The sequence below is a fragment of the Diadema antillarum genome, unplaced genomic scaffold (genome assembly GCF_040938485.1).
Source record: "Diadema antillarum isolate AM-2024a unplaced genomic scaffold, OU_Dant_1.0 seq00001117_RagTag, whole genome shotgun sequence".
In the NCBI taxonomy this organism is placed as follows: domain Eukaryota; kingdom Metazoa; phylum Echinodermata; class Echinoidea; order Diadematoida; family Diadematidae; genus Diadema; species Diadema antillarum.
In genome coordinates, this window is record NW_027271931.1 from 281165 (window position 1) to 569522 (window position 288358).

General features: G+C 39.8%; 1 protein-coding gene across 1 annotated transcript; it reads right to left on the reverse strand.

Moving 5' to 3' along the window:
• Nucleotides 1-1036: 1036 nt before the first annotated feature.
• Nucleotides 1037-243565, reverse strand: LOC139743862 (uncharacterized). The gene is made up of 38 exons (XM_071654325.1): nt 242950-243565; nt 207677-207814; nt 205264-205373; nt 67587-67691; nt 37918-38040; nt 36358-36480; nt 29446-29571; nt 27442-27564; nt 26203-26325; nt 25220-25360; nt 24233-24355; nt 23468-23593; nt 22742-22846; nt 21620-21751; nt 20579-20707; nt 19680-19808; nt 18694-18828; nt 17591-17725; nt 17149-17274; nt 16487-16615; nt 15863-15991; nt 15182-15310; nt 13496-13624; nt 12732-12860; nt 12075-12203; nt 11236-11361; nt 10687-10815; nt 9166-9294; nt 8431-8559; nt 7681-7809; nt 6696-6824; nt 5932-6060; nt 5125-5253; nt 4445-4573; nt 3833-3961; nt 2658-2786; nt 1699-1827; nt 1037-1176 (listed from the first exon to the last, which is right to left on the reverse strand). Exons 1-38 carry the CDS (start codon nt 243123-243125, stop codon nt 1109-1111), a joined length of 4815 nt encoding a protein of 1604 aa, XP_071510426.1. The 5' UTR covers nt 243126-243565; the 3' UTR covers nt 1037-1108.
• Between the last annotated feature and the right edge of the window lie 44793 nt (nt 243566-288358).

The window sequence follows — 288358 nt, forward strand, 5'->3', positions numbered from 1 at the left end:
ATAAACAAGTCAATTTATTTACCGGTAATTGTCAAAATCTTTCTAGGACATCACTATTTAATACAACACAATGAATGCTATATGGAGCATATTCTTTAACTACTTTGTACACGGTTGGTTGACATCTATCTATCAATTTAAAAAAAAAGACTTTATCTTTACTAATATGGAGCAACTCTCTTAGATATTGAGAGTATATCTATTTTCCTGTCTCATCTCATTTTTTTTTTTTGTATTGTTGCAGCCATCACTTAAACATATATACTTGCAGTAGAACGGAATCATTTACATGAACAATAAATAATGCTGTAAAAATCTGAATTCGACACCACATTCCCACACGTCCCCCATCCACTCTGTACAAAGACCGAGGCGCTCTCTCGGCTCTCTCCGATTTTCAAATGATCGTCGGGTGAATCCATCTCAACACTTTTTTTTTCTCATACGAGACGCAGTCCTGTCGCCGCGACAACAGGGAACATCTGTCCCAACCCTTCACCAGCCGAGTCAACTTCCACGCTTACTGCACGCTGCACCTGCCTCGCTGCCAATCAGACCCTCCTTGTGTTGCGGACACAGTCCAGTCCTCCCTCCTCATTTCCACTTTAACACCACCACAGGTAAAAGAAGTCAGACTGATGTAGATCGAGAACACTCACAAAGTGTTGATTGCTTCCACGGGGTGCCTCTCACGCCCTACAATTAGCCATTTCTCCTTCCGGTATTTTGCTGCTTGAGGTATTGCTATGTACATGACACTGAATACCCGACGGTGGACATAATATCACAACAATCACTGAAAAAAAAAGAGACCTGCTAGCATTCTTTGAAACGATATGTCGAAGCGTGGAAACACATTTCTGAAAGCAACACAAGCATACTCTTCTCTTTGCTGATTGCCCCAAAGTCACAAGACATCATGGATCACTTTCTCGATAGGGGTATGCAGTTATCAACAGACGCGAGTCGGCATCACTCCAAATGTGGTCAATATTCAGAAGAAAAAAAATAACGGGGACGAGAACGCCATGAATCTTTTTTGTTTATGAGTTTCTCTCTCTCTCTTAGTTGGAGAAAAAAAAAGACGAGATGAAAGTTGGGCCTGTCGTTAGAAGCCGTTTGGTCCCATATCTCCCCTAAGAGGTGCCGCTGGAGTCGGGAAAGCATACTGACCTCCTGATAGGTGAAAGACAGACAGACAGACAGACAGACAGAGACAAACAAAGAGGGAGAGAGAATTAAAATTGACATTGGAATCTCATAACAAAATATTTCCTGTGAATCAAAGTTTGAACATAATCATATCTTTAACAGAAGATACTTCAACTAAAATCATGTTTATTATCACATTATTGATGCACTGGCTAAATAATAATCAGGAATGACTACAAAAAAAAAATAACATTACGACATTTTATTACCAAATGCTAACATCTCTAATTTAATCACAACAGCCAACATAGTCAGTGTAACCTCAACAACAAGATAACTTTACAGAATTAAGTTACAACAGACACCCGATAAGATTTGGCTATTAACATTCACTCTGAAGCCCTTCCTCTGTCAAGTCACACTCTTCCCTTTCTGGATTAATAGTCAGGTCGTGCAGTTTCAAAAGAAACAGACCCCTCCTTTCAAAGTCATCGATGCCTACAGGTATTCCGCTGCAAAAATACTGTCCGAATGGCTTGTACTCACCATGTTCACACTGGGCACCGATAAAGCTGTTTATACATCTGCACGTTCCCGTCCGGACGTCGCACGTGGCGCCGTTCGAGCAGTCGCAGTTGAAGGCACAGTTGGGGCCGAATTTACCTGGTGCACACTCTGCGGGTGACAGAAAACCCAAAGAGGTAACAAAACGGTCAAGGGTGGCCGCAGCTGAGGGACTGTCCTTGTTACCCTCAAGTTCATCACTCGGTCACATATTTTAATTGGCTGACCATTTTTTTTTCATCATGACCCCCATGACCCCCTAAATAATTTATCTCCTTGAAAACCGTTTTCTTTTATAAACAAAGAAAGATGAGTGCTGACTGTCCACATAACAACATCAAGGGACATGAAACGACAACAAAGTTATTCTGCAAGAGAATTTGTCATGGAGAGAACAGAATGAGCATACTGGACTGGTGAATATTGGATAGCAGCCTGCACAAGTCATTTCATTCTATCAGAGCTTAACAATGTCAACACAAGGCTCGCTTACATAGATGTAGCTCTTGCATATTGCAAAGACGGTATATTTCGGTGTTTTCATTTTCATGTACAGTCAAACCTGCCTTAGCGGCCACCTGTCTATAGCGACCACCTGTCTATAGCGGTCACTGAAAAATTCCCCCGAGAGAAAAGCCCTGTTACAGACCCTGTGTATAGCGGCCACCTGTCTAACACGGCCAGCGGCCACAAATTTTGTTTCCCGCGGTAGATTTTAACCTGTCTATAGTGGCCAAAAACCTGATGGAGCCGTAGCCGAGCCGATAATTCAGCGTGTTTTTCTTTTGCCTTAAAAGTCCTTATAGGCCTACACAAAATATCAATCTCCAGATATGTATGGCATATACGGTGCCCATACAGTGGTAAGTTTTTTGGTTGGGACAGTGACATATTCCATGAACCACTCATCCTCCCTCTGAACGTTACACCTGGATACATACCCTGTGTGCATGTTTCTCCCGTGAGTCCAGGGGGACAGTCGCATGTGCCCGTCACAGCGTTGCACTGGGTGCGATTGGCACAGGTGCAGAATTCCAGACAATTGGGCCCATAGAACCCTGGCGTGCATGCTGCAAGGGGAAAACAAAAACAAAAACAAAAACGAATGACACATGCTCTTTGACAGTGACATGGCATATATGCAGACGAAAAGAACAACAGCAAAATATGACAACAAGTTCTTTGACAGCTGCATAGCATGTATCTCAATCAGCAAACTTCACAACATGCCTCAAGGCAATATCCGAAGCTCCTTACCTACTGATCACCTTAGCAAAAATATTGCACAACCATACTGCCGATGATTCAGCATATTTAATACCATGCACATTTTGCTCTGAAGCGCATTACTTCTCTACAGGGCGTACAATACAAAAAAAGTTACACTTTTTAAAAAACTGTCTAAATTACATTTCAAAATATTTGGAAGAATTTTTCATATTTATGGATTCCCAATAGTCTCATCTATCAAGTGCAATCAACAAAACAAATCTTTGTTGACGCTTGGCTTAACACTGACGCTCCTTGTCCAGAGTGTGAAAAATGGCTTGTGCCAAATTGAAAGAAGATGGAAAATTCAGCCAGCAGTCCAAATAAGTGCTCCCATTCAAATAAATTGCTCTTTTGCTTAAAGTTTTGATTATGTTATGATAGTCTGAGATTTTTTTGTCAGCTTTATCGTAACTTTAATGATTTCATTTCTAGATCAATTAATGAGAACTAGAGTGTGTAATTATTTCAAGATCTTTAAAGCACAGTTATCACAATATACGGAAACATCAATACCATATGCCAGTTATTCATTAATGTGGTAGTGGTACCAAATTCATCAACATTCAAATCATTCATCCCATTAATCAATCATTGATTGGCCAATTAATCATTCAATTAATCAATCAATCAATCAATCAATCAACCCATCAATACATCAACCGATATATCAGTTAGTCAGTCTGTTACTACTGCTAATTCTACCTTTATCTACTGCTAGATACTTCTACTACTGTATTACTACTATTACTCTGACTATATACTTCTACTACTACTGCTGTTTCTAACTACTAATACTGCTGGATGAGGACCAATGGCCAGACCCTGTCTGGAGCGATCTACTCACTTTGTTTGCACTCGGGTCCTGTCCTTCCCGCCGGACATCGGCACTGACCAGTGACCGGGTCACAGGTGGCGTCCTTGTGGCAGTCACAGGTCCTGGCGCAGTAGGCCCCGTACGTCCCCTGAGGGCAGGCTGCATATTGAAAAAAAAAAATATCCAGTGACGATTAGTAAATTAATCCCAATTAATTGATGAGCAGAACAAGTCATCAGATGCATGGAATTGAGACGGGTTAAGCCTCTCTAACAATTAGTGGCGATGTTTATTATCCTGAAACAGTCACGATGTTCATACAATCCCTACACTAAGCAATTACTGTACACACTATATATTTAGCCAGTTTAATTTTTCACGAATTTGGACTTCCCAGCAATTTTGCGGGTGATTAAATTTGAGTTCAGTAATGGACGGAGCAATGTACAGGAGCAAGTCGTATTCATGTTGGCATCACAGCTAATATTTTACGCATGATATCAAATTCACGAATAGCACCTGGGCCGACTCACCAAATTTGCAAAAATTAAAATCCTGCAAAATATATAGCATATACAATATTAAGCATTGCCAATTGTGTTGTTTGTTGGCTTGTGCTTGTTCTATGGGCTAAGAACTCACTCAGTTGACAGTTTTGTCCGTAGAAGCCGGCCTGGCATGAACAGCATCCGGTCTGCCTGTCGCATTCTGCTGCGTTCTCGCAGGTGCACTCCTGGTCGCAGTCCATGCCGTATGTTCCTGCCGGGCACTCTGGGGTTTTAAGAGAGGGTGGAGGGGTTTTAGAATAATGTATGTGTCTGCAGTCTCAGTTGCACACATTCCAGCCAGCCACTGTTTGCAACATTAGATTTATTTGTAGAGTTTGACCAAAGAAGAGTAGTTTCTGTTTGCTTAATGCCTGCACTTGTTGAGAGTTGGACAGACTTGAATCCATTGTCGTGGGGTGTGAGCTCGGTCCCGACATCACATTGTAGATTTTGTTTTTGTCTGATCATATGTCTGTGTTCATTCAGTTTTATACACTACAACCATTATTGAAACTAAGGACTTAACAAATCGGACTTCAATCACAAATACACAGCATCCATGAAAACAGCAGAATTTTATCACATTATACATTATATAACACAGTCTCAGTCAGGAGTCGTATTAGTTTCCAACAAAGAACTTCTTCAACTTTCATATGAACAAAAAGCTAAAGATCTAAGAGGACAGAAAAACAAACTTGTTTATCAAATTAAGTTTTGCAGGGCTGGACCGAGCCAATGGGTCAGTCTAGGCTAGTTTAGTCTTCTCCTCACCTTCATCACAGAACTCGCCGGTGTATCCCAGACCACACCTGCAGCGTCCAGTCACAACGTCCAGCACGCCGCCATAGCGACAGTCCTTCACCATGGAGCAGTCAGGGCCATAGGTTCCAGATGAGCACTCTGTGTGTGTGTATGTGTGTGTGTGTGTGTGTGTGTGTGTGAGAGAGAGAGAGAGAGAAGGGAGGGAGAAAGATACAATACGCTCCATGAAAATGACTGCTTTCATATCAGACAATGTTGTCCTCAAGAAACTTTTATACAATGACAGACACCAAATGAACTTGTCCATCAAAATCATTACCTGTTTCATGAGTCAATGATGACAATATTAAAAAAAAACCACCTCTTCTACTTCGCTTCTGGTGAAGCGATACAATTGAGTTATACAAAAGAAAGAAAGAAAAGAAATTACGAAACTCATTTCCATAAAGAATGTACAAACTATAACTCTCCCTTAAAAAAGATATATAAAAAGCATTAATGATGAATTGATACAATTCTCAAAAAGCTGACATAAAGTATATCAGTTCTTTTTCTTTTTCTTCAAGAAAGACTTAAATTCATTAAACCTTTGTGTGTGGAATCCTTTTAAAGCTACCACTGTACTGCCTGCCATCCAACATAGTTTGGAAGGAAGGCAGCGGAGAAAGAATTACAAGTCTGGTCTAATTAGAGGGGTTAATTATTAACCCATTGAAGACTAGTCCTGAGTATACTCGGGCAGGTATCTATGGGGAATGCATGTTTTAGCAAAATCAGCCCGTCCTTTGTAACGGGTTAAATGGACGTCAGACTCACTGGTCTGGCAGAAGGCCCCTGTGTATCCCGCCGGGCAGTCACATGACCCTGAGGTATGGTGGCAGACTCCGCCGTTCTGGCACTCACACTTGTGTTGGCAATCCTGGCCGTAGGTTCCCTCGGGGCAGGCTGCGAGACAGGCAAACCAAGGAGACATAATGTGAACATCAAACCTACTCCTTCAGAATCTTTGAATATTCATCGATGAATATCAATTCATATTCCCTCATGAATATTCATGAAATCATAATTTTTCTCGGGATCGCATTCTCCATGTAGTCGAAGTTTATCCTACTGTATATCAATTTAGTGTGATATTTCAATGGTAGAAATTTGTTGGAGAGTTTAAGATTCTGATAGAGTAATAAGATTTATGCATGAAAATCATTGTATCTTATTCAGTTCATGAAAAAAGTATTATCTTTCGTCTTCAATCTCTCTAACAAATTTCAGGAATGGCATTTGTCATGAAGTATTTTATTTTTGTGTGTGGTGTTCTCACAAGGCATTTCAAAGTGAGCAGTATGAGTATTGCAGACAATTAAAGTTTTCCCATGATTATATAAACTCTCATTAAACTGTTCCTGTTGAAAAACTGTGTTACATGACTCATTGCTTAGGTAAACTAGAAAGCTTTAAAAGCTAGACCTTTAAAACTCATGTAATGTGCCATAACTTCTACATGTTTTCGTTCCATTTCAATGACCACGCATTTCTCTACACATAAAATCACATCAACAAGATGCGGCGTGCAGCTTTAATACCTCGTTCACACAGAGCCCCGATGAAGCCGGGCTGGCAGAGACACGTTCCGTCGTCGGCGTGGCAGGAGCCGCCATTGAGACAGTTACAGTGGTATTGGCAGTTGGGTCCATAGCGTGATCGTTTGCAGTCTGCAAGATGAGGGAAAAGACAACATTATGAAATATGTGTTTGTCTGATGAAACATATCATTTATTGAGATACATTCATGAATATCTTAACTGAAAACAATAGAATAAATCTCTACATTTAGAACTCGTCAACTATTAAAAAAAAAAAAAACATACAAGAAACTTGATATTTCCAGTAAAACCTTTCAATCCACCCACACAACTTGCGAGATATCTAGAAGTCATTTAACCCATTGAGGACGGTTTGATTTTGCTACAACACGCATTTCCCATAGACCCTTGCCCGAGTATACTCGGGACTCGTCCTCAACAGGTTGATATGTATATGTCTGTAATGGGCTACAGTAGGGTTAATAGGAGCAGACCCCAATTATCAGACAAGTATTGGGCATGTAATCCACATCTGTGCTGTAAAAACTTTACAGGAACACTAGGTGATTACCAGGTATAATTTTAATTATTCATAGCTAAATATACCCCCATACAAACTATGTGTGGGTGGGAGTATAATCATATAGAGAAGTATATCTACCTCTGGTGTTTAGTATTAAAGAAGAAGAAAGTTGATCAAAAGTTAATATTTGTCAGTCTGTACCTGTACAGATCCTAAATATATACAAACGTTTCTCTCAAAGAAGTACACAATTATCATTCCTCCTAAGCAATGACATATTTTTCCTCCCTATAGGAAGACAAGAAAAACCGAGGATGTGCTTCCTAGATCCTAACACAGTAGATAAAAACTGAAATCCATACCAAATCTGTATAGCATCTCTACTTTACAAAAGCAATTAATTGTTATATATGCAGACTTTATGTAATTGTCAATGTTGTCACTCAAAAAAGAAATCCTCACCCTTCTCGCAGTTGTGCCCACGGTAGCCCGGTTTGCACTGACACTCTCCGGTCACCGCGTTGCAGATCGTGTTGCGGCCGCAGGAACAGGCCTCTGCGCAGTCTTGACCCCACGTGCCTGGTGGACAAGCTGTGGGAGAGATGGTGGGGGGGGGGGTGGTCAAATGTCAATTATCAACATGCATTGGCCCTCAAATACAATTGCACTTTAAAATCATAGGTTGGGGATCAACCATTACAAAAAAAAGTTAACATATTGTACAAATACATTCATATATCTACAACTGAAATACATAAGACCAGAAATGACACATAGACCAATTAAAAGAATAAAGAAAAATAATTTTGTGCATACATTGACATTTTACTTGGAGACTGAAATCTTACTAGTGCATCACAAGACACCCTCTAGAAGTGAAAACAGCCTATTCCTATTAACAGAAGGGAACACACCACAGGAGTGAATATAACAGACATTTCACTTTGTTTACCAGAACACTGAAATAACGATTCTCCACAAGAATCTGAAAATAAGATAATCATAAGCTCAATATCCCACCCTGCAGGCGATGGTGAAAAGAATAAACGGAACCACGGGAATTTTAGCAGCTCCAATAGAGAAAGTATAGGCTAGGTAAATATGGCTTAAAATTTTCCGAAATAGCCTTGTTTGGACACAGGGCTGGGCAAACTTTTTTAGCTGCTCCCCCACTCTACAGGGAGCATCAACGGGACCGGCAGTCATACTCACGAGAGTTACACTCGTATCCAGCGAAACCCGGTGGGCAGCGGCAGGCTCCAGTGATGTGGTCACAAGGGTTGTCTGGTCCACACTGGCAGCTGAGCGCACAGTCTTGGCCGTAGGTTCCCGGGAGACAAGCTGTACAAACAGAAATTCAAAACCAAAATAAAAAGATGCACATGTTTGTTGTTTGGACATTCGGGACAATTTGTCTCGAATGTCTCTTTATGTATCTCTCGTCTAAAAAGACCACAATCCTCAATCACAGCTAATGCATCAATAGCACAAGTACGTTTCAATGAAGGGTATATGCATCCATAGGAGTTTGGCAAGTTTAAAGCCATATTTACCATTTGCAGATGAAAATAAAACCCAGCTTTGGTGCTTCAAAATAGTTCTAAAATGTGAGTTTTAGGGACAGAAACAACTAATGTACAAATGCTTATCAATACAATCAGTGTTAAGTACTGTTAAACACACAAAATGTGAAGATTAGTTTTATCAAAATCGTTTCTAGAATAAACTAGCTGTCTGCAGTAATGGTTTATTGAGAAAATCAGTGATACAACAACGTGTACCTTCTTATATTTGTGACTTCATTGTACAATTCTTATATGGTAGCATGTTTTGCGATACAACTGAACTATACATACGCATCAAATGTGATAACTCTAATATTTTTTTAATCACTGCATGCTCCCAATGGTAAAGGCGATCATTTCAGGACTTTCTTCGAGTACTCACGTCTAGCACAGTTGCGTCCCTTCCAACCAGCGGTACAGGAACAGACACCGGTCTGGGCATCACACTGCCCTCCATTCTGGCACTGACACCTCTCCTCACAGTTCACTCCATGGTAGCCTTGTGGACAGGCTTTTCAGAGAAAACAAAGGTAATTAACAAACAGACATACAGATTAGAATGCATCATGCAGGAATCACTCCTAAAGGTGTACTGATAATGCCAGAAAAGTGAGAGGATAATACAATTGAAGAGTTTGTTCGCAAAAACCGATAAGTCCGTATTTGCCAAACGGAGATATTTGCGATTAAAGGTCTGGAAAAATAAAGAGAATAATAAAAAGATTTGTGCTTGTTTTGGCCATAACTTCAAAAATATACCTTTATATGTAGTGACCAAAATATCATTTAAAAGGTATTATTTTTTACTTTATGATAGAGACCGTAACTGAAAATCTTCAAAAATGGACCTATCGGTTTTTGCAAACAAACACTTCAATTATACATCACTCCATCGCCTATAGAAGAGGAAGAGAGAACTAGTCAGAATTTCCTAAAAATGTGTGTGTACAGAACCCATCAACTTCCTGCAGGTAAGACTTTAAAAGTTTGATGGTTTCTTTTCTCACAATAACTCTCGAAAAAAAAAAACACTATCATACACAGCATCATTTTTATTCTTGTGTGTGACAATGTATGTCTTCATCATGACTTTCAAGTTTTATGTAAAAGACAAATAATTTATGTTTATTCTAACAGAGGAACAGAGGCACCTGCTTAAGCCCTATTTATCCTGTTAACAACCTTTAAAAAAAAAAAGAGAGAGAGAGAACTTGGTGTAATTACATCAAATTCATTCACTGGTGACTACATGCTTTGAAAAATATTTATACGACCAAAAAAAAAATCCATATATATTGTTTTAGCATCTTAAAATTAATGAATTGCTTTTGACAGGACAACTGGTACTTTTGTAGGCTTAAAGGGACTGTACAGTACTGGTTGAGGTGGGGATTTATGTTTTGAACATTCCTAAGTGAGATAATGAGAAACCTCTTATGAAATATGAAAGAGCATGTAATTTTAAGAAGGATTCAACGTTTATTTGATGAAAATTGGTTTTCAAGCGGCTGAGATATCCAAAAAAGTGATAACAATAAAAGGCGGCAGGCCACGCCTTTTATTAGGATCTCTTTGTTTCACCTTGTTTTTGGATAGCTCAGCCATTTCAAAACCGATTTTCGTCAAATAAACTTTTGATACCCCTTAGAATTGCATGCTCTTCGGCATCTCATAGAGTGGTTTCTGAATATCTCACAAAACCTTAAAAGCTATATCCTCACCTCAACCAGAACTGTACACACCCTTTAACCCATTCCTGACTGGTCCCACATAAACCCATACCAGCATCAATGTAAACTGAACATTACACCAAAATCAGATGGTCTTAAAAGGGTTAATAGACAAAAGAGGAGAGGACTGACATCATATACAGCCAGTCATACCACGAGGAGGGGATACCTACTCTGTTCACACTGGTCGCCATGCCAACCGGGTTCGCAGATGCAGGTACCGTTGGTCTTGTCGCACGTCCCTCTGTTCAGGCAATTGCATCTCTGCGTGCATCCATCGCCGTAGTAACCATCGGCACAGGCTGTGGATAGAAGCAAACAAAGACACTTTTGGTATATTTTGATGCATTCGTACATTACGGGGACTCTTTTTTCTTGTTCTGTTTCGTTTTGGAGGATGGAAAGAAGTTTCAGAGCATGGTTGCTGCTACTGTGAAGTTAAACAATACACAGAACCAAAGCATGATGTCATAGCCAGTCATCGCCATGGAAACTGGTTCTTACAACCTCACCTGGCCAGAGTGTTTATGCTACGTGTGCACTTGGTTCCAACCCAAGCTAAAACAAAAGACTAAGACATTATTACTTTGGTACTTTGGTAATTTGCTTGCACTCTTTTTTTTTTTTTGGTTTGATTTTGCTTTGTCATTCATCTCACAGTGCAATGAGACACACATTAATTGATTGGGATGGTGCAAGGTGGGAAGTTGTCGGGGACTTACGTTGTTGGCAGGCTCGCCCCACCCATCCGGGCTGACAGGCACACATTCCCGTCACGTGATCACACTCGCCGTTCTGGCAGATGCAGCGCTGCTGGCAGTTGATGCCAAAGCGACCAGTAGGACAACCTGATGAGCAAAAGAGAAGACAAGAGTATTTTTATGTAATTTCAAAATAATCATGGAATGACCAAAAAAAAAAAAAAAATTAAACTCCCAAGGAATTAATCGTAAAATATTTTCATAACTATTGTCAATGGAAAATTAAATACAGAATACATGCTCTGAAGGTTTGTACGGTGAGAGGGATCCAGCTCCTTTTACTGTAAAAGACCTATTTATTCTCGTTTAAGAATGATTATTCTCATTTTTCAGATGGCAATCAAGAAAGAAAGAACTCTATACTGAAGTGATGTACTACATACCAGTGGAGCTTGACATGTGTGAAGTAATGGGAAAGAGAAGCTAATATTGAAGTGATCAGAATGGAAAGAGAGACAGTGTAATGATCAGAAGATATATAGCCAGCTAGCTAGACATATAGATAGATGAAGAGATAGCTAGCTACATGGCAGATAGAGAGACAGACAGATGGATGAACAGATGGATGAACAGATAGATAGATAGATAGAGAGACAGACAGACAGATATATGACAGACAAGTACACAGACAGATAGACATATAGACAAACAGACAAGCAGGTAGACAAACAGATGGACAGACAGATAAACAGATAGGCAGACACAGACAGCAAACAGACAGACATATTTACAGACAGACAGGTATTAGTCATGACAAAGACAAATCTGTAATACTCCTGGCAGTACAAATCCACACTCACGTTGGTGGCAGCGAATTCCGATCCAGCCGCTGGGGCAGATGCAGCGTCCACTGACGTGGTCGCAGTCAGCGTTGTTGGCACAGTCACACACTCCCAGGCAGTCTTCTCCATAGTAACCATCTGGGCATTCTGTTCATGGAACAAATCAAAAATCATATCTTTATTTCCTTAATCTCTTCTCTCTACAGAATCGTGCAACTTTCGATAAGGCGTGCCTTGCAGATGAGCAAACAGAAATGTACAATTGCATTTACAAGCTGACTGTTATTATCTCATCAAATCTCATTTTTCTATGCAACAAGAAAATTTGTATCAGTACCTAAAATAATGTAATGCATAATTACATCAAGTTTGGATAATATGACAAAGACCAATAATTATTCTTAATTCAAAAGATGCGGAATTAATAAACCTTAGTATCAAGAATCCAAATAGACTAATATCCTAAATCTTTGGTAGCAGTATTCAACGATCTAAAACAAGACCCCAAAACATTATTTCACAAAAGTTCAAAGTTAATATGTGATAATTCAGTGAGATATATGTTGTAGAAAATTGTTATTGAATAAATGCTCTCTGTAAAAAGTTTCCAGGTTATAACAACACTGGACCCTGATCAATCTAATATCCATCGGCTAGTCTCATTCCTAGGCTTACCATTCCTGCAGCCCTCTCCAGTGTAGCCGGCCGGGCAGTTGCAGTTGCCATTGGTGGGGTTGCAGTGCGCCCCGTTGCCACAGTTACAGCGATGCTGGCAGTCCAATCCGTAGTAGCCATCGGGACAGGCTGTGTGGAAAGGTCAATACATATGAGTAACTCGGACATTATCCTTGTAAGCGGATTCTCTGATCTCTATATTTCTTGGTTTGTAGAAATGCTGAAATTTTTAACGTCGTACCATTGCATATTTCATGTCCTTCTATCGAGGGGTTTCAAATTTTGTCACTCGAGAAGTGGATCAACTTGGCTTATTTTTGGACAAGTTCATAGCTGCCAACATGTTTGTGCACAATTTCCTAATCGTTCTTATGAAAATTACTAATGGTGGGTTGTTTTGCATAGAAGCACATAGTATATATATAAGATATAAGAAATCACTGATACTTCAGAATTTTATGAGGCCAGAACAGTAGTCATATGCTGAAATCACTAATGATTACTAAATTTTACTAATAGTTGGCAGGTATGATATTTTGGAACCACCTTTTTTACACCTGAGAAACTGCACACAAGAGAAAACTTGCCTCTTGCGTAACATTATTAAAATAAAAAGAAGATAAACAGAAGGGACAAGAACGATAGATTACGTTCATATGACATCAAAGCCTGGACTCGCACAGCTCTCGCTGCCATAAGCTTGCAACCTGTGCTCAATGCCGACGCCTTTTACGTCTTAGAACCCAAACGTTAGTTGTACTCACGTTTGTCGCAGAAGCGTCCCCTCCAGCCGGGGCTGCAGGTGCAAGCTCCCCTGATGTGGTCGCAGGTGGCGTTGTTCAGACACGCACACAGGTTCTCGCAGTTTACGCCGAAGAAGCCCGTCTCACATTCTGCCAGAATAAAGTTTCCATAGCAGCATTTTTAAATGTCAAGCATGAGTGGACATTGGTATGGAAATTACAATGAGATCACATAGTGACTCCTAAATTTGTATTCAAAACTGCAAATCATGAAGAAACTAGATATATCGCTATGGCGACTGATATGCCTCTGCCATAATGCATGGTTCTCCTAATAGGTCTATAGTACAATGTCTTGACAATGTGTGATGACAGTTTCAAACAATTGGCAAAATATTAAAATGACAGGTTTGACACAAATGTGCTGAATGTTCACTTTCCTAGAACTAGGTTCAATTGGATGAATGATTAAAATGTCAGAGTGCAGGTGTTTGGGGAACTGATGATTTTTACTTGACTTTTGACCCTTTTATAAGTTTATGCATTGAGTAATTTTTCAAGGTATTGAGAAAAAGTATAATTTCAGTATCAAATGGGAAAATAGCATTATCTAAACCTGGCCTTTGACCTTTGACCTCACAGTTCCAAAGAGAATCACTGTTAGGTTGAACATGCATAAATATGTAAGTTTCATGATGATACCTTGAGTTACTTTTGAGATATGGAGGAAAAAGTGCAATTCTGCACTTTCACTTGACCTTTGACCTTTTGACCTTTGACCTTTTGGCAAGAAACTTCCCACAGAATATATATTGGGTAATACATGTATACATCAAGTAAAAAAAAAAAAAAACCTTCATTCATTGCATAAATATAAGGAAAGTAGTGATATTTTGAGGAGTTGAAGTTGACCTTTGACCCCCTGACCTTTGACCCATGACCCCCAACTTCCCTAGATAATCACTGCCCATCGGTACAAGCATATATACTAAGTTCCATGAAGATACCTTGAACCATTTGCGAGATATGGAGAAAAACATGAAATTTCAATTTTTTTTTTCACAAAATAACCTGTGACCTTTGACCTTTGACCCTGTGACCCTAAAATCCACACAAAGTATTATCCCCCAAGGATATACCCTCATACCAAGTTTGATGTAAAACTACCACACGGTTCTTGAGATATCGACAAAACCAAAACGGGACGGACGGACGGACGACCCGAAAACATAATGCCTCCGGCCACTTCGTTGCGGAGGCATAAAAAATGTTATCAGAAATATGGACAGAAATTACAATGAGACCATAAAGTGACTCCTAAATTTGCATTCAAAACTGCAAATCATGAAGAATTTTTTTTTTGTCAGAAATATGCAAAAAGTTTTTTGTTTTTTCAAATGAACACAGAAAACTTCCCCCTATTACACAATATATGCATGATACGTGTACAGTCATCAGCAGGCGTGTTTTTTAACATTTTCACAAGAAGCTAACAAATATGAGAAATAGAGCATTTCAAAATTCTCTTTAGACTCTTTTGCTTTGAAGATATGTTTACTCAAGGAAAAAACATAACAAAACTCTTCCCTTGGAAAAGCAAATTGTCCATATTACTTTGTTTCAATTATGAATATAAATTAAAGACACTGACATATATATTACGACTCTTGAATTATATCTAACTCTGTGCAAGCAAGATCACCATACCTTGGTCGCATTCTTCTCCCCTCCATCCTGGGGTGCAGATGCACTCGCCGGTCTCGGGATCGCATCCGGCGCTGTTCTCACAGGTGCATCGGAAGGCGCATCCTCTGCCGTAGAACCCAACGGGACATTCTGGAGTGAAAGGGGGGGGGGAGGGAGGGGGGTGTTAGATCAAGCAGCTTAACACGTAGCAATTTATGTACGAGATATGAACACAGAATTGCTGAATACTTCTATACCTCAGTATAATAGGAAATCAAGCGTCACATCAAAATCAAAACATGACCCTTAGAAAGTAGATGACAAGGCCTCAGAGATATGATACACATGGAAGAGGTGATGACATTCAAAGGCATCAGGTCACTGTACTATGGATTGTCTCTTTTTCGTTGTTTTGTCATCTCTCATTTTGTTTCTACCACAGTTGTTTTCTCTGTTATTTTTTGTTTGTGTCCTTTAACATAACACAAATCAACAAAGGAAAACCTTGAGGTGGAAATCCTTATTTCTCTTTTGTTTCAGTACCTATAAAAACTTTAGACTGTTCATATTCTCTTCTTAAAAAACTTTTACATGCAGGCTAATTCTGGTAATAGTGTATGCAGGCTGTCTGGCTCGTTCAACCTAAAAGGGCAGCAAAAAGCCAATGAAACATGGTTAAAGCATCAAGGAGTACTATCTGACCATCAGAACAGAACTGTCCCCTCCATCCCGGTGTGCAGGTACAGTCTCCATTGGTCGGGTCGCACTCTGCTCCATTCTGACACTGGCAGTCGTGGCGACACATCAGACCGTAGCGACCGATGGGGCAAGCTGGAGGATAATCAATTGAAATCAGACAACATATTACAATAAGGTTAGCAAAAAGCTGAAGGTAGAGACTTCCAAAATAATGTGCACTGGAAAACAAAAAGACAAGATCTGCGAGATCACATTTAATTCAAAGAAAAAGGGTCATACTTCAAACATACAGTACAGCTTACAGATTAACTACAGGTTGGAAGCAATGAAAAGCGACAATTAAATACTTAGACACACACTTACCAAGTGAGAAGATTGATAAACACAAAACAAATGGAAGATACACCAATTGCAAAATTGGCAATTTTCATCCATCTTCCATACATAACTAACTTTTCAACAAGTGTTCAAAAAAAAAAACAAACTTCAGTACAAGGTTGAATATTTTTTCCTTTGAACTATGAATGTTAATGGCAGAAATGTAGATATTAGACAGTCATTGTGCAACGGAAGAGATTGAAATAAGATTCTGAAGGTGAAAAAAAAAATTGCTGCATATCTACTGACCATCACGACAGTTCTCGCCAAAGTATCCCAGGGGGCAGAGACACTCTCCGGTAGCCTTGTCGCACACCTTGTCCTCCGTACATGTGCAGTTATTCTGGCAGGAGATTCCCCACGAGCCATTGGGACAGTCTACGATGGAACGATAATGGGAAATAAAATAATGGTAAGACATGCTTTTTGCATGATTCCCCATGGGTCTGCAACACACTGCATTGCCCAGTCAACGCAAGTAATAGACGCCATACATTGTAGTGTCTTCCTTTCCACTTCGTTTTTAAGGATCCAACGACAAAAGTTACAGATTTTATTTCACATTCATTCTTTAAAAACAAAAACAAAACAAAACAAAACACACACACAAACACTGCTTCTTGTGGAACAAATGCACAATCAAATCATGTACCACTAAACATCATTTTAGCTTTAAAAATATGATTTTCATTCCTATCAGATCAGGTCTCACAATTGTTACAACAAAATCTTCTCCTAATTTCTTGATTCTTGAATGTTTCAATGACATGTGATGGTAAAAATTTCTTCCCAATTTTCATTTATCACAGCTACAACTTTTTAAAACTTGTGCAATTCTCAAGTTTACAAACAAAATTCCTGAAAATGATACTGATGTTCTCTAGGTCATAATGCAAATATTATGTTCTCACCATCAAGGCAGCTAAGGCCGGTCTTGCCCGCTTCACAGAAACACGCTCCTGTGATGCTGTTACAGTCGTTTCCTCCGCAGCGGCAAGAGAACTTGCAGTTGACTCCATATTTCCCATATTCACAAGCTACAAGATACAGCAAGATCAAGAGATGATCGGTCAGCATATTTGTAATGTTGTCTACGTCATATCCGCACATATATCACTTTTGTATCAGTTCATCAAAACTGTTTCAATAAAAAAACAAACACACAAACGAAACACCAAAACATGAATAGGTTGACATTGTCACCATCAGTAACAATATCATCACTGTTATCATCATCACTGTCATCATCATCATCGTCATCATCACCATCATCACCACAATATTTATCATCTCATCAATAATTACGATATTTACGATCATGACGCATTTAAGAAACTTTCTTAATTGACTTACGTCTCTCGCATGCCTCCCCTGTGTATCCCGCTGGACACTCCCTGCTGCATTCTCCCGTCACCTTGTTACACTGCGAGGCGTCCAGGCACTGGCACACCCTTCGGCACTGCTCCCCAAACATTCCCAGGCGGCACTCTGGGTCATTTTTTAACAAAAAACACATCATGGCACAATGTGACAAACTGCACGTTGCTAACAAAACTGACATGTTTGTTGGCAGAAGAACTTTGTCAATCAGTGCTGTTCTTCTGAATCTTAACCCGTTGAGGACGGACTGATTTTGCTACAACACGCATTTCCCATAGACACCTGCCCGAGTATACTCGGGACTCGTCCTCAACGGGTTAAATTCAAAAGAAAAAGGACAGTTTCTATTGAAGTATTCCTCTTTTAACAACTATCTTTATCTAAGTTATACAGTACCTAAAAGAGCTGTGCAGCAAACATAACAGCCATTTCCCAATTTTGTTTCATTTTTATTTCTACAATTGTTTTTGTCTTCAGACATTTTTGGGTTGGGGAGGAGGGTAAGGAGCAAAACGCCAATAAAACAGTTTTGAAAATTACAGCTGAATACCTTCTGATATATATGAAAGCTTAAAGAAAAAGGCATTGCACTAACACACTTTAGTTTGAAACCTGATCACCAAAGGATCATGAGACTGCATTAAACAGGCCAACGATGGAAAAACCAGGGTATGGATGCTGATACGATACCATTTTTTATTTTTCATTTTCCATTTCACTTTTTTTTTGAGAGAGAGAAGGCAAAGATGAGTCAAGAAAGTGCAGAGCTAGTCTCATTTCCAAATAAACTTTGTCAGAATTGCTTTGCCGTCTGTAGAGCATGACAAAAAATATTTCACACGCAAGTGTTGATTGCTTCTTTACACGACACACGTTTAAAAATTTGTCTTCATATGTATACATCCTCTAGCAGCACACTTGTTTTCAACACATCAGAAAGAGATATTGTAGAGAGAAAGGGGGGGGGGGAGAGAAGAAGTGGATATATGCAGTTTCTGCGGGAGATCAAGAGTTTTATCACGGCAAAGAAAGGAAAAGAAAGGATGAGTTCATTGTCAGTGGCTTGCTGCCCTCACCATCCTGACACCGGTCTCCCTCGTAGCCCGGTCGGCACCGACAGGTTCCCGTCACGGGGTCGCAGCCCTCCGAGTTGGTCGGATGACAGTCGCACTGCTCGCTGCACATGCTGCCGTAGTAGTATTCGGGACATTCTGTGGAAATGGAGATGGAGAGCTTGCTATCATTCACGACATCACACTACAACGTTTAACCTCTGAAGTCAAGATCAGAGACTATACACACTTGACAGTGAGGACACTGTATATGAACCCACACTCTCGATCTCACACACCCTGGGAACTGGTGATCCACCATGCAAACAAAATATTCAATCATATAAATGCTAGATGCGCCTGAAAAATTAATGCAGACAAAAGTCACCGATAATCCCATACTATTCAACAAATTTAAAGTATGAAAGCCAACGTGACCATGAAGTACATCAACTATATTAAAAAAATTTATAGGCAACACATCCAGTTTACAAAATGCACTATAGGTGGAACACACCAGCTTAGTCCTAGATTGTCAATTGAAGCTGGAACAAAGCAGCTACAAAATGTAAGTCCCGATTGTTAATTGAAGATTGAAGATTACAAAATCCAAGATTCAAGATCATTACAAACCTATAACTTTAAATATCAAGTTGCATTGGCCAGGTTAATTTGCAATTATTTTGTATTAAGTTACAATGGATGAGCTAGCTCTTAGTCATCACTGGTACGGCTTAAACCCAGGGACTGAACATTGACATGTACACCTTTTCTCTTTGTGATTATTGCTGCTGTTCCAACCTGCAATATTGTAGGTACTGTACATGTACACCAACCAGTGGCCCTTTGCTCTTCATAACTATCAACCTGTTGAGGATGGGCTGATTTTGCTACAACACGCATTTCCCATCAACACTTGCCGGAGTATGCTCAGGACTCGTCCTCAACGGGTCAATGCGGCTTCAACCTATCTTTACTGAACATCAGCCAGTGGATCTCTCTCTACTCACTCAGGTTGCACTGGAAGCCAAAGTACCCTGGGCGGCAGAGGCAGGTCCCCCAGCGCTTGTCGCAGGTGATGCCTGTCGGACAGTTGCACTCCTTGCTGCAGTCACGGCCCCAGGACCCAGGGGGGCAGCCTGAGGTGACGGGAGGGGGGAAAGGTGAGTCCCAGTTAGGTTTAATTGGCAGAAGGGGTATCAGTTGGAAGGGTGGTTGAGGAGGGTGGAGGGTGGGTTGCAATGTCGAAATAGAGCATCATTTAATTAACAATGCTATCCTTGAAACAAACATAACGGTCCTTCAACACTTAAGCAAATTTTTAATAACTTCCTTGTTACAAACATGAGAAAAAAATCTCAATCATCAACAGTCACAATATACTCATATATTGATAAAGGAAAGATTGAATGTACTCCGAATGTCACTTTTCATACTTGCAGTATAACAGAAAGTGTTTCCCTTTCTTCTCCTTGTTGCCTGCTTATCACATTGATTGATAAAGCGGTTGGTATCCTAGCAACCACGTGTTACGAGAAATAAAACAATTTTCTATGGTGATTTGTGTTAAAATCAGCACAAAGAGATTAACTCGATTGCACCTCTTTACAAGTGGGTCTGACATGATCGAGTTCAAAGAAAACAACAAAAATATACATGTATATATAAAGAATGCTTTATCTTGACAGCTAGTGATGCCTACAGTAGACTAATATGATTTGATAAGATTGTGGGTCGACTTTGAACTGTACAGTATGTGAGTAACACTGTATTCACACACACACATCATTTGCACGATACTGATCAACAGCACAGCTAACTGTCATCGCGATTTCTTAGAAGCACTTCAAAAGGTGATGAATAGAAGCCGAAACAAGCAAACGCGGCGTGGCTTGCGGTTGACACTCACCATCTCTGCAGTACGTCCCCTTGATGCCAGGCAAACAGGTGCAGTCGCCGGTCACCGGGTCGCAGGTACCCCCGTTCTCGCAGAGGCACGGCTGTTCACAGTTCTCTCCGAATTTGTTCGAAGGACAAGCTGCAATATGTGAACAAGACAAACAGCCACACCATGCACGCACAGGTGAAACAGTTATGAAGATGAAAGAAAAATCTGCTAAAAGTTTGCAATTAAATATCAAAACTTGAAAATATGAAATTTGCTCTTGAAACTATATGTGTATTCTCTAAACAGGAAGGGGTGGAATACACACTTCTAGACTAACATATATGCTTTTGTCACAATTTCAGTCTTTGGCAGGTCTCTTCATATCAAAGGTATTGTTTACCATTGGGAGCAGTGATTTTAAAAATGTTTGAGATATCACATTTGATGTATGTGTGCAGGTCAGTTGTATCATAAAACACCCTACCATGTAAAAATTTTGCAAGAAAGAATAAATTATTAGGAGATATCACTATTTTTTTTCTCTAAATCATAACTGTAGATGGTTTTATAGTCTAGACACATTTTTATCATAAATATTGTTCACATTTCTCATATTTAGCAATACTTAACATTAATTATACCGATTCAAATTTTCATATTGGTTGTTTTTATCCCCAATTAACATTTTAAAACTACTTTGAAGCACTTAAGCTGCGATTTTGTTTCATCTGCAAATGGTAGATAATGCCTATAATGTGGTCATTCCCCTAGCTATCAGACTGTTGGAAGGCTATGCCATCATTTAAAATGAAGACTAAGACTTTTCTCTCAATGCGTTGAAAACAACACAATGATCATGTTAGGAAAATTTAGCTGGGCAGTGTTTGGGCAAAAACATTCATTCTACCTACATTTGTAGCTCTTTCCGATTAAAATCTCCCTCATGGGGAGAACAACAAACAACTAGGGCATAGAATAGGGGAGGGGAATATTCAGTAGAGAGGACAGGAGGGAGGGGGAGGGAGGAGGGGGAGAGTGTATCGCGGGGTGAGTTATACTCACTTTCGTTGCATATCGTCCCGTGCCATCCAGCCAGACAACTGCAGCCGCTGAGCTCTGCGTTGCACTCGGCGTCGTTCATGCAGTCTGAGCAGGAGAACCGGCATTCGGGTCCGAAGTAAGGGGCCGGACAGACTGAGAGGCGAAACAGAGCAGCGCAGAACATTCAGACCCAAAACCAGTTATGCACGAGGCAAGACTAGTAGTGTCCACTGTGGTTTTGTGTTGTTGTTTTTTTTTTCATTGTTCTTAATACACTGGTCTGCAACATGTGAATGCACAGGAGCTGAAGCATGCATAGCAGTTAATGTACCATGTGCATGTGGACATTTGAAACCTATGGTAAAATATCTTTTACAGCTTCTTTAGATGAAAATACGAAATCTGTTTTTATTCTTTTTTTTTCTGTGTGTTTATGTTTTCCTAACTTTGGGTAATTTTCTGTTCAGACCTAAGAAAATATATTTTGCAATTTACTCTAACACCAATTTCTTTGGCTAATTTCAGTATTGTTTTGAACAATTTCATTTCCAGCAGTGCAGGGTTATAACAACTGCCAAGCGAAAACAAGAGATCATCAGTGAAAAAGTTCTGACATTTTTCAGGCAACCATAGTGAGATATGTGTCACCATTTATTTTCCTCTTCCAGGTTATATCATCAACATAATCAACATCATCGTCATCATCATCGCCATCATCATCATCATCGTCGTTATCATCGTCATCATCATCATCACCATCGCCATCACCATCGTCAACATCATCCTTATCATCGTGGATCATGGATCATCATTGCTATCATCATCATCACTATCATCATCATCGCTATCATCATCATCATCATCATCGATCATCGATCATCATCATCATCATCATCGATCATCGATCATCATCATCATCGATCATCGATCATCATCATCACTGTCATCAAGGACATTAATATCTCATCACCATCATCATTGGCAGTAAGATCATATCCCAGTCATGACCACTAATCATCAAACAAACATTTTTTTTTTAATAAAACATGTCACTGTTGTCTTTAACCAGCTTCATCATCTTGTTGTCATGGTAACCACATCATTCCCACTTGGTAACTTTGCAGTGAGCAATCCCATACTCACACGACTCTGGTTGTCTTCCCTCCAGTCCACCGAATCTGAGTTGGTTGTTGATGTACGGTGGCTGGAAGGGCTGATCTGGGGTCGGCGTCGGCCTGTATTGCAGCTCTGCATTGAGGAGGCAAAAAAAAAAAAAGGTATTTGAGATGGTGACAAGGAAAACAAGAAAAACGACACAGCTTTTATACACGGCTTTTATACTACAAGATTGGACTTCATGTTGTACCTAAATGTAAGTAAAGAAGTGGTGCTTTTCTGTGGATGAGCGATATTACACAACCATGCCTTTTGTCCCTTGCAGCTATTTCTATGTGATACTCAAAGGACTCTTATGTACAGAAAGAGACAAAATCCTCTCTTTTTAAAATCTCACTTCTAGACACCTTCATAGGTTATTTGTTTCTATGTCTGATGACAGATTATCATATAGGCTATACTCCTACCACCTGTTCTGTATCCCATGAGATTTTCAACCAAGTGTCAACATTTACATCTCAAATGGACTGTGTAGAGATACAACCATCCTATTATTATGACATTAATAACAGTGCTGGAAAAAAAAAACTCTTCTCAGCTAAAACCCACCTGGTTACCACTCCCTCTATTCGCAAAAATTGCATGGCATCGATATTGTGCACAAACTACATGTATAGTTTAACCAACGACAAAGACAGAATTAAAGATGTGAACCGCTTCGGAGATGCGGCTCGTGCTGTCACAAACACTTACGGCGCAGGCACCTGAATCCATCGTTGTCGAGGACGAATCCCGGCCGACAGCTACAGAGGTACGACCCCTCCGTGTTGGTGCACTCGTGCTCGCATTGGTTGTTGCTCTGGGCGCATTCATCAGCATCTACACAAGACGGAGAGAGAGAAACCATTCTGGTCAGCATACAATATACCAACACCGACTTGTGAGCATCCACACACACTGACATGTCTGCATTTGTACATACTCTATCCACAGACATTCAAATCTATTGATTGAATGATAAATAATACAGTGCAATAGAATTATATTAACGAGTATGGTTATAATGAAATTCTCCTTACAGTGAAGTAAAAATTCAGGTCCCCAAGTTACAGTTGTTTATACATTTTTTATACAATTATTGTTCGGCTTACACAAAATTTTGATATAACAACAGAAAAATTGTCGGTCTTGAGGACTTCATTACAATGGGAGTGCCTTGTAATTAAGAGAGAATGGGACTTTATGGACATGCCCACCTTTCTCTTTATATATAATCTTCCTAAAACTGTCCTTACGAACAATGCCAATGTTTGTTTTTAGTACTTCACCATCATCTTAAATTTGGGGGAAATTTATCAGACTCATTGCAACGAAAGCCTGATCGAATTATAATAAGATACTGATCGTTTTCATTTCTGAATTTTCACTGGAATCTTTTTTTTAAGAGTTTCCAAACATACAACCAATTGGAAAACAAAGTATGGTAATAGGTCGAGACGGACGGAGAACACTTCTTACCGATACAGGAACATCCATCATCGCTGAGGAAGAACCCAGAGCGACATCGGCACTGGTAGCTACCCTCGGTGTTGTCACAGAAATGGGAACAGCAGCTCTGGCCGACATCACACTCATTCTTGTCTGAAAGAGGCAGCAATTATGTGACTCACTTTTACACGATTCAGATTAAAGGGATCGTATAATTTTGGTTGAGACCTAATTTCAGGTTTCTAACATTTTTCGGTGAGATAATGAGAAACCTCTTATGAAATATGAAAGGGGATGTTATTCCATGAGGAATTCAACGTTTATTTCATGAAATTTCGTTTTAAAATGGCTGAGATATTCAAAACAGAGCGATTCTAATAAAGTGTGGGACCCACCTTTTATTACAATCGCTTTGATTTACTTTGTTTTTGGATGTTTCAGTCATTCCAAACCCGATTTTCATCAAATAAACTTTGAATTCCTCTTAAAATGGTATGCTCTGTACTATTTCAAAAGTGTTTTCTTGGTATCTTGCAAAAAAGTTAAAAGCCCAATTCACATCTCCACCAATACTATACCATCCCTTTAAAAAAATAATAATTTTATTGCATTTAAAATTGGTTCCATAACATTTGCTCCTGCAATAATTGCTCCCATGAAACACATTTGAACTGCATGTTGTAGTTCACTCGAGCCGGACATAAACTCTACCAACCAACGAGAACCCTAACCCTGATCCTAATCCTCACATCGAACTAAACCTGAAACTCTATCACAACCCTAACCCTTACCTTAAGTCCCTGGGGAAAATAAGACCACAGCAATTGTCGCAGGAGCAAAATGTCATGTCACCTTTAGAAATACTAGAGCAGAGTAAGAATTTAACGAAGACAATATCAAAGATAGCTTTAATTATTACATTTCTACAGTGAATAAAAATTAAATACACCTATAAACAAGTCTGACAGTTGATATTTTAGAAATTGTTATGGGGGGGGGGGGAGGGGGGGTCCGTACCTTGGCAGTTGAGGCCATCCGCCTGCAGCTCAAACCCAACAGGGCACTGGCAGACCGGGTGGGAGCCGAAGATCGTGCAGTTGTACTGGCACTGCAGGTTCTCGCACGGGTCGATGGGCGTCAGCACGAGTGTGGCTCTCACTGGAGCATGGAGTATGCGTGGTCGGAGGATGGAAGCATAAACACAGCCGAAAAAAAAAAATGAAAATGTTGAACTTGAGATACCAGGGATCTCTTCAGCATCACACAATCAATACACACACTTTCATGCCGTTTTACATACAACTGTGATTAAAGATGTACAGGACATTTTATGTGCTCTGGGTAAGCGGTTCATGATATTTTGAAACAGGTATGCAAAAAAAAATAATCATTACCATCCTACACTCATTCACCTATGCTACAGGAAAGACAGTGCCAATATTAACACACAGTCTTCTTGCAGACAATACTATGTAAGGCATATATTTGCATGGTTTTTATTTTTGTGAGTTTTGAGATGGGTGCTAATCGCAAATTCAACAACGTTGAATAGAAATACCAACTCTGATCCCGACCACGATTCAATGCATGCATACATTTCTCCATTCATTACTGTACTTCCCGATGGTGAATTTAAACCACTCACAGCAAACATGATTTTACCAAACTTTCCAACTCTACAAGCAGCCAAAGAGAGGCATGAAAAATTCAAATAGCAGATATCATATGTCAGCATATAATTCACATTTTGATGCACGAGTAAAGCGTACTTTTTTTCACACAAACTTTCAAAACAGCTAACATCTAAATGCTAGCAGGCTGCAGTCTTTAAGAAATGGTATGATGCTGAAAATTGATAGAGAATCTTAGCAGAAGCAGAGAAGTGAGCTCTTCTTTTTTTCCCTTTTTCTTTTTCCCCCTTTGGTATGAGAGGTGGGGGTGCACCTTTTATGCGAGCCTTTAAAGGTGTAGAATATATGCACACAGTACACAGTACTCACGTCGGCAGGACCTGCCGTCGGTTTCCAGCTCATAGCCCCGGTTGCAGCTGCACCTGTAGGACCCTTCCGTGTTCACGCAGTTGTGATCGCACATGTACGCCATTTGTGAGCACTCATCAATGTCTGCAAAGGGGGAACACCAGGCAACAAGGTTATAGAACAGATATATCCCTAGTCCCTTCAGAACTGAACAGAGCTTGCAGCTGGTCGTCATAAAAAAGTTAATTAAAGTGTTGATTCTGGATTTGAAGATTTGGACAAAACTTTTCTGTTGCTACGTATCACAACTTATAACCAACTTATGAAGAAATTGAAAAGACTTGTAAAAGGAAGGCTCCTACCCTTCCATAATCTGTATTTTATCAAAACACCTTGTGGGTAAGAATGCATGAATTTCATGAGGCGAGGTGGAGGGAAACTCTTCCATTATTGGATTAAAGTTTTTCTCCTATTTATCTACTGACTTGTGGCAAGCTAGTCTCGAACTTAACAATCAACACAACATCGAGTCCTAATACAAAAGACCCCTTCCCTCACCTCTTTCAGCCCAATACCACCAAATAAACTAGCAGGCACCCGTCTTCCTGGATGCACAAAATATGTATCACAAACTTTTCAAACTCTAAAACTGGGGCCAGTATTCAAGGTAGAGATACCTCTATATCAACAATGCATGACAATATTTGTTCAGTATTTCATCATCACAATATGACAATGTCCTCAGTTTGAAAACATAAACGAAACACTTCAATGAAAAAAAAAAATTAACAAGCAAACCCAATAATGAAAGATTGTATTTGTTACTTCAAAGAGAAGCATAACATAAATGAGTACTGTAAACATCAATATTTTCACGTGATTAATTTTTCGTGCCGTATAGGTTAAAAAAATATTGGCAGGTTTTTGAAATCGCGTTGCACAATTGTCAATCCATTAAAAATTTGCAGAGAAAATTGTGAAGATATTTATGCGGGTTTTAGAATTCGCGCTAGCCAGAAGTGGCACAAAATTTGCAAAAATGAATGTACCGCAAAAATTTCTACATTTATAGTAGCACTGCCTGACTGTTGGCAAGCTCTGTTTGGTACAATTGTTAGATATTTCAGTAGTGCAAAACCAAGTAAATGTGGTATAGATTCAATGAAATAATATCCATAATGAATCAGAGGAATGCTGAAGTACGAAGAGATGGGGTAAAAAGGAGAGGATTTAGGGCAGAGTGGCGCCCCGCGTACGAACCTCGACAGCTCCGCAGGTCGTTGTTGAGCGTGTAGCCGGCGTTGCAGCTGCAGCGGGCGGTGTCCCCCATGTTAAGGCAGGTGTGCTGGCATCCTCCATTGTTGGTGGCGCAGGGATTGGCAGCTGTTGCCACGGAAACCATAGGCAAATAGTGAGTGCCCCCCTTCAACATCTCAACATATCAAACTCTAAAGGGCAATCCACTTCTTGTTTGATACAAAAAGTTCATGAAACCGAGGACAATATTCCTCAATTTCTGAAAGTGGATGAAGTTTTTAAACCTGACCATTATTCTCCCATCTGTCAAAGTTTGGGTGAAATGTTTGAAAGTTTAAAAGAAAATTTGCCTGTAAAAGATTACTAATGCAAAAGGAAAGGTAGTTTTGGGGATTTCTTTATGATTGTAATGTTTACTGTTCAGATTAAAGCCTGCTAGGGAGTATGAAGTGACAAATGCTATTCATCCAAAACATCTCCTATTTTTTGTATGTACCAAGAGGAATTTTTGATGATGGATGTTATACAAACTCAAGGATCTGCCACATAGCAACCAAAATTATATTTTGAATCTCCATCATACACACAGCTTTCATCAGCTTTAACATTTGAATGTCTACTACCAAGGATTGCATCAGGAAGATAATGATCCCCAGTCATTATACTGAAGTTTGCAGAGGGATGGGTCAAGCTGGGGGAAAGGTGGGGGGGGGGGGGTTCAAACAGCATGCTGTGTGGGTGAAGGGGGGGGGGTAATTAAATGTTACGGGGTATAGTTTAATTCATGAAACATTCTGGTAAAGGAAATGGAAGGGCATCTTGTGGGAAGGTTTCGAGGAGATATCAGTCTTTGTTGCATTTCTTGGACCGAGCCATATCATGTTCTTCTCTGGGCGTGTTCCAGGATATCTGGGTGATCTTAACCCACTGAGAATCAGCTAATTTTCCTAACACACACTTTCCATAGACACCTGTCCAAGTATAATGCACATGACCAGTATTCAGTGAGTTAAAATAGCAGGGATCATTTGTTGTTGTTGACAAGGCAGGAGAGTGAACATGTTTTGGCTAGATCTGACTCACTACGAAATCTCATGCATGTGTATGAAAGCGATTCTAACGACAGTGACATCGAAAATAAGAAGCAGGTGTATTTCTCATTTAAACAAATCATGGAGTGGAATCATGCACTAAGAAGACTAACTAAAAATTTATAGAGATACAATGTATAATAAGAAATATGGAAAAGGTCACAGCAAAATGAGGAAGTATATATCAAGCTATGAAAATGGACACTCTGTTTCTTATATTTCATATGGCATATCTACTGAGCTGGCAATGATTACATTGCTGCTGGGAGAGATTTTCCATCACTACAACTTGCAAGTTTGACCACTCCAACACATACCTTGGCTGACAAGGTGTTGCTTTTTGCAAAATCTGAATCCCCACGTCCTTGATTATCATCGTCACAAAAAATAAATAAATAAATAAATCACATGCAGGGCAAACTTTGATATAAATAATTCAAACGCAGGGCAAGCTTTTTTTTTTTTTAACGCAAAAATTAATTGAGCATTAATCATGCATCATATTTGCATTTAGTAATAAAGCCTCCACATCAATTACAGTACTTTCACAACAGATTCTGCAGACAAAACATTTCTTACTTCACTTTTGCAAGCAGCTTGATGACATTTTGGATGAGGAAAGCATCTGTGATTTGTTTTTTTTTTGTTTTTTTAATTTTTCGTTTACACACCACCATGCAACGTGGACTGACTTTGCTCAATGCTTTGGCACCTTTGACCACAAATTTCACGATGAGGTCTTAAAGCAATTGCCTGATATTCATTTAAAAGCATGCATTAGTATTTATCACTTATCTGTTTAGATGCACTTCGATTTCATAGTAACTTGTATTTCTTTTCTGACGCTGATGGGATGCAATTCTGTTTTGATACACTAGTAGGGTCGAAGCGGGGATGCGTTCCGCCGGAGACTTACGTATACACGAGCGTCCGTCTGGAGAGAGTCTAAAGCCAGCGTGGCACTGGCAGGAGTAATGGCCGTAAGGATGCGAGAGGCACTGGTGTTGGCAACCGCCGTTGTTGATCGCACAGCCATCTTGAGCTGTTTGTTTGTTCGTTCGTTCGTTGAGGTAAACCCCCCGAAAAAAATGGAATTGTTCCAGTAATGTGATGTGTATTGGGGGTTGTGGTGGTTAGAGAGATATTTTTTAACATTTTAGAAGTGAGCATTTTATATAAAAGATTATTTCATGGGGAAAAACGCAGAAATGATAATATAATTCAGGTTTGTTTGAGAGGTGTGTTTTAGATAATGACATTTGATAATCCATAATCATTTTTTTGGGGGGGAAGATTTGGTTTGATCATATTGTATTTTTCATTACAATTTGATGGTATTTGGGGATTTAGTAGGGGAAGAGATGGGGAGACAGAGAACGAGAAAACACAGGAATTTCACACATGAGAGAATGGTGACATTTTGAGGACAAAAAGAAAAGTGTTAGCTACGAAATGATCGTGGATGAGCGATAAATTTACCTCGTATGCACCACTAAGTCTAATCAAACAAGCACTCGCTACAAGATCTACTTTTCAAGATGATGAGGGGAAAAAAAGTGATATTCGTGTGTATACTGCGGGACAGTGAATAAATGCCTTGTGTACCAGTAGAGAATTTCTACAGAACTACTACTGCAATAGACTAGACAGAGCTGTACATTCCCCAAGCAAATGAAGAAAATATGCCACATCAAATGCTACATGAATGACGGTACTTTTCAAAAACAGAGAGTTGTATAATACTTGTATTACAGCAGCAGTAAATGGAGAGAAATAAGAACAATCACAAGCTCCCGCATCACATAATTTCTTACATTCTCTTTGCACAGGTACGCAACATACAAACAATGTATAAACATGGAAGCAAGAATGCAACAGTAGAATAAACATCAAACAAAGACTATACTGTAAGTTATTTCTGTAAATGCTGTCTGGCCAAGGAAAGCAGAACTATTCTGGGATTCTATGTCAAACAGTCAGGAATTGACAGGTGTATTTGACTGTTTAGGTTGCACAATCCTTTAACAATTAGACCATGGTGAGCTCATCTTGTTTTCTTTTTTCTGTCAGTAGCCACATGTAAATGCTGATAGGCTCCTGTCAAATTTGTCTAGTCTAATTAATCACACACATAATTGCTGTATGGACTCCAGCTAACTATCAAACTACATACAAGACATCACTACGAAAGAGGGGAAGATTCAGATTGCAAAATGCTTAGTGCCATGAAAGCTTGCCATCACCTCTAACATTAGTGTTGCCATAAACTAATGACAATCTCCTTTCCTCTCTGTTTTTTTTTCTCTCTCTCTGACCCTACTACTATAAAAAACAGAAATATTTGTGCCATGAAATTCTCACAATTTGGAGCCAACAGCCTTTCCCACGGCATGAAATTTTCGTAGAATTGTCAATGGGGATTCAATGCATATATTTTGCAGACAAGATTTCTTGCATGCATTCTAATTTTGCGAATCTTGGCTCTCACGCAATTTGGGAAATAAAATTGCACACAAACATTCCTCATTTTACAACACCTCCCACACCCCTTTTTTCTCCACTTCTTCCCCTTTTCTGTCTCCCCCCTCTTTTTCCCTCTCTTCCATCTCTGATCTCCCCCCATCACTTTCCACCTTCCCTTCTCTACTTTCTCCTCTTCCATGTTTCCCCCTTTTTCTCTTTCCATCCATCCATCCATCCATCCATCCACCCATCCATCCATCCATCCATCCATCCATCCATCCATCCGTCCATCCATCACCTTCCCCTTTCCCTCTTCTTCCCCTCCCTCCACTTTCCCTCCCTTCTTTCCGTTATCACTTCCTCTCCCTTCCCTTTCCACTCTTATCACCCCTGGCCCCTTAACCCTCCCCCCCCCCCCCCATCCTCCTCCTCCTCCCTCCCTCTTCATGTTGGAGACAATTGATGTGTCATCCCAGACAGGCACTTCAAGGTGCTCTTTGTATCACTGACTTCAATCAATCAATCAATCAATGTGAGAACATGTGGGTAACTGACATAGACGGGGACATTGTAACACCCATTTCCACCCACTGACAGATTGCATTTAGCACATGTCACTTCTATAGAGAGCGACAACACGGAATGAGGGCGTATTGATTCTCACACTTACATTCAATGTCCAATTGATTACTTGTCATGCACTTAACGAGAATCTAAACATTCTTTCACTGTTTAGTATCTACTGTGTACTAGATTCTGCTGCAGTTTATATGGAGCTAGAGCTCATAATCTCTACACATGTGACATTTACCTGATCTCTAGTGATACATACTGTACCTTTTCATTTTTTCTGAACTCATTTTGTTTTTTGGCTTGTTTGTTTGTTTGTTTGTTTGTTTGTTTGTTTGTTTGTTTGTTTGTTTGTTTGTTTGGTTGGTTGTTTGGTTGTTTAGTTGATTGGTTCACTGGTTGGTTGTAGAGGTTTTTTATAATGGCTATTTAAAATAATCCATACACTTTTATCAACAAAAAAAGAAAGAAATGTTATCAGTGAAAGAAAGCAAACTACTTATAAAACTGTAACGGATTACAAAAAAAAAGTAAAGCAAAATCTTCTAATATATTTGGAGCCATGTTCTCCAAACCTAAAATAGGGAATGCATTCGTTCAGAGAGCACCATCATTCTATAAAGATATAACATGCACCTGTTTGCTCTACACAATATGCCAAGATATGTTAGCCCTTTTCTCTCTCTGGTGTCTTCATAGTAGGCACACAAGTGAGATCTAAGGGGTAAATAATATTCAAACTGCCGGTTTTGCTTTAAACTGACACCCATGCACCTGCTATCACTCCTTACTGTATTCTAAAACAAATCAGAAACATATGCTCCACCCCAATATGCTCCAACCAAGATATATGCATATTTCTACCTAGTCTTTCCCTCGTTAGAACCATTCTAGTTTCTCATTGTTTCTTTGCTTTGTTTGTTTCTTCGTTGCTGTTATTGTTACTGTTGTTGTTGTTGCTGTTGTTGTTTTTGTTGTTGTTGTTGTTGTTAAGGGGAATGAACAGGATATGTCGGGTTGTGACTGTCTAGTTCAAATGTCTTTGAAAGTCTTTACAATCCACTATTAAAGAAAACTTCATGTACTTGACAGCCATTTTCCCATATCAAGCTTGCCAAGTTGTCTTTTTTTTTTAAACCAGTACTGCGACAGCCTTGCCTTTAAAAAAAAAAATCTCTCCAAGCTTTCAAAAATACCTCTTGTCCTACCATCCTTACAAATTCCAATTTCATGGTTTATGCCAATTAATCACTTTCATTATCAATGTGTGATTAGAAAAATATCTGTTGTTGGATCAAACTGATTTAGTCTCAATCTTTTCCTTTGTCCTCTTCAAGAAAACTTTTGTTTAGCTTTGGCCACTGACTGTGCAAGCAAGTAAATACTAATTTCCAAATTGATATGGTTGATTATATACAATAAATTTTAATGCCAATTTGCAAATTAATATGGTTGATTATGCAATAAATGTTGAGCTTTAATATATATTAGCTGTCCCCACTCCCAAGACCGAGAAAGCCTTCCGAAACTGGACAGAACTGCACATTTCCTTACGCTGTATACATAAGGATGCATCTACCAGTCACTTGTTTTCGTGGTAGGTCTTTTGTGAACATCTTTTTATTTTATTCATTTTTGTGATTTACAAAGAGCAAAGTAAAGTACCACCAATGAAACCTTTTCTTTGAATTTCATTTATGAACTTGCGAGGTTATTTCCATGTAAAGATTACTTCAAATATTTACTCAAGAACGTCTTTGTTAAATATGATATCATAAAAGGGACGGAAAAACTAAGCAGCATTCATGCGTGGTTTCTTGAAACTTGATAAAGGTATTAACACTTATTGAGTCTTATTGTTAATTCTCAACCCCTGGTGGTTTTCACATGCTTATCTGTGGCAAGGTGTTATTGTCTATGGGTACATGTACATCTACCTCCATACATCAGTCTGCACATCTGTAACTATTCATCTATCAAGATCTTATTTCTAGATTCTTATTTCCTTGTTTTCCAGGTAAGTCTTTAGGGAACATCTTTCTATTTTAATTCATTTTTTGTGATTCATTCATAGCAAAGTACAGTACCACCACGGAAACCTGTTCTTTGAATTTTATTTATCAACTCTCGAGGTCATTTCCATGTTAAGATTACTTCAAATATTTGCTCAAGAATGTCTTTGTTAAATATGAAACTATAAAAGGGACGGGAAAACTATGCAGCATTCATGCGTGGTTTCTTGAAACTTGATATTGATTGATTGATACTGAATTGACATTAGGACTTCTTATTGTTAATTTTACCCCTGGTAGATTCCTTCTGTCATATGCTTATCTGTATGGTAAGAAGTTATTGTCTATGGCTACATCTATCTCTATACATCGGTCTACACATAGCTATTCATCTATCTACAGGGGCGGATCCAGGAATTCCGTAAAGAGGAGGCGCGTTTACAAAATTAAAGGGGGGGCGCACGCACCCCTCCCCCCATGTTTTTTTAAAATTTCTTTTGTTTCAACAAAAAAATAAAAGGGGGGCGTGCGCCGGTTGCGGTCCTCCCTGGATCCGCCCCTGTATCTAGATCCTGTTTCAGATACAAATGTACATACCTTCCTTCCGAAAGTCGTATCTGTCTATCTGTCTATCCATCCATCCAGCTAGCAACCGCCTCTATTCCTCAATCTGTCATCTGTCTATACTATCACTCTACCTATTTCTTTTTATATTTGCTCATTAATCTATCCATCCATTCATCTCACTATAGTATATTCTGTAATCTCACTTTCCATTCCTCAAGCGTTTTCTGGATGTAGGCCTACTTGTAGAGATCAGCTTATTTGTTTTCAAGCTGTCCGATGAACGTAATGGCACAACCAGCATTTTCCCTCTCAGTAGTGCGCTTGTAGCCCAATTCATACCTGTCATATTTCTGATCGCAACAGCTGACACGTAATCAAAATAACCAAAATATGTAATCCCTCTTATAGATTTTTTTTTTTTCAACAGAATCAGCACTTTCTCTACAAGGGGTATCAGAGGGCAAAGTTCCTACAACTGTAAAGCCAAAACTCAGTTGAGCATAGAAGTACCCACAGAGGCACAACAACGAGGCAGTTTCTCAGGAAAGCACTAAAGGCAGGCACATGTTGCAGTAAATGAAGGATCTACTTAGTATGTGTTTTGAAGTGGGGAGTATGTGCAAAAGTTTACAGGGAGTTTTATACTTATTCTATATAAAGTATTCAAATCAATCCAGTACCGGATGGTTAGCACCCTGGATGAATACTCTTTGGGCACATAATGTCTGAATGGTATTTCTTTATACATATTTATATTTATATACCGAAAAAGTTTTTTATGAATCTCTACAGGCGTGTACTGGCCTGATTTATCATTATGTTTATGACAAAACTGAGAGGAGAATATCCATCACAGTAGAGAAGAAAGTTCACAGGACATTGACACAAAATGGTTTCTAGCACTGGGCCAATTGGTGAATTAACACCCCAGCACAGGTGCACCGAAACCACCGCGGTCAAAATATGAATATGAGCTCTATTTTGATTGTTTATTTGTTTTTCCAAATAAAACCTGTACAGATGTCAAAATAAAGCCACGGTCTTTTTTTTCTCTCTCTAAAAAAAAATGAACATCTACTAATAGTTTATCGTGATACTGGGGAAAATAAAATGTAAGAGTCTCTCTTGGGATTATTCTACTTTTTTTTTTCAAGAATTCTTTTGGCAAACACACAATTCTTCATTCATCTATCTGGGTTACACAAGTACATCATGCCTAACCTCAATTATTTTTTCCCCCTCTCTGTCCAATGCAGAAAGACGGAAATTGAGGCCACCCCACCTCCTTCCCCTCTCCAATCAAAGATATAATTAAAATAACGGCCTAAACGCCAAACCAAATGATGGCAAATCTTTCTTGAAATTTCCCGACATAAGTTAAGTATGTGCTTTCAGTCGGTGGATATGAAATTGTATCGAGAAATATGATGAAAATGTCACATTACTCATTACTTAAAGTTCTATGACAGCTGTTAGTTTGGCTAATGTCTAATCATATGACCTTTCACAGCCTCTCCTTTTATAACTGAATTATTCTGTCTGCCAGAAGAATAAACTGTGTTCATAAACAAGAAATAATTTTTCAAACGATATTACTCTTGGCTAAATCAATGCTCGTAGCTATAATACAGGAACATAATTCATATGATTAGAAATGGGAAAGCTTTTTTTTTTTCTTCTTTTTGAGGGGGACTACTTTTTGATGAACTTTTTTGGTGCACTAATATGCTATCTAATGGCACAAGTTTTGGCTCTAGGCACTTCCTACTGTACAAGCTTTCACAATGAAAACTGCACTATATAATATGCCTTTTACCCACAGGTAGCATTGGCTTGGTCATATTGATGTTTTTTCTTCTAGGAATAGGTACACACACACTTAAGCAGGTTGCTAGCTGCTCTTGCATTGGGTGCACTATTTCAATATATCAATACAGAAAGAAAAGCTACACGTTTCCACATATTCACTCTCATTCTCATCTAGATGTCTTGCATGAAACAACACTTTTAATGCTAACATAATGACGGAGCACACACACATTTTTGTTAATTCCCTTTCCCACTATGACCATCTAGTTTTCACTACTACCAAGGATAGAAGGCAATTAGAAGAAAAACAGATTTTGCACGGAAAGTTGGCTTTTTTTTTTGGGTTTCTCCTTTTTTTTTCCCCAAAAAAGAAAGTGGTTGAGAGGAAAAGGAAAGGGGTGTCTTACGACTGCAGGTCTTTCCGTCAGGGTTCAGCCGCTCGCCGTAGGGGCACTCGCACTGGAAGCTCCCGTGGGTGTTCCTGCAGGTGTGCTGACAGCCAGCGTTACCCTGGAGACACTCATCAATATCTGGTGGGGGATGATGAAGGAGGGAAAACTCATCATCACTTGTGAATTTCATTGAAGATGGGATGAAACCAGAGGAAAGTTGAAAAGATGAATATGAATAATACAAATATTTCAAGACAAATGTTCAAGCATACAGGAGGAGGAGACCGTTGTCAATAAGCAAATTGCTTAACTTGGACAACAGCCTCTATACTAAAATGTCTCTATACCAACGGCCTCTATACCAATATCACCAAAATGCATATATACAATGATTATATTTGATTACTATAGCAATATGCACATTTCACACAAAACTGGTCTGTCAGTCTGTCTGTTTCTATCCATCTATCTATCTAATCACAGGAATTTGTGGAGAAAAAAAAAGTATCCAAGAATCTACCTTAGCTTGCCCAAGTGTCTAAAGATCCATCTTAACAATGTTCTGAGAAATGCTAATACTATGCCACATGCTAACAAAGAATGTAATTCAGACTTCAATCATATAGGCCTCATAACCACAAAAAGTTTCATTACAAAAAAAAAGTTAAATATCTTTTATGGGAATTGGGTACAATCACATGACATAGTGATATGTGTGTATAAGTGTGTGAGAAAGACAAAGCAGAAAGGAAAGGAATATAGATTGGGAGAAAATAAAATACCTACAGAAGGAGGGGAGGCAGGGATAGAAAAAGAGAAAGTGTCACTTGGGAGAAAGAATGATCAAAAGAACAGGAAAGAGCAGGAAAGAGCAAGAAAGAGCAAGAAAGAACAAGAAAGAGCAAGAAAGAGCAGGAAAGAGTAGAAAAGAGCAGAAAAGAGCAGGAAAGAGCAAAAAAGAGCAGGAATGAGCATGAAACAGCAGGGAAGAGCAGGGAAGAGCAGGAAAGAACAGGAAAGAGCAGGAAAGAGCAGGAAAGAGCAGGAAAGAGCAAGAAAGAACAGGAAAGAACAGGAAAGAACAGGAAAGAGCAGAAAAGAGCAGGAAAGAGCAGGAAAGGGCAAGAAAGAACAGGAAAGAACAGGAAAGAGCAGAAAAGAGCAGAAAAGAGCACGAAAGAGCATGAAAGGGCAGGGAAGAGCAGGGAAGAGCAGGGAAGAACAGGAAAGAGCAGGAAAGAGCAGGAAAGAGCAAGAAAGAACAGGAAAGAACAGGAAAGAACAGGAAAGAACAGGAAAGAGCAGAAAAGAGCATGAAAGAGCACGAAAGAGCACGAAAGAGCAGGAAAGAACAGGAAAGAGCAGGAAAGAGCACGAAAGAACAGGAAAGAACAGGAAAGAACAGGAAAGAACAGGAAAGAGCAGAAAAGAGCAGAAAAGAGCACGAAAGAGCACGAAAGAGCAGGAAAGAACAGGAAAGAGCAGGAAAGAGCAAGAAAGAGCAGGAAAGAGCAGGAAATCACAGGAAAGAGCAGGAAAGAGCAGGAAAGAGCAAACGAAACTGGGGGGACTGACCTCTGCAGCTGACTCCGTCCATGCCGAGCTCAAAGCCTTCGTCGCACTTGCAATAGTAGCTCCCAATCGTGTTGCAGCATCTTCCCATGCAGCCTCCATTGCTGAACAGGCACTCATTGGTATCTGAAGTAAAATGAATGCAGAAGAAAAGCAATATCTGTTAAAGGTGTATCCCAAGGAGCTTTAAAAATATCTTTTAGTGCCCCTTTGAAAGTTATACTTGTTCATACAAGAGAAAGAAGTATGAGAGCAAAGGAGAAAGATGGGGAGGGGAAGGGAGCACACTTTATTTGCTATGAATCTTGAGTGAATGTTGCTTACTTTACTTGTATATAACTTATCAACCTCCTTCAGGATCACCTGTCATACTTCGACTGCCAAAATATTGTTCCTAAAATTCCATCCAGCATGTCGTGCATTGTCGCAACTGTATCCTTCCTTGTCAGGTCTGATACTTTGCATTCAATTTGTGCCTGTTTTCCAGCGCCTTGGCTATTTTCTCGCGGGAGCGACAATATTATTGCCGAAATGTTCGACCTGTTTTTGTTTCAGACAAGTCGGCTTTGCCCGCCTGCCTCCTTGCTGATTGAAGTCTAACTTAAGCCGGGACTCAGAATGAAGCGGGAGAAAAAGAGGGTATAAAGTTTGTGAAGAAACTTTTAAAAGCTACAATCAAAATATCATATCCCTTCTTCCCAAAACTCCCTAATGCTAGCCTATAGCCTAATACTAAGGGGGATATTTTCATTCTCATGTTGCAGTTTTCTTGTTCAGCCACAAAACCAACACCGAGACAAGAGCCGCACCATACACACCACACCGGCTGCCGCCCCCGGAGGTGAAGATTTTTGACGCTCTATTTTGGACGGGGCCAGTCATTTGCGGGGGCTCCGTTGAGTTTGGAAGCGGAGATTTTGGAGATGTTTTGTCAAGATTTTGGGACCACAATGCTGTCATCAAAGCGACAGGAAGTAGGGTACTAGGGCTTTATTCGGCAGCCTAGACTTTTTCTTGAGCTCCGCTCAGGAGAGACAAGCCTACCGCCTTTGCCACCGGAAAGAAGGAAAGAGACAGTTGCATGGAGAGAGCTTGCACAGAAAAAGGCCAACATTTCCTGAACTTTGTTCAATCATCAATCTTACCTGCCACCTGAGTTCAAGGAAGAAATAAGCCAAGTATATGTATCCATTCATTCATTTCAGTTCAGTTCAGTTCAGTTCCAACAACAAAAGTATGAAGTACAATAACATTAGCATTATACGAAATCGATGAAGCTCATTCTTTATATTACAGAAAACATACATACATGTATACATAACACATTTAGATATTTCATTCATATACACAGTCATATGCACTCTTTCTCTTACACAAATATACACATACTATTAAAAACAGCCACATAGACAAAACCTCAAAATTTGTCTTAACTGGTTGATTCCATAAATTTCCACATCCATTAAATCCTATGGCATAGAATTGTCAAGTGCATATCACACACATATTTGTCTGATAAGAGTATAAATTTATGTTTGATAACAAAGAAAATTTTCCACATAACAGTATTTGGGAATTCTTTCAATGTAACTCGTTACATTGAAAAAAAAGAGATGCATATAATTCTCAGTGATATAATCCAATTTTGGCCTTTACAGGATTATCTTGCCTAAGTTGATAGGTCTTCTCTTATTGCCTGACTGACAGAAAATTACCACAAACTATTTCAAATGGTCTCCCACGAGTACACACAAACAACATTTCTTTTTTTGCCTTTGATGATGATTTCATCATGGTTAACTTCACATGATCAAGAAATTCGGGATCCATAAAAAAAGAAGAAAAAAGAAGAAATTGTAGCAATTTGAGATCGTTGCCGCATGGAAAATTTTCATCTGACCTTTGAACATCCACTCTCTTAGTTCTTATCACGGCATCTCTTATTTTTTGACATCCTGCTACTTTCATCCCTGGCTACATATAACCAGCGCACCCGTAGTGCAGAGAAAACGCGCAACCTTGACCTTTTGGATAGCGATCTGATTGGGGTAATAACATGACTTTTTTATGACTAACTTCACCTGAAGTACTCTCTCTCGCTCTCGTGTCTCATCCCGTTCTCTAGCCCAACATCTTCAGCACGTTTTTATGTTCTTTTGTACAAGTCCCTCACTGAAATACAGCAACCTGATGAGCAGTAGAGATAGCCCAACTGCAATGGTGCGCAAATGCGGCAGAAATACAATATACACCAATATTCATGACGGTATTATCTGACAGACGCGTTTGTAGAGGTATGTAGAGTAGTAGGCCCTATCTTTTGAAAATATGTTATCTGAACAGATAATCATAGCTCCACATCTATGAGACAAATGTCACCAAATATGAAGCAGCCAAAAATACTTTCATACCTATCCTACATTGGCTCTGCCATGAATAGAGGATTGGTACTCATACACACAAACAGAAAAAAGAAACACATACAAGCATACACACATACACCACACACTTTGTATTACAATATATTCCTCCTGTAGCCAACTGCATCATTTTTCGTATATCTTGTTGTTCTCTTTCTATTCTCGTTCTCTGTGTATTTCTTCTGTGAAATAATTTTAACTGAGATAACCAATTATACAAGCATGGATCGATCCATCTCCATTTCCAGGACATATTAAAGAAGGAAGGAATGAAACATTTTCTGAGATGTACAAAGGTAGCTTGGGTCACATGTTACAAACCTCAATTTCTGGTTCAAAGAGGTGAAACATACAGTCTACCACCCCCCTCCCTTCCTACCCCCCCCCCCAAAAAAAAAAAAAATAAAGATGAATAAAAAGACAAAGGAAAAACATAGTGACAAATAATTTCATCAGCCTTGTGGTTGGTTTCTGTGGCAGGCAGGGCAAAAGATGTGTCATCAGCTCAACAGATTTGAGTGGAGTTGGGGGGGGGGGGGGGTGGGGCTGAGAGAGAAGGCACGGTCAAGTACCGCTGCAGAAAAACCACATCTTCCCTCTGTCTCAACTCGGAAATTAGCCAGACTCCGATAAATCTGCCCGGCGGTATCGAATTCTGATCACCCAGTGATCGACCTGCCCGCACGCAGACACACACGAGAAATACGAAATTCTGTACCCAACCAACCGAGGTGGCCTGTGTACAGACAACAAGATGCGGAGTAAAACAGGAGGAGGGAATACATTTTTTTGGGGGAAAGATATTATTTATCACCATCCAGTGCCACAACATCAATATTTCAAAAACAAGAGGAGTTCACGTTTCATTGCATGTGCAGATGTAATTATTCCCACTTTGACAATTACATAAAGAGCTCCGACATTCTCAGAATGGAGGGGCACAGGCACGTTTTGTTTCTTTTCTTTCTTTCATCATCATCATCAATTTTTTATCACTTAACGACTTATCCACTCCAGACCAACTCTTCTAGCTCTCAAATTCAAAGTAATGCCAACTGAGAGAGATGGAGAGAGAGAGAGAAAATTGGACAGACTATATCCACCAGAGATTTGGGGAGAGAAGGTTGCACATGAACTTGGTTTATGGCATCCTAGGAATCATTTGCACTGGTCATTTATGCTAAAATACTTGCTTTGCATGTTACACTTCATGGATTTGGCTTGTTTCCTTTTCTTCAATAAACTTTGTTCAAATGATTTCACTGCCAGTTTCGTTTCTTCTCTTTTACTGTAATACTACTTCCTTTACACTTTGCTTTAACTATTGTTGCCTTATTAAGAAGCTCACTTGGGTATAAATTGATAAGACAATGCACCAACCATGAAACTCCATTCCGCTTTCCCATTAACTTTAAAATCAGAAAAGAAAATGATTGATATCTTTCACACAGAACAACCCTAAATCCAAACAAGACATCAATATGGAATGTCAAAATATGACATAATTTCTTAAATAGGTAATATCAGTCACAACCTTAATAGGCAGTTTAGTCTAGGCAATCTCATCCTCTCACAATTCTTAGGTGCAAAAATCATATTTTCAGTCAATGATCTGTAGCAAACACAAATCTCTTCTACTGACAGTCATTACTGCTACATTATCACATACATTGTATCTCTATAATAAATTGATGTGACTGATACAAATTATTCCTTTTATTTGATTTAAGAATGGATTTTTTTTTCTTATTTGTGTGCAGGTCTGTAAGGGATTAACGATGCAAGGACATTATAAACCATCATAAGGGTATCAACGTTGCATGAGTAATTTTGCCTAATTCCATTGCTTTGTGGAAGCACAAAGATGTTTGCTAACATGCCGAAACTTTGTCATCCTCTTTCCAGATTCAATAAACCTTCCAAAATCAAGGAAGGTTTCTTTAATGTTCTTTTAATCAAAGTCAATGTGAATTTACAGGAGGGAGGAGCTACCCTGTAGGGTCCGAGCACTGGGTCACAGTCGTAACTGCGCAATGGAGGAACAGATTCCAGGGACTCTTTGCTGAATGTTAGGGCCTACAGTCGGAGGTCGTCGGGGGAAAGTCAAAGCTATCCAGGATGAATAATCATCCCCACAGGAACATGTCGACACTTTCGACAGACCGCAAGCTACGGTTAGAAGGGGAGATTTACGGTGCCAACCCCGCACTCGCAAACACACACTTGAGATTCAGTACCCCCACCTAGTAGCACCTAACCCCCTACCTCCTCCTCCCCCCCCCCCCCCCCCCCCAATCCAATCAACCACCACCATTACCACCAGCACATGAATGACATACAGTCTATCATGGCTGGGATGACATGCAATGGGCATCATGTTCATTATAGGGCTTTTTACACTTGCAAATTTTTGCTTAGTCCCGTACCAACGGTGGGGCTGGGGGGGGGGGGGGGGGGAGACCTTAGCCCCACCGTTGGTACCGGACTTTCCTTAGCCCACTTTCTGTTTACACTTGTTTTTGCCAAAGTGGGCTAGCCCCACCGATAGTCCCGTACTATCTGGCCCTGCAAAATAGCAGGGTTAGCACCGCAATTGCGGTGCCAAGCAAGCGAGTGTAAACAGAACGAAAAAATAATCCGGGGCTAAGCGACGGAGACGAAGTCCGACCCCCACTGACCAATCAGAAACAAGGTAATCAAGTGCTGCTGGTGCGTACATGTACGTGTACAGTGCACAGCGTAATCATGAATATTCATGTGGTTTGGAAAGTACCGGACTAAGAAATACGAGTGTAAAAAGGTCAATTTTCTTCTTAGCCCCAGACAAGAGCTTAGTACGGGACTAATTGGCGAGTGTAAAAAGCTGAAAAAATTGGTACGGGACTAACGATAGTCCTAAGTCAGAGAAAGTACGGGGATAAGAAACACAAGTGTAAAAAGGGCTTTAGACTTGTTTCATTCACACCAATATAAAAAAAGGCGAAAAATTGGCACAACTGGTACTACAATACATCTGGATACCAACGAAACAAGCCAGGTGATATTTTCTTTTCATTGTTCTTCCTTTGCTCTCTCTCTCTCCCTTTCAATCTCTTTCTTTCACACACACACTCTCTCTCTCCCTCTGTCTTACTCCTACTAGGTCTTCTTCTTTCCAAAGTTCCCACAATCCTACAATCTATCAATTCCTATCAAACTCTTCTTTCACATTTTTTTCTTCTTCTTTCCCCCTCCTTTTCCTTTTTCCTGAATATTTCTGGCTGTTGGTTTCCACCATTCTCTTCTGGCCTTTCACTTGAATTCCTGCTCTCAAACAAAAACAAAACAAAGCAATACCAATAATAAAGTAACACAAATATTAAACGCAAACAACACTCTCTTACCCCTTTCAATACTGAATTCGGAAATGCCAATAGACTTATTACACAGGCCAACAGGTTCCCGTGCGGAACGGGTTAAGGAGGTGAGTTGAGTTGGAGATCCTACTTTAACCCATTGAACACTAGTCCTGAGTAAACTTGGGCAGGTGTCTATGGAAAATGTGTGCCTTATCAAAATTAGCTGGCCCTCTATGGGTTAACAGGCAATCGGCCCATTACAAGTGAGCAAGGAATGGCCTCCCTACCACAGGCTGTTCTGGTGCATAGAAGAACCTGAACCGGCCTCAACTGCGGCTGAAATCAAGTTTGTAGTGCAGACAAGAACTGCCACATACTTTGGTAATTTATAGAATCATGAGGGGCTGAATCAAAAAGTCTTTGAACATTTCAAAGATACTTATAACATACAAGGAATTTTGCACATAACTGGGATTGCAATTAACTCTATCAATAATTGTCAAATTCTCTTTACAATGCACTCTCTCTCCAGTCAAATTCAATTTTCATTTATTTTCAAAATAATCAGGGTAATTTTATATGAAAAGAAACAGGCTGAAGGAAAACCTCAAACATCCCTCTTCACTGTACATCCATTTTTTATTCCATTGAAGACTAGTTCCGAGTATACTAGGGGAGGTGTCTTTGGGAATTATCAGTTATAGCGAAATCAGCTCGTCCCCGACGGTTCGGTTGATATAACATATTTGTCTAACATAACTTTTTCGTGACATCACAAGCATGCTTCCATGTCATAAAGTGAAATGGAAGGGGTAATTTAGCAAATGTAACTGATAAAAATTTTTTTATGGACAATAAGATACACACCGGAGGGGACGAGATGGGATTACAGTATAGTTAAAGTCTCTTCATTCCTACATGCATACATGTATCATTGTATATGTAGGGATATTAATTTCATCTTACCTCTAAAAAACCTTGCGCGCAGATATCGTATTAATCACGTTTTCCTTTATGAAAACTGTCTTACTTGCAAAATTCTACACATCAGCAAAATCTCGGTGGGCAAAAATGTACTGACGGGCACATTTACCTCAGGTACTGCAGACCCCCAGGCGGCCAGGGGGTAAGGCTTGGTGGTAACGCGAAACCAGGGCCGGGGTCAAAGGTCAGGTTCAAAGGTCATAAGCTGAAGACAACAGGCATCAATCATTGGGTAGAATACACCCTAGTCTCTTTCCCTCCCATTGAGAAGGACTCCAGGGGCATTACAAGGTGTCTCTGACAGACAGGCGCATTTGTCTCCCGTTGTCGTGCTGCGATACAAATGCTTTTCTTTTTCACCTCCCTAGCACACGAGGTGTCGAAGCAAGCTGGGTAATTCTTTAAGCAGTTACTGAAGCATTTCTATAAAGTCGTTTGCTCCATGCCACAGCCCAGGTAATAATACTAAAGTGGCAATTATCACAGCGACCGACACCTAAGCATGATAGCTGGACTGCGCAGTTCCTTCCACCCTTTTTTTTTTCTTTTCTTCTTCTTTTTTAGATTCAGCATTTGGCAAACACATTGTAGCTGATGCAAACTTCATAGGAAATCACGTAGCATTTCATTTCTTTTTTTAATCACTAATCCTCTGCTTCTTAGCTTGCAAAATCACTTTTATGCTCAAGATATATCATAACTTTATGCATTTATACCAGCCAATGTTAGCGAGTTTGTTAAAGGCAATTTCAAAATCAAATATGGCTAATTATGATTACAAAGAGAATATAGGGGTACTGATACATGAATGGATGTGGCATGTCATGTGGGGGGTGAAGACTGAAAAAAATACCCATTTTATTACTAAAATGTTCACAATGCTTTAGCTACAGTCCCAAACGTTATACTTTCTTCCAGACTTAAAACATCAAAAGGTTTGATGCATTTTTGTAACACTAGATGTGAGACATTCTAACTTTAAGCCAAACTGCAGAACTGTGTTGCAAAGGAAAGTTGATGCCACTGTGCATACAGTGTGGTGACATTATACTTCATACAGCTCTCTCCCTCTCTTCCTCCTCTTCCTGCTTTTTCTCTTTCTTTTTCTATCTCTCCATCTCTCCACTTTCCTGTCTTTCTTTCTCCCCGGGTCACATAGTACAGTACTCTCTGCTTAATCAGGTAGTGCCAAGCAGAACATTTCTATTGCCTGTAAGCACCTCACGGTTTCTTCAGACTTTCTATTATTTACACACTTTTCAGAGACTTTCTGCGGGGAACAATGAGAATAGATGAGGCTTGTCTGGAAAATTTCTACCTGTTTAACCGAAATGCTTATGTGATTATCCGGTAAATATAACACACGATGGAACTGTCTATTCACTTTGTATGTCGATTAAGCAGAGTACCTGACTAGGCAAAACCCGATTATGCGGAGACTACTGTACCTGGTTAGCATCTCAAACTTCTCGAGAGGAGAAGGAAATTGCTCTAAATATGAAAAGGAAGGGATGGAGAATTTGACATCATATCAGCTCACTCCAACACCTGTCTTGGTTTCTTGTCCTTAATATAGAAACATCCCTCCTCCCTAGTTAGCACTGGTGAAGTATTAAAACTAAAACAAGACGAGAACAGAGACAAAACAAACAACAACCATCCTCTTTGCCTAATATTCAAGTGCTTGGCTATGCACGGTTCACGTCACAGCTACGTAACATATCTACAGGAAAGTGTGAAGTTCAATATTGTACGTCACAGGATGAGAAACTTTGAGCTCTATATGCATTTTAGAAATATGCACAGCTTGGTCACAGTCAGGCGGCCATGCATCATTTACGTAACATCTACTGTAGCAAGCAGATGGCTTGCAAAGCTGATAGCATAATTTATGTGCATTACTGTGCGAAAAACTCAAGTGCAGCAGCATTACGAGTTTGTTGCAGCAGCGAGAACGAAAACTGTTTGTTGACACAATATTATTCCCACTCATAGTGAGTCGAGGGGTCAAAGGTGCTTATTCCTACCAAAGAAGATTTCGTGGAAGTAAACCACCCCTCGTGATATTTGCTCCAGATACCAGCCAGCACTCCCAGATTTGAGACCATCAGACGCTGGGAGGAGACTCGAACGTCATCCCTGATTAAATCTCTTCACTGGTTGATAGGGCTCAAATGTTGGCACATACAGTATATCTCATCTAGGGCACTCCACACAGGATGTACCTCCTTCCTTGATCCCCTCAAGGCATTTAAATATGTTTTCTTTATCACAAATCACAATATGGCCATATTTCAGGGGATGAAAGAAACATGAGCAACAGAGAAGATAGATCAGGAGGGAAAAAGGATAGACAGAAGAGGTGAAAGGAGAAATATCAGTAAAGACCAACAACAACAACAACAACAACAACAAAACAACAACAACAATGATGACGATGATGAGGATGATGATGATGGTGATAAAGCTATAATGGTAATGGAGACGCTGGTTACAGCGATAATGGCAACGATGAAGAAGGTTGTAACTTGATGATTACGAGAAAAAGAGAAATTTGAAGAAGGCGACAGGAGGAAGATGAATGAAAGGAAGAGAAGTATAAATTGATGGAGAGAAGAAGTAGATGATGATGACGTAAGAGCAGTGAGGAGGGAAGAGGAGATAGAAGACAAGGATTGAAGTACTCTGCTATGTGCCAATGGGGCATAGCTCCCTCTGTCTGCCATACTCATACAGGGTGGAGTTCAAATCCACTGAATGGTGAAGGCACATTTCCAAATCCCATCACTTATCGCCTTCTGCCGTTTCACATGATCTGCCTCGGGGACGTGCGACGTTCGTGGGACGTGCAGTGTTTGTGGGACACGCATGAGCGGCACAGAAAAACGCATTCGCCCACTGGAGATCTGCACAAATCATAACTTTCCGGTGTTAAGTGGCGGCTCGATCGGCCCATTAGAGGGTGTGATGGATACGGGGCTATGCAATCAATTTGTTTTGGATGGCATCTGGTTATGATATACGACCAAATCCAAGGATCTCTCCCCTCCTAGAGTCATGTATCACGTATCTTCTTTCTTTTTCTAGTTTTTTTCCAATAAAATAACGTTCTCCCTCTCTGTATTACTTGACTAGACACACACAAAAAGAAATCATATCCACTTATCTGTCTTGCACTCATAATGCTACAGACGTGCCTCATTTTAGCTCATCCTGCTATCATGCCACACTTATGACCTTCTAGCACTCACCTATTACGATAGATCTCAACCCCTTAGAGAACTGTGCCAGTAGGGTTGTTCACATGTCAAGGTGATGTCAATAATGGAGACTTTGACTTCAAAGCTCCTTCTATCACCTCTGCGAGCATAACCCACTCCTGCCCCCCCCCCCCCCAATGATTCCCTGCAACTTTGGCGGTGAATGCCAACCAGTTCATCACTCCACTTATACTTGTGCATCAACAAGCACTGAGGATTCACTATACATTGTTATCACAGCATTTCATGGCGTAAATCATGTTCCGTGTCTACGAGGGTGTAGTTACATGAGTGCACGCCCTCTGTTTTGCTATTCCAACAGCTATTTGGCAGCCTTTTTTTCTCTTTCGCTCACATGGAATCACTTGGCATATGAACTCTGAACAACACTTAAAAATGGGGGGCGATGTTTTTACAGGCATGACCCAGGGGGTCGGCTGTTCACGGAAGTGGGTTAGATCTACTTGCACTACCAGAAATCTCATCCACCCTGCCCAGAATTTGTCATGATAAGATTCAGAGATGGAACGTAATTCAGATCTAGATGGCCAAATATTGAAGAAATGACGCTTGAATGCATTGCATCAGACAATGTAGCATATTATTTGGGCAGGTTCAATTTTGATATCAATTCATTATATTTTTCAAGAAATGTCATATAACACAAAAAATATAAGTATGCAAATATAAAAATTACAAATTACAACAATTTAGGTGAAACATTCACTTGAATGTGTGTAGAACTGTCTCAATATGAAAGTAAATGTAATGTAATGTAATAGTCTGTTTACAGTAGTATTGGTGACTATAATCAGGGAGGTGTGATTTTTATAATCTTGCAAACTGGGATAAATATGATAGGGCCTTCATAAAAAGCATGATCTACAGTTTTAATAGCTAAAGGTGCAGAGCACCGTTTTCAAGAAATGGCAGCTCGTGAAAAGGAGAATCAATGAGTCACACTGTGACACATTTACAAAAGATGATATTACGATCATCCATCATGGAGGTGAGGTGTGGTTAATAAGTCAATCTAGGGTCCCTTAAAGAATGAATTCCCAGGTCCTCCCTGTGTCTTGGGTAAGGTCACACATCAGTGCTTAGGCATCTGTCATCCCCTATTCTCTCCCCCCCCCCATTCTCTCCCCACCCCTCCCCTTCCACTTGTGACACACAAATCACAGATAGTGCTCTGACATCCCAGCGTGCATTGTCTTCACGTGTTATCAGTCACGTGTGTCTGCCTGATATGTGCCAGTGCTGATATTGCAAAGCAACGAGCAATATATTCAATCCCTTGTATCTCTGTCACCCTACGCAATACATTATGTCTGGGGAATAGATAACTTTTACAGCTGTGCATATTCGAAACTGGTTGAATGGAAGTACGACACTGGTAGTGCATGACAACAAGAAAGCTTGCTTAAGGCTTGCCTGACATGGCAACAACTCATGCACACAGACTAGCTCATTATGAGGTTTGCAAAAGAGGGGGTGGATCCATTCCTAAAGACCTGGTAGTGTGGGGATTCACGGGTGGCTCAATTCTTTCGCCGCCCACTGGGAAATAACACTCGAAAAACCACAAATACATTGTAGAACTTGCTAGCGAACACACGCATTAAAGCCTACACTCATCAGTAACAGTCGACTCCAGCCGAGATTCTTCAGCTGTTTGTGTACACATACTTTACATAGAGATCAGTGATAAAAGTGTGCACAATTCATTACGGGGATTCTTGAATATATCTAGACCGGGCCAGCCTTTCCACTCAATAATCCATATGCTACAAGGTATTTAAAGCTGACTACACCTAGTTATCTAGCTAAAATGAAAAGGAACTCTGGTATCTATTAGGAAAAATAAAGAGAATTCCTCATTCACAATTTCGACATTGTTTTTAAATTTTTCTCCTTCTTCTTTCATGACTCATCATGACCTTCCATGCATGCCCTGTAAGGTTGCCATGGCAATTATACACACATCTGAGAGTTTACTGGGCCAGTCAATAGTGGCTTTTGGATCATCAATACGGTCTCTTGGCACGAGCTCTAAACCATGTGCCTTGACACATTAAAACTCTCAAACTTTCGGCTCGACAATCTGCGAACCTGCTGCATAGTCTATCATGAATGTCGCTATTAGAACTGACTGGTATTTCAACAAAGGACATTCATCCCCATACCTGCACAGGAAAGACAAATTTGCAGGGATCCTAAAGGTAAATGAACTTACGATGAACATATCCCAAATAAGAACCTTTGGATAAGGATGCAGTTATGTAAAAAAAACAAAATAAAACAAAACAAAAATGATAGAATTGTGTGAATCAGAATATAGCCGACTCACTACTGCAACAGAGCATCAGTGTAATCACTATTTAATTCAATATTCTGCGAACCCTCTCAACACTGCCAGCAACTTGTGTGTGTACAACATCAATGATATTTTCATATTTTTGCTGAACTTCTGCTTGAATCCATTAATTTCAGAGAAACCATTTATCCTGTAATACTCCAAGTCATCCCCTGTACTGAGTATTCTCCTGATCTAACCTTACTTATGGCTTACTTCTGTGTGAGATTTCACTAGACTAACAGTTCAGTACTAAGTATGCATTTCAATCGCGACCTGAGGCAAGCAAGCTGTTTATCTTGTGGACATGTGACACTACCATGGCAACAGTTGGCCACCATCAACCAGAACAGTTGTATGCACTCAACATTCGTTGCTATGGTGACTGTGAACGAAGCGCAAGCGTGCTTCTTGTAAAGCATTCCCTGTAAAACGGGGCACCCGGACTACATCTGACACAGGTCGTAAAACAAGACAAAGTACAGTAAACCTTTCCACCTCCATCCCTAGTTTATTGCAGACAGACCGAGAAACTTTAGAGCACCTGTCCACAGTTCAAGGTTTTGCACTTTAATGAAGGAGAATTAAGAAATAAACAACTACATAAATTTGCAGCATTGATCGATGAAGAAACTTGAAGAGGAGGAGCTAGCTGTCACAGCACACCCTCTTCCCGTTCTACCCCGAGCCCCTCGCCACTCCCGCCTCCGACACAATCTGGCGTGTCACTGTTCCTCTCCAAAAAACCCCAACCTGGAGTGCTTGCAGAAAGTTGGGAGAGTTGCCATTGCCCTTGGCCTTGATTTGATTCACTCTCGGGAGTGTTTAAAACATTGAAGTTATCTCGACTGAGGTGTAGCCGCGGAAATATGGCTGCCGTGTTAAACGCGTATTTCTTTTTTTCACTGCAAGTATGACTAGATGTCAAGTGCAGACCACATATCCCCACAAATTCAAAATATTTGCCAGGTGATTATTTCTGAAGAGCATCAGATAGTTGAAGTTCCTGTCAAGGCAGCATTTTCTGGGCCGCCTGAAGGACCTCGTATTTCGTAGAATAAGAAAAGGGGGATGGGCGCTTTTGTTATCAGCTGGTATGTTGAGGGGCTCCACTTTTGGGGTTCATGAGCATCTCCGGGTGCTCAGGGGCTCCTTGGGCCATACTATCAGGGTAGTTCTGTGATAGTGGGTGGCATGCTGGGTAAACTGTTGTTTGCCAGTGAAATGCAGGAGAACTATGTTTATTGAATTATCAACTACAAACTACAAATGTATGGTGACAAGAGTTCACTTCAGCTGAAAACTGTGATGCTAACATTCCGGCAGACTTTCAAACTACCCTTTATGAACCTTCTTTTTTTTCTCCTTTTTCCTTCTTTACACTCTCTGTGCATCTTTGCTGATGAAAAGTGACTTAAAGTTAATACCATGGTCATCACTGTAAGGATCTGCACGCTCAGCTCATGACATGTGTCAGCTCATAATCCATTATCTTTATATCATCATCCTGTATCCTACTGTCTGCTCCTGTATATTTCATATGTTTCTCTTTTTCTTCTTCCATATGTTTGGAACTCAATCAAATATATTTGCAGTCTCCAGCAAACAAACCATAAAGGATATATGTCATGACACATAAACAAAATACAAGTCATATCAAAACATAAGCATGGTCTTCTATTATCGAACATTAGAATCAAGATTATATTTCAGTTATATGATCATATTACGTTTTGAAGTCACATGGCTTCTTGGTGCAAAAACCCAATGATGTAGGTCAAGTGTAATGCCTTCTGACTATACTAACATATGATACTCATTTGGAATTGGTTGTTATTAAGTTATATAGCTCCATCGTGCTGTGAAAAGAAAAACAAACAGATTGACTCCGATCAATTGCAAGAGGCAAAGAGAATGGGAAAGGACTGCAGTTGAAGAAAGAAAAATGAGGAAAGAAAAGAGAAGATAGATAGAATAAGAATAGAATGACTAAGGAGGAATGTGAAAAAGAGAAATTTGAGGGGGATGGAACATGAACGAGACAATGGAAAAGAAACAGGAAGTATAAAGTGACTATGAAGGCAGCGGAAGAAAGAGAGATAGAGGGATAAAGAAACAAAGAGAAGGACGAACATATAAATGAAGGTATAGCGAAAAAGATAGACAAAGAAGAAAGAAGGATGGAATGAGAGAAAGAATGGATGAAGAGAGAGACGGAAGAAGGAAGAAAGGTTGAGGAGGCACAAGAGAAGACTTGCTTAACAGGATGCACTGACCTGGACCAGCTGAAGGACCAGGGGGTATAGCCATGGTGCCTATGTTCGGCAGTGGTGACATGCGTGAACCATCACCCCCTGCCCCCGGGGGAAATATCGGGGTGCAAGAATGCATGTCACAATCTCTTCTCAATAAACACATCTGAGTGCCCGCACACATCAATCCCATTACGGGGTCCTCTAAGTGCTGCCAACTCAACTCCACACCGCTTCCTGAAAGTGTCAGGGAGTCTTTATTTTTCGAGGATAGCCGGGGATTTTCGCGCCAAAGTTTCAAGAGCTTGCGAAACATATTCCACATGGAAAGAACTTCCTTTAATCCTTTAACAGTGCAAGTGTTGGCATCCCCTCGATACAATGTATTTTCCCCAAAGCATCATACATTAAAGGGGCATTCCAGACGATTTGTTTAATTTCACATCATGTTGTACACACATCAAAAGTGTCATGTACAACAGACTTCTGGATCTTATCGTGTTCCTTGAGCAGGTAAAAAAAACAATTATATTATACTGAACAAGGATGATGACATAGGAGGCTCACATATTCCAGGAAAAAAGCAATGTAATTCCGTTACAAAACCATCCACACGTAAGTAAATATGTGTTCATAGAATTTATAATGCTTTCTTCTTTTGTTCTGCTTCCTTTAGCACCTAATAATGCATCTTCTATGCGAAGCTGCTATGTCATCGTCCTCATTCATTGTGATTTGCTATGAATCCTGAAAGCCTTCTTACTTCTCATCCCAATCACTATAAATTCTAAAACTCTGTACCCAGTATGATCAATTCATAGATGTTCAAATGCAGAAGTCTACAAATCATCCTGGAGGTCTCCTTCAAAAACTCTCCCATCAAAGCAAAGTTATAGCAAGCATGGTGGAGGCATTGCTTCTGCAAGTTAATGGAAGAACATTGTCATAACTGATCTTAAGATACCTTCTTCTTAATTTGTTTCCAATAAGATCACAATGTCAGATGATTCTGAATCATCCGGAGGTCGGTCAGGTTAATTTGACTCACTGTGTGAAGATTACAATGGTGTGTGACTTGTCATGCCTGCCAGGTGAATATAGGCAAAGTTCTCTTCTTGCTGTGAAGAATACAGACCACAGAAACCACATGATAATGATGAGACATATTTCTCTCTCTCCATATATCTTTCTCTCTCACCTTAGAGGTACAATACATCCATCTATTCTCTTATTGATAATTATACTAACAAAAATGACATTGACACAGAGTGACATTGCATCTTTCTCTCCTTTTCCCTCTTTCTCTTTCATCTACCAATCTATGTCAGAGACATTTAATGTGATGTTTAACCCGTTGAAGATGAGTCCCGAGTATACTCGGGCAGGTGTCTATGGGAAATGCGTGTTGTAGCAGTATCAGCCTATCCTCAGCGGATTGACGTTCCTGAGTGGATTTCTTTTCTTTCTGTTTTTTTTTTTCAGAATCAGCCAGGTGAATGCAATAAAACTCCTATCTTTCTATTTTGAAGGTGCAATGTTGACAAATACTAGCCTTCAGACACAGATGCACACGTAGGTACACTACAAGTCCCTGCATGTTAAGACACATGTGCATTATATACTTCATGCTTTATTCGCTGACACCATGTATGTCACTTTGTCTATTGCCCTTCACTTGACCTCATGTCTGATTCCTCCCCCCCCCCCCCCCTTTATGACATCATACTACACTGGGGACAAAGGGCAGAGGGAGACTGAAGTCCCTGGAGTCCTCCCCTCCCCCCCCCCCCCCCCCCTCCTTCCAGTATCTGGAAAGTATCTCCACATCTTACATAGATACCACAAGGACATGGCACCTTCCTCCCAACATCCTCCCAGGCACTTTAGGGATGTTCCAGCTTTTAGCACTCCTGTTTCTTTCTATCCTTTCCATATTTCTTACCCCTTTTCTATTATCTCGCCAAACCTAATCATATGGTAGGTATTCAAAGTGTACGGCAAATTAAGATGACATCTTCAAATATGAATTGTTAAATCCACCACTACAATATCCACATCACGTCACTTAACAAATCATAACTGAATTCACATGCCGGAGATTCTATACACTTTATCTTATAATGATAACAATAATGATACTGATAGTAATGATAATAATCATCATCCTCATCATAATAATAACAATAATTATAATGATAGTAATAAATAATAATATTACAAAGCATTAATCATGCACCATTACTTGGACCAGTGTTATTATTCTAAGGTGCAGAGGGGTACATAACATAACAAATTAATACATACACATAATCCACACACAGTCTTCTGAACTCCTAGCTCTTTCTTAGGGAATATATTATGATCAAGTCAAGCAACTGCAGCTCAAGTGTAAAGTGCAGGATTGTATATCAAATGCAAGAAGAATATATGCCCCATGGGTGATATGGGGGGAGGGGGGACCACGTCACCACACCCTAAATCTGAACATGCCGCGGAAGGAAACGAGGGAGATGCGTGAAAGGTCAATGCAAAGTCATGCTTTCCTTGTTATTCCTTCAACCCTTTCTGTAATCATGCCATATGGAACATTCCTCTCCCTCTCTATCTATCTATCTATCTATCTATCTGTCTATCTTCCCTCTTTCTCTTCTTTCTTCCTTTCTCTTACAGTCTTTTTCCAAACCTTTGCCCCATGAGATGTTGTGCATGAGGGATGACAGCAGTTAAAATTAGAAACACAATTCTAATATTTAGACTTTGGAGATCAGTTTTTAAAAAAAAGGTACACAGTAATTGGCTGTACGATGAAATTAAGAAGTCTATGAATTGAAAGCATATATATAAAAATACAAATGTAGTTTCCAACCAATTACGTGATATTCAAGCTCTGAGAAGAAAAAAATTGGGGAGTTACTAAAACAAAAAATTGTTAAAGAAGATGATATTTTGCCAAGTTGTTGATTCCATGAATATTCCATCAACTCTCAAAATTCACAAACATTCAAAACTTGAAAACAATATGTGAAACACACTGCATAAAGAGCACTAGCTTTAAGAAGATGAACTTATTTTGGATAGGCCATAATGAAAAAACATACACTGGACTTTATTTTTCTGTCAATATCATTGTACCTATGTAATCCCATGCCCAATATAACAGTGCTTGGTATGTGCTTATGGTCTCTGCATTTTCTGATTCAGATTGGACTCGGAAGGGGAAGATGAAAGGGTAACGATGAAATAGGACAAGGCCTTAATTTCTTTCTATGATGATTCGCGGAACGTGATTTTGGGCAAGAGACACAGCAGACAGGCACACAAAATGGAGACATTGGTCCCCCCCCCCCCCCCATCATTTAAGTTCCAGATGGCCTGGATACTCCTGAGACTTTCATGGAAAACATCACCAAATCTGACAAATCTGACCAAAAAAAAAAAATTGGAGCTTGAGAGAGTATAAAGAAAGCAACCCCCCCCCCCCAAAAAAAAAAAAATTGATGAGCAGACAAAGAAGATGATAGAAAATTATTTAAAGTTAATGTCAGTCTCGCTTACTTTGCCCCGACCAGAGTCGGCCACGACAGGACATGCTAAATGAGCAACACACGAGCACCAAATGAATTTAAGGGAAAATACAAATTCCATGGCATGACATCACAATGGGTAGTTGTCAGGGTCCATCATCACGAGTCGCATCAGAGTGACTAATGTAGGATCTTTGTATCATGATACTGAGGCTGACTTTAAAGCATGGCCCGACATTAGGTTTTTCCTTTCACTTGCCCATCCAGCAAGTACAATCATTAAGTTTTCACATTTCTGCTTGTCCACAAGAAAACCAGATTATGCCCTAAAATAGCACCTATGTATGTATCAATTGACTTTTGGGAGTCAGAATTTTACTTGAATGCTCCCGGAAGCAGCTTTTGGCATTTTGATATTTTCACTAGCCCCAACATAAGTTTTACTTTCCCCCAGGCAGGGGGTACGTTCCAATGTCAATTCCTACATTAACAGCTGTTGCTATCATCCATTATCACTGTTTATATATATCTATATCTATCTATCTATATATATATATATATATATATATATATATATATATATATTACTGAAATTATTATCATCATCATTGTTATAATTATTATCTTTATTTCACATCATTACAAGCATCATTCACATTACTCTGTAGCTATTTTCATTCAATATCAATAATCATATCAGAGATAAGTCATGTGTATTAATGATAAATGTTTAGTAACTCATTGTATTCATTGATGTTTGCAGAAGGTTCACTCATCAGTCTCAACGAAATGAAATACAATTAACCAGCTTCACACACTTCATGAGTGGATTATTAGTGGCCAAACTCTACAGCTTGTAAAAACACATCAACCACATAGGTACTTTTTCCCCACTGTCTATCAATTCAAGCTCATAAATACTCAAATTACAACTAATTTTTCCCTTACAGGGAGCTTCTGTTGCTTCATTACTACTGCATGATTTCTCTCTCGCCTGAACCAGCTGAACAAGGTGATAAAAATAAAGAATGATATTGCTTCTTCCAATCCGCAAAGGTTGATGCGGAGGTCATCCTTGATTCCCTCTTTGCCGCTCATTCCATTTTGTTAAATGCTAAAACCTCTTTGCAGCTCTCTTAAACGGGAGCCCAGCTCAACCTCCCTGCCTGCCGAAAACTTAATTACGGCGATAATTGAGGGCTCTTGTGGCTGCGATCTAAACATCGCTCCCGAACGATACTTTTCCAAATCAAACCATTTCTCGCCGGACCTAATCTGATTAGCTCCATCTCTTAAGTCGCTCTCGCCGGCTCCGCTGCGAAAACCTTGCCGCATCTCCCTTCATCACGCTCACATGTTTCTCGGGATAATGCCGCATGATACTCGCGGTGAACAAAAAATCACCGAAATAGACCAAATTTCCTGTAACTGGGGCAACTAGCGATTAGCATTGAGCATGATTTCATCACTGATAATCAACAGATCGTTAAAAATTCCCGGTAGAAATGTTAGCGAAACAAGCATATGGATCTCTGCACATCTTTCTCACTGGAATTGAGTTGAACAATAATATTCTATCAGCCCGACACTTTACACGTATCCAATTCTAGTGTAGTTACAAACTAATACCAAACAGAAGGCAATCGCTCTACTTCATTATATCATACTAATTTCATTTTTCTTTCACTTGTTGACAGATGATGAATAGTATTTAAAAACAGTTTTGCCATACATCTTCAGATTGAAATTTTGGTCAGGAAAGGAAAATTATATCCTTCATACATACAAAGACGAATCAAGGTTAAAATCACCATATTTTCATGCCTTCAAACTGTATCATTAAATGTTACATGGTATTTCTGAAAGCTCATCGCTATTTGTATTTTTAAAAAAAGAGAGAAAAAAAATGATAAGAGGTGGTATATCTAATATTTCCAGTCAAGTGTGAGCAAACACAGAATTCATTCATCTGAGCTGTAAGATAAAGCAAAACTCTTTCAACACCACACAACATTGTATCATTATCCCCCTTCTTTCATGCAGTGAGACAAAACGTTATTATACATTGTATCATTATTCCCCCTTCTTTCATACAATGCATTTCCTCCCTGTGGACAACATCAATAGAGACTGAGGTATCAATTCTTCACATTGGATGACCTTTCACCTCGCCGGCATCAAAACGGAATTGATGCAGCAACGATAAGAAAAAGCAAGGAATCAACAACAACGACAACGACCTGCCTCAGGTGAAGCGTTCTCATGAGATAAAGAGGTATCTACATGGATAAGATGGCACATTGCAATTGTTAACTTCTCGAGGAAGAGGAAGAATTCCGTAATCCCCTCACAATGGAGGGCGACACCCGTTACGGGGGGCTTCGTGCTGTCAACACCGGGCAATTAGTCAAACTGCAGTGACATGCAACTATTCCTCCACTCTAAACCCGATCAAATGACCGATTTTTAATTCTTCTTTTCCTCCCCCACCCCCCCCCCCCCCCCCTTTCCAAGCTTGCATAACACAGAAAGCGTGCTGAAAGATTGAGGTACATGCATGCTCATTTGCACAGAGTTGATTTATGATCTCTCTGTACGAGGAACGTGATCCAATTTTTGCCACTGCTGTCATTGTTGATTGTGGATATGTGCAGTGCAGTCATTAAAAAGAGAAGAAAATACTCATTCACTGACTCCATTCTGCTCAAAATTCCTCTGTCATTTTGTTCCTTACACGTTTTCTTTGCTAAATCCATTTTCCTTTGTGAAGAAAACATACAAATAGCTTGTTAAACACACAGCATAGATGAATGGCCCCAATGGTTACAGTTTTGTTACCTCTTAGATATGACTATTTTCCCATAAACATACTTTCATACATGGCGCAGACTGTTCATAGAGGCAGTGTATTGAGGTCACCTTGAAAATGATGTGGTTATCTGGTCATGTTAAGAGCAAGATTTGATTACTAACATCTTCAGAAACCCAGCGTACTCCAGGGGAAGAGCACAGCGATGAAATAACCTTTCAAAATCTTAGTGGGAAGTTTGACGACCCTCCCTTCTCTGTACATTGCCAAAATCAATCCGTCTTCCTCGCACTAGAGTGTCTTCCTAGCACCAGAGTGTCTTCCTAATTCATTTTAAAGTGTTGTGATCGAATCAGACATGATACCGCCATCCCCAACATCAACTTCATCCAACACCTCTCTCGCTCTGCGCCTATCATCTCGCCGTCTCCATGGCAACAGATAGCATCTTCCTCTGTTCTACGGCAACTGTTCTCGTCGTCGCGCATCGTAATGGCATTATCAGGTAATGACAATCAGTATATCCAGAAAAAAACAAATGCTGGCCATAGGCCAACTTAACAAGAAAAACATGAGTGTGTAAACATGTGTATATTATGTTTAGGGGTGTGTGTGTGTAGGCCCTATTTTCCTCATTGACCTGCTGATACAAAGTAATGCTCTCTTCCATTTTCTATCTTTTCTGTTGCACAAAAAAGAAAAATAATAGCATTAATATTTCAATGTGAATGGGGTCACATTGTATGACTTCTTATGACGACAGGAGTTATTATGTAACTGATCTCTTCCTTGCATTCATACACACATTCTCTCCAAGCATACACACACATACCCGCACACACTGTTACACTAGCAAATATTTGTTATCTGGGCACCAGATGGAATGTATGTTTCCAGGAAAAACAAAAGGTTAGCACAAAATGACCTTCAGAGAGAGCTACATAGAGCTAGGGAGTTGCTAATATTTTGGAATGTTTCTATGACTACACTAGTTGTATCAAACTAGAATGACACTTGCTAAACTCAAAGTATCTCGAGGATCGTAGTTCCAGATTTGGATTCCAATGCTATGAAAACTCACACACATTGAGGGGATTAACATCACATGACAACGGATGGTTGGCGATAAGATCTATAAAAAAAAAAAAAAAATGGAGGGAAGACCAGACGTTGAGGGGGCGACACATTCGCAGGAAGGAAGCGATGGCTAAGCTGGCCAGATGCAATCGCTTCCATCACAAATAAAATAGTGCATGGGGTTGGGGCAGCAGGGTAGAAGGGAAAAGTTGACTGTACCATCGAAAAATACGGCAGCCCACCACACTTTCCAAGGGATATCAAATCACTGGTGGTTTGTATGTCAACAAAGATCAGGGGGGTGGGGGGGGGGATACTGCTTAAGATAGTTCCTGAAACTGAACATATACTTGATCTATACACATTACATGACATCAGTAATTCTAAATCAATATTTGCTTTCATGTAAATTTACTTTAATACCAACTTTTATGTGAATAGCTATTTCAATTGGCACATTCAGCAAACACTCTGAGCTGTATCAGCACACAAAATTGACATTCTGACTAATAACGATATAAAAATGTGCATTGCATGGACTACCATGGTTTTGAAGACTAAACATATCCCCTCTGGTGAACCTAATACAGCATATCATACAATAGTATCTATTCATCCCATAATGCTACTGCTCACTGTTCGTCGACTGGAGCTGAAAGTCAGTCAAGGATAGACTTGCTATGGTAGATATTTATGTTAATCAAACTTTATTAATTTAGTGATCCACGTTTAACAGGCCCTGCTTTTCAGTTCCTATTACTCTTTTGTATCATCATATTCATCGATTATCTGTCAATGCTGCAAAATATGCATTGTTTCTCTTCTAAGTATCATTCCATTTGTTTCTACATATATTTTGTAATGTATTTTCTGAATCACCTTGTACTAAACTGATTTTTCACAAATTGTTAAAATAATATGATGTGCGTATTGTACGCTTTTAATTTTTTTTACCCTTTTGTTGGACAGTTAAACAAACTGGAATTGAATTGAATTCAAAATCAAATTGAATTGAATTGCATTGAATTGCATCAAGAGTCACCAAAACAGGGCATACTATCTCTCTTCCTGCAATGTATTTTAATAAGACATTAGTTTACTTTTTGTGACATGTGCAATAGAAATGTGGTTCATTACCATCATATTATCTATTAACATCCCCAGGGAAGAGGGAAAGGAACAGTCACAGCAGATAATGACGACTGCAAATGTGGTATGCCCCTTGCAGCATACACCTGCATAATAATTACTCTGGGCTACGAGGTTTCCCCTCAAGACAGCACGTTCACCCTGCTCCTCGCAGTGATCGTTAAAAACGGTAAGTACCCTCTCCTTCCCTTTATAAATTCCTCCACGCGTGCATACCCGGGGGTCTGGGTTCGGAAATTTGATACCCTCTTTATAATGCGGGAGGGGGACCGGGAGGCTCGTTCCCTCCGACTAAAGGAAGATGAGGAGGAACCGGACAACCAGTATCGTAGGTAGAGAAAAATAGTCAAATCACTGTGAAAGTAGTCATTTCGAGTTCTAGGGGTATACCTACACTTCACTCACATTGAGAAGCGTAAATTTTAATGTATTCTCCATATATAGCTTTTTCCTCATTCTTCGCTCATTTATTATGTACACATGAAACAATAAAGAAGAACATGTGATTATTATTGTAATAACTATCAAAATTATTAGTATAATCATTATCATGCATCATGACATCATTTTCATTATCATTACGTAATATCATTTTTACTATTTTTATTCTCGTCATTATCTCATCATTATGTACAAACAGCCTTTTGCTGATAATTAGGAACAAATAAAATTTTCATCATTTCAAATTTTAACAAATTTTAAACTCATTGTCTTTAAAAGAAAACTACTGGTATCTGTCTTTCCATATTCACAAGAAAAAAAATATTGTTATGGTACCCTGAGCCTTTATGTACCCCATGTTGCAAGACTAGGGATTGAAATAACCTTATATGGTTCAGTCCAGCAAAGTGTGTTAACTCTTTCGTGACTGCTCGCTGAAAATGCCATTGACATCGTGTTAAACAGGTCACCAGTGGTGATGACAGACTTTAGCTCAGGTCGTCTGGCAAAGTGCTATTCATACTAATCATAGCAATAGTTGCAAGTTGAAGGGCTCACTTAAAAAGCTTTGGGGATGGTCCAAAGCTAATTTATGAACAAGTTGACAGGATTACAGTAAATGCTAACAAACAGGATCCATTAGCATGGATTCGCTGGTTTTAAAATCTCCCCCCTTCACTGGCTAAAGACTTAAAACATTTATTCAGGCATTTCAGGTTGTTTGAAGAGTGTGTGTGTGTTAAAACAAATTTAATCTGTCTCCAACACAGTGAACTTGATCTTCAAACACACTCCACTTGCCAATAGGCTCTGTTGTGAAGAGGTCACCCAGGGGTGATTGTCTACAAGTATACTACAAATTGTGGAGAAAATCTTGAGGTTGATTACACAGCCATCTATTCACACACTGTAAATCTTCCCTGAATGCAGCCTGAATGCTTAGCGGGGTATTACAGGACTAGAGTGGATTGAACACCAAGAGAGTCAATTTTGTCTTTCTGTCATCATTTTGAGCAAATCTCCCTTTTGTCCCAAATGGTTTAAACACTTGTATTTTTCATCACTTGAGTGAGAAGCTGATACACTAATGAATGCAGCACACTCTCACACCTTACAGCCAAAAGGCTAAGTCTTCAAAAGGTATTATAACATTGAAAATGGGGAGGGTGAGTTATACCTTCAAATTAAAAAAAAATAACTATGAATGCATTTAATTCTCTATAGAGATAAGAGTGATCAACAAGTAGCACATCACAAATAACAGCAGCATAAACACCATAAGCCTTACATTTCTACTGACTGCAATCATTCAAATAAAAAAAACATCATTTTTTCAGATTTTTAAATAGTTGCAGTTTCACCTAGTATGGTATGATAGTTTTAACCACAAAGATGACCTCTTCACTGAACTAAGCCCTAAATAAATGGCTTCCAAACTGAACACAATCACACAAAGTCACTAATCTCCACAATTTGGAAAGGAAATAATGACAGATTTAATATTAGACAAAATGAACCAATGAAATTGATCATCTTACTTAATAAAAATGATGCCATTATCATCCTCTGAGCATTATAGGCAAAAGAAAAGGACAGACTTGGTGCTAAACAACGCATAATGTTAGTGCTTCTTATAGTATTTATTACCTTAAAGTTGCTGAAAATCATGTTCAAACAGTTCCCTTAAGCTTTTCTTGCCTCCCCCCCCAAAAAAAAAAAAAATTATTATGTTACAATTCAAGCATAATGGGTGGAAGAATCATCTGCACAATTAATGGCCCTTGGGAGGGAAAGGTAACCATCGAATCCGTGTCAGAATCAGGTTTCCATTTCCACCCCTGGCGAATTCGCCAACAAAAGGATCACAGGCCATCGGAACACTGCAGATTTTCTCACATATTTACCAAAGGAGCGGATTAAAAGCTTTGGAAAATTACTGGGTCTAGGTCTGCAGGGCGGCAAAAAAAGGGGAAAAAAAAAGGAGGAACTCATAATAGAAGGGGAGGTGGAGAATAAGAAAAGGAAGAAAGAGAAACACAGTTACCACCACACCTCCGGTGCCTATAATTCATGCTTTGTCCCACACAAGAAGGATGCAATAAATTCACACAATTCAAAAATATCAATACCTGAGAATGCACTGCCATTTATTCTCTTTTCTCTCTTTTTTTTTTTGCATGAATATGTCATGCACACAGCACAAAAACAACAACAATAACTGAGGGACAATATTTGGTTAATCCTAAGTCAGAAAGTTAAAGTTAGTATTCAAGGAATTTATGTGGCATTCATTTTTTCATCCTTTTTTCAATGATTATTTTTTTAAAGACCTGAGCTGATTCTTCTTGTAACGATTGGCAGTCACAATAGTAATTTCTATCCATGGGTATGAACATCAATTGTTGCTTCACGGTTATTCAGCGAGCTATCAAAAATTGGTTTACATTGTGCGAACATGGAGCATACTGAAGAGAGAGAGAGAGAGAGAGAGGGAGATAGAGAACATTTCATTTTCAGTGAATGCTTTGGATTAGAAGGGAGTCATTAATGGCAGTATTTAACAAAAGAAAACATTGTGAATCTTTCAGCACCATTTTTTTTTTCCACTCACATTCTTACAAGATATTCACTTGATGGATGAAAAATGACAGATGCACGCATTTCCTTCATATCACTGTATCACCCAGCAATTCTAGCAGTGATTCTTTTATTCATATGCTTTATGCCTGTACAAATGCATACAAGTAGTGACTTTTTTTTAGGACCACATTTGTAGGTTATCTAACTGCTCATCTGGCTCTGATAATTAATAACAAGAGTGACAGACAGTCTACATTTTCTCTGAAATGCATGTTGTGTGTGTGTGTGTGTGTGTGTGTGTGTGTGTGTGTGTGTGTGTTTAATTCATGTCATTCATTTGTTTGTTGACTTTAGGTTTTTTTTTTCATCTAAAAGTCAAAATATTGATGGACTGTTACATCTATTCTCTATTTCGGCAAGCACAGTCATTACAGTTCTCCAGTTCCCTAGTAAGTCATAAAAACCCATAAAATATTTGCTAACAATCTAATCCAAAACTATTATGACATCAATATCACAAGATATTTTTCAATTTTACACAGGAACTACATAAAAACTTTGAAAAAAAAAATGTTTGTATTTACATTAGATTCATACTACTAAAAAGAATTAAAAGAAAAAAGTATCTGCTTGCTCTGTTTACATAAATTGCAATCTTTGGAGGATAATATCCCAAAATTTTCGGCACTTTGTAAAAAGGATGAGCAGCTTTAGCACTGATTGTATATGATTATTGAAATGGTCCAATTTGTCCCAGATCTTTATCAACAGATTCGACTGAATAGCCTCACTCGCTGATGAAATGATAAGAGTCGATATGAATAGCCTGCCCTTTAATTGTTCCCATTTCTGTCGGACAGTTATGTTTGTTTGGGGAGTTTCGTCCCCTGGCAAAATGTATTGAACTCTTCATCCCGCTAAATCTTTATTCAACATGTTACATTTCCTTAATGGTTTTATAGATATTGCACAAGTTTTTGCTTTGATTTTTTTTTCTTTTAAGCCGCTGAAGACAAGTCCCATTTATACTCGGGCATGTGTCTATGGGAAATGCATGTTGTAGCAAAATCAAACCGTCCCCAATGGGTTAAGAAGTGAGCAGGTCCCTGGGATGTCATAATGGGTGTGTTTACATGCTTCTCTGTGTGCTCAAAATCTTTAACTTTTTATGCAAGGAGGCACACAGCTGAAAGAAATGATATGAAAATGAAATCTCTACATCATTTTCAGCACATGATGTGCATTGAGGTTCTGGACAAATTTAGAAATCAGCATGGTGACCGGTCACATCAACAGTGTGTCACATTTTCATTATTGTTGTTGTTGTAATGGTCCCTCTCTGAAGGGGGGAACCTGCAGGTTGCGATTGAAAAACTATTCAAAAATATGTCAGTGTTTCCCATCCAGTCTCGATCCATTTCCCTTTTGATATTCGGAGAGCCAAATTGGAGAGGGTAGGAGGTTAGGGATTATCTGATGATCAGAGCAGGAATCTTTCGCTCCTGCGGGTCTGCGAACTGCAAATGCCCTGGTGATAACCATCTCAAAATCTCATGTCGTTGTCGTTACCCACTGCACACCGCTGGACACGCTTCTATCATGCCATACCTCACTAACAACTCATGAAATTAGCATTTTGATGAAGAAAGATAACTATGGAATTTATAGTTATTTTCTATTTCTATTCAGACAGAGTAGGAGTGCATGTTAGTGTATTTGGATGTGTGTGGTGATGTACTGAATGCACATGAATGCATTGTATGTATGTGCATATGCACAATATGTATGAATGAAGTGATAGAAAATGTCTGGCTCAAAATACCTACATACTAGGCAATTTGATGCAAACAGGGAAGAATAGCTTTTGTAATATCGCCTAACTCATCACTTGATCTACAAACTAAACAGCTACAAAGTACAGAAACTTCTAACCAGATTATTCAAATCTCTGCTCCAAATAGCAAGCATACACGATTCATGATGCACATTGTGTATAGCAGTTGTAAAGGCAAATCTTCAATAAACTGCAGTATTTTTCATGGTTTGGAAAGTAGTTTTGCATTGAAATACATTCAAATCTGACATTTCATCTGCACCATTACTGTTTCTCTTACAGCAAAACCAAACAATATTATACCTTCATCCCCCCTCAAAAAATACAAAAATAAAGATCCCCTAGAGCCACCCTACATGAAGTTATACCACCTGCAAAATATTTTTGCTTCTCCTTATCCCCACAAAAACTATGACAATAAAAAAAAAGGGAATAGAAAAAACTAAACTGTAGCATATAAAGATATCTTTCACACAAATATTTTTGTTGTTCTCCATCCAACATCCTCTGGGGCGTATCTGTCACGTTTGTCACAAGTGTCGGGGTAAATGGGCCATGATGACATCAAGCGGTACGGATTATCGGCTGTTTTTCTTAGCTCTAGGCCTCACTCTCCCCATCTCATTTTTTTTTCTTCCTTTTTTCAAATACTTATACCATCAGTCAGTCTTATACTTGGCCATGATGTTCCATGATTGTGGGCGAGAAAAAAAAGAAACGACCTGAGAAAGTCATGACATTACACATTCTCAGCACTTTTCAAGTTAAGGAAGTCAAGTTCTTTGAACTCATATGTGAGGACATCCAATCGAAAACGATTGCAATTTGGATCACAATTTTTTAGCTGTTGTTGTTGTTGCCTGTGTACGTGTGAACAAGAGTGCCAAAGAGCGCAATTTGAAATGCGATTTGAATTATGCTTTTTCAACAATAATGTGTGAGTGGGTCTGATTGTTTGGATCCATAATTTAAAAAAATTGTGTGAAATGTCCTTATGAACAAACTAATAGTCCTTATCTATTTTGGGCTTACTGGTTTGACACAAAAAGCAAATGCTTCTTTGAGCTTTTGCAGGTTAAATTTCCATTATCACATCAAGCACTGGAACCATGTGGGTGCGTTCAGACATGTATTCACTGCCTCATGGTATAAAAAGTTGCAATTAGTTGACTGCTAATATATAGATTGCAAGATAGTACACTGTAGGTTGTGAAACTTATTGCAAGATACGCAGACTGTGGAAAATATTTTTGGTTATTTGTACACTGAACGAATTCCAACCAGCGGCAGCGGTAAAAGCCTCTATACTTTGAATCAGTTTGTTAACCCCTTTCATCTATATTTTAAGGCTCTGGGTAATATATCTATCTTTCACTCCGGAAGAAAAGAAAAAAATAGTCTCACAATTGTTTTTTCCTCTTTCTACTTCGGTCCATGTCTTTCTAAAGGAGCATATTAAATGATGCGTATTCGTTTAATTGTACCATCCTCATTCATCTATTCATTCATTCATGTATTCATTCATTCATTCATTACAGAGCACACAGCAACTGTTGTGGATAACTGGAAGAATTGAACAAGTAGGGGAGGGTGGGGGAGACAATAAAGACAAATATAAAGATGAGAAGACAACTACACTGAGACTTACCATACTGGCACCGTGGTCCCTGGAACCCTGGCTGGCAGCGGCACATCTGTGAGTATCCACCGGAACAGGTACCTCCATTGAAGCATACGCCCACGCTGCAGGTTGCTGTAGTAGGAAGATATATATAGAGAGAGATATATATAATTATGCGCCATTACCAATCCAAATATCTCTTTAATATTGACTTTTCCAACTTGCATTTCTTCAAGCCATGTATTCCTATTAGGTTTCAAAGTGTTACTGTATTACGGCAACTTTGGTATTAGAACAGGACAACACTGTTTGTATTTGCTATCATTACTTACAACCATTATATGCTTTCCATTTCATCAGTTGATAATGAGAAAGGCGTTAAGGTGCCTCAAACACTAGGCTCTGGTAGCCCTATCATTCTCAACTAACAGTTTTATATGCTGTAGTACTATGTAGTTCTATGCATATTGTAAAATGTCTGTACAAAGGTTGGTGTAAGATCTGTTGTACTTCATCTGTGGTTTCTCTATGGAGCTCCCTTATGAAAGACCATTAAATCAATAAAGTAAATTAGCCATCCATCACTAAATACACAAAGCCAAGAATAGACACTGGGGAATGAATGAATGCAAAGAATATCTTCCTCCACAACAAGTAATAACTGCCTATATTTAGCTGGTGGAAATCGGCATACAGTGAAAATATAGTGTGAAATATGATATCATGGCACATAGCCATGCAGGACAATCACAATATCTTCATCATTTGGAGAACATTGGAGTTCATTCATAATGAAGGAGTCATCAAAATTTTTTTTGAAATCATTTCACAGGTTGTCACTGCTAGTATCAGAATTAGATAACTTATCAAACAATTCTGCATCCTACCAAATTAGCTCTGTCCTTATGCCTTGATTGCATCACCAGAAAATCAACTCAGACAGAAACCTGTCCTCTCAGCAAAACAAAATATAGAAGAAAAAAAAAAACATGGACACCATAATCATCACTCCTCCTTCACCCATCATCTTCATCGCAGATGCATGTTTCCTTCGTCGTCACGGCGACCCAATGATGCGATGCAAGCTTCCAGGATATACGCTCCCTTTCCACTCAAGCTACAAGCTCACACCACATGTTCACCAATGCCTCGTTTCTTCCTTTCCCCTGGCCCTATCAACGTCCCTCCCCCCCCCCCCCCCCCCCCACACACACACCAATGCTCCACCCCCATCCTGTCACATGAGCAAGCCAGCTTCCAATACCAAAATGTTAACTCTCTCTGTGCTAGAGACTCTGCATGGTGTGTACAGCAGTACTGGCTTTTCTATGCACATCAGTAGTCAAAGCACATGAAGGGTTAACAGTTAACAGTTAACTCTGAGCTGTAAGGTTCCACAAGCATCAAGACTTTCTAATATTGTGTGAATATAGAGCTATGAAATCATTTGGGTTGAAAATAGTTATTGTCAGCCAAGATGACAAATTATGAAGCCTTATCTAGCAAACAGGATTTCATGACAGGAGAATGAAATGAGCGCTGCTGAGTGGATGGATTGTGGCTGAGAACTTGATCAGGCCTGGTACTACACTACACTCAAACTCAGATTGAGTTAAGAATGTTCAGCCTGTGATTGACACATCTGATGCCAAAATACCAGCTTCTTCCATGGGGCTCTTCACAAAGGGACCAATTTGCACCCCTCTGTCAAAGAGTGCACCCTCCTTTCAGCTTGTCTTGGGAGCGTTGGGATTGTTATTCATTAGCACCTCATCGACAAGACCACTATTATAACAGGGGACAGTTATTTGCATGGGGCATGACACTGGCAGAGTGGACCAACAAATAGACATTGTGCAGCCCTGTATGGGGCCAATGGCCATTTTGTATAGGCCCTAAAAAGACAACACAGGTATCCAATGTGGGTCTTCTGTTACAAGATTCAAACACAAGACTGAGTGGCAGCATCTTTACGCATAGACTTTTATATGCACTTAGCAATGCACTGCAATTAAAACAGAGAAAGATAGAAAAAAGAACAGAATGGTATGCACTTGTACCCTTGTAGGCCTACAACTCCAATCAGTGAAATATAGCATACTTGTGTTTCCTTTTTATTCAACCCACGAACTAAAAACATACCTTCATACAGTCCTTGTTATAGTGCACAATTTTCTCTAAAGTATTTGAGACCACTGCATTATCAATACCCCACTCCTGGATTTATTTTTCTCAACTAAATGCTCAAACATAAAAGCTAGAATATAGACTTTACAGTATACAAGCTGGAAGAGAGCCCTCACATGGTGAAACCACGCCATCTCTTGGCGGGCCAACTCATGAACAATAAATTCACGGCACTGACACCCGATTCCCCTTACACTAATTTCTTTCGTGATTTCTCTGTGAACCCTGTAAATGCCTTTTCCCCATGCCTACTATGCGGCTGCATGAAAAATGACTGTAATTCTAATGGATCCCTATAATATGGCACCGTGATCCTTCACAATACTTGTGGGACGCCCAACACGGATTATTTGCACCAAAACAGACATATATTCGTCCATTTGGAACTACTTTGTTCGGGCGAGGTCATTACACCGAGAGAGCAACAACATCACTGTTTCCGAAATGTGCTGGTGCGGCAGGTTTGATTGATTTGCTTTCAAGGTAGAACCAACTCTCACACGTTTGGCAAGACCTTCTTGCAGGTCCAGAGAGAGTCCCCGGAATATACATTTCTTTCACTCCCGGAGTCCATGTGGGGACTGCGTACTCCCAGCAACGAGCACGGTTGGCATAACAGGGAGAAGAAAAGATGATGTTGAGGTAAAAACCTTGTGCTTGGCAAGCCACCTATAGGAAGCCCTGGGGTGTGATACAAAACTTGGGGTGCAACATCGCCCCCCATCACTGCAGCCAATTTCATCACCATCCCCCCCCCCCCCATTCTTCCTCATCCTTTCCCTCCCACAAACCGATCCAGCAGGTAGATCTCTCCTCCGGGGGTTGTCCAGGATGATGGTGATGCGGGAAGTCATCGCCACGCCAACGGTAAACTGGAACCAGATGCCACTGTCTGCTTGCGACACAACCACCAGAGATTTCAGATGGTTTCTCCTTTCTGCTCTTTCCTCTCCTCTCAAGGCTCGTGATCCGTTTTGGAAACAGGAGTCGAGTCCTTTGTTGGGGGTTGTCACGTTTAACGAACATCACGAGAGGCGTGATGTATGTCACCCCTGCTTGTAATGTGTATCCCGCCTGCTGAATGGATATGTTGTGCATCCATCTTCATCAATTAGAGGAGTTTAACACAGTGCTACGGGACTTTTACAAAGCTCAGACACACTGGAAAGACAAAGTGCATTTCATGCCAAAAACCTTTCTATCCACTTTCTAGTGATTCAGAATCTGTTTCTTTTTTCTTTCTCTCTGAGTGGTTTTTATTGGCAGTGCCAGGTGGACAGCAGCAAACAAATAGTTCTTCAAATTAACATTTATCTTCTTTTCATAGTAAATAACAAACAAACGAACAAACATACAAACTTACTTCAAGCAGATGCTGCAAAAATCTATAACCCAGGACCAACAATTTTACCTCATTATAACTAGTACACTTTGTACCTTGTTGTATACATACTAGAAAGAGACCTGTGAAGTTCAGTATTGTTTTATTACATGGAAAGTTGAAACTATGGGCAATTTTAGACAATTTCAAGCCACGAAAAAGTGGTCGGCTCCACTTCACAAAAGTTCCATTCCAGCAATGTCTCTGGTCTCATAGTATGCATGTGTTTTGGGCTGTTGTTTTTATTTTTTTCATCCAATATGACAGGTTATGTAGTGACAGTAATAATGTGGCATGTGATTGATATGAATTGAAATCATCCATGTCGAAATCATCGACATATGTTCATCCATCATCTCACATTTGTTTTTGCTTTTTTAGAAATATGAACTGCATGTTGTTTTTATTTTGTTATTGTTTTTTTCTATCCTTATGGAGAATGGGAGAGAGGCAGCGTTGGTCGGTTGTAATTTCCTCCTGTTCTCATGAAGCCAAGGGATGTTGTTGATGACTTCAGTTTGTGATTGTAATGTAATATTACTCTTCGCCAGATGTTATACCCAGCGGCCATCTTGCCGTGCTTCCCAAAGCAACATTTGCAATTCCCCAACTCGCCATGTGCTGGCTGGCCCTAACTAATCAGACAGTCTTCCTAACCCATCTCCCCTATATAGATATCCCCATGTCAAAGACATTAAGGCTGAAGTTTAGAAAAATCATTTTAAAAAAAAATCTTTGACACATTACACTTTCTTACTCTCTTTTGATCAGTATGGAAGAAGACAAATAACAAGTGAACGAAGTAATTTTTCTATAGAACATGATTTGGAAATACAAATTTTAACTATATCCACCAATCTCTCTTTGAAGAATGAATTCATTGCCAGAAGAAAAAAAAAGGGGAAAATGTAAAAGTATATTCATGTGTGCAATATAGAAGGTAAGAGATCAGACGACTGATCCGCTCCGTTTGCATTAAAAAGAAAATGGAAAGATCATTGTAAAGAGAATTCTGATAGCAGTTTGAGTTGAAATTCAGCATTTCAATGCTAATATCACACCACCCATCTATTTTTTAGTTGAAAGACAGAGGATCAGCGAGAAATTACTATGACCTATGGTAGAACAAACAAGAATCTACATGAAAAGTTTAGAGATGGTCAATGCAGGTGTCTATTTCCTGTTGCTGTTGTTGCAGTTGTTGCTGCTGCTGCTGATATTGTTGTTGTTGTTGTTGTTGTTGTTGTTGTTTTGTTTTGTTTCCATCTTCAGATAAAAATATAGGCCTACACAAGTTGCAAGAATAATACATATTATGAAGAAACTGGGGATTACCCATTCATCCATATCTGCAAAATATGGCTGTTCTTCTACACCAAATATGAATGCAACTTAAGACTATATCTGTTACAAACTTTCACAGAGGATGCTTCATGGTGATGGGGGGGGGGGGGTGGAGGGGTCTAGTCTAAATAAGAGGTGAATCTACCTTTAAACCCCCACGATTCTCATCTCATTCCTCCAGCAGACCATGAAATCAGGTCCAGATACCGGTGATCATCAACCTGTTGGGTAGGCTACCCTACTGTCTTCCTCCGGGGGCCCAGACTGCCCCGATATATCACGCGAGATTTGCGAGACGTGAAATTGATTCCAATTACGAGGGTCACTGGACCTCCATTTCCTCTCTGGTCCCAAGCATCAATCAAATAATTTGTGATACATGCGGGATATTTTCACTAAAGGGCGAGGTATATACATCAGGCAATGCAGCGTTGAAAGCATATTGAAAGTTATGTCTCAGAAGCACAATTGAACTACAAGATACTGTGTGGTATTCATTTTGGACTACATGGTAGTATTCATACCAACGATTATAAATTGTACAGTTAATATCTTTCATGAAAGAATGTATGCAGGTTGGTTAAGATCCCAAATCAGACAAATCAATAGTGCAATGATCATAATTACATTGTGAAAATCATGAGTATGAACTATTCTATTGTTTAGTAATCCTATTTAGATCTAAAATCAAATCAGATGAATTGTCAGCTACACAATTATGATCATAATGTGACAATCGTGACTATGAACTATTCTACTGTCTAGTAATAATCCTGTTTGGGTCTCACATCAAATCAGTCAGATCATTAGCTGAACAATAACAATCACATTGTGACAATTACAATATTATGTAAACTATTCTTCTGTCCAGTAAATTTTTTTTATCTTTCAGGATACTAAAACCACGACAAAACAAGACAATGAAAAGAAAAAAAAAAGAAAAGCAAAAAACAGATGAACTAACCTAAGTCATCCCGCTGTTGGGGGGGGGGGGGGTTCCGATTTCATGATGGTATTGTCATATCCCAGGCTGCCAACATTCATATAGCAAAGCCAGGGAGATTGCGAATAGCAATAGGGGAACACTTTACATCTCGATTTGGGATAATAACTTCAAAATCAGGGAGGTTTTTGTATTCTTTTGTAGGGACATGGAGAAGTAGGGTTAATTTTTTGGGAGCCTCTAACAGAATCATACAGGGAGGCTTGCCAGGCGGGCATATCTCCTGCCAAAAATTGTCATTTGGATTTGTCGGGGGGGGGGGGGGGGGGGGGTGGGGAAGATATGACCCTTCTACAGCAACAACCAACAACACAACACTATTAAACCCACATTAATCCATTGAAGACAAGTCCCGAGTATACTCGGGCAGATGTCTATGGGGATGCGTGTTGTAGCAAAATCAGCTTGTCCTCAATGGGTACAATTGAAGTTCTTTGCCTGTGGAGCTGATAATATGGAGCAAAAGATTAGAACCATCTGACTCAAAATCACCTCAAAAGACTTTCCTCCTTCCCCCCCATATCAATCTATTCCTTCCCCTTTCGGTTGTTTCAATCCTAACTCAACCCTACTCCCCAGCAATCCATAACTGCGTTTAAAACGGTCGTCCGAAATGGTTCGAATCCTTAAAGTCTGAGTCATTGGGATGCATTTCTTGTTTCTGTAAGAACAGAAAACGTACGGAGAACCAGCGGCAGAGGCAAAAAAAGGAGTGGTCTCCCCCAATTTCCCGCTCAAATACTTGACAGAAGGAAACAGGGATGAAGAGGACAGTTTGGGGTGCATCGGACGGACCCTCCTCGATCCCCTCACTATTGATTCATCAAATTGGAGGGACAGGGAAGTCCTGTCAGTTCAATCCAAGCTCAGTTTATAGTTTGATACAGGACAATCATGCATCACAATTCTATCACAAAATTCGCCAGATGACGAGCTTGAATGCTTGCTCTGCATCAGCGGCACAAGAGCTAGGACATACAAAACAGAGGAAATCATCTTTCATTTCGAAGGTCATATGTTTTCCAGCCTTAGTTTAGATAAAGTCCACGTTGACCACTGTCTCTGGTCTTAAGAAAAGGAAAAATTTGAGATCAGACCACAATAGCACACGAAAAAGAGTGTTTGCCCACAAAGAAAAAAGCGTCATCGTCGAGATATTTAATAGCTAGAGTGACCGTCTGTCTATGAATGACAGTCCAAACTTGTCTTTCCCTGTATTTGTTCGCTTGGTAGAGGACCGTACAATGGGCTCGACTTGGTGACCGCCTATGATGAGGCTTAGGGATTTACAGGGTGTGAGACTTCAGTAGCAAAGGTGGGAGTGGTGAAGGTAGGGGATACAGGGAGGGGGGGGGGGGGGGGTGGGGATAACACTAATGTGCTCTAGTCACTTGGATGTTTCAAACCCAGCCCTGGCACAGGGGCATATCAGCACTATCTCAAAGAAAAGGTGTGGGGGGGGGGGGGGGGGGGGGGGGAGATAGAGTTAGGGTCAGGATGGGGCAAAGACATTATTTTGGTTCCAGAGGTTGGGTCCGGTCTTGGCTGGACAGTGTCCAGACTAGGATTCCAATGAGCTAATCTTTCCCCTCTGGCGATGAGCCTCATTAATGCCACGGGATTATGGCAGGCTGGTAGGAAACAAATCGACAACAAAACAAACGCAGTAAATACAGAACTCAGCGAGACATGACACCACGGAGGCATGAAAAGAAGTGAGAAAGCCACAGGATGTCGCTCCACTGCTCACTTTCTCAATCAGCTCACAATACCGTGCTTCCAGAAAGATATTGACAAACTACAAGTAGCATTCTGAAGTGAGATTTACCTGTGTTGTTGCTTTATTGAAGACAAGGCATGTCTGGAACACATTACACAACAATTTTAAGCTTAAAGGTTTTTCACCATGACCTCATATTGAAGACAATTCTTTCCAGATCCATCAAGCACAGCCAACTTACACTTTGGTGGATAAAGAATGAACAAAACTGGGAAATATTTGATATTGTCATAGAAAACAGGCACAATACAAAAGTGAGTTTAAAGTCTTTCAAAGGCAACCTCACAGAAGAATCACAATTTCATCTCAGTCCACTTTCTTTTCATGAGTGATATTAGCCTCTGTTTTGAAGTCAAAGACTTGTCTTGGGAACACATTAATGTGCAATATACAGGGAGAGGTTTTCCCAGTCCCGTTAGCAAGTCTTTGTGTGATGTTCGGTCTGTGTTCTCCCCTGTTCCTGACTACTGAGATCAGCACAACTTCGAGATGATTCAAAATCTTCAGGATCGGAGAAGCTAGAAATCTCAGGATCTTGTCGCAAGCACCCAAAAGATTAGCAAACAGTCTGGATATTTTAATCCAGCCCTCGATGGCGCTTTTCACATTGGATTTGCTCTTTAGCGGGCGTGATCCCCACCTAGTCCCAGAAAGGTATGCCATTCTCTTGATTCTTAGGTTTGTAGTTAAACACCTGTAGCCTCAAAATGACTCACCTCCCTGAAGGCAGTTGCCAATTTGAAGGCAGCAATAACAAGGACAAATAAATGTATGTGACCTGATTGAATACACACAATTTGTGTCATCTGTCAAACCACCTGATGGAGTTAACAAGACTAACAGATTGCAACACACATTACAAAGTTTTTTGATGGTACCAAAACAAGCACATTTATCTGGAGTGACATTGCACTAATTCTAAAGAAAAGAAAAAGAAAATCATACACTGAGAGCCATGTACACGTGTATCATTTGCTCCTAGAAACACAAGACATCAATGACAGAATGCATGAACTTGCAAGAGCATTTGTTTGTTTGTTTTTCTTGCAATTCATCGTATCCTGGGGATGTTTGTGAGAAAAATTAAACATATATTTCTCTTCCAACAACACAATCTATACAGAGCTTGGGATATCAAGGAATTTCAACCTCTATTTAGTAATGCTGCAAGCAAACAGGTAACACAATAACTATTACTAAACTTGCACAGGCAACTTTATAAAAGAAGAAAGATAAGTCGTGTCACTGAAAAATAAACTACAAAGCTTGAAGTAAACAAATCATAGATTACATGTTGCAATTTGTGTGATACTTACTAGGCTATTCCAATACCATACAGACTTAGTCATGTTAGTAGTAAAACATGCATTTTGCATACAGTATATATACAGCTAAAGTGTTTTTGTTTTTGTTTTAACTTTGCAGACATTTGACCAGTGCTTTAAATCAAACAATGTGTGGAGATTTACAATTTCTGCACAAGCAGTCATCGAGAACAAAGTTGAGACAGTTTATCTTGGCTAAAGTGCCCCACCGAATCCTGCCCTAATCTTTTGGACCGAGACGACAGCCATTCAGGCCCGTGGTGATAATGGGCGCTGACGAAGGCGGCTAAACAATGCTAAGCGTCACTCATACTTTCCCCCAATGCTGAGACAACAGCAGCTCATACATTATATACTTCAAACTCCTGATGGAATCATTATTTCACTTGGTAGAAACTGGGCCTGATGCGGTGTTATGGTGCGGGTGTGTGACGGCAGTGTACGACAATGCTTTTCTATTTTTACATTACATTTTAGTACAATAGGCAGCATTATGCAGGATTAGGATTTGTGTCTGCAACATTGTTTTCGCGGAGGACACTGTCCATTATACACAACTTCCTTCTCGCATTATGTCTGCAAATACAATAAATGCTGATAAATTTAGCATCATATATTTATAGGGGCCTGTATTCTTTGTTTTTGTTGTTGTTGTTCCTTTAACATTTATATCTTGTGACAAACAAAAAGGCCTATAAACAATATACAGTAAGCCCATATTCCAGCAGCAAAAGTTTATCTTTGCACCCTTAGTTTCCTTTAAGTGGTACTCTAAAACCAGAAAGTTTGCATGCATTTTATTTTTGCGAATTTTGCAAGCCAAGATTTGCAAAATCAAAGTGCACGCCAAAGTTCTTGTGCACACTACCACATTTCATGACACAAAAAACGCTGTCAGCTCCAATTCGTGACATTTCATGCCGCGAAAAATAACTTGATTTTACAGTATAAGGCCAAATACACAAAGGAGGGCAAACATTAATCTTTAAAGTTGTATGTCAATGATAAATCAAGAACCTCCCCAGTTTGGGTAACAAGCGACAACACCAATGAAAACATTTTTTTTTCTTTATTCTGGTGTATAAACTGCTATGTTCTCTTCCTTTTTATTATTATCATTATTATTATCATTTTTTTTCTTTACAGGGGGTGTTTTCTTAAGTGTTTGTTCTGTTTTGATTTACTTTGTTGAAGTGGGCATAGGGGGTGTGGGGGTGAAGAATGAGAATGGTGTCAGGGGAAAAGGAGGGACTAGAGGGGTGAGTCACATTCACCCACCTACAGGTATGCCCTCATCCTTGACCCCAATCCAAGCCCTCTTAACAGGTGCATCTGGGGATTTCAGACAAGCAGGGATAGGGGTTGGGACCCCAGCGCCCAGACACTCTCTCTGCCTTTGGAGTCTGGGACAGCCCTTGGGGTTTACCACAGCAGACATGCAGATAAACACTTCTTGGTTGGGAGGAGGGGAGGGGGGCTATGCTAATCATGATCTTGGGATTGGGAGGGGTGGAAGTGAAGGGGGTAGGATAGGAGGAACATGATAATGACATACAAAAATTCATATTCCTCATCAATTAAGCAAGCAACCTTCCCCCTACCATTCCTCCTCCACCCCCAACACTTAAAGCCTATCTCTCGCCCACTCTCTCTCTCCCCTTCGTAACCGCATGGACAGAAATATCAGGACAGAATGATGAAGGTGACTCGGAGGTTTGATGTCACCACCAAGTATCCCAGAGCAAATGGAAGTGGTTTCCCCACCATAAACGAGCAAAAGTGATGCATCAATACCATGCCATCTCTCTACACAAGGAGTGTCATAATACTACAAAATATATTGGTGTATTATCCACGCATATCCCACGTTTATAAAGGGGAGGGGCTGTTTGTATTGAAATTGTCCTTGGCTTGAAAATGACATCTTCTAACACATTCATACTTCACCAGTCATCAATCTGAAAAAAAAAAGTAAAAAAGCAGGGGGAAAAAGAACATTGAAGGGCCTGCTTAACTGGAATTCACATAAGCGACCAGATGACTGGTCTGCATCAGTGTAGTAGGAATCTGAATTTTACTTTGATATATCATCTTCTTTGGTTGCCAAAACTGCAAGAGCTGGAAGGCTGAAAAAAAAAGAAAGAAAATGTGCCCATGTAGGAGGATAATTGAAAAGAAGTGCAAGTGCATGACATCAAACACAGCTGTGTAAACTGGACATTGAATTGTTACATTAGAGTTGGATTATCACATACTTGTATAACTCATTAAGTTGTAATGTAATGGGATTAGAAAAAAAAAGAAGGGATGTAGGCCTATCTAATGTATCTCTTTCCAGTAGAGCATGAAGGCTTCACTGTTGTGTAACTGTTTCGGCAAATCCCCATCTCAACGTTCCCACACTCTAATTTCTCCATAACTTTCAATCAAGTTCAGGACAAGAAAAATCACAGGCTCCCCCTTTTCCCATGAAAAAGTTGACAAATGTATAGACTCGAGGCGAATAGGAGTTGGGGAGAAATTAACTGAAATGAATCAGGTACAAAAACACACCCAAAAGGACATAAGACGTATATTTTCCCCTCCATCTTTTGCCATCCTTCTGAATCAAACTTTGATCTTTCGCATTTCGGCAGGGACTCTGTCAGTATCTTCTCGGCTGTACCCCCCAAAGGCTACGGTGCACTGATGACATCCGTATCATAATTCTTACCACTCCCTACATATACTCTGCCCTGAGCATGAATGATTCAACGCGTACAAGCGGTCCCTCGTGCACGTCCAATTCATAAACTCTTTTACGAACTTGAAATGATGCCAGGTATAAGAAGCAAACATCCGAAAATAAAAACGAAACAAAACAAAACGGGAGGGATAAGGAGGGGGAAGAGTAGTGTATGATCTAGTTTTCCAAATCCCAAGTGAAATAAATGTCTTTTTTTATTTCAGAGTCCTGGTCAAACAGGTTTATTTCCTCTCTAATAATGATGTTGTCTTACTTCTAGGTTTTGCGGCCAGTTCACGGTTGGGCAGGAACTTGCATTTCTGTCTTTGCAGTGGTCGGAGAAAGAAGTCAAAGAACAGAAACAAATTAATTAACCCATTGAAGACGGGCTGATTTTAGTATAACATGTATTTCCCACTGGCACCTCCCCGAGTATGCTCAGAACTAGTGTGCAAGGGGTTAAGGAGCAACATGCATCATCAAAGCATTTCTTTTTATATTCTCTACTCACTTATCAATGTTTTGCCCCTCTCCAAGACTTCAATCAAGGACTAATCAGCTTGTAGCAAAAGAAAGTCAGCAGCACAAGAAGTAGGGGGGGGGGGGGGGGGGGGAGGGGGAGTGGAAACAGGAGGGGGGGCAGGAAAAGTGTGTCCGTCCTGAATGGGAGGCTAATCACCAGGGGCAGGGGGCGCAGGTCTGTGCCAGCGGGCCTAAAAAAGCAGCGGCTCATTTGGAGAACAAATCTTGCCGTTATATCAATTTGCCTGCCAGTCGACTTTGGGTGAAATGCCCACTCCAGATTAATTGCTGCAATTACCAGCTGATAACAGATAGACTCCTGACCCCGGGTGACCCTTGAGATGAACTATTTCCTCAGGTCATCCAGGCAACTCCAGCCTCTTAATCTAGTCTTCAGCATTCAGACCCTATTAAGCCAGGATGCAGAGCTGCTGATTTATCCACTTTTCTGAGCGATAATTTTTGGTCTTTTCAATTGGCCATGGCAGCAGCAGCAGGAACTTAATTCCTAGCACCTGTAAAAATTGTGATCTTCATCCAAATGGTGAGTGAGGGTAGCAACAATTTATTACAACGAAAAAAGTTAAAAGGGAAAGGAGACAATTTTTTGGCAATTCATTTGCGAACAAATATTGTGAGTATCTGTCTATTAATCAACTTCCGCTGTATCTTACACAGGGTTAGGTGTTTCTTGTGTGTGTCAAATTGTGTCTAGTCTTGGAAACAAGAGACCCGCGGGTCTAGCGCTCACCTGAGTATCGCAAGTTCACCTTTCACGCAGTCACTAATCTAAATTATTCACAGCTCTACCAAAATTTGACGAGGCATTCTCAAGTGGAAGATGAAAATGTACAATAAGGGCCCAATTTTTTCAAGATTCCTTAATTTGGGGGAATTGGGGCCCCCTGGGGCCCTCTGGGTGGGGCATGGTGCCCAGTTTGATAAATTGAGATCCTGACCACCTAGGGATGCTACCTGCCAAGTTTGACAAAAATTCATCATGAGGTTTTCAGGAAGAAGATGAAAATGTACAATTCAGGCCCCCATTTGGACCCTTCCAACCACCCCCCCCCCCCTACCCCCAAGAGGGGCACCCCTGGATCTCCTATGAACAAACTTGAAACTACAGTCATTAATGTACTCACTCATAGTATTATCTCAGCTCTATAACTTCTGATTCTAGAGAAGATTTTTAAAGATTCCTTCATTTGGGGGGTTTGGGCCCCCTGGGGGCCCCCTGGGCGGGGCATGGTGCCCATTTTAACAAATTGAGATCCTAACCCCCTAGGGATGCTACCTGCCAAGTTTGGTGAAAATGGGTCATGGGGTTCTCAAGAAGAAGATAAAAATGTACAATTTAGGCCCCATTAGGACCCCTCCTCACCCCCCCCCCCCCCCTGGGTCCCAAGGGGGGCACCCCTGATTCTGCCATGAACAAACTTGAAACTACAGTCATCAATGTGCTAACTCATAGTATTAACCTAGCTCTATCACTTCTGGTTCTAGAGAAGAAGATTTTTGCGGATTCCTTAATTTTGGGGGGTTTGGGCCCCCTGGGGGCCCCCTGGGTGGGTCATGGTGCCCATTTTAACAAATGGAGTTCCTAACCCCCTAGGGATGCTACCTGCCAAGTTTGGTGAAAATGGGTTATGGAGTTCTCAAGAAGAAGATGAAAATGTACAATTTAGGCCCCATTAGAACCCTTCCCCACCCCCCTCCCCTGGGTCCCAAGGGGGGCACCCCTGATTCTGCCATGAACAAACTTGAAACTACAGTCATCAATGTACTAACTCATAGTATTAACTTAGCTCTATCACTTCTGGTTCTAGAGAAGAAGCTTTTTACAGATTCCTTAATTTTGGGGGGTTTGGGCCCCCCTGGGGGCCCCCTGGGTGGGGCATGGTGCCCATTTTAACAAATTGAGTTCCTAACCCCCTAGGGATGCTACCTGCCAAGTTTGATGAAAATCGGTCATGGGGTTTTCAAGAAGAAGATGAAAATGTAAAAAGTTTACGCACGACGCACGACGGACGACGCACGACGGACGACGGACGACGGACGACGGACGACGGACGACGGACGACGCACGATGCACGACGCACGACGGACGCCGGACGAAGGGCGATCGCAATAGCTCACTTGAGCCTTTGGCTCAGGTGAGCTAAAAAAAGAAACAATCAGTGTGCCACTCATTTACCTTTTAAAACAATTCATGATTAATAATTTGGAAATGCACCCCTTGCTCAATTCTCCCTTGTAGTCACTTATTGTCCAGGAATAGAATGTTCTCAACTATTTCATTTCCAAAACGAACTCAAAATCAATAAGTAAGTTTATAGACCTTGCGTTATGCAGCAAAAGCTTGAGGTTGTTGGAATTCATACATGGGCAAAGGCAAATAAGGTAGTCTTAAATACTGACAAATTGCAGTCAAGTCAGAATGCTTTTCTATGAGCATAAATGAAACCCTATCACATCAGGGGCATGTGTCAAATTTTTCACAGTTCATTTATCCCACTTCCAGAGCAATAACACACCGAGGCAGCCTTTCCATTCTGTGCCCTGTTTAATGCGGCTAATGGCCCGCGGTACTACAGTTCTGTGGAAGTACGTACCTTGATGGCTTGGATCAAATGAACCCATGTGTATTCACTTTTTAAACAATCAACAAGTGTGAAAATTTGTCAGGCTCCGATTCCACTGTTCGTTGCCCCCTCGCTGGAGGAAAAAAGGCACCTGCTAATTTCCCCTCCTAAAAGGTTTAATCGAGGGTACAAATTAGTTTCAGTAGGAGGTCTGTCGGAACAAGGACCTGGCCAGGGAACCTAGAGGTGACAAGACCAATTATGTCAACCTTGCTTGTCTTATTTATGAAATATAGTTATGAAAAACCAACAACTGTGATCCAGTGGAAGCAAACCGACTTTGGCTGGGGGAAGCTTTTAAGGTTCAATATAGCCCTTTTTACACTTGTGTTTCTTAACCCCGGATTTTCTTTAACCCAGGACTATTGTTAGTCCCGTACCAATTTTTTTCAGCTTTTTACACTGGCCAATTAGTCCCGTACTATCTCTTGTCCGGGGCTAAGGAGAAAACTGACCTTTTTACACTCGTATTTCTTAGCCCCGGACTTTCCAAACCACATGAATATTCATGATTACGCTGTGTACTGTACATGTACACGCAAGCACCGGCAGCACTTGATTACCTCGTTTCTGATTGGTCAGTGAGGGTCGACTTCGTCTCCACCGCTTAGCCCAGGATTATTTTTTCGTTCTGTTTACACTCACTTGCTTGGCACCGCAATTGCGGTGCTAACCCTGCTATTTTGCAGGGCCAGATAGTACCGGACTATCGGTGGGGCTAGCCCACTTTGGCAAAAACGAGTGTAAACAGAAAGTGGGCTAAGGATAGTCCTGTACCAACAGTGGGGCTAAGGCACCCCCTTACCCCCACCGTTGGTACGGGACTAGGCAAAAATTTACAAGTGTAAAAAGCCCTTATTTCTTTTAAAGAAGGAAATGAGTGTGATATTCTCTTTCACAATCATTCGGTCAGTACCGCGACCTCTGATTTATCACGATGGGACAGATTGTGTCAACAGAAATCTGTAATGGAGTCAAGGATTGCCGTGAGATTCGTCTGCAGATAACTCAATCTCTCTAACTTGTCAAGCAATTATTTACATCGAAGAATATTGGCTTTAAAGAATAAAAGAGTCGTTATATCTAAAGAGCTTGTATGAAGCACTAGAAATGTAAAGAAAGGGCTCTATGAGCACAGCAAGACTTGTTTGCCAAAAAGTGATCAGGTATTGAAGTAATGTTTGGTGTACAGCAGTTTCTTTGTTAAAAAATGTTCCATGAGTTCCCTCCATGATTCTCATAAAAGTTTTAATTTCATTTCCCAGTGGTATACATTGAGAAGAGGCACATCCAGATCCTTTAATGTCCTACTCATATCAAAACATACAACTGTGGTCTAGTGTTTAATGGTCTACTCTGGATATGTCTCAAGTGACCTCATGCATTGTGAATAGGTCACATTATATGAATGTCACTCTTTCAGTATATCGTACCAATGAAGCAGACTTTCCCCTGTGCAACATATCACCAAGGGGTTTGAAAGTAAATGTTACTAATGCCCATTTCAATTGGTTAACCCCTTCCCTGCCACAGACGTTGGACAGTGTACACAACGCTGTGGGGTTTTCTGTGTTAATCTGCACTCAAAGCATGCAGTAGGTTATCGACAGCGAGTCCCACCAGACAGTTGAGCACCGTACGCATTGAATGGTGACAAATGCTTATCAACACACATATTTCATCAATCCCCATTTACAACAATCTTGCTTGTGTTCGAGAACCCTTGTTCACTGTACCAAAGAGCATTGAAATGGACCACTGTGACAGAAACATTCCTCTCTTTTCCCTATACATCTTTAATCATTTTAGCATAGTTTCTTCCAAAAATTGCCGAAGGGGGTGGTGGGGGTAAAAAAAAAAAAAGGAAAAAAAAGGAAAAATTTTGGGAACAGAGGAGGGACTCTTGACAACGTCTTCGCTAATGCCGTGTATATCATCATTTTTCGGCAGGTACAATAAATATTGCATACTTGCATCGTAAACATCCCGCGGGCGTGCCAGCAAGCTGACGGGATTCTGAGCACCACTTACAGATTGTGGCAAAAGGCTCAGCAACATCTCCAAATGTTTAAAGCTGCACACACGGTAAAAGACACAATTCCATAACAGTAGAAAGGAAATTGTGTCATATACCACTCTGACCTTAGCAGTGTACAGAGCAGCTCAGATTTTAGCACAGTTATCTCCCCAAATTTGGTCATGATTGCCCAAGCCTAGATTATACGTATAATTATTTGCTTACAAATACAATAATGCCATGAAGGAACACAGAAATATATCTCATATTCTAGTCATGGCAGTAGGGCATTTTTATCCTATAGGGCCTACATAATATCCTGCATGGGGTAATGCTTCTCATCTCTCCAGCATAGTAATAATCAAACTACCAGTATTGCAAACACTACAAGTGTCATTAAACTGTCAGCCAATGTAACATCTGCTGCCAACAATTGTCCATGTAATGACAAGAGAGAGAGAAAACAAAATGTATAGGCCTACATCTATTGAATATCTCTTGCATCATTCAAGGATACACACAGATTTAAATCAGGAGGTCATACCAGTTGTTTTACAATAGTAATACCCTTCGCTGCTGCGGCAGTGAACAAGCTTTCAAATGAGACATATCATCCAACAACCACAACAAAAATTTTGTTCAAAGGACGCAATGTCTCTTTAAAGCAGAGTGATGGAACTAGTCTAAAAGCAGAAACCCTTTATCAACAACTTCTACCATTTTAACTCCAATAAGTATTCCTACACAACCAACATACATTTACAGCTCTGATTACAACAGCCTTTTCAAACCTAAAACAAGAGATCCAGCTAGTCTCTACTCCATCCTAGCTTTAGTTAATTCAAAACTGATACAGCATCCCGTGAAACATGTAATGAAGTCTTGGATGCAAGACTAACACAAGCATTGAGGACAGGGTAACTGGAGAGGAGGGGATGGGGTACCCCCTCCAGGGGTGAAACATTTAACCTCCTTGGAATAATTCTGGCTCCCCAGGACTTGCTGTCTGGCCTCATGCTGACCTCAAAGCAACCTTAGCCACTGAACTTTTTAGTCTAAACTTTTACCCGCCAGATGGCTCCTCATTTCAAAAACCACAGAACTCCTGTAGACCAGGTAGCCTTGGCACAAACAGAGCAGGCCTCCAACAGGTCCAAAACATGAATGTGAAAAAAGTGGGAAACATGCAAGTGAAATATTCCTTTCTATTCCACAATCAATGAACACTGCAGATGGCCACACAAAAAAAGAAAGAAAGAAATCACCTCTGACAGACTTCACAATTTTGAATGTCAAATCTACAGGTGAAATCACTGCTGTGTATTCAAATCACGATACAAATATTTGAAGCTCTCGATATTCAGTTTTGAGTTGATCCAGCACATTTTTTTTTTTTTTTTTTTTTTTGGGGGGGGGGGGGGGGGGGGGGGGGGACCGTCAAAAGGAATATCACTATTGGCATGAACCCTCCCCCCCCCCCAGCACATGTAAGCGGCACGTTCAAAAACAGACACATGCAGATATACGACCTTATGTACTCATAGATTTTGTATACTACTGTATGTAATGTAGGCCTATGTTGAAAATGCCATCTGCAAGTCTAGAAGTAGCAGTATATTTACTTCCATGATCTGTACATAAGGACAATTTTCAGCATGTGTGTAAGGGTGGAAAGGAGCTGCTTGGCTGGAGGTCTGTGTTCTCCCACTGCTTTTCTAGTTTTGTTTTATGTTCTTTGGATTTTTTTTTTTTTTTGGGGGGGGGGGGAAGGGGACCAAGGGGAGGGACAAGGACAAGGGATCTCCTTGGTATACAAATTTGACATTCAAGATTTGTGCAGCAATTTTGGAGAGGAAATCCATGGTACTTCCAACGCTAACCACTTCTCACAAGCTTCCTGTCGGCTCGGCGGCCCAGATTTAGACATAATGTTTTGGCAGCGCGAAAAAAAAGTCCCATCCAAACATGCAGCTTCACATGCAGGAAGCACGAAAATCCCCGCATTTTTGCTCCAACAAAAAGGATTGCTATGAATGTTTCTACGTGCCCAGAGGAAAGGAAAAAAATGGATACAGTATATTTTCATTTCTCTCCAACAATCAGCACTTATATGATCAGGCTTTTCTTTTTTTTTCCATGTGAGTGTTTGTGCATGGTGAGGGAGGGGTGCTAGAAGTGTATGGTGAATCAATAAGCTCGACAGGACGTCTTGACTCATGTCGTAATCTAATAAAAAGCCGTCCGAGCTTTTTCGACTGTTTCGCTTTCTTTCTCTCTCTCTCTCTCGCGAGCCGTGTAGGGAGAAGGTTAGGAACCAAACGGGAAATCATTAATGCGGGAAAAATGCGAAGTGACAGGGAAATGGAACCAATTTTCGGTCGAGTTGCAGTCCTACTCCTCCAACTCGCTATTTGAAAGTTTCTATCTCTGTTTTCCTACTTCTAAAATATTCTTTCTCTCTCCTCATCTCACTGTCTGGTTTCCTCTTCACCTCTCCCCCGAATTCCTTCTGCATCTTGCACTGATTCACTAATATAATTGCCCCGTCTACTCTGTTTCGTCTACTTTTGTTTCTCCTTTTGTGCGGCACACAGTTTTCTATTTCTTTCTGCTTATAATTTGTCACTCAGTATTCTTTCTTCAAATGTTCCTCTGTCTTTACCTATATAACAGTAAATACCTACACACTGTAAAACAAGGTATGTTCGCGTGCATTTTAATTTCGCGAATTTCGCGAGAGCCAAGATTCGCGAAAATTAAAATGCACATGAAAGTTCTTGTCTACACTATACGCATTGAATGTTAGAGGCAATTCGCGACAATTTTATGCCGCGAAAATATCTTGTTTTACAGTATAAGTCTCTCTCCTTCTTTGTCTTCTTCGCTGCCATGAAGAAAAAATAAATCTCAAATCTATCGATGCAGAAATATGTCCACCGAATCTCAGGGTAACACAGGCATTTTGTATATATGTGTATAATATTTGTTTATGTTTTAAAGAGTTTGTATATGGATGGAGTTGGAAGTATGAAGAATGAGACTGATTGCAGAGAACAGACTCTCCCACGTTAGGAACTGTTACCATGGTAATGAGGTGTGGGCGGGGCAAAGAAGCAGCGAGAGGCAAGAGGCAAGTGCTTCAGTATGTCTGCCCAGCGGGGTGACAGGAGGGCCCTGTGTTTAAACTGCGGGCTGACGGAAGATCTCCACCTGACTCCAGACCATCAAGATCTACTTCATACGACTGACTGGCAGCCACTTGCATCTCGTTTCCATGACGATGACCAAGAGGTACATCAGTCCATTTCCCAGGGCTATAGTCAGGACATCAACCCTCTCTGATATTGTTGCTGACCTATCCATGCTGACCCATAAAGATTTTGGTTCCCTCATCCATCCCCCCCCCCCATCCAAAACATACACACGCACATGCACACACATACACACAAATACACAGTAACAAGAACAAAATTCATTTTCAAGTTCAGATATGAAAGCCTGTTAGGGTTGGATGCACTCTTAATCTATTTACTCTCAAATATTTTTTTTTTCCCTCAGGCAGGGGGGCGGAGAATAAATGAACCTTGTGATGGATGGGGTTAGATTAGCCTTTAAAATTCAGATCAGAGGGTCTATATGCAAGCCAGATGTCGGCGGTTATTTTTTAGACTTTTTGGCATTTTGAACTCATCAGCCTTAGAATGGAGTTTGACTTTTGAATTCTAACAATGGCATTAGTAAAGGGAGTATTTCTCACGCCTTCAAAAAGTAACCAATTATAATTAATCGGCTCAAATCTTCATCATCACATAATATCATTATCATAAGAGCATCGCCTCACTTCCCAAAATGTGACTTGCTGATTAGAACATCCAACCAATTGGCTAGAAAAGTCCTCATTCTCAAGCAAAGGCATTACTTGGAAGACACGGTACATATTTGTGCATTGATTAATCAACTGTCTCCTTTTCAAATGAAAGGGGAAAGAGAAACCTCCAAAAGTTACAGCACCTTAAAGGGATGGTACAGTTTGGTTGAGATGGGGCTTCAGGTTTCCGACTTTTTTGTGAGATAATGAGAAACCACTTTAATATGAAATATAAAAGAGCATGTAATTTCAGGTGTAATTTAAAGTTTATTTGATGAATGTTGGGTCGACATAGCCAGATATCCAAAAATAAAGAGGTCCTTTTAACGGTGGGACCCTTGTATTATGACCACTTTGTTCTACTTTGTTTTTGGATATCTCAGCCACTTCAAAACCAATTTTCATCAAATAAACTTTGAATTCCTCTTAGAATTGCATGCTCTTTAATATTTTGTATTCAAGAGGTTTCTCATTATCTCACAAAGAGTTAAATTCTGAATCCCCCACCTCAACCAAAACCATAACCCTCCCTTTAACAACTTTATCCAGAACATGAATTCCTATGAAGAGCAGACTCATGTTTCCCCTATGTCCTGTGCTGTTTACCTGGCGAGGCCAAATTGGGACTGATTTACGATCCAATCTGTTCATCAGGATATGACACTTGCAGTGTGAATCTTTATTGGATGCATTTCCACAGGGGCTAGAGGAATTCGGTCCCAGGGACACATGATGATAGAGAGACATTACAGTACAATGAACAAAGTGAAGGAGCGTCTATCCATCATAATGCCCCAGTCTACGTATTTTTTAATACCAGACGACTTGCACTTGTGAATATTTAACCAGTTGAGGGCAGTCCCGAGAATACTCACGCAGGTGTCTATGGGAAATGCGTGCTATAGCAAAATCAGTCCGTCCTCAACAGGTTAAAGCGAGGTTCTAAACTTGATGAAAAGAGAACTTGTTTGTAAACATGTTTGGAATCATGCCTTTTGGTAACAGTGTTACTTTTTTTGGTAAGTTTGAAAGCAAATTAGAGACTCACATTTCTCACAAACAAGTTTCTCAAATCACGATTTGGGCGACAGAAGTCTGGAGGAGTTTCTCTCCAACTTGATACTCTTTTCTGGGTGCACGTACATTTGCAATCTGTACAGTCTGGCCTCTTGCAAAACAAATCAAGGAGGAGGAGTCTGAGCTTAACTTTCATCTTCACTGCCACCTTGGTATGTGCATACTCTCACACGTTCGGCAATATAAAGAGTCACGCATTTGATTATCATTCCGTGCAGGGAGTTTCTTTCACAACCGTTGCATGGAACGGCGTCTGCAGTTAGCTAGGCGTCCCATAAAGGGAGATTCATTTCAGCATCTGAACGTGTCGATAAATAACATCTAGACATGCATTTCAGAAATATGACGATAAATCATTGCGTATGTGTGGGTGTGTGGGATGCATGTGACAAGTTTGACACCCACTAGTCATACAGCCCACGAGTCATACAGCCTATGAGCCCAACATCTGCAAATAAGGCCCATGAGTCCAACACTGTAGACAAGCAAGGCCCAAGAGTTTGAGCAATGTTGAACTCGTGGGCCTTTTTTGCTTAGTGTTGAACTCATGGGCCTTGTTTGCCTAGTGCTGGATTTGAGGGCCTTGTTTGCCTTCTGTCGGACTCATTGGCCTTACAGGAGCTCATGGGCTGTATGACTTGTGGGCTGTGTGACTTGTGGACCTTTCTTCAATGTCAAACCAGGTGGGCCGTATGACTCGTGGGTGTCTGTCTTGTGGGATGACTCCATATGTGTGTATGTGTGGTGTGTGTGTGTGTGTGTGTGTGTGTGTGTGTTAAAAGTTTGAAACACCTCTTTCTAAATGTCAGTCATAAGTTCTTCCACCAAATTCATTTATTTGTTTGCTCTTTCCCCCTTTAAATGCCTCTAAGAGCAGAACCCATTGTTCTTTTCGGGGCAGTTTTCCCATAGGAATGCAGATTTGGTGCAAAGATAGCATCTCAACTTGGCAATGATAATCAGGAGCAGGCATAGTCACCCACAGTGAATGGCTCATATAGAAAATCTATCGTGTGTATATTTGTATCACAGAGTAGCATTATATTTCCAATTTGCAGCATCATAGGTTTTACTGTATCTTGAAATGTGTACAATAAAGGTTTTGGAAGTATAATCCAATGTAATCCACACGATGTCATATGCACATACACACTGTAGTCAACCATGTTCTTCATTGAAATCCTACAATTTTACAAAACAATATCTGTACAAACATGGGATGATTATAATCCACATTCAGCTTTGAAGAAAATGACAATTAAGACTATGGATGGTGTTTTGGTTTCCTTTAAAGGGAAGATAAACCCTAAGAACAATGTGGATTGAGTGAAAGCAGCTACATTAATAGAACACATCAGTGAAAGTTTGAAGAAAATCGGACAATCGATGCAAAAGTTATGAATTTTTAAAGTTTTGGTGTTGGAACCGCTGGATGAGGAGACTACTAGAGGTTATGACGTATGAGTGGACAACAATACCAAGAAAATATAAAGAAAATACTACAAAAATCCATTTTTCATGAAAATTACAAATTCCATCAACTTGATATTGACATATGTTACGGGTAGCAATTATTCCCCCTGCTTTCTGAAAGCGGTTGATCCACTGCTCTTTCATAATTCTAGAAAAGTGAATTTTTGTTGAATTTCCTTTATATCTTCTTTGTATTGTTGTCCACTCATACGTCATATCCTCTAGTAGTCTCCTCATCCAGCGGTTCCAACACCAAAACTTTAAAAATTCATAACTTTTGCATCGATTGTCCGATTTTCCTCTAACTTTCACTGATGTGTTCTACTAATGTTGCTGCTTTCACTCAATCCACATTGCTCTTTGGGTTTACCTTCCCTTTAAAGGCAGTGTACTTCATAGTAAATCATATCAATTTTGTATTTTCCGAGGCATACTCATGTGACCCCCTACAGTACTCTGCATTTCGATATTTCATTAACTTTAACCCGTTGAGGACGGACTGATTTTGCTACAACATGCATTTCCCACAGACACATGCCCAAGTATACTCGGGACTCGTCCTCAATGGGTTGCCTCCTGAATGAGCACCTGCACAATGCACATTGCAGTACAATATCGATGAAATATGATGAACATTAAAATAATTGAATACGTACAAATTATGTGCTTCGTTGTACACACTGTCTGCATACAGGACAGTTACATTGCAACATACAGCTGATTACAGCATACATGTAGCTACCACCATTATCGTAGCTTCACTGCTTCTACAGTGTTGTGGTATAGCCTTGAGGAACTGGCCACAATGAGTTGTCAAGTTCTTTGCCAGAGGTTCTTCCCAACCTCAAGTTTGCAAACTCAGAAGTTTGCTTGTGGGTGGAGGTTTATAAACGGTAGACTGGATTTCAGTGTGACTATTTTATCAATTTTTTTTTTTTTTTTTTTTTTGGGGGGGGGGGGGGGCAATGCCAAGGCCAATTTATGGTTACCACGCGGAAATCCATAGGCGCAGCATGGCTAAGTCTCTGGGCTAATAATAGAATGGAGACGACCAAGTGGAATGGATAGTGGCTTGAAGTCGTCAGGCCATTTCCAGCGATTAGTGCAGTGGTGGGTTAGGAACCTTTTGGTCTGGAGCAGACAGCTATAACACTGTATCATCTCCAATGTCCACAGGTGTTTTTCTCACAAGTAACTTTTTGCACAATGTTCAATTACTGTAAAACATGATATATTCGCGGCACAAAATTTTCGCAAATTGGAGCCGACGGCATTTTTCGTGGCAAGAAATTTTCGCGAATTGCCACTTGCGTTCAATGCATATAGTGTAGATAAGAAATTTCTCACGCATTTTAATTTCACGAATCTTGGTGCTCGCAAAATTCGCGAAATTAAAATGCATGCGAACATTCCTCGTTTTACAGTATCTGTCACTACATTGAACTAAAGACAGTGCTATACAATTGTGTATAAATTCCTTTCTCTCTGAACTTATTTTGAATATCTTGTTGGACTAGAATGCTCAAAATCAGTAGGCCCTATATATGGGTACAAATAATTCTCTAACTCTCACAAAACTAAAACCATGGACATTTGGCGAGCTATGACACAAAACACAAGGGCTATTTCCTGTCAAGCGCGATGTTTAAAGGTAGGGAATCCCATTTGCACGCCTTAAATGAAGAGTTGTATAAATACAGTGGTATGTTGAAGAGAGTATCATTTTAGAAATTTTTGAAAGTGGAAGGTAACATTTAGTACATTTTTATTGGCCGTTAGATTTTGAATTGAATTTTTTTCGGGGCTCACCGTAAATTCCAGTACATTACTTGGCTACCTTTGCAGACCCATGCACTGCATGTGTGTCCATCATGTATATTTTGTGAAGAAAGTTCATCAAAACTTACAAACATTTCTATATACATTCTTGCCACACACTCTATATGTTATTACATGAGCTCTTATACTTTTAGATTTGTGTTTATAGATAAAAAAAAATACAGAAGACTGCTACAAAAAGGCTTAAGTGTGGCTGACACACATAACTACTGAGTAGTTGAGTTTTGTGCATTATTCAAATTGTAGATAACTGTTGACTTCCAAATTTCTCAGCAGTGGCCTAAACAAGTCCCCTGAGGTTCATATTTAATGTTTTGCTGCATTTTGGGAGGTCTGTAAAAGGTATTCCCTACCTTTAAGGGGTAGAGAGAAGTGGGACAGCACTCTACTAGCGATGATCCTATACTGGGAGGTACAGGAAATGAGGTTTAAGAGTCATTACTCAATTGTTTTCAGAGTGCTCTTCCAAAACGATTCCCTCTTCCCTAGTCCCCTGTTCCCCTTCACCCTCCCCCCAACCCCCCACCCCCACCCCCCCCCCCCCCCCCCGATTATTTTCAACATTAACTTCACAAACTTGGCTTATCCCCTGCTCCCTGGCAAACTGAAAAAGCACCCAAATTACGTACCCAAAATTAGATTTTTGTTTCTGTTTCCCCTCACCCCCTTCTACCCCTTCCCCCTTTTTTTTCCTCCCCTTGTTGAAGTTTTGAAGTCATGTGAGCATTGGGGAGGGAGATCATTCACAGTTTGGTCATTGCATCCGCCGAGATAAAAATACCGCTGGGACTACAGGTGCACGGTGCTGCCCTGCCTGTAACTTCCCCATCGCCAGAAGGGAAAGAAACACCCTTTTTTCTGCAGGAACTCACCATGGCCCAGGTTTTACCTTACACACAGAGTTCATTTCAACTCAAAGTCACAATAAATTATTTGACACAGCTTTTATCATGAGTAAACCATGAATGAAATTGTGCCATTCCCAATTTAGAATATGAGATAGAAATATTCCTTACAAAGGCAAATCATATCTACAGTAGATGTCTTTAAAAGTTTAATCTTCGATTTTACCTTGACTTCATAGATCACGCATCGTCGTTTCAACAACACACATGGTACAAAACATTTTTAATAACTTCATGTAGGCTTACACTGTAGTTGCCCAAGCAATCAGAACTTTGCTGTCACCCATGTAATTTTCAGTTAACTTCATTTCATTTATTTATTTTCATTTTAAACAAATATATATTTAAGTGCATGAAACATATTATGAAAATAGTAATTTATCATTCTATAGACATTAAAATACAACATACACGACAACACAATAAATTGAGAAGGCTAGATACATGATTTTTACTTAATAGTATTGAAAATAATATTGAAAATTATTGCCAGGAGGATTAGAATACTGATCAGTATTCTTTATCTGATTATCATGAAACTCAATAGATATGAAGCTTGTTCACCAATAACAATATTTACCATTCATGTGACTTGAAGCCACAGAAAAGAAATAAAAAACTTCTTCATAAAGAATGTCTTGTTTACTACATCAATGTCATAAACATCTTGGCGCTTGTGAGAGTTTGAAACTTGGTATCAGCTACCTAGCACAGTGCAAATATGAAGGGTATACTGCACATTGTGTGGATTTTACTAAGTCATGGCACATATGCATCGCTGGGCGTTAGAGCTGCAGCATCCTGTGGGGTATTATTCAGCATTCAGTACTGAGTAATTAGCACTTGTCAGTACCAGGGCTATGACTAAACAATGGAGGGGAGAAGGGCAGGGTGAAAGGGATAGACACAGCTATAGACAGATGAATGGATAGGTTGACAGATAGATAGACAGATAGTCTTCACTTTGGTGTGAAATACTTTTTTCATTCAGTCAATGTGGCTCTGTATCTCAAATTTCACTATTTGCGATTTATATTGTATTACAAATTCAAGTTGAGGAAACATACAGCATTTGCAATAGATAGACAGAGAGAAACAGTAGCATACTTGCCAACTCTACCACATTTGGCGGTAGACTACCGCTTTTGAATGATTTCATTAGCATTCAAGCTAGCGCTGCTTGCATAGGCATCCTGGATTCTACCGCTTTCTCAAATGAAAATGTTGGCAAGTATGCAGTAGACCAGACAGAAAGATTGTTTGCAATTATTTGAATCTTTATTCGTGATAATTATTGCAATATCTGAGAAACAGCACCATAATTGGCACTGCAAGTGAGTGTGTGAATGCTGGAGCAAATAATCTTGAGATTTTTTATCCCGCCATTCAACACACACATCACAACAGCGCATGAACACAAGTGCAAGGGTCACCGGTTTGGCAGAATTTGGGCACGCGCAATTTGGTTGATATCGTATTATTACACTCGGCTATTAACGAGATATTTCCGTCCATACAGTGGACTCCCATTATAACGAAGTCCTCGGGACTAGCAGTTTTCTTTCGTTACATCAAAATTTCGTTATAACCGAACAAATAAACAATAAAGATACATAGGGTGGATAACGTTGCGGCCCTAATTTTGACTTCATTGTAACTGGAATTTCGTTATTACCGGGTCCATTATAACGGGAGAGTACTGTATGAACGGCCATCTAAAAATCAAGGTACTTGGATCGCGATCTAAATCCCACTATTTTGTCCGTGTGAATGACACCATTATTTGCATGTGCAATGAAGCCTAGTCTCCGAGTCTAGACAAGAAGTGAATCACCTTCGTCGCAGGTTCATTTGGACTCCGCCGAAAGAGAGAAGCAATGGGCATCCAGGAAGCCGACAATCGGTCTAATGGCTCTTGCATCCACGCTAATTGACAGATTCGCATCCAAATTACCCGATCCGCTTCCGGTGACCCCCCTCTCTCTTCCCGGATGAGATGGGCGAAGAAGAAAGAGGAGATGTACAATATCAGGGGTTTAAGAAATGAGATCTCTTAAAACACATTTTAGCACCTCATACCTTCCTTTTTTACGAGGCACTAGGTCGTGATTCTGCGGTTTGAAGCAATTAAATCTGACTGCTCAAGTATTTCTCATGTCACATTCGTTAATTGGATCTTAACATCTTCATTATAAAGCTTGGGAAAACTATCTAAGTAAAGAAGGTAATTGAATTGAATGTCTAGTCCTACAGTATAACTCCAGGAGCTGACAGATGGGGTAACAAGGTGGTTTTTTTTTTTTTTGGGGGGGGGGTGGGGGTGGGGATGAGGAGGCTAGGGGTTGTTTAATTTCATGACAAGATCACATTTACTGCCAGCTAGCGTGACGTCATCATCCATTATTTTTCATCCCTACACTTATGTATGTGCCATCGAACGGCATCAAGACTGACTTCAGATTCGGAAATTGCAAATTTGACATCCCGCCAAAATATCGCCCTTCTGGTAACGTGAATACTATGCAAGAGAGCGATGTATATGAATGCAACATACGGGCAGGCAGCAGTTGCAGGTGCACTGCCTACTGCTAGTTATAGATTCTATGTATGCATGTCTGCTGCAATGCTGAGCGCATGTAGGTAGTACGATCTTCACATTCACGATTGCAAATTCAACCACTCGTGAAACTTACTTGCAACTCCCAATTCGCGAAGCATTATGAGCTAAAAAAATTTGGTTTCTTCACTACAGTTTATCCATTGTACTTTGGTCAGTGGCGACATCATTCATCGTGACTAGCACCTGACTGCCGCACAGATCATCAAACGTCTCATTCATCGCAGACCTGTAGACATCCACGCATCCTGCCTGCACGATTGTTGGGAGTCAGAGTCTCGCTAGAAATTGTTCCTCCTCAGTAAACTCTCTAATAAAGACTCTGACCAGAGGGAGGGAAGGAGGTTCTCCTTTTCCTTGGCAAAAAGGATGGTGGCAATTCGGAACTGACGAAAGACAGTACCTGTTACAAACTTCAGTATCTTTCAGTCACATCAACAACAACAACAACAACAAATTGGAAAGAGGGTTTGGAGGGTCAAAGAAAACACATAACCTTCATAATGGTGAAGAAGTTCTTTAACCTACAATGGCACTTCATCTCCTTTTAAAATGACCCAAATGTTGATGTCGTGGCATATGTACAGGACATAAAAAGTACAAATCTGACCACAAGCCTAAAATTGTGTGTGACAATTATGGATGATTCAGCCTAGAACTAGGCTAAGTAACCACAACTTTTCACCAATGTGATACAGTCATACAAAGGATTGCAGCAAAAATTGAAAAAAAAAAGTGACAAGTAGCGTATCATGTTGAGTACGATTCACACTTCAGATGACTGTGGTGGTACTGATTGCATTTACCCATTTCTATGGGGGAGTGTAAAGGGAGCGTATTTGGGGGGATGCCGCCAGGATTAAATGCCAGGATGTGGCTGATATACAATGTAAGGCCTGCCTAAAAACTTTGGAAAATAAAGTAATTAGAAAGAAACCACAATTCTATGTTGATATGTCCTCCAGTGTTTCTATTAAACAAGGACGAACAGAATTGATCTTTGTCCTATAACCCCCCTTTTTTTCTTTTGTTTGTGACACTAAAGGCGATCATACGGCATCCATTCTCTGGTGCTTCTTTGTTTAATGCTGTTTTTTAATTCCAGCAAGAATGACTCAGCGGACATTACAGAGGGCAATTCAGGCCTGTCCAGAGAACTGTGTTGATCTGTCAAACTTCTGACCCCTTGAGGAAACCTTTGTATTGTAGCTGCGGTAAATGAGGCAATGCACCATGCACTACGGAGTTGTACTCCAGTCTTTGCTACATCTACACTCATCACACCCGGCCATGACACATTTTCCATATGAGTTCATAGCATATTGAAGGAACCTTCCTACCCAACAAGTCCCCTCCCTATAAAACATCTTGAAAAAAAAACCCAATAACAACATTTCTATATCTTCACATAAATATACCATTTGTAAAGCAACAGTTTTCCCGAATGTCTATGGGATGGTCATGTGAAATCTACGCTTCAGCGCCTTTAAGTTTCTATGCAGGAGTGAAAACAGTTCTTTAACCCAATTGAGGATGAGTCCCGAGTATACTCGAGCAAGCATCTACGGGAAATACGTGTTGTAACAAAATCAGTCCATCCTCAACGGGTTAAAGAGAGAAGTTGTTTGGTTTAGAGAGATCTGTTGTGTTTATTTACTTTTTAGACAAAGTCATCTGCCAGGTTCCGGCTGACACTAAAAGGTGGCTGATTTGGTCTGATTATACTGAGTTGTAGGGTGTTGATATTGTCACATATTTTTCAACGATGGGTTCTTCTGCAAACATAGAAGACTTATTTCTGGCCAGCTATGAAAGAGATATAGCAAATTGATAATATATCAACACCAAATCAGGGCTGCCCAACCAAGCATTAAAATCTCAACTCGATGAACTCTTCTGATTCAGGTTCACACGTCAATCAGTTTCAACCCCCAAACATACGCCGCCGAGCTGCGCAGACTCTATGTGAACTGGGCACCAGTGCTGGAAGTAGGGGGGACAGGAATTCTGAGAATGCCCAAACAAAAGGAGGTGACAATGGGGGCATCTGATTCTGTGCGGATGCCCCTCCTAATCCCCGCAGAAGGGCACGGTGAATGCAGCCCCCGACACTGGACCAGCGTACTGAATGGAAACAGTGACTAAATATAATCCAGCATAAGTGCACATGGAATAACAACTCATTCATGACAGAATCCGAGCATTTCAGCATGTCTTTTCGAAAAAAGAAAAAAAAACCTCTAATGCCGAACAAAAGACAGATTAAGCTACAGGATTCTTAGAGGGAGGGAGGGGGAAAAATCCAAGATGAGTCTTTCCACTTTGTGCAGGTTAAAGGGATCGTATAGTTTTGGTTGAGACCTAATTTCAGGTTTTTAACATTTTTTGGTGAGATAATGAGAAACCTCTTATGAAATATGAAAGAGCATGTGATTCCATGAGGAATTCAACATTATTTTGATGAAAATTGGTATTGAAATGGCCGAGATATCCAAAAAAGAGCAATTCTAATAAGTGTGGGACCCACACTTTACTGCGATCGCTTTGTTTTACTTTGTTTTTGGATGTTTCAGTCTTTCCAAACCCGATTTTCGTCAAATAAACTTTGAATTCCTCTTAAAATGGTATGCTCTGTATTATTTCATAAGTGTTTTCTTGGTATCTCGCAAAAAGTTAAAAGCCTAATTCTCATCTCCACCAATACTGTACCATCCCTTTAAGAGTTGGTGAGCTATTTCTGTGAGTCAGATAAAACAGCCATGAAACGCTGGGGATGGGGAGCATTCCCTTATACAAATCTGTAAAGCATGCCTCGCAAGCTTGCCGCAAGCTTGCGGATTAGCTTGCCACAAGCTTGCAGGCCAGATCTTGGCAAGCTTGCGGCAAGCTTGCGGCAAGCTTGCGGCAAGCTTGCAGCAAGCTTGCAGGGTTCCAAATATTTAAATGAGCTGCCGAAAATTTGCATACTAGCTTGCTGCAACCTTGCACGGCTAGCTCACATACCTGCAAGCTTGCACAAAGTTTTTAGCTTGCCGCAAGCTTGCCGGCCAGCTCACTGCAAGCTTGCGGGCCAGCCTGTGGCAAGCTTGCAGCAAGCTTGCAGCAAGCTTGCAGCAAGCTTGCAGGGTTCCAAATATTTAAATGAGCTGCTGCAAATTTGCATACTAGCTTGCTGCAACCTTGCAGGGCTAGCTCACATACCTGCAAGCTTGCACAAAGTTTTTAGCTTGCCGCAAGCTTGCTGGCTAGCTCGCTGCAAGCTTGCGGGCCAGTCTGTGGCAAGCTTGCGGCAAGCTTGCAGGGTTCCAAATATTCAAATGAGCAGCCGCAACCTAACATGCTAGCTTGCTGCAACCTTCCAGGGCTAGCTGACCTGCAAGCTGGCACAAAGTTTGAAACCTTGCATATTAGCTTGCCGCAACCTTGCAGGGCTACTGGTAGCTGACCTGCAAATTTGCAGCCTTGTGTATTGACTTCTGGCAACCTTGCAGGGCTAGCTGACCTGCAAGCTTGCAGGGAGTTTGCAACCTTGTGTGCTATGCCACCAGTTCGCGGAATGCTTGCTGCTAAGCTTGTCGCAAGCCTTTGCAAGCTTAGTTTTTTAAAGAAATTAAGAAATTTGATTACTATAGAGCGCTCGCACAGGAGACCCGTTCGAGCACTTGAAGAGTTTGTTCGCAAAAACCGATAAGTCCATTTTTGAAGATTTTGAAGTACGGTTTCTGTTATAAAGTACAAATTATACCCTTAAAATGATATATTGGTCCTTACATATAAAGGTACATTTTTGAAGTTACGGTCAAAAGAAGCAAAAATTTCCTTATTATTCTCTTTATTTTTCTTGACCTTTAATCGCAAATATCTCCATTTGGTAAATATGGACTTATCGGTTTTTGCGAACAACTCTTCACATACATTGTATCCCCTGAACCAATCTCCCATTCCCCATCTGGATTACTTTAGGCCAGAATGTTGTATAATATGGCAACTGTCGCAGGATACAATAAAATCTGACGAGAAATGAGGCTGGTATATAGCACATACAAGGAATATAACATGTCATCCTATAAAAGTTTGAACAATGAGAGCACTGGCAATGAACATTTTTGTTACCTAGAATAACTCCCCATAAACCTCAATAGCAAGTTTGAACAAAATTCAACAAGAAATGTGGCTGATAGAGCATGCACAAGAAATGTGACTGGCATCTAAGTTGGAGCACTGAGGGCACCACCACCACAAGCTGTTGTGTCCTACATGTACATGTACAATGATCATTCGTTTACCGATCCTTAGCAAGTCTGAATAATTAAATCCCATAAGAATTGAGGTTACATGTAGTACCATACAGCACATACAAGAAATATGACATATCCTTAAAAGTTGGAACAATGAGGACGCTGTCAATGAAAACTTTTGTTACCGGTACCTAGAATAACCCCCCACAAAACCTCCATAGCAAGCCTGAATAAAATCTGACAAGAAATGTCGCTTCTAAATAGCTTACGAATAGAGCATATACAAGATATGTGACATGGCCTCCAAGTCGGAACACTGAAGGCGCTGTCACCACAAACTGTTATGTGTCCTTCATGTACAATGTAGATTGACCACCCGCACCTCCTTTAAAATAGCAAGTCTGAGTAAAATCCAGTGAGTAACGATCAAGTCATTGCATAAATATTTAAGCATTTTTGCAAATTTTGACATGGTCAGGGTGACCTTTGAACCTGTAAAAGCTAGAACAGTGAGGGCAGCATTATCAATACACTGTAGGTATAGGTGTATAGATTTGACTATGATACCTTTACATACCAAATATGAAAAAAATCGGTCGAGAAACAAGGCCAGCATCACACACACAAGCAGACCCTGTTGAATTTACCTTTTCATGTATAAAGACGGAACAAGCGAGGGCACCACCACCAAAAACAATAGGCACCTTGATTTCACTATGATGCACCTTTTTGCCAAATTTGAAGAAAATCTAATAAGAAATGTGGCTGATAGAGCACACACAAGAAATGTGACATGGCATCCAAGTCGGAACACTGAGGGCGCCATCACCACAAACTGTTGTGTCCTTCATGTAGAATGACCACCCATACACCTCCTTAGCAAGTCTGAATAAAATCCGTTGAGTAACAATCAAGTTATTGCATATATAAGCACATTTGCAAATTTTGACATGATCAGGGTGACCTTTGACCCTGTAAAAGGTGGAACAGTGAGGGCAGCATTATCAACAGGTATACACATAGGTGTATAGATTTGACTGTGATACATTAATACATATGCCTACCAAATTTGAAAAAAAAAATCGGTCAAGAAACAAGGCGAGCGTACGTTGCACACACAAGCAGACCCTGTTAAATTGACCTTATTTTCATGTATAAAGACAGAACAAGCGAGGGCGCCATCACCAGAAACAACAGACATCTTCGTTGTACCATAATACACCTTCATGCCAAATTTGAAGATGATCTACCAAGAACTGCAGCCAGTAGAGCGCTGTCACAAGAAAATCTCTGTGGCGGACGCGGATGCAGCGGACGCAGCGGTGCAACGAGGCCAAATCCATAGTATCCTCCGAACTCTGTTCGGGGGATACAATTAGGAAATTTAATTGAAATTTGCACAAAAGTGAAACATAAAAAAAGAAGGATGAAGTATAAATAATACACTCAAATCTGTTATACATCATTTATTTTACTATTCAAAAAAAAAGAGGTATGCAGAATGTACCGGTATTGAGTTATATGTAACAATAAAAATACCTGTTAATACACACACAAATTACAATGGGTGGGACTGTATTGCACATTTAGGGGAAGTTACTATGATTACTTTGTTAAAATGTGTAGATTATTGAGGTTTATGGGGAATGAAAATATGGTGAAGTTATTCAGCATGTTAATGCATGCAGTTAGTTATAATAGTATTAATCAATTTCATACCTTTAACAGAATTATTGTCCTTAAATCTAAGCTGCACACAGAAACAGTCAAACCGCCATTTTGAATTTCAGAGTGAACAAAGTAACTTTCTTTTTTGTAACTGAGAGGGCACCAGGCAATTTTCTCTATCAATTAACCTATAAGCTTGCGACAAGCTTGCGACAAGCTTGCGACAAGCTTGCAAAGATTTTGATTGTGGCCATACAGTTGCAGTAAGCTTGCGGTAAGGTTGCAGAATTTGCTCTAACAATTTACCCACAAGCTTTAGCTTGGGACAAGCTCACGAAGATTTTGACTGCATTTTGCATGCTTGCGAAGTTCTAACCCGCGAGCTTGCAGCAAGCATGCAAAGATTTTGATCACAGTTCACAAGCTTAAGTAAGCTTGAGGAGTTTTCTTTAACAACCTGCAAGCTTGCGACAAGCTCACAGAAATTCTGATAATGGCCTGCAAGCTTGTGGTAAGCTTGCGGAGATTTCTGCATTACTTGCAAGCTTACGGCCAGCTTGCAGAGCTGTTAGTTGTCTCACCGCAAGCTTGTCATAAGCTTGCACAGCTTTCATATGGTCTTGCAAACTTATCTGCAAGCTTGCGACACAATCTGCAAGCTTGCGATTATTTTTGCAATCATATCTGCGACCTTGCAATCGTCCACAAGCTAATGGTAAGTTGCTGCAAGCTTACCGCAAGCTTGCAGCAAGCTTACCAGGGGATGCCAAGTTTGTATCATGCTTGCAGTAAGATGGCAATAAGCATGCGCAAGCTTGCACTCTTTAATACAAGCTAATTAAGGTTGCCGCAAGCTTACCGCAAGCTTGCTGCAAGCTTGCCGCAACCTAAGATTTTTATAAGGGTTGATTGAAATACGGAACGAAGAGTGAGGAATCCTGTGTGAACGATGACACAACCTGCCTACAAATTACACTTGGTCTACACATACACAAGAACAGAGCATCTCAATGCATCAAAATGTGGCAAACCTTATACACAGGAGATGAATCTTGACAGAGAAAGATGTAACACCACTACAAAGAAGGATCGCCAGCAGACAGATATAATGTGACTGCTCCAAAACTGAGAGATCCAACTACTCCAGTACTCCTACTACACCAGTAAAAAGTCCAAGAAATTCAAATTTGGCACACAACCAGATGCACAAATCCCAAATGCCAATGTAAGACTTTGCGTAAGCCTTTAAAAATGGCACTTTAATGGTAATGAATGTGTCAAAAGGGTTTATCGAAATAATAGCCTACATATCAGGTAAAAATCATAGCAGGGCATATTTATCAATTCATTAAAGGACAAGTTCACCTTCATATACATAAGGATTGAGAGAATGCAGCAATATTAGTAGAACACATCAGTGAAAGTTTGAGGAAAATTGGACAATCCGTTCAAAAGTTACGAATATTTTAAGTATCTGCGCAGTCACTGCTGGAAGAGAAGACTACTACAGTATAATGATGTCACATGCGTACAACTATATAAGGAAAATAAAGAGAGAATTTCACAAAACTTTACTTTTTGAATAAAGTGCACAGTTCTTTGACTTGCTACTGACGTATGTTAAGGGTAATATTATTCCCCCTGCCTTCTGAAAGAGAGAAGTTGAGTGTTCTTTGGTTATGCGAGAAAAATGGAAATATGTTGAATTTTCTTTATTCTTTCTTTACATCGTTGTACTAATGTGACATCACAAGCTATAGTAGTCTTTTCATCCAGCCGTGACTGAGCAGAAACTTCAAAAATTCATAACTTTTTAACGGATTGTCCGATTTTGCTCAAACTCTCACTGATGTGTTCTACGAATATAGCTGCATTCACTCAACCCACATGTCTATGAAGGTGAACTTGTCCTTTAACTAGAAAAAATTCTCAGAGTGACTGCTTGATGCATCCACCTGACAAGAAAACAAACAAAACAACAACAAAAACAAATGAACACACAAACAATTTGTCTGTTCTTAAACCACTGAGGATGAGTCCCGAGCATAGGCCTACTTGGCATGTGTCTATAAATGGGAAATACGTGTTGCAGCAAAATCAGCCCGTTCTTAATTCCTATAGTTCTCTTGGCTTATAGCCTAGCATCCCATTTCCACTGGCAACCATACTGCTACTGTGTCAGACGTCATGGGTTTTTTCAAGCGCAGTGGTCCTTCAAGGGATGCTCTGATTTTCTAATGCAGGCCTTCATATCATTTTCCTCATACTCTTCAAACCACATCCCCCCTTGATCCCCCCTCCCCACCCACCACCCACCAGTCCCCCGAAGGTCATCGCCTGAAAACGTTAGGTTTCCCCTGGAAGCAGAAGACACAAAAGTTCAGTCGACAAATTTAAAAAAAGACAAACAAACAAACAGACATACACAGAAAAAAAAGCTAATCATCGATTGCGTCATTCTTTCTTCGCTCACACTGCACCCCATTGTCCACTGATGCATTCTGTTCTTATACAGAGAGAGGAGCGATTTGGGTTAGGGTAGGCGAACCGTGCCCTACCGTGCCGCGGAACACAGCCAGTTGACACATTTCTATCCTTGGACACTTTTTACAGTTGTTTGTTTGTCACACTAGCAAGGGACAAACAAAAATCTAACACATACAAAAAAAAAGTGTTATGCATTCTTTCGACATTATCATACCACCTTGCTCCACACCTGGAAAAGCAATAGAGATGATCGTTTAGAATTCCAGTAATCACCTGTTTACTTTTCTCGTTCTTTTTTTTTTTAAGGCAATATATGTTAGAATTCTCTTTTATTCTTTCATCATTTCAATTACAGAGTATACAAACAAGAGCTAGGTGATACATGCTACAAAACTCTGTAGCGAATGACATGAATGACTCGCATTCCTTCATGTTTGGTATCAGAGACATTTCACTCTTTTCACATGAAATATTAACCCACTGAAGACAAGTCCCGAGTATACTCGGGCACGTGTCTCTGGGAAATGTGTGTTGTAGCAAAATCAGTCCGTCCTCAACGGGCTAACAGTTTGCAAATGGGGCATGCCGGGTTCATTTTGGTGAAGCATACTACGAATGTGCACACTCGACATGTTACTGCTATTATATGTGGAAGGATGTGTGGTATCACCGCACACGTAACCATATAGGGCCTACTGTGCATCACAAAAGTCACTACTCCTTCACGTGCAGACGTGGGGAGAGTCACATGACTCAAAATCAAAAGAAAACAAAACAAAAGATTAACCAAACAAAAAAATGAAAGGCCAGTAGAGTTCCACAAAGAACATATGCCCACTTGTACTTTCAAGAGACACTCTGAATCAGAATTTTCGGTAAGTTGCTTTAATAACAAAAATCCCAATAAGAATTGATTCCAAAATGTAAGAAACACTCAAATGTCAGCCCCCTTCATATACTTGTAATGATATTTCATTGATTGGTGGATAAAATCTCAGGGAAAATAACATTGTGATTGAATGTTCCGCAAACCAATAAAATGTTTTTTTTGACAAAGTGTTGCGATGCCATCTGTGCAAAGGTTAAAGCCTTCCCCCAACCGATGACTACGACGCGTTTTCTGAACCAGCCATAACGTGCTGGTGTCAGACATATTATATTCAAGACCACACAGAAGCATAAATGATGAAGAAACAGTTTAGATGAGAGGAATAGAAGAGACCCAGAAATGTTGAGGGGGGGAAGGAAGTAGAAGAAAAGATTTACAGTTTTGCAGAATTCGACTGACGAACTTTTCTCCTTTCATCCTAATAATGCCTATCAACTCCCTGTAAATTCATACACCCCCTACTTTCATGCCAGCGAAGGTCATGAAGAGAATAAATCTTGCCAGGTGGATTCTGTGTGTGGCTTTGGAAGCCTTGTGCACGTAAATACCATTAGCTCCTCAATGCTGACATTAAATCGCACTGAATGCAACATTCAAAACCTTTAATACACAAAATGCAACATTCAAAGCCACACACATATTGTTATATTCAATACCACACACAGGCATACCTGTCAAGACTTACATGCCCTGCTTAGGGGGGAAAAAAGGATATGCTGTAGTTGTGTACCCGATTTATCATCCACATTTTGTCATCTAGTCCCAAATAAATTGCATTTATGCAATTAAGTCCAATAGGACTCCTCACACAGAAAATTTAACCATTCACTGTAAATGCAGAAATTTTCACGGTACATTAATTTTCACGTATTTAGCACTACTTTTCGCTAGCACAAATTCTAGAACCCATGATAATATCTTCAACAAGTTGAATCATGGGCTTCAACTGCAGTGTCTCACTGGTAGGAGTGCGTGCGTCTGTGTCTGTGCATGTGCCCTAGCAGTATTCATTTGATTACATGCGTACAATGTATGTGTGCAGTACTTGAAGTTTTCAGTGCAAGTCGTACATTCAAGTGGATGGGGCAGCATATACGACTCTTCTGTGAATGGATCAAAACATACGAGTGTAAAGCAACCGCGCAGTGACCTGGTGATATTATTTCAACGCGAAATATTCATCACGCGAAAATAGTCATTTCTTCAGTAGATTAAAGGTCCATGGAAAAGTTGGCAAATGTTCACATCTACATCCCTGCATGATCTACTTCCCCAAGCAGCAAGGGAACAGGAAAGAAGAAAAAACTGGATCAGTGATTATGTGAAGACAAATCTTGGGCCACAATCCCTGCTGCAGATTGCAAAGCTCTTTATCTTACATAACATTTTCTCTCTACCATCCAATGAGTGACAGGTGCCAGCAGTCGACCAGGGCAAACCTCCAAGGCAGCAGAGCCAATGCGTTCTTTGTCCGTTTATTTCAAATATCCTCACAATGTAATACAGATCAATCTAATTTACACTTCAGTGATTTAAATCACCTGCTTTCATGTGCAGAAAATCATGACTAGAGAACCAGCAAAGGGACAGAAAATCCAGCTGACACACAACTTTTAAAATATATCTCAGCAATTATGGTTTGTTATTTCACTATATTCCCTTATCCCATTTTCCCCCACTCCCCCCCCCCCCCCCCACCATTTGGGAGTGATAAATGTTCTCTGGCCTTGCCATCTATTCATCAAATATCGAAAAACAAGCTAAATATCATGGGATGCCATCAATTTCATTTTCCCCCAAGTTCTACTCAGGTTCAAATGACAGAAGTAGATGTCGCACCACCACTTTTCGAGAAAAGTTGTGCTTTAGCGGCCCAATCGAGCCACCAAATTTCATTGTCCAGTCACCAAAAGAAAAAAGTCAAGGTCGAGCCTTGCATTGCTATAAATGGAAGTGACAAAGGAAAGGACGGGCACACACTGTGCTGGAGGAAAATTCTACCAACCAGTCATTACCACCACCACAAGGGGTGAATACTCTGTCTACAGTCAAGTTGAAGGGCTGCTACATCACCCCCCCCCCCCCCCCCCCCACCTTGGTGACCCAGAGGATAGGGACAAATCTTTCACAAAGTGAGTTCAATCCATTAAATCTTCCCTCCATCTGGGACTGGTCACCGGGAATAGAAACCATCCCTCGACCCCCTCCTCCCAGAGAACGCCACGGCGATGACATCTCACTTATACCAAAAAGCAAACGATGATGTCAGAGATGGAGGGCGTCTCTCCACCCTCGTCGTCGGTCACCCGGGGAGCAGGGCAAAGAGGATGATAGTTTGACCCAGATGGATTAGAGAAAGAGAAGTGCAAGCATTGAATTGGAGTTGATGGAAGACGGAGATGACGCGGCCAATTCGTGCACTTGATGAAGTAAATGACGGATGGACACGAGGATGGGAGTGTGGTGCTAGCATAAAAATCCAAAGATAGACTGCCATTCAATAGATGATTTAGTGGTGTAGTACAACAGAAGAATGAATAAAAAACAAAACAAGAATGAGAACAAGAGGAAGAAAAAGATGAAGACAAAGAACAAGAATGAGAAGAAGAAGAGAACGAAAAAAAAGGTATGTTACCAGAAAGATATTAATAGAATTAGTATCAAATACCATGATATCATGTGGCACCATTTATCTTATCAACAAAATTAATACCACAGAAAAAGGATACCTCGGTAATTGACTAGGTACCATTTTCATTCACGAAATACCATGGTATTTCTGGTAAGCATTGCATACCAAAGGAAAACACACAAAGTTTGTGAATAACACACTGCTGTACGATCAGTGGTATTTCGTCACACAATTTACACTCAGATCTCACATGTGTACTTTGTGCAAAGTTTGAAGTACCATATCCTAATATATGAAAGTATTTTGCGGTGTAATTGCACTTACATAGCAAAGCATCGCATGGAAATACCTGGGTGCCATGGTATTTCACAGTCAATGTGAATTCCTACTGGAATCTATTGCCACATAATTTGCTCTTGGTAATGACAGAAGTAAAAACAGACCAAAAACATCCAAACCCCTGATATCAAAGGAAAAGGAATATATGATGGGATTAACAGCTGGAAACAGTCTTCACAACATTCAGAATGTTTTTATTTGCTTATTTTTATCTATCCAAATTAAGAAATTCAAAATTGAAACTACAGTAAAATATGAATTATTTTCTGAAATCTTATCTGGCATCATTATCAAGGGCAAGTTTTAATAGACAAATTGTTAAGTTTTGAACCAATGTTAGAAGTTAACCTCTACACAGTGGTCTTTGATTGTGCATAGGTGAACTTTAAACTTGTTTTATTTTTTGTTATTTCTTTTTATCCGCAGACGTTCGGCATTCCTGGGGTTGTGGACAGGATAACATTCAAACACAAATTGCGAGAGACATTGAAAACTTTTATTAATCACCAGAAGCAAAGGAAGAAACAAAAAAAATTAGACAACCCCCCCCCCAAAAAAAAAATGAATTCTTTTGTTGAAACACCGATGCATCTCTCCCTAACAAGCCTCAATTTATGGATATGGCTCCTCCTTCGTCTCCAGCAGTAATTCAGCAGACGACTATGTTCTTTCCGAGACGAAGCAAGCCGTCTCCAGTTGGCTATATCCCAATTCCCTAGGTAGCTTGTTGCAAGATGTTATCATATTACTTCATATATCCCTAATCTAATTCCTACTGCACTACCAGACAACAATAACATAAACAAGATGAGAAAAAAGTAATAATTTTTGCAGGAAAATGATTTCAATCAAAAGAATGAAAGAAAAAAAAAATTGTCAGAAGTAACCACTTACGGGGGAATTTTTGTTGTTATCCCCAAATGACGGCTTTCCATAACCGCAGCAATAAAAGCACATTGTTAGAAGCCTTTCGGAGCTGGCATGGCGTGACAAGTACATTAGGGTTGTTTATGTCTGATGTGTGAAAGATCCTCCCTATATCATCCTCACGCAGAACGCAGACACTAGAGGGCGACAAACAGGGGTGGCAATTAACCCTCTCAACACCATAGGTATCCATCCCCCTCCCCCTTTCCCATATGATATAAACAGCATTCAAAGAGTTTATGGTGTTTAGAAGGTTAAACATGCTTGCCCACTGCACATATTAGAGTAACCAACAAGGCCACGGCCAGTAGTTACTGCCCGACTACAGCACAGGGACTATCAAATTCTGACAAACTTGGCAACACTCCTTCTGTGAGAAGACAAGCAAGTGAGTGATGTCCCTCCAACTTTTTTCCTTCCTTGGTGACCACAACAAAAAGAAAAGGAAATTCTGGATAAAGAAAAGGTCATATATTGGCTATGGCAAAAAAAAAAAAGAAAGGAAGAAAGAAAGAAAGAAAGGAAACAGAATGAGGAATTGGTCACAGAAGTCAATATTTGTTCGGGTTAGACTCTCGGCCAATGTGGTTTCTTCAGCAAGACTCGGTGTTTTGCTGACCCCATTTTAAGACTGTCCGTTAGCCCACCTTTTCATGTCATTATCACGAGTTTAAGGATCAGTGAGGTCCATCTAATGACACATGATATGCCAGTCATTTCAGTTTCCCTGGGAAGTGTTCAAAAATTTCTTGGGCATGTTTAACCCGTTGAGGATGGATTGATTTTGCTATCACATGCATTTCCCATAAACACTTGTCCCAGTATACTCGGGACTCATCTTCAATGGGTTAAAGGTGTACAGAAACCAGTGAGAACCAAACTCTATATATCCTTCACAGCATCACTCCAATGCCACTGCAAATTTCTGCTTACCACTGAAATGCTAGTAAATATTCACATGAGCCCAATGAGAAACAAAGCACAATCAGAAAGTAACATTTGCATCACAAAAGGGCAGCAAATGTTTAGACATTAAAAGAAAAAAAAGAGTGAAGAAGGGAAAAGATGCAGAGCAATACTGGAGTTATTTTTGGTAGCAAGAATGTGACATCTACACAGAAATATTCTCACTCATCTGCCAAGAGGAAATGTATACAGACATCCTCACAACAAAAAGGAAGACTGGTTTGAACACTCAAGTATTAAAAAACCTGTTTTAAGAACATGCATAAATGGCAAGGGGGGGGGGGGGGCAGGGGGGCAAAACCACACTCCTGACTACAAATCAAAGTTCTTTGCCAATACATTGACCTTGTACAACTTTGGTTGTTGTTTAGTTCAGGTTTTTTTTTTCTTGGATACAGCTCCTAATTCTTCAAAATATCCGAAGGCAGGTAAATTCAGGCAGATGTACATTCTTAATCTTGTACATCGGTATCGTTCTTTCACAGACAAAAAACTCTTGCACATGGTGGTGGAAATGGTGTCTTTGTGCAGTTCACATAGATATTTCTGTAAACAAATCTATATGCTCATTATAAGAGATTTCCTTTTTTCACCATGACACAAAAGAGATATCGTCCACATGACATGTGTCAAAGCAGTGTTTATACAGGAAAGCAACCAGAAGGCCTGGAGGTTTATGTGTTGAATTGCGGCCTGTCTACGTTTATAATCACAAGATGATCATTCAATATATTCCCCACTTCCTGTTTTTAACTTGAACTCATAGACGGACATCATCACGCTTGCCATATTTTGTTGAAAATTTGCCACTTGAGATGATCAAGAACAAACACATGGGAAGTATTACAAGTGTATGATCAATCATTTTAAAATAAACTTTACAAGCCGTCTCTCTCAAAAGTAAAACAACAACAAAAAAAAAAGAAACTTCTTGCTACCAGTACTGTTTGGTGGCTTTGAAAATTGGACTTGAATCGTCTTTGTGACTACTTTTGGCCGACATACCGAAGCATTTCTCCTATTCCTCAGTCCAGGGGTTGAGGCAATAACTTAATCTGTGGTGATTCCAGAGGTCGAGGCAAAATCCCCATGTCAGACTACCGATGAGCCGTGAAAAATATATCACTCCCATCAAGGAATACTTTTGGGTACACGCTCACATGTTCCCAGACTCTCTCCAACCATCTATCCCCTCCCATGTATCTCTGTCCCGCTCTCTCGTATTTCTTTAGTTCCGTAAATAGTTTACATCGTGATCGTAATGAGCCACATCGGTGCGCCAAAGGGAAAACATCGTGGGGAGAATATCTCCGTCGTTGACGACTTTAAAAGCGGGTGATTTTCTTCAGAACTCCACGTTCCATCCATCACGTCGTATTCACCGAGTTTAGATACAGGGTTTTTCTTCAAATAAGGAAAATTAACTACTACCACTGCAGAAAAACTTTACTTTCGATTGCTCCTCGTAATCTTGATTTGTGCACAATACCGCATCCGTTATCTCTTACGAACATTTCACTGAACATGCCGACATTGTTTGTCATAAAGATTGAATATTTGATTCTGCTCTCTTTTTTATTCTTTTTTTTTTCCAAGAGGGAAGGTTGCGAGGAAAGGAGGAGAAAGAATATCCTTGTTAGGTTCGACTTTCAGTCTGTTTATTAGAATATAGGGACAAACATGCACAAAGATGCTGTCAAACCAGAAATTTTCGCATACATTGTATTCTTGCGTGCATTTTAATTTTTGCGGATTTCATTCTTAAAATCAAACTGCACCTTAAAGTTCCTGTCTACACTATAGGCCTACACACTGAATGCCAGTGGTGGTTCTCGAAATTTTCATGCCATGAAAAGCGTTGTTGGTTACAATTAGCAAAAATTTCTTGCTTTACAATGTGCTGCCTTTCTAGTCTCAACTCAAGACTCTAAGTTGGCAAAATAAAAAATTAGGTTTTGTATTTAATAAACCCTAATTCTTTTACAAAGGCGGGAACAAAGTGTTTGGAAGATCGCTGGATTTGTGTGACCTTCAGACTGACCACGGATACACAAGAATTCAACATTCATGAAAAAAAATAAATACCCGATTAACACAACACCAATTGTATCATTTCCTGTCCATGGGGCACTCATCTGATGTGATCAACAAACGAGGAACCACTCGAGGCTAACTGACAAGACTTTCAAACCCTGGCATGTTACCAAGGATGCCCAAGTAGGATAACTGTCGAGTTACAGATAAGATGAGCAATTAACGCACCATCATCGAGCCCAAATGCACCTCCAGTGGCATAACAAGGCATAATGTTCATAAATGCAAATGTATGAACCTGCCGCTTCTTAATTCAAGCAAAAACAAAAACACAACTGAGCTAAACTAATCAAAACAAAACAAAAAGCTTTTTAATGCTATTCTTGGTCCTTGACAGCCCCCCCCCCCCCAAAAAAAAAAAAACCAACAAACAAACATATCAATGTTTACTGCCACTAGCACATTATTTTGATTTTCCATGTTAGGTCAACAAATAGGATCTTTAAAGAAAAGTAAGGGGTTATACACCATTGTTCAAAACCACTAGATGTAATAAAGACTTCATATTCTGAAGAAAACAAATAAGAGTAAAAATGCACACCAAGTACACTCAACCCTAGCAACCCTAGCACTCAATCCTAGCAACCATAGCAACCCTAGCACGCTCAACACAAAATCAGGATCACTTGTAGAACTCTGCCAGCAACCAAAATGAATGAAGTATTACAAAGCAAATTGTAACTGACAACTCTAATCTGGCCTTCCATTGTTTCTCAATATCAAAAAAAAAAAAAAAAAAAAAAAAATGGGGTCAAATCCATCTCTCCACCAGGAATGAAACACCCAATATACATCCAGTCATATTCCTTTATTTATATTTCACCTCATTGGCCCTGACCTTTGTATTCCCTGACTAAAAAAGATTTATCAAAGTGATGACTGTGAAGTATCACAGGTAATTTTATCATTTCTGGGATGACAAGATGTATGAATAAATAGATAAATGCTGAATGGATTAATGCCTGGTTGTATATGGTTTGACTGACTGAGTTTTGGTCATATCCTTCTGGTGACAATTGGTATGGAAAATAATTGGTCATCGCGTTTTGCTCCGACAGGGATAAATATTAGTTGTGTGTGTGCCCACAAGAGCAAGGCGAACACACAAGATTCAAGGAAGGTGTACCTGGAAGAACGACGCAATCGCTGGCAAGGCCAAGTAAGTATAACACATGCCTTTACGTGCATTTGCGTCGTTCTTCTGGGCACGCAACATTTTGTATGTTCTCAATTATCCTGTTATGTCCATCATCATACATTACACATGGAAATTCTGTGCAAGTTTACTGCTAAATGCTAATTAGTATTTCAAAGGGCAGATAACTTTTGTATTTGTCAGAAGAGAAAAAACAAAGGCTATATCAATTGAGAAGCTTTTTCTGTTTCCAAAACTTTGCCCTCTTTTTCTTTTATTAAAGTGGAAGAGGCTGTTAATCCTAAGTAATCCTACTGACAGACAAGGGTCTGCTGATTTGAGGCACTGGTACAAGACACAGCTGTCTTTTGACGGCTAGCATTGACCTTAACTCCCTATATGATGATGGTCACGCCTGCAAATATTTGCAGAAACCATCCAACACTATATCCCTTCAGGAACAAAAATTTTTAGATATCACCAACGTCTTGAGATCACAGTGGTTAGGATGGGTATTTTCTCTGCAATTACTGAGAAAAGCGGCGAGAATAAAGTACTGCTGAATTGCAAATTACCATGCAGTTGCGACCTTACAAATTTCATTTGTACTTGATTGTAGAGGGAGACCAAATTGAAGAAAATTCACATCTCAACTTTCACCCCTCTGCTTCATATTCCTTTGCTTTCAACAAAGTACTAGTTTGAAAAGCAGTTTCAGAAACAACAATTCATGATGATGATGATGATGATCCACAGAATTTGTATCAGCGCCACATATCTGTTGTAGAAACATTCAAAGGTGCAGACTTCTCCAAGAGAGTTAGTAATTGAATGCCTGGTGAAAACTTTATGGTGCCAAATTACAGAAGATGGCTAATACTCTTTGACATGAACCAAGGAATATTTGTTCAACTGATGTGGCAAAGTCATTTGAGAAATGATATTAAAAAAAAATGAGTGTATACTCCTGACATCTACTGGCAATAGACAATCATATCATTTCATTCAGACAAAAATGATTCATAATATAGGTCTAAATGATATTAATGCATTTTCACAGAAATATACAAGTATACTTGAAAGGAAACTATCATCGGCAGTCCAAATACAACTCACCTTTTCTGAAAAGCACAAAAAGACTGTACACCGTTTTCATTTGTGAGCAGTCACTTTTCTTTGATCTGCTTTACCAGCTCTTTAACCCTATCATACCCACGGGGCAAGCCTATCACATGCAATTGAAAGGCCATTTTTGGGGACAGATATCTCAGGTGTCTCTAATGTGGAGTAACGAATACTGAAAGGCATTATTTACCATTTGCAGATGAAACAAAAACTCAGCTTTATAGTGCTTTAAAATAGATCTAAAATGTGAGTTAGGGATAGAAGCAACCACTGTAAAAATTGTATTCATTTTAATCACTGCTAAGTATTGTTGAATATACAAAATGTGAACAATAATTACATGTATAACAGCATTGCTTCTAGACTAAACTATCTACAGTTATGGTTTATTGAGAACAATAGTGATATGTCCTTGTATTTTAGGCTTTATTGTGAAATCTTTACAAGGTAGGATGTTTTGTGATACAATTGACCTACACATATTTATGCATCAAATGTGATAACTCCAACGTTTTTTAAATCACTGCTCCCAGTGGTAAACAAGTTCTGTTGGAGATGGAAAAAATAAATTGAATGAATACCTTTAAACAACAGCACTGCCATTTTAACTTACGTCAAGCCTTATATTGTACCTTGGTGGTTTCATGAGCGACACTTTGAAGGAAATTGAAAGGGATGAGAGCAGATGGGTCTGTTCTCCCGATAGTTCGGAAAAGAATTAAAAAAAAAAAATCCCTTCTCCTTTCTTTCTCTTCTTGGCTTGTGGGCTGTCAACCACAATAATGCCTTATGGCAAAACCCCTGTTCTGAGAGGCTGTCCCTACGGGAGGCAGCACATGTATGTATCCCAGCCACAGTTTCGAGACTGCTACAAACAGGGACTTTTGTGGCATTACCCATGCATGGAAAGTCTATGTCATACCTGTGACACAGCATATTCACAGATGCAAATGTATTATCTAAATTGGGAAATACAGATATAACGTATCACTATCAGCGAATATAAGGAGAGCCCTACGCTAGGCTACAAGGCAAATGAGTGAATTATCAAAATTATTCATAATCATCATCAACAACACTATTTCTTTTTCTTGTTTTATAATGAAGGGCACTATAAGTGCAATTATGTGATTGTTTTGTTATCTAAATGAAAGAAAAAAAATTGCAGTTAAGCAGAGATATATATACAAATTATACTATGCAGCTGGTCTACAGAAATCGTTCAATATTGTGTAATATCAGTATCCTTTTGCTTCAAAACCGCAGAAATTTGTTCCCTTACAATTATCTCAGTTAGTATAAACCCCATTCCTGTGACACTTTAGCAAAATTGCCTGAAGTACAATGTATTTGAAAAGGTTTTTTTTTTTTCTTTTTTTCAAATGCTTCATCTTCACACAATCACAAAATAGTGCCACAAAAGCCATGTAAAAAGAAAGGAGAAATCAAGGCTCCAAGGCAGTAGTTAAAAAAAAAAATGGTGTGCATGATAACAATGAAGAATATTATTCATTTCTTTTTCTTCCACAAGAATGATTGCAGACAATAATTGTAAACTTATACAAAATACAAAACAATGCAAAAACAGGGCCTCTGTTTCTAGTCAACTGAGATATTGTTAAAAATACCTCTTTCACTTGCCTTTTATCTAATCTAATCAGGTAAAGTTTACAATTCAATCATGCATTTTAACTTTTGAAAGTAAACGGTTCTTATCTTAATATCAAATGTTGTTGTACATATCCGACTTTTCCACATCAAGAAGCATGCAAAACAGGTATATAATTGTATATTTACTTATGTGTACTTGCATCTTTCCATATTCTAATTGCACTCGTACACATCCAAAAAGTTTACAGGGCAGAGAGGTTAGAAAAACAATAGCAGCGGGGGCAATAACAGTAGGCGAGTAAGAGATCGGAATGTGAGATAAGGAGGTGGAATGTTTTTGTTTTCTTGCATTGTATGTGACAGGGCATTCAGACACAAAAAATTTACACTAGAACATTATAGCTATACCAAAACGGTATGGCTATACGATGAATTTATACGTCTGAACGCTGACTGACGAAACGACGTATAACGAAACGACAGTCAGAGCATCGTTTCGAACGAGAACTCGATAATGAATCAGCATTCCATTGTGTCCATTGCTCGTCTGAATGTATGGCGACCATAGGACGGTATAACTGGGCAAGGCTTAATGGGAGCGAGAACGAAAGGTGACCTTGTTCCTGCCACTCATGACCATAACAACATGCGCAGTGAGAAATTGCACATCTATACGATGTCTTTCCGGAATGGTCGAAATTAGCGTCTGAACGGTCTGTCAGCTATACGATGATTCTTTATACATCGTTTCTTTATCGAGTTTTGGTATAAACTGGCTTGCGTCTGAATAGGGGGTTAGATGACTGAAGAGCTTTTTTTTAATACTTTGCAGCCTTCTAAAACAGACTTTGTTTATAAAATGGACACCAAACAAAGAAAATAATGAAATATATGAAGATTTACAGACAGAAAGGAGACAAAAATTCAAGCCGACTGCAGCGGTGGCAAATATCATTACCTCTCCCTAGAAGTTTCACTATGCCACTATCACTTCAATGATTGTAAAAAGAAATAAACACAAATACAAATCAGGAAATAAACCCCCAAAAATATGAACAGATATTGATATTTCATAAATAATACAGTGCCTTGTAAAAGACTAGCAAGTTGCATGAGAGCAACATAGAAGTAGGTAGAATTATCAACACGGACATATTTTGTTTACAATTATATCAGAGTAAATTTCTTGGATTTTGATGAACTTTATATCAAACAGTTTCAAGTCAGGTACAATCGTATGTATATGAGGAGCCACGAGGCACTGAGCAAATATTTGTCAGTCTGCAGACCGTGAGCCGAGGAATTTTAATTAGACAGTGATGCTGTCTTATGAATCGATGAGCACGATTTGTTACCAAAAGGGACCCTGTCCAGATATGAATGAGTAATGCAATCTGATAAACATGTACACACATTTGTCAAAGTCACCCAGGCTACCTTCAGCTTTGAAGTTTTAAAGAGTTTTTTCGTTTTTTCACCCTTTGTCCCCTAGGGCACAGGAATAATATGTGAAAAGAAGAAATCTCACAAGTAATCTAAACTTGAATGACTTTTGCCCCATATTACATCTTAAAGTAGATCACAATGGAAAGACTTTCTGGTATTAAACAGTGACAGAGTGACTACTGGGCTCAATGAATCATCACAGAGTACATTCCTATTTCCTTACAAACTTCATCAGTACCACACATACACATACATGTACACACATGTACATGTAACATTTCGTTATGAAAGAATGCGTGTTAAAATGCATCAGCACTGAATCATACAATGTACTTTATATAACTGTTTGAACCCTAAAGGATAGCATGCCATATAAAGGTTTTCAACTACATTGTCCATTACATGAAGTACTGACCTAAAAAAAAAAAAATACACCGCTTTATTTTCACAGTGAAAGCGAAGGTTTGGTGGCATGTATCTGCATGTTTATCACAGATTTTCTTCTTTTTTTTCTTGGCCTCCACATCGCACCATTTGTTGAATTACTATTTGATTCCTTTCTCTGTATAGTAATATACTTTTTTTTTTAATTGGAAATCTCAGATGATTTATATTCAAAGTCGCAAATAAATCATCATTTTACAGGTTAACTCCCTGCCCGAATTCAATCTTCTGTACATAATTCAACCGAACTGAAAAGATATTTGCATACCATAGCAGTGACTGTATGCCCTCGCTGCCTTTAGCCCAGTTTTCTCTCATTATTTATTTATTCGTTTCTAATTGCATGATTAACTCTAGTCATCAAATTTCAAACAATCGGTTCAGGCCTAGCAAACAAAAGTCTGTACCAAAATCAGTTTGTTTTCCCTCTACAAATCCTCAAAGAACAAAAAGTTACAGTGGGGATTGATTGAGCAGGCATCAAAAAGGGAACAAAAGAAGAAAAAAATGTACGGTTTTGACAACATGACAGACGTACAACTGACATATGAATGCACTGCTGCCAGCTTTTCCTACCCACAAACTTGGGGGGAACTCACAACAGCGATCTGCATTCCCGGCGATCGCATCAAGGAAATTCAGAACCTCTTTTCTTCTCATTCTAAACAAGGCATCTGGGCAAGCTTCAAGGACTTGTCTTCTTACAGCATGTTTTACCAATTTTCACAGATTTCTCACTCATCAATATGTCTGATTCGTCTTAAGTCCACACCCACCTAACCCCCCAGAAATGGGGGAGGGAGGGGGAGAATCTGTGAGTTGGTTTTGTTTTGTCTGTCTGTTTGTTTGTTTGTTGTTGATTCTAGACCATGTAATAGCTAATTGCCAATGATTCCCGGATAGGCACATATCGTGACTGGGGGTTATCGGGCTGGATGGTACTTACCTGGATTCCGTCAAGTCACATGATGCGTCAGGTGCGGCAGGCAAGATGTCAAATCAAGGGCAATCAGATGGTGACACATACAGGGGAGAAAAATGAGAACACAAAAGAGAAAGAGACATCAGTTTGCTGTGTATCGTGAGTGTGATGCTACACCTCAAAGTTGCATTGAGGAACACGCTCATGACAGCCAGTTGCCGATTTTGCGGGAGTCGGTGAAGAAGGTCATGCGAAACGAAAACCTGCAGCTGTACGTGCACGGCATCGAGTTGCAGAGACATTCTACACATACCGGAATGTTCATGCATTAGAACAATCATTAACTGTCACATGAATTGAAGTTATTTTGACCCTGCAGCTGCTATACCTTTTATACACTCATCCTAACTGTACTGGGACTGGTGAAGAGATCGATTGGAAATACACACAATCTCTATAGCAAAATGCAGCAATTACTGTAATGTCTATCTACAAATGGTTCCTCATAACAATGCTACTCGCTAAAATCACTCACTCATATCCAGTATGAAAGGGTGTTTATGATCATCTTTAGACGAGTTCACTTCTAAGAAGTAGACCGATGCTGACATTAGGACATATGTACCACGCAGGGGGGATGGGCTGATTTTGCTACACTACGCATTTCCCAGAGACACCTGTCCAAGTGTACTCGGGACTTGCCTTCAGTGGGTTGATAGGGTGGTTGAAACTTGCATGAAGCATACAGACGTGAGCAGGAGAATGCCTCAGGATTAAATTTTGTTATGGGGTGCAGGACAGCTCTTAATTTCATCATGTGAGGGGAGCCTCATTGTGATTGTACCAGCGCCTCGCAAAGAATAGAATTCCTTGTAACGAGTACAAGACAGCAGCAGGTTGAGACAACATTAGGAGAGACATCCAACATACATTCCGAAGCATCGCTACACATTGATATATTTTGTAAGCCATGGTGTCAATTATCAGATGTCGGCAGGTCGCCTACAAACTGTCTTGTCAGGAAGCTCAGTGATTAATGGATGTCGTTACAGCCTGGTTAAATGGGCACTTTGACATCCAAACGAGCTAGAACAGGGTGAGCATAAGAAAAAAACTAAATGAAATAAGAATAAAACTCGTCCAGATTGTTGAGCCTAAACAGGCCACGCCAGAATGTCCTATATGATAATACTGACATAATCCCTACTCCCAAGAGAAGAGCCATTCCTGATTCAATGATGTATTTTTAGAAATAAGCATTCTATGCACTTAATAGAACATAAAGTGTGTGTGACCTCAGCCATCTGAGCTGCAATTTTCCCTGCAGATAAAGGGAAGTGCAGAGATTGCAAGTCGACAAGCAGACAGCCAATGGGATAACGCTACAGTCCATGATGGTATTGATGCTACAGCAACTCTTTGTTGATTCCAGTTGTAGATTGGTTTTGTATTCCGTGGTTAACAGCCCAGTTTGTACTAGTTACGTGTAATTGCTGCCTAAGTTGATTCTACTGTACATCAAATAGGATGAAACTGATTTCAAAGAGGCTGTACCTTTGAGAATGATGATAATATAACTTAATTAACTATGAATCTTTGATTATGAAAGGCAGACCAACATTCCATTAAATGTATGCATCTGTATGTAGGAAGATACAGAGAGAGACAGAAAACAAGATACATAGAAACGGATGGACAGACAGATTGACATATGTACTGTGCAGACAGGTGTTTTTTGAGAAAATTTTAATTAAACAAAATCTGACAGGCTTGAAGTCATGCTGGCCTTAAATCTATGGAATTCCTTCTTTTAATTCAATTATTCTATGCTCCACAATTTGTATGTTTCATCTTTGTAGCAAAGCATGAGAGAAAATACACCAAAAATACCAAGCCTCAACACACTACAACAATGTTGCATTCTCAAGAAAAAGAGCACCTCAAGGATTGGTTAATTATCACTGAAAATTACACACACAAAAAAAAAAAACACTTTGACCGTGTTTTTGTATTCTTTTCCTGCTAAATAGTATAGCCATGTTGAATAATGAAATGATAGCTGTTACTTGCCGACAGCCGTCCCTATCCATCCTAACCATATTCCCTCATTACCGCTATAAATGCACCTACAACTGTATTTGATATCTCGATGACTGAATAAAAAAAAGGGGGGCATTTTCAAATATTTGCACCCCTTTTTTTCAAGAGCTTGGCCCAACACAGAAGACCCAGATTCTCCGCTCATTATTCCTGGGACACAAAGGGGGCATACATTCCTTGATTGTTTGCTCCCAAAAGCAGACAATAGCCAAGTCTCATCCCAGAGTCTGTTGTCAAAGATTACTCTTTCTCTTCTCTGTTACACCTCTCCGTCTCCCCTCTACCTCTCCCTCTCTTGCCCTCTCTTTCCCACCCTAGGTTTCCCTTATTCCCATTCCTTCTATCACTCTCTGTATTTCTCTCTTCACTATTATCTACACCCTACAAGCCATACTTTGGAGTAGATTCCTTGTATTTCACCTCTTAATTCTCTTACTTGTTGTATTTGGAAAATTCATTCATTCAATTTCTTTAAGATTGCAGTTTATATGTTGAAACATGGAATATGAAACAATAAAAAGCAAAACAAACAAAACCTATCTCTCTATATATCTGTCTGTATCTCTTGTTATTTGCCTCCTTCACCGTGTTTTGCTTATTGCAATATTCCCATTCTTTCTCTCACTTTATCTATCAAAAGGGAAAGATATTCTACTGCAGTTGCTGAAATTCATACATAACACATGTCAGGGTGTACAGAGAGACTCCTGAATCAGGAAAACTTGGCAATAAATGCAATTTTTTAGAAATATTTCCAGCATGATAAAAAGTGATAAGTTTCGAATTGCATCGGCTTCCTATCGCGGTGAGCCTGCATTACGTTTTACTCCACCTTCAATGACTGCTGTTTGATTGGAGAAATCTTTTGCAAGCTTTGCAGTTGCATTGGACAACCCTTCTGAGAGAAGAATGACACAAATCTGGTCTTATCTCCTCAACATTTTAAACTTTTTATTGGCGTGGAAATGATTGGGGCCTTTGATATTTTCATGAACTACCTCTCAGATTCATTGATAAAAGAATATTACTTTGTATAAATGGTACATGTCTAATGATTTCTGGAACAGACACATCCAGTCCCTCATCACCAGGCAATCATGAGTTAGCAATAATATGAGATAATTGTGTGATCTGCTGTGAATTAATAATAAACAGACCACCACCACCCCCCCCCCCCTTTCCTGCATGACTGCGATATATGCGCAATATCCACTGCCTTCTTTCCATTGCGTAATAATATTTCCCGGAAGGCTGACAAGAAGCAGGGATGAAAATATTGACTCTCTTCCCCTGATGCCCCTCCTGTACCTCCTACTTCTGGAGCGGTCAACGATCTCTTCTTTGAAGTGACCAACAATACAAACCCACAATTTAAATCAAGTTCTTTCTCTCCTTTCTTTTCTTTTCAAGCCCTTTGTTTTGCCTTTCCTGCATTTTTCTTCCTCCAGGAATTCATTCAAGTGGTAGGCATCATGCTGATTTTCTGACTCCAAGACGAAAGTTTTGCTTGTGGAATGATAAAGCTTCTCTAGACACTGGCATAACAAACTGCCAGCATACCTTAAAGCAGTGCGACTGAAAAATTTTGACATCTTTCAGATATGGTTTATTCCATCCTACATGAGATGTAAATGACAACTGTCAAGAGCTATAAACTTGTACACAGATTCAACTCCCTAGCTCTGATGATGCATGTACTGAGATATCATGCTACACAACACCACTTCATAGCATATTGCATTATACATGCATCCTCTTTGTCACGAAACACTCCTGTAAAACCAAAATAAACACAATGAACTATCTTACAGGAGATATTTATCTCAGGGAACTAAAAGATGAAGATATATCTTTTCATTCTAGCTTTGATATGTTTAAAAAAAAACTACTTTTACTAGATTTTTGTCTGCACTGCCTTGATAACGAAGTTTTATTGATACACTTTAATGCTCAAGAGATTTAACTTTCTCCACATTCATCTCTGTACAAACCTCAGAATTGGCTTTACTTGAACTTGTGCACCCACATGGGCCACTTAATTACGGAATTAGATTTAAGGCGTGTTTGCACCAATTACAAACATCAAGGAAACATTTAGGACAAACTTTCCTATGGACTCGCCCACTGGAAGCCCAATTAGATCATCCTCATTAATACACTTTCCCTGTTGCTAGTCCCTACCGTCATTGTCATGGCAACCTTTCCAAGTTCCCGTTTTGGTGTTGGGGATAGGATCTGCATCATACGGTGAGGGACATGCCAGCCAAAAGCTTGATTACTTCAGGCAGCCAACTAGACATCCCAGATTAGGATAGAGAAACTAAATTTTGCATTTACAGTTTGATGATTTCTGTAGTTTTGGAAATTAAATGAAATTAACTGTGTACTATTTTCCATATTTACACCTCTAAGTTCTACCCTCACACACACAGAAAGCCACCTTCTGGGTTAACACATTCAATTCAGGCTGACGTTCTCTGGCAGTCATAGAATATAATTTTAGCAATTTACTCTCACACACATGTACACACACACACACACACACACAAAATAATAACTGTTTGTTTGTTTGTTTGTTCATTTTGTTCCATCCGAGAAGATGGAAGATGGAATGTTAGCATGCAAAGGGTTAAAAGCACCTGTTACCTCTCTCTTGCCATTATCTCTCCCCCTCCCCTATACACAAATGTAACCCTTCTCCCCCACCCTCCCCCAGAAAAAAAGAAAATGCAGGCCTATATACATACACACACAATCATGCACATGTTGGTTCAACATGGGTTCCCCCTCCACCCCCATCCCAACCCCCACCCCAATACTGCATTCGGAAATGAAAAGCAAGGGGGCTGTTCCATACTGCTTGATTGGCTCAGACACTGCGGGTTCCACCCAATGGAGAAAGTAAAAATAAATTCATGCTCTCTTTGCGTTCCATTTAAACCCTTCCGCCTCTTGACTTCCCCTTTCGCAATCTGGCGATAATCGAGGATAAAAATCAAAACTCTAATTTTACACACAGTACGTCCCTATAACATGCTTAGCAAAGCCACAGTAAGATAAAAGAGAGAGACATTGGGGGGGGGGGAGGGGTAAGGAGAGGGAATACAAGAGAGAGAGGAGGTATTCCTTGCCAAGCCAAATCAATGAATTGATGATACATGGAACATTCTTGCCCTTACAGGCAACCCCTGTGTTTGGAGTCCATGTCGGATTTTGTGACAGGAATTTCTCTTGTGTGATAACATGAAAGAGTGAATGAAAAAAATACACAACAACAACAGTTTTATAGAATACCTACAATAGTTCAGAGGTGGTTTTAAAAAGCAAATCCAAGACAGAACCACTCAGAAAAATGACACTTTGGCAGCTAACATACTTCTTATCAGAGTACATCACGTTTCTTGCCATGAAATATTATCAGCTGCTTTTTAGGTATAATCACAAGCAAAGCATATAAAAACAAAACAAGGAAAAGTAGAAATTACACGGTGCGTAATATATGTCCCCGCCGGAAGTAGCATTTAGTAGCAAAATGTACAATATAGGTAAAAAGATGAAGGTCAAAGGTCAAAGAAGTCAAAGGTCAAAATTCTATGTAGAAGTTTTGAAGCCCTCACCTAGTGCCATCACATAAAGCAAACGGAATCGAAATCGGGTTAGAAATGGCGAAGGAGTAGCATTTTGTAGCCAATGTACAATATAGGTAAAAAAATCAAGGTCAAAGGTCAAAGAAGTCAAAGGTCAAAATTCTGTGTAGAAGTTTTGAAGCCCTCACCTAGTGCCATCACATAAAGCAAATGAAATCGAGATCGGGTTAGAAATGGCGAAGGAGTAGCATTTGGTAGCAAAATGTACAATACAGGTCAAAAATCAAGGTGAAAGGTCAAAGAAGTCAAAGGTCAAAATTCTGTGTACAAGTTTTGAAGCCCTCACCAAGTGCCATCACATAAAGCAAACGGAATTGAAATCGGGTTACAAATGGCGAAGGAGTAGCATTTTGTAGCAAAATGTACAATATAGGTCAAAAATCAAGGTCAAAGGTCAAAGAAGTCAAAGGTCAAAATTCTGTGAAGAAGTTTTGAAGCCCTCACCTAGTGCCATCACATAAAGCAAACGGAATCAAAATCGGGTTAGAAATGGCGAAGGAGTAGCATTTTGTAGGCAATGTACAATATAGGTCAAAAATCAAGGTCAAAGGTCAAAGAAGTCAACGGTCAAAATTCTGTGTAGAAGTTTTGAAGCCCTCACCTAGTGCCATCATATAAAGCAAACGGAATCAAAATCGGGTTAGAAATGGCGAAGGAGTAGCATTTTGAAGCAAAATGTACAATATAGGTCAAAGGTCAAGGTCAAAGGTCACAACTGAAATTCTGTATAGAGATTTCAAAGCTCTCATGTAGTGCTATCATATAAAGCAAACAGAATCAAAATCGGGTTAGAAATGGAGAAGGAGTAGCATTTTGAACATTTTGATCACACACGGACGCACACACGGACGGACGGACACACGGACGCTACGACACACGGACGGACACACGGACACACACACGTACGGAGCCTGTTTCATAGTCCCCTGCTCGAACTCGTTCGGCGGGGACAACTATCAACAGTCTAAACAAATATGTTATCAAACTAGTATTTTATGCCACAATGGTAACCTTTCTTTTTTACGCAGCTATCATCAAGCCCTGGCTAAGGTAGTTTTCATGGCCAAACAAAAGTGGGTAACATTATTGTGGGTAACATGTGGGTAACATTATTATTTTTTTACTAGCATGTTCAGAAAAAACTATTTGATTCATAATTATCCTACCCGCCAAAGTGACGCATTTCACCTTCCACGTACTCGAACAATTTTCGCTAAAAAAACGATAATGTATACGGGCCCTAGATACTGGAATGACCTCTCCCCCGAAATAACAAGCTGCTCGTCCTTATATTCCTTTAAACGTAAATTAAAAGAGTTTTTATTGAGTGCATATTTTGCAGACACTGAACAGTCGTAATGTCTTATGTAATACTGTGGTATGTTATTGTCCAATCAAACATTTTGTCAACACGTTGCAGATTCAATTTAGGGTCTTGCCATCGGGCTCTCTGAATTCATCATTAGCAATTCCACATTCTACTTCATTTCCCTCTCTTCCTCTTTCCCTCTACCCCTCTCTAACCTTCTATGCAGAGCTTGACGGCAGGCACCAAATGGCTTAATAGTTGTACATGTTACTTTTTGTGTCTTACTGATCATATCCTGGTGAAAGTTTTAATGCAACGATAGTTCATAATATATATACCAAAGTAGGCTGTATAATAATGATGGTTCGGTCACAGTAAGTTCATATTAATGTATAGTTTGTTTGTTTTTCTTCTTCTTCTTTTTTATTACATAAAATTTGGCAACCTTACATCATCATTCTGGTCTTATCTTCTATCCGTTCTCCGTTTCTTTTTCACAAACACTGATTACTCGGGGCTTACAGCCAAACAAGCTAGCTTTCATGTAGGTCCCGTCATACTTCTCTTTGATCAACCCCATTTCGATTTCGATTTTGACCAGTTATCATTACATGTAATTACTGTGTTATCACCATGTATATTGTTTGTTTTCTGCACATTGTTCACAAGGTAAAAGAACTTGTCTGGTTTCTGTTGTAATGTTCATAAATGAGAAGTATGAAAATAAATGAATTGAATTGAATTGAATTGTACAAAAAAAAATCTCAAGTTGATTTTAAAAAAAAATTGCGACTGGAAATTGGAAGGTACAAAAGCTCAGCATGAACAATCAACAACAGTTTGAGGAAACTTCTTTACATGACTACTTGAGCATAACTAATACACACAATCTGCCTGGCAACATATAAGTAATCTGCAAACAAACAAATAGGCCAAGGAAAGTGGCAGTCAGGCATGTAATGTCCCCTAAATTACAGCCATGACCCTGCATGCACTGATGCGCAGGAAGAATGTTACCCAAAAAAAATCAACAATGAATTCCTAAGTTTCTTCTTCTTTTCTTCTTTCATTCTTTCTTTCTGTCTTTCTTTCTTCTTCTTCTTTATCATCTTCTTTGTCTTCTCCTTTTTTCTTTATCTCCTCTTTCTTTCTTTTTTTTTTGATTCTTCTTCTTTAGGGTCATCTGTGCCTCCTTCAATTTTTTTTTTTTTTAAGTATGTGCTTGACCACTTCACCGCATTTTCATCTTGCTCTTTACGAAAGAAGTGAAGTGGGTTCTGTTAACCCGTCGAGGACGAGTCCCAAGTATACTCGGGCAAGTGTCTACGAGAAATGCGTGTTGTAGCAAAATCAGCCCGTCCTCATCAACAGGTCAATACATGCATAGGGTATAGCTCTCCTATGGCTTTCCTATACATGGGACCGACAGCTTTCAGGATCCTCCGATTCTAGACTTGGCAATGTGGATAAAGTGCCTGGCACAAGGGCACTACTGCTGGGCTGGGATTCAATCCTTATATTGAAGCTCGCAGTCTAATTCGCATGGTCTTAACTGCTCCGTCACAATGGCTTCCTGCCTTTGAACAATTCTCTATCACAAAAGCATTACATATCAAGAGTTATTGACAAATGTTGTAAAGTTGTAAATGGCAAATGTTTCAAAATTTTTCTTTTACTATTCTTCTTCTCTTGCTTTTCATTTCAATATTCAGTTTATTTCTGCCTATTTTTCAAATGAAGGGATGATTTATCATATAAATCAATTCTACTTGCTAGTCTTGAATAAGTCAAAAATAACAATTACTACTGTCACCACAATGAGAATTTGGGTTGTACACTGTATTCCATGCCTGAGGCATGACCACACTGATGTCTCTTCCTTTGGAATTGTAGATAGCCATAAAAGGTAACAAGCATGAATTTCGAGGAAAAGGCGGGTGGTAGTAACAAACATATTGGCCTGGCTGTCCTTGACAAAGTGCAGGACAAAGTTCATTGACCTCACACATTCAGTACCAAGCACAGCTGAACATAATGCAGTACAGTGCAGCGGTATCACCACTTTACCTAGCAATGGCACTGACATAATATCTAAAATGGATGACACCATCAGCAACTTTCATGGTGCAGAGTTATACACATCTATGCATAATTATAGCAATATGGTATATATAACGCTTACCAGTTAATCAAAGGAAATTATCCCTTTGGAGTCTGTCTCAACAACCTTCTCTGTTTGTTTGTTTGTTTTTGTTTGTTTTTTACTTGATGGGGATTTAGGTTTGCACAAAACCAAAAGAAATTCAGTGCATTTATTTCCCTTCTCATGCAGGACTATCAAAAGAAAAACACAAGGTTTATGTAAATGATGTTGAAATCACTTGTCATTTCTCCATACTTTTGTCCCCTTGCATCCAGAACAGAAGATTTTACTGAAAAGCAGTCTGAAACTGAGTCTAGAGTCTAGCGCTGGCTGCACATGCAAAGAGGGTGGAATGTGACTACAGTGCGAGACATGATAACGTTCTGTCAATTTGATATCTCTAACAAGGCTTCATGCATTCACCTTTGACCCCGTGTGTGTCAACAATAGCGAAAGTACACATTCGAGTCAAGCGCGTTCATAACAGATTCTACAACATTCCTCCACTAGAGATCCACAGTCTGACACCTAACAGGAACATTCACAGACGGGACGATCTCTTATTTCAGAGTTTCCAAACTTTCAGGTTTCCACCTAAACACCAGCTTGCATTGCACTTGAGAGAGAGCACTTTCAGAATTCATGGATCTTCTAGAATCTAGCTAGTTCTAACGATCAGCCGGTATGTATCTGTACGATGCCTTAAGATTGCTCTTTCTTATTTTCATGTTGCTGTCTGAAACAGTTGTTTTATTGTAGTTTTTTCCGCTATCATTACATATTTCCTCTGCCAAAAAAAATGAAAAGATGGAATGTATATATACACCACGCTCTTAATTGGATGAACATATCTAACATTGCTCTCTCAAAAAAAGAAGAAAATACTATTTAATACACACAGGGAAAATTTTAAAGGTACAGTATTTTCTAGTATTTACCCTTGTCAAATCCAAATTTGATTTAAGGCATTCAAGATACTTTGAAACGTGGTGACTTTGCTTCACTGTTATGGTGCTCTTTCTTCTTCTTTGTTTGTTTGTCTGTCTGTCTGTCTGTCTGTCTGTCTGTCTGTCTGTCTGTTTGTTTGTTTTTTAAGAACTTTATAGGCTGATATTCCTTCCAATGCAAACATACCAAAGCAGGTATCTTGACAGCATAAACTTGATATCCTAGTACAGTAAACTCCAACTGACATTTGCACGGCTGCAGTACATAGGGAAATAACACCTGTTCCTCTCATTCATTTACTTCCCGGAAATTGTTACTTCACTCGGTGTAAGTATAGACCTAGGCAAAAAAAAAAAGACTGATACATGTGAGGTATTTTCAAGCTTGCAATCTACTGTAAAGCAACTTAATACTTACGATCTGTCATACAGACACATTTCCTACACAGGCAGCAACATCAACAGAAATAAATACATATGTGCTGCTCAAAATTTTAGGTAAATTCTACATACTTCTCTTCTTCAATATGCATTACATAGCCTCTCCATTTATTCATGATTTGTGTCCCTATTACAGGGGCTAATGGTGCCATTCATTAGCTTGAATTCATGATAATGATGATGAAACAGCATTTATATAGTGTCATTCATCTGTAGAAACATTCAATGGCGCACGGGCTCCCACAATGTGTCACACATTCATGGATGTCAAACTGGAAGAAAATCCTCTGGAAAATAGATTAAAACACATATTATTTTTGATAATGGTACCTCTATAGAGCAAATGAATTAAGCCAGACACACAGGCTAAGGTATTAAACACAGTATGATATTCAATATTGACAAATTAGCACGGAAAAACAAATCAGCCTCCCATACAGGTAAACATACTCCTCTAGGAGTTTTATTTAATTTCTGCAGGAAATACTGTTTTAGCTGTTGACATTGGATGAAAGCCTAATTTATGGATCTACCCAAAATTGCATCATGGGGAAATAAGGCAATGAGGCACCACACATGGCAGAATTTTTCGTAGAAACGCACTTCTCTCCTGTCAACGTTTCTACCAGAAGTGTCCAAAGATATCACATCATGTGATGACGCAAAAAATGCAGGGGTTTTCCAAACAAAACTTGCTTTCGTCATTTTTTCCCCCTTAGAGCCTTTTCTTTCGTGAAAACGAGCATCCCCCCTCTTCCTGCAACTCATTTTAATCGATCTAACATCTCTGAGTGGCTGTCAGCCAGGAAATTGGCCAGCAAAAACGGGATATGTCGCACCGCGATTTTACAGCCACTTGGATGTACGTGGATAGGAAGTGCTAACTAGGAGGAAATTCTACAGCAAACACACAATACAAAAATGGCCAAATTGAGACTCATATACAATACCATGATTGTTCTGAGGTAAACTTTTTCCCCTTTGTTTTGTTTTGTTCTTGTTTCGTTTTGTTCTGTTGTGGTTTTTTTTTTTTTTTTTGGGGGGGGGGGGGCAAATAAGTACCTCAAGAAGAAACAAATACACTTGACCTCCCATAAGTCGAATGATAGCCCGAGTCGAAGGTCTTTTCAAGTCCTCTTCTCTTTACATTCTATTGATTTTAATCTCTCATAAGTCAAAGTTTCTCTAAGTCAAAGCCATTTCTTCAGTCCCAGTAGATTTGACTTAGGCAAGGTTGACTGTAGTGCTTAATACAAGTTGAAAGGACATAATGACATACAAACCTAGATGGAATCCCTTACCTGTTCAATAAAGAACCAGGAAGGAAGATGCTTTTACAAAGATAAATTTCAAAAGGAACACACTTATTGAAACCTCGTTTACGAAAATTTCCTTCAGGAAAATCACAAGCTTCTAAATGCTCTCCAACTGTACCACTGAGATGAAAAGGTTAAATCAATTCCTTTGAACAAAAAATTCATGTTTAACTGATAAACAGAAGTCGGAAGTTCATTGACAATCCCCAATAACAGAAGTTTCAGCTGTAATACTGACAGTTTGTTATTCAGCTATGTCTGACTATAAAATGTGTTGTCAACAAGATCATTAAGGGCATTTACTGTTCACATGTTTTGACTGACACAAGTAATTGATGACTGGTTTTGTTTTTTCCTTTGCTTTTCTCTATAAATATGGAATTGAAAAATATTGTCAGCAAAGATCAATTTCTCATGGTTCCTCAATCATCACATCATCTCCACATGAAAATATATTTAACTTGGAGAAAGTACTTGCATACACGTGCATCACCATCATCTGCATGGTTTGACAGCCAATATATGCAGCCCTGAGAATATCAATACCAAAAGAATCACGAGGAGGAAAACGTGTTTTCTCATCCCTCTGAAACAGATTGGACTTGAGTCATGAGGTGACTCTTTAATCATGACAAAGAAAAATGTTTGTCATTGCCTATTTATCCAAAACACAGGCAAAGAATAACTACCATTCTGTTGGGAAAGCTCTAGCAGATTTAAAGAGAGACAAATATTTGTGTGCAAGATTTATGCTTTCAGTAAGGCAGGAAATCAACTACTCAACCCCCTCCGGGGAGCCGAAAATAAATGACATAATTTTTATCACTTCTCATTTTTCATTTCCTCTTTCTTCCCCCTCTAAACTATATCACTCCATATATTATCATTTTTATCTCTCTTTATCTCAATCTCCCCCATAATGTATCTGTCTATCAATCTATCCAGATATCTAGTTACCTGTCTTTTCTATCTTTATGGGGGTTTTTTTGTCTTTATTTTGACCTGACCTCTAACACTTCAATAAACCTGTCAGAAATAATGGTGGACATGTTCCATACGTTATCGTGTCCATACCGAGATAAATTCACATTTACACCTTACGTCTACATCCCCTACTTATACTTTTCAACGGGGATTGATCCCTGCAAGTTTTTCAACACTGAACACAAAAGAACTGATTTGCAACTATGTCAGCAAGCATATTTATGTTGATAAAATTTATATAATTATACTCTTCGAAGCAAGCATGATTTTCAGTTTATGTTTACCAAATATCACAGTTTCAAAGTGTTTCAAATCAATCGCTGAGCCTGCGAGCCTTTGACCTCTGGTACATGCGCGCACATGTTCACACACGAATGAAGACGTATGTTGTGTCGAGAGCAAGTTCACTATTGACTGGCAGGCCACATTATGACAGAGGTGTCGCAGGGAATGTTTCTCACAGTTTTAGTAGGCAGCAAAGAAGACTGATGAGCCTCGGATTAAATCTTTCTTTAGATTTTACCTTTTTTTCTATGCAGCTACAATAAAGAAATGTGCATCCTCTCCATAAAAAAAAGAAAGCAAAATCTATGAGAAAATGGTGACTTTCGCGTAGAAAAGGTTGCAGTTGTTACTGCTACCAAAACACCTCTTAACAATTTTGCCCTCTAACATAATGTGAGCCGTGTGAGGATGATTGTCCCTGCTACCCTGCACCAATGTGCACAAATGTCGTTGGTGCTAATAGCACTGCTCTACGAAAACGCTTGAAATTTAGAGCTGATTGACACACAGGCTGGACTGTTTTCTCTGCCTATTGGCATAGATATCTGAAAACTAATTCACATATATATATAGAAATGACCTAATCATCCTGATCCTTATTAGGTGCGGTCAGATTGGCAAAAGGTCGAGAAGTTTAAGATAGCGATCTTTAAGATTTCGAAGTTTTGCCAGTGTGACCGCAAACTTCACGTGAAACTTCTCGCGAAACTTCTCGATCTGTTTGCGGGCGGTGTCTCCCAAGCGCGAGACCATTGTCATGTACAGGTGTGCATTGTTACGTCACAATCACTAGCCATCGGATGGCGCACTCTTTCTTGCGCGCGTATGAATGGCCCAAACTTCGCGATCTTAAACTTCTTGATCTTTTGCCAGTCTGACCATGCCTATTGTGTCACTATGGTCTTCTTGTGTCGTACAGCAGAGGCACATTAATACGCCTGAGCGGGCTTGCCAACTTTTCTAATAGGTCAAGTGTGGATGGCTTTACTGAATGCTGATAGAAGAGCTTGACAAGTTATGAAATGCTGAGCAGAGTCTAAGCATTTCCAGGTTAAAGGCGCAAAGGCCCGGTAGTGTAGAAGGCGCTGTTGATGATACTGCCGATCACCGTCAGCATTGATACAAAGATTACCGAAGTTGAGCTGTCGTCAAGACTAAAGTGCATAGGCGTTGCTATTAAAGTAATGTTGCCTTCGTTGTCTTCTCTGCGCATCGCGCAGTCTGTAGTAATGCCAGGGTGCGTGCATATGTGCTTCTTATTATGACATCACAAAAGAAGTTTGCTAAAGCTGTCATCCCCCTCAGCCGAATCATGAGCCGAACTGTGATTGGACCACTGACTGCAGTGAATCAGACTTCTTCGGACTTGGGGAAGTGGGCAACAGCGTAAGCGCTGAAGAGGAGTCGATAGCGTAGGTCTCTATAGGAAACTTGCGCTGTGCGCCCGCGTACGCATTTGACTAAATCACCAGGACCATGTGCCTTTAAAGTGACAGTTGTTTTACCAGCGAGGTCTCTTCCCACCTCCCTGGTTTTACTCAGCGTATTTCACTTCACTTTATTCGTTTGTGTAAACTTGTACATCAATGGAGTAAATCTATACTACATGCCTTCTGTGTGTACGTGCCTGCAGCAAAAGGAATTTGGAGAATGCGTATCGTAAGGGTCAACATCACAAAAGTTCATTTTGGGACAAATCCCCTAGAAGTTCATCAACAACACTAATGAACTTATCATAGACATTCAACAAACTTCTGTGAATAGTTCTTCTATTTACATGGGGAAGTGTTGCCCGAAAAAAAACAAATACGCTCGCGTGTCAGTGCGTGAAGCCTCGATGGCGTAATTCTTTACATCTGCTTTAACGCTCTGCTGATGAAGTGAAACGAAAAAGCATCAAGAATGTGGCATCCATATAACTGTTCAATTTCATACACACGCACACACCTCAGAGAAACTGGTGTATGGATACACACATAAATGCACACAAATAATGCGCTATGTCACTCCGAAGGAAACCGATTCTTAAAGGGATCGTATAGTTTTGGTTGAGACTTAACTTCAGGTTTTTATCATTTTTTGGTGAGATAGTGAGAAACCTCTTATGAATTGTGAAAGAGCATGTAATTCCAAGAGGGATTCAATGTTTATTTAATGAAAAATTGGTTTTGAAATGATCAAGATATCAAAAACTGAGCGATCCTGATAAAGTGTGGGACCCACACTTTATTACGATCGTTTTGTTTTACTTTGTTTCTGGATGTTTCAACTATTCCAAACCCGATTTTTATCAAATAAACTTTGAATTCCTCTTAACCCGTTGAGGACGGTTTGATTTTGCTACAACACGCATTTCCCATAGACGCTTGCCCGAGTATACTCGGGACTCGTCCTCAACAGGTTAAAATGGTATGCTCTGTACTTTTTCGTAAGTGTTTTCGTGGTATCTCGCAAAAAAGTTAAAGCCCAATTTTCATCTCCAATACTGTACCATCCCTTTAACTGTTGTTGTGTGTTCCTTCTCTCAGGCTATTATCATTTTTCACACTCTATCAAACAGGCAATGGGGTCAAAAGCTTTCTAGATTCATCCTAGTTCTATGCTGTCAGATGTACATCAAAACTTGTTCAGTAATGAGGACTTGAAATGATTAAAACTATCACTCAGGTAGAAAGATTTTCAAGTGTATTTATACTTTTAACTTGTTTGTTGCTCTCATTTTTCATTTTCTTCCTTTTTGTCTTTTCCCTTTGCACTTTGTAATGCTGTATTGAGCGCATTACAAATGTAATGTATTATCATTATAATTATTAAGTGTAATCAGTTCAGAATCCTAGCCAGTGGCAGATCCCATTTGCTGCCTTCTCAGCATTCATTATCTTACATAACACAATTACAAGTTTGTTAGGGCCTACTTTCATGAAGCTAAAATATGAGGGTCGCTACAGTTTACAGTAGGCCTGTTACAGAGCATATTGCACAAGTTTGTGTACTTGTTTGATAGTCCCACTAGCATACAAGATATGCATACACTCATCGGTGCATGTATCAAGCTAATTAATACTAATTATCAAATTCCGCATCGACATTGAGGAAACGATAGCATCAGCCTGATAAAATCTTCTGCAACTGTACAGACCTCCGCCCCTCCTCCCTTCCCCCCCCCCCCTCCTTTCCACAGGGAAAAAAAAAAATGTCAGTATCTATCAAGATTTTCATCAAGACTGTCCGTCCAAATTTCCGGTGACCAACCTTCTTCCTCGGTACTGGGGACATCCGTGACATACAGTGTAAAGTGACAAGAAACTTTGGCAACTTGCCGCCCAACCGGCCTGCAGTAGGCCTACATCCATCCATCGATTCCCCAAAACTAGCCCTGAGCCACGCCAGCTGTGGGGTACAGTCAGGTCACCCTGGTCTAGTTGGCTCACTCACTATATGAGAATGGGGTAGGCCTATATGGCTGGCAGGCTTCCTGGCCAACTGAAGAAAAAGATGTTATTTTATATCGATTCTATACCATGAAACAAACTCTTCTGATGTTGGCTTGCCCGCACAGTCACTATCATAAAGGCACATGATTGAGAGGTTGTGGAACTCGCAGTCTCTCAGAATGATGACAAGCCTGCGTATCGACTTGCTGAGATCGATTCATAAGATGGGGCCCTTCAAACAAGATCATATCCTCCCAAGAGATAAGATGGCAGGTCGAGAGTTTCTCTTTTTATCGCACCGTCTGGTAGATTCATTTTCCATTAACTCTTTGTTCTTACTAGTTTGGCTCTCACTCTACCTACAAGGCCGATCTCAAACCCATTTTACCTTATGCTAAATGTTGTTATACACCACGCAACAAAACAGTCAAACAACTCATTACTTTCCTACTTCCCTCCACAAGTCAATGGTAAAATGACAATTATAGAAACATTGAGCTCTCTACAAGAACTTGACTGTAGACTGTAAAATATCTATGTTGTATGAAACGAAATTGCAATTACTTATAATGATCTATTTTCTTTACTGTGAATGCTCACTCAGCCTATGTTAGTATCCCAAGTTTTCAAAAAGGTTCAAACTTTGGCAGTGTCTCATACAATGGTCCAGAGGTTGTTTGCTTTAATACAGACTTTCTTAGCAGCAAATGTAAAATTGATCCACTCAAACTTTAATACTTGTAAATGAACATCATCTATACATACAGTGTATCATGACGCAAATCTCTCGTTTGAAGAGGCTACACCCCCGTAAATAATGCCAGTGCATATCTTGGCAATCAATGACTTAAAATCAAAGATATAAAACACCCGTTTCTTGACCCTGGCCTAATCTAAGCATCAGTCATCGCCACAGCACCACAGGAGGGGGGGGGGGGGGGGGCAACGCGAGAGGAGGAGATTGTTTTGGTTTTGGCATGGGCTATGTAGCTCCATGGTGCGCGTGTGTGTGTGTGTGTACGTGTGTGTGTGTGAGTGTAGACATTCAGCGTATGCAGACAGAGCATGCCTGTACTGCAGTGACTGGAACTATTGTCATTCCATTTTGTCTCTCCCCTTCTCCCTCCCCCATCTCTCCCCCCCCCCCCCCCCTCTCTCTCTCTCTCTCTCTCTCTCTCCCTCTCTCTCTCTTTCTCAGCAGGCTGATTGTAACCAGGGAGGTAGTCTCACCTCCCCGTTGTATAACTCACTGCCAAATAGCACATTGTCAGCACCGGCAAACTGGCAATGCTCTCCTTCTTATTCATGTATTTTCGTTATTTACGGGTCAATTTTTTTCGTTCGAAATGTAAAATGGATGACCATAGAATTTCTCAATAGAATATAAAATTGAAAACTTTAGAAAGGATAGAGAAAATTGAGTTCACTTTGAATGGTCTGCCACAGGCAGATATCCTTATCATGCTCTTACGTAATACGACAGCTGCTTTCTCAATGATCCAGTCAGCAGGCTGATTGTAACCAGGGAGGTAGTCTCACCTCCCCGTTGTAACTCACTGCCAAATAGCACATTGTCAGCACCGGCAAACTGGCAATGCTCTCCTTCTTATTCATGTATTTTCGTTATTTACGGGTCAATTTTTTTCGTTCGAAATGTAAAATGGATGACCATAGAATTTCTCAATAGAATATAAAATTGAAAACTTTAGAAAGGATAGAGAAAATTGAGTTCACTTTGAATGGTCTGCCACAGGCAGATATCCTTATCATGCTCTTACGTAATACGACAGCTGCTGGAGTCATCAAACCCTGGCTTGGCCTCCAGGTTTGTCACGTCTGAGCAGAAAGTTTATTTGCAATGGACAAGTACTTTGACTCCCAACTCCCAAACGACAAATATACGCACCCCACTTTGGGGAACCCCAGTTGGGGACTCGCCTCAAACGAGGGATTGACGGCATGATACTGTATACACCATATATTTCGCGAGTCTAAATTTTCGTGAATCGGGACTTCCTGACAATTTCGCAAGTGGTTAAATTCGCGATCGTGGAGTCCTGTACTGAACGGAGAAATGTATATGCGTACGTCACATTCATATCGGCATTAAAGTCAATATTTTCTTCTGTTTTTAATTTCCAGATAGCAGCTGACTCGCAAAATTCGCGAAAATAAAAACCTCGTGAATATTCGGCGTATACAGTATTGTATAATGTCCATACAGTGTACATGGTCTATCTATTGCTCTATCTTTCACTTTTCATCTGCCCTTTTCAATTTGATATATTCCTCCAACACAACCTTTTCAACTCTCAAATTTTTTCAATCTTTGCAGCCTCAATATTTCCCTTCATCCTCAGTCTATAATTTGTTCTATTTCCAGCTGTTTTCTGGCCTTGTGGCGGGTCTATTCACAGTTGCAACAGTGGCCAGTAATTGTGCTACTGGTATCATACAAACTTACCATGATTTAGATGATTACAGTCTATTTCACTTTAATCTTCACTGAGTATGACTGACATGCATGTAGCATTTGCATGATTTATTACTTTCCTGTATTTTCGGCAACCATTGTGAATCACAAAGCACTAAGAAATAATTACACTACCGAATACTGTACAAATGTGAAGTTAATAACACTTAATCATTCACAACTGAAAAGAATGTAGCATGTGTGTTTTTTTCTCTTCTTTGTCTTGCTTTGTTTGGGCATTTGTTGTTGTTGTTTTGTGGAGGGGGTGGGTATAGGGTGAGGGTTCCTACCAGGGGTTTTAAGTATTTGTTTGTAAATCTTGATCCCTCTTTGACCTTTTTCCTCCTTTGTATACCTGTCTTTCTTTCTTTATCCCCCATCCATGAAAAAAAAAGAATAGAAACAGAAAAAAAAAATGGCAAATACGCGGTTCTCAATCACACCAACACCCTGGAAGGCTTAAATTCCATAATGCTCCACAATGTCAAATAAGTCATTACAAAGACCCGTGTTATATAAAGTCACCTTGTCATACCTGCCACTTTTTTTTTCTTTTTTTTTGGGGGGGGGGGGATGAGGGGGAGGAGGGAACTTTGTTTGAAGTTTGCTGAAAACACTCTCAAGGCAAAGTAGATTTGTCACAAGCTTTTGACCAAATCCATTGACAATAATTTGAAAGGGTAAATGCCTCATTTTCCATATCCCTTTGAGAGGCTTAATGTGACTTGCTCAAAGGAAAGGGAGAAAAAAAACTTTAATAAGTACACAAATTTGCTAAGGCGACTGTATATATCTGAAATGGAATCTGACCTTGCTCTGAGAAAGCTATGGCTGTATCAGTTGCACTCGTTCAAATACCGTATTCATATTTCACATTATTTATCCAACAATGACCATTCTGTTTTTCCCTACAAGAGTTATGACTACATGTAATAGGACTAATATAGGACATAGATTAGTCTCCCTCAGGAAAACATCGAGGTAATATTGGTGAATGTGATTTTGGGGAAATTTGTGCATTAGAACAAAATCATGCTGATTCAGAGTAAAAGTCAAACTGGAGCCCTAAATGATATTTGATATTCCTGTTATTGTAAGCATCATTTGGCATTTTTAGCTTAGTCAGCCAAGTTTAATGCACATGCATTTTATTTGTATGTCATTATGAGAAATGAGAATGTGCTAAAGATATTAGCCTTCATTTCAGTAAACCTCTCCTCACTGACAACGAGGGGGGATGTCATTCGAACATGGAGATTTGGCATCACTTCAGAAACTTCCAAACTGCACTGCCGTCCAATCAGGAAGGAGGGCAGGAAAAGCCTGATCGTTCTCCTTTGCGAAAATGGCCGTGAATGTGACGTGTGCACGTGTATGTATGTGATGGGGCTGTCAACTTTCAAGTCCTAGCTAATCCTCCATAATCACATCAACCTGTCCTCCCCCCCCCCCCCCCTACATACACGCAATCATAAAAACAAACAAACATACACACAATCCCTCACCTAAGGCAGGAGGCACAATCTGCCACTAGTAAACTTTCCTTTGCATATGAACAGATAAGTAAAGCTGATTAACAAGACCAACTTATGAAGATGACACCAGCACACTGATTCTACCTTAAAACTTTGTGGGACCTTTTTGAGAGACCTCCATGAGTCTTGACAGTTTTCGAAAGTTTTTGCCCTCTCTACCGGTCTGATCTATTCCTGGGAGACACTTCGCTCCCCCATGGGAGCGGGTTTGCACACTTCACCTACTTCCAGACACGTTCTCCTTGAGCGCCATCTTGACAAGGACAAGGTCAGATCTCAACAACAACAACAACAACAAATCTACAAGTCTGGGATCTACTTTTTAGTCCACTCCAAGACCTCCAACCCCCACCTCCTTCCCTCATTTTTTTTTCAAACCTGTTAGCAATGACACAGGATGTTCTTCCTCTGGGAGTGACCCCCCCCCCCCCCCCCCCCCATGGGGTAGAGCCTGCTTATAGACCAGGCAGCGTTTGTGTTCAAATACTTTTCCAAGAGGTGGAACAGCGATGGGAGATGGAACAGCAGTGCTCAGGTTCTATAAACATATTCAACTTTATCATAATGCATGCTCGCGGGCATATCATGCTATTTGAGCTTTTTAAAAAAAGTACAATGTACAACATGTAACATACTACGTCGCAAGTTTGAACATTTTGCAGGGGCAGCCCCCACGGGCCGTTCATGAGCAAACTGCCCAGGATGGTACTGTAGAGGGGAAAGAAATAGACAAATCTTGGGGCACAAGTAATATAACAACTCTTTAAATACTTGGATCTGCCCCCCCCCCCCCCCCCATTTACTCCTAGAGGTGCAGCATCATTTGAATGTGAACAAAGTTTCTAAACCCGATAAACACCCAAATGCTTTTTACTTTCATTGATTATATTCTTTTAATAGACTCCTTATACTGTATATGCTACGTTATCATTTCATCATAATATCTATTTCATTATAATCATTATCATTTCCATTATGATACTAGTCATCACTTTTATTGTCAGTACTATGATTATCATATTCACTATCATCTTCATCATTCAATTCACAGATTGTCAATCATGCTCAACAGACATTTTCTATGATTTTCACACAATTCAACACCAGTGGGTAAAGCTGGCTTGTAATGCACATTACTCTCGACTTTTCTTCCTGATAAAGAAAATATACATCATGTGCTCAGAAGAACAAAGCAAACGTACATGGGGTGCATGATAAATGGGCCTCATGTGCCTTGGCGTCGTTCGTCCGGGCATACAACGAATATTGTACAGTGTATATAACCGCACATGACCTTTCTAAGTAATCCCATGCAAACTGCACACTGTTGCTAGTCTAACTCATTTTTCATCAAGGAACTAATTAATAATACTTCATAAAGTGCCTATTTTTTTTTTCTTGGAAGGGGGGAGAGAAGTATTTTTAGCCAGGTGAGATATGATGGATGATCATTATACCTGCCTCATCTCTGCCAAGTTTCATTGACATTTTCTGGAGAATGCACACACAAAAGGAAGTCTATATTTTATGGAAACAGGAAAAATGGAGGCAAAGCAAAGTTTGAGTGAAATTGGACAGATCTTTAATAGAGACAAGTGTAATCCCTAAAACACTTCTCTGCTACTTTTGATAGTGTTCTGTTAGGACTCTAGCTGGGATGCTAGACACTCGTACTGCTCAAGAGATTTTCCTTTGGTTTAGGATCACAAAATGTGGAAATTCAGGTTCTCACCAAAGATCCATTTCTTCATGGTCTTGCTAAAAAGATATAAAGTCTTGCTGATAGTCACAAAATTTGAAGCATTTTGATACAGAAAAAAAAAAGCAAATTATTAAAGAAGGCATCTTGTTGATATCAAACTGCCCAATCTTATTCATAGTCATGTCAGATTCTATCAAAATAAGCACATGGCTTTATAGCAAGGTTACAAGTTCTCATTAAGTTGGAATAATTTTGTTTTATTAGGTGGAGAGTTCTACTCATTAACTAATCTTGTCTGAATCACTACTTGACATTATGGACACCAAACACATGTAGTTTCTAATAGAAACTAGAGATTGTAATTGGTCATCACTGACAAATTAAGGTGATCCGATTTTTTTTTAATCAATGATTCGAGTTCTGATAGTGCAAAGTCTCAGCTACAACATATTAAAATCTGAGAGAAATTCACCAAAGCATAGTGCTCGATAAAGAGAGTCATAATGTTAATCACTTACTGAGAACATATTTCAGTTTGTTCCCATACATGCATTTTCTCCACAAAAACTGCCACAGGGGCTTTAAAGGGATCGTATAGTTTTGGTTGAGACCTAATTTTAGGTTTCTAACATTTTTTGGTGAGATAATGAGAAACCTCTTACGAAATATGAAAGAGCATGTGATTCCATGAGGAATTCAACGTTTATTTGATGAAAATTAGTTTTGAAATGGCTGAGATATCCAAAACAGAGCGATTCTGATAAAGTGTGAGACCCACACATATTACGATTGCTTTGTTTTACTTTGTTTTTGGATGTTTCAGTCATTCCAAACCCGATTTTCATCAAATAAACTTTGAATTGTTCTTAAAATGGTATGCTCTGTACTATTTCATAAGTGTTTTCTTCGTATCTTGCAAAAACTTAAAAGCCCAATTCTCATCTCCACCAATAGTGTACTATCCCTGTAGTTTAAGGGGAGCCATTATGAAATCATATCTGGTGCCGCATGAAGTTCAGTGCCCTCCAAAAGTCATCATCTAACAATATACCACCTAATCTGGGCTAATGGGTCTTTAATCACTTTGGGTCAGTTGGTCTCGCACTAAGAACTGTTAAAAACATCCCGTTTCTCACAAACAGAAAGAAAGAAAAAAACTGGGGAAAAATGGGGGAGTGGGTATAGTCATCACGCCTGGAAGCAACAGTCTGGTGCATAGAAAAAAGGTTTAACATATCAGTCAAAGCTAATACAAGAAGGTCATGAACTTTCAAACTTTTCACCAAACTGAGGAGTAATTTCGAAGTATCAAATTGTGTACATATGTGTGTGTGTGTATATGTGTGTTTGTGTGTGTGTGTGTGTGTGTGTGTATGTGTACCACATGTACAATGTTACACTTTATATTCAGTGCATATATGCATATGATGGCCATATATGTCTGTGCTTGCTTGTAATCCCACAGAGTACTGTCTGGTCAATCAGGATTAATTTGTCTGCGACAGACATTCCCAGACACCACAGGAAAACAGAAAGAAAAAACGAGACGAGATGATGGGGGGGGGGGGGGGGGAGAAGGAAAGAAAGAAAGAAAGAGAGAGAGGGAGAGAGGAGGCAAGGAGAAATACCAGAAGTGCTTATCTGGAAAGATCAGAAATCAGCTCTGTCACGTAGAGTTACTGCGTAGAAGCGATATGGTCATCTATGTCCACTTTAACAGATGTGCCCAAGGAGGCCGAAAATATTTGAAAGTAATTTGCCCATGCTTAAAATAGCCCAACAACAAATTATCTTGGAAAGCAATTCCCAAAGAAGAAAAACAAACTAGAAGACCTGGAAATACAAGTTCATGTAGAATTTGAGCATACTTTATAGAAGCAGTTCCATTTAACAGTCACAAAGCATTGTACTGTACTTTTGCACAAACGGAAAAATCATCAGGCCTGGATTGGTGTACAACTCACCAATGGTCTTGCAAAATTGTGAATCATAAAGATCGGATCTATTCTGATATTTCTTCTATCTTTGAACTTTTCATGACCTTTCCAGAAAGGGTCTCAGACAACATACCACACAACACTGATCTCTTTTAGGTCACACATACAGGCACAAATATAATACAATAATACAAGATAAGTCAAAACTACCAAAGATACAGATACCAAATAGCTGTTGTTACAGGAATGGTAAACAAACTAAAGAACAAAACATTCAGAGAACATTAGGTAGTTTCCCATTTTCCTCTGTTTTTTGTTTGTTTGTTTTTTGGTTCTTTTTATAGAAACAGTTTTTATATTGGAAGCATAGATGCATCTGTACACAGAAGCGGTCATAGCAACTTTACCCAATACTCGGAATGTATTCAATGTTAAAAGATTTTGGATGCATCAGGGATGCGCTTAGCTGCACAAATAAACAAGAACTTATCACCAAGGTTCCTTCAACAGGATTTATTTTTCCTATTTATCTATTTATTTTTTTGCCACAAAAGAATCAACAACAGAGAACTGAGCAAGAAGCCTACCAAGGTAGAGAAGACAATATCTTCACCTGTCAGTCTCTCCACCACCCCCCCCCCAACTCTTTACCATCATCTGTAGATGTGAAGGTACCACAGTGGACTACACAAGACTGCGCTACATCTTTAATAACATAACTAATTATCTTGTAACTGTGTGTAGTTTTGCTTTTCTTGTTACTACACGCATGCAGAGAATAAAGACAGAAAGAAATAAGAACAGAAATATAATGGAGAAGAAAAAGAGGACACTAGACAAAAAGAAACCAGTAAAATGAATGGAACAAAGGGAAAGGGAAGAAAGAAAAAACAAAAACAAATGAGCAGAGTTCATGCTGTATTCTTATGATAAAAGGTGAACTACACAGGTCTGGAATAACACGATGATACATCCACAAAAGTAATGGCCTGATTGCAACTGATTGACAAGTTGCCTATTATCGCCGTATAAGTACATAAGAAAACAACTCAATGCAAAAACTCATTAATTTGAATTAGAACCAAATCACACACTCTGTGATTAGCATAGATGCTCTAAGAAAAATAAATGATGTAGTTTGCAGCTCTTTTACTGTGTGCTGCAACCGCGTTATTAAAATCAGCGAAAGTAATTCTCAGAGCAAACTTCCCACAAGTGAAGGTGGAGCCAAGTATATGATGCCTTAAAGGGATAGTACAGTATTGGTGGAGATGAGAATTGGGCTTCTAACTTTTCGCGAGATACCAAGAAAACACTTATGATATAGTACAGAGCATACCATTTTAAGAGGAATTCAACGTTTATTTGATGAAAATCGGGTTTGGAATGAATGAAACATCCAAAAACAAAGTAAAACAAAGCGATCGTAATAAAGTGTGGGTCCCATACTTTATTAGAATCGCTCTTTTTTGGATATCTCAGCCATTTCAAAACCAATTTTCATCAAATAAAAGTTGAATTCCTCATAGAATTACATGCTCTTTCATATTTCATAAGAGGTTTCTCATTATCTCACCAAAAAATGTTAGAAACCTGAAATTAGGTCTCAACCAAAACTGTACGATCCCTTTAACTGCTATTCGGAGAGAAGCAAGTGGAGCAATGAAGCCACCTGTTATGGGAAAGAGCCAATAGTTTCCACCTGCTGCAAAATTGACAACAAACGAGGACCAGAAGTGACCACTTCTGTCCCCATGACTGGATGGGACTTTAATAGGCAAGCAGAGAAGTTCAAGGCTCCTGTCTAAAGCCTTGTCATTTAAGTCAGTTGACCGACTGCTTGACGCTCTTGTCGGGGAGAAAATCCAGCGCTCTTGACCCCAGTGACCACCTCTTTGATTTAACGAAGGTCAACATATGAGACTTGGAGCCTGCAATTCACAAAAGGCCCTTTTTTTTTATATGCCACAGTCAGAATTGACAACTACACCCATTAGCTTTAAGGACACTCCCTTCCCACTTTGTTCCTATCCCCACCCCACCCCACCCACTTTATTTGCTTGATACTGAGGGGTTGATCTGTGGATAGAGACACTGCAAAGAGAGTTTACAACTCAAGAATATAATTTGTTTTTCCCTAAAAGGTAGTCAAAACAGCCAAAGTGACACTTTTTCAGTAGAGTGATCTTTGATATTAAAAGATCACGATAGATGTGAACTCAACCTGTGTTTTGATTGGGGAAACATTGACACAATTATCAACGAGTATATACAAGAGGCAAAAGGTTATGATGTTGGTGATCTTCTTTTCTATCACAACCAGTCTGATATGAGAAACAAACAAGTAAGGCGCATCTGGTAAACTAGGGACGGCGAGCGACGCGGTGCGACGCTTCTGTAAATTTCTTTCAATTTCCGACGTCAAAGGACACCCAGCGACGGTTAGCGACGGCATACAACCAGTAGTTTAGACTGCGTGTCGGCGGGCGCCGCCGAGCGTCGCAAAGCGTCGGCTAACTCCCAAGTATACTTGTAAAAGACGAGCCCTCACAAATGGACCGTTGCATGTACGAAAAGGAGCTTACCTGGTGGCCGTCTCGCTGCGTCCGCAAAATAAGCTCCTTCCCTCTACCCTCCCGATGCGTCCCGATGCGTCTCGAGGCGTCCCTCGTTGAATGGCGACTTTTGTTTCGTAATGAATAGAAAGCTTATACTACTAGTGCTAAGCGGAGAAGCCATCGGCAATCCAGGATTTAGGGCCACGCACTATTTTGACATGAAAATTACACTTACTGATACATGTGCAAATGTATTTTAGGTTACAGAAATGAATTGTGACATGATTCAACTCCTCAGCAATGCAACTGCGAACCAAATTCGGCAATTAGTATTAAGGAAGAAATGCCATAAATATACTATTGCTTGATGCTTAAAAAAAATCGCGAGTTTACCGTTTAATTCGCGCTACTCGCGCGCTCGCTACTCATCAATGATCCGAATCCCCGATACGCGTGCGTGTACGTAGTGCAGCGTCCGAGTATATACTTGGGCACACAATCTGCGCCCTGGGCTTGAGATGAAATTTTATGAAGCATAGCTGTGACTTGTGAGAGCTAAAACATCAAATGCAAGTCCCCGCACCGTACGTAAATTTTCATTTAAACGCAAGGAAGTTCATTGCTAAAAGGAAGCGTGATTCCGTAGGCAAATATCGAACGCAACCTTCACTAATCAAATGGAATAGAAAGTGCTACATATTACTAGCAGACAAAGCGAAGCCATCGGCAATAGGAGGGTTTGGGGCCAAGCACTGTTTTGACCTGAAAATTACACTTAACTGATTTTCTAGGTTACAGAAATGAATTCTGACATGATTCAGCTCCTCAGCAGTGCAGTTTCGAACTAAATTCGGCATTAAGTATGAAGGTAGAATTGCTGCCCGATGCTTACAAAAATCGCGAATTTACCATTTCGCGCTACTCGTTCGCTACAACTCCCGATATCGATCCGAAAATCCCCGATACGCATAAAGTATTATGTGTTATAGCGTGTGGTATAGTGCACATAATCTAAGCACCGAGCTTGGGAAATTTCAGTAGTTGCGAGAGGTAAAGCATCAACAAATGCAAGTTCCCGCCCGAGAGCGAGCCGTACGCAAATTTGCATTTTATTGCAAGCAAGTTCATTGCTATTTATAAGCGGACGCACGATTTCGTAGGGAAAATATCGAAGGCAACCTTGACTAATCCAATGCCAATTTGCGTTTGTTTCTAATTCAACGCAAAGTTTCAGGCAAAACTGTATTACTTTATTTGCAGTTGCAAGTCAAATCTCTCACAGGGCCAGCGAGCCCTGTCAGTCCTAACAACTTTTTAGGCACGACGGACATCCACTCGTTGGTATCTATTCCAGAATGCGTTCGGAATACTTAGTACCTTTTATCTCAGTGGCATGCACTCGAGAATGCGCGCATTCTATACCCATTCCGGCCGTCGCCTGGGAATGCTCAGCTTAACAGGGCCTAGAAATACATAGTAAGCCGGGCATTCCGGAATGAAACTGAGAATGCATCAACAATGAGGGTGACTTTGTCTAATCTCTCTATTGTCTGTTAAAACCTAACGGTAACACTACCAACAGGATTAATTTGCCAGGGTTCACAGCCTTTGTCTTCTAGAATGCATTCGATCAGCCCCACGCTTTCACCAATGAGGTGCATTTTGTATACGTACGTACATGCCGCTACTAGCTCACCATTTTGCTTCCTTCGCGAGCTCTCAACGATCGAACATGTGGCTCTGGCTGGCCTGGTACATATTGCGAAGGTACCAAGGTAGTCTTTATCCAGGCATGCTAGATTTCGAATTTTCTATCAAAGGACATTTAATTCAGTTTTCGCCTAGAAGGGATAAATCAATCCTTTTGCATGGCTACATGACCATTTGTGATATCAGGGAGGTGAGGTCTGTTCGCTATATGCTTTTTTTTAGGCGAAAAGAAAGACAAAACAGTATCATATGACGTTTACAGGAACTCAAAAGGGGCTTTTACTCAAGACTAGTGCTAGAGGCATGTCCCTGGCTCACTCCCACTCCCAGGCCAGACTGTCTAATTGATATCTACACGTGGTTTACAACACGGGTGGGGTGTGAAGGAATGCATACGCGCATTCCTTTGCTGGCAGGCAACACTAACTTATTGATTGATCCACTCTGCTTTCAAAAATTCATGGAAATTTCCACAAGCTTGGCCTGGCTGGGGCATAGGTATCATTCCCATTTATTCTGCCAGCACATGTTCCTTGTTTTGTTTTAGTTTTAGTTTAGTTTTGTTTTTGTTTTTGTATTGTACCGAACTTCTTCTTTGTCGGGTGGGCTGGGGAGAGGAAAGATCAAAGTGAGCTGAGAGGGAATGAGACAGGGAGAGGGGAATCAAAAGGAGGAATCGTCCGCTAAGCATGTTGTCTCCTATACTTTTGCACAGTTCCATTATTATTGTCATCAAACGCCGATCATGCGAAATTAACCGGATTTTGATCAAATAGAATTGAACTGATATGAATAATAATATGAAAATCAGTGCTGTTGCTACAATACAAACGCATTCTACGTCACTACGAATGATTACAAGTTACTGATCTTATACTGCAGGACCTATAATGTATTACAAAGCGTTTTTAAAGCGACAGGGCTGTGTATGAAATTACAGACCAGCGTGGCTAAGAGCTACCCTCACAACCATGAAGCACACGGGCAAATTACAGATAGGAAAATTATTCGACATGTATTCTAGCATGTTCCGGAGCTGCATGTTATTGCTATTTACTTTCGAACGTAAAAGCAAACATGTGACATTTATTTTATCATCGTACGGAGTTGAATATTATCGTTATTCATTTCTGAACGTTAAAGCAAACATTCGACATTTGTTTTAGCATCTTCTGGAGCCGAATGTTATTGCTATTTACTTTCGAACATAAAAGCAAACATCAAACATCTTAATATCATCGTACGGAGTTGAATATTATCGTTATTAATTTCCGAAAGTTAAAGGAAACATTCCACATTTATTTTAGCATCTTCCGGGGCCGAATGTTATTGCTATTTACTTTCGAACATAAAAGCAAACATCCGGCATTTATTTTACCATCGTAAGGAGTTGAATATCATTATTATTCATTTCCCAACGTCAAAGCAAACGTGCGATATTTATTTTAGCATCTTATACACAGCCGAATGATATCCTTATTCATTTCCCAATGCAAAATCAAATACTCGACATTAATTTTAGCACCGTACGGAGCTGAATCTTACCGTTCTTCTTTTCCTAAAGTATAAGAAAACATCTGACATTTATTTTAGTATCATACAAAGTCGAATATTACCGTTATTCATTTCCGAACGTTAAAGGAAACATTCGACATTTATTTTAGCATCTGCCGGGGCCGAATGTTATTGCTATTTACTTTCGAACATAACAGCAAACATCCGGCATCTACTTTAGCCGAATGTTATCTTCATTCATTTCCGAACGCAAAATCAAATATCTGACATAAATTTTAGCACCTTACGAAGCTAAATCTTACTGTATTCATTTCCAAAAGTATAAGCAAACACCCGACATTAATTTTAGTATCATACAAAGCCGGATATTATACCGTTATTCATTTCTCGAAAATAAAAACAAATATCCGACATTTATTTTAGCATACGGAGTCGATTGTTAGCGCTGTTCATTTCCAAAAGTATAAAGGCAAACATCCGACTTTTCTTGGTGGCCCGATCGGTCCACCAAAATCTTCATAAAAATATATGAAATTTTGGTGCCCGACGTGCGTTTTTTGATGGCCCCGGGCCACCGCTAGTGTCGAGACCTGACGGTATACCTGGTAGGTACCTCTTAGCAACGGGGTTGGCGTCTCAATCTGGCAAGAAAAAATACGAATGTATCGAACTGCGGTACGAAACGCAACTTTAGGCGACGAGTATTATGTCGTAAAAAACAAACTAACCAACATACAGAAAAATCGAACAAAAACAAAATCTCTGTGTTAGAAATCCGTTTCCAGAGACACTTTTACTCATCTTTTTTTTTTTTTTATTTCACACTGAAACTGAAATACAACGTGTATAATATGGCGCGACTTTTCTTTCTCACAACGCAACAGGGCGGCGTGTCGTTCTTTTGAAGGTCAAAGACAATCGTAGAGGTGCACGAGGCCGCTATCATTCTTCGTGAATGAATGGTTTCAGTAATGCGTCTGCATTCTCGGACGCATTCCGGACGCCTTGAATAGAGGATTTTATAATCCCCATTCTCGGAATACGACGGAATGCCTCTATTCAGAAGGCTGAGGGGAGTAACAATAGGGCATTCTCAGTGCAGGCAGAATGCGTGGACCGGGAATGAAGTAGAGAATGCCTGCATGCCGGACGCATTCTGGATTACCAGCGACTGGATGTCCGTCGCCACAGCATATAGGCCTACAATTCATCACATTTTATTTTGCTTTCTGCAGAATGTGCGTCATCATGCGTCCCGAGGCGTCCCTCTCTGAATGGCGACTGCTGTTTTTTAATGAATAGAAAACGCTAAACTGTACTGGCAAACAAAGAAGAGAAGATTAATCATTATCTTATAATGTCTTAATGAAGTGTAAAGTTACTCTAAATACTACGGATTTGGAAGTAAAACGTGATTCGTTTTCTTCTCTTAAATGCGTTCTTTGAGACCTTCAGCAAATTGTGATAGTCCCTTACGTGCTACTAAGTAGGTTATAGCTCGTTATTCCGAAGGTTCGTTATTCCCGAATTTCATTTTCGGACTAACGAATCTCCGGAATAACGCCACAAAATGTTCGGATTAACGAACCTCTATAAGGTATAGGGAATTTGCGTGTTTCGGATCAACGAACCTTCGGAATAACGAACCTTCAGAATAGCGAACCTTCTGAATTTTGAATTGATTTGATTTGATTTATTTCATTCTCATTTTCATTTTCATTTTTTTCTTTCATTCCACAAAACATAACACAAGGTAAATCTCAAATTCAATCATAAGCATATACACATTGCAAAATATAACGATCAATGGTAATCAACAAACTTACAAAGATATGCACACATACTGGAATTACAAAGTTATGTTTGAAGGATTAAAAAAATGAGAACTGGGGGGTCCACTAAAAAGCATTGCTTGTAGATTGTGGACCACTCTAAAAAATCTTCAAAAATACTTATTATAATTACAAGTATATACATGTACATAATACATAATACAGAAAAAAAAGACAAAATGAAACAAAGAACAGAGACACAACAACATGACATGACTAAACTGAGGGGGATACGATTGAAAGGAATATGGCAAAAAAAAAAAAACAAATTTAAGGGAAGAAGGAAAAGAAAGAGATAAAGAGAGTGCCTATACACGCTGGACAGAGACACGGAAAAGGGGATTGTGGAAGTATTTCGGACAGCTGGTGACTGCACGCAGCTGTGGAAAAGTTAAGGATATAAACTGCCGAATTTCTTTACTTTATAATGCCATTCTTTACTTTATAATGAATAACGAACTGCACCCACTAAGAACAGTTGTATTTAGTGGCAAGTATAGATACGAGGCCGATTGTAGTCATCATCATGAAGCATACTAATGTAGTATTTAATCTTCCAGCGCGCGTTGGTGCGTTGTTTGTAATTCTTGGTAAAACCACATTGTTTTCAAAGAGAGAACATTATCTTGCTGATATAGATCTGCTCTATATAGCTGTCACATTCATGACAGCAGTTTTAAATTCTGTATAAACCTATGTCATTAAACTTTTCGTCTAAATTTCGTCTTTATATACCCACTGATTAAATACGAAAAGATTTTAAAAAGTGGTGTTCATCAAAGAAGGGGGTCTGGACATTCACATGTTGGCATCAGTGACTGTTCATTCATCACGATTTATTTTTCTCTGTCCATTCACGAATCAACAGTATCATCATTCATCTAGTATTAAGACAAAAAGGTAATGTATATAGATAGGGAACATAACTGCATCACCAATAAAATGTTATTATCGATGTGTATCACAACATACCTTGGTACCTGCTCACACTCGTGTTCATTCATTTGTTTTTGTTTTCATAAAATTCATTCTTTCCTATCTTGGTGGTACCTTATAAGCAGCCGTTGAGTTTGCAATTCCCTCGTCGACTGAACGTCGACGGACTCTTCGATGATTTTCAGCGTCGATTATAACTTACCTGAACACCCACAGACACGCACGACAACTTTCAAAGTCCCTTGACGGTATAAACTTGGAGAGGTGCTCACATGGACTGTTATCTCGGTGTCGTATAACAACATGCCGAAACACACAAATTCCCTATGCCTAGAGGTTCGTTAATCCGAAAATGAAAAAGGGTCTGTTAATCCGAACATTTTGTGGCGTTATTCCAAAGGTTCGTTATTTCGAAGGTTCGTTAATTCGAAAATTAAATAGGGTTCGCTATTCCAATGGCTTCTTTATCCGAAAATGAAATAGGGTTCGTTATTCGGAAGGATCGTTAATCCGAAATTAAATACGGTTCGTTATTCCGGAGGTTCGTTCATCCGAAATGAAAGAGGGTCCAGAACGAACCTTTGGAATAACGAGCCTTATTTTATTTTTGGATTAACGAACCTTCGGAATAACGAGCCTTTTTTCATTTTTGGAATAACGAACCTTCGGACTATTTAAAGATCCTTCGGAATGACGAACCTTCGGAATAATGAACTGTAACCCTGCCTTACGGGGGACGGGGAATGCTTTCATCTTCTCAAGAGACCTCTTTGTGTGAGAGAATGCAAAACTTTCTAAGGATGTTTTCAATTATTGTTTACTAGAAAACATAGACATGTGTTGTTTTCAGGCTTTTTCATTTTTCAATTTATTGGATTTTAAACATCATTTTCCGAAGTACGTGAATCCATTTTCTTTTCCTCTGTCATGACTGAAATCAGAAAGTCTGCGATAACAATAATTATCGCTAAATGCCACGCTGTGTTTGGACGTGCCAGTGTGCGAAACACATGGTTTTACTTTCAAGTTCAAAGGAAGGCTCTATGTGCTTCTGGCTTCTTTGAGGTTTGTATACTGCAAGTTCGGATCCATGGATCGAATGCGCCGTAGTAGCTGTGCTTAATAACGGTAAACAGTTTACGTTCGATACGAAGAAATATTTTTGAATCCAGTGATTAGCAAATCCCTTTTTATATTTCAGTGAAGATTTGAAATGCCTGATTTAATACGCTATACAGACAACTGTTCGATATTTCTGTTATGGACCAAAAAGAAAGGCTATAGAACCATGGTGTGTAGCGTAGAATCATGAGATCACGAGCTAGTTCTTCCATCGATTTAACTTCCAGGCTATTTACACGTTGTTTACAACCAGAATTCAAGTGCGCGCATTCTTTCGTGTGGCCAGCACCTGGGGTCTGGTGCATGCTTCTTTGGAAATTTCCCACAACGGGGGCCGGGGGGGGGGGGGGGGGGGGGTGGTGTCGACCGCATACAATCCGTTCGTGTTTTTCCCCTTATTTTTTCCCCTTTGCTGGTAATGAACATTTAGTTTTAACTTAACGAAGGTGAGGTGTATGTATTTTTTCCATCATTCATGGGAAGAGAAGAAGAGTGAAAGAGGGAGAAATGAAATCAGACGGAGGACACGTAGCTCAACAAGCTGTCTTTTACACCAGCATCAGTAATTATCATTACCATCACTCAGATCATTTGGCCCTTTTCGTATCAAAATTAAGGAACACGACCACCATCATCACTCGAGATAACACATAAGCAAACTAATCACAAAGTAACAACAACCTCTCAGACAACAACACAAACACTATACAAAATATCACACAGCACACCGAAGAGGCTGGGAGCGAACTTCCTTCGAAATACTACACTACAGCAAATTGGAGAAATCGCCGTTACGAAAATGCATGTGCAGTAACCAGAGAGACACCTGAAAGAATTTTTACATACCGGTACTTCGAAACAAAGGGAACGAATAAAGTGACATTAAACGAAAGAAATCGTACCAAACGAGGTATGAGAAACAGCGGAAATAAAACAATGAGTAAAGGCCCTCGCCGAAGTTTGCAGCACCGAACACCACGCGAAAATTATACAAAGTCAACACGTGGCAACTCGCTATGACGAGATCTTTGAGACAGACATATTTTGTTCTTTGTAATCTTTATCAGTAGGCAATAAACAATACAAAACAGAAAATGAATTCGTTGGGACCGGAGAAATTAGTTTGTTATATCGGGTATTATTTTGTTACATCAGGATCTCCAATGCCTACATCGAGTTTCCACGGTACACTGGAATCAAAGTTCGAACGCTTTTTCACATGCACAAAATACATGCAAGAACAATTATCGCAGGAGCAAATGTGTCATCATCCAGTTCATTCTCAAAATTGTTGTTTTTGTTTTTTCAGTCACAAATTATCTTAAATTGTTGTGAAAATTGTCCCGAAACGGGAGAGTGCCATAGAACTTCTTTAGAGTTCTGTGGAGAGTGCCCGTCACCTTCTTCTAAGGGGAATTGCTAGTAAGCCCGACCAGACGCAGTGCAATTCTTTGCAGCGACAGGGCTGGGTAGTTAGTGAATGAGTTGCCTCCTAATCCGTCTTTTGTTCGCACGAGGCGTGGCGTGGACATTCTGTTTTGAAATCGACAAGCCTTAATTGTCTTTGATCAAAGTTACTCTGTACAATGTACTTGAAAGTCTGTGGTGTAGGGGTCATTGAGACACCTTCCTTGCAAGACACAGTGCGATGCGTGAAAAAAAAAAAGAAGCTTAGTGCTTGTTCATTAATTTTCTATGCCACCACGCCAATGTGCTGAATACGCATTGTATCACGATGTGCACCATCTTGTTGATGAACCCTATGAATTTGTTTAATCAAATCGTTGCTGACCGTAAAAGAGAGGAGATTATAAGTCACGAACTGCCAGCCGCATGACAGAAATGTACCAAGCAAGCAAACAAGCAAGCACCAGTGAATGCCGTTTACAAACGCAAAAACTTGAACTGTTGATAGCAAAATCGACTGAAATCGTGTTTAGACTAAGTAAGAAGCTAAAGGGCCTACTCGTACATTAATATTGCAGAGATCAGTTGCATGATTTCTAACAGAAAGAAAACTCGCCTTTTAAAATGCAAGGTAAATCTCGCTCCACATCACAATAAGGCAGCGAGTAAGTTCAGATTGTCTTTATTCACTTACTGTTGTCAAATCACTACCCTGATTCAATTTTGGCTAGTCCGCAAAAAAAATTGACTAAACAAACATTACGACATATTAGTATGCCTTAGTAATAGTATCGTCCAGCTTGTGTACCAGCAGCACGATTATAAAGATTCTCGAGTACTACGTGTTTATGTACTGAGCTACTGTACGCGATGTATACATGTTTGCGGATTTACAGATCAGCAGTTGCGATCTTAACAAATTTAATTTGTGAGGGAGACAAAGTGAAGAAACTCGCATCTGAACCTTCACCCCTCTGAATAATATCTTTCTTTCAATGCAAACTTTTTTTGGGGTATATTCAGTTATTGTTTACTATAAAACATAGTCATGTGTTATTTTTCAGGCTTTTTAATGTTATTTATTGGATTCTAAACATCTTAACTATTCGAGTTTCTTTTCCCCTGACTGATATCTGAAAGTCTGCCATAACGATGTTCGCTAAACAGTTTACGTTCCATACGAAGAAATCATGTCTTTTAAACGAGGAAAAAACAAACAAAAACAAGACAAAAAACAAAAACGAACGAATGTTGACAGCCAAATAACTTCACAGTTCGTAGGTGAAGTTCCTTCAAACTTTCCAAAGTAATACGTAGTTGTGAGCGTGAAATTGCCAGGATTTTGCTGTCTAACCGGTTAGTGGCTGCATCACATACTCGTAGTGAATTTGTGAATATTTGTGAATATTTCTGTGAGTAATCAATCCCTTCCTATACAATTTTTTAGTTCAGTAAACATTTGAAATACTCAAGTAAGTACACGATAATAAACTGTTCGATATTTCTACTAATGGTCAAAAGAAAGGCTATAATTAGAATCATGATCTTTGCGATGACAACTCATGAGCTATAGTTCTTCGATCGATATTTCCAGGCTATTTACACGCGGTTTATTCCCCAGTGCGCGCATTCTTTCGTCTGGCACCTTGGGTCTGGCACCTGGTTTTGTGGAAATTTTCCACAAGAGGGGAGAGGGGTGGGGTGTCAAGTTTCTCGTAATGCCAGAGAGTGCATACACAATCTCTTTGCTTCAGTTACTGTTGTGTTTTTTTCCCTTTGCTGGTAATGAACGTCTAGATTTAACTTTACGAAGGTTGCTAGCACGTGGTTCTTTTTGTTGTGAGGTGTATGTATTTTTTTTTTTCATCATTCATGGGCCGGAAGGGAAAGAAGTATGTTCAGCAAGCTGTCTTTTACACTCGCATTAGTAATAACTTATCATCACCATCACTCAGATCACTCAGCCTTTTTCTATAAACATTCAGAAACATGACCAACATCATCATCAATCAAAGATTACTGTAGTATTCCTCCCGTCTATATTTCTTTTCTGAATTATCCTCCACTGCTCGCTTTAATGATTAACAAAAGATCGTAACTGTTCGTTACTTTGAAAGTTTGCAATTTCCGAAGTCTCGTTATTCGAAAAAAAAAAAATAAAAGCAACAACAAAATTGTGTTGCTGTTTTGAAGATTCGTCAATTCAAAAACGAAGGAAGGTTTGGTTTTCTAAATGCTGCTAATCCGAAAACAAAACAAATTTTTGACCACGTTATTCGTTTTCAGATTAACGAACCGTATTTCCCATTTTCAGATTAACGAACCTTCGGAATGTCACAAAATGTTCGGATTAACAAACCCTAGTACACTTTCAGATTACTATAGTAACAAACATGGAATTTGCGTTTTTCGGATACTGAAGAACGAACCATCGGAATATAAGTACACCTAGTATCATCATACCTGACTCTTTTTGGAATAATAACCACCACGCAAAGAAATTAACAATGTCAAACTGAGAAACTGATTTCATGCCTCAAAATTTTCCCTGATGCCGTCTATATATTTCTTTTCTGAATTACCCTTCCCCCTCCACTGCTCGACTGAAAAACAAACAAACAAAACAAAACATAAAGTTACAGTTCGTTACTTAAAGTTCGTTACGAAGGCTAAGATTCGGAGGAACGAACCAATGGAATAAGTACATGACTCTATCCAGAATACAAACATCACGCAAAAAAAAAAAAAATTAACGATATCAAACTGAGAATTTCACTTACTTGTATTTCTTGCCTCAAGAATTTCACTCCCTTCTATATTCATTTTCTGAATTACCCCCCCCCCCCCCCATCCCCTAATCGACAGAAAAAAAAAACAAAAACATAAGTTACAGTCATTCCGAAGGCTCGTAAATCCCAAATTGACGAAGGGGGAAAAACAAGTTTCGTTTTTTGAAGAATCGTCGACTCGAAAACGAAACGGGGGTCGATATTCTCAACGTTGTTAAACTCAAAAGATAAATGAATAAATAAACAAATAGGATAGATAGATAGATAGATAAATAAATAAATAAATACATTTTCGTGCCGGATTAAGAGTTTTCAGACTAAGGCACCTTCGGAATAATCCCACACACTGTTAGTTAGTTAAAAGTTGATGCCTATTCAGGTGGTCACAACTTACGTTTGAAATGAGAAAGTGCATGGGAGCATTTGCAGACATTTAAAACATCCGACATTAACGTTTTAGCACTATAAAGAGCCGAAAGTTACCGTTATTCATTTTCGATTGTAAGAGCAATCATGCAACATTTACTAGTATTTTAGCACCTTACGGAGACGAATGTTACCGTTAATCATTTTCAAATGTAAAAGCAAACTACCGACATTCATTTTAGCATCTTAGGGAGCTGAATGTTATCCTTATTCATTTCCGAACGTGAAAGCAAACATCCGCTATCTATTTTAGCATCTTACTGAGCCGATTGATACCGTTAATCATTTCCAAATGTAAAAGCTACAATCTCTTATTATTTTAGCATCGTACGGAGCAGAATATTACTGGTATTCATTTCCAAATTTAAAAGCAAACACCCGACATTTATTTCATTATCATACGGAGCCGAATGCTGCTGTCCACTTCCGAAAGTGAAATGAATCATCTGACAATATTATTTTAGCATCGTACGGAGCCGAATAGTAGGGCCTACTGTTGTTAATTTTCAACGTCAATGCAGATATCAGACATTTACTTTCCCATCAAACGCAGCTGAATGTTACTGTTATTCATTTCGAAATGTAAAAGCAAATATCCAACATTTATTTTAGCATCGTATGGAGCAGAATGTTACTTCTATTCACTTCCGAACGTAAAATCAATCATCTGACATTTATATCAGCATCTTCCGGAGCCGAATGTCATTAATATTTACTTTCGAAAGTAAAAGCAAACATCCGACATTCATTTTGATCATAGTACGGAATTGAATATTATTGTTATTCATTTCCGAACGTCAAAGGGATCATTCGACATTTATTTTAGCATCTTCCGGAGCTGAATGTTATTGATATTTACTTTCGAACATTAAAGCAAACATCCGGCATTTATTTCACCATCACACGGAGATGAATATTATTGGTATTCATTTCCAAACGTCAAAGGGATCATTCAACATTTACTTTAGCATCTTACAGAGCTAAATGTTATCGCTAATTTACTTTCGAACGTTAAAGTAAACATCCGGCATTTATAGCATCTTCCGGAGCTGAATGTTATTGCTATTTACTTTCAAACATAAAAGCAAACATCAGATAGTTATTTTATCATCGTATACGGAGTTGAATATGATTGTTATTCATTTCCGAACGTCAAAGCAAACATCAAACATCAATTTTAATGAATCAATGTTACTGTTATTCATTTCGAAATTTAAAAAGCAGACATCCGACAATATTCTAGCATCGTATGGAGCAGAATATTACTGCTATTCGCTTCCGAACGTAAAAGCAATCATGTGATAGTTATTTTAGCATCTTCTGGAGCCGAATGTTGCTATTTACTTTCGAAAGTAAAAGCAAACATGCGGCGTTTATTTTATCATCGTACGGAGTTGAATATTATTGTTAATCATTTCCGAAAGTCAAAGCAAACATTCGACATTTATTTCAGCATCTTCCGGAGCCAAATGTTATCCTTATGCATTTCCGATCGCAAAATCAAATATCTGACATCAATTTTAGCACCGTATGGAGCTGAATCTTACCGTTATTCATTTCCAAAAATATAAACAAACATCCGACGTTTTAGTATCATACGAATATTACCATTATTCATTTCCAAAATTAAAATGAAACATCTGACATTAATTTTAGCATCTTGCGGAGCCAATTGTTGCCGCTGTTCATTTCCAAAAGTAACGACAAACATCTGACTTTTTCCTACGGGAGAAATAGGACGACTTCGTAATACACTGTATTTAGTTCTTGAGTCACTTGACAGATAAAAAAAGATCTAACCTCATGCATTCAAAATTTTACATGTATGGAGCTGCCTAATTAAGGCATACATTCGCGTATGAGTGTAGACCTACATGTGTTTTCATAAACCCTCTTCGATCGCTACTTTCAAAGTGTTCCCCGTTCAGTGAGATCACACCCCATAATTACGTTTTCTTTTCACCATCTTATAGCCAAAACGAAACGCAAATCAACTCATAACCAATGTTGAGACAAAGGAAAGCGTCGGGACACGTCGTTCATCGTCGGGCTATCACAAGCATCATTTGTAATCAGGAGAGGTGCGTCTGGACACGTCGCTCGCTATTCAATTTAAGCACTGGCCGTGACCATTCAGAAATCTCGCTATATCTCAAGCGCCATGTCCCGAAACGTCGGCACTATCAAAACGAACGCTTGCGTGAGCGGAGGTCACGCAACATAGAAATAATCAACAGCTTCTTTTGAGGGTGTCGGCAAGTGTCAGCAAGCGTCGGCAAGCGTCGCGGTATCATCAAAATGATGGCGCGTAGTGCTTTGACCGACGCTTAGCGACGGAGTAAAAACATACTGCGACGCACTTCATTGTTCTCGCAATATGTCCCCGTCGCTGAGTGTCGCTCTCCGTCGCTCGCAGTCCCTACTTTACCAGGTGCGCCTAAACAAACAAACAAACAAAAGTGGCTACTGCACCACCACCGGCTTGCATTTACACTTGGGACGCATCCCTTGCCACAATAATGGCAGAAGAAGAGACGAGGTTAACAAGCATCTTAGGTATCCATGGATTTACAACCATATGACTATGGAAGGGTTTCAAGGACTCTGGCAAGGATTCTGGCACACAGCCTCTTGCTGGAAAAAACAACCACCTGTCTAGGAAGGAGGGGTACAAGTAACCCCCTCCCCCCCCCCCCCCCCTCCCCTTGTTAAGCATTTGATAAATGTCACTGGAGGAGCAGAAGAAGGTCACTTTGTTGGCAATGGTGAAAAAAGAAAATAACTAATGACAGAAAAATTAACGAGAGTCACGGAAGAAAGCGATTCCACCATTTGATGAATGAATCTAGGTAGAGAAAATTGCACAAAGTGAGAAAAAGAAGAGTTTGTAGTTGATATCACTGCTATGCTGTAAATTACACTACAACCGTTTATTTTTGCCTTTTGTTTCCTTTTGAGGTTTGATGGTTGGAATGACATCTGTCTAGGCAAGCCTACGAATATGACGGTTCTCTTTTCCTAAATCTCTCTCCCTACATCTCTCCTTCTATTCAATATGTCTGTATCCCTCTTTTTCTCTACCCCCTGATTAGATGCAAATTATTTTATACCAAATATCAATAAAGAAACAACGTATAAAGAATCATCATAGCGCCAACAGACCGTTCAGAAGCTAACCTCCACCGTTCTGGATAAATGTCGTATAGATGTGCAGTTTCCCACCTCGCATGTTGTTATGGTCATGACGTCTCTGCTAGTGAGAGGAATAGGGTCACCTTTCGCGCACGCTCACATCGAGCCCCGCCCAGTTATACCATTCTATGGTCGCCATATGTTTGAACGCATAATGGATATGATGGATTGCTGATTCTTTATCGAGTTCTAGTTTCAAAACAATGCTCTGACCATCATTTCATTATACATAGGTTGGTATATGTCGTTTCATTAGTCAGCGTTCAGACATATAGGCCTACATTCATCGTATAGCTATACCGTTCTAGTATGAATATTTTTCGTCCGAACACTCTGCCTATCTCTCTATATCTATCTATCTATCTCTCCCTCTGGACAACTGCCTTGATACTGCTAAAATGGATGCATAACAGACAGTGGTAGGATCAGAATCTGAGTGGGCATTTCCTTTATTACGCATGGGCCGGAAGCTAAACACCAAGGTTTCAAACCATTGTCTCACCAGCAGTATCCGCACAGACAAGATGATCAAGATCCCCCCTTCATTAACCCCTCGATATTTGGTGAAACTTATATTTCACCAAACCGAAGCAGCCAAAAGCATGCAACGGGTTAGCCATGCAGGAAAAATGAATACCAGAGTTATCTGATTACTAAATCGCAATTTATTTGCTAGACTTTTGAGTTCGATGATGACATAAGCCTACATCTAAATATATGCACTCATTTCCATCCCTCTCTCTGTCTTATTTACTATCTCTTGTATCCATTTTTAAAGGACAAGTTCACCTTCATAAACATAAGGATTGAGAAAATGCAACAATATTAGTAGAACACATCAGTGAAAGTTTGAGGAAAATTGGACAATCGATGCAAAAGTTATGAATTTTTAAAATTTTTGTGTTGGAACCGCTGGATGAGGAGACTACTACAGCTTGGGAGTCATATGCGTACAACAGTATAAAGAAAATGTAAAAGAAAATTCAACATATTTTCACTTATTTCGCATAATAAAAGAGCACTTGACTTGCCTCTTTCTAAAGGCAGGGGGAATGATATTACCCATAACATTTGTCGGTAACGAGTCAGGGGAATGTGTACTTTTTTCAAAAGATGGAATTTTGTGAAATTCTCTTTATATTTTCCTTATATTGTTGTACGCATGTGACATCTAAGTTATTCATACACTGCAGTAGTCTTCTCATCCAGCGGGTACTGCACAAAAACTTCAAAAATTCATAACTTTTGAACGGATTGTCTGATTTTCCTCAAACTTTCAATGATGTGTTCTACTAATATTGCTACATTCTCTCAATCCTTATGTTTATGAAGGTGAACTTGTCCTTTAATGTAGGTTGGGTAAGTATACGATAGGTACATGTATTTAACTAAAGCTATAAACCCATTTGTTCTGGTGCATTGTGTCAAGTACAAATCCAGGACCCACTGCTACAATAGGTGTTGCACCTTTACTTGTCATAGAGTCATTGTAGATCTATGGATCTCTTGGATGCTTTGGGGATATTTTCAATGTTCACTCTTTGCGTGCTTTCAGTACCGACTGACACAGACAACCACGTAAACATTGTCCAAAGTCCCTGGTACGGTAAGGGTTAACAGTCTCTTGATCTTTCTTAAAATGAGCTCATCGCAAAAATTCCTCCCTTTTTCCAAAAACATGGGAGCAGATGTGACATTAATCAGGCAGAAATGAATCACATGGAACTAAGAAAGATCAATATAGATAAACATACATGGAGATATGTTCAATTCAATTCAATTCAATCATGTTGAAAAATGGCATTGCTGAAATAAAAATATGTAATAAGCAATATATTTCCACATTCACAAACAAGCAGTGTTCTCATTTCCTCAAAACTTAGCTGCATTGCTACATGTATTATCCATGGTGATTCATCATTACCCTTGACTACAGACAAAGGGCTTTTTCACCCATAACACCGCAATATTTCTAATTGTTTTGTAATTGTTTTTCACCTATTTTTTTTTTCTCACACAATTCTGGCCTTCATTTTGCTGGCACTCACATTCTAGATTTAATTAAGGAAATGGAACAAGGTGAGATAATATCACTTCCTTGGTTACTTGAATCTACATAAATACAGCAGGTTACAATATTTGGAAACAGGTTCAAGTATTGCCACATCTGACAAAAGAGGAAAAAAATCATGGGGTTTGGTGAATAGGGTACTATTTTGGCTGATTTCACAGAGTATGCTAGAAATATACAAAATAATTATTATGCGGATCCGCTCAAATACAGCAGATTTGTGTGCACAGTGTGCATATTCATGTTCTCTATATTTTATATAGATACGCACACAAAAACACACACATACTTTTTTCTAACCAAATATGTCACTGAGATCTACACAACCACTTTACAGAATTTCTACTATATGGAGCGGACAGCTCACTAGGATCAGCTTTAGGTAGTCTCACTTCAAGTCCAGTGCATACAGATTTGGTTGAATAAAAAAGGAAGAAAGAGGTTTTCCATCAGAGAATTTTCTATTAAGGGGGGGGGGGGGGGGGGGGGGAGGACCCCAAAGAAGAAAGCATAAGAGAAGACTTGGAATGGATATGTAGGTTATTACTATGGCAGAGTCAAAATGTAAACAATACAATATCTGCCTCTCATGGCATAAATCAGCCCTTCAGACTATCTGTAAGTGATATATTATTCTATCCCCCCCCCCCCTCCCAAAAAAAAAATCTTGAAGTGGTGACAGCCAAAGATTTGTGGTATGTTTTGTTCACAGAGAAAGTATCCTTTGGAGTCTTTGTGGGTTTCTGTTGTTGTTTTTTTCTTTTCATTCAGTTGTGCACAGTGTACAAAGTTCAAAATGTACACACACATACAGACAAGGTGTTTTTTTTTTAACTTTTTATTTCTCAAGGAAAATTAACCTTATTCAAATTCATGAAATTCTTCCGTCGAGATGTTTTCATTGCAACTGATTGACAAATTGCCCTACATCGATGTATATGTACGCCCATGATTTTTTTTTTCACCATGGCTACGACTAAAACACTGATCAATTCTGTGCTTATTTACGTCGATGTAGGGCAATTTGTCAATCAGTTGCAATGAAAATTAACCTCCTAGCAACCACGATCTCAATAGGTCCATTAGCAATACGGTAACATTGTCAGGAAAATTTCTCTTCTACATTCCAAATGGCACACACTACAGATCAACTTACCTGTTTGACATGGATGACGATATGAAATCGATCACAGGCAGGTTGCGTGATAGGAGGGGTACGTGGCCGGCCCCACGGATCCAGGCGGCGGCGTGGGTGAACGTCGCAGGAGGTTGATAGGGTGATGACACAGGATGACAGGGTGATCGGATAAGATGGAGCAGATAGGAGGAAAAAGAGGGGGAAGTAGAGATGCACACAGTCAGAGATATGTTTTCATAAGTTGCAAAGTCTGCTTTACTGATCAATACGTTGAAAGAACATGCAAAAATACAGAAAAACATATTTTATCAGTTTCATGCTCTTCATAATGCCATCCACAGTGTGTCATGTGCAAAATGTTATCCTCATATAAGAGAGACATAGTGCCCTACATTTAAAAAGATTATTTGAAAAGAAAGCATCATTCCTTGCGAAACTGGACAAACTTTATTTAAGATTCTCATATCCAAATCAGTAATGCCTCTCATCTTAATTTGACACTCCTGTTAAACCACAAATATTCACGGCACGAAATTTTCACGAATTGGAGCTGACAGCCTTTTGCGCGGCATGAAACTTTAGTACCTCGCCCATGTGTCTGGCATTCAATGCATTGTAGTGCAGACAAATTGGCTACTTTCGTGTGCATTTTAATTTTACAAATCTTGGCTACTCGCAAAATTCGCGAAAATTGTGGCTTTAGGTTTCTCATTAAAAGTTCTGAACACATGTTTTCCTGGCATTTAATTTTTTTCATTTCTGTATATTTCATATGTGTGGCTGCAATGTTCTTTTTCTACTATGCTGCTACAGCATCTGAACAAATACTGTTAATTGTAAATGTGTATCATATCCTTCTTTCTCTCTCTCTCCTTCTATCTTTTTCTCTCTAACTTCATTTCTCTATCGATTGTGCTTTTCTTCAGGAGACATCAGGGAAGAGATGAGGGTATATATTAAAGGACAAGTTCACCTTCATATACATAAGGATTGAGAGAATGCAGTAATATTAGTAGAACACATCAGTGAAAGTTTGAGGAAAATTGGACAATCCGTTCAAATGTTACGAATATTTTAAGTATCTGTGCAGTCACTGCTGGAAGAGAAGACTACTACAGTGTATGATGTCACATGCGTACAACTATATAAGGAAAATAAAAAGAGAATTTCACAAAACTTTACTTTTTGAATAAAGTGCACAGTTCTTCGACTTGCTACTGACGTATGTTAAGGGTAATATTATTCCCCCTGCCTTCTGAAAGAGAGAAGTCGAGTGCTCTTTTGTTATGTGAGAAAAATGGAAATATGTTGAATTTTCTTTATTCTTTCTTTATACCGTTGTACTCATGTGACATCACAAGCTATAGTAGTCTTTTCATCCAGCCGTGACTGAGCAGAAACCTTAAAAATTCATAACTTTTTAACGGATTGTCCGATTTTGCTCAAACTCTCACTGATGTGTTCTACTAATATTGCTGCATTCACTCAACCCACATGTCTATGAAGGTGAACTTGTCCTTTAAAGGCCTCCAATAACAGATCAAAAAGATTACAAGAAATACGATATCGGTAGTGTCATCCCCATATCACAGAGTCTGACCACACAGAAACATCTCGCTCAGAGTCGTAAAAGTGCAGTGGGCTACTAGGGCCGAAATAGCTCCGTGGGGACGAAAAACTGCCAGCTTTTTGGGAGAAGGGAAGTCAAGTGTAGGGGTGGGCTCCCCAGTACCAATAAATCTGCACTCATAAACAAGAGAGAGGCACGCTGGAGCCTGGGTTTAGCAACCAACGACCTGCATGTACCCTCGCCTCGCCAATGTTGTACACATTTTTGAGATGGATGAACTACATATATTACATTGTCTGACATAGGCACAGAGAGAAAGAGAGGGAGGGTAAAGATTTCTCATCATTAGTCAGGGGAAGGCATCAACAGAATAGCTGATGTCTGTCAAAACCACTTTGGAAAGATGGATAACAGAGAATGAGGAAGAGAAGCCATGTAGAAGTGAAGTAGTATATTTCTTGACCTAAAAAAGAAAAAAGAATGGTAACATTGATCTCTCTATACAAAGCACTTCCTTATAGCCTTTCCATTCACAGAGACACCATTTTCTGACTGGTAAGCAATCAATGACATGGGTGATAAAGACAGAGAAACTCCAAAACATTATACATCAGTCTGGCAAGGTTAGATAACTAGTTCAATCTGGTATTAAAGCTGGAGTGACCTGTAAAAACCATGCATGAAGAAAAGTTCCACAACTCATCCTAGTTGCATGGATGATCCAAATGGATGAACTCAAACCTGCATCAATCCATCACACTTGCTACTTTATTCAATGTGAAGTATATATGCAGAGTACATGAATCCAATTAAAAATTCTCAGAATGGATGGATATGAAACTTGTGAGTGCAGCCCAGGTCAAACAACAACTACATAATCTGAAGAATTTTGAGAAGCTCTTCAAGAGACCTGTCCGCTGTATAATTTCTACCATCATTTCTAATCCCCTTTCATCTGTTTAGCGTGAAAGTACAAGACTGGTTGAAAAATCACAGCAAATAGGCCTTGATACAAATTCAGTTTACATACCATATGTACCATATCAGAGATTCAATAACAAATTTATCATCATGTTGTTTAATAACTGATTAGAGTAACTCAACAAATGATGTTTTGCACACACTGTAATATAAATACTATTTGACACAAACATGTAGGCCTACTGTATTTGTAGGCCTACTCAGTATGCAGTTTGGCACTCTGATATTTAAGCCACAAACAGGCACCATAATGCACAAATGCAAAGGGCTACACATAATACTCCGGAGGTAGAGAGGAGTAGAATGAGGAAAGTGGAACCAGTTCCCTCTCCTGAGATAAAGCCTATTCAAATTCTAATTCAAATTCAAACTTTATTTTCACTTTTCACTTTTCACGAGAACAAAGCTCAAGGTGAATGGGGATTGATACGCCAGCCTAGTATCCAAACTAGGGGCCATAAATCAAAGGCTGATCAGGAACAACTCTCATTTTTTACGCGCTAGTCTGGCATTTAAAAACTCCGCCAAAGGTCGGGTCTTGAAGTATCTGGAGTCGTTACAGCGTGAACTTTGGCATGACTTCTTCTTTACATCTGAAGTAGGACGCTGTTTGAAAATGATGAAAGATATGATGCTCTTACACTTTCAGTTGATGTTGCATGGGAAGGAAATTACTTGGCTTGGAGGAAACATGAAAGATTATTCTATTAATATACGGTTTGTATTTACCCAGATAACCTTTTCAGTGTTATCACTGTTCTTCAAGAGGGCCCTGCCATTATCTATCACTAACCCAGTATTACCAGGCACCCAGTTTTACACCAGGGTTGATGAGAGGGACATCTTGGGTAAAAATATCTCATCCTAGGACTATACAGACTCGAACCTGGGCCCTGCATTTCATTTTCAAAGTCCAGAGTTTTATCCGCTATACCACCTGTGCCCCCAAACTAGATAATAAACATAAGTCTAGACAACAAAACCAGGACTCTAGTCTTAGTTACATGAACTAAAGAAAGTGGCACAATGTCTGGAGGACGTTAGAGAGCGAGACTATTCATTGCATCGTCGCGTCGGTCGCGTCTCTGATGAGAGAGAATGAACTCCGGCTCCTAAAAACGATGGCACGGCAAGGTCAGGGAATGTCTGCAGTGATGAAGGAGAGGAAAAGTCGTATTACCAGAGACAACATCCGGGGGTTCGCGGCTGCTGCGAGAGATGGGAGAGAGGGAGGGAGACATTGCTGGGCTTGACTGGATCCCCACTACTTGCAAGGACACACAAAAAGCCTCTTCTGTAAGGGATTGTATAGTTTAGGTTGAGACCTAAGTTCAGGTTTCTAACATTTTTTTGGTGAGATAATGAGAAATCTCTTATGAAACATGAAAAAGCATGTAATTCCACAAGGAATTCATAGTTTATCTGATGGAAATTGGTTGTGTAATGGCCGAGATATCCAACAGAGTGATCCTGATAATAGGTGGGACCAAACTTTTATTATGGTTGCTTTGTTTTACTTTGTTTTTGGACGTCGCAGCCATTCCAAAACCAATTATCATCAAATGAATTCAGAATTCCTCTTAGAATGGTATGTTCAGTACTATTTCATAAGCTGTTTCTCAGTATCTCGCAAAATGTTAAAAGCCCAATCCTCATCTCCACCGATACTATATATGTACTATCCCTTTAAACCATGAGGATGATACCCTGCCTGGGCTGGGGCTGGGGCAAATCGGAGAAGCTCTAAGCCCTCTCCTTCTGGGTATGGTCATGTGCTAATGAATGGAGGCGGATGCTGAAATGTGGTTCACCTCTGGCTGACCTCATTTGACTGTTTCCGCCAGTCACATTGTCACTGCCCAGAATAGATGTCTCTGATCTCTATGGGTACTCTGTGCAGATTGTAGGGCTATTACTACATAATTACCCACTTTCCCGGGGTCACCAACTAGTTCTGTTCGGTCAGCAGTGACAAAACATTAGGCCTACATATCAAAATAATGCACAATAACTATTTCTATCTGCCTCTTTTTTCATCGCTTCCATTGCACATTGTACACAATGTGCAATAGCTTTAATCACCAATGACTGGCAAATAATACCCTTTTCACCAGATTTAATGTCATCAACTGTGTGTTTATTTTTTATATTCACCATTTAAGCACTGAAAGAACTAAAAGATATATTAAGCATAGTAGCTGTTTTGCTAGTCTGACTCAAACAAGTTATTTCTGCTACAAATTACAATACTGATGCCCTGACTATTTCAATACTACTGCCATTAACACTGGAACTATTACAGCTACTACAAAAACATTTTATACAAGATTTTCTACATCTAGTACAGTTGTACTACTACTGCCATTACTACCACTTCATCTACTACTACTACTACTACTACTACTACTACTACTACTACTACTACTACTACTACTACTACTACTACTACTACTTCTGCTTCCACCTGTACTACAATGTGTACTACTAAAAATAGATGTGTGTTTTTTCCCCCTTCAACATCACCTATGAGTCATTTAGCACCCACCACTGTTTTTTTGTTTTGTGGTGTCTATGTTGCTAATGGCTCACATACCATGCATACGATATTCTCCTATGACTCAGCCATCATTATCACACGAAAATGAGTCTAAAATGAGCTTTAATACCAAAATAGTCCCAGGTCCAGATGGCACAATACTTGCCTTCCATACAAAGAATGTCTTTTGGCCACAAAATGCATTCCAAATGCAAATGGCCACATGTATTGATGCAGCTGAAATCCCCACAAAAGTTTAGAAACTTTTAGGTGGCGTGATCAATATCACCATTCTTACCACTGTGATGACATCATCTAATTTTTCTTGGCCCATTACTTTTTGAGATAAATTTTGAAAACCCAATGGAGTTTGTACATAAGACACTAAGTTTCCTTTAAGTATTTGGGTAAGTGCGGAGCCAACTGAAACTTTCAGAAAAAAAAATACAAAGTTCAGGATAAAACCTCTTATAAAGACATTATTACACATCTACCTGTGTATCTTTATGCTGTCCACCACTTCTGAATTTGTCAGGAAAACAACATTATCCTTATTATCGTTGTAAACGTCTCCCTTTAGCTCGGACCTTCAGGTGGGGGTGAGGAGGAGCAGAAAATGTTTGATTGTTATGCCCTTGGTGCCCTTTTTTTTTAATCACATACTATGAGTATGATTCCAGAGTATAACAGTTCTACATTCTTAACAGATGAACAATCATTTCTATTAAGACACTTCATATATATTCCACTCCCCCCCCCCCCTCCAATGCCTAACAAATGTACTGATATTGCGGGCAGAGCTACCAAGTCTCACGCATTGTGAGTGAGACTCAAGCATTTAGGGGTCGTCTCACGATCTCAAGCATGGCACCCATTTTTCTCACGCATCGGGCAAAGTCTGCAATTAGGGCCCATAATAAGGAGCACAGCTCAAAGGATTAAAGGGATAGTTACAATTGAAGGTATATTTTCCTTTTGTCTTTCAAAATAAGTAAAAAATAGTCACTTAAGACAATGCACCTGATCGCACCATTAAGAGCTAAAAATTGAAAAAGCTCCCTACCGTGGGAGGCCACAAGGGGGGGGGGGGTGACCCCTCCTACACCCTTGCCTGCACGCACATTCGCTCGCCGAGATCCCGAGTCATGACAATCTCACTCATAAAAAATTTTTGAACTTGGCATCACTGTGTGGGGGATGTTGTGAATACTGCTCAGGAGAGATGTGAAAAGTATTGTTTTGTCTCCCTTGACTCCATCCCCCCTTTTTATTTCCTCTTTTGGAAGCTTTGTCACCCACTGAGCTTTCAGACTTGACAATGTAGGATACATCCACTCTCTATTAAGACAGTCTAATGGCGTAATGACATCTGAAGGCCAGGGTATTCCCACTGTTCCAAATCGTATCAAAACTTTCTGGATAGATGATGTGTTTCACAATCACATCCTACCCAATCAGTCATCCAAAATCTCCAGACATCCACTTCCTTATCGAATACTGTTCAAATTAAGCCACAACCTATCCAGGACTGAGACAAAATACGATGAATTCCCATCTAAATGCACATCGAAATGTATTCTGATGTTCATGGGGTTAAACATCAAACCATTTTACAGCTGAAACTTGGGTATTGTGGTTTGGGTGTGGTTATGGCTAGAGACTGTATCCAAGTCAGCTGTACCTAGTCTGTCAAAGTCAGCTCTTGGCCATGGATCACAAGGTAGTAACATAATAATAGCCAAATCTATCTTTCACTGCTGGCTTTGGGTTTGTCTGAGAGTATAGCCTAAAATTTCCATCATAATAATTTATAAATATTGCACAAAACTTGAATTTTTTCTCATCACCCTTGTGCATGCATTATTATGCTACTGCAATTCTTATTTATCATCACTATTATCATAATCATTGTTAACATTACTATCATTTTTACAATTATCATTACTATTGTTGTGGATATCATTATCATCTTTAGCAACACTGAATGCACCACTTTGCACAGCATTACATTAAAAGAAATATTCATTTTATACTAGATACATACAAATCTTAAATAATATGAGAAAAAAGTTTCAAATATTAGGCCTAATGATCAGGCAGAGTTTTTGGAAAAATAGGTAGCTGATTTGCAACTGCTGTGCAGTCCTGTCTTTATCCTACATGTATCATTTGGTATCAAACCAATCATAAAATACATACAGGCTACTACTGAATGCTAATAGCAATAAACTGCAAATCTGTCATTATGGGAAATATAATAGATGCATACTCTGTAGCCATGGGAGCTAGCCTCCATGTACACTGTAGATAGGCCTATATCAAATCAATGCATCTGGCACTGCTTGTGCATATGACCTCACAGGAAGTAAAATCATTCAACCCAAATTTATGAATATCCTTTAAATTCTTTTGTTCTTTTTGATATCAGTCACACAATTCTCATGACATCCTCTAGACAAGTGAAAGTTAGACTAGGCAGAAAGGGGGGGGGGGATGAACACTAAACTATATTCATTTTGATGGACAGGTTTCTCAGAGGAATGATGTCATCACCATTTCCACTGGGGCAGAAACCTTTAGCTCACACGTGAAGATGCATGACAACAATTCTCTTGAATGGTAACACAGGATATGATGTAAATTCGAGGCCTCCTGGAGGCAAAATTCTTGCCACGATTCTCTCTTCATGTATCATAATAAACGACAATTCTCAAGAGGGGATGAAACACACTTCGGCTGATAGCGGATCAAGCGATGATTTAGTTAATCCCTTTTAATCTCCTGAAGGGTCATTGTGGCGATTGTTCATTAATATGAAGGAGGTCCATTGTGCCGGACAGATGCTTTCTGTGCTCGTGGGGAAATACAAAGGGGGTCCTTGTCCCTCTCCATACATTATTCAGCATTACTCATCTACACCTTTTCACAGAAGTATAGATATGGTCATCTATGGAATGGCTTGAGTTAAAGGACAAGTTCACCTTCATAGACATGTGGGTTGAGTGAATGCAGCAATATTAGTAGAACACATCAATGAGAGTTCGAGCAAAATCGGACAATCTGTTAAAAAGTTATGAACTTTTGAAGTTTCTGCTCAGTCACGGCTGGATGAAAAGACTACTATAGCTTGTGATGTCACATGAGTACAATGATATGAAGAAAGAATAAAGAAAATTCAACATATTTCCATTTTTCTCCCATAACAAAAGAACACTCGCCTTCTCTCTTTCAGAAGGCAGGGGGAATAATATTACCCTTAACATACGTCAGTAGCAAGTCGAAGAACTGTGCACTTTATTCAAAAAGTAAAGTTTTGTGAAATTCTCTTTTTATTTTCTTTATATAGTTGTACGCATGTGACATCATACACTGTAGTAGTCTTCTCTTCCAGCAGTGACTGCGCAGATACTTAAAATATTCATAACTTTTGAACGGATTGTCCAATTTTCCTCACACTTTCACTGATGTGTTCTACTAATATTGCTGCATTCTCTCAATCCTTATGTATATGAAGGTGGACTTGTCCTTTAAGACTGTGGCCATTTGAAATGCAAACAAGTTTTTTTAAACTTCTGTATGTCTTGCTTGCTAGCATCATAAGCACTGTCAACCTACATGTAGATATGGTCAACATCTTATCAGTTGGAAGTAGTACATCATACAAAAGAAATTTGGCGAGTTCCAAAAACTTTCCACGGAAAATTTGTTCATTTTTAGGGCGTATAGCATCTCCACATTCACTTTCTCAGCCACACCAAGGATAAAGGATTCAAAGATGAGTTCGCATTCTACCTCTTTATCAGGCCATTTTATCCTATCAACCTACTCAAATAGGGAACCTCATGAAAAGATGGTGAAACATAAAGATCTGTAGGTACGGCATCTACGTTCATGAATTTCTATCAATCCTATAAACTACCCAACAAATTGTTCTTTTCTTGTCTAGACAAAATGAATAAACAAGCTCATCTTTAATGGCAAGGACTGATTCTCAGCTGATGAGTGTTCAAACCTCATTTGGGGGACCATTAAGCCTTGCCCTCATGTGAACATTTAATCCCCCCTGCAAGCCAGTTTTCGAGCTTCCCCACAAAAAAGACAGCACCTAAAATACTCTTTTGCTTCGAGTCATCAATTTCTGTTTTTCCTTTTCACATTTCACTCCTTCCTTGAGAAAATTCAGATCCTACTCAAAACAAATTGACCATTCAAATATCCTCCGGCAGAATAAATGAAAGCTCAGACGCAGTTTTCTTTCTTTCTGTCTTTTTTTTTTTATTGGCTCAACTGAGATAGATTGGCCAAAACATGCTATTAATGGCATTTGTCTGTACAGCTTCTACTTGTCAGGGCGAGGTATGTTGAGACACTTCTGGAGAGAGAGAGAGTGAGAGAGAAGAAAGAGTGCCGGAGGAGACGATATTGTCAATTCCATTCGGCTGTCTTCCTCTCAAGTTTTAGGATGGATGGATGCAAGGCGGCAACTGTTTACACTGGGTAGGGATGATTGTAAATGGAGGATTTGTCTCATCCCACGGAGTCAAGAATTTCAAATGGGACTTTCTTGTCCTCGGCAGAGCTGTAAATGGGGGCTCTCCAGAAAGGCTGTTTGTTTGAGTCTCTTTATGTCCCTGGCAGAATGGACGGATGTCACACTTAGCGAAAAAGCCAAGGAGCGCAACTCAAGGGCTTCAAATTCCACAACACCACAAAAATGCCACAACAAACCTCTTTTCGAGCATTTCTTTTCTTCCAAGAGCTCTTGTAAAAGACATCTCATTGGTATCTTGCCACTCTACATGGTAAGACAGAATATGGGGAGGGGGGAGGGAGGGGGGAGAAGAGGGCAGGGGTTGTCATGTCCACTGGACAGTTCAAAATTCCAATTGGCTATGCCAGGCAATCTTAGAAGATATCAAGCTGCATGCTTTCAAGCTGGCTATTCCCAAGTCCACTTTACAAGCCATTACTGGCTCCTGCTTACCAAAGTGGGGGTGGGGAGGGTAGATTTATTTTTTGTTCTGTTTTTTATCTAGACTATTATCTGTCATGAACTTTTGACCATCTTGATCGACTGGTAGCTGGAGATGTTGACATCAACGGCGACAGAGATGCCAACGAAAATCAACTAAATATTTCTTAAAGAGAGAGAGAGGAAAAAAGTGAACTGGATGCTGATGAGATGTCAACATTTGCTGCATCGTTCTTTGCTTGCAGAGGGAAGCTGGCTGTGATCGCGGGAGGTTAAGGGCTGGAAAAACATAACCTGGGCGTCGCCCGGGAGGCGCGATCGCACGGTTCATGGAGGAGGGCAAGTCCGCAGTACGGAGCTAGCCTGCGGAGATGGTCTTTTGGTAGCGAGTCCAAATAACACTCCTCCCAGCAAGCGCTACACCACCGCCACTGGAAGAGCATCCAGAGACGCTGGCGATGAGTTGTTTGTTGCTTTGGTCTACATCACTGTTTGCATTCCTAGGGAGGGGGTGGAAGAAATAACACTCTCCCACCCCCCCCCCCATCCCCACACTCCCCCCCCCCCCCGAAAAAGGCTTCATGAGAGTGAGTCCTTACCTACTCACATATAGAATATATATAAGAATCTCATCAAACTTACAACTGTTTAAGTCTTGTTTTCGTTGTTGATGTAATCCTTCTCCCCTTTATAGAAGGTCAATAAACTCCCCTTGTGTCAAAATGTCAAATAACAAGTGGGACTGCTCAGCTCAATGCTGATGACATATCAATATCCTAGAGTTGAAAGCATTCAAAATGCATTTAATGTCTCAAGTTCTGAGCTCTTGGCTCTTTGTTGCATTCTCCATCTGAAATTCATCACTTACAGAATTCATTTTATATGCACTACGAGAAAAAAAAAAGACTGAATATGGAACTAGTAAAAAGAAAGGAAAATCCTCTTTTATTTGTCTGTCTGACTGTCTGCCTGTTTAGAGCCATTTTGGAGAGGGGAAAGTATCCACATCCAAAATTTACAAATAGGATTGACATAATGAGACAAGTGACAACATACAGCTGTACTTAAAAAAGTAATCATCATAATAATAAATTATAAATGAATATATGAATATGCAGTATGTCACACTCATATATTGTATGCCTTAGTGCAACATTTGTACACCTTCTGTACGTTGTAGCTGACAAAAAAAGTTGGACAGCAACATTGAGATATAGGATTAAAATCACACATGTTTTTGTACACTCCTATATCATAGTATCTACTCTTATCTGTCAGCATCATTCAGTTGCAGTAGACATTTGTCAACCAACCAAACCATCTACATGTATATCACATCCTTCGGGAAGACTTTACTTATCCTCTCATGGCTGATCAGGATTAATCCCACAGTCTAGTAAATGATAATCTGATGAGAAGGTGGATTTCACCATTGACTTGTGACAGGTTATATGCCCCATCAGGACTACTGTAGATTATAGTGCTCAATGTTCAAGTTAAGCCCCTGAGTACCACACCATCAAAGCCCATTGCCAAAATGAAGAACCAGGTCACCTGTGGCACAGATAGACTTAACTCCTTTATGCAATGCTTGTTCCTCGCACAATAATAAAGTCCCATGAACGAGAAGATTTACTCATGGGACTCAGGTGTGCTAAAGAACTGCAACTTCATAAGAAATTGTAATAGTTCAGAGGTAAAGGGTTAACCCTTTCTGAGCCAGGAACTGTGGACAGTGTGTACAATGCTATGTGGTTTTCCGTGCCAATCGGCTTTTAAAACACACAAAGGGTTAAGCTACCAACAAAGCTGTAATGATAAGACCAATACCACTTTTGTTGTCCGAGGATGAATCGCTAGACTTGAATAGTCCCCCCTCAAAATAAAAATGGATTGAGCTGATCAGAGGAAGAAAGGCAAGAAAGCACAGAGATTTATTAGCTTTCACTACACTTCTTGGAACAGGATAAGAATTGTGAAAGGATCAAGGGATTAATTGGGAATCGGTCCTCTTATAATGGGAGCACACTTCCATAGGTACATTAGGAGGTGGACAGGTGTATGTGGGGGGGGGGGGGGGAGGGGGGAGGGGAGAAACACCTGATATACAAAAGAAAACCACAGGCCAAGTATCATGTACTTTCACTTTTGTCATATCACCTGGCCTGCCATTGAAATCGGGTTAGAAAGCAGATTAAAATGATGGGAGAGAATTGCTCCATTCAGAGTTCATTTCAAAGGGACTTCAAAGTGGAGGATAATTTACTGTCTGAAAGGAGGGAGAGAAAATGAAAAGAGAGCTGGTAGACAGACGAAACGAGAAAATTAGAAGTCGAGAATCCTTTTTGTGTCAGGTGTGAGGTTTCTGCTCTATGCATGACATCAGCGCTGACATTGATCCTTTAGTCATCCAGCTTTATTTTGAAGGAGTGAATCCTACCACATTCAACTACAGTGAAAACCTGTTCGATGGAGAGGTTTTCATTGTGACAGGCATGCCAAAACAGACGACAGCTCGGGAGGCGACACGATGGATGTCAAACAAGATGCAGAGAACATGGAAGATTAACATCATATTGATGACGATTGTCTTCCAAAACTTGGCATTAAGGGGATTACCTTCACGCCCTTTCTCTGATTTTCAAGGGAAGGTGGAGGGGAGAATGGACAAAGATTGACGATTATGGACAAATCTATAAAGCCCTATTCTACAATGGGATATGTTTGTATGTTTTGATATTGTAAAATTCAACAACAACAGCATCAAAATATACGTCAAAGACGAAAAAAAAGGGTCAACCCACGTCGGCACAGGACATGTGAATGAGGTCGTCAGCGTCATCACAGCCATCGGGATGGGTTTGGTCGGGTGATTTCTTGGGAGACAATTGCCAGAATGATGGAATTGCCTTCAAAAGAAGGGGAGACCTTGTAAGAAGTCTTACAGGACCAGGACCAGGACCAAGACCAATCCTGTCCATTCACTGGCTTCCTTGTCACAATAAGTCCACCAATCGATCCTCTTCCCTTGAGCTTTTTAAAGAGTTACTTTCACTCTACAAGATGATGATGATGACTCGGTGATGATGGTGATGATGGTGATGGTGATGGTGATGATGGTGATGATGATGATGATGACTCGGTGATGATGGTGATGATGGTGGTGGTGGTGGTGGTGGTGATGGTGATGGTGATGGTGATGGTGATGGTGATGGTGATGGTGATGGTGATGGTGATGGTGATGGTGATGGTGATGGTGATGGTGATGGTGATGGTGATGGTGATGGTGATGGTGATGGTGATGGTGATGGTGATGGTGATGGTGATGGTGATGGTGATGGTGATGGTGATGGTGATGGTGATGGTGATGGTGATGGTGATGGTGATGGTGATGGTGATGGTGATGGTGATGGTGATGGTGATGGTGATGGTGATGGTGATGGTGATGGTGATGGTGATGGTGATGGTGATGGTGATGGTGTGGTGATGGTGATGATGGTGATGATGGTGATGATGACAATGATGATGACCAATTATGATGATGATGATGATTGTGCACTGGAGCTCTCCAAGTTTACGTGCATCCTTCTTGGTATTCTATCTCTTTACTTGACCCGAATTCTCTAGCATAACATTACAATTGTACTGTATTTATCATTATTACTGGTAATTAAAGTTACACAACACTGTGACATCTCTAGATTTTTTTTTGTTGAAAGTAAAGACAGAAAAATGACCACTCCCCTGAAGGAGGGGTGGGGGCATGATAGTCACACTGCAGCTTTGTCTCACCTTGGTTCGTTAAAGTATTTCTGACCCTTTCCATCACTAAACCACATATCTCTTTTCTTCAAATGGCAGTTATGCACAGCATTTAGGGGTCCGTAAGTGAATAAGCCTTGGATCTACAAAAGAATCACTATCATCAAAAGGTAGGATTTTTTTTCCCCCAAGATTAACATCCCTACTCCATCCCCCCCAATCACATTAAAAATACACATAATTAGCCCATCATTATATCCTCCTAAAATGGACTGTTTACCAGACAACATAGCCTCCCTAATCATGCGAGCAATTCATCAGCTTCGTAGCCACAATGGTTTTTCTCGGTGAAAGCAGCTCATAAGTGGCTTGCAATTCATCCTTTTGTCTGCATCCAAACATTATTATCTTTTTTTTTCCTTTTGATCATGTTACAAATACTGTATACATCTGAGCCAACATTACTAGTGAGGGGTTAAAAAAAAAAGTGAACAAGCACGCGATTTGCCTCATCAATTTCTACAAGGCAATTGGTCAAAAGTTGGACCGCAACCTCCCCCGGAGTGGGAATGTTTTCTCGTGTCAACATTAAACCACATCGTGCCAGTTTTTCCACATCCTTGATACCTGGCATGTTACCAAAGGAGAAAAATAGGTCTCAAAGTAATTTGCCCTCAGTCAAACCCACATTATATATCTATACACACACACACACACACACGTACACAATGGCCTCATCACACATACAGTATGTGCACATATAAATTCCAATTATTGGAATTCAGTGGACTTAATTCGATTCAGTTCGATAAATGCGCAAATCATAAAAATGAGACAGACCGAAGAGAGAGAGAAAAAGAGAATGCAATGATAAAAACGGGGTGTTTAAGATTATAACCTTGTACAATAGATCTGCCTAAGCATCTACGCCTGACGAAGAAGAAGAGGTAGCTATAGGCGAAGGTTATAAGTCCCGACAGTGCAGATATAATAACGTCATCCCGCGCGCTGACACAGCTTGCGTGTCAGGACACAACTTTGTGGCTGATGTCAACTGACAGCCAAAAAAAAAAATTGAAGAAAAGCGTTGGGGAAGGTAAGAGAACATGGGGTAATTTACCACAAACTGAGTCAGAGCAGAGCAATGGTGGCTCACAATTGTTACCCTCCAACCCCACCCCACCCCACCCCACCACCCCACATTTGACCTCCCCTGCATACAGTTTTCATCCTAATTGGAAAAACTAGTAGTGTGAGTGGTGCCCCCCCCCCCCATATAAATAGTATTTTTGGCAATAAGCACAAATACCATATTTGTTTAAAAACAATACTCCATATTTGTGAAGATTATCAATAATTGTCACACACATCAGATCCTTATACCACATGGTATCTTGCCAATCTCTTGTCGGCACACAATTAATCACTGTGACAATTTTGTAAATATACTGCCTTCAGTATGTTAATCAGCTATAAAGATACCTACACAGCATTAAAAAAAAACAAAAACAAAGGAAACTTAGGTTCAATTTATAGTTTCCACAGCTTATCAGTGGCAAATCAGGTACCAGTCTGTAATTCACAAGTGCTGGAGCAAGTTTTCATTATCGCCCTTGCCTTTTTCATCATTGGTAATGTGGTTAAATTTGTCCTTGAACAACTATGACTCATTCATTGTACAATATCCATTTTGTAACACTTGTAAAGCCTAGTCTACGCATGCGAGATTCCTGCAATATAATATGCACGGAGCAACTGCCGAAAAACAACAAATCTTAGACGGACCACAAGAATTACAGGAATGCAACAGGTGGCGAATGTTTACTGCAGCGTGTGATCGCTGAACTCATGTGCAAAGGTGATTCAAAGAGTTGAGCTTGAACAATCCTGGTGGCATATTATATCGATAAAATTCAAAGTCATATCGGGTAGAACTTCAAAGGGCCTCATTACAAGAGTGGACTGAAACCCCACAATGATACTGTTGCCTTCATGTCTACTGAATGACATAGATAATTTGTTGCCATTGGCTTGACACTGGCAGTCATTTAAAAACGTTTGTTGCATCCATGTTGTGTGACGTCAATTCATGCCTCCCAAGTCAGTCAGGTCTGCAGCAAGGATTTTTCAGATTTCTCATCTTGTGATTGCAGGAAGCACTGGAAAAAGAAAGAAAGAACAACCCCCTCCTTCTTCCTTCCCTCCCCCCTGTCTGTTTTTCCCCTCTCTCTGTCCTTCATAATAATTCTATGACTTCCATCAACCTTCAGTCAAACCTCTACGGTCTGAAGAACTCCCTATAACCTTAAAACAAGAGTAAAGATATGAAAAAAAAAACAAAAAAAATCTGTGGTCATGTTTTCCCCTTACCAACCTCAAGTCTACACCAAACAAGTTCACCCACAAAGGGGTGCATTGTAGATCCCCTTGGGAGGTACAAACTCCAGGTCGCCATTTAAACTACCTGACCTCACTCAAGGGGGGGAGGGGATTCTAGGATTGGGCAGTGCTTTGTCCTAAATACTTGCTAAATTAGACAAAATCCTTTAAAAAAAAAAAAACCTCTTTAAAGTTTACAAAAAGAGTAGCTGTGAGAGCCCCCACTCACTGACGCAAAACGCTTGATTGAAAGGAGACAAACACTTCCACAAGTGCAGAGTTTTGGAGACACCTAGGGGCAAGATGGGGTGGAAATCAAAATTTAGGAGGCTCGAACTTCAATTGATCTTCACACATCAGGGCTATTCAAACAGGAATAAAACATTTTTTTTTTTTAACAAGAAAAGTCTTGCCTAAAGTGTATGCAATGCAGACACTTGCTCGTGGAACCTTCCAAGTCTTTGCCCGCAAGTTATTTTGTAATTATTTTTCAAACTCTGGGGTTTGATACTCGAGGGTCTTGTTTGCGTGAATCCAGTAGCATGATATCTCATGAGTTGCGTTCATGTGACATTTCCTGTCGACTCGCATAATCTGCATCTTAATCGCCCATCATGTCCTGCACGCGAGCTCCTGCAGTCTGTAAATATTCACAGAGAGCTGGGAGTGTGAAGAAGTAGAGGACACTGTCCATGATCAAAAGACAGTGAAATCTTGGCGCATCATTGTACTGGATATTTTGATTGGGTGTGAACAGAGGAGTTATCTCGCTGATTTTGCAAGTAAAACTTAAAACATTTGTGAGGTGAGAATGGTCTGTTTTTTAGAGTAACTTCTCTCGTTCCCTTCAACCAGATCAGTATTGTTTGGTTGGCGAGCATTCGGGACTATGCTTTCATTAGCCATCCTAACCTGAAAGGAGGACACGAAACAAGTACATGATTGTTCTTGAAGTACAGTGTTTACATTAAGGGCTGGAGCAGCAACCTGCCTGTTTGTTTTATAAAGCTGCAAAACAGCATTAGGAGCACTTATAGACCAATGCCTTTAGAATTCAACTTGTTCTCATACTTTCTCCGCTGTTTGTAGACATATACAAATGTACAGGTACAGGAATACATCACGTACACCGACATAGGATTGGCAAATGGCCTAGGCTTTATCTCACTAGAGGAGGTGTAGCTGCGACTCTGACGACCAAAATTGACTTGCACTTTCATCAAGAAGGTGATTTCAGAACAACCTCTGAGACATCTCCAAACACAGTGACAACTAAAGTCACCTGGAATTCAATCATGGCAACATCGTTAAACAACATCTCCAAGACATCCTCTCAATCACTGAGACATCGCAGAGACCAGCTGATATGGAGACCGGAAAAAAGTCTCTGAAAAAATCAAACATGTTCAATTCACTTGCAACTCAAACACACACAATCACAATAACGGTATACAGCAGGAACTACAAATCAACATCCCCACTTGCTGCTCTTTGCTATCACCAACGAACCGGCAGGTGACTTCCAGGCCGGAAAGACATCAAGTTTAGCTGACATTCACGGTGCACTTTTCATGTTGGATGCCGAAAAGGAGCCGGGGGAGTTTCAACCAGCAAGTTTTGCACAACTTACAACGAACAGCCACAACAAAAGAGGTGTGAAGTTTTCCTTCCCCCTTGATACCGTACAAAACGCATTTCGTTGAGTCATTAGAGGCTGATATGGAGTGTTCGCAAAGAGATTATTTCCTTGGGGGAAACAGGACTGGCCTGGGGAACTAAAAAAAAAAAATGAAAACATGATTATCTTGTCTCTCGAGAGACAAACTGGAGACTCCACGCACGTCACATGAAATCCAGTTCATTGTGGTTGCCGAGTGCAATGGCAACACTCTGCATGACTCATATGGCAGTTTGTGCAAGCAAACACCACAAGGGTACAATAAATAACACCTAGTTTTTGTTAACTTCACACAGCATTTTCTTTTTGGCTTTTATTTTGCTCATTTTTTTCTCTTTAATCATTACTATTCTTTTTACTACAACTACTGAATGCAACCTAGAGAGCAATCTGCTATACACACTGAAAAATCCAGGCTTCAACTAAATCTTGCAGTAGCTAGCCTGTACTCGCATAGATCTCCATTCCCTGCTGACTTTCCATCACCGTTAGATGAAGCTATGTTGACTCTAACTCTTGTAATACATTCTTCTGGCAGCAAAAATTGAACATGACTTGTGTTACCGTGCTGACTAAAGAAGACCTTTGTTCACCTGCAACATTATCCATGTTGAGGCCCGAGGCGAGATGTCCATTTTTTTCTTCTTTCCCCCCCCCCCCCCCCTTAACCATGAATTGCGCTATCACTTTACGTGCCGATCTACCCCCATTCCCATTAATGTGGAGTTAGGCAGGAAAAAGTGACACAAATGCACGACTAAAAGACAGATGTATGTATTATCTCATGTCAACACAGGAAGAATATAACTTAAAGGGGCTACCCCCTCTTATCTTTCTTTTGTCTCCAATATCTTGTTTCAAACAGCTCTAAAGTAGGTTGCCCTTTCATGAATTTCTTTGAACATATTTGCTCTCAACTCTTCCTACCTTCTCAAATAATGCTAGCCTTTTTTTTGGGGGGGGGGGGGGGGGAGGGGGGGACAATTTCTAAACAGGAAGAAAAAGTTGACTGTCCTGAATTTACGACTGAAAACTATTGCATTCAATGTGTTATCTCAATGTCTGTTATATTCAAAATGTGAAATGTATCAGACAATTTCTGATTAGACAAATTTCCTTGAATTCTTCTACGTGCCTAGGTAGAAGTGGAAGCCATGGTAATACACAGATGTGTGTTCAGAGAATACATAATGGAAACTGAAGGGGGCTGCTTCATTTTTCATCATAATTAACAAACCACTATTGAATCAAAACAATGTATTCTATGTTTGCTTTCACACATATGTTTTCCCCCTTCAATTACTGATCAATATCATTACATGTTTATGCTATCTTTACAACATCATTCCTTTTACACATAATAAAGTGGCATAAAACTGAAATTGAAACTAAAATGGTAACTTGTGCATGAAATGCATCAAGGAAAACAGAACAAAGTGAAAGAAAAAAGAGAAAGAGACAAAAAGTAAAGCAGAAAGGAAGCAAGACAGTTGAGTGACACAGATCCTTGCCCTCCAAACTGTATGTACTTCTGGGTTCAGGAACTTGCGTACCGATGAGAACGTGTCTACAGAATATTGAGAGCAGGACTGTCGAGGAAGTCAGTACAAACACATTAAAACGACAATCGCTTTATTATTTCCGTTCGTTGCTGATTTTTCCACAAATTGCATTCCCAGAAGCGTTATCCACAGCAAGCTTTATGACAAAGAAACACAAATTTGATATATAACCGTCTCTCTCTTATTTTCTTTCTCTCTCTCTGGATTTTGCTCTTAACAGAATTTCAAACTGGATGATATTTTCAAAGCTTTGGTGCTAATATGGCAACCGATCAGCTGAGTGAATACATCTCCTCCTGTTTTTCTCCCCAATTCTTGAGTTCATTCATCTGGCAGGTTGAGAACGTCGATCGTCTCGATCGGTTTGACACATGACTTTTGATTGGTTTCTTCGCCCTCGGGCAGAAGTGGTTAGCAAAACATATTACGCACTAATTTCAACTCGTCTGGTACTAAACAGGCAGGCCAGCCCAGACAACACAAACAGATTCTTAATACCACTCCTGGTACAATTGGCATCTATGGGGAGAAATGCAGAATAGAATTGATAAAGAAAGAGAGAGAAAGAAAAAAAAATCATACAAATATTAATTCAGCACCACAAAAGATTTCATATTTTAGCAGCACCGTGAAAGGAAAATAATCAAACATTTGAGTGTTTGCTATCTTTGTACCTCTGTGGCTATTTGGATTGCCGGTTAACAAGTGTTCGGGATGAATAAAGTTTCTTCCAATTAGGCGATGCTGTGGGTTGCTGCTAGTAAGAAGCATTTGGATACCTCTGTCCAGGGAGGTGAGACACCTCCCTGCTCTGTCGTAGCACTTTGGGAGAGGATTTAGCCTTGCTTTCAGGCTGCAGGTCATTATATTGCATGGGTTGCACTGTTTGGGATTTATGCTCATTTGCATTCTATGCAGTAATCACTCAGGACGAGTTCTGAGTGAAGGCCCCACTTGCCATGTGTCTCCCCATCCCTAATTCTTTATTGGGATTAAATCAAATCAATATCAGCAGCCACACAAATCAACTTATGATGATACTACAGCAGACTCATCACATCCCACGACACAGGGAACCTGAGAGGGATATAGTCTGGCCTTTCCTATTCTAACTTGTTACCACATCCCTTCAAAGTACATCTTATGTCATCATCTAATTCCTCTAAATCAACCCTGACAAGTCAGTCACCGCACATCTTCATTTCTTTTCTTTTTTTTCTTCTTAAGTATGTCACATCCTAGAATGACAAGGCTGTTGAATCTGAAATAGTTCAAGATACATTTCATGGCAGTCTAGTTGGGTCCTAAAAATTTATGAATCGAGAGGTTATATCAGGAAATAAAAGCAAAAACCAATTCAAATCTAGGTGAATGACCCAATATTGAATAATATCAGTATTCATATAAAAAGCTTGCATAAGGGTTCACGCAAGGGTTCATCATATTTTTGTAAACATGTTACCGCTATTGTAAACAGGAGATGAAAACAAACCAACTCAAAACCAAGATGTCATAAAAGATGAGCTAATTGCCGAGGCTCATTTCTACAGGAGCATGATGCCAGCCAGCTATCACGTTTCCAATACCGAGAATCGCAAATCCATCGAAACTTCTCGGCATCCCCCTTTTAGTGCAACTCGGCTTTAGAGACTGCCACCAGTAACAGTTGATCATGTTGTTCCTTCCCCCGTCTAGTGTGTCAGGAAAGGGGCAGATCAGATTTCATCATTTTACGCATCATAAAAGGTAAAATATGAATCAGTAGGGCCTGATCAATTGCGTATAAATCATGTCACATGTTCCAACACGTTGTTTGATGAGCAATTGCTGACTCAAGAAATCCTTTATGAAGTTTTGACAGCAGGTATCCCTTATTTTCTTACCCCTTCCCCTCTGCTATGTTTTATGATGAAAGCTAGAATTACATCCCATCGTGCAACTAACGAAACTTACACCGCGCAAATGGAGACATAGTCAACAGGCATGGCGCCGGAATTCTGCAAATAAACTGTACAAGCCTGCTGCTATCTTAATAGCGTGTGCCTTTGCTGTTTTCATGATAGCAGGGGGGTGTAATTTGACATTTCGCTGCCCATATTTTGATTTTGACAGTTACGTGGCATATTCATACATCATGCAAGAATGCTATAAAATCACTCACAGAGTCTCATGAAAACAAAAGAGAGGTAGTACTAGTAGTAGATACAGCTAGATATTCTGTGCAAACATCATTTAAAGAAAATATAATTATCCTAACACCTGTTTTATTATGTTTGCAATATATCAAACATCTGATAATCCAACAATCTGTCATTGTCAACCATTGTTTTCTCTCTTCTAGATGATGAGTGTTCTGCCAACAGAAGTTGTAAAAACAGCTTGTTACTTTAGCCCTGCTCCACTGCACACCTTCCTACACATTACACTGCCCTGCACGAGAGATTGCGTGAGCTGAACGGCATTGAAATAATAAATACTCACATTTTTTTTGTTGCATTTTCTATTTCAGAGGCTCAAAGACACTGATATCTATGGCAGGGCAAACAGCCGAGGGGCATATTATTCTTTCCCAAATTATCCCTTCATCTCGTCTCTTTAGATTTCTTCCATGTTCTTGACTACTCTCTCTCTTCTTTTTCATTTTTTTTTTCCTTTTTCATGCCCCCTCGGCCTAGTAACAACACGCTGGAGGTGAGTGGAGGTGATCAGAGGAGAAGGAGCGGGAGAGATGCTGAGAAAATAAGGGTGGAGCAGGAGACGGCATTCTCCTTGGAGGAGAGAGAGATTTTGGTATCAGTACAAATCAACTCGGATTCTAGCTCCCGGGCCTCATTAGGATATCCTTAGCCAAAAAAAAAAAAGACTAAAAAAACAAAGAAATATTTCCCTCTTCAACTTGAGCTGTCGGCAAATCGCAAGATAACATTGGCTCAAACTTGAAGTCACGCAGACGCATCAAAATATATAAACATATGAACATATAAATATATAAGTATATAAATATATGAATATATAAGTATATAAATATACAAATATATAAGTATATAGAAATATAAGTATATAAATATATAAACACATATTCATGGATGTAGGATTTTAGCTCATATGGTTTGCTTCTAACTTATTCCACAGACTAAAGACTGCTGCTCTGTACAAACTTTTGAAATTTGTGAAATGGAACACCATGAGAACTGAAGTAGTCACCTCTGCATTGTACTGACAATGTATGTATCTTGGCATGATTAGTGCACACAGACCCTATAGAATTATAAAAAAAAGAATGGCTTTATGTTGCTTAAACTCCCTGAACTCCGTGATAGAAATGTAGCTTCCACATTTCATTGTTCACACAGTGATGTCATCAGATATCAGTTTCTTTGTCGCACGAGCAGGCGACCTTTTCTCCGCATGCTCCACAAAGCCACAATGAAATGAGTTCAGACAAGTTTGCATTGCAAATCCCTCATTGCCTTAAAGGAAGAAATTTATCTAATCTTCTGTCTGCAATTTAAGTGGCACTTAACTGTCACAACAAATTTGTCGGCTATAAAAAACAGATTCTGCTCTTTCAGCTACGGGCGTTGTATGTAGCAGCGACGCCAGTTTCTTTAAAACGTGGGAGAATATCGATGGTATCCAAAGTCATCAATGGCCATTCAACTGTACTGCATTGATGATCTCTACTGTTCATTCATTTCTCTATTGGCAACCCAACCATAAAGCAGGATTCGCACACATGTGAATTTTCAGACACATTAAAGTTTATGCAGCAGTCAACACAAGTGTAAAGGAAGAATGAAATTAAAGAAATGATATACTTTTGTTGTACTGCAAAAGTGACATTACGAAGTTGATGTGATGTGATGTTTTATTGGGCTACATTTTATATCTGGTGAATTTTGGCTTTTGTGACACAATTGTAATTGGAATCATTGACACATAGTATCATCAATATGAGGAATAAAAAAAAATACAGATCTCAGGGGAGGTTCGAAGATAAAACTTTAACCCATTAAGGATGGACTGATTTTGCTATAACACGCATTTCTCGTAGACACCTACCCGAGTATTCTCGGGACTCATCTTCAACAGGTTAAGAACAAGAGACCCGCGGGTCTAGCGCTCACCTGAGTATCGCAAGTTCACCTTTCACGCAGTCACTAATCTAAATCATTCACAGCTCTACCAAAATTTGACCAGGCATTCTCAAGTAGAAGATGAAAATGTACAATAAGGGCCCAAGTTTTTTAAGATTCCTTAATTTGGGGAGATTGGGGCCCCCTGGGGCCCTCTGGGTGGGGCATCGTGCCCATTTTCATAAATTGAGATCCTGAGCCCCTAGGGATGCTACCTGCCAAGTCTGACGAAAATACATCATGAGGTTTTCAGGAAGAAGATGAAAATGTACAATTCAGGCCCCCATTTTGACCTTCCCAACCCCCCCCCCCTCCCCCGCCCCCAAGAGGGGCACCCCTGGATCTCCTATGAACAAAGTTGAAACTACAGTCATCAATGTACTCACTCATAGTATTATCTTAGCTCTATAACTTCTGATTCTAGAGAAGATTTTTAAAGATTCTTTCATTTTGAAGGTTTGGGGCCCCCTTGGGGCCCCCTGGGTGGGGCATGGTGCCCATTTGAACAAATTGAGATCCTAACCCCCTAGGGATGCTACCTGCCAAGTTTGGTGAAAATGGGTCATGGGGTTCTCAAGAAGAAGATAAAAATGTACAATTTAGGCCCTATTAGGACCCCACCTCACCCCCTCCCCTGGGTCCCAAGGGAGGCACCCCTGATTCTGCCATGAACAAACTTGAAACTGCAGTCATCAATGTACAAACTCATAGTATTAACTTAGCTCTATCACTTCTGGTTCTAGAGAAGAAAATTTTGACAGATTCCTTAATTTTGGGGCGTTTGGGCCCCCTGGGGGCCCCCTGGGTAGGGCATGGTGCCCATTTTAACAAATTGAGTTCCTAACCCCCTAGGGATGCTACCTGCCAAGTTTGGTGAAAATGGGTCATGGGATTCTCAAGAAGAAGATGAAAATGTACAATTTAGGCCCCTTTAGAACCCCTCCCCACCGCCCTCCCCTGGGTCCCAAGGGGGGCACCCCTGATTCTGCCATGAACAAACTTGAAACTACAATCATCAATGTACTAACCCATAGTACTAACTTAGCTCTATCACTTCTGGTTCTAGAGAAGAAGATTTTGACAGATTCCTTAATTGTGGGGGGGTTGGGCCCCCCTGGGGGCCCCCTGGGTGGGGCATGGTGCCCATTTTAACAAATTGAGTTCCTAACCCCCTAGGGATGCTACCTGCCAAGTTTGATGAAAATCAGTCTTGGGGTTTTCAAGAAGAAGATGAAAATGTAAAAAGTTTACGCACGACGCACGACACACGACGGACGACGGACGACGCACGACGCACGACGCACGACGCACGACGGACGCCGGACGAAGGGCGATCGCAATAGCTCACTTGAGCCTTTGGCTCAGGTGAGCTAACAAAATGCAGAGAAATGATTGCACCAGCATGCACTGCAGGAGTTCAGTCAAAGGTTATCAGTGGCTCAATCACAGGTTGTTAGATGTTATCGCTCCAATGTATCAAAGAAAACACTGATACTATCTGCTGAATTGAAAGCTGACAAGATTGAAAACTATCCAACATCATTATGATCACACATTAACCTGCTGGGACCATTACGGCACCAAATGACTTGTGAGGAAAACAAGAAAGAATCGTGCACAAAGATAATGATCTATGAAAGTTTCCCATTAAACTATGCAGAAAGCATAAAACTAACTAACTAATGTTTGTTACAAAGATTCTATATTTAGTGTAGTAACCATTCACTTGTCAGACAAACTGGACTGAGAATGAACCTCTTTAACTGGATGCAATGTCCTTATATTGCCAATGCCTGAAACCTGCATCTCAATAGTGTCTGGCTATTGCACCAGACATTTGTACATACCCAAATGTAATCTTTACATCAGGCATCAAAAATGGGTCTAGGGCAATTACCACCTGGGCAATTACCCCGGACCCTTCCCCTGGCCCTAATCCTAATCCTAATCCTTAACCTAATCCTAACCCTAACCCAAACTCCTAACCCTAAACCTAACCCTAACCCTAATCCTTACTCTAACCTTACCACTAACCAGTATTTAGTCGAGGGGGGGGGGGGTAATTGCCCCGATACGATCAAGAATGCTTCCAATATCATTTATATTTCTTTTTACTGGCAACATCTATGATGGTAATTCTACATGGTGCACTACAAAATGATATGTAAGTTATACTTGAGATCCCTATTTTCAAATATCGCCCCTCCCCCCCCCCCCCCCCCCCACACACACACACTAACCCCATTACTATCCAAGAGCAGATAAGCCATAGCTGGCTGGATGTGCAAATTTTGCAGCTTCAATATTCCTTCAGTGCACACAACATTATTCTTTGTACTAGCTCTGCACTCGGCACACAAAGAACTATTAAAACTCTTGGTGCTTTTTCATCTACCCATCACATCCAGATGTGTTTGAATTTTGTGCGGCTTAATCATTATTAACATACGAATTGTGCACCTGATAGAGATACTTTTTTCCCCATCAGGAAGTCATTGAGAAACTTTACAAAAAGCCTAACCAAAAATTCTTTCTTTCCTTCCCCATTATTCTTTCTTCAGTGGTAGAAAAAGCAGCGAGCATCTGCAATCACTTCACAGAGGAGTTTTTCCAATTAATTTAGCCGACAAAAAAGCCGAGGTTTTCTGGATCATGAACTCTGCGGAATTTGCAGTTAAGTAGGTCTAACCACTCACTTTTTTAAAGGGTGTCAAACAAGTTCACAGACTCCAAAATCTGGAATCACTTGATGTATAATTATTGACTAAAACTTCTCTGTTCAAGTGTACACTTTTTGTTGCTGTTTTGTGTGCACTGGCATGTCATTTGTATGTTCTCCAATCAATCCGAATCTTACATCAAACTGAGTAGTAGGAATGTGTGTAAATATGTCATTTTCCAGTTTTAAGCCTCAACAAAGAACAATACAGAAAGATGAGTGATTACCGAGATTGACATTCTAGACGGGATATGATAGATTACTTCCCTCTGCCTATAGATATTACAAGAATCTCCATCTTCACTGTCTGAATTGCTGTGTAAACTGTCTGTCACATGGGCAAATCCACACTTGGCACCATTAGAGAAAATAACACTTAACGCCACATTCTTTTGTTGCTATGAGGAGCATTTCTATGAGTAGATGCAAGCTGGTAAATTCACTTGTCAAGTCACAGTTCGATGGGCATCTTTCCGTCTCGTTTCATTTTTGCTTTGTTGTTGATTTTTTCTTTTGTGCACATGTTTTTGTGGGTGGTGTGGTATGTGCATGTGTGTGTATGTTATTTCTCTTTTTAATCTTAAATGCGCACGACAAACATCTGTACTGTGCAAGCACACCAACTTTCCGAGCTAGAATTGAGGACAGACTTAATTGCTTCTGTATGAGTAATGTCCTGAGAAAATGTTAAAATCAACCGACTCCAGAAACAGCCCACTCTGAGAGATCAAACAAAATTCACAAGAGATATGACCTTCTGCCTCTCAGCTCATCACACTCATAAAGTCTCTGCAGTGTAGACTGGTTCATTACGAAAAGCCGTAATTCAGATCTCAAGATTTTCAACACGTTGTCTCTAAACTTTGTCATTTCTTACATTTGTGACCTTCTGGGCTTTCTGCAGTTCTCAACTCTTTCATAAATTTGCATTCATAACGACTTGCCGTGGTTCCGGCCCCTGTACTATACAGATCTTATCTGCTCTATCTACTCAAAACAAGCAACAGAGATGTCAATTGCCAGCAACACACATGTTAAAAAGTTAAAAATTTAAAAAAAGTGAATGAGTTGCGAAGTATAACACTTCAGTTTGTCAACCAATCACGCAAGGTGTTAGTTCAGAGGAAGCTTTTTCACACTTTTCACATTCATCCCTCCACAACTTTTTTTTTCTCTTTTTTTTTTTTTAGTGTTAAGAGGTGACAATTTGTTGCGAACAATGGGTTTCTTTCTCTGCCGGTTTCTGCCGGGAACACAATGGGTTACAGCGGTCACGCAATCAGCAGACCGAGCCCAATGAGCTTCCTTTTTTTGCAACCACATATTTGAAGAGATTTCATAAATTGCAGACACTTGGTCTTACTTTGCCCCAGGCCAATCACAGTTCTGTTTTTTTTTCTCTGTCCGTACATGAGTCTAAATGTTTGTCTGTCTTTCTCTATCCTCCGCTTTCTTGAGATTATACTTTCCAGCAACTAACAAGCTGTACTCACAGTCAGTGGTATAGCTAGGGGGTATAAGAGTACAATTCTACCCCTTCCTCCCCCCCCCCCCCTCCACCCCACTACAAACACAGGAACCCCACCACCATCCCAGGTAGGAACATAGTTGTAAGTTGAGACAGAAAATATTGTATGCTGGCAAACATAAAAGTATTATTGAAGGTATAGTCAGGGATCTTCAACTATAGAAGCAGATATATGGAACATAAGTTAGAGAACCAATTTTACTGACACTTCAATGGGCACTTTCGACACCAACGGAACTCACAAAATGTATAAATGTGAAATTCAGTGAGTATACATTATGAGCTAAAAATAGCTGCCATCATTTCTAACTCGCCCTTCAGCTATTAAAGAGGTGGTGGTGACATTGAGTACTGAGGGTCAATCACGAATATACTGTCTTAGAATTAATGGAAGCTACAAACTATAATGCTAACAACCAGTGTGCAGATTTACAGAGAATTCAAAGAGAACTGCAACAATGTGTAAATTGCTCACAGCTTGACAAGGTACTTCATTCAGATGATATAATGCTTGATCCTTTTTTTTTTTTTTCTAAATCAACACTAGATCATAGCCTATACAGCGGCCTTAGTCAAGCTTAGGGGAGGGGATTAGATGAACAAATTGAGATTAAACCTTTTACTATACAGGAACAAGGTTGGTCCTTACTCAAAATGCATGGGGTTGGGGGGTGGGAGTTGAAATATCAAACTAGGGAATGTGCCAATATCTGCGTACATACAATGGGAACTCTGTATCCTCCCACCCCCCCCCCCCACCCTAGGCACTCCAGCTTTTTCTCTGGCTTCTGTCCCCCTCTTCTCCCATCCCCCCACCCAATCCGTCATTCATTCCTACTGTCCCATCTCCATCTTTTTCTCTTTCCTTCCCTTTTATCTCCTTCTGCCCCATCTCTTTACCCCCCCCCCACCTTTATCCCCTCCCCTCCCCCCCCCCCCAAATGATATTCCCTAGCTCTTCTTATTATTTCTTATGGCATAAATGCCCCTTTGTAAGCCTCTCCCTTGATGTCCATCCATCTCCCTTTACTTCTCTGCTCTGCAGGTATGGATGCCATCGTCTTTCTTCCTCTTGCCCGAGCAAAGGAAGCCCTAAGCCTGCACAAACATTTACCCCACGCCCATTTGTCGCCAATACTCGGGTATTTACCTAACAGCTCAAGAAGTGACAATTGTTCTGTACAATTTGAAGCCTGAATTTTGTGCAAAAAAAAAAAAAGAGTGAGGAAAAGAAATAGGTATTACTACGTTTCAAAGGGCACACTCATAGTGTACACGCGATAGTTCACTTACAGGTCCCAAGCATACATTGCAGAATGTGTTCTAGCCCCTTGGAATGATAAAAATAGAGCCACATTGTAGCTAATGTGTGAAGAAACACAACTTACATATACCTGGCAAATTCATCTCACTGGCCATACTTTAAAGTCCCTTTTCTCTACTATTCTATTCTTTCTTTTACTCACAATCTCTCAAACCCCCACATTTCATTTTTTTTTCCTTTGAGTGCTTTTAATCTCCACTTTCTGATCTCCTCTTCATTTTCCTAATTTAGTTATGTCCTCTCCTACTCTCTAAAAAAATCGAGTGAAAATATTCACTCTTAAAAGAGTGAATACAAAAAAAGAGTGAATTTTGAGTGAAATTGGAGTGAATTTTGGGTGAAAATGTTCATTTTCACTCATTTTGGAGTGATGTCAGGGATCACTCCAAAATCTTCAAGTGATCCCTGACGTCACTCCAAAATGAGTGAAAATGAGCATTTTCACTCAAAATTCACTCCAATTTCACTCAAAATTCACTCTTTTTTTGTATTCACTCTTTTTAGAGTGAAAATTTTCACTCGATTTTTTTTTAGAGAGTACTACGTATTTTCTTTGAGCATGAATGCACTGCTTTTAAATTCTAATCCTCATCTCTCACACTAGCTAATTTCATCTTTAATCTCTCTTTAAAGGATTAACTCAACCCTTTCACATCTTTGTCTGTGGGCAAGACAATCAAGGCATTTCAGTAATACTTTCCTGTTACAAATCTCTCTTCCCATCTCTCTTTTTTCCCCATTTCCTCTTTTGCTCTCTCTCTCTCTCTCTCTCTCTCTCTCAACTTTTTTAATATTTTCTAATTTCACTTGTCAAAAACCTATAAAATACATGCTTTCAATATAAAAATATCCAATATGTTTTAAATTCCAAAAGGGTTAACGTGACACTGTGGTACATCCACTTCCCATTACCACTGGTATAAATTGATAAGTTTTGGAAGGACTAGATACTAAAAACAACATCTATTTTTCATATCCTTCTTTCCAGTCTCTCTGTTGATGTGCTGTTTCCCTGGGTGCTCTTTATAGTTTAATTGCATTTCACACATTCTGGTATTCACCACTTTGAGGTATGATTATTTTCCTTATGTTCAAATAAATTCCTTACATCTAAAACAATAGTCTTGTGGTTTGCACAGTGTACAAATTAGCTCTATCATTTTGATTTGACTTGTCATTTTGTAATGTTCGGAGAAATCATTTCATAATGCTTTATACTTGTTTTATTTGTTTTGTTGTTTTTGTTTGCTTTTTGGTTGTTGTTTGTTTGTTTGTTTGTTTGTTTGTTGTTGTTGTTGTTGTTTTTTTTTTGGGGGGGGGGGGCTTTTGGCTTTTGGCTTTTGACCCTGTGCAGGGGCGGATCCAGGAATTCTGTAAAGGGGGGGGCGCAACTAATATTTCTAGTACCACTTCCGGGTTTAATTTCATTTTTTTCTTTTTATTTCTTTTGTTTTAAACGAAAAATAAAGGGGGGCGTGCGCCGGCTGCGCCCCCCTCTGGATCCGCCACTGCTGTGTCATCACATCCAAATACCTTCTTCATGGAATCTCCTTATACATCAAATTTCCAGGGATGAGCTCATTTCTACTTCTAATACAAAGTTCTCTTACTCATGTTTGTTCCCCCATCACTGGGAGGCACAGAGTGCTTGATTCTGGAGATTTCTTAAAGCTTCTTAGCTCTTAAAAGTTGCAGTGAAATCAGGTTCTTGACTCAAGAAGCCACATGGGGTACAAGGGGGTATGAGGTGCCTCTTGAAATGCCAAGTCATCACACAAGTGCGGCAACTTGGTATGTACGCAACAGATATAATATGCACTGGACAGTCAGCATGGATGTACTGTATGCTGAGGCAGATGCCAAACTGTTGATCTAGGACTGGGAGCCAAATAGGCGAGGAGGACGATTTGAATTTTCGTGACGTCTTTGGGTCGGTATAGAGGGGGCCGGCAGACAAGAAGAGTTTTGTCTGGACGCCCTGAAGTAGGTGTTTGCCAGGAAAAGTTTAAAGAGCCCCGTTTGTTTGCGTTTCCGAGCTCTGAGCGGGTCATTTACATTCTAATGGCAAGAAAATTACACTAAGGGGTGACTACCGTGTGCATATATTCTCTCTTCATCCTTCCCCTGAAAAAAAAGAGAGAGACATTTTGGGAAAAAAAAAAGACACATTGCCGTTTCCTTTTGGTATTTTAGAACAAAACATGTTTACAACAGAATAGCTGCAATTCACTACGCAGTGGCTGTAACCTACTAAAATTCTATATTGTGAAACTCATTATTTAAAGCAACACATTCTAGACCACACTGATACTGTCAAAGTTGGCCATGTTTGGCTGTTTGTCTTTTTTTTCTTTGAGGACATTACACCCTTTCCCAACATCAAGTCTTCTGATTAACCTATAAATAGCTGCGTGTGTTGTTGATGTTATTTTATTTTCTAGGGATTAAAACAAACTATCTAGAACACATACTAGGTTCATGGCATCTCATTGCATTTCACGTACTTTAATTTGGCCTGGACAGGTTAACATTCAAAATGATAATCCATCACTGGTAGCAGCAAATTGATAAATGAAGTAACAAATTGCTGGCAAAATGCTGCTGCTGGCAGAATGTCGCAGTTTGACATTTCTCCAGATTCATCTGCAAATGCAATACTGTATAATCAGAATTTAGGTGGGGGAGGGGGGAGGGGGGAGGGGGGGAGGGGGAGGGGGAACGGCTGGCAGAGATGTATCTAGTCACAACTGTGTCACCCATGTTGAAATCTACCAGATTTCCTGCAATAAATGCTCAGAATTAGGATGATGCTTTCAACAACACGGGGGTTAACTCAATCACCAGAATTTAAAAAGCAAAAAAAAATTACTTTTAGCATGGCCTTACTACAGGCCTTTCACAAACTATCTGCATTGTACAATTTCAAAGCAAGAAAAACTATGCAGCACTCGAACTGAAATCAAGTTGGGGGTATAAATTCCCTCGATAGCTGTGCATCTGGTCTCTAATAAATCATTGCAGTGCATACCACGGCAATATATAAAGTGATGACGCCCACTATATGAGTCCATCAAAACTAATATTGAGTGATTGACAGGCGGTTAGCCCACTCGAAAAGTTTTAGATGTGGACCGCCGGAATCAAACAGGTCACCCACATGGGGTCACGAAGGAGACCGCGAAAGTCGACCGGTCGACCACGCAAAAATGGTCGACCACGCAAAAATGGTCGACCACGCAGTGCATACGGTTGATTGCGCAAACAGCCTCACGACACGAGGGAGCCCGAGCGTGAATTTAACCAAGAAAAGGCGCTAGTGCGAATCATCCAAGAGCTGTTCAAGAGCTGCAGGCATTGAAGGTGCTTTTTGAGGAAAAAAATCGTAATCATCTCCTTGATTAAAGAACAAATAATGATAATAATGCTTGTGTAAATAAGCCATGACCATGAATAAATGGCAGAAGGATTACAATTAGCACAGAAACATGGAAATGAAGCAGAGGTCAAATGAAATGGAACGTATTTGTAATTATTAAAAGTTTAAATGCACTTCCTATGTAGGCTGGGATCAAATAAATGAGTCATGATATTGTAACTGATTTAAATACCTGGTACTCAGTTTCTTTTCATTTTCTTTTCCCTCATTTTACAAACCAATGCAGATACACACACAAACACAAACAAAGAGCTTTACCTGTGTTTCCAGTATCATAAAAGTCACTACCAAGAATTATTTCTTTACCCTTGAATGGGGAAAGGGAAAAACTGTACCAGCAAGTTTGACAAGTACAGAAATTATTTCAATTTTATATCTGTTCCCATCTTTTCCAATTCTACTCTGCAAAAGGCATTAAAGCTCTCTGCTACCACAGATATAGGATTACAGGACAACAATAAAGGCTTGAAAAATGAAGATAATATGATAATTTGGTGACAGTTCCCTTTTAAGTTTGTGCCAAGTCACCAGGTTGTGCATAATCTTTTAAAACGCACTTACAGATTTCCAGAGGATTATATGACATTACATATAACCCACAGTAATACAAAATATGTACAGAGCATATCTTTTTTTCTCTCTCCCTCTCTCATCTTTAGGTTTGTTTGGTTTATTTTTGTAGAGTTGGGATATGATGGATCTGTCACATTTCTTACTTTGCTTTTTATGTTTGTTTGTTTTTTGTTTTGTTTTGTTTTTGTTTTTTGAAGGGGGTTACTTTGTCCCATTACGTCACGGAAATGTCATATCGCAAATTCACTGATTGGTGAAAAGCAATGCAAAGATTGATGTCATGCACACAAAAAAAAATGATCTGATGCAAGAAGCACTATGCCCAAAGATATTCCCAATAATGCTTTCTTGACTCACAATATGCCCAGTCATCAAGTCTTTGGTTTTTGCACTCTCTCCCCAGCTGCGGGAGAGAGATAGACATCCATCTAATTTGGGAGATTTTCCACGGCATCAACCTCTAATGCAGCCACTACGCCAGAGGTTTGATTACATTTTAAAACACTCACGATACCAATATATGTGCTGTTGCAAAGTCTGTAAATAACCCTGTCCTCAAATTAGTATTAGTCCCTTGAAAGAAGAAAGCAGAATTACTTGCATCTTTCAGCTCTTGATTTTGTTCTTCCTCTTCCTCCTCTCTCTCCTTCTTTTTTCCATCTATATTTACTCCAGTTCGACTTAACCACATCAACCATGCTCACTCGCTTTCCAGCAAGATGCAATTTCATCTATGTTTCTATCTCTGCATTTCCATTGCTGCAAATTTGCTAATGCTCACACACTTGGGCTCATACCATTCTATGAATTTGAGGAAGCATAAATATATATTTCTGTGCAATATCACAATACTGAGCATTCCTATCATATTCTTTGCCCAAACTGATAAATCTTCGGAATAAGAGTCACTCCAAATTTTGAAATCAGATATCAGATCCATGAAGCGCAATTTCCTCCCTTCACCAGCAGGGTACAGGAACCAACCACTGTACAGGATTTATGCTACTGTATCTAAAGTGTCATATGTACACAGAGCCCTTGGTATCGCAATGCAAAGGATATCATTCGGCTAAATATTTTCGAAGAGAGCTGCTGAATCGACAGCGATTAACCCGTTGATGACGGACTGATTTTGCTACAACACGCATTTCCCATAGACAATTGCCCGAGTATACTCGAGACTTGTCCTTTAACGGGTTAATAGACTATTAAAGTTATCTGTACCATTCCCCTGGTTTGCTGCTGAATAAACTGTACTCTACTGAGACTCTCTTAAGAAGGGCTGACATCATCCAGGGAGGTTCCTACCAGGATGTGGTCTCTGCTGAGATCTCATCCTTTCCCTGAATTCTCTCCTGTCAGCAGGCAAACAGTTGCACACTGCCCCCCCCCCCCAGCTTGTTTATAATACGGATATGCTAGATGAATGAAAATATAGTACTAGGGATCGAGTCAAGTACATGCAATTTTATCCTGCAGTCTATTTAAACTTAGTTGCAAGTCAAACTTGAAATGAAACAATGAACTTCCTCGAGAGCTAGTTGACCAACACTAGGTTGTATCATTCAGGCAACTAACACATTTATCTATGGGAAGCAAGTATGTCTCGGCAGAGTCTATTGGGCTTCCAGCACCTTGTAGGACAAGGATTAATACTCGTAAAATCTCAACTTTACCCCCTCTCTTTCCGGGATTTGGACAGTGTGTACAATGACACTATGGGGTTTTCTGTACAGTTCGCCACTTAAAGCACACAAAGGGTTAATTTTTGACATGCTTCTTTATCAGTAAGTGTTAGGGGTAGATTGTTGAGGAAAACAAATACGAGAGGGCAAAAATAGAAACACCTGGACTGAAGACTATGACTTAGCCTTGCTCTGAACAGCAGGAGGTATTCGCAAAGGGAAAGAGAGCAACAGGTAAGCAAGAGGGAGTGAAAAGTCAAAGAGAACCATTCCTGGGATTGACACTCGTACTTGAACTTGAATAAAGTATGGAATGCAATATCACGCCATAGACAGTATGGTGCCTTCAGCTTGCCTGCGAGTCATCCGTCATTTCTAGATTTGATTTTTCTCTTTTTGCCCGTGTAGGTCTGTCTTTTTTCTTTCATTGTGGAATTGAAAGCATATCTATTCTCATCGCCACGCCATCTCTTTCCCCATATCAGCAATTATCGTGACCACCAGAGTATTCTCGGGGCCCCCACTTCCTAAACTAATTACGATTCACCGCATCACCCATTCAAGAACGAGTCATGGCTACAAGGGGAGAAAAAAAAATAGATTGTGGTGGGAAAATAGACACAATCAATCTTTTGTGAGAGTTTGTATTACAAAAGAAGAAAGAAACTATCTTCATATTTGATTCCAGCAAAGATTTGGCATGTGTGAATGGAACAAGTGCAATCTCAAGTATTTTCAAGTGCTACAAAATGTGCCTTGTGATAGAAGACTTAAGGGCTTTTTACACTTGCGTTTCTTAACCCCGGACTTTCTCTGACCCAGGACTATCGTTAGTCCCGTACCAATTTTTTCAGCTTTTTACACTCGCCAATTAGTCCCGTACTATCTCTTGTCCAGGGCTAAGGAGAAAACTGACCTTTTTACACTCGTATCATTTCTTAGCCCTGGACTTTCCAAACCACATGAATATTCATAATTACGCTGTGTACTGTACACGTACACGCACGCACCGGCAGCACTTGATTACCTCGTTTCTGATTGGTCAGTGAGGGTCGGACTTCGTCTCCGTAGCTTAGCCCAGGATTATTTTTTCTTTCTGTTTACACTCACTTGCTTGGCACCGCAATTGCGGTGCTAACCCCTGCTATTTTGCAGGGCCAGATAGTATCGTACTATCGGTGGGGCTAGCCCACTTTGGCAAAAACGAGAGTAAACAGAAAGTGGGCTAAGGATAGTCCCGTACCAACGGTGGGGCTAAGGCCCCCCCTTAGCCCCACCGTTGGTCCGGGGCTAAGCAAAATTTTACAAGTGTAAAAAGCCCTTTACACTGTGAGAGTATTTGTACTGGTACCACGCATTCCCTCATAGAGACAGTGAAACCTTGTTTAGAAATTAGATCTATGTGTTTTGATACATCAATACCTAACCCTCTGGCTAATACATATATCACCATCCGCAGAACTACTTTTGACCTGATTTTTGGCTGAATGGTGACAGATCCCTGAACTCGCCCTACATGTCTCAGCTCTGATTTGTGCTTTAATTAAAAAAAATTCTACAAATTACTGCATTGTCTTGATGAGAACAGACAAATAGCTGTGCAAATTCCTGTGCAGTACTTTTTAACGAGTGAAGTCTCTTATAGTTTCACCATTGACAGGTCTCTCATACCTCCTTGGTCTACCTCAATGCTAGTATGTACCACAGAGAGGGGGTAGGTCTCAATATCCAGCTTTTCAATATCTGCCACATTCATACTTCTCACGGATTGAAAGAGGGTCATAATAGGACCTTTCACCATGGTAACTACAGTTGCAATCTGTTCTAATTCCTTCTATTTTCTCTTCTTGATGGAACAAAAATACCACTTCTATCGCGTGTATTTGCACAGGCAACAGACCGTGCAATATTCCATCATTTTCCCCCAAATTACTGCCTATTTTCGCAAAAAAATGGAACTCCCGGCTGTGGGAGAAGGTGGGGATTAGTTTCAGGCTCTTTCCCAGACATCTGGATCTAGTTTGGGAGGGCTTAGCAAAAAGAGCCGAGCAGGATGTCATATATTTTCAACATGTGATGAAAGACCAATCATTTCAGCCTGGAAAGAGCATAGGGCATAGAGTATGCAACACAAGAGAATTTCTTCACACAAGCTCACAATTTTTTTCCCCACATTGGTTCTTCATAGTACTGCCAATATTGAGGCTTGTACTTTATTCTAAATGTGGTGCATCATAGACACTAACACAGAGTTCAAAATGTTCCGTCTTTCTGCACTGTAGACTCTCTCTAACAAACTGGATATAGCTGTATAGTACTTACATCAATAAAGGAACACTGACAATGATGTGTTCAGAACAACATTTCCTTTCCACTTCTTTTAAAATCATCTATCACGGTAACAAAAGACAACAAGATAATGATTTCACTCCAAATTATGGCAATGTAAGGACTAAAAGTACTCAAGTGATGAACAATATTATGGCTCTGTGATCACTATTCTTATAAATTGTTAAATACAGAGCTATTAGAGATTATAAATACAAAACAAAGAGTCCTTCTAAAAAGTTTGATCATCAAATTTAACCCATTGAAGATGGGCCATATGAGACAAAAATATTGATATATTTATGAATAATGTATGAAACTTCCACTCAGCCAGCAAGCTGTCGACAACTGCAATATAAGGCTAATAAAAAGTGAATTCTATAAAGTGAGCTGTTTTACTGGCATGTGATGTTGCATTTGTCTTTCATCTTCACTGCTTTGTTGTCAAATTGGAAAGAGACAAGACTAGTATTGATGCATCACAAAAGATGCAGATTCAGCTGGCATATGAGGCCGTGACAAAGGGGTCTATGAAATACAAACGGAATGAAACAACAATGGCACCAAAGTGCGCTCGGTGGACGGAAATTAATGATGCTAGCAATGCAGCAGACTGGCCAATCCTGGATGCCAAATGCTATTGATAACATCTGTTCTTATCGAACAGAACTCAGAGTAGCCCTTTCAAAACCCATTGAGGATGAGTCCCGACTATACTCCGGTAGGGGTCTGTGGGAAATGCGTGTTGTAGCAAAGTCAGTCTGTCCTCAATGGTTCAAGGAGAAAACACAAGGTAGCGTCACCTTGCTTTTAACCCCTCTCTGGACCTCCACTTTGAAGTAGTATTGGCATTCTATGCTGAGCAGTTACCAGCGGTAATGACAGAAACTTAAAATAGATGCTCCATCATACAAAAAGAGGGTGGTATTTGTAGAGGTAGCGGGGGAGATAGAATTGGATTTAAAGTGACAGTCAATGGACAACAAGCCAGAGGGAGAGAGGGGGATTTAAAAGAACAATATACAGTATCAATGCTAATATTCAGAAAAACAGAAACTCTATGCGAGGTTTCACCACCTGAAGGTAAGAAAGAGAGAGGGTTTGCACAGAGAGAGAGATGGCAAAGAGTAACTGACCAAAAGGAGAAACAAGGTAGCCTGCATCTCTGAGAAGCAAAATCAGTTGAAGGTTTGAGGAATTATTGAGCCTTTACTGCCATCAGCATTCCAAAAAGCAGACACTTACCATTGAAAGAGATACTGAGTTCCCTATTACTTCTATGCAAAATTTTCATCATATCAAATCGAGTATAAGATGCTTGCAAACCTTAAAACCAATGACTTGCTTTAGCTTGAGCAGATTGTTCATACTTTTGCAACCTTCATAATATTGTTGCAACAATTAATAACACCGTTTTGTGATATTTACATCAGAAGATCCTGGAAAGCATCAAATGTTATTATTGATAATCAGCAGATACAGTACACTTAGAAGTCATACTTAACACATTTCTATGTAAAAGTTTATACAATGTTCCACTACGCATAAATTGATTATGAGCTATTTGATAAACAGTAATTGAGTCTCAACGAACTGTAAAATTGAAGAAACCTAAACTTTTGATTTCAGCTCTACTGCATCTCATCTGCACTCCTGCGTGTGCGTGACAGCAAATAGGAAATCAAGCATTACTGAACTCAACTACACTTGGGCGGCTATCAACGTGCGTATAGGTATCGCCATGACGATGGGCATGGCAACAGGGGGGTCTGCGTTAATCTCCCCGGCACGGATAATCCGTGGCGGGGGGAAGCAGCGGACACTTCCTCCAGAAATGTGAAGGCCCAGACACATCACATCATCTCCCGCACGTCTCGATGGACAAGGCGGGGTCGGGTCACAGGACAAAACGGAAAGGATCCCTCTTCACATGTACGGCGGTGGGTCTACGCCTGGATTTTGGGCGGGAGTGTTTGCGGCACTCTTCCCATCCTCTCTTCCGTTTCTTCTGTTCCTCTGTGTCGGGTCTTTTACTTTCTTTATTTCGGTCCAAGTAAATATTATCACAAAGACTGCCTTGTCATGAGGTCACTACCAGAGATTTAGCCCCGGTAATTTTTAAGTCAACATGGTTTCAGTCCCTCTGATCACATCACAGCAGGTCATATTTTTAGTTCAGTTGTTTGTCATTTCTTTTCTTTGTCCAACTTGGGCAGAGACAACTTCACCTCTTTCCAATATGTTGACTCTGGGAAAGCATGTTTTTTATTTGTTTGGGGTTTTTTGGTCTTTTTGGTTGAATTTTTTTTCCTCTTTTGAGAAAACCTTGGGGAAGGGAATGACCACCTGTATGAATTTGTTTCCCTGATAAAATGCAAATTGCATCGGCTTGCTAAACAGAAATAGCTTCCCTGTGTTTTGTGATGAATGGAGCAGTCCAGGCAGGTTTGGCATGATGATTAGCTGGCAAGGACCCCCTAACAAACAGCAACTTCACCGGAAACAAGTCTGCAATTTTTTTTTTTATCCAATGTGTACTTGAGTTGACCCATAATGAGATTAGTTAGTTGGGACATACAGCAGAATGTCATGGCGTGGTTCATAATTCATTCTTTCTCTTCCCAAACAAGTCCCGTCATCTTTTCATGATGAATACCGGTAAAAAGACAAAAACAAGCTCTTTCCCCATCCACACTTTCTAATATAATATACTCGTAGTGTTCTCTCGTTACTCGTCTGCTCCATCCCATCTCATTGTACATTCCTTCCAACTTCTTCCTTGACCTTCTTTCCTGACCTTGTTCTACTTCCTTTGAGGGGTCCAGCCAATACTCCTTAAACTTTTCCCAACGATGCCAACTTTTTGCTCCCATCACCATCACTGTCATAATCAACATTTCTCCCCTCTTCCGATGCTACCTCCCAATCTCCCAGCCGCCATCGCATCATATCGATGTTCCTTCATCCGATTTTCCCTTCATTTCTTGCCATTTTCATTTTGCTCTGTGTTTGTTTTCCCTGTTATATCTATCAAGAGAGAGCCAATCAAATCAATTTTCTACGTCCCTCACCGTGACTGACGTGTCACAAAATCCTCAACTACTTGGCCAGAGTGAGTCTTGATTCAGATTGGACAGGTCAGTCGCCGAATTAGATTAGACTGTTCATTTCTCGGCACCCTAGGACACCCATTCTTGTTGGCAAGATGGAGCACATAACCTAGCCTGACCTGCTGACTCAAAGCTTTGTGCTTATTGTGTTTTGATCGAATGGAGGAAATCGTGCCGATTTCACTATCAGTTCTGAAGATCAAACCAAGGCGCTCTTCTTGGACAAGAAGGATGAAACATGGCTATGTTAAATTTGATCTAGCTCAAGCAAGAGTCCCTTGCCCACAGTCTTGCTGTAAAGCAACAATGAAGGAGTCTTACAGCCCTGGCCTGGCCTGGCCAGGAACAAGCCCCGAGGCTGGCAATTCAGGCTCCTTTACTATAGTAGGCCCACTAGACAACTATGTTATAGGGCCCATCTACTACAAAGAAGACTTTGTGGTGAGCTCAAGTCTCAATAAATGCCACATGACTGTGACTGTAACTGATCACCTTAATGTTTTGCTTAACAATATCATCAAAAATTGAGTGACACACAAGTTTAAATTACTGTCTTCACGAAGTTCAGCAGAGTAAGATCACATTCACAGGTCTGGTCTGCTAGACCTAGATTTAGAGTTTTATACAGAAGTGTGAAGGCAATTAAAAAAAAGGGGGGTTGCAGACTACCGGGTAGGCCTATTTGTAAAAATTGTAGAGCTCTCCGACTCCGTAGGTAGCTGTCCGTCAGCAGTTTGTCTTGGAATTGTGACAATATATATTTCAAATAGGCAGGTGCCACACATTGATTACTGTATGAACGTCCTTCCACCAAGAAATATGAACAAAGGAAAACTGAAACTTACGATATTGACAGCCGGATTCGCCGTTTAGCCTTGACCAACCATGGCAGCACTTGTACTTGGTTTCGTACGTTCGTTCGTACACCATACGATACGATGTGTAGTAAGCAGTTCTGAAACGTAAACATAAAAAAAAGGCGACAGTTAATTGGGGCAATAACGATAAAGTGATTCAATATCTAACTCTGATAGTTATTGCTTTTTGTCACTAAGGAAGAGAAATACTGCAAGTTTAGGACACAATTACCAATTAACGTTCTGTTAGGGGCGTTCGAGCGCTGTTACATCGCTTGCTGGCTCAGCAATGAGACACATGCTGCATTTACCCGTTACCCGGCCGGCTGGGTTCACTAGTCGCACCGTACGGGGTACGTACCTCGTAAAGTTGTACCGGAAGGTAGCTGCGCTTAACCTACCTCAACTAACTGTTACGCAGTCTAGAAACGGGAGGCACCGGCGGCCGGTTTTGAGCTAAGAGCCTAGAGAGGTACAGCAGGTGGGTGGGTTACGGCACTCATGCACCGAACTCTTCAATAAAGAAAGAGTCGCAACACGGAGCTGACATGAGAACCTCTTGGCTGACATGCACAATGATAAGCATGAACGACTGGACAAAATACAGAACGAATGCACTATCGGTGTGAAAGTAAGAGATATTAATTACGTCATAATTTTTTCCACTCGCTGTATGTTAGTCGTAAAATCAGCTCAGACAATTTACATATTCTAGCTACAAAAAGGCCTTATTATAAGATTTAGATGTACACCATTAATGCACTCAAAATACATCGTGTTAGATAATAATCGACATCATTCCTTTGCGTCTTAAGGTTTTCGGCGCGTGAAATAAATGTTAACGGATCAAGAAAATATCGATCATTATGTTAGCACAACAACGCACACAACGATCCATGCATTATAATGTGATTTAGTTTAAGATTTCGAATACTTATTTTTTAATTGAATTAATGATACGGCGAATAAAGATAATCTAACAGGCTGTATAGGATGTTCGTTATCTAGAATGGCATAATACCACGTGATATGCGGCATAGAAGATAGGGAAATATTCATCAAAGTCAAACAAAAATAACTACTCAGACTCTGAAAACACGCAGGGGGATATGTTTCTGCTGAATGTTTTAGATTGCTAATTGACTTAAGGAAAACAAGCAGTTAATAGAAGAAAGCTCAATTTCCTCTATATGACGTTAGATCTAGAGGCGAACGGTCGTCTTTGGGCACTTGCGGTTTTGGGCCATGACCCCATGCAGAGGTGATCGTGACTTTTCTGGAGGACTTCTCATTTTCAAAGCCCTCTTACATAGGACGAGGAAAATTGATGTAATTAGGGGAAGATTTCCACTAAGCGCTTCAACTATCAATATCCCGCTGGCGGCTAAACTTCAAGGTAGTGTTTCTAAATTTTTCTGTCGAGAAGATGGGCGGTAACAAAACCATTAGGTATATATAGACACTTTCTTTGTTGTGACTGGGAATAATACAAGTTTCTAAGAAAAGAGAAACGGATGTGGGTTTTTTTCTTGGGTGTATCATGATTTGTTGAATATAGATCTCAAATCCTTTCGATCGGACAGGGGATGAATGCCGCATGTCACTCAACGAGCAGAAACATTCTCTACTCTTGGTATAACAACATGCCTGCATGCTGTAAGTACACAATATGCTAGATATATACATTGTAATTATTTCAATAATGGGATTATAAAAGTTTGCGCCGCAATTTGCTGATCAAGTCCTACTTTTTAACGTTAATAGTTATTAATATGTTTGATAAGTAGAACACATGAAGAAGACAAATTGCTATACTGCTATTAACCCGGTGCTATCATTCATCATTATTTTCTCTTGATATCACTCAGAGTCCTGGCGAGTACATTAGAGCCTGCCTTTACGAAGGACATTTTCCTTTGTCCGCAATGAGCACAGACATTCCATACTGTTAATCTGCCATTGATTTTATAAACTGTATAGCGGTTATCAGCGATAGAAATAAAAGTTTGCGCGTAAATATTAGATAAACTGTAGGCCTACTAAACCTCCATAATAATAATGGGCCTACAGTACACACTGTCCCGTCATCTTAAGATATGAAGATAGTATATATTATACCATAGGTGTCTTTTTTTATACAATATGATTTAGAAGATGGATCCTGAGAGTTTTTGTCCAATTCCAACCCATCCCCCGAAAAGATATCTTGAATTCCGTGCTCCCCTATATGCCAATAATAATATTGACAAATTTGCGTTCTCCAAGTCGTTATCGTGATCTTGATTACCGGCATAATTTTTTTTTCTTGGGTGTGTACTTTTTCTTTGTATCTGTTTACGTACTGGCGTTTTGTTTGTTTGTTTGTTGGTTTGTTTGTTTTGTTTGTCTGCTTTTAACTCACCTCCTTTCATATCCGACGCACCACTGATTTGTGTAGCCGCAGTTTGGTCTCCACACTTTTACCATCCGAGTGTACGGCCGCACACATGGCCTTCTATGGCCCGCCATAGAGAGCTCCTGGTATGGACACACGTTCGGCCTGCAGGACCACAAAGAGAAGGCAGAGAAGTAAACAACACTGTCAAAAATATAATAATTTCAGACACGAATCATACTGCAAAAAGCAGAAATGTTCGCGTGCATTTTCATTTCGCGAGAGCCAAGATTTAAGGAATTAAGATGCACGCGAACGTTCTTGTCTACACTCTATATGTACTGAATGCAATACATTATTGAGGCAATTTCTTGCCGAAAAAAAAGAATATATATATATATATATATATATATATATATATATTCATATATAATCTTGCATTAGAGAATAACCCGTCTGCCACGATGCGAGTGTCATTGTTTTATACTATCTTGAACAAAAAAACATAGCAAGTAATACACACGAGGAATATTATTGCCGCATCTAAACTCATACTCGCGGGGAGAAAATAATTTATGAAGTTATTTTATTTAGTAAGCATCTCGATTTAATGTTGTTTGTTATTTTCACAAACGACAGTTCCTTGATTTCTATATTTTATAGGGATAGTATCTGTATATTGCTGACATTAATCTTTGCTCTTTCTAATACGCGATGATATGTGTTAAAAAAGGTTTGATTACGTTATAGTTTGTATACAAATTCACAAGAAGGAGGGGTTGGCTGTATATTCAAGTTAACCTTTATAACGATGATTGAGAGTTCATTTTTAGTGCACGACTGAGAAGCAACGCATCGGGTAAATTAACAAATTCTGCCAAAAGATAAGACGACAATTTCCATTCAAAGTTATATAGTACTTATCTCAACCAGTAAAACCAATCCTTGAGTAAAGATGTAAGAAGGAATTAATTGCTCTTTTAAATTCACACGCCCTTCAAGCACAAAAAGGCGAAACTTTCCAATATGTAGACTTTAGAAAATGTTCAAAGATTATATCGGGAGATATCTTGCGTAATCTGCCGATTTGAATTTCGCGAGATATTGGCAGCAGCTGATATTAGGATTGGACAACACTTTCACAAAGCGTACAACGGGAATGTGACGATGTTTCTCGATCACATTTCGCTGGCACAATGCTGCATGGAATACACAAAGAAAACCGATTATAGGAATCACAAAACACTTTAGTCAAGCTCAAAGTTCATGTCATGGAAAAGAAAAAGATTATTATCATTCTAATGTTACGTGGAGTGATCGATTCAGGAACCTCAAATCAAGAACACGTCGAATACATAATATTTTAAGGTGCTGGCGGTAATAGAAAAATTCTATTGTGGCGGCGACAAAACCTAACTAAGCTAGGATTCTTTTCTTTTTCTTTCTTTCTTTCTTTTTTAGATTGCAGAGCGAAGTGCTTAATGGCTTCTTCTGAAAAGGATAACGATCCAGCATGACATTGTGAGATCATGCGACATTAATCATTCTAGCAAATAGGGGATGTCAATGTGGTCCGGGAAATCTAAACTGTTCTCGAACTCTATCGATGATATTCCTCCGCGCATTCACTGCAGGACGTTCGCTATCAAGACACCGCAAAGTTGCATGGTGTAGTATACGGTGGATCAATAATTACTATTGTGAATTGATTAAAACACATCACATCGGTAAAGAAAACAAACAAGAAGAATTCAGAGTTACAGGAACCAAATATTTTCGGGAGCATATAAATGATATTACTTATTTCACGTGATTGTTTCTTTCTTCCCTTTGGATCTATCTGCATCTTCAAAACTAAACTTTGGCAAGTTCCATTGTTTCCGAAGAAGATCGTGTTTGTAGTAGTATACTAATGTAGGGAATAGTGTGATAATTATTGCATGAAAAGGCAAGGCAGAGAAACAGTTTCTCTTTATCATGTGTTAATCCTAGAATCCTCAATTCCAAAGGCAGAGTTGTAACTTATTCGGTTTATTCATGGTTTATGTCCCCTTTTGCTCCACACGACACCTAATCTATCCGTAGCACACGTTCCATTCACGCCGAAATTCGACGCCAACTTGATCTGCTCCCATTAGCAGTCTCTCGCCATGGGGTATGCACTGATCATCACCTGGCGAAATTCAAAGATTAGGCGCAATCAGAGGAGAATGCTGGCATACAAATTACTTTATTTGATTACAGAAAGAGGAAGAAAGCAGAAAAGGAGAAAAAACATACAAACTAAGGGGCATTTTCTCAAAGTGGAGAGAAGGCGAAAAATATTTTGCTGCTTTTTATATTTTCTGCTATGTTACAGTTGTTTGCGCGATTTTCCCCAAGGGAATTCCCGAGGAGAGAAGATGAGAGCTTTGTGTATGTACCACTCGTTGTTCGCAACCCTCCATTATCAAGGTCAGATTCGCAAATGGAAGAAAGGAATTCCCTAAGCAAATATGCATTCCATATGGACCAATGTAAATGGTGTCAAATGGGGCGGGAGGGGTGGGACACATTATAACTTCTTATAGAAGTCTCGTCATTATTTTGGGCGCGAACGTATAAGGCGGGCTATCATGCCGCTAAATGGGATCTGTATTCATCCACTTGATGAATTACAGAAAAATATGCCATTAGTATCCAAGGACGTTTTAGTTCGACAGGTGTGGTTGAGGAGTCCAATTCAGTCTGTAAACATCGGCGATTAAAGCCAAAATCTTGTCACGGAGCTCTCGTGTTGAGTTGAAATGTCGAACACTTGTCCTAGCATGAATGCCTATAATAAGGCTTGCTATAACAAAATCGCCATGGCAACTTCTGCTTTGAACTGCAGACAACCTGATGCAGCCGACGATGATTTCCCCTGAAGTGAGCATATTCCTCAGAGCTTTTCGCTTGCAGAATTTTTTACAAATATAAATACAAAACCCTATCTTCAGTGCGTTCGACACTTCTGGAATAATAATAGTCGGCACAAAATTACACAAAGCCAATTACCATCCCCCATTAGGCCCAGCCTCCCCCCCCCCCCTCTCTCTCTCTCTCTCTCTATCAGTTCATTTTCTCTATCTATCCGTTTATATTCACCTGTCTGTCTCTCTAATATCGTTTTATTTTATTCTATATACGTCAGTTTACAAGTGTTACATAGTATTGTTGTTATGTATATCTTATGGCAACTTGACTATAAAAGTTTGGGTTCTCTGCATGGTCACAACGCAATACTTCTCAACTCTCAGTGTCTACTGCGAGGTTTTATCTTTTTATCTGACTTTCTTCCAGAACATTTAGTCAGTAGTGGTTACCGGTTACAGTTGTGGTTACCTGTATTGGCAGGAAGGCCAACAAAGAAACATGCTTGTTGACTTACTGCCTTTTCCTGCCAAAGAAAGTTATATGTAGGCCGGCTCACTCAGGAAGTGCAGTATGTGCGCGTCGGGCTCCTTTCACTCCGGTTAAAGCAATATCCGAAGGTCGAGTTCGTTAAAATTGTCTTCAGGGGCATTGCACTCCCTTTTATGTTACGTGGATCCATATTATTATGCATTAGTTTGTTGTGTATATTTGACTTATCTCTCGGATCTTCTTAAGATTGCATTCACCTGAAGTAGTCATTCAAGACTGCATATCATCGCATGCGAAAAGTGCAGACTTCGCAAACACTTCGGAGCTATACTGTGTTTGTGATGAAACGGCCATATTTACCTACTTTCGTATGCACTGAACGATGCAGATAAGAAGATATCGAGGAATGGAACTGACAAGCAGATTTTAAGAAAAAAAGTGGCATATTATGAATGGCATTACCGGTAAACCTTCTAGTAGTGCATAATGTATAGTGTAGGCCTATGCTGCAGTAGGATGGCAATCGTTAGTAGCAACAGTCAGTATAGTAGGAATGTTAATAATAATTCATAGTCATAGCAGTAGTTATTAGCATAGCAGTATAGTAGTAGCAGTTGAAGTATAGATAGGAGGCCCTACATCGTGGTATATGAAGTAGTGGATGTTATAGAATTGATAGCAGTAAGTATATTAGTTTCAGTAGAAGCAGGGTTGTAGGAGGTAGGAGGATCGAAAGATAAAGTTTTCCTTGGTAAGATCACACTAAATAAATGCGGTGTCTGAACTAGCCCGAAAATCTGGGGCAGAGATCAGCGTCCCCATATCGAGGGGCGTGTTTAAACACGACAGGAGAAAAGGGCGTTTAAGAAAGACGGTATAGAGGCAGAACAGAAGAAAGGCAGCAAAAACAAAACAAAACAAAAAAAACAAAAAAAACATGGTTTTTATTAATATTCTGCATGGGCTCGTTACAAGGCATGGACCCGATATTCCTGAACCCGCTATTGCCTGACTGAACAGCACCGAACTGCTGGTTGTCGACACGGGGAGATCGGGGCGAGTTGCAAACCTTCTTCTCCCTCGCCTCGCCAAAAATAGCCGCCGACAAAAATTAGGGACGTCCGCCGATCTTGCAGGCGAGGACACGCACAAACTTTTGCGTCTTTTCGTGAAAAAAAAGCCATACTAAACAGCGACAGACAAATTTTCCTTCTCTCCCTCTGTTTTCTAGCGAGAGAAATTCAGATGACAGCTCCCAGTTTCCGCTGTCCTGTCTTCTAGATCGGATCTACTTCCTGACGGGCAGCTGCTGCTCTTTACTATGTGTCTCCTTGTGTAACCGTCCGAGTGAGTAGGTGTGTGTGTGTGTGTGTGTGTGTGTTTGTGTGTTTAAGTATCATGAAATAAATACTTTAGAAAATGTAACTGCGATAATCAGTTTCATGACATTATATTGTAGAAAGAAAATGCAATGTTTCAAAATGAAATTAATCTGTTGAAAATGTAATTGTGATGTATGATTGGCTTTATAATAGATTTGTTGTTGAAAAAAAAGTGTGTGTGTGTGTGCGTGCGTGTGTGTGAGAGAGGGTTTTTTTCAGTTTGTGTGTGTGTGTGTGTGTGTGTGTATGGTATGTTTGTGTGAAGGGGATTGAGAAAACACTTAGGGATTTTTTTTTTCCGGAAGTGCTTTGAATAAAGTTTACAAACTCGACAATGCGGTACGAGCAAAAAATACACCTTCAACTTGATTTGCAGTATATAAAATGACAAGCAACACAGAATGTGTGGAAGTGTGTATGCTGTATAAAACGAGAGACAGACAGACGAACAGACAAAGGGACACAATAAAAGAAGGAGATCTCCTTGGTCCATAAGGACACCTTGATCGGCAAATAAGACTTATACGATCCATATTGGGAAAATATATGGGCATTTCAAATGCCACGCCAATCCCTTTGTGTGGTTTCAGTGTTTTTGTTTTTGTTTTTGTTTTTCAAACTGGGATTGATACCGATGTCTGGTTGAGATGAGTTGAGATGCTCGCAACGACGAAAAGAAACTGAGAAAAAACAGAATGTGAAATGAGGTACGCATTTGTGCTGCTATCAGACAGAATGAAATGGGGATGAGAGCTCAAAATCTCGATATATTTCAGCTCACACTTCCGGAACAGACGCCAGCGATACGCCGATATCATTTTCATTGTCACGCGAATCGATCGAAGTTCGCTAGAACTCTTCAATACCGATAATAAACACGTGCGATAGATTAGAATGGAACGCTTTTCCTTTAATATATACAGTTGCAGCGTACGTATTCATCACACGACAATACACGTTCCTTCTTGATTAAAGCCTACTTTTAGCGGGTTAAATGTACCCACTTGCCTTATTCCTCTTCAAAACATTCCTATATAGGCCCACACAATATCCATGCTATTTGCAGCGGTGGTAGTTGTTTTTGCGTTTTTAATTTTCCAAGTCTTCTTTTCCTACCTCACTTATGGCAAATATAATTGCTTCCACCCTTTCCAACGCCCCTCCCTAACCCATACCATTCCCGAGAGGAGCCAGATAAGTAGCGGTGGTGAGAGATTATCCCATTCCCCGTTGCAATGGTCTACCGTGAAATATCTATTCCTGGCGCCACGCTAATTGTACGCAACTATTTGTATACTCCACGTTTTCTTTTCCTACCACAGCTCCGGGGAAGGGGGAAATTTTCCAACTACAAGCATGAGGAAACCGATATTATTGTCTGAGAACTGAGCGACTTGATCTCCTGCATGGCAGAAGGCCAAAGTAGGTCTAAATCTTATCATACATTCTTAAGATAATAATATCGATTCGTCTTAGTGGCGCAGGATACCCCCATAATTGACATTTCACTAACGCTGCATCGCACTTTGTTTTTGCATTGTTATTGGTGGTGGACCGGGTGTTTGTCTACGTGTGTGTGAGTATATATAGAACATGATGAGCGTAAGAGCATAGGACCACGACTGTAATCAATTTGTGTACGCAGAGCAGCCCCCTTCAATCCTTTCTCAATAGGAAGACAGTGAATGTTGAGAAATTCTAAAGACCCACTGAAATCCATCTCTAGATATTTTAGAGGAAGATGGATTATGATATAAATATCCGACATTGATGTTCTTTGCTGCTGTCTGTTTATCTGTTATTGTAAATACTGCTATCATTAATATTGTTTGCCTTACTATTGCTTGTGCTATCATTATCACAGTCATTATGACAATCATCATAATCATTATGAATACCACATATATTTTCGTCATCATCGGGATTTTTTTTAAATGATCACACCCTATTACCATAATGTTATTCAATTCCATGACAGTAAGTGACCTCGTCAGAAATCAAACGATGATCTACAATAATGCACTACACTGGATAGCCTATTTCAAAAGACGATCTTTACGCCAAGATGGCCCAAATTCATCTCAAATTGACGGAAAGTTCTCTCGCTCAAAGTAATTCGCCTCTGACATGCCATTAAAAATATAGAAAAAGTCTGAAAGTAAGGCTATCAGTGCAGGACGCTGCGTTTCCTGTAACACCCGCCCTTGACGTTTTTAGAATGCAGACGATGGGAATTTTCGGGGGGTGCGGACAGGTTGACAGCATCCTGTGGGATGCTCCATTCTTCTCAAGCGTTCGTGACATCACCAGACAAAACACGGCATTGAACTTGACGGCTTCCGTTCCCTAACCGACAAAATCACTTACCTATTGAACCCTCCGAATCCCATCCCATCCCATCCAAACTCAACACTTTTCATCCAAACTCTTTGATTTTATAGAACATTGCCCCTCCCCCCCCCCCAACAAAAATGGAATGACATATTAAAATAAAAAGATGATGCTATCGCAACTTAACGATGATGAAACATTGCTAGACAAATTGACGTCTGCTTTGGCTCTCGCATCAGTGTGTAAAGGACCTACCTTTCATCACTGTCAAGGCTAGGCTAGAACTGGCCAAGGGGGGAATCGAGCCATGCAGTGTGAATATTTTGGACGAACTTGTATTCCACGAAATGGTGACCGGGATGGTTTGGGAAATGTATTCGCCATATCATAGACAACTTTCAAAGAAAAGTGCGTCGTTTCATGGTAATTTCTTGGGACGTAAGAAAAGAAAGAAGGAAACCTGCATGGGCGACATCTTGCTTTAGATATCAATTCTCGCTGATGCAAATTTTCCCCGAACTCGTGATTATTTGGTGAGCTGATGTCGCTCCGTTTCCCATATGCCTTAACTTCATCACCTTGTTTCCAAATTAATTTATATAAATGCACAACATTATGGCAATGTGGAATGATTGTTCATAGGTAGGCCTATACTACATACAATATCATGATTGTTTTGTTTCAGCCAAGAAGTTCGCGAGTTTGTTCCGTTGGGTGGAACTGAATCAGAAATCATGTCGCTAAAGAGCAAAAGGAGACACATCGTGGGTACATTATGCAGTGCGATATGTGAAAACCCCTAGGTACACATTCTTTTAATGTCTATAGCGACATAATTTACTTTTTCTGGAGCGTTAAAGTGGGAGTTCGTGCACTTAGAAGCCCACTTCAGATGGTGCATAATCAGTCTCAGCATTTGGAATACAGTAGTGAAATTAGAGACCCACCAACCCCACCTCTTACACAAAGCCCTGATGTGAATATCGTTTCTCAAACAAATCTGAGTGACGTATCTTCACCGTGTGTGGCGCTTTGATCCCTTTTTATATCGTTCTGTCCCTGCAGGTGTTTTACTATGTGTGAGGCTGTATCAAATTAAAGACTGCAATGTTTACGTCTACCGCTGATGGCCTTAATGGCGCTACTTCTGGAGACCGAGGAAATTCGACACCAGTTTCGTAGGTTCGACGACCCCATCGTTCTACCTCGTGTCTCGACAGATTTCGGGCGGTCATGACCTTCATCTGTGATTATGTGTGTGTGTGTGTGTGTGTGTGTGTGTGTGTGTGTGTGTGTGTGCGTGTGTGTCTGTGTGTGTCTGTGTGTGTGTGTGCGTGCTCGAGTGGGTGTGTGTGTGTGTGATCGAGTGGGTGTTTGTATGTGTGGATGTGCCTGCAGAAGGTGATATGGATCTCAGACATTTTTTGATTTTCTGGAAACTAGCAACAGTATTCTTCTCCCGTCACTGGAGAACAGTCAGAAGGTCATATCCGCAGGAACACATGAAAAAGTTTGGGATTTTTCCCCCAAGCGGTTCTAAAGTTTTTTGAATACTCCTCATGCGTTCGCCTTGTTGCTGGTGCGGTCATAAGCCTACCGTAACCGTATCCAATAGCACCAGCTGACTGGTACATGGTGTTACACAAACATACAGACGAAGAGAGACTGGCTTGAAGTATGCCGTCTGTGAGCCTATAACAGTTGTAAATTACAACATTCCCAAGAGCGGTATTGCCGATCATAATAACCTCTTATTATTATAACGACGAAAGCGCTATAGTAACAATACTGACAACAATTAACAAAATACTTGTGATAATAATCGTCTATTGTTGAAACCATCATGACACTTTTTTAATTGTTGCTCATGAAGTACATTGCTATGCACCTACGCAGTGGTGTGGCTTTTAGGTTATCGAATATAGTAAATATATAGGCAAGCAACTTGTGTGCGACAGGATCAGAATCAATAATGACAACTTACAGAGTCCCCAGTAGCCCCCTACGAAGTACCCATCGACAGACAGGGTAACCAGAGACAACTTTTCGATTCCCGGTGGCACCCTTTGAAGTACCCAGCGACAAACAGCTGTAGGGATACCAATGGCAACTTTCAGAGTCCTAAGTAACATCCTATGAAGTACCAGCAACAAACAGAATTCCGAGAGACAACCTCCAGAGTCCTCAGTAGCACCTGTGAGATACCAAGCAGCATACAGAATCCCAAGAGACAACACAGAGATTCTCCGGTATAGCACCCTCAGAAGTACCCAGCGGCAAACATAATCTAGAGAGACAACCTTCACTGACTGGTCCCCACTGACAACTTCAGGGCTCCAAATGATACCCTAAATGTCGCCTGTGACGCAGTCCCTAAAGTCCCCAAAAGGCTTATAATGAAGTCCTATAAGTCCCCAAAGGCTTATAATGAAGTCCTCTTTGATAACCGACTGAATCTCCAGAGAATGCAAACACAAGAATTATTCACTCTACGAGCCCGAAGGAAACACTCACTACGCTGCAATTATACGATGCTGTACTGGTGGCTGTGACGATTGGACAAGATTGTCAGAATCAAGTACAATATTAGGCCCATACTGCTTTTTTTCAGAGGCACACAAAATAACAACAGCCGCAGACTAAAATAGCAAGTCCGCCGAAGCCCGCAAGCATATCGCTGTGTCATTATGTTATTACTCATATCATGATATCTTTGCATTGATCTCAGCAACAGTCATATTTATTACATTTGCACACGAGGGGAAAAGGGATTAGAGAGACCATCTCTAGTTGCATGGCAAGCCACCGACTTGTGGGTAAAGATGGTCTTGAAAGACCGGTTCTTTCTGTGTATATCATGTATTTGAGGCCTCGGCTCCTTGGCGCAAAAAAAAAAAGAGCCCGGAATACACACTTCCATCAGGATACATCCTCGGACGAGAACTTGTACAGGGTCTAGAGCTCTGAGAGGAAGGGGGTTAAGATAATACCTGGCTCTTAAAACAAGCGCATGAGACAAGCATGTCTTGGTTACATAGCGGTAGGAATTAGTAACCATCGGCCCACCAGCCACGGACGTGGGAGTCTTCCCACCTCCCTGCCCTTTTAGGAAGTATAGCGCTTGCGATAAATATCGAAATATCAGAGGTTACTATGTTGTGATGTCTTTTATTAGATTGTAAACTTCCAAGGGGAAGAATACACAAATTCATCTATCCAGTATTCCTCTCAATGCCAAGAAACTCACTCGAACAGCTGGAAGCTATTGGTATGTTGTTCTATTGGCCAAGAGTTAGCTCTTGGCTATGTCTTATGGCATCTATAGTCCGTGACATTCAACTCTCCATGTATCAGCACATCTGTTTGATAACCATTCCGCCAACCACTACAGAAGGTGTGCGTTAAGGTGGCCACAAAGTTCTACTTTTGTTGAGACACCCTATCAGAATTACTAGAAAGGTCCGGCGATATGGCATCTAGCCTTCTTACAGCCGCAAGCTGAAATCGATAAGTCAAATATTTCTCTCTTTCTTAATCTCAATCTCTCTTTTTTCAAAGTTTTGCGGTAACTGCTAATATTCTAGAAATTGTAACGAGAAAGAATGAAACTCAATACGTCCAGAGCTGTGCGTTCTCAGCGTTTGACAGACCAAGGAGTTCTCTCTCTCTCTCTCTCTCCCTCCTTCCTTCTCTTTTAGAATTGGCATTGTACCCATTTTCCCTTCCTCCGAATATAGTTCTCTATATCACTGGCTTATTCTTCTTCTTTTTTTTAAGCACTGGCTCGAGGCCGAGTATAAGATTTTTGTTTAATCGATAAATTCAGAGGATGAAAATGTCATAAAAAACAAAAGTCGTCATTGGCAGGATAAAGAGCATAGATTTTAATACGCAGATGTCTGCAATGCATATTAACACCAACCAAAAAAGCGCTTGTCCCCTCTGATAAGATCAAAATTACGCGTTTCTTACATAGATTTGAAATCTTCCACCTGCCAAAATTGTAGGTTCACCATTTGCCATTTTCTTCAGTGTGTTTTTACCCTAGTTCAGATCCCGACATTCTAACGTCACACTCAGTATACTATAGCGACTGATATTTTGTAGTTTTTCATCTTTGCAACATGCGCATAACTTCGCATTAGCCTGGTTAAGACGAGAATAACTGAATTAACTTGTTGTTTGTGACTGAATCCTAAATTGTCCTAGCAGAATGAACATGACTCCATTCGATTTGGTTATAATAAAAATGTCATACCTAAGATTATGGAACCTACATGTATTATCCCTGAAACATTGTTTTTAATACTGAAAGTGAAAAAAGGTTGTGCACATATCTACCAGGCTTTCTTGAAACATAAGACAAAGGAATGTAAAAGTCTTATAAAATGGAAACAGGAGTTTGATTTTGACAATATCATTTGGAGTTTTTATTACCAAATTCCCTTTTATTCAACTGTCGATGTAAACATGAGATGGTTTCAGTTCAAGATGCTAAATAGAATTCTTTATATGAAAGACGCTTTATTGAGATTTAAATTAGTAACAGATAACTTATGTACTTTTTGTAATAACAGCGAAGAAACAATTATGCATATATTTTGTTCTTGTACATATTCAAACGAGATATGGTCAAAACTTGACCTTTGGCTGTCCCGTAATGCTATTCATATTAAGCTTACAAATCAAAATAAATTATTTGGTTTTTATGGACGTAATAACAGTGCCCTCAATTGCATTATGATTATAGTAAGGAAAGAAATTTTTACAGCCAAATGCAAAAATTGTTTGCCAGTTTTTGAACAAATCATGTCAGCGATAAAAAGTTATTATGATATGGAAAAGTATATATGCAAAACAAATCTGAAAGAAAAGAAATTTATGAAAAAGTGGTTACATTTTACTAAATGTTTCTGATTGTGTTTTCTTATGAAATGATTTGTCAGGTAATTTTCTGACACTTTGAAAATAATTTGCAATTTATAATTGATTTTTGTAACTGTTTGCTGTTCTTATTGTATTTAGAATGGCCAAGAATATCATGTGTTAAATCTGCATGTACATACATATCTCTTTTTGTATATATTTGAGTGTATGATATTATTCAATAAAGGAACCCTGTGGAAGGGAAAAAAAAATAAAATAAAAAAATGACTCCATACACAGCAACCACATCTTTATTAGCTGTTTGTTTGCCTTGCTTACTTGTTTGCGTTATAGGGTGTGACAAGGATTATATACATTTTTTTTTTACCATGAGGGTGATTTTCCTGGAGCAGCTTTCGTGTGTGCCGCTAAGCCTATTTCAATACATGCATTTCATTCTAATTGCGCAATGATTGAGAAGATGCGTCGTAATCTTGTTTTAATTTTTCACGCAGATATCCAGAATGGCAGCACTACTGGCCATGCTTGTGGCGAAATGTTTTCAGGTACCTGGGCAATATTTTACCTCCATCTATCTATCATTTATGTATCTTGATATGCATGCGACGCACCATCACAAATCGAGGGCAGTTTAAGCCACCCGGGTTCACGGTGATTTTACTCATAACATAATTTCCTATCACTGATATCTGATAATCGGCCATCAAATGCGAGCTTATCTTGTGCCTCTGAGTAAAACTGTCGCATTCGGGCGAAATCTGGCGACAATTATCACATGGCATGTGACAGATCCCATCCTCCCCGCGGAACTGCGCGGATTTCGCGGCGGATGAGGTCTGACGGTTCCCTGGCAGACAGTCAAAGGGGGTAAATGTCCACCTTCGATTCGGGGTTTATCTCTCCCTGAATTCATCATCATCATCATCTTCTTCTTCTTCTCCTCCTCCTCCTCCTCCTCCTCCTCCTCCTACTTCTCCTTCTTTTCCGAGACCTCCTTCCCCTGGTCCTTCAGTCTTTCTCCTTCATCGTCCTCATGTCTTCTCCTTCTCCTCCTTCTTCTTCTCCTGCTTTTTCTTTTGCATTTTCTTCTCATTCTTTTTCTAATCCTTTTGGACTATTCATTATTTTTCATCTACTCGTCATCGTCTCACTGTTCATAGCCACTCGCGAACGTGCCTCAAATGATCTATTTTATTACAAAAGAACTTACTTCCCCCTCATTTTTCTTTTTCCCCTATTTTTTTTTCATCCATTTTCTGCTCTTATATCTCCAAGGGCAAGTGCTGGGACTAGCATAAAGGTACTCAGTTACGTGATCGATGTCACCGTCTTTTACAACAACATTTATGTTAACTGCGACAAAATTATCTGTCAACCGGTTTACTTTCTGATGCAATCCAGACCAAAAGAAATGAGAAAAATATACGTATCTGTCTAGGACCATTATCATTACTACCATCTTTAACAGTGTCACGTCCGTGAATTCACCGGGAAATGACAGACCACACTTTCACATCTAGCTCCGCTTTTGGTTGGAATGTGGGTTTACAGCACCCGGACTTCCCGTCCAGCACACGTCCGCATTGGCTCGTAAAGCATTTAGTTGATGTTAAAGGACAAGTTCACCCTTATAAACATAAGGATTGAGAGAATGCAGCAATATTAGTAGAACACATCAGTGAAAGTTTGAGGAAAATTGGACAATTGATGCAAAAGTTATGAATTTTTCAAATTTTTGTGTTGGAACCGCTGTATGAGGAGACTACTATAGCTTATGAGTCATATGCGTACAACAGTATAAAGAAAATGTAAAGAAAATTTAACGTATTTTCACTTTTTTTCGCATAATAAAGAGCACTTGACTTGCCCTTTTCTAAAGGGCAGGGGGAATAATATTACCCATAACATATGTCGGTAACGAGTCAAGGGAATGTGTACTTTTTTCAAAAGAAGAAATTTTGTGAAAATCTCTTTATATTTTCCTTATATTGTTGTACGCATGTGACATCTAAGTTTTTCATACACTGCAGTAGTCTTCTCATCCAGCGGTTACTGCACAAAAACTTCAAAAATTCATAACTTTTGAACGGATTGTCCGATTTTCCTCAAACTTTCAATGATGTGTTCTACTAATATTGCTACATTCTCTCAATCCTTATGTTTATGAAGGTGAACTTGTCCTTTAAGGGATAAAGCGTTCTCATCAGCTACAGAATAGAACGCGGATAAGACATCACACTCTGACACAAAATCGAGAGGCCTGAAAATTCCCCATGATTGAAGAAGGTCCGCCAGCTTATAGAACTTTCAGAAGGTCTAATGAGTGTCTCTACTTTTCACAAGAGCAAAGGCACCCTGGATCTAATCGATCCCAACTTAGCTTTTCCTGAAATCGTTAAGACTGAATTCCTATTGAGGGAGGAGCCGGTAGAAGTGACTTGTAAAGCTACTGAACTGTTGGCGCTCGCAGCTGCCAAATTTCAAATGTCAACTGTCTGTAAGAAAATATGGGTTAGATTCACAGTAAGCGAGGAAAAGGTGATTGGACAGAATATTGAGCGTTGGCTTAGCTATTCAGTGTGAACAGGACTATTCAAAAATCCCTTTCCTTAACTTATCAAACTTTCCTATGCTTCTTTTGTGAACTGTGACTCCGACTAATATTTTGACTGTGAAGAGGACCTTGGCGAGGATCTAAAACATAACGACGATTATTGGCGTCGATGCCTTCTTCAAACGATTAGTATGATTTAAGGAGGGATAGTTTACCGAGCATCTTCGAGGAGATAGTGGGGCAAGGTCTTTGAGATTACCACCGCCTTCCTGCAAGCCGGGATTATTACAGGATAGCAACCTCGAGAGGTGGCGGCATAAAGTGGCGCTTGCCCGCAACGACAGATTGCGTTAAAACCACAAAAAATATTTTTCTTCATTAAAAAAAAAAACAAACAAACCAAAACCAAACAGTAAAACAAGAGTAAAACGATCATACATGTCATAAAGAAACAATCTTGAGGGAATTATCACTGAAATCTAAAATGCAGTGAGTAATCATCAATCAAAGTAATGTAGTAAATGCAGATGTGACTATTATTGCTCTACTTGTTATCTAATACACAGCAGGGAGGTGAGAACACCTCCCTGTACACAGCGTGTACAGTAAAAAAAATAGATACCAAAATCACATCAAAACGTTTGTAGTTTTGAAAAAGTGTTGCACTGCCATTCTTCCAGGTGTTTCTGTTGTTGTTAGGCTTCGTCATTATCATCATCTTGTTCTTCATCATCATCAGCATTCTTCATATCGAACCTCATAGGGATGAGGATCACACCAGGCCAGGACGGTGGGCCACCTCCCTGATCACACGTAATTATGCCCTACATTCGAAAGCTTTAAGCCGCTGAGTACCCATGAGATGGCATATAAATACGGCTGGTAATATCAGGTGTTGTGACTTTAGATCTCAGATATTACCGTTTGATCGTGTACCCGCCCGCAGCTTAACAAGCATGCAGAGCTCTCGCCAAGTGTTCGTAGTTTGTGTTACGTTTAATACGTTCTTCCTAATTTGCGCCTGCAATGTGCCACTTTGTAAAACAGCAACAACAGATGAAACCCTTTGCTGAATGTTACATTCCCTTCTCTTCAACTGGATAACGTCCCCACGAGGTACTGTGCAGTTTCCCACAATGAAGCCGAGACTAATAATCACTGAACCCCTCACGCTCTTTTCAGGGCCGGGGAGGATTGGGGGGGGGGGGGGTTGGGGGTGGTGGGACGCGCCCATTCCCGAGGGGAGGGGGATATACAAGGGGTTAAGACCGATCTATAGATTGCATATGGGCAATATGGGCGTAACCGTCATTACCACATAATTACAGGCCGGAAAGAGACGAGGAAGGGGCGGAGAACGTAGGAAGGGGAGAAGGGTAATGAGATTGCATACAGAGGTGTTTGGATGCAGAGAGTATAGTCTACGGCAGCAGAAGATTATGCTTTCGAGCCAGAGTATCTCTCCGCTTTATGTAAACCTACACTTCATTATTAGTCCTACCTACTCCACCGTCCTACTCCATCGTTAGTCCTATATAAACAGAGTGCTTATAAGTGCAGGTTCTTGTAAAGCTTTTCTTAACATTTACTTATGATAACTTCACAACCTATCTAAGATTACTTTGTGATGTCGTGCATAGCCTTATGATCTCAGCACGACGCGGAATGAAATGAAACCCTACTCCAGTTTTACCCTCCATCAACACTTATATTCAAAGCTTCAATTTTGATGGATTTGACCTGATATTGAGGTCGCAGGTCACACGGTATCTTGTCATTGCAAAACGACTGTACTTTTAAGAGAAAAAAATAAAGTCGTCAAAACCTTTGTGTGTCACTGAAACCCGGTGTAATAAAGAAGCTGTCCGTGTTTGTTTGGATTCCAACTACTATCTTGTTTACGAGTTGGGAAACGGGACAGACACTTCGTGCCGACAACTATATATCGACAGAGTTATTCTTTGGGCAACATGAGAAGAAGCCCGTGGGACTAAGGGACTGAATCAGACGTCCCGCCATCGCGACAATTTCGAGAAAGAAATCGGTAAAACTTCTTGTGAGAGGCTTACAATGCACAGTGATGACAGCCGATTATGACAAAGAAGCGAATGTTCACAGAGCATGAAGATGGGCGTTGAAATGTATTATTCCGGGGCATAATTTGAGACTCATGGGCGAAAGAGGGACAACATGTTATTGAGGGAAGAAGTTTTTTACAGTTTCAAATATTTTTGTGTCAGTGGGAGAGGGACAACTGATTGACATTGCCTAGGTCTGTTTAAGGTATCGGAGTCAAACTGTGAACTTGGATTCGCCTCAACAAAGACCATGCAGTGTGACAAACCTATGTCTGTTTCTGTTTTTTCCCGGCTGTTGTTGTTTTTAACTATATTGTGTTCTTTAATTGGGAGCATGAATTACCGGGAAATTTGATCATTTGCCCCATTAACTAATAAATATAACTATTATCAGTTAGATATATTGCACTACACGAAGGTGCGGAACGCGGAGGGAATATTCTCAAATAAGTATATATGTCTATAATTGCATAATGAAATAACAGAGAGAATTATGAATGCATGGCGTATCTATTACATAATCATATATACATAAACATATACATCATCACATATACATAATACATGTATATATACACAAATGCAGATACATACATATTAATATACCTCCAAATACAATGCTTTTTATCAAAGCAAGGTGTAAGATCTAGCTTTAGTGCGTTCCCAGCAAGGCCAAGTAATGCAGAAATGGCTGACTTCTTTGTCCTTTTCGCTAATAGGCGCGTTTGCGTAGGCACTATTATAATCAAGATTGTGGCTGTTTTCATCAAAAACCTATGAAAGACATGAGGAGGGTGTTACATTTCACAGCTGAAAAGCGTTTGGTCAGGGCATGGATTTCTGACTTTCTTATTTTACGAGAAGGGGAGCGGTTTGAGAGCGAGGCAGAACAGGGATGAACAGGGGGCAGCCTGCTGGCTACCGGAGGCTACAGAGACCGTTTTGGAGTCAGCATTTTACCTTGGGATACGTTCTGCTTTCGTGATGATTTTGTGTTCGGATGACCTGCCTGGCGGAAAAATTCCTCAAAAGACCTGTTTACGGTTTTGCCTAATGAGTCGTGGAAGGAAAAATATTCCTACAAAGTTAGACATGACCGCTCCGTTGAGTCCTTACTTGATGAGGCGCTTACGGCGGTGATGTAACAAAGAGAGATACGGAATAAAAAACATAAGGATATAAAAATCCAATTAACTTCCCTCGTACTCATTATGAATAACTCTCCATGCATGTGTGGGCCTTCTAACCCAAGGGCAGACGAGAAGCCAAAAACAAATGACATTTAAGTTTTGTTTGTTTGTCTGTTTTTTGCTTGTATGTGTAATTCTTGGATGAATTAAAAACTAATTTCCTCTGTATAAAGTTGAGGTTTGGTCGAATCGATGTCACACTTATTCTTGAGAAAAGTTTTTACTCCTCCGACAACTTTGAAATCATCTTGAGAAGCACAAAGGCCACATGAATCCTGATTAAAGTAAGGAAATAACGCTGAAGGCCACTTTGTATGTCGAAGATGAGTGGTGTGAATGCATAATAAGGTTCCACTGGAAGGAGGGTGGAAGTACTGCAAATATCTCGAGGATATTGCAATGACTCTTGACATAGCCGCGTTACAAATTCAGTACTCTCCGCATAATTGGGCGGTGTTTGGCAGAGCGATCCTTACATACCCGATTAAGCGATGTACCCGATAAAGCGGTGTCCAATGATAAAGCGGAGACTACGGTACTAAAGACTGTCACGGAGGTGTGTCACAAGGACAACAGGAAACTTGGACGATACTGTTTTTTATCATCATTAGTAGTAGTAGTGGTAGTAGTAGTAGTAGTAGTAGTAGTAGTATAGTAGTAGTAGCAGCAGCAGTAGAAGTAGCATAGTCGTCGTCGTCGTCGTAGTAGTAGTAGTAGTAGTGTTAGCATTTTTCACGTGACGCACCACGTTAGCAGCAGATTGCCCAACTGGTTGGTCATTTCCGTCTTCCTAAAATGCCTAAATTGGCGGTTTGTGCGAAGTCATCAGCACTGCGAGTTGATCGCGTGGTCAGTTGGGCAAGCAGCGACAGCAACCACAAGGTCCGCGTCCTCTGCTGCAGTTATGGCTGCCGTGAAATCTGTCGTTACCACTATCCATCTACACTGCAGCGAACGTCAGGAGCATTGTGGAAGACCAGCTCGATAAGGGTTAAGGCTACCACACTAGCCAATGAGCGATCGTTGCTTTTTTCCCTTTTCTTTCTTTCTTTCTTTCTTTCTTTTTTTGAGACGGAGAGAGACCTGAGTTGGCGCGCCCAATCAGCAGACTGCAGCTTCGGTATGCCACGGTGCGCGTATATAATTATTATAACAAATAGCGCAGCTTCGCGCTGATGCTGTTCTCCTCATTGATGCTATACGAGAGCGAGAGTGCAGCTTGCATGCGTGAGGTAAAGTTGGCGTGGAGAATGATGTCTTCATTTTGTCATGCTCGTTACGTGGGACACGGGTCATTAATATGTGAGACTTGGGTAGCATCCAGGAAATCAGCGTGGCGAAACCAGACAGCGCACGAGCCAAACAAAATAATAACACATGTCACTGAACACAAGCAGATGCCAAACTGGACTCATTATTAAACGTTATTCTTGTTAGTATCGTTGATATTGGTATTTAATATTTAAGATTTATCCGGCATGTTTGTTTTATTGGGCCGGGTTTTGCTGTTTTGAGTGGTCTGTCCTTCTTTCTTTCCACTTCGTAACTAACATGAAATGCCGACGACAAACGCCTTAGTGCAACATAAATACCCATGGGAACAAAACAAACACAGCCCTGCATGCAACGCACCAAGCTTTGGTTGTAACAGTAACAAAACGTGGGACGCGAAAATCAAAATCAGTATATTAAACAGTCGCAAATCTCTCACTTCAAAGGCCTTTTCTTATTATCAAGGAATGAATAATTCTTCTGAAAACTCTTCTGTAATGAATACACATTCTTTCGCCGGTCTTTTATCAAGGAGCCGGGAACAACACGTACACCTTTTTTCTTCATTCATCGCGCTCAAGTGAATATCTGAAAAAGGGAGAGATTTCAAAGCCTCTGTCCGGCACATTGTAAAGAGGATTTTGTGGCGATTTCAACACGTTTCTGAAATTGCAGTCGAGAGCCCATGCCGAGAAATTTTCATCGGTTGACGTCTCCTGAATGACGAGACTCCAAAATGTCGCCAAACCGACCTCATCAGCATTCTCCTCCTTCCTATTGCCGTAAATCAAATATTGACACGATCCTTAATAGTTGTTTTTACCCGCGATTGTTGAACTAACACACTTTACACCTACGAGTGTTATGAACTATGTACATTAAATACGGGGAATATATCGTCCCGGGCTTTACGCGAGATAAAACTGTCGGGAGACTGATGGGTGCGCCATCGTTCGCGGAGTGCCCAAGTAATGTGCGACAAAAATAATGATCTTCAATTACTCATGGGAAGCTTTACTCCGTGTTAAAGTTAAAGTTAAAGTTTCATTAGAATTGGACAAACACTAAGTTGTGTAGTTGTAGCTGTATAGTTGTAGTGGTAGTGGTAGTTGTAGTTGTAGTTGTAGTTGTAGTTGTAGTTGTAGTTGTAGTTGTAGTTGTAGTTGTTGTAGTTGTAGTTGTAGTTGTAGCTGTAGTTGTAGTTGTAGTTGTAGTTGTAGCTGTAGTTGTAGTTGTAGTTGTAGCTGTAGTTGTAGTTGTAGTTGTAGTTGTAGTTGTAGTTGCAGTTGTAGTTTTAGTTGTATAGTGATGGACCAACAACTCGATTTTTTATATAACCGTACTCAAACTTAAATGAATAATTTGTGTACTGATGACGTCATCAGTCTATTCAATTTGTGTAACATGCTGTGGTTGCAACCAGCGCCACTCTATCGTGATGTAATGTGAAATTTTAAAATCCCGTCATTGTAAGGTTTTATGTCCGATTTTCCACGAAACAGTGGCTACACGCCATTCGTTTCATGAAAGTCAGCTTGAACAATAATATCAAGTGTGACATCTACAGTGGGATCCCGTCTCCGAGTATGTAAAACACATGCATGTAAATACTCTGTCTGTGTGCCATTGTTATCACAACTTCAGAGCATATTTATGAATTTTAGCAGAACAATCGCGTTGTTATGGTCTACCCTGAATCTATACACGCGCATAATACATAAACATACACACACACAATGTACATTGAACGCCCACGTCCAAGCACAAAACGTAATGTGACTTGTGCCCACGATACGAAAATAGCATACACATTCGCGTCCAAGTCGGGATTACACGCGAAATGACGTGCTTGTCTACTGTGCCTTGTGGATGCTAATGCCACAGGAAATCATTTATAATCGTCTCGAGAAATTAAGTCCCACGCGAGACAGAGAAGAAACCGACAGTCGCTAAGTGTAAGCTAAATGAAGTGTAACGCTAAAAGCAGCGAGGAAGGTATATAGCAGAATATGTATCTATGATATGCAGGCACCTTAAGTACACACTGATTGTATTATAGAGAAACAAAGACACAATCTGCAATTTTCTGGCATTTGTTCTACATATAACGATTACACTCGGAATACATAATAGTTATATTGTGTCTTCTTTGAAGTTTGCTCTCTGTTCCATAATACTATGTAGTGTCAGGTATGCCTGTATACAGATTTCGATTACATGCTGATGATGATCCACAGCATTTGTATATAATTAACGCCATATATCTGTTCAAATGCATGCTGCAAATGGATGTGATCGTTAAAATGACTTTAAAAAAGAAAATCATGAAAGTTTCATTGAGGCCTTTTCATTGCAAGTACAATTAATGTTATAAACCATTTGGAAAACAATTAGTAAGGTGAGTTTTTTTTTCTTACACGGTGGCTTAAAAGAGAAATACGACACGTTAAGTCGATGAAATACTAATCTTGGCAAATATCGCATTAATTGGTAGATATGTTTGCAGTTAAGAAAAAAAAATCTGCATATCACCAAAGAGTAAGAGAGAAAGAGAAAGAGAGGAGGGGGAACGTAACAAAGGCGAACATCAATTGCGCATGCTCACGCTTTTCCTTATATTCTTCTTCATTAATTTTTGTGTATTGCGTTCTCTTGACGTTGCCTACATTGGACACTCTCCATGGCGTGTATTTGGCGATTCATGTAGTCACGGTATGAAAGATTACAGATAGTACACAACATGGCCCACCCTGATTACAAAACAAACACTACAATGAAGCAGTAATTTTTAATGTATACTTGATAGCTATCTATAGCTTCTTCACAGTGTGAACAGGTATGTACGGGAGACTATGTAAACAGATATCGTTCTTCCTTTGGAATGTGAGTTGTCTCAAGATGTCGGGCGGGGTGCCATCGGGTAGTAAATACGGCAATCGAGGGAAAAAAATGACTTTGCATAATTGTGCAAATAAAGACGCGAGTTACACCGAAGCGGCTGCTGATTTCGACAGCTGCAGGGCTGCGTATATGCGTATGTAAGTCATATACCACATCAGCGTCTATACGAAGTCAAAATATTGCACTGTAATTACGTGATGACGTCGGCAAGGCAAAGAGAAATATACACTAAAAAAGAATTTTCAATACAACGTGCATTTGAGCACCTAAGCAGGAACACGGAACGTCAAATCTTGCACTTCTATATGCAGACTTCTATAAATAATCATATATCGCATGAATTACTTTCATCCAATAGGCGTCGAGCGTGCCTGGATCGCTCGGGCTGATGCGTGGTGCGAAGACGGTAACCATGGCAACGGGAGGATAGCCTCTTGTGTTGAAAGCATGGCAGGGTGTTGCCCACTGTGTGTCATTTCACGGACTTTAATAAGTACGGTCACGCTAGCGTGTTGAAAGGTTGGTGAGATGACATCATCTGTGATTTGCTCTGATGCTCGCGACTTCTGGCGTGACTAGGTTGCCAATTTTCTCATTGTCTTACTCCCCTAAGAGACTACCATTCATGTAGCGAGAGTAGTTCAAAAGAAAACATTACACGTCTGTGGGAGTACGTCTTATGTAGTGGGTTAAAAGTCAAATGATAACGATGTGTTTGCAGTGATGTAGATCCCCTTCTATCTTCTTTTATTCTTCTTTCTTTCTTTCTTGTTATTCTTCTTCTTCTTCTTCTTCTTCTTGTTCTTCTTCTTCTTCTCCTCCTTCTTCTTCTCCTGAGTCCTCCTTCTTCTTTTGCTCCTTCTTCTCTCCCTGCTTCTTCTACTTATTTCTTGTGAGTATCGTTATATTCTCGGGGATATTTCTGCGGGTTAAGACTACATCTTTTCCTTTGCCTTAGCCTCATAAAACGTTTAACATTTTGAAAGTTATTCTACCTATCTTTCTTTTTTTCATTCAGGGCGAGTGGGCGGGGAAAGGAAAGAAGTGTCGAAAATAGAATATCCGTCTGAGGAGAGCAAGTGAGTTCTGACTGAGGAGCGATGAAAACTCCTCTCCAAAAATACAGCCTATCTGGGGGCTGGAAAAATTTTTCTAAGACAAGGCACAACAAAATGATATGTTTCGGCGTATAGAGTCATAAGACACTATAGCAAAATAATGTGAGAGAGAGAGAAAAAAAGTGAAAGACTAAAGATAGTTTTCCTTTTAAGACCTTTAATAAAGGACAAGTCCACCGTCATAGACATGTGGGTTGAGTGAATGCAGCAATATTAGTAGAACACATCAGTGAGAGTTTGAGCAAAATCGGACAATCCGTTAAAAAGTTATGAATTTTTGAAGTTTCTGCTCAGTCACGGCTGGATGAAAAGACTACTATAGCTTGTGATGTCACATGAGTACAACGATATAAAGAAAGAATAAAGAAAATTCAACATAATTTATATTTTTCTTCCATAACAAACGAACACTCGACTTCTCTCTTTCAGAAGGCAGGGGGAATAATATTACCCTTAACATACGTCAGTAGCAAGTCGAAGAACTGTGCACTTTATTCAAAAAGTAAAGTTTTGTGAAATTCTCTTTTTTTATTTTTCTTACATAGTTGTACGCATGTGACATCATACACTGTAGTAGTCTTCTTTTCCAGCAGTGACTGCGCAGATACTAAAAATATTCGTAACTTTTGAACGGATTGTCCAATTTTCCTCAAACTTTCACTGATGTGTTCTACTAATATTGCTGCATTCTCTCAATCCTTATGTATATGAAGGTGGACTTGTCCTTTCTTAATCGCAGTTTGACAGACATAAGTCTCGAGGAAAGTAAAGAAGCAAGCATGGAACAAATTCGAATTCGAATTCCTTCACTGTAACGCATACAAGACAATAAATAAAATCAACCAAAAAGAAAGAAGAGATACAAAAGTCTAGCTCATGCGTCTGTGGGAAGTTGTTTACAGGTGTGAAGCAAGAACCCGTCGTGGTGGTAAAAACAAATAATCGAACTATGATCATAATGCTCACGACAGTCCAGCGGTATATATAGCTATGCGTGGGAGTAAACGGGGTACAAACTCGAGAATTCGGTAAACAACAGATTATTGTTATGGAATACAATCAGAAGTCGCAGAGGAGGTTACTATACACACTCTGTTGTGACTTGCCTGGCCAGACGACACGGTAATCATGCCAAATTCGCTTGTTCAACCAAAGCCAAACAGAAGTGGCCCTGGTATCACACCAGGCTACGCCCTTACTATAATGTGCGTGGCGCACATTGATTCAGAGGCGAAGAATCATGTTTGAAGATCGTCAGTCTAATATGTATTTACTCTATATCTGGTTTATCATATGGGCGTGTCCGAAAGAATTTACATTTTTACCAAGAGAAATGAATATTTTCATGTAACTCAGGTACATGGGTACAAGAGAGGTGGAAAAGAGATGGCATGTGATTACGCATGTTGTCTGTTTACACTAAGCTTTTTTTTCCCTCTCATTTTGGTATCTATTTTCTCAAGCGATAAACAACTACATGCTCTCACAAAGAGTCTTTCTGAAAAGAGAATAATGCCAAAATATTTGGCGAAGGTAAAACATTTGGAGTTTTCATGCCCACATGGAGGGGTGCACGGAGTGCGTATGTAGACACCCATTCATCAAAAGAGCAGTAGGCACGTAAACCTCGTGTTTACCATTGGGAGCAGTGATTTTACAAATTTTCGAGATATCACATTTGATGTATGTGTGTAGGTCAGGTGTTTATCACAAAACATCCTACAATATAAAGAATTCCCAATAAAGCCTAAAATATAAGAAGATATCACTATTTTTCTGAATAAACCATAACTGTATACGGTTTGGTCTAACACGATGAGGACGGGCTGGGTTTGCTACAACACGCATTTCCCATAGACACTTGTCCGAGTGTACTCGAGGCTCAGCCTGAACGGGCTAGTAACATTTTTATTATAACCATTGTTCTCATTGTGTATATTTAACTATATTTAACATTGATAATACAGTGTACTGATTCAAGTTTTTGCATTGGTTGCTTCACATTTGGCTCTCTTTTTAGAACTATTTCGAAGCACTAAAGCTGGGTTTCTGTTTCATCTGCAAATGGTGTAGATAATACCTTTAACAAGTCTGTCATAAGTCAATAAAGGTTAACCCGTCCGCTGCGAACTTCAGTGATTCCCATAAACATTATTTTTGTTTTCTACTCTTCTCACCAGGATCCAAAAGGTAACGTCCTGTAAGCATGGTAAGGATTATAAGATATAGACCCACTCTTAAAGGTCCTGTTTACCATTGGGAGCAGTGATTTCAAAGATTTTCGAGATATCACATTTGATGCATATGTGTAGGTCAGTTGTATTGCAAAACATCCTACCGTGTAAATATTTTGCAATAAAGCCTTAGAAAGAAGGAGATATCACAACTTTTCTCATTATTATATCTATTATTCACATTTTGTATATTCAACAATACGTAACATTAACTATACGAATTCAAATTTTTACATTAGTCGTTTCTATCTCTAACTCACATTCTATAACTATATTTCAAAGCACTAAAGCTGACTTTTTGTTTCATCTGCAAAATGGTAAATAATGCCTTTAACAACTCGCGTCTTACTCACTATCATATGCAATTATGATCCGATTCAAGCATGTGGTGTTTGTCGCGTTGCGGGTGATCTGATCTAGACAACTGGCGGCATCAGTCGAAAACACCTGATACACTCGACGCTGGATACACCAACTGCTCAGGTGAGATACTGGGGAAAGTTTTGCAACAGATGTAAGGGGTGACTTTTTCTTTTTCTTTTTCAAGAGCGTGACATACTTACACCTTGCTTAGATAAGAGGTGTACAAAGGTCGAATCAGTTGGTCACCTCGCCATGGGTGCTTCTCCGCACTCTGTATGCAACGCCCGTCTTTGTTTTATTGTTGTTGGTGGTGGTAGTGTTTTTTGTTTGTTTGTTTGTTTGCTGGCTGGCTGGCTTGCTTTAGTTATTTTTTATTTGGTATATCTAATATACCCAGAAGTAAACCCAACCAAATCAATCGCAGCAAACCAGATCAACAAATTCATTTCAATTTCAAACCGAATCAATTAATACTCTACGGTTGGTCTTTCTTCTTCTCCTTTTTTTTTCAGATCTTTTCCGCGCACGAGCAATCATCCTGTCGCAGTATAGCAGGAATAACAAGCTGGCCAAATGTGCAGTTTAGTTTCGGAAACATTCTTTAAATTTCCTTTAATATTTTCGTCCACTTCTTTCGTACAACAAGTAGGTGATTTGATTTGAACTCGAGCGTTTCCTAATAGGTTGCGGAGATCGATGACACTCTTTGTAAAGATTAGGTAGTGGATAGGCTTGGGTAATACTGCGCATTTTTTTTTTTTTTTTTTTTGGGGGGGGGGGGTATTTTCCCCATTTCCTTTAATCCACTGTCAGTACCACTGATTGATGTGTTCAGGTAAAATAGCTCACCTTTTCCCCTCGGAAATGAATGGAATCTTTTCGCAGGTGAAGCCATAGTATGACTTGTTGCGTGGATTTCCTCGACAAAACGCACAAACACACGACACAATTTTCCCCCTGTCTTTTCCTGCCCTGCCCCCCCCCCCCAACTCCTTTGTAGCAATCATGCATTTCTTCTTTTCTGCAGTCTCACTTGTTTTTTGTGTATACCGTCTCCTCACCACTGGTTACTAAACCAAACATCTTCGTACCTCTTGTATGCAGGATCAGTAAGGGGTTCGAGGCCCGAGTTGTGACAACAGGAAAACGTTAAAAACAACAACAACAACAACAACAACAACAGAGACAAACAAACAAAACACACACACTTTGTTAGATAAGGCAATCTACCATAACTGCAAAGAAAATCATCAAAGAGATAGGCAGAGTAACACAGACAGTAAAGAATAGAAGAGCGGCACGAAATATAAAGCGTAATTTATGCGTAAGATTGTGGCGATATCAATCCCCCCCCCCCCTTCAGCCACCCCCCCCCCCCCCCCCCCATCCCACATGGAGCGGGAGGGGCAGTGGTCATAAAAGGTCGTCTGACTGGATCGATACCATGACAACTCTTCTACCGAGGATGTCAAGTTTGACCGAAAGATCGGTCTGTCGTGTCTGTATCTTGTCGTCGGGGATATGTTTCCGCGGAGATTGCGTCTGGCTTCACGGAACAAATGTCGGATTTTGTTTTTTAACTCCTCCAGACAGACGAATTTTTCTGTCTACGTTTTAAGGTGATGTGTCTGAAAAGATGTCGATGAATGGATCGCAGACTCTTCTACACATATCTCATTCGTCGCACTTGGTACAACATCATTAATTACCATACATCACTATCTAAAACTTGGCTGAGATTTCTCACCGGCTAGAAATCTACAAAGGAAGCAAAGAGCAGTCTCTCTTAACACATTATTGCCAGTGATATCGATTTGTGGAAATCTTGGATATAGCTGCCTTTAGCTTTGGTATCTTGTAAAATCAATCAGTTTAGAAAAAGGCGGGCATAACTGAGTGTTAGGGTGTTCTTTTTTTTTTCTTCCACCGAGCCGACAAAGCGCCATGATCTCTCGCTATTTTCGTGCTTTCATGAACCACTTGTAATTCTTGAGAGCTTGGACAAATAGAAAGTAATAATGTGTTACTGAAAATAGCCGTATACGTTGAATGGGGCTCCTCAAGAGTAAGAAAGGGTGAACAGGACAAGGGCTTTCCGTACGGTCTCGAAATTCAACGCACGGACGAACACGTCCCTTGCCGAGAAAGCAGCAATCCTCGTTATTCCATCCATGCACGTTGGTACTTCCATTCGACAATACTCGTTGGGCTGGATTACCACCTACTGATGGACAAAGGCCTTATTTCTGACCCGTTAAGTGTCGTTTATTCGGCGAGTAGACTTAATACTTATAGACAACTTCTTCTACCCCCCCCCCTTTCCCTCTTAATTCTTGTATCTTCTGCAGTGTCAGAAGATGTTTAATGGAACTCGTGTGCATCGAGACTTTAGTGAATTTTAGAAAACAGAAGATAACGACGGACAGAATTGAGTAAGAATTGAGGAAGGTTTCCTCACTCTCAAATCGTCAGCGATCGCAAAAATGACGAACAAGAAAAATAAAAGAACTGAATGCTCAATTTGAGAGAGACTGGGAAAAAAGCTGTTGAGAGAAACATAAAGATGATCAGAAGGAGAGGTAATAAAGAAAGAAACAGAAAGAGACGGAGACTCACGGAAATACAGATTAGAGGAGCACTGTTCAAATGTCAGTGATGGAGACCAGGACTGGTGATAATGATTGCTAGATGAATGTAAAGTGCAGGCGTTGAGGGATAGTAGGAGAAACATCATTATGTGATCGTTGTTTAAGGATACTGAGATACTATATGGTTATGACAAAGAGGCAAACATGAGTGAGAACTCCCACATAAATCGGTGATGGGGGGGGGAGCATTGGCTTCAGATGTTCCAAATGTAGGCACTGGTAGGTCGCAACCATCTGTGTAACCATGGTAACGAGAGGGCATCCTTAAATTGGTCCCGGACCAATCAATCATGGCTTATGAAGCATCTTACAGATTTATTACCGCGTTGTCAAAGTCAACACGTCAACAAGTGAACGTGAGAGACAAGGTTAGAGCGAGGAGGTACAAGGTGAGCTCGTCTAATACCTCCCTACAATGCCCTATAGGTCAACGTTTAGACCCTATAAAAGTAAGCTAAAGTTTGAAAGTTTGAAGTATCTGACATCTTAGAATCTATTCAGTGAGCGCGGATGAATGAAGAATGTATGAATCACTTGATATGCGGACGACATATATCACACTATTACTTTAATAATCTAAAGTGTATTTTTGTTTTCCTTTTTCGTCTTTTTCTTTTTCTCCTTCATTTCGGAACATGATCCCTACAACATTGCCGTAAAATCGATGTAATAGGCTTGCCACATAACATGGTTGTTGAAAGCAATTCAAACATCATATCATGGTGTCATTGTGTTATATTCAGAATGAAGCTATTGACAGGAGAGGAGTAATGATAATACTTATGATTATTTTTCGAACATGTCGAGATGGTGGGCCTAAAAAAACCCCAATATTCTCCTTAAATTGAACACAAAACCACTAAATCTACAATCTCTTTCTTCTGCTTTTCACTGACTTTACGCAGACTTTGCTTGATTTCCGGACGCTCCGTATTTGTCGCTCGTACATAGTGAGAGCATGACCATGGACTGAATGTAGTGCCCATCAATTTGGCAGTTGGAGGGGGTGCTGGTTACAGCGAGCCTGGTTCATTTCCGGCTCGTCACACTTTGGTAAACAGCCATTAAAGATAACATCATTATGAATATTTTTCGTGCCTTGTTATAACGAATTAAAAAATGAGCCTCGCTCTCTATTCCCGGTTCCCACGTTTAGTCTGCAAAACGAGAGTTGCGGCTAATGTCACAGCTACTTTTAAGTAATATTTCTAGACATATTTTTTTTCTTTTCCGGAACAAGACGGCGACTAACATGCTATCTATTTTTCCTCCCTTTCTCTTCACCCCGAGCCCTCAACACCACACTTAGTTTTCTATTGTCATTGTGATCGCATATGTCAAAAAAAAAATACCCCAAAAAAGATGAACACCTGAACAGTTCGATGATCATCAGTTATATAGAGGGCAAATTCAATTATGCCTAGTTTTGGGCAGTGATTCAACATCAGCCGCTGGGATAATTTCGCGAACGGAAATGACAAGATTCCACGCTCTTTTACATAGGCGGATTTGATTTTTGACATGCGAGACGATTTTGGAACCCAACATGAGGGACTGAGGAGGGATGCATGGAAAGAAGACTGCTGCGTGAAAGATTTGTAAACAAGCAATTAGCATCCAATTTAGTCTCAAGTTCGCGACGGAATCGTCTCATTCCGGTTAGCCTCAGCGTCGCAGTTCCCTGGGACGAATCCCTTTGACACAGTTCCAACACTCACAAGTCAAAAAAAGACTTACAAAGTACACATACTCAGAGCACCTCCGCCTCCCCCAACACACACGCACCCATAAGTGCGCACATACAAACCAACAAACATCATCAACACACTGTTCGCGAGCGCCATAGTCTTGCGAACTCAAGTCACCACATGGATGTAGCGCGTTCATTGATTTGAAACCTTTCTTCCTGGTCTCCGTACATATCAGGGACTTGAGATTTGGTCGTATGTTTTAAGAAGATTATGACTATATGAGCACTGGGAATAGACACTCACACATACACAAGTCTCATGAAATTAAAAAGACCGAGAACTTCGTATTGGAAAAAAAAAGCTTGAAAATGACATGTCTAGCAAAAAGATATACCTATTGTTGGAAAAGACATCTCACGTGAATCAATATTTGCTGAGGAAGTGCAGACGTGAAGTGTAGTCGCTAAGGTTAAAAAAAAAAATGCTCAACAGCGTTTACGATCACCGGCACCGGTATCGTTGCTATGGTTACGAACTACTGCGAACTCTTCAAAGACGGAAAGACGGGAAACGTCTTTTGTTGTACGAGGGCTCGCTATGTTTTCCTAAAGATTTCCTCTTCCTCAAGGTCTCATCTAAGTGGACGTAGACTTCCAAGTCAAGGATGATGACCAATCAAATTACTTCTATACTAGATTTTAGATCGCGTTCGTGACTGGGATCACCCTGTATAAACTGTCTGTGTTTTCCCCCGCCAAAGTTGAGAATGCCATCCAGCAACTCGGCGGTTTTAATTCATCAGTTGCGAGGATAAAGAAACTGACTTTCATCAGTTGCGAGGATAAAGAAACTGACTTGAACAGCGAGGTCACACGGCTGTGCCGTTTTCTGTTGTCCTAGCAAATGCAGGCTGAGCAGTAAAGTTCAGTGAGGGTTACACAAATATGCACACATACACACTAGCGCACACACAAACACTGTGTTCAAGTAGATTTTCGTTGATGACAAATACACTTTCGGATTCTTTTCTTCATAAAATGATTATAGGAAAGAGGAAAAGCCCACATCTATATATTTTTTCTTTACCAATTTTCTTTACATGGCTTGCCTGTCAAGAAATATACGAAATCCAGATTCTTGCTAGAATCACATTTGATTTTTATGCCTATAAACGCATTTGCGAGGATACATTTTAGTGCTCGCATCGGTTTGAACTTTCCTTGCGTTGTCGAGTTCTACTGACAGCAATTCAAAACCGGTCTTTCGCTTCGTGAACACCAAACGATAAAAGACGGCAATGCCTTTGCATCTGGACCACTGTGCAAACGAAGGTGTCGTGTTTTTCATACCTATTCAGAGCTTTCTATAGAAGTTCTATAGGGCTTGTTTTCTTCGTCTCACGTTCCCTTAGTGACAACAGCTGTTGCCTGGCAACCCCTGATTTTGCCGGGAAATCGTTCATTACCACCACACTGTGCTATTTTTCGACCTACAGTGTCCCTGAAAACATTAATGTGCCTCGTCACTCTGGCATTCGCACGAAAACTTGTGTGCAGTTGTTGTATTTCCTTCCTTATTATTCATTTTTCATCTTACCACCCCCTCCCCCGCCATTCCAATCCCCTCTCTCGCATCGTCATAATCATTGTCACGCTTCGCTACAAAGGTAATGGGCACTATACTTGTTAACTCGTCGCTAGACGAAGCTCTTTGCATTACATATCAAAGGCTACAAATCTATTTAAAATCTCGTTACCAGTAGGACCTATACACTCGAAATTCAAGATGCGCGTCCACTAGATTTACTCGTGTGTACATTATGTATAATCTGAAGTCAGCAGGTAGGCCTATATCTAGACCGCATTTCTTGCTTTCATTTATGAATGTGTCATATTCGCGACAGATATACACCTTGTCACCTGTTTACACAGGAAGAATAAGCCGGAGTCGGGTACGGTCATATCGACAACGGATCAGACGTGGAAAAGTTGGTCTATATATTTTTAGACAAGTGGTGGGAAAAGTGATAGACGAGCCATAGAGTCTCGTTCAACCATGGCCACACATTCATGTCACACCTATACGTCCAATCAAGGGTAAACTTAAGAAGAAGAAGAAAACATAACAGCTGTACGACTAAATCGTGGTTAAAAGCTACGAAAATGAGATGCTTCGTGACCCCTAGAGGTGTGAGCAGGGAAGGTCCTATCAAAAGCGGAAATTCCCTGATGCGTTTTCAGTACAGTATCATACATCATGAAAGTGCAGACACAAACTTGAACAACGCTTGTCGTGGTACTGGTATGTCTCGTGAGCGCTGTCATCATTGTTTTCTGTACTCTGCAACCCTGTTCGCCTCCAAAGTTAGGATAAATTCTCACAGTTCTACCACGCAGTTTAGCCGGATACCGCTATTAAACAGCGACAGGTCGAAGAATCGCACGCTCAAATCTATACATATTCTCACCAAGATGACGCAGGGAAAGAAAAGTCGTGTACACGGAAACGAAAACATCTCATTTCAGATGCGAGCCGAGACTTTGATCAGATCAATCATTGCTCGTGTAGAGAGCGAGAAATTCACAGCTCCGGTAGGTGATTCATTCACAGTGGACAAACAGCAAAACAATTTAAGTGAGACAATCATTTCAGAAGGCCCAACTCGAGAAAGAAACAAAAAATGAAGACAAAAGCAGGTGAAAAAAAAAATCGTCTGACAATCGATGTTTGTTTATATCGCCCGAGTCCTCTGGATTCTTTGTCTATGTGACCATGATAACACGCCATGCGATTTGGGCATCGCAGTAAATGTGTAGCACCTCTCCAAAACAAGAAATAGAGCGGCAGAGTCTAAAAACAATCGCCAAGATGTTCTGCTCGCCGGGAGCTGAACAAACTAAATTTTCCATACACAAGTTTCAGAACTGTACTTGGAAAGCGACAATGACCATTGTTATTAAACTAAAATGGTGTTCAATATATCCCGTATTTAGGCCTATAATATATAAATGTGTATTGTTGTGTTTATCGTGCCAGTAATACTTCGACGACTGTTGTAGATCCACGGGTGCATGAATGTCTTATCAAGATGGGCAGAAATTGATATTTGGAAGCGGTTATCTGAGTGTAAATGCAAACCTTAGGCAGAAAGTACAACGAAGTTTTATTTAGAATTTCACGTGTATCTCCGTTTACAGTCAAGCAATCTTTAAAGGTGCACTTCGATCATTTATGTCTCCCTAGCCTAAGAGGGAAATTCAATTCCAGTTTTACCAGTTGACTTATGAAATAGGCCTACATTTCTTAAAACCCTAGACATTTCATAATCTGAGTTAAGATTTCGTTATGTTTTTCACACAAGCAGCGCTACTAAACTTTTTGTCATAATTGCATAAATGCATAATTATTACATCACATCCACACTTCGTTTCAATATACTTGCTCATAAATCTTTGCTAAATTGAAACCCTTTTTAACGAATGCAGTTAGAAAGAAATCTATTCTTCCCCACGTCAAATTGTTTTGAAACTGTATCGATCTAGTAAGTTAGGATAACTTTGCAAAGGGAGGTTAAGTAATGTTAACCTAATCCAATTTGCATGTAATTGCGACCAAAAGCACACAAAAGACTACTTTTTAGTCAAACCGTTAAAAAAGAAACTTTCCGTGTTCTATGATTTGACTTCACTCTTCCCATCACAGACAGTCTGTATGGACTATGCAGAGGGGAATCTCCCTGACACAAAATGTCTGATCATATCACTCTGTTTTCTTCCAAACTAGCAAGACGTACACTCTGGCCACGGCCAGTTCTAAACAGGAAGGTGAGGCTGCTCTAAACTTGGCGGCAACAGCAAAGATGTTCGCGTCAGTTGTCTGCTCTTTTATGGGGCGAAAATCAAGGTGATTCGCTCTCTACTAATAACTGTCATCTGCACATTGGACTGGGGAAAAATGCGTACGAGTGTAATGCCACCATGTCTAATACTAAATTCTCTGCCAAGAGCACTGCCAACAGTGTAACAACGGCTCGGACGAACTTGCTTGATGGGATAACGGATGTCACGTTGTCCACAAGGCCGCGCGGTTGTCGTGAGACAACTGTTTTATTGCCCTGTCCAATTTCCCTCATTAGTAATATATACATGATGTACCGAATCGGTGGAATGTTCATCGAGGCTGCCCAATGCTTTTCGTGTCACTCGACAGGGCAAGAACGTAGTATATTATTTGCTATATTCAATAGAGTGTGTTGACGATATTGTTTCTTTGACGTGTGGTGGTGCTAGAAGGTCGTCTTCGTGTAAGCACGAAGTGGATCTGCTTCGGTATGCGTGATGGATTGTAGATACTATTATCTTTCGTTGTGTACAGAGTAAACACATTCGCGCGAATGTAGAAATGCGAAACACCCACTAACGATCGATAAGATCTCTGCTAACTCTCAATGAGTTGGATCTCCTTTTGTAAGCTACTATTTAGTTTGTTGTTTCTCCTTTTTACGTATCTGTATCTTTCACCTCCCCCCCCCCCTCCCATTCACTTCGGCAACGACCTTTCTCAATTTGTGAAGTAGGCGCCTACAGAGTTTGTGGTGAAATAGACAATGCATTATTGTGGAAATGTGCGTATTTGTATTGCAAAAGTTTAGACGATGTGCAAACTAATATTATGTGTATTTACCACCGCTTGGCAAAACTTAACGAGTGCTTGCAAATGGAGTAGACAAAATCTGATACCATATAAAGTGCATTCTCTGGTGACCAAATTGCGCATTTTCATCATGACGATGATTAAAGTGTATAGGATACAACATCACACGACCCTGAACGCAGTAAATAATATGACTGCATTTATTCTCTTGTTAACGATCCCCGTTTCCCCAAGGGAAAAAAAGAGAAAGCGAATTGAAGAATATGAATATAGCGATTGCACCATCTCTTTTTTTTTTGAAGGACAAAGTCATTTCGGCATTTCCAGTAGTATTTAGGGTGAAAGGTACTAATTTCACTTATAACATAAACTTCATACACTAATATCCCCACGTCGAACACAAACAGTCTTTTGATAGTATAGAATTAGTAACAGGTTAGTGTTGTTTCATAAATTGTGCAGAGTCCCACTCACCCGAGCAGGTACAGGATTATTTCAAAATATATAGATACATCAATGGGTAGATAAAATAAACAAAATAAAAGAATAGATTAAATGAATACTGGACTACCGAACAAGGGAATGTGGTTTAATCTTAAAAATAAAATACTTACATTCCCGCAGTCAAGGTGTTGTCTGAAGACGGTGAGGTTGGTATGAGGTTATTGTTGTTGAAATTATTGTCTAAGACCTCATTGGGTGCAAACTGGACACCCATTTGTTGGGCATCTGTAAATCCGAATACGACGGCGATGACGACTACGGTTATCCTGGTTAAAATTCCCTGCATGATGGCGATGATGTTTCACTAGTAGACAACAATATATTAAAAAAAAAGAAAAGAAAAAGAGACCGAATGTCTCTCCCGGCAACGAAGGAGCAACCAGGCTCTCCTCGTTCCGAAAAGTTTGGAAAAGTGACTTCCTTTAGTACTACCCTTTATCCGCTGTCACGATGTCTCCGTTGCCATAAAAACACATAAATAGGTTAGAATCCGGTGTGATAAAGTATCCAAAGTATTGTTGCCAACAAAAGACGGGTTTAATCGGATGAAAAGTGGGGGAAATTAGCTTCTGCAATCATTCAGTAGTTCTTTCTCCCAATCGTCAATCCAGATGGTATAATCCAATCTCACCGAGCTTCCGTCAGTATTACATTAGTCAGTCTTCGCGTTGAAAGTACTAACGTGCGGTCTTCCTTTCTCCTCGACGTGCACCGTTCGTCCGTTCTCCTGACTCTTCTACACTGATCCCATCGGTGAATAGTGCACCGCGACGGAGCAACCCGCAGCGAGGAAGGGACAAAAGTAGTCACTTAGTTTGATTACGTCATCCGCATACTGGCTTCGCATTGGTTCCCAGTCGGCCTACGTCACTATCAACTTTTTATTCGCGTGGGTCCGTAAAGTGAACCAACGAATGCGTTCTAGGGGACTGCGCGGCTGATTCTCGCCTGCGTTTGGTGTATGTACATCGCAGGTAATTGGTTACACTCACGTCGTTTGATGTGGTGTATTGCGGTGTTGCGAAGGTTTTCACGCCTCGCTGTGAGATTAAAATCGGTTGGCGATAAAAGAGAAGTTATGGCGCCTAGAGGGCAAAGAAGAGAAATGTTTCAGGAATCCCCATTTTCTTCTGCAGAAGGACAGAAGAACACAGTCCTAGTCCCCTTCTTCAAGTTTGCTTCTAAAGCACGATCATAAAAAGTTGCGAAAGTGTGGATTTTTAATCATAACAACTAATGGAACCACGTTCAATATTCCCCATGTAGGTCGTATAACATTTCGATAATCTCTTGCAGTTATCAAAGGAGAATAACCGCTAAAATGGCCTGGGAGTTCTTGACTCTGATGTCCAGCTTTTGGTATCCGTCAGAAACTGTAGTTTCTCAAGTGAGCGAGCAGACAGCAGACTTTGTGTGACGGAATATTACAACAAATGTAAGAACACAGTCAACAAGATTGAATATCGAACATGATATCATGAACTACCAGGAAAATTGGAAATTCGTGATATTCCAACAAGGAGCAATGTGCAAGATATTGATGGTCGTAATCACGTGACGAAGATGAATCTTTTGGGCTACCTTTCCAAGCAAACATGATTTACTCACAATCAAAATGACCACAACTTTCTTGACATCAGTAAATATCTAGCTGTTTTAAGTACATAGTCTTGAAATACAACCGTGTTTGCAATGTTTCACTCTAGAAAATAACGACAGACAAGTTTTCACATAGTATAATACTAAAATCAATTTTTGAATGCTCACACGCAAACGGTGTGTCACATATACCAACATACCAATAACATCATAGACAAAACCCCGTCACAAAATTTTTCTCATTTTAGATCAATGATATATGTTTTTGAAAATTGTGTAACGTTTAAACAAAATCAGATTGTTAATTATTTTCGTGTTTTCATTATTTTTCTTTTTTTGCAGGTTATTGGCATTTTTTTTTATATTTCCTTATACACGTCGTTGTGATAGGTTATTTGAAAGACAGGCCTAAATACATTTAAAAAAAAAAAGATATTGGTAAGATGACACGGACATAATATGCTCTATACAGAGGATACGTCCTTATCTTGCACAATCCAGCATTACGAGAAAAACGTTCTCATCCTTATTTCTTAATGTCGCATCGTTGTTATCCACTTTCGGGGTCGTTCGGTGTACTCGTACTTGGTGCAATGGTTTAATAGCCTCGGGATGTGCCGGAGTCAGTGGCCGTTGTATTATGTGCTCAGTGGAGTGCGCCATCAGCGTCCAAAACATTACATTACAAGAGTTCACTAATTGGCCAACTATGAATAACGTGGAAATTATGAATAAAAGTCATGCTTGTGTTTTTATGTGCGTGTGTGTTTATGCTGTTTGTTTCCTCTTTGATTCTCTTCATGACAAATTCACGTATATACACATCTTGATTGAATAAGAGACACTATTAGTTTACCGACTTTGCGATGTTCAATGCATAGATCCATGACTGGCTTTGTTTTCATATAATTTGATCTTAAAAAAAAGAAGAAGAAGAAGAAGAAGAAGAATGCACTTGGCATGTATTCTGTGACAAGGAGAAATAACTTCTCCATGGGACACATAATGGGTTTATTGTCAAATGATTTTTGTTTCAGCAGTGATATTAATTATCGAGAGAGACAACATCTGTGATCATACAAATTCAACTAATGCCCTATACAGCTAAGCTGGATGCGATTTTGTATTGTAAAGTTGGGTTTTTTATGTTTGTCAAAACGCGATCCACCTGTTTTAATAATTATCTTAATTGGTTAACCTATCTCACGATGCTTCGCTAGTTAACCTACTAATGCTGTGCTTGCTATTATGTAGATGTATAACAAAAACGTTTCTTTTTAAAATAGGCCTGTCCACAATGGACGAAATTCTGGAATTATTAGTTATCGACTTAGTTGAGCGGAATAATAGACTCAATAAAAAGAGATATCAGAATTAGAAAAGACATACGATTATCATTCTAAGATTCAAGAAAGGACGCTATACAGATATTGCCTTCTTAGAGGTGTACGTACAATATTACTCTTAGGGGACTGTTAAGTGTTAACATTATACAAAGACTGACAAGGCAATAATAATGTTATACAATTCATGGTCTACATAAATACACATTTTGATTTAGCTCTTCGGCATGTCATTCAAATTCGTGAATTATATTACCAGACGTCATGTGATGTCACTGCTTGCAGTAATACCATTTCTATCCTCTATCTTGCATCAGCCACATGACTGCGTTATGACCAATCATCGACCAGGGTTCCTTTTCATGAGGTTATCACATAAAAGTCTTTACATAAATCTCAAAATGTAGCTATATGAGAGACTTTCGAAGAGTAGTTTAATCCATTATTTCATTAAGTTTCTCAGGAGTGGTTCTTATGAGCGAAAAGTTTCTCATTAGATTTTCATGAAACGAAACCCTGTACTTAGTAGACGCTTTAAATGTAACGGAATACACTGTACGTGACTTTGATAACGGGTTTTCACGTGATACAATTTTTCACTTCGTGCAATTTTCCCCTTGGTTCAATTGGTGCATGTGGTGCAATTAATAATCTTTCTAAACACTGCTTTCATCGAGAGTTCTTTCATTTTCTGCCATGAAATGTGCGTCTGTACTGCAAAAATACTCGGACGATGATATTCCCAGGCAAAAATGCATCGTTTCGATGATTTGCTGAGAATTAAAGCTGGTGTTTTGATTTGGGCAAACGGTGACACAAGATTCGTCAACATTTAATCGTAGACATTCCGAGTTCTTCTTGCTTTCTTTTTTTTTTCTTTCTTTTATTATTTCTGTCCTTTTCCTTGGCGAAAAGATCAGAGTCAGGGTGGATCCAAGTTTTATTATTCAATCTCAAACATGATAAAATGGCTGAACGTGTCTTATTGCGGGTTCAAGAGCACTTTCCTTTATGTGAAACTGAGATGTCGCATGTTCAGATAAAAATTGTCAAGCTGATTTGAAATATAAACGCTGTGTGTTGACTTGGATTCGACCATGTATTTATCCCACTATAAAAGTGTATCAAAGTATTTAAGACGGTCACGTATGACAACAATAGAAGTTCGAAAGTCCACGAGGGGGAGTCTGTCCTGTCGCCTGTCCAGGCTCTTATGCAGTTGAACAAGGCATTTTCATTTCAAACTGTATATTTTGCTCGAATATAACAGGAGCTGATTAACATAAATTCCAATCAACGACTAAAGCTCTAATGATCGGATGAGACGCGAACAAACAAACAAACATACATGCACACACAAATAGTGTATATATATGTATATATATATATATATATATATATATATCATACCTGCTAAAAACAGTGAAAATAATGAGAAAATATGGAACATTTTTAGTCATAACCTCAAAAATATTTTTTGTTATGTTTTAAGTGAGATATTACTGGAAAGGTCTTATTTAACTACTCAGTATCTGAAGATGAACTTACTTTATACTGTTTGAAAAGGCTTCTAGCCAATTTTGCGATCCATTTCTTACATAAAAAAGATATCATGTGAACAGATGTTGTGTCATGTTAAAAAGATACATGCACCATGTGACCATTTACTATTGTGTGCTCATTTAGAATGAGTTTTCATCATCGCAGCCAGTCCAGCAGCCAGCCAGAATGTGCGAAACTCTTTAGTCCAATCTTGTCGTCACATTTTAAATGAAAAAACAAACAAACAAACACACACACACGCACACACACAGAGAAATGAACAGGTGATAAATGATGTATCAAAAGAAGTGTCATGGCATTAATATCACTATTATGAACCGAAAATGTTGAATCTTGAGCAGTGGCGTATCTAGGGGGGGGGGGCAAGGGGGGCACGTGCCCCGGGCGCCACTCCTTGGGGGCGCAAAAAAAAAAACGAAGAAGAAGAAAAAAAACGAAGAAGAAGAAAAAAAAACGAAGAAAAAAAGAAAAAAAAGAAAAAAGAAAAGAAGAAGAAGAAGAAACTCACCGGAAGGGGGGGGGGGGCAGAAAACCAAATCAAAAAAAAAAGATAAAAACAAAACATAACGATGACTTGGACAAAATGACAATGTTTATTGTGTTCACACAAGAATTCCATGTTATGTAAGCTGAAATATACAATTTTCGGCTCCCTCGCTGAGCTCGCTCTCTAAATTTTATATAGAAGAAGAAGGTAAGAACAAAATGTGATGATGAAGCGGACAAAATGACAATTTCTATTGTGTTCACACATGTCATTTTATATGTAGCAGGCAAAATGTTTCACTGAGCAGCGGCTGCAATTTCTTTCGTTCTGAAGCGATCGCCAATTGGATCAAAAGAAGGCGCCAACGGTTTCGAACATACGGGGGGGGGGGCGCCAAAAAAATCAAACAAGATAAGAACAAACGTAATGATGACGTGGAAATATACAAATTTCGGCTCACTCGCTCGTACTAATTTAGAGTATTTCTTCAAGCCCTCAGTTTGTTGGTAAAAATCGTTATCTATAAGGCCGTCACTATATCTTGATTAGAATTGTAAGATTTGATAAGCAAAAAATGACAAGAGTTCCATGTTTTGTAAGCTGAAATACAAAAATTTTCGGCTCGCTCGCCAAAATTTATCAAAACAAAAAGGAGATAAGAACAAAACGTGATGATGACGCGGAAATATACAAATTTCGGCTCACTCGCTCGTACTAATTTAGAGTATTTCTTCAAGCCCTCAGTTTGTTGGTAAAAATCGTTATCTATAAGGCCGTCACTATATCTTGATTAGAATTGTAAGATTTGATAAGCAAAAAATGACAAGAGTTCCATGTTTTGTAAGCTGAAATACAAAAATTTTCGGCTCGCTCGCTGCGCTCGCTCGCCAAAATTTATCAAAACAAAAAGGAGATAAGAACAAAACGTGATGATGACGCGGAAATATACAAATTTCGGCTCACTCGCTCGTACTAATTCAGAGTATTTTTTTCAAGTCTTCAGTTTGTTGGTAAAAATTGTTATCTATAAGACCGTCACTATACATTGTATCTTGATTAGAATTGTAAGATTTGATAAGCAAAAAATGACAAGAGTTCCATGTTTTGTAAGCTGAAATACAAAAATTTTCGGCTCGCTCGCTGCGCTCGCTCGCCAAAATTTATCAAAATTAAAAAGGAGATAAGAACAAAACGTGATGATGACGCAGAAATATACAAATTTCGGCTTACTCGCGCGTACATGGGGGGGGGGGGCATTTCATGAAGCAATTCGTCAGATATTTCGTCTGACAAACTGTTAAAAGCTGATGAAATCCTTGCTTCTGATTGGCTGAAAGCAAATTTTGTCCGACAAGTTGTCGGACAAAATGCTTCATGAAATGCCCCTCTGATTTAGAATATTTTTTAAAGTACTCAGTTTGTTGGTATAGATAAATCGTTATCTATAAGGCCGTCACTATCTTGATTAGAATTGTAAGATTTGGTAAGCAAAAAATGACAAGAATTCCATGTTTTGTCAGCTGAAATACACAAATTTTCGGCTCGCTCGCTGCGCTCGCTCGCCAAAATTTATCAAAATTCATTACATTTAAATCACCCTCAAAAAGACCCCTTTTAAGGGCTTGAAAAGCATATAATGTGGACTTTGCTTAAAGTCCCTACCGGGATGGGGTTGGGGTTGAACAATAGTCTTTTTCTGAAATTACGGGCGCAATTTTCGCGCTTGCCCCGGGCGCCGTTTTCCCTAGATACGCCACTGATCTTGAGCAAAAACAGTAGCGGAAAACAACGTGAGTAAACACGTCATCACCATATGTGCCTGTAAACTGTGGATTCGACGCGATGCTAAAATGCCGTGACGCCAAAGTCAGTATCTGGGACCATGCATGACCCCATGCACTGCTTACTTGATAGGTTGTTCGAGTAAAACCATTCTGTGCCAGGGACTTTGGACAGGGTATACAACACTTTTCCGAGTTTTCTGTCAGTGCCAATCGGTACTCAAAGGATACATAAGGGTTACACTGCTGCAAGGGTGAGGGGAAAGTGGGCTAAGGAGAGAAGGAAGGAGCCCCGTAACTTTCGGTGGCGAACCTCAACTTCCGCCTCAACTTTCAAGCCCTGCTGTTGTGAAGATAATGCCACTTCTTAATCATATTTAGATTTGTTTAGTTTTTTTCATTATAAAATGTTTGATTTCTTTTCATATCTTGGATAGGAGTGGAGTCTTACAGACTCCTAGCAGTCGACTTTACTTGTCGGTTGAAATGTCTCCCCGCACCTTCCTGACCAAAATGTCAAAGTTCGACGCAGAATTCTGGCACGATTTCATACAATATTTTCTTTCTTCACCCCTTTTTAATTTACATTTCTTATTTCCCACTTCTCCGTCTCTATCTCTCTCTATTTATCTACCCATCTCCTCCCTCTTTCTCTTAATTCTTCTTGTTGTCTTTTACTCATAGAAGAATCACTCTACATAGAAACTAGAAACAGTCGGTAAGACATCTGCGGTTGGAGTGTGTCTTTTGAAAGCGATGGAGGAGATTGTTCACGTACAGTGAAAATGTTCTCTCGTATACTAATTGTACCCCTTTTCCTTCTTTCTTTCTTTCTTTTTCTTGTACCCCTTTTCCTTCTTTCTTTCTTTCTTTTTCTCTCCTCCCCTCCCCTCCACCCCCCCGCCCGCTTTCTTTTTTCTTTTTCCCCGGAAGGCTAGATTTTTGAAGGGGAAGGATCATATTACTGTGGTTTTGACACCGAAACAAAAATGAAATTCTAGAAAGCATGGGATTGAAGATTAAGATGGAGAGGGGAAAAAAGAAGGTGACAGTCAGCTAAAAAAAAAAACAAAACAAACAAACAAACAAAAAAACAGCTGAATCTGGTTCTCTGGTACTGTGAAAAGAAAATTGCGGCTTTTAGAAAACACCCAATGGGACGTGTGGGTGATATTCAAACCGTGTGATACGTATGTCTCACTCGCCATTGTCAAAGAATACAGACATCGATCGAGATGCAGTCTGGTATAGTAACAATTGTTTTTTTTTTAATTTCTTTGTTTGTTTTTTTGTTTGTTTTTCCCCCACTGGGATATATACATCAAACATATATTCATCTGAACACATGATACATCATAATATTTCAAATAAAATACTTTGAAAAACAGACAATGAAATATTGTGACGGGGTGGGGGGGGGGTGATGCACTCCCTGATTTGTTTGTTTGTTTGTTTGTTGGTTGGTTGGTTTGTTGGTCGGTTGGTTGATTGGTTAACCAAGAAAAAAACAACAACGGTGAATGGGTTGAGGAGAGTTCAATGAAATTCTTGGGGATATTTTTCCCATAAGATGGCTGGATAGCCCATATTATCTATTATTATATATTATTATATTATTCAGCTACAGTAGCTGGTCTTCCATGCCGGGTCCAGTTGGATGTGAGGCGGCATCACTTAACGGGGTTAAGCATCCTGCTCTATGTGTTGAATAAATAAAGAGGGATCTTTTACGTGAATGAGTTGTGGTGCTTTCACACACGGGACCTCCATTGTATGTCCTATCCTATCTAAATAATGATAATAATAATGATAATAATAATAATAATAATAATAATAATAATAATAATAATAATAATAATAATGATAATAATAATAATATAGAAATAGATAAGTAGTAATCCAGTAGATCCGTTGAAGGGCTGAGAATGAATAAGGAGGGAAAAGTCATCCAATGTTTTTCATGAATCATAAACACACCAAAACAAACAGATACCGAAGATAAAACAGCAAGTGAGAAAATCGTGGTTGCTTTATATCCCCCTATTCCTCCTCCTCCTCCCCCTCCTCCGGTTCCATGACATTCGATTTCCCGGTGTGTGTGTGTGTTGTTGTTGTTGTTTTTCAACAATCTCACTCTTGGTTTGATACTGAGTTATACTTTGAATTGCAACTTTTTTAATCAATCTCCAAATCCTCTTTTTCCTTCATTTTCTCCTCCTCATCCCCCTCTCCCTCTGCCTCTTCTTTACCTTTCCTTCTTTTACTTCTTTTTACATCTTCGTCTTCTTCTTCTTCCTTCTCCTCCTGATTATCATCACTTACACCTCCACCATTGCCATTGTCATCATCGTCATCATCTTCTTCTGGTTCTTCTTCATCTTCACCATTATTGGTGTGATCTACAGACTAAGGAGATGATACCTCCTTTGATCTACTAAGTATAATGCTCATTGAGATGACAGCTAGGATGAGGTGGCCGATGAAAAGGTGTTCCTCTGCTGGCGGAAAAGTGCACTATGATGGTTCGACGGGTGCACGTCACGAGACCGACACCCACGAGTCATACAGCCCATGAGTTATACAGCTCACGAGTCATACAGCCCATGAGTTCGACGCTAAGGGCGGACGTCCACTTGGGCGCGGACAGGCTCCGGAAGGGTTGCGGAAGCAAATTTTGTTATTTCGGCATCCTGTCCGCGACAGACGCGGAATAACTTTGTGAATCGGCTTGTCCTGGGACATTCCTAGGACTGTCCGCGGACTGACTGCGGACATTCCTAGGAATCACTCCGGAAGAGCGCGAAATACCTCGGAATATGCTAATCGTAGCCGGGCAGCGCGGAAACATCTAGGATTACACCAGGAATGAACGCGGACAATCAGGATGCCTTCCGGACAACACAAGTTAGGCATGCGGACAAACTGCGGACAATACCAGGAAAATGGAAAGGTATAAATTTGGCGCTGACTTTGACTTTTCCTCATTTGACTGCTAGCCGTCATTGATGCTCCTTGTTGTGCTTCCGCAGTAGCGGCTGATATTATATTAATATGATTGGTCAATATTATTTGATAATAGAATGTGACCACCGATAGTCGAAGAATAGGATTGTCTGCATGTCGGCTGACGACTCATTTTTTTTTTTTGATTTGTCTCATCTGGGAGAACAATTTTTTCTCTGCCTACAGTCACATGGATAATATTCGCAAACTTTTTGAACCATATATATTTATGTATATCATATATATATATATATATATATATATATATATATATGTATATGTAATCATGTTGATGAGGTAGTCCACGTTTGGGCAAGATAAAAAGATAAGTAACAAAACTGCAACAAAGTTCATGCTGTATTCACCAACGGTTTATTTCTTCACAAGAAATAAACCGTTGGTGAATACAGCATGAACTTTGTTGCAGTTTTGTTACTCATATATATATATATTCCTTATTCCCTTTTTTTTAGACCTGTGCTTTATCCATCGTGAAGTATATACATGTTTTGTCTGATACTTCTGTATAGAGCATGCCAAAATGATCCTAATCATTAAATTTGTGTTTCTTTCTCTGATTTTTACCCTTGTGCATCTCTAACCCTCTCTTATTTCGATCACTTTTGAACATTTTTAAGTCCGAGAATTTTTTTTTTCATGCTTAGAGCTTACTAGCCTATTGTCAGTGAAGTGTAAAAATGGGGAAATATTTTTAACCTACTTTAATTTACTTTTTTTTTGGGGGGGGGGGTTCAGCTGGGCTGTCAAATTGGACAATCGAGTTTATTTGCAACTAAAACAAAAAGAGAAGAAAAATTATTAGGTAATAACAACTACGAAAATCATTCAGGTAAAGAATATTTCTGAAATGATTTGTGATTCTTAATGTGCACTTAAATATATACACTCAGCAAAAACAAAAGAAAGACAGAAATTTAACACTTTTTCGAGTTCATGATTTATTGCTTTTTATCTCATTTCACTTGAATTTTGAAGTGACAGAAAATTCTTCATTTTCCTCCATCATCTTTAGCTTTCATTGTTATTTTGGGCTTCAAAAATATTACATTGTAATGAGACCACAGGTGTATCTTTGCAATTGAATTCATGCTTTTTAGTGTGATGAATTTGTCTTTTGTTCTAATATGTTGTATCATTAGAAAGCATTTACGTATGAATAACAACTTGTTCATGTTTATATAATACATTAACATTTAGCCAAAAATTCTATGCTTTCTTTTTCTGAGTGCACTTCCACCTACTTTTGTGATTTTCAGCTGGGCTGTCACATGGGACAACATAGTTCGTTTGCAAATAAAATACGAAAACCACATAAAGGAAAATGTACTATAGTAAGTAATAGGAACCAGGAAAGTCACTCAGATGAAAAATAATTTCTGAAAAGATCAAATCAAAACAAACTTACTAGGAAATTAGGGGGCTGATTTCACTTCTTTCTGGTTGCTTTTGGCACAGTCTCTACTACCTTCTTCTTTGCCTTCTGGGACCGGAAATTCTTTAGATAAACCTGTTCTTCATCACCAGACGAAAGGTGTGCCTGTGATGGAGATATTTGCATGGGGGCCTCGCCTCCCTTCTTGCTCATTTTGCGTTTCATTGGTATGACGGTCGCGGAAAGTGTCGACATTTTCGTGTCTGGATCACAAAATTTCCGCATCGGTTCCGGACACTTGCATATATAGATCCGCATCGGCTCCGCGCTGTCCTAAAACATTCCTGGTGTCTTCCGCTTTCATTCGGGAAGCTTCCCCACACCGCGGGATTCTTTCCGGAGCGTGTGCGGAAGGAGCGGAAGGGTTCCGGACAAGCGGGACATCCTCAGGACATCGTCAGGACAAGTCGCCGAAGGTGTCAGGAAGTTCATTTCCGCGTCCAAATTTTGGTCTCGATCAAAATTTGGACGCGGAAATTTTTCTCTCTCCCGAAGGTGCGGAAACGCCCGGACATGTTTAGGACAGTGAGCGGACACGTTCAGGAACGTGCGGACAGGTTCCCGAAGGAGTGCGGAATACCAAATTTGCATTCCGGGGCTTGTCCGCGTCTTGTCCGCGCCCTAGTGGACGCCTGGTCTAAGCTAACAAGACCCACGAGACCGACACATTAAGCTCCGTGTTGTATCTGTCGAACTCGTGGGCTGTTTTTACCTAGTGTCGAACTCATGGGCTTTATTTGCGTAGTGTCGAACTTATGGGCTGTATGACTCGTGAGCTGTATGACTCATGGACCTTTTTTCAATGTCGAACTCGTGGGCTGTATGACTCGTGGGTGTCGGTCTTGTGAGGTGACCCTGGTTCGACTCCATGGAAGTATCCTCGGCAGAGAGTATAGAAAAGTCCTCTGCCTGTTGACAGGTTGAGAAGCATGACATAGTTTGTGTGTTTGTTATGAGAATCTCGTGTATGGCATGACTGTGTACAGTACTGAGAGCTATGGAATATTTGATAAACCCGCCACATATTGTCTCTCTGTAGGTCTCTCTCCCATTATCCTACATGTACAGTCAAACATGTCTATAACGACCGCCGTCTATAGCGGCCACCTGCCGTGTGCGACCACTAAACACAACCCCCCCCCCCCCCCCCGAGAAAAGTCATGTTGATAACCCTGTCTATAGCGTCCACCTGTCTACAACGGCCACTTTTTCGTCTCTCTCTCTCTCTCTCTTGGGTGGCCGTTATAGACAGGTTTGGCTGTATCTCAATGTAAAATATTGATAGTGCTTGTAATCATTATTACGGCATATCAACATTATTACACCTTCTTACAATGATACATTGATATAGTGCTATGGAACAATTCTTATGCTGTAACTTTGAATTTTGTGTTTTTTTCAAGTAGCTCCTTGTTTTGAAGTAGCTGAGATATCAAAAACAATGAAAAACACAGCGATCCTAATAGAATGTGGGTAACATGCATCTGTATTAGGATCGCTTTGTTTTGAATATCTCAGCCATTTAAAGACCAATTTTTGTCAACAATTTGCATTCTTCTTGGAATTACATGCTCTTTCATATTTCATTACAGGTTTCTCATTATCGCACAAAAAACAAACAAACAAACAAACTGAAGCCAGGTCTCACCCAAAACTATACTATCCCTTTAACGGACCTCGTGCCTGTAAACTAGTACAATAGAACGCAATACAACAAAATACAAAACTATATAATATCCGGGTGATCAACGTAGCTCCTTCCCTTGTGTGTTGCTGAGCGGCCTATGACCTCGGACGGGATAAAAACAAATACTTGGAGCAGACAGAATCGTAATTGCTCTCCGTATTTGAACTTGGTAAAGTGTCCTCTGACGTAATGTGAGACGAAGCATGTTCTAATTAGGTGTGTCTGGTCGTAACGATGTGATTAATATGGCCGAGGGATATTGCTCATGTTGTTTCAAATTTTGACGTTTCCGCTGAAAAAGCAAGACAATTGGACTTTGGGGACAAATATCTGTTTTTCATGTCTGCTGGTAAGACTCCAGCGGTGTAATTCAATTAACCTGTTTTCTTGTTTCGTTTTAATCACAATAGTCACGTAGAGGGTCAAATGGGATGCGTATTTATGCAATCATATTCGACTATTTTTGTGCCCTCCGGTCGTTCCAAGTTGAAACATGAAGGATAAATCCTCGTAAATATGTCCTTTCGCATGTATCATTGAATTACGCATGCAGAGTAAAAGCATATAGGAATGGTAAGACAATGGGAGAGAGATGGAGGCGTATAGGAGACAGTGCGACTACACGAGATTACAAGTATGGACAAAAGGAATATCGCACAAACAGGACAATGTCACACACGTCATTATTACAATCGTCATATTCATTTGATTACCCTGCTCTCCCCTTCATCTCTCCCTTTCTCTTTTGTGTGTAGGTTTTTTCCCTTTGGTCCTTTTTTTCTCTCCTAATTTCCTTCTTGCCGTACTTTGCTATTTGTCTGTTTGACTAACTATTTTTCTATTTTTTTTAATCATGTCTGGTCCTCATTATTTCTCTATACTGCATTTTTTTGTTTCTTGCTTTCTTAAAATCACGGTTCACAAGTCCTTGCACACATCCCAGTAAAGGGAGAACGATAGAAACAACAAGAACCAAATGTAGACTTCACTCTGGTGCAGGTGAACTCCATTTGACGGCAGGTGGTCATTGTTCAAGCGGGAGTCGATTTCGGAAAAACATCCTCGTTGTCCTCTTATCTGGATTTGATATGCCCGATGCCGGTTTCCTTCCGATCCTCAAATAAAAACTCAAGTTATCTCCTTTTAACAACTTCCCAAGAATAGAAGATATCGTCGCCCATTATTTCCAGGTCACTTGCAGGAGCACACGCACTCAAAGTTTAACAACTCTCCAAAAACTTTGCTATAGTTATACATCGTGGTTATAGATATTGTTTTATGCACCTATAAAGCATTAATATCACGTAATACACGAGCGCGCGCATATAAATGTACGCCCCCACGCACATCCTTTTTTTTTTCTTTTGTAAGGTCTTCAATTTAGTTGACACGCGGGGTTTTTTTCTTTTGGGGGGGGGTGGGAGGGGGGCTGCTTGATGCACTAATATATCAATACTAACATGAATTAAGGTTAACGTGAAGATTTTGTTAGTCTCATTTTAAAGAAATAATACTATGAGACAGCTTGTTGCAACATCAAATAATATTTTGCAACTGTCATTCAAGTTAAAAATGTATATCACGCAGAATCTTTTTACGCATTGATACTTAATAGTTATGTTTTTTTAAGATAACTATGTAGCAATTTAAACAATGTTTTGTTTTGGTGTGAGTTTCTTCGATGTGTCTCCCTCTACAAATTAAATTTGTTAAGATCACAACTGCTGATCTGTAAATCAAAAAAACATGGCGGAAAAAAGGAACCAGTGGGACTGCATTTCGGAAAGCAGTAGATGACAGGTTCGAGTCCCACTGGTTCCCTTTTTTTTCCGACATGTTTGTCAATTATTTACAGATCAGCAGTTGCGATCTTAACAAATTTAATTAGTAGAGGGAGGAAAAATTGAAGAAACTCACACCTGAACCTTCACCCCTCTGAATAATGTCTTTCTTTCATTCAATGTTTTGTTTTATTGTAAGAAACGATTTGCATTAATTTCGCTTGAATAAATGTAAAAGTCACATTGTGTTCTTAATTTTTGTCGTATATGCAAATGTCACATTGTATTGTACACTTTTGTCTGAAATAAAATGAAATGAAACGATTACACTACATGTATTTCTATAGGTCTTTCTGGGCCAAGTTGGGGTGAGAAGAGTGCTCGCTTTTGGTCAGTTTAGACGAGTTTCACTCTCCAGTTACTCATTGGAACACATCCGGTCATTTATACATGGACATAAAAGGCAACTCCGCACCCACCACCGACTTCGTCCGCCAGACGTTATCGGCAGGCGGGCCAACTCGCCTACCAGACGAGGACGCTTGTCCCGCGTGATAACCTCATGCGTCTGATGACGCCTACGACTCGGGAAAGCCGTCTCATCGGAGGTGATATCAGGCGCTTCATCCAGTGGGCTGCGTGACAATGCCGTCGAATTGAACCTCTGCTTTCCGTCGATTATCGATAACGGAGCGAGCCTTGAAAACTTTGATCACGAATAAACTTGCCACTCAATCTTTCCGCTGGAAACAGCTGATACGGAAAAAGTAGCATTTCTCTCTTAAAGCAGACATTCATAGGAATTTCAATGCAAGAGTTTCATAGTTACCCAGCCCTCCAGGGCCCCTTCAATGTATTGTGTGTACTTCACATCTTTTTGCAATTAACATCACTGAAAACGTATAAGAAAATAAAAAATCCCATAGCTTTCTTCTCATGATACCCCATTTTGATTACTTGTTTGGTATTACTCTTTAATTCATTCAAGCAAACACATAGACTATAATTGCCCAATTATAGGCCTACATGCAGGCGCTATAAAGGCTGGCCTCCTGAAAAATGTTTCCTTTATACGAGAGATATTTATTCTTAACGTATTCGCGATGCCCGAAGTGTTCAAAAATGTTTATAAAAAGGAAGGGGACATTTTTTAGCCGCCAGCTAAATGTTGGCACTGAAAGAAGTTTACCTGAGAGAAAAAGAAAAAGAAAACACTTGCTATTTTTATGGAAAGATTTTTCAGCTGGTTTTCATGTCTTGCTGTAAAAGGTATGGAAGTGAAACATTCAAATCGACTACAATGTCTGGCAGAAGATAAAGAGTTCAAAGTAATCAACGAGGATGTGAAGGTGCAGAAGAAAGTGAGAGAATTTACCCTTAGACATTTTCTAACTGTATCAATCCCCTTTCTCCATTCATTTATACATGCCTATAAACGATTACATTATGTATCCATAATAGTTCGTAAGATAGATAAGTAACTTGACAGTATAGGTGGCCAATTTACCCATCCTTAACGATGCTAAAGAAACTGTAATATTCTTTCAATCAAAGATCATATTCAAGTGGACAACGGAAGAAAAGGATGTTGTTGTTTTTTTCTTGTTCTTGTTCTATCATTCCTTTTATATTTAAATACATTTTCCGAGATTCCTCCAATCATTCGCTCGCCGGGCGTTCCTGTCGATTATTTTTAGCAGAAAGAAAACAAAGAGCATCCGCACCTTGTCTGCGTCCGAACTACCGATCACGTGACCCTGAGATCCGGATACTGTCCAGCCAGCGCGTTGACCGGTCGTTGACCATCGCGGGGGGGGGGGGGGGGGGGGGGAGTCTGGACGCCAACAACGACCATCATGTGATGATAAGGACTTTGTGATACCATCCCCACCTCCCTGATATATAATGTTTTTTCTGCAGAGTCATTCTAATTATCATTTTCCATAAGTGCTTCAATCTATTCTCTCTTAATTATTCTTCATCGTTTAACATTCAAACGATTTTTGATCTCCAAGTTGGACACGTTGGACAAGTCTAACAGCTCCATGAGGCTAGGCAAATAGCTGGCTAATGACCCAAAAGATGGCGTTTGCTTTTAGGTTAAACAAAGATCAAAGCTAAACCATGGTTAATATCGAAACTTCGGACAAGAGAACAATGTTGAAGCATTGTCATTATCAAAATGATAATCTGTAGATTATAAACATTTTATAAATTTGATTATACCAAAGTTAACATTGCCATATTCACGCCAATATAATGTGTGACTCCACTGATCTAAATTGAGTTTCCTGCAAGACGTGTTTATTGAATACGATTGGTTTTACCTAATACGAACACTGTTTTAGTTTTTAATCTGTATTGTAAATTCACATGATTATAACAGCGTGAAACAGGTGGCAACAAGGGCTAAACATTGGACATCTGCCAATGCGTGCATTCACATGCAAACACTAAAAACACTCACACATTATGTATACATTCTTTTTTTTTCTTTTCCTGAGTTCATTACTGGTAATCCAAGAACTCAATGTCGGTTGGGGAGCGAAAGTGCAGGAACCTGGAACTCGTGACCAACCTGATGGATAACCTGGATATCAACCTGTCCATCACACGACAGACTTTAAAGGTACTATTTGCCATTGGCAGCAGTGATTTAAAAAAATGTCTGAGTTATCACATTTTATGCATTTATGTGTAGGTCAGTTGTATCACAAAAACATCCTACCATATAAAAATTTCACAAAATATAAGGAGATATCACTACTTTTCTCAATAAACCATAAATGTAGACGGTTTATTCTAGAAACTTATTCTAACTGTTGTTCACATTTTGTATATTTAACAACACTTCACATTGATTATACTGATTAACCATTTTTACATTGGTTGTTTCTAGCCCTAACTCACATTTCAGAACTATTGAAGCACTATTTAAGCCTGTTTTGTTGTGTTGGTTTTTTTTTTCATTCGCAAATAGTAGACAATGCCTTTTATGGTTGCGATTCGTGGGCTGAGGCCATGTTTCATACCAGAGTAGATTCGCATTCACTGTCTACTTTCGGCAAACATTTCGCAAAATCACTTCCCCTAAATCCAAACAAACAAAGAAACAAAACAAGAATGTTTTATGAACAGCACACACCATGCATGCTAGATCGTTCATCGTGGAATATCACTTGCGTCATAATTATCGTTTTCGATTCAGGACGCAAGATAATGCTCGTCAGTGACTCTTTAAACAGAAATTTATCGACTAAAATGAATAATACAAAACATTGCAAAAGAAATCAACACGAGGAAACATAATAAATAGACAAAAAAGGGAAACAAATGTGGAACATTCTTCTCTAACAATCCCTCTTGCTATACATTGAATTCCACTTCTTTCATGTTTGGGATTAGTTACCCTCGCATATATGTTAAGAATTTTGATACGTAAATGAGTTTAAGTAAGAAAGGATCAAGGAAAGTTTTGGAGTAGGTAATCAGCTGGTAATGACCTCCATAGATTCATCAGTAGTATATATTGGATGTCTGCTAGATATCTCGCAAGTAACTTGTTCAATGCTCTGAGTGGGCCTTTTAAAGTACAAAACGTTGTATTGATATCCACCCATCCCCCCCCCCCCCCACACACACATTGTTATAGGCCTACACACATACCGTAAGAATGTGATAATTTTGGGCAATATTCCCCTTCGCGTGAAAGCGAGTAAATTCTGGCAACATTCGAGGGCAGATGACAATAATGTCTAGAACTTTGCCCAAAAAGTGTCAAAATAGACAACAATACAACATAACGATCTAATGTGTCAGAAATGCGTCGCCCATGAGTCATCTGTAAAGGCAGGACGCATCGCCAAAGTATGTGCAACATTTTGAAATATACACCATCCACTAGTATTTTACAGTCCAGCGTCGTTTCTGGAATTCACAACATGGTATTATTCGCAGTCACAACAAAAGAACGCTTGTTGTCGTTATTGCTGTTGATATCAATCGCTGCGATTGAAATGAACGGAAGAGATCTCTGTCCCAATGTCGGGTGATTGCGGGAGAGTTGACTCATCAACTCTCATAAAGATGATTTTATCGATCTCTTTCATTTCCCTTCGAAAATAGGCTATTGTGAAGTTGCTACAAAGGTACGTGCCATATACTCTGGATGGATTGTGTGTGTGCGTGTGTATGTGTTTGTATATATATATATATGTATATATATATATATATATATTTAAATCAAAGTTCAAAGTTCAAATTCATTTTAATTTCCATCAAATAAACAGAAAAATATATACAATGTATAAACAGAATATATTTGTAACAATTGCTAAAACGTTAGCCAAAAACATTTGACAATGGGTAACAAAATGAAGAAAACATAATTGTATTTTCCCTTTGTTTACTTTGATCATAGACATAAACATATTATACACACAAACACACACACACACACACACATATATATATATATATATATACATGTATAATATTAAATTCAAACATATAAGGAAACTGTAAAGATATTATAAGGGGCCTATATGATATGATTGAAAATGGGTAAAGCTATTATATATCGCATACTTCATATTCATAAATGTAAATCATATGCATATTATGTACATGTATATGTGATATATGGTGACAAAAGATATCACAGGAGGTAGACTTTCATGGAAAAGCTTTCTTCAGATCTATTTATCTGTACGAACAGACGGAATGAGAAAGAAATAAACATAAACATTCCGTCAAGACAAGTAGGCCTATATACGTCAGATAAATTCGGCAAAACACTTTGTTAATCATTCTAAGTTCGATGACCAGTCTTCGCGATTAGGACAGATTGATGTTGTGAATGCCATGCCGGTGCAGACTGATAATGAGTACCCGTGTATAATGTTAAGTCTCTTTTCTTTTTTTGAAATGACATGAGTAAATGGCAAAGTGAAAGCAGATGATAATCGTGTGGCGACTTTTATCCAGATGAATTGATTACCGTACCCTCTCATTGACAATGCACCCTGTTGAACCCGCTCGGGTACCATGCTGTCTTGCCATGGTCACAGCCGCTAGGTACACAAACAGGTCGTCGGTGATAATTACAGAGCTAAACACGAATTTTAGTAGGCCTGCAGGGTGCGTGAATTCACAGGAGTATTGACAAGAAATTATGTGGGTTTGTTTAGGTTTCGTCCGTATTTTTCTTTTTTTATTATCCATGGGGTTTTTGGTCACAAAACGTAAAATTATGATGTGACCTTCTACGGTTGCTATGAGGAAAGGGTTCCTTTCAAAACAGAAACAGCCCCTCAAAACTCCATCATCCCCCCCCCCCCTCCAGAAAGAAAAAAACTATAAAAACAAAGCAAAACGCAGTTTAAGTTGCCATAGTTACATCCAAACTTTTAAGCAACCAGAGGTTTTTGGTCGGATGAATAAAACTTTTGGCACGCTCCAGGGCGGACGGATATCGGAAGGAACTTAATAGCAGAGTGTGCGCGCATAAAAACCGGCAGCAGTGACGGTGCTCCGGTTCAGCTTGTCTAGTTTGCCGTTAAATGGGGATGTTCGGACCAGTGAAGAGGCATGAAAATACCTCTTGGCAAAATAAACACATACACAAATTAGAAAAAGAAAAAAAAGTATTAAAAAAATAGGTATGACAGGGGTCATGTTGAGGGTAATGCTTAGTGTAACAGAACGGAAGAAAGGAAAGATTCAAAGTCACTGAAAAACAATAAAGTCCGGACTTTCCGAAAGTTTTGGTGTCCGTTTGATCCCCAGGGTGTTGACCACCCAATTAAGCATTGTTCTGATTTTATTATTCTTGTTGTGGTTGGTGGTTGTGGTGGTAATACATCGCTGACACTTCCGCGCACCAAATAAGGATATCGTTCTTGTTGTTTCCCCAAAGTTCAGTCTAATCTAATGCTTACTTTCCTGATAAAGGTATGAAATCAGAGCAGTTGAGCTATACACTAGTAATAGTGCTTTCTTGGCAATTTATTACTCAGTAATAGGCTACTTGACAGCATCATAGTGTTAACGAAATCCAATGCTTTATGCTGTACTTGATGGTACCATGGAACTAACTAGCTCCATGATTACACCAAACCAAGATTAATACGTGTACAACACAATATTGTGTATAGCTTTCACAACTTACTCGAAAGAATCCTAGTAAAATGTAACAACTATGATCCATAACCATGATTTATTTCTTTATTTATCTATTTATTTTATTCATTTCAATATTCTTTTAGCAGGGTAGCCCTTTCAGTTGGTTGACTGTTCTACCAAGGGGCCCTGCTCACATTATGTACAGATGAAAATGTAATGAACATCAAAACAAAGTACAAACAATAAAAATAAATAGCCTACACTGAAGTCAACCACAAATACTCCAAAACAAAAATACAAACTTAAACGCTATTACTATTACAGCTTGGTAGGGCAATCAGGAAAGCATTGCCACTTCACCTACCCCCCCCCCCCCCCCCCCCACCTTCCCCTTACAATTGTCATTATTCAATGCCTTCAGACTTCGGACTTCAATATCAGTCCTTCATACAAAAAGAAAAAAATGATGCATTCATATGGACTTCATGATATATAACACAAAATAACATTAACAAACAAATCAATTGATTTTGATACATTTTCCATACCTCTATGCATGACAGGTCATCAAATATTTAAAATGCAAAGTCTCACTGAATATGTAACAGATCAAGTTGTAAGATGAAAGAAAAATAAAATAGAAAATATAGATGAGGATGAGGACTTGAGAAGAGAAACGCCCCTACGCGGCCTATTAAAACGAGCCATGCGTGCACAATAAAATGGTTGGAGACTTCCGATTTTTTTTTTTTTTTGCCCTACTCTGGCAAAAGGAAGAATGTGACAAAAGTGATATTTCTCACACAGGGTAAAAATGTAACTGTCGATTACACTTGACATTTAATAGTAAAATGCTATATACCTTTTGAGCTCTCTGAAGACGGTTGATGTTTCTGCATGCTCAAAAGCTGGTATCCAAGTATCAATTCAGCTGTATAGTATTTACGGGGTGCACGTCACGAGACCAAAATCCCACAAATCTTACAGCCCACGAGTCATACAGCCCACAAGCCATACAGCCCACGAGTCATACACTCTTAGAAAAAAAGGTTCTTTTGAGCACCATTAAATGGTTCTCAGCACTGTCACAATAGCGACACCCTTTTAGGTGCTCGTGAGAACCTTTTCTAAATGGTGCTTGTCGGCACCTTTTGCAAAAGGTGCCCATTAGAACCTTTTTCCCGATGAAATGGTGCTCGTGAGTACCATTTAAAAGGTGCCCATGGGCACCTTTTTGACTAAAGATGGGCACCTTTTTGACTCTTTTCAAAAGGTGCTCATGGGAACCATTTTATTGGAAAAGGTTCTAATGGGCACCAATGTTAAAAGGTGCTGACAGGCACCATTTAAAAAAGGTTCTCACAGGCTCCAAAAAAGGTGTCGCTATTGTGACAGTGCTGAGAACCATTTATGGTGCTCAAAAGAACCCTTTTTTTTCTTAGAATGTAGTATGTGAATTGATCTCTGTGTATTTTTGGTGTGTTTCACATGCAGTGCTGGTAAGGTGCTTCACTGGCACCATTCTTAAAGGTACAATTGTACATATACCTATCTGCATTGAAAATGTGCATCACAAACTCATTTGAAATGAAATGAATTCATCTGAATTTCATCTCATCAGTCAAACATACGTTCAAAACATGTATATTAGCAATACATCAGCATATCATACATAATCATTGACACTGGAAAAAAAAAGAGCAAGGATAACACACCCATGCACACAAAGTTTCACAAGCATTAATACATGTACATGACATTCACCAATATTTTTTCATGAAACATTTACAATAACTGAAAACCATAGAAATTTGGTCTTTCACAAATTCGCAGAAATGTATTTATTCACCTTCACTTTTACAATCTAAAGGTGAGGTTTGCGTTTGTCATGTTATAATCTGTCAAATATTCTTAACAAAATATTTTCATTTGTCCACTAATTTTTTCCACAATATTTGTCATTTGTGTACCGAGCAGTTCTTGAAACACCATCACACATCTCTGTACAGATGATATGAAATAGCAAGAGGTGCAACAGGCTTTTAAAATACATAACAAAATTTCTAATTCACTGTGAAATAATTCCTGCATGGATGAGATACAGTAATTGTGAAGCAAGTACATTACCTGCTTAAGTAGTATGAGGAACTTTTTCCACATATTTGCTAGTTTGTTCGGTGTTGTTGTTGTTTTTTTTCTTTTAACGCATATTTGTCCTAAAAGCAACTACAAAGGGCAGGAAAACAATTCCATTAAACAGGACCTTTGGTATTGTCACAGAAAACATACATTATATTGCTGGTATGATACTTGGGATAGGATAAGCTTTACACTTCTTCACTTCACTTCACTTCACATTCATAACATCGAGTACTTGAATTAACTTATCTGTGTTTGTATACGAGTGACCTTTTTTGTTGTTGTTGTTCTGCAATTTGAAAGCACCATAGACACATCTATACAACTGCAAATACAAGAAGAGTATCAATTCAGGTTAATCATGACTTCTGACAATTTACAGCATGTCCTATGGAAACACACACACATAAAAAAAAGAAAAGAAAAGAACACACTGTTTTATAATGGGAAGGATAATAAGAATCCCAAGGGGAAAAGAGCTAGGATACCACACCCACACAGTTTCACAAGCATGAATGAACAAAATTCCTCAACCATGATCTAAAATATATATTATTGGGATTCGATAAAAATTTGAAGAGTTTGATAGCAAAAACCGATAAGTCCATTTTTGAAGATTTTGAAGTACGGTCTCTGTCATAAAGTACAAAATAATACCTTTTAAATTATATATTGGTTACTACATATAAAGGTACATTTTTGAAGTTATGGTCAAAAGAAGCAAAAAATGTTCTTATTGTTCTCTTTATTTTTCTTGACCTTTAATCGCAAATACCTACATTTGGCAAATATGGACTTATCGGTTTTTGCGAACAAACCCTTCATTTACACTTTTTTTAAAAGCAGAGCAACAGATTCATTAGAGTAAACTATATACAATGCAGGCCTAAAGCTGAGGTTTGAATTTGCTGTCCTATAACCTGCCTATGACAATAATATGTTGTTAGTATTTGTCATTTTGTTCACCAAATTTGCCAACAGTCTTTTAAACACCACCAACACGTACATGTACATTTTGTATTTCTGCAAAAGCAATATAAACTGGGGACAAGAGGTGCATCAGTGCTTTGAAATAAATTACATAATCTCCAATTCTCTACACAATACGTAATTCCTGCGTGGGTATAAATGCAATAAAGTTTTACCAGTCTAGGTGCAAACTGTAAAAGTGTGCAGAAATCGACCACACAATGACTGGAGAAGTATAAAGAGCATTTTCCATTTGTGCTTTTAAAGTTTAGAAATGACTCCACTTCTCAGATTGGCATCTGGTCTGATCTGATCTCATTACGTCTACCCCCCTCCCCCCCCCCCCCCAATACAGTTGATTCAAAGCTGTTAAATGCAAATTATAGTGAAACATTATCACTGGTACATTGTAAGTTGCAAATACTGTATTGGGATCATAACAAAACATATATATGTGACCCTCCATCACACAAACCAACAAAAAGTCGCCTGACATGAATACTCAGTATTTGGTTGACGGCAGATTTTGAAAGAGCAGCTATAAAATACACTATAAGTAAATGCAAACGGACTTACCTACCCTATCTACATAATTTCTCAAAGGTTTTCTCTGGCAGCATCAGTGTTTTTTCTTTGACTCAGCTCATTCTTGGCTAGCGTAGGTTTCTGGTCGATGCTGTCAACGGGCTATCGGGCTAAAATTGTCATTCTGATCGATGTATTCTTTTGGTCACCCAGCTCATTCTTGACTAGCCCATCGGTTCTGTTTGATGCTGTCAACGGGCTATCACAGGCTGTCATTCTGATCGATGTATCGTCTTAAGCCACACAGCTCATTCTCGACTAGCCCAGGGTTCTGGCTGATGCTGCAAATGGGCTATCCCGGGCTCGTTATTCTGATCGATGAATTCTTGTGGTCGCCCAGCTCATTCTTGGCTAGTGTTAAGCCTACGGTTCTGGCCGATGTTGTCAACGGTCTGTCACGGACTGTCTCTCTGATCAATGTAGAGTCTACCTTTTTCCCTAACCGCACCAGCGACCCAAACACGTACGTACATGTACTGCTTCATCGTCCCGGCCAGAGTTACTTGTTCCCTGGTTTCTGTGCATGTTGGTGTGTCCACTTCCCTGATATATGAATTGAAAGATACAATAGACCTACACCGCGTTAATAAAACAATGCCATTATTTGCTATAATTCGATAAACAGAACACGGCATTACATGACGCGACTCCTCACTTAGAACAAGCCTGAAAACATACTGAAGAGATTTTGACCTACAACAGTTAGGCCTACTGCCCACTGGGCTGTAGACAGACCTCTATTATTGGCTCTAACGTTAACACAGACCTCTATTGGCTCTAACGTTAACACTGACAGTTATAACTTAAAGTTATAGAGGTTCTAGAACAAATTTCCTTATTGCATGTAGACGGGTATATTACCCCGGGGCGCTCCTTGTACAGTTATCTTTGCGTTCGGCGTTTGGGCTATGTTTCGGAGTTAGTAGACTCTATTTTTAATACTAATAGGCATAGAAATGTCAAAACGTTTATACATGCATACCTAGCTATTAGTAACTTAGCCCGGCCCAGTCGCTGTAAAAACGTACAGCCATGCTCCGGCCTCGCACGGCGTCTGTTCGGGCTAGCCCATGAGCCATTGCTATGCCAAATTTCTAATTGTAAAGTGTCAGGCCTAACATGTTATTGTTAGATCTGGATCTACTGTACCTGGTAAACATTACACAAAATAGCAGCTTCGATGAGATCTAACATTAGGACCTAGCTAACCGTTAAAGGTTAATCACTGACTGAAAACGAAAACTGAGTGATGAATCTAACAGTAGCACGTAACATTCTAACTTGATTTTGTACCAACGAATGTCATCTAAAAATGAGATAAAACCACATTAAAACTAACAATCTTACCTCTTCTCCTAAATTGTGATGACTGCATGGCGAAAATGGAGTTGACAGTGACACGTTTCCAGTCCACTTTGTCAAAATTAATGTCTAACGTTACCGGGTGCCGTTCGTTATGGGTGTTGATGTGTATAATAAGTCTGCTGCTGTCGCTGCATGCATGGGTGTTGATGTGTTATAAGTCTGCTGCTGTCGCTGCATGCATGGGTATTGCATTGGCACTCTGCCGCTATGTGGTAGTAGGTTTGCATACGCGCAGGCAGGCAGCACAGCTACAGGGCTACATATAGCCGCGGCTATATTGACCGATTCTGTGACGCGCTATGTGTATTTTTGGCATGGGCAGCGCCATACTGGGTGTATCAGCCGACCCCCCCCCCCCCCCCCTCCGCACTCCCCCACCCCTCTCCCTACATTAGCACGCGCGCAGAATGAAAAACTGCTTTAGCCAATGGGCGTGTCGTACTGAGTGCGCGAATGCTTGCTAGTGCGCGAACCTTTGTTACAAGTGCGTGATAAACATGTTGCCCGGGGGTGGGGGAGAGCAGGGGGGGTCGGCTGATACACACCGATACACCCACTATGGCTGCGCCCTGTGCCGTAAAATGTCTGCTGCCCTCAACGAACCCGAATCGGTCAATAGTCCTACAGTGCAGGGGCGGTATTCTGAGACCGTTTTATCTCTGTTGTAAGTCTGTTGTAACAAATCGGTATTCTGAACACCGTTTTATCTCTGTTGTAACTTCTGTTGTAACTTGTGTTTTATCTTGCGCACTCTTTGCCTGCGCATACCATTGTCTTAGGGTATGCGCACGCGCGTAACAGTGGGCGCAAACCTGGGGTGGTATTCTGAGACCGTTTTATCTCTGTTGTAAGTCTGTTGTAACAAATCGGTATTCTGAACACCGTTTTATCTCTGTTGTAACTTCTGTTGTAACTTCTGTTGTAACTTCTGTTGTAACTTGTGTTTTATCTTGCGCACTCTTTGCCCGCGCATACCATTGTCTTAAAGCATGCGCACGCGCGTAACAGTGGGCGCAAACCTGAACACCCATTAGATTACACGGTATTCTGAAAACTGTTTTATCTTCTGTTGTAAGTCATGCCCCGTGCAAATTTATGCTTCTGAGATAAAATAGGGTGGAAGGTGTTTTAACTCCGTTGTAACTTTCGCTTTAACTAATGTTAGATAGTGAGATAATTCATTAACTCAATATTGTGGTATGCGAGTTCAAAATAAAAAAGATATACAAAAAATAAAATCAATGTATGTACAGAAAGGCAAAATATAGCAGTTTGACAAAATGTAAACTCATTCCACAATACAAAATTTGGTAACAGTAACATTGCAAGAACATACGCGTAGTATAAATATTATGCACATAGGCAAAAACACAAACACATTAACAGAAGGGTCATCGGCACCGCCGGCAGTTTGTTTTAACCACTAAAAAACAAACAAAACAAACGAAGAAAAAGACATACAAAACTTCCTATACCATGCCAAAAACCTTCTTATAGAAAGTTCCCTCTCAATTATACTTAATTGTTATATAATAAATATAAAAAAAACAATTTAACTCTATTTATGGTACCCTTTATGATTATTCATCTTTCAAAATATCAAACATTTTTTAACATGATTTCGCTATCTTGACCAATAAGAATTTATTTTCAGTAGCTTTGGGTGTTTAAAATTTTTTTCTTAAGTGCTTGTGTTACGAGAATTTTCAATTGGGACATTATGCTTGATATCAAAATTTTCCCAAATATCAAGAAGTCAATTAATCTTCGGAATGCCGTGAGTGAAGATAAGCAATAAGTAGTTAGCAAAACACAACAAGCGTGATAATTTCCCATGCCTCTCAGGGACAATCCTGTAATAATAATAATAATGATAATAATAATAATAATAATAATAAGAGTAATAACAGTAATTACAATGATAACAATAATACTATTATTATAAATAACATGGCATTGCAAGGCCGCTGGGTCTATTTTGACCTAAAAACGTCTAGTTCCCCCGTAAACCATGGAATTTGGATTCCTCTGATGAACGCCAAATATTTTATTGTTTAAACAAAATTTCAAATATGAAGACTCATTTGAGATAGCTTTTCGAATCCCCTACCGCACCATCTTTACGTCAAAACTGTGAAGAAGGCATAGATGATCAAGCTTCTGTAGCTGTTGCAACTTTATTTTATCTCTGACTCTCTTTACCTGCGCATGCCATTGTCCTATTTGTGCGCACGCCAGAGAATGAGCGCTTGTTAAAACGCGCAGAGTTAAGCAAGGCGCAATTGCCTAAGGGAGCAATCTTATTGGTTAAAATGCCTTACATACTAGTTGTAACAATATTTCTTATTGGATATGATTATTTGGGTGGGCGTGGCTTTCACGACTTACAACACCGTTAAAACAGTTCTCAGAATACCGATTTACGACTGTTTTAGCGGTGTTGTAACTCACCGACTTACAACAGAAGTTACAACAGAAGTTACAACAGAGATAAAACGGTGTTCAGAATACCACCCCTGGGGTGGTATTCTGAGACCGTTTTATCTCTGTTGTAAGTCTGTTGTAACAAATCGGTATTCTGAACACCGTTTTATCTCTGTTGTAACTTCTGTTGTAACTTCTGTTGTAACTAGTGAATTATCTTGCGCACTCTTTGCCTGCGCATACCATTGTCTTAGGGTATGCGCACGCGCGTAACAGTGGGCGCAAACCTGAACACCCATTAGATTACACGGTATTCTGAAAACTGTTTTATCTTCTGTTTATCTTCTGTTGAAGTCATGCCCCGTGCAAATTTATGCTTCTGAGATAAAACAGGGTGGAGGGTGTTATAACTCCGTTGTAACTTTCGTTTTAACTGATGTTAGATAGTGAGATTATTCATCAACTGAATATTGTGGTATGCGAGTTCAAAATAAAAAAGATATACAAAAAATAAAAACAATGTATGTACAGAAGGGCAAATGATATAGCAGTTTGACAAAATGTAAACTCATTCCACAATACAAATTTGGTAACAGTAACATTGCAAGTACATACGCGTAGCATAATTATGCACATAGATAAAAACACAAACACATGAACAGAAAGGTTACCGGCACTGTCGGCAGTATCTTGTTTTAAGCACTATTCATTTCAAAAATATCTTTCGAAATATCAGATTTTTTTTTTTAATATGATTTCATTATCTTCACCAATAGGAATTCATTATCAGTACCTTTGGGTGTTTCAAAAATATTTATTGCTAGAGATGGCGCGAATTCTGAGAAAAGTATTAGAAGTCTAAGGTTCCATGATGGAACTTTACGTGATAATGATCTCCAAGAGATATCTTGTGAAGATAGTGACAACAACAATAATAATAATGATAATAATAACATGGCATTGCAAGGGCTTAACTTAATTTAGAAGCGTCTAGTTCCCCATAAACCATGAAATTTGGGTTCCTCTTATGAACGCCAGATATCTTCTTATTTTTCAACAAAATTTCAAATAAAAAGACTCAATCTGAGATAGCTTTGCGAATCCCCTACCGCACCAACTATACGTCAAAACCGGTAAGAAGGCATAATGATCAAGCTTCTGTTGTAACTTTATTCTATTTCTGGCTCTCTTTACCTGCGCATACTATTGTCCTATTTGTGCGCACGCCAAAGAATGAGCGCTTGTTAAAACGCGCAGAGTTAAGCAAGGCGCATTTGCCCAAGGGAGCAATCTTATTGGTTGAAATGTCTTAGATGCTACTTCTAACAATATTTCCTATTGGATATGATTACTGCGATGGGCGTGGTTATCATGACTTACAACACCGTTAAAACAGTTTTCAGAATACCGATTTACAACTGTTTTAGCGGTGTTGTAACTCACAGACTTACAACACAAGTTACAACACAAGTTACAACAGAGATAAAACGGTGTTCAGAATACCACCCCAGTACTAGTATGTGTACGTTTACGCGTACGCATATCTGATCGAGCGCTAAAATTGGATGGTGGCAGCTGTCAGTTGGCACGCAGCCAAGAGAAGTCATTAGTCTACGATAAAAACAATATGTACTTTTTATTATCACAGCAGTAGAAAGACATACAATATTTGTACCAATACCACAGTTTTGGTGATTCTTACATCTGGCATTCGAATATACAGCAAGGGGTAAAATGAAAGTGGACCTAAAGATATTGTTTGACCTGCAGGAGTACCACAAATAACACTCGGGGACTGGGTCGCATACTAGCAAATGGTGACGAACGGAACCATTTCGATTGGGAACCATTTATAGGTGCTCATCGGAACCATTTTGCGAGAACCATCTGATGAGAACCATTTTGGAGCCGACGAGAACCATTTGAGAACCTTTTTTTCTTAGAGTGTACAGCTCACAAGTCATTCAGCACACCAGTTATACAGCCCACAAGTTCGACACTAAGTAAATAAAGTCCACGAGTTCGACATCAAGTAAAATAAACCCCCAGTTATACAGCCCATGAGTTCGACACTACCCACAAAAGGCTCACGAGACCGACACACTACGAAAACAAAGCCCACGAGACCGACACTACTAGACCGGGGGCCCAGAAGATTTATTCAGCTGAAAAGGGTCACACTTTTTAATGGTCTCAGTATATAAGGATGTGTCCAAGGGTCAATAAAATGAATTGCTGGCAAGTCACATCCTGTACCGTAAGCCTAGGGACCACAAAAAGGGACCCCGAAAAATGGATTTATTCAGCCGAAGGGGGTCACGGACAAAAGTTGTTGGATATTGTTCCTTTGGGTGTACTTATCATGAAAACAGCAATGCCAGCTATTTTATCCTGTACGGGGCCCCAGACAGTAGCCCCAAAGGGCCCCACAAATATGGTGTTATTCAGCTGAAAATGGTCACAGCTAATTTCTTCTGCAATGGAAGTAGTTCCCATCAGAGATATCCAAAACACCAATGCCAGCTATTTTATCCTGTACGGGGCCCTAGACAGTAGCCCCAAAGGGCCCCACCCCCATAGGCCTACGTACAAACACACACAAACATTGATTTTATTCAGTTGAAAAGAGTCACGGCTAATTTCTTTTGCAATTGAAGTAGTTCCCATCAGAGATATCCAAAACACCAATACCAGCTACTTTATCCTGTACGGGGCCCCAGACAGTAGCCCCAAAGTGCCCCATCTCCCCCCCCCCCCCCCCCCATAGGCCATATACGTACAAACACGCACAAGCATTGATTTTATTCGTGCAGCTGAGAAGAGTCACGGCTAATTTCATTTGCAATGGAAGGAGTACCCATCAGAGATATCAAAAACACCAAAGTCAGTTATGTTATCCAGTACGGGGCCCCGGACAGTAGCCCCAAAGGAGCCCCCCCCCCCCCCAAAAAAAAACAAAACAAAAACAAAACAAAACACACACACACACATTAGCTCCATTCAGCTGAAAAGAGTCACGGCTAATTTCTTTTGCAATGGAAGTAGTACCCATTAGAGATAGCCAAAATACCAAAGCCAGCTATTTTATCCTGCACGGGGCCCCAGTCAGTAGCCCCAAATTGCTCCCTCCCCCCCCCCCCCCACACACACACATTGATTTTATTCAGCTGAAAAGGGTCATGGCTACTTTCTTTTGCAATTGGAAGTAGTAGGCATACTCATCAGAGATATCCAAAGCACTAAAGCCAGTTATTTTATCCTGTACGGGGCCCCAGACAGTAGCCTCAAAGTGCCCCCTACACACAAACACACGCACACACACACACACACACACACACACACACACACATACACACACACACACACACACACACACACACACACACACACACACACACACACACACACACACATATTGGTTTCATTCAGCCGAAAAGGGTCACGGCTAATTTCTTTTGCAATGGAAGTAGTATCCATCGGATATCAAAATACCAAAGTCAGATATTTTATCCTGCACGGGGCCCCAGACAGTAGCTCCAAAGTGTTTTGCTGTATTCTCTTTATTTTTTGCATCTCTTCTTCTTAAATATGCGCTCCTTCGTCTTCATTTTCGCGACAACGACAACGCGTCCTCCTCATCATCGTCATCATCAGTAGCCCCAAAGTGCCCCCCCCCCTCTCCACATACACACACACACACACACACACACACACACACACACACACACACACACACACACACATTAGTTTCATTCAGCTGAAAAGGGTCACGGCTAATTTCTTTTGCAATGGAAGTAGTACCCATCTGAGATATCCAAAATACCAAAGCCAGTTATTTTATCCTGTATGGGGCCCCGCACAGTATAATAGCCCCAAACACGGGTAATTTCTTTTGCACTGGAAGAAGTACCTATCAGAGATATTCAACACACCAAGGCTAGTTATTTCATCCTGCACAGAGCCCCAGACAGTAGCTCCACAGTGTCCCATCCATTATACATGTACTGTGAATCAGCTGAAAATGGTCTTACAAATTCTTTTGTAACGTTAATATCAGGGCCTACTGAACAGAGATATCACAAACACTATAAAGCAAGTCATCTTATCCTGTATACGGGGTCATATAGGTTACAGTAGCAAAACACGCAAGAAATTTGCAAAGGAAGCATACTTCTGTATAGTTCACAACCAAGATGACCATATTACGAAAGCCAGTCATTTCATCTTGTACTGGGCCCAGGTTACAGTAGCCATAAAGTGCCCCTCCCCCACATAATCATTATGACATCATTTAGCTGAAAAGAGTCATAGTTGTTTTTCTTTTACAATCGAAGTCTAGGCCTTAGTTTACATCATAGATACCCAAAACATCAAAGCAAGTTGGGTTTTCCCAGCCAATTTCGCACTTTTGTTGGTTCATTTGATAGAAGGTTCGAATTCGTAAAATGGATATTCAAATTGGCTGGTACCTATACGTTCATTCAAATTCGCCTTGACTTGCCGAAAAGAGTATTTCAGTCATTAAATTTCGCGAAAGACAGTCAAATTCCAAACGTGTTCATTCAAATTCAAATCATGCTATTTCTTAGTTTCAGATCATTTTAACATGTCTTTCTATGTGTGTTTTCGTTTCATCTATAAATTACTGTTATAAAGCAGTAAATGTATCATAATTATTTCTTATCTAGTATAACTGGATTTGGTTGTTCTGTAACCAGACTGGTAACGCTCCTTCTCTTTCATATACATGTCATTATAGGCCTATACGTGTATACCAGTAATGCAGATTAACTTCATTTTTATAGTCATGACAGCACAATAGATACAGACGTATATCTCTAGAAGACATAGAAAGAATTAAAAAAAAAAAAACATTTGAGGATCATAACCTTGACTTCTTGGAACTGGCAGACCGCTCGTAATAAAGCGCTCGTAACGGCCAGATAATTTGTGGCTTCTTACTTCTTTGGATTCAAAAAGCACGTAAAAAAAAATGGTGTCAAAGTCTCTTAAACGAATACGAAAACATGAAATGCTATGATGCTTACAAAACAATAACTACGACGAAAGAAAATAAGGAAAGAGGCCAAGCATGAACATATCTGTTTAATTGACTACAGAACATGTTAAATTTGAATGAACGAGCGCAGCATGTAATCACGTGACTATATCATCATGAATTTATGAATGAACGGATAGTGGAATGGTACTTGTCTTATATATGGATTTCAGTTGAAAAAGTGTTATTTAGAATAAGGTTAGAGGTAATGTGAATGTTTCAAAATAAATTTTAATGAAGAGATTAATATGACATTGAACTACCATGTCATCTAGGCGAAATTTTTGCTAAATTTAATTCAACATTAAAGAATTCTATTAAAAGAGGTGCGATATTGGCCCGGATGCAGGGCCCTTGACAGGTATAGCCCCAAGGTATTCCCACCCCATATGAATTAATTGTTTTTAGGTGAAAAGAGTCATGTATGCCTATTTTCCTTGGCAGTGGAATTAACAGCTGAGATACGTAAAACACAAACCATCCAGTTAAGGGGCCCCCAGTCAGTATAGCTGGAAAGTGCTCCCGTATTATTTTATTCTAAGTGAAAAGAATCACTGCTATAATTTCTTTTGCAATGGAAGTAGTACTCAAGGAGGTATCAAAAACACCGGAACCAGTTATATAGCTGTACGGGGCCCCACGGAGTGTTCCTAAAGTGTCCCCACATGTAATTCCACTATCAAGATCTGCATCCCGATCTATTCAATCTGTCAGATCGGGAGAGAGCGGCAAAAGTGTACGGGGACCGGGAGCATCGTAGCAGCAGCGTTTGGGTGATGGGGTTGGATCTGGCAATTTTACAGATCGGGAAGAAATTTTGAACTGGTTCAAAATTTCTTCCTCATCTCCCCATCAAGATTGACCTATTTTGAATCGTAGCTCAAACGGGGAGAGAGCAGTGACAGTGTAAATACCGCGGGATGAGCGTAACAATTCCAGGTTTTTCTGACCGTAGTAACAGCGGCACAAGAACGGGAAATAATTCTAGTTTAAACTAGACACCGACGACATGGTCCCGCTGCTGCGCCGCTTTCTTGATCAAAGCACGACCTTCCCGCTTTAACGACGCTCTCACTAAGTTCTCTACTCTCGTATAAAATCAAGGCCTGTTCCTACGACGCTTCATTCCTGCTTCGATAACGCTGTTGGCCGCTTTAGCTACGCTGTTCTTACGCTTTCCCAGACTCAATTATGCACGTCTTCCACTCTCGCCGCTCTAAAATCGAACGCAGCCGATACGTTGGAAAATGTTTGCCAGAACAGCAAAACTGATGATGATGAGGAGGACGCGTTGTCGTTGTCGCGAAAATGAAGACGAAGGAGCGCATATTTAAGAAGAAGAGATGCAAACAATAAAGAGAATAAAGCAAAACACTTTGGAGCTACTGTACGGGACCCCGTGCAGGATAAAATATCTGACTTTGGTATGTTGATATCCGATGGATACTACTTCCATTGCAAAAGAAATTAGCCGTGACCTTTTTCGGCTGAATGAAACCAATATATATATATATATATATATATATATATATATATATATATATATATATGTATATATATATATGTGTGTGTGTGTGTGTGTGTGTGTAGGGGGCACTTTGGGGCTACTGTCTGGGGCCCCGTACAGGATAAAATAAGTGGCTTTAGTGCTTTCCGGGATATCTCTGATGAGTACTACTTCCGATTGCAAAGAAAGTAGCCGTGACCCTTTTCAGCTGAATAAAATCAATGTGTGTGTGTGGGGGGGGGGGGGGGGAAGGGGTAAGGGGGCATTTTGGGGCTACTGTCTGGGGCTACTGTCTCGGGCCCCATGCAGGATAAAATAAATGGCTTTGGTATTTTGGATTTCTCTGATGGGTACTAATTCCATTGCAAAAGAAATTAGCCGTGACCCTTTTTCAGCTGAATGAAAGTATTGTGCGAGTATGTGTGTTGGGGGGGGGGGGGGGGCACTTTGGAACTAATGTCTGGGGCCCCGTACAGGACAAAATAACTGGCTTTGGTGTTTTGTATGTCTCTGATGGGTATACTACTTCCATTGCAAAAGAAATTAGCCGTGACTATTTTTTAACTGAATAAAATCAATGTTTGTGTGTGTTTGTACGTAGGCCTATGGGGGGTGGGGCTCTTTGGGGCTACTGTCTAGGGCCCCGTACAGGATAAAATAGCTGGCATTGGTGTTTTGGATATCTCTGATGGGAACTACTTCCATTGCAAAAGAAATTAGCCGTGACCCTTTTCAGTTGAATAACACCATATTTGTGGGGCCCTTTGGGGCTACTGTCTGGGGCCTCGTACAGGATAAAATAGCTGGCATTGCTGTTTTCATGATAAGTACACCCAAAGGAACAATATCCAACAACTTTTGTCCGTGACCCCCTTCGGCTGAATAAATCCATTTTTCGGGGTCCCTTTTTGTGGTCCCTAGGCTTACGGTACAGGATGTGACTTGCCAGCAATTCATTTTATTGACCCTTGGCCACATCCTTACATGATGAGACCATCAAAAAGTGTGACCCTTTTCAGCTGAATAAATGCTCTGGGCCCCCGGTCTATACGCTTAAAAGGCTTACGAGACCGACACTACGCTTAAAAGGCTTACGAGACCGACACTACGCGAACAAAGCTAACGAGACCGACACTACACAAAAGAGGGTCACGAGACCGACACTAGGCAAAAAAAAAAAAAAGGCCCACGAGACCGACAGGATGAACAGCAACACCTATAGACCAATCAATTGTATAAGATGGTGTCCGTAAGGCATAAGGAAGATTCTATAGGGCTTTTTACACTTGCAATTTTTTGCTTAGTCCCGTACCAACGGTGGGGGTAAGGCGGGGGGGGGGGGGGGGGGGCTTAGCCCCACCGTTGGTACCGGGCTTTCCTTAGCCCACTTCCTGTTTACACTCGTTTTTGCCAAAGTGGGCTAGCCCCACCGATAGTCCCGTACTATCTGGCCCTGCAAAATAGCAGGGGTTAGCACCGCAATTGCGGTGCTAACCCCGCAATTGCGGTGCCAAGCAAACGAGTGTAAACAGAACGAAAAAATAATCCGGGGCTAAGCGACGGAGACGAAGTCCGACCCCCACTGACCAATCAGAAACGAGATAATCAAGTGCTGCCGGTGCGGTCGTGTACGTGTACGGTGCACAGCGTAATCATGAATATGCATGTGGTTTGGAAAGTACCGGACTAAGAAATACGAGTGTAAAAAGGTCAATTTTCTCCTTAGCCCCGGACAAGAGCTTAGTACGGGACTCATTGGCGAGTGTAAAAAGCTGAAAAAAGTGGTACGGGACTAACGAAAGTCCTGGGTCAGAGAAAGTACGGGGTTAAGAAACACAAGTGTAAAAAGGGCTTCTGAGAGATGGAAAAGAAGAGTTGCTAGGGTGTTATCCCGTCAGTTGCCCTCCCTAGTCACCCCCTGAAATGGTCAAGATCTTTATTTGTGCTTTAGTGTGCGTCTGTTTGTGAAAAAATAAATAAAATTCAGTAAAAGTGTGCCTCAGATTTTTCCACATTAATTCAAAAAATGCCAAAAAACCCTCGTTTCCTTTCCGCAAAAGACATGTACACTTACTTAGAAAAAAAAATAAAATGACGTGGACATTCAGATCAACAAATTACAAAAGTACGCAGCTGTGAAATGACGTTTACGACGAAACATTTTACAAAATGGTCAACGTTGCAGTGCACGCCTGCTCTACAAGATCTGGAGGGGGCGTAGTCATCTGCGAAGGTGTTGATTTGGCATAAATTTACAGAAAATAACGTAATCGACTATTAAGGTAGCATGAAGAATTCGGGGGAATAAAAGATGCATCCATGAAAAAATGTATCGTTTTTAGGAAAATAATTTCACAAGCACAAGCCACAAATCGAGGTGAAACCCTGCGATATAAAGGATTTTCATCCATTGAATGTCATACATTTTAACTACAGAGAAAATTACAAATTGAACTCTAAAACGTTTCAACAGGCGGGTATATAGGATATCTAATAAGGCGTATAGTAACTATGGAAGCGAGAAAGAAAAAGAGAAAAAAAAACTTACATCCTGTCCATCTTCTAGCTAGAAATTGGGAAAGCCTATTAATAATAACACGATGGCATTATCAAAGATCTGAAATTAAACCATACACCGTTCTTGTCCTATCTGTTTATTCTTTTTTTCCAGGGAGGGGGGGGGGGGGGAGGGGGTCCCATGAAGAGTAAAATTCTATTTGAAAAAAAAAATGTCGCTCCCCGTAGCGTAACAGAACTGCCCCATAAAATCCACACGTGTAGAAATACATACTTGATGTCGTTGATGTGTAAATGCTGTTGTTCAATTAATTACAATCTCTCGCTCGATAGTGTGACGAAATTGCACCCGCCAGTATGTTATTTTCCCCTTCATGGAACACCCTGTACAGGTGCATACTAAATTGACATGTAGATGGCGCTGTTCACCCTGTCAGTCTCGTGAGCCTTCTTTGCCTAGTGTCGGTCTCATGAGCCTCTTTTGCGTTTAATAATGCCGGCCTCATGAGCCTTTATTGCGTAGTATCGGTCTCGTGGGCTTTCTTTGCGTAGTGTCAGTCTCGTGAACCTTTCTGCGTAGTGTCGAACTCATGGGCTGTATGACTCGTGAATCGAATAACTCGTGAGCTGTATGACTTTTTGATGTCAGTCTCGTGGACCGTATGACTCTTGGGTGTCGGTCTCGAGGGATGACCTCTATTTATGCTATCAGGTCCATTCCATAATGTCATTAATAACTCTGATTCAAACGATTTGTCACTTACTTCTTTTTATCATGGTGGAGTGAATTGTCGATATTCACTTTTATAAAGGTGTTCTCTCATCAGTTGTCTCTCTTTTGCCTTTCTCTCTCTCTCTCTCTCTCTCTCTCTCTCTCTCTCTGTTTCTCTCTAATTTCTCTCCAACAACTTGTATGTTTATGTTTATGTGTGTTTACCATGTGTTTGTGTCCGTTTGTCTTTGTTTCCCTATATTACAACAACACCCATAATTCTCTAGTCTTGAACAGCAAGCTCATCATAAATTATTTTTACTACTTCTATAGCCTTTATAGTACATTGTATGTGGCTAAATTTTCTTCATAATCATAATTATAGTGTGTAAAATCACGCTTGCGAGGATAGTTATGGATATGTACTCCCCCCCCCCCCATATTATTTTGTTTTTTGTTTTGATAAAGTAAAAAACGAACACGCCCAATCTGTTGGTACAAATGACCTAATTTTTTCTGCCCATGCGCAAAGTGGAACCTGGAACTGGCTTATTTGGCTACAACCCCCACGCACCCAGAAAATTGCAAAATGTGGATACCAACATAAAAGAAAGCATTCGTGGAACATCCCGTGGAACATTCAACATTCACCTTTTGTTTTCGCTTTTTGATGTCGCATGGAAAGTTCAAACCCCATCACATTTTAGACTAATTTTTGACATTTCCATAGTTTTTGGTCGAAAGCTTCCATCTCGGCATACGGGACACAGTTGTCACTGGGGATGTCAGGCAGAAACTATGGCTAAGTGTAAACCAAACCCCAGACTAGACAGGGATTTTCCGAGGAAAATAACGAGTGCTACTTTGGGTGTGTGTTTCCTCGCTCGGCTGCTGGCCATGGGTAGTAATGATGAGGCTACGTGCGATTCTCCATGAACGGTGGTGACAATTAATACGGTCGGGATGCAGAATGTTGATGTTGAGTTATTATTGGGTGTTGTTTTTTTTTCATCGCCCATTAGACAATGAGATGAAGGAATTATTTCATCCGCGACGAGTCATCCTGCGTCGACTCATTCTCGAGGATAGACGGTCACAAAGACATCACCATTATGACGTAAGCACGGAAGTGTATGCGGCCGTGATGACAATATCAAACAATGCCTACCTGTAGCATGGAGAGATAAAAGGAACGAAAGAAATGATTATATTATAATGTCGAAAATTTCCCAGATGATTTTGATACGGCTACACTGACAAAGAATAAAACTGAGAATCGTTCTTTTTGATCTACTTGAGCACTTCTGACCCCCGGAAGTCACCATTGTTAACTCACACAACTCGACATTTATCTAACGTACAGGGGTGCAGATCTTGTCATAGAAGAGAATTTGTTGAGGATTTCACGTGAGTATAGGTCAATATACTGCTTTTGAGGATGTGCCATGGTAACCTCATCAAACATGACCCGATCCACAATAACACATGAAAGATGTCAACGAATAACATGTGAAACTTATAATGCCATAACTTCTTTTTCCTCTCGGATATTAGTGAATCTTTCGCGCTTCTGCTTGTTTGCTGTTTTCCCTCTATTTCTTAAAATCAAACTCATTATCTAAGATTTTCTCCTTAGTTTGTGAGTCAAACAAACGCCTCGACAGAGTGGCAACACACTGAAGGAAGGAGAGATATCAAAGGATTAGCAGTTGTCCTAGATTTTTGCATTCTGTGGGCATTACCTTAAAAGAAAATACTTATTTTTGAGGAAGACTTGATTCGTGTTTGCGCCGTCACAGTTATATAGCGCAGATCCAATTCATTCTCAACAAAACAATCATGCAACTTCAAGCAATGATCTATACTGTTCTCCCTGTCATCATTTACGTCAGGTGGAATCATTTAACGTTGATGAAACCTGACAATGGACAGTAAGGATTCATTTGGAGCAGATGTGCCTCTTGAATACTTTGTGATATCTTATATATACTGTGGCGCCGGCGCTGTCATCCGAGCTATTATGACATGTTGAGGTTAATTTTGTTTTTCAATCATTGTTAAAGGTCGTTGACTGATGTTAAGAAGAAGAAGAAGAAAAAAAATCTTTCTGGCATGACTCAATAAAGGAAAAACATGCCTTCCATCTTCCATTTTCATGTTCACTTCTAACTCTCTGTACCTTAGTTTATATTTTGTGTCTAACGTCAAGTGTCGACAGCGCGCAATATGTATTCATAATTTGATTTATTGATTGGTAGCTCCTTTTGACGACCGCAAGTTTATATGTTATTGGATTATGCGTATATGTTTACTTTGTGACAGAGAAAGAAGATTCCTTGAAAAATGACGTATTATTTCAGGAAAGTGGTGCTGGTATGATATAATATGTGCAGCTTCGGGTGTCTGCTTAACTCGCATGGAATTAATTCATACTATTTTACGTCATTAGCAGGAAGCACAACTTTCCAAACAATCTACTTTATAACTTCTTCAAGACATAGATATCTGGAAACATTCCGATCGCCAGTGTTTGCTGACTGAAGATTAAAGAAATAGGGCAATCATTTCCCTTTCTATTTTCAGAAAGCTTTATAATGGCATAAAAGTATTCTTTTCCTTTTCACTTTCATGCAACCACTATCCAAGCCAAGTCCTGCCTTCAGATGGAAACAACGCATAATATGATTCTCTCAACTCTTACAAGATGAGCAGTTTACAATTTCAATATTCAGCTACACGTCGAATGTTTCAGTCGCACTATATACAAGATATACACCGCATTCAATATTGCTATCACAACAATTGTCAATTTGTAAGCTGCATGCGGCTTATTTTGTTCTCCTATAATTATATTTGAATGAATTGGCCACATTGTCGAGTATCATTGTCCTTTTTTCTGTAGTCGATGGGGCAGTTTGGTCTTAAGTTGTAACCTTGTTCCTAATCTTGTTCTTCACACTCGGGTTCTACTGGGACCAACGCATAGCAAGCTTGCTTTTAAGTTGGTGGAATTCCATTGTATCTCTATAGCGTGTCTATCATATCATAGTGCCTCCAAGCTGGATACCATGCATCATTCATTCATTTCAAATATCTGATGTATTTGTCATTGAGAAATATGAAAATAAATTTAATGAAATGACATACATGTAAAAGCTACGGAGATGCACACGTCGAATTGCATCGAGACGATGATTCGAAGCGCTTGGGTCAATTCCCCCGTATCTCACGCTTAGCCACCAAAAGAGTCACTCTCTGTATACGACTTGTCAAGGTGATATATTTAAGTGCCATTTCATCGACCAAATCGTCAGTTATTGGTGTGTACATTTTGTCTTGTTTTTCTTTCTCCAATGTCCTCCCGTGGTCTTTAACGATCTACGTTTGATCGCTACCAGTGCGTGATATCGGGGAGAAAATACCGCAGTTTCTCGTAAAAAAATGGGCAGCATAAATTCCCCATAATATGGTGTTATTTTTCTTGTCACCTAAACAAGACCACAGCTCGATCTTTTCGTATGACCAAACAATAAATTCTTATTTCATGCAAGTTATCACTTGAAATTCTACTGCGAAAAAAAAGAGAGAAAGACTACTCGTTTCCATTTAAATCAAGCAGTAGGAGGCAAAAGCTGTCAGCGACTATAAACTTCCCCGTCGTTGCTAGGAGTTTCATTTTTCGGTGTTTCTCATACTCGCAAAGGAGTATGGCAATTGACTCTTGTGGCTAAAAACTAATCAAAAACGTAAAACAAAAACGCCACAAAACATTTACTTTAACTTTAGTCGGAACTGAATGAGTTTGTGACGTTTACATGCACGTCATTTGATGCTTTTTCACGCCAGTTATAGACCGCGTGCAAAACTCAATGAAAGCAATTAACATCTATTCTCATATCCATGATCAAGGAGAGCATGATTACACGCCTTCAATATTTCTGTCGAGTGTCTTTTGATACTTGTAAAAATTAAATTGAATTTCATCCTCCGCAGATGATTAAGTCCGTGGGAGATGTGAGCCTATATATATATCCACTGAAAAGAAACCAAAGCCCAAACATAAATGTGGACTGAGTGAAAGCAGCAATAATTGTTATTAGGAACACACCAGTGAAAGTTTTAGGAAAACTGAACGATCGATTCCAAAGTTATGAAATTTTACAGTTTTGGTGCCGTCATTGCTGGATAAGGACACTACTACACATCATGACGTCACTATATGGACAAAAATATGATTATAGGAAACATAAAGAAATTCAACATATTTTTACTTTTCTGGCATAATGAAAGAGCACTTAACTTATCTCTTTCAGAAAACAGATGAAATGATAATGGAATAAGTACTTTTCATGAAAACTGAGATTAAGTGGAATTCTCTTATTTTTTTTCTATTCAAAATTACGTCATGAACTATATAGTAGTCTTCTTATCCGACGATGACGGCAACGCGAAGCTTTAAAAATCATAACTTTTGATTTGACTGCCCGATTTTGCTTTAAATTATCACTGATGCGTGTTCTACTAATATTGCTGCTTTCACTCAATCTATACATTGATATCATTTTGGACTTTGGTTTCCTTTAAACCAGTGTATGGCCTAAAATCTGCGACGTATCCTCCCGGGTCTTGCGTAGCGATGGGCCTTGAAAGACTCGCCATATTATATCAATCTGATGTAGATTCTCCTTCTTCCCACAGTTCCCCAAATAGTTATGACGTCATAATTTTTAGGAGGGTTGTGACTGGGAATCTTTGAACGACTCGTAGTCGTTATACATCCTCGGAGAAAAGGAAAGGAAATTCAAGGAAAGGGGGAACCGTGACCTAAAATAAAAACAACTGCCATATGCAATTCTGGTGTCAATTAAATAGTTTTCTAAATGGAATTTCCACAAAACGAGTTTTGCCAAACGAAAAAATTTCTAATATCATGATGGTAGGCCTTTACGTGAAAATGGTGACTGAACCTATAGCTCCTACCAACCAATTCAATTTTGAATGTATAGAAACTCGATGTCAACGAACGAAATCATAAATAATCTATAATGTTCAAGGGGGAAATTAATTGTCCCATTTCTTTCGGAGAGAGTTTGACTACAAAAAGTGGGCCAGTTGGAGATTGGTGTGTCTACTCGTCTACTCCATTGGTAGGGTAGATCGCAATCTTTCGGTCATCAAAATTTATGTAGAGGTTATCTAGGAGGCACACTGGCAAAAAGCAAGAAGCTGGAGAAAAAGATGGTAATTATGATGACCAAGAAGAAGAAGAAGAAGAAGAAGAAGAAGAAGAAGAAGGGAAAACGGAGAAGAAGAAAAGAGGTGTGTGCTGTTGTCACTGATTCGCCAGCTGGGACGCCATCTAGGCGCTAAAAGTCGACATTGACAAATGACAGTTATTACTACCGGGTCGTCGCGAGGTCGATATCATGAGGTGTGGCTCAGCGTTGAGAAAAAAAAAATATGCAAGTATCCACCAGGCCTTTTCGAGAAATAACCGAATTTAAACTGCACGTAATTGCTCTAAAGACATCCCTTTTCAAAATTCATGGTTCAAATTTTGCGGCTCAACATCTGCAACCTACATCTTTGTTAAAGGGACATTCCAGACGATTTTTATAATTTCACATCCTGTAGTTATAAATCGACAGCTCCATGTACAGATTTGTGGAATTTATTGTGGTCCTTGAGCAGAGAAATCAATGCTCTGAAAAGTCTTAAAATTTGTAATGCACTGAAAAGTGTCGATGACATAGCAGCCTCATATATTTCAGAATGTAGTGGTATAATACCATTACAATACCGCTTGCTTAACAAGTTCACCTGTGTAGAATCTATGCATGCCTTCTTCTTTTGTCCTGCTTCCTCGAACCCCAAGTCATGTATTCTTATGTTGAGGCTGCCTTGTCATCATCCTTGTTCATTGCAATTTGTTATAAATTTTGAAAACATTTTTATTCTTCATCCCAATCACTATAAATTCTAAAACTCTGTACTCAGTACAATTAATTTATAGTTGTTTAAATGTTAAAGTCTGAAAATCATCTGGAGGTCTCCTTTAACTTTACATTATCAGAAACACGAACCGCTTGGAATTAGTTTTGATTATGACTCTTGGGTTCTCATTTATATCTATACGCTGAAATAATTACATGACTACTTCTAGGAAAGGAAATCATTTTTTACCAAACAATTATCATACAATTTGGAATTGAAATTGGAATGAAATTGGAATCTCGTGGTATAGCTTAGGCAACTAAAACGTGTTTCGGATACTCTTGAGCAACCTATCCCTTACAATCTAAAATGAGGAACGTGATGAACGTGAATTTGTCTATGGCTGTTAACTGTTATTCAAAATTCAAAAATAATGTGCTAACAACACCGACCCAGGCGCACTGAGGAATGTCGATTTACCTTTCAAATATCTAAGCAAGTCACACATCTGTCTGTGTGCATGTGTGTGTGTGTGTGTGCGCGCGCCTGTCCCTGAGTCTGTGAATAATCTCAATTATTACAAAAACATTTTCGCGCGCACACACACACACACACACACACAAAGATTTAAAGACGAGTATTTTCTTACAACAATCTTGTATTATATTTAAAGCTGTCAAGATTATGATTAGCTGCTCTCTTTGAAGCGTATTTTAATAATTTGAGGTAGGCTCAAACTGGTGCATAAGAAAATAACATTAAAATATGACGCTTGATTCCATCCATGCGGGCGTGAACGATCACCACGATCGCACCACCATTATCGTCATCATCACCTACCATTGTGATCTCCTCCTGTGTACGTCGTCCCACTTGATATTGCTTTTCAGCCCTTAATCTCTTAAGTCTGAGTAGATGCATAATGTCGCAGGTTCATCCAATGACGCAGTAAATCATGATATAAGTGAAATCACTGAGTGACTATAATAATATAGCACAGTTTTTTGTTTTGCCTTGTTTTGTTTTTGTTTGTTTGTTTGTTTTCACTAGAATCATCCTGAAAATTACCAGGAATCTCTTGTGTCCCAAGTAAAACCCTATCGTTACGTTTTAGCCATGGTTTGCAAATGCAGTGATTACCTCGATATATCAGGTTGGTTGTTATATTAGGGTTAAAAAATCAACAATCTAAAGAAATATACACTTATTTGCACAAGCAAATGACTTTGCAGTACAGTAGGACTTTGTTATTTGCGACCTCCTTACAACGGGGTTATTCCGTTGTAACTTTACGTGACGACATTCGTGTGACATGATTACACGGACAATGTCTATACACTTCCAGGATATCATCATGCCTTCATTCTTACGATATAATGTTTGCTTCAGGTTTGTCTAAATTGGGTTGTTTTACTTGTTAGTACTGAGACGGATTGGGTGAACTTTTGCACCATTGATATATTATTAGTCTGGATTCCAGACCACCTG

Coding starts and splice junctions, on each gene's coding strand:
- LOC139743862 (XM_071654325.1), bottom strand. CDS start 243,125: ATGCAGGGAATTTTAACCAGGATAACCGTAGTCGTCATCGCCGTCGTA. Junction 26,326..27,441: donor CGACCTGCGGAGCTGTCGAG/GTTCGTACGCGG, acceptor CCCCCTTTGCAG/ACATTGATGAGTGCTCACAA. Junction 13,625..15,181: donor GGGAGAAGAATGCGACCAAG/GTATGGTGATCT, acceptor TTATTCTGGCAG/AATGTGAGACGGGCTTCTTC.